Source organism: Phoenix dactylifera, chromosome 5 (genome assembly GCF_009389715.1).
Source record: "Phoenix dactylifera cultivar Barhee BC4 chromosome 5, palm_55x_up_171113_PBpolish2nd_filt_p, whole genome shotgun sequence".
Classification (NCBI taxonomy): Eukaryota; Viridiplantae; Streptophyta; class Magnoliopsida; order Arecales; family Arecaceae; genus Phoenix; species Phoenix dactylifera.
The window spans coordinates 9,894,326-10,182,683 of NC_052396.1; the positions used below are offsets into that span (position 1 = coordinate 9,894,326).

Here is a 288,358-nt window from a genome sequence, read left to right on the forward strand (position 1 = left end):
ATATTTTGTGGCATAGTTATGCCACCTGGTATGACTTTTTTTTTTTGGTACACTGGCAACTCACACACAACGAGTGTGGGTACAACCCATAAAGTTAGAAAGGAGAAAAAAATGCAAAGGAGATGGGACAGAGACGTGGTTCGCCCAAATAAAATCTCCAAAATAATGAGCCATATAGGATGCTACCCAATCTACAGCATTGTTTGCCTCTCTGTAAACATGAATAGCCCGATGGAAGGCACACTCACTCAAAAGACTACGGATATCGTGAAGCAACCGCATCCCACCGGCAACACTCTCCAAACCCTAAATCCACTTGATCACCGTGGTTGAGTCTCCCTCAAAAATAATACGGTCTGTGCCCAGCATTCGCCTCGCATAGGAAACGCTCTCTTATGCAGCTCTGATCTTGGCACCGACAACGGTCTGATCAAAGATCCGTGGATCTTCGGCCACCACTAATCTGGTATCCTGATCTTTAATAACAAATCCAGCCGCCGCTAATCTATTTTTTTTTAATGCTCCTACCAAATGCTCACTAAAACTCCGTACATGCGCTTGAGTATTAGAGTTGCACCTAAAACTCATCACAAAGTGGCTATCGTAAGGTTGCAAACCTTCTATCCTAATAGACGCTAATGCCACCAGGTAACTCGAACATCGTTCTTCTTTTACTTAATCGACGAGTCATTGTTACACATTATCTAATGTCATAAAATTTTCAAAATACTTCCACTTGACGCACTTTAATAAGGTTCTTTTTTGTCAAAGCATTCTAGAATAATTTAAATGGTCAGGTCCAACTAGAATAATTCTTTAGCACCTTGTTTCCAAATTGAGTTGATAGATTCCAATGTGCTTTGAATTTGGCAAGTTGAAGCATTTCTGGCCAGACTAACAAATGTAATAAATCAAGTCAGGTTCGGGTGTCTGAACAATGCCCAATTGCAAGGCCTTGAGTCGTGCCAGAACCCACTTTGTTTGATGGGGATGGTCTTGGGGCTGCTGAGGGTCTTTGCAAGATGCTTAAATTAGGATATCTTTAGGAAAGGGGAATGGTCTACAAAGTCCCACTTTGATGATGGTGGTCATGATCCAATGCTAGAAGAGACCATACTTACATAGCTTTTAGCCTGTCATGATCCAATGCCTAAATTTATTCGGGACATTGTATTCATCACTCTTGACGAACTGCAGAGGGAAAAAAATAAACGTGTCTTGGCCTTCCTTCCCCTTTGATAAAATCTAGTGGGAAAGGGCCACCGTCTTTTATAAAGTTGGTGAGCTCAAGTGGGCTAAGATGCAAGACGGAATTTTCTTGGTTGGAATTTTCTAATTTAAGATATTCTTTTTGATTAGATGATATCTGAAGATTTTTTTTTTTATTTTGATTTATGTTGATTCTTTTTTTTTGACTAATATTTTCATAGAAATTAAAATTAAAAAGAAGTAATGGATTCTTTGCAAGAAAGAATTACCTCTACCAAAGAGGGATCTATAACTTCGATCCAAGCGGTTTATGTACCTGCGGACGATTTGACCGACCCTGCTCCTGCCACGACATTTGCACATTTAGATGCTACTACCGTACTATCAAGAGTCACTGCATACATCTCAGATCAGACTCATCTTGACAGCAAGTTGCATGCAATAAAGTACAATATAGATGTAGATCTGCTTTGATTTTGGCAATATTCTTGTCACTACAAAAGATTTGCCCCCACGAGTATAAACGGGATTCGCTGTTTCGGCAGCAAATCTCGTACCAACACCATTCTATTATAGTATCGAAATGTCAGGTATGGAAACTGGTTTGACTTATTGAATATCGATATACACTCTATACCATATATCGGTTTGATACCGATGTGATATGATACAGTCGGTATACACTATAAATTTTTTATCCATGATATCTACATTGTCCGGTTTGCTCTAGTTGTAAATTTTCCAGCTAATACAAGACACCACCTTCAACTTGTAGGGTACAAGTTTAGCTTTCTTCAACTCAATAATTTCCATATAATCAAAGAGCTTTTCAACTTTAGCAAATCAGTCAAGAAAGTCTTCAATATTCTACTGATTGTTGGAAGCCCAAAGATCAATCTTCATGTTATAGTCATGATCTTGATGTCGCCAATGCTCTGGAGCCAAATTTGATTTGATATATTCGCCAAGTCTTGGAAGTGCTTGGGTTGATACTCGAACACATCTTGCCATGAGCAAACCCATTAATAAGTTTATTTAGTAGGAAAAGCTAGATAAGTATGTATAGAGAAGATTGGGAAAGTAAAATCAGATGCCTTTAGAACTAATTCCTCTAATTTCTCCAATAGTTTCTTATTTGTTTCAAAATTTAAAACTGCTAAACGTTTCTCTTTTTTTTAGGAGCCAATTATCAAATAAGTTGTTCATACCAAATGATTTCTGTACACCTATGGAAACCTAAATGAAATCATAATAATAGCGGGATGTTAATCACATATGAGTTTCTTTTGACAAAAAAAAAAAAATCCACAATATTCACTGCTATAGTACATCACTGCCTACCTGGTTAACCACACTTCCATCAATTCACAACCTACTCCTACTTGAACAAGAAAGAGAAAATAACAAAATTAAAACCTAACAAGAACTACTAATGGATGCAAATTTGTGTAACTTTAGATTCTACAAGTCATCCAATCCATGCATGCAAGTCTTTTATCTTAGTCCATTTTGAAATCCTAATTGATTTTTGCCGATCCCATCACCTTGCAACTTCCTTTATGACTTGTTCTAACTTCGGGAAAAAAAAAAGCTTGGTTGTGATCACAGCCATCCATAGGACTCTTCCTCCCCGACCATGTCCTCCCATGTATGGAAGGGGCTGACTTATATAGCACAGATATTAAGGGCCTCACACATTTGTTTAAAAGAGGACACGTTAATGGTTATCAGATGACTTTCGGATTCTCGATCCTTTATTGCTAGATCTCGTCCTCTTTTACAAGATTACTAATGAATGATGTGTATATTGGTCTCTTGAGGTATCTCTCTCTCTCCCTCTCTCTTCCTCTCACACACACAAATATATAAGTTTGTTTTCGGATTCCCACAAATGTATTTGTATTCGATTGATTTAATTTAACCAATTTACCCAAAAAAGTTCATTTATGCCATTATATATTTTGCTGCTCTTACATGTCGCTTTTGCTAAACAACTCATTCTACTTATTCCTTCTCCACTCAAAAATATATAATTGTTTTGAAGGTACTCATCATTGTACCTAAAAAGATCTTCAAATCCATCTAATGCTAGCTTAGCAACTCGGCATTCAGCGTTCCCTTAAAAAATTAGCTCATCCTTGTACAAGACCTATATGGCACCTTCTTGACTCTCTTGATGATTTTAAACTTAATCATATTTGCCAGGAGGTTAATCAATAACAGAACTACTGGCCAATCATGGAGTATCCTCGAATGATGCAACGTTAACCCATTGGACTTCAAATTTATTTCCCAGATCTCTTGTACTTTTTCATAGCAGATATCAGGAGGTTCATATCATAGATTGCAATGGGTTATCCCCTTATGTACTATAAAAAAAAAAATTAAAAAAAAAATCCTCCAAAGAGATGAATGATACCAATTGCAGGCTATGCTCTCACAGACGATGGCTATCATTTTCTACTCCTACTAGGTTTGAAGTTTCAAATGGGAAGAATTTTAACATAGTTAAGTTACTCTCTTTACCCCTTCTATACATTTGCAGCCCTTCCTATCTCGTGGGTCCAAACTGATTCACCTTATATACTTGCAAACATTTTTGGGGCATGCTAATATCATGATTAATTACTGTGGCTTCTATTGATGCAATATTTAATGTATATCTTCTGTGCACATAATTTGTAAACTCAACAATTTTAGAAAAAATAATGGTGTTTAAAATTTTGAAGGAGAAGCAAGAGAAGTTTTCTATTCAAGCATGTTGAAAAATTTCTTCACTTATCTTAGTAGTGTTAAGAGTGTCGGTATTCATTAATTTGAACTCTCCTTTTCTTTTCTTTTCTTTCTTTCTTCTTTTTCTTAGAACACTCAAGCTCGATAATGAATCACAATTCAACTTTCTCAGATGATAAGAGTAACGGTTAGTAAAAGTCTATTTTTTCTATAGTATCCTTTTCATTTTCCTTTTTTTGCTTTCATTGTTTTCTTAGTTTTTTTACTTCAGAATTTTAAGCTGTTTTACATGATATTCGTGCATTAAAATTCTTCGCCAATCTTGGCAATGTTGCTAGAGGCTTGGTTTCTATGTATCTATGTATCTATGTGTGTGTGTGTGTGTGTGTGTGTGTGTATATTTGTGTGTGTGTGTATGTGTGTGTGTGTGTATATATATATATGAGTTAATTTTCTGTCAACGTAGAAGACTTCACAAATCACCAAGTAATTTAAATGAAAAACATAGTAAAAAATGCTAAAAAAGATTGATGATGAATATTGGGTGCAGGTCAGACCACTCTACAGGAGAAAAAAAAATGCTAGTTGATATGCAAAACTTAGAGGTAAATGATCATTTGGAATATACTCCAGAAGTGCCTTCCTACATGTGGTGCAATAATACCCTCTCTAATTTTTAATGATTTGCTTCATAAATGTGCTATCCTTTAATTGGAGTAGAGACTTAATTCAATTGTTTTGCTACTACACACTTTTAAAGTTAAATTAATGTTATTATATAGCAAAAACCAAACTAGCATCATTGTCAATTCAATAATTCTTGCCATGAACACACACTCTCTCTCTCTCGGTCTCTCTTGCAAGTCATTGCAAGCAAGGGTGTCACATGGACATGAAATTAATGCCCTATTTTTTTTTCCTTTTCACTATGGTGAAGATCTGATCACTGACATAAAATTGGAGGCTAGCTCCTCTCTAGAGGTCGAAGCATGTGGGATGTCACAAAGAGGAGTCCAATCTCTAATTTGAAGGTTGTGGCTGTGATAATCTGGGATCTAAACTAAAAAACTAATGATAAAATGTTATTTAAATTTTTTGGCTCTATATAAGTACTTAATATTTACTTAGAGCATAACTCATGTAGGACTAAATAGAAGCCCGCATAGATCCTCATAGTAGCCCAAAATGATACTTTGGTCTAAAAAGATTTTCTTTCAGTGCGATCTTTGGTGTAGTCATACATAAAATAAACGAGCGTCAGCAACGATGGTGGAAAAGCTGGCAAAATATATAAGCCTGGCTTTACTCCGGCTCTAATGAAAATGTTTCCCCTTCTAATTAATTTCTTGCATCTTGTACTTGTTTTTGTCTAACCTACATCTAGTACTTCACAACTTAGTGGATGTAGCTATTGCTGCATCAGTTAGTGGAATCCTGCATTTCCTTAACCTATACTAAATATTAACTAAGCTATGGATGACATAGTTTTATGAGTTATTTATCAGAGAAGCAAGTGGATTTGATCATGTGTGGGATCAAATATTAATGTATATGAAGGGCAATAATCTCCAACTAAAACCAATTAACTCTATTAGCTAGTACAAACTATGATGTCATGATAGGGCTTTGATGTAGATAGTTTAAGAAATAAATTAAGCTTCATTCAAGGCTGCTTGACAAACATGAAGTGGTTGAGAACATATCCATAGTTTAAGAAATAAATTAAGCTTCATTCAAGGATGCTTGACAAACATGGAGTGGTTGAGAAGCTATCTTATTTGTAGTCTGAGCTGTACTGACTTTACGAGGGATATATTAAAGCTAGGAGTGAGCATCCTATTCTCAAGTGCAACTTCAATTATTCTGCAGGGTATTTTATAAAAATATCTCACTTTATTTTTATCATTGAGAATCTTGGTCTCTTTATCTTCGATCCATCGATGAATTTGTTTTAACATGTCAGAATTCGTTGTCCCTAACGCTGCAGATATATTTAGTTTGTAAATGTCTATTGCACTTGCAGCAAACATAGCTATTGGTGTTAAAAATATGTATATTTATCCCGAGCATTCATCATCAAAATATATCATTCATTATAAACATTGTTAATATTCGACTGAATACAATTGGAATGTACCAGCTAGGACGAGGAAGGAAAATATTTAAAAGGTAGATCATTTTTTTAGAAAATAAAGTAAAAAAAGGGTCCAAATATGCAAAAAATAAAAACAAAGTGGGTTGTTCATATGCTCCAATGTAAATGAAAAGGCCACAAGAAAGGGAAAGCGAGTTCGGTAAATATTTATGATTTTCCAACACTGTGAACTAGTAAAAAAAATTTCAGTCATGGATATATAAAGCAGGTGCAGAATATGATTTCGTTATATCATATAAATGTTAGAATCACCATTTAAGTTCCAGTTTTCATTGTTCTAAGGAGAGGTTAGACTTGGTAAGCTTGAGACATGGCGGAGAGAAAAAAAAAATCTAGATAACTTAATGAGAAAGATGGTAGCATCTCGAATCCTCGATATTAATGAGAAAGACGGTAGCATCTAAATCCATTGATTTTACTCTAACAAAAAAAAATCCATTGAATTTAGAATACTCCTGTTGGCGATTAGAACCAATGTGGACCAAACTGGTGCGCTTCAGGCTACCTAACTCTTTTCCATTACCAACACACATTCTTTCCACTGCCAATGTGCTTTTGTAGGTCTAGAGGACTTTTGTTTTCATGCCTTGTCCCATGCTTTCAGAACATTGTGGCGTACACTTTGGACTACTTTCCATTTAACTTAGATTAGAATGTAGCATATGCAAAATATATATTATTTTATTTTGATAAATAAAATTTATATAAAAATATAAATATTACTAGGAGGATTCAAAACTTTGATCTTGCAATGAATAGCCGCATGAGAAAAAGGGAAACACATGACAAAATATGGAATAGGGAGAGGCAGAGGTGAGAAATTAATTCGATCAAGAAGAAGAAAGAATTCTCTCAACCCGCTCAACTCGAATCTCTCCCAAAAAAATAAAAAAATATAAAAAAATGCAAAAGTATGGTTGATGTCCGATTTTCTTTTATTGATGATACACACTATAAAGTGAAGTACATAACCCCTATTTATAATTATCGTGAGGTCCTTCTTTTTATAATTCAGATCAAATTTTTTCTCCAGTTTGAATAGGACTAGATTTCCAAAAATAAATATGACTAATAGAAATAATCACGAAAAAAAACTAAAATTATATAGGAGATAGATTTCGACTTCTATATCAATTTTGTCTTCTATTGTCTACCTAATTCTTTATAAATTGGAAGATACGCTTGATCAAAGTTTTTTTCAAAAAAAAAACTTTAGGTTTAATCGGTTTATTTCAAAATCCAAATGATGGAATTTCGGCTTGTTGGTCCTATGTTGTAGATCTCGAAAAGTTATCTGATTTCATAAAAAAGTTACATCGTATGACAGAGCTGTGACTTTTGAAAATTTGGCTTGCAACTCAACTTTTCGATGTGATAGATCATATTTCTGGACCCTATTAGTAATACTCGTAATAGCTAAATGGTCCACATCAAGTTTGATGATCTTTTTGGATATCCATAGTGGCTAAAGTGATCCACATCTAGTCCAATGATCCTTCTAGATCCTGTAGTAGCCAAAATGATCTATGTCGAATCTATTGATCTTTCTGGATATGTGTAGTAGCCAAAATAGTCCATATCGAGTTTGATGATCCTCTTGAATACTCGTTGTGGTCAAAATGGCCACATTGAGTCTGATGATCCTTCTAGATCGAAATGCATGTTATGAGAAAAACAATTGAGAAAATATGAACGATCAAACAGCTTTGTACACAGATATATTGGAGAAGTTGGCATTGCATGGTAGAATAGATGTTGTTAATTAGCCTTATAGTTCAAGTCTATATAATAAATTCCTTGTTATCAGTTTGTAGTCCTATTCCTAGGTGTATGCGACTATAGGAGGAGCATGCTTCACAAACGATTTGCTTGTACTAAGTAATCTAGCTTAAGATGGTGTCTCATGCGCTATCTTGTTCCCATGATTGAATTCACGTTTCTATCTTACCTCCAACAAATCGAAGGTTCGATCTGTTGTTGAATTCTGAATATCCTATGAGTTAGATTATATTGGAAGAAATCATGTAATGCTCCTTAAGATTTTATATATATAAATATATATATAGACGGTAAGCGCACCAACCCTGCAAGCACAATGACCCAACAGTGAGATGCCTTGCAGAGATAGAATCCATGGAAGATTTTTTTTTATCCAATAACCCAAATCTCCTATAATGCGTGGTTTGCATCATAGAATATAGGGTAGCATTTTTTGGCTGCCATCAAAAAATAGATGACAGTTAACCATTAGATACTTGTACGGCATACAAGGTCATCTTATTTGATAGCCGTACATATTTTCGCGGTTGCTATCGAATGCTGTACAATATTTTATAGTGTAAACCATGAATTTCAGTGGATTCACGCTTGTTGTCCAATATTTGCAAAAAAAAAAAAAAAAAAAAAAAAAAAGGTTACACGAGTCACGCAAAAAGCTGCGTCACGTTAAAGGGACCTTTAGCTGCAAATTATGGGAGCAACTGTGGGATCTTCGTGGTGGTGCACGGTCGCTGTCTGTTGGGTTTAATGGGTGCAGTGGATGTCCGGCTCGCACTTAATCATTAGTTTGCACGCTTCGCATAGCATCCATTTCTGGTTTGATTACGTCCCATCAAACGGAGCATCATTTTGTGCTGTGCCACATTGTTATTGGCCCAACACTGTTTTTGGCCGAGTGATGGATTGTCTCCATCGCCTCTCCAATGATTCGGAGCTTGTCACGATCGTGCGGCAGGCAGCGGTCGCGCTTCCAAGATCTTAGAAGTGGATAGCCATAGTTGTCTGCAACTAAAATGGGAGAAAACTAGGATGGAAGAATGGTCTCCGCAGTGTACACCACCCATAGGAACAGAGCAAAAAGGAATTGATCTTGGGGCTCCATGGAAGTTTAAAGAAGAAAACCTGCCCCCCTTGCATTCTCCTTTATGGACCCATCAAAATTTATCTTCACAGCTCCCTAGAGATGAGATGGGGGCTGCCAACAAAGTGTACATTCTAATGCTAAGCTAATTAGAAGTTTCTAGGGTATATATTATACCATCCGAACCAACATCTAGAGAGTTATCTTCTGGAAAGCGAAGTCGCAACAAAATGTTTGAGGATTCATGCGGATGTGTATTTAGTCCTATATTGGTTATGTATTGAGTAGATCTTGAGTACTTATACATGGCCAAAAAAATCCAAATAATACTTTCTGGCTAGTTTTTTTAGATGAGATCTTGATTTGTGACAAATGGTATTAGAGTAAACTCGACCCATGGCCTATTTGGACTATGAGACACTACAGCATATACTCATTAGGGCTAGCCACAAGCCAATCATGGTATTTGTGATTAGATTTAAATAGTTTGAACTTTTAGCCTTGCGAGGATGCCGAGGCTTAAATGAAGAGAGTATGTGAAGATCTGTGCAGGTGTGTATTTAGTTACACATCATTTATTTGCCAGAAAATCTTATATACTTATACAGGACATGGAACCCAAATAATATCTTCTGACTAGTATTTTTGGATGAGATTTTGGGTTATGACAAATGATATCAAAGCAAATCCGACCCATTGCCTATATATATAGACTAGGAGATATTGCAGTATGGGCCTATTTGGATTGACCATAAGTTGATCGCGCTATTTATGACTGGATTTAAATAGATTTGGATCTTTAACCTTGCAAGCATAAATGATATAATAGTGGATCCGACCCATGACCTATGTAGACTAGGAGATTTTGCAGCATGGGCCTATTTGGATTGACCATAAGCTGATCGCATTATTTGTAGGGGTGGCAATTAGGTCGGGTGAATCTGTCATGCTTAATAAACAGGCAACCCGATCCGACCCATTTAACCTATTTAATAAACAGGCTGATTAAACAGGTCGGGTTTAGGTTTATGCTTTTCTGACCTGTTTAACCAAACATTACTGTAAATAACCAGAAGAAAAAAGAAGAGGCCGACCTTTTCCAGAAGGGGCATCGTGCTTCCCTCGTCCTCCCCACTGGGGAGCTTATCGGCGCTCCTCGGCCTGCTATCGTCGTCATCCATCTTCCTTTCGCCAACCCCTTCCTTGGTCTCGTCCCCAACCAACCCTCCGACCTCGCCCCCGCCCTTCAGAAACCTGATCTTCTCCCTTCGCTCTGAAGGGTTTTATCATATCATAATGAGCAGTGGAAGCTAGGAATTTTAAAAATTTCTTAATAAATTTTCTTAACATGAAACACTTATAAGTCTAGATCACCTTAATGGTAACAATCAAATAATATATAAATATAAATGTAGGAATAGAAGAATACCTCTAACGCTAATCCAATATGAATGATCTCCACGAGACGTCCAAGTGTCCGCCCTCCAATGGTGATCCACACGAAAACTTGATTCAAGACTTTAGCTCCAAAGACTTTGATCCTTAATGCATAATTCTTCCAAAGAATTTTAATAGATTGCTTTCCTTCCTTTCTAATTTTCTTCTTCTTTCTAAAATTACTTCAAATCCTTTTGTCCTAAAGAAGACCACCTTGTCTTGGATTAGGACACCCTAAAAGCAATGCTAGAAAGAGACAAAGCCTTGTAAGAAAGAAGGAATAAGGGAGAGAGAATGCGGCGGAATGAGATGAAGGAATATGGTGGAATGACTTCCTTTTATAGATAGCGTAGGGATGCATGCATCCCATCCTTTCATCCATGAAGGGAGGCGTGGGATCCAAGGGATGTGCCTTTTGATAAGAGGGCATATCATGATAGGGAAGTTATGGAAAGATAAGATGTAATCCTTATCTGATAAAGAGATAAGGTTGCCTTATCCGTAACTAATCAAGGAAGCACCTCTTCATGCCATCATCCCATGTGAGGCTCCATCACGCCATGAATCCCATCATCACATGATCCAAGGGCTATAAATCAAGGCGCCATAAGGAGAGGGAGTTATGTCATCATCCAACGGTTCAATGATGATCCAAGGGCTCCAATCCAAGGCGCCTCATCATGATCCCATTATGTCTTCATTCAATGGCTGATGAAGATCAAATGGTCATGATTAAAGGCCCTACCTAACCTAATCCAATTGGGTTCAAACCACCTCACCATTATGTCTTGATCCAACGATAGATCAAGATCCAACGGTCTAAAATTAATGATTTATCAAATCTAATCCAATTAGACTCAAACCAAGCTAATTAGGTGTCAACTCTTGGCTAACTCATATTAGGATATGATCTAATCAAATTAGATCAATTAAGAATCATATTCGAATCCAATTTGAATCAGATTCGAATCCACTTCGAATCATATTCGAATCCAATTCGAATCAGGAGCTAAGGTTTGCAACACATGCTAGCATGTTCATCTTGCAAACATGATCTAATCTAATTAGACCCTTGATCATTTTTCTTGTGTGTGACCCATTGGGTTCCATACTTAGCCAGCAATAGGTGTGAGTGCGAGTAGACCCAACTTGATTAGAACTCTTCTAATCGATTTAGGTCCAAACTACGCGAACCCGAACTTAACAATTAGAATCCTTTCTAATTGGTGATCGAATTAAACTCTTTAATTTGATCAAACCTATAAGACAAGATTGACGTCTAGCAACGTGTCATGTCTACCCGAAAGATATGGAATTTGGTAGAAATACCAAAAATATCCTTCAGTGGCAAGTTACCGTGCAATTCAATTCTTCAATCAAGCTGCATCCCAAATATATATATGAGCATGAATCTATATCAAACTCAATTACATATTCATGTTTTTCTTAATCTTCTAATGATAATTCGAATAATGAAATATTAGAAACTCTTTCTAATTTTCATTCTGCTTTGATCAAAGGCTCCCTAAATTATCATATGATTAGAATAAATGGGATGGGATCTTCTCTTACTAGAAGTGATTGATTCCTTGTTGACCTACTCATAATCTTCATACACAATCTACCATATCCAGAAGACCTCATACACAACTTATTGTCATGAATGAGTGTAAACTAAAACATGGATTTATGTGCACAAAATATCATGGTGATCTCAGGTCAAAGGATCAGTTGCACAACTCCCACTAAAAGAATCATCTTTTGACATGTAAGTAAGACTTCATAAGATATTCTCTTGGCAGGTCAATTCAGTGAACTCATTCCTCTAATGAGCACCCACATCTTTATATTAGTGTCTCACATAAGTGATTGTGAGATCAATCACCCTTTGCATCGAGCATACATAAGATGTGCCAATCTTGCCGGTAGCATTGATCCCCGACTCAATGTACCAATCAACTGGGCATACTTAAGATTAGGATTTTAGGATTTTAGGTCTCACTAGTATGATCTCATCATAGTCCTAAAACCATTGTCCTAATCTAAGGAGTTCATCACAAATATAATAAATAGCATATAATGAAACACAATACCTTTGTTCATAATTAAATGTCATGTACATGATTTGGAAAATCAAAAAAAAGTCCTTCGTAATACATATTGCGATTGGCTTGTAGGATATCTATTCTTTCATTCTCCTACTTGCATTAAAGCCAATCGCCCTTATATTTCATCCCCATACAATCGAGATGGCGATCGAACTGCTACTGTGGTAGAGCTTTAGCGAACGGATCTGCTAAATTGTTCTTTGTGTCTACTCGTTCAATGACTATGTCATGTCTCTCGACAATCTCTCGAACGAGGTGGAAGCGTCTTAGAATATGCTTGGATTTGTGATGAGACCTTGGTTCCTTTGCTTGAGCAACAGCTCCAGTGTTATCACAATAAACTAGGAGTGGTTCAGCAATCTCAGGAACTACTCCTAACTCAGAGATGAATTTCTTCATCCAGACAGCTTCCTTAGCGGCTTCACTTACAGCAATGTATTCTGCCTTAGTAGTTGAATCAACAACAGTTTGCTGCTTGGAACTCTTCCAGCTCACTACACCACCATTTAGGGTAAAGACATATCCTGAAGTGGACTTGTTATCATCCGGGTCTGACTGAAAAATAAAATTAGAAAATTCTTCTAGTTTCAACTCAGAACCTCCATAAACTAGAAAAATATCTTTAGTCCTTCTCAAGTACTTAAGAATATTTTTCACAGCTATCCAACTATCCTCTTTTGGATCAGCCTGGAATCTACTTGTTATGCCTAAGGCATAACAACATCAGGCCTGGTACATAGCATAGCATACATAATCGATCCTACTGCCGAAGCATAGGGAATAGAATTCATTATATTCCTCTCTTCAGATGTCTTAGGAGACATTTTTTTAGAGAGACGTATGCCATGACTCATAAGCAAGTAACTTCTTTTACTTCCTTCCATGCTGAATCTTTTCAGCACATGATCTATGTACCTAGACTGGGACAAACCTAGTATCCTTTTAGATCTATCCTTATAGATCTTTATAATAAGTATATAGGATGTTTCTCCCAAGTCTTCCATGGAAAAGCTTTTTGATAACCAAATCTTGACCGATTGTAACATAGGAATATCATTTTCTATAATTAGTATGTCATCTACATATAATATTAAGAAGACAATGGCACTCCCACTAGTCTTCTTATACACACATGGTTCATCCACATTTTTGATAAAACCAAACTCTTTGACTGTTGTATCAAAACGGATGTTCCAACTCCTCGATATTTGCTTTAATCCATAAATAGATCTCTTAAGCTTGCATACTTGATTTGCTCTCCCTCTTGAGACAAATCCTTCTGGTTGTGTCATGTAAACCTCTTCCTTAAGATGACCATTAAGGAAGGCGATTTTAACATCCATCTGCCAGATTTCATAATCATAGTATGCAGCTATTGCAAGCATAATCCGAATAGATTTGAGCATAGCTACTGGTGAAAAAGTTTCATCATAGTCAATTCCTTGCTTTTGTCTGAAATATTTTGCCACCAATCTAGCCTTGTAGGTTTCTACTTGGCCATCTGCTCCAATCTTTTTCTTATATACCCATTTGCAACCTATAGGGTTTACACCCTCTGGTGCATCAACCAAAGTCCATACTTGGTTAGTATACATAGAGTCTATTTCGGATTTCATGGCTTCCAGCCATTTGTTAGAGTCACTACTCATAACAGCTTCTGAATAGGTCAGAGGATCATCATTTTCAATGATGTGGGCTTCATCATTCTCAATGATAAACCTATACCTCTTTGGTGCATTTCGCACTCTATCTGACCTTTGGAGAGAAGATGTGTATTATGGTTGTACTTCATCAATGGGTACATCTGGTCGAGGAATATCTTGTGTATCTATTTGTAGGTCTTGAACTTCTTCAAGTTCAATTCTTCTATCCTTACACTTTTCAAAGAAAAACTCTTTCTCCATGAAAGTGGCATGCATACGTACAAAGCCTTTTGTTCGGTGGGATGATAGAAGATGTACCCTATACTATCTTTATGATAACCTACAAAAATATATTTATCTGATCGAGCACTTAGCTTGTATCCAAAGTTTCTTTTGACATAAGCTTGACAACCCCATATCTTAAGATACTTAAGATTAGGCTTCTTTCCTCTCCATATCTCATATGGAGTGCTAGGTACAGACTTAGAAGGTACCCTGTTTAATATTAGTGCAGCAGTCTCTAGGGCAAAATTTCAGAAAAAAATAGAAAAATCAGTAAAGCACATCATGAACCGTACCATATCTAATAAAGTACGATTCCTCTGTTCGGCTACACCATTTAACTGTGGTGTATACGGAGGTGTCCATTCAGAGAGAATGCCATTTCCTTTAAGATGATTTAAAAACTCACTAGAAAGGTATTCACCTTCTCGATCAGATCGAAGAATTTTAATACACTTTCCAATTTTTTTTTTAACCATACTTTGATACACTTTAAACTAATTAAAGGCTTTGGATTTATGTTTCATAAGATACACATATCCGAACCTTGATAAATCATCAGTGAATGTGATAAAGTAAGAGTATCCACCTCTAGCTGGAGTTGTCATAGGACCACATACATCTGAAATGCACAAGTCCTAACAACTTACTTGCCCTTTCTCCATGTCCAGTGAATGGAGACTTGGTCATTTTACCCATAAGACAAGATTCATAAGTTTCTAATGATTCAAAATCATAAGGATCAAAGAACTCTCCTTTGTATAACTTGTGTATTCTTGACTCACTAATATGACCTAGTCGGCAATGCCAAAGGAGGGTATTATTCAACTCTTCTCTCTTTCTTTTATTATTTTCATCAATATGAAATACATTGTCATTAAGAGGTAGAACAAGAAGATCATTTCCCATAATGTCATTGCAATAGACTTTATTAGAAAAAGAAATTGAGCAACCGTTGCTCTTTACATTAATTTCAAATCCTTTCTTTAACAACAAAGGAATAGAAATTATATTTCTAATAATCTTGAACATATAATAACAATCTTCTAATTTCAGAAACTCTTCCGAAGGTAATTCCAAGTAGTAGGTTTCAACAGCTTCAGCCCGGATGGACTCTCCTCCAGCGCCATAAAGCTCGAAGTCATCTTTCTTCAAACTTCTAATTTTCTGCAGTCCATGCAAAGATTTGCAAATGTGAGAACCACAGCTGGTATCCAATACCCATGAATTTGAATTTGAAAAATTTAATAACAAAATAAGATGTAACATAAACATACCTTTTGATGCAACTCTTGCATCAGACTTTACAGTTGCAAGAAAACTCTTGCAATTTCTCTTCCGGTGGCTTTCCTTGCCGCAGTGGAAACAAGTACTTATTCCGGAGATTTTCTTTCCTTTCTTCTTCTTGATGCTACTCTTAGGGTTCAACTTTTTCTTAGAACCCTTATTGCCTGATTTCTTCCTTGGGCCCCTATTAACAAGAAGGATCGGACCTTTTTCTTTCTTGATATGGGTCTCAGTTGTCTTTAACATATTTAACAGCTTAGGCAGGGAGATGTTCAGCTTGTTCATGTAAAAATTCACAACAAACTGAGAGAATGATTCAGGTAGTGATTGCAGGATCAAATCCTGATTGAGCTCACTATCTATAGCAAAACCTAATTGACTTAATCTGGTGATCAAGTCTATAACCATAAGACAATGGTTTTGCACAGACGTTCCTTCATTCATTCTAACACGGAACAATTGCTTAGATATCTCATATCTAGCAGTTCTACTCTGCTCTCCATACAACTCTTTTAGATTGAGAAGTATAGAGAGAGTATCCATGCTATCATGCCGCCTTTGTAATTCATTTGACATAGAGGCCAGCATGATACATTTGACAGTCAAACTATCATTCTTCCACATCTTATGTGTGGCAATCTTCTCTTCAGTAGCATTATCCCCTATATCTCCAAGATCAGGGGTTTCAAGTATATAGAAAATTTTCTCCTGAGTGAGTACAATTTTTAGATTCCTCAACCAGTCCACATGTTTGGATCGGTCAACTTGTTGGCATATAAGATGCCTCTTAGTGAAAGTGAAGAAGACATTTAATAATTCTACATAAGCAAGAACGAAACTAAAATAAGCAGACCAATCATTGTGACATGTATACAATTAAATAAGAACTTTTATCTAATCGTTTCCTACAATTTTTATCGAATATCATAGCCCTCTCCTATGATAAATGAGAAAACCTAATTTTTCTTAGTAGGGTTGAGATCCTAATTCATCATAAAAGCCTTGTGGTTACACAACAAACCTTTATGAATTCAAAGGTAGGAAACTCTTTCCAATTGCATCTCATGCAACTCTCAACTTTATCTTGTCCTCTTAAAACACTTATAGCCTTGTGGTTGCACAACAAACTATAATATTTTAGTTAAGTCAAATCCTTTATTTCCATATAGTCATATTCGAATAATATTGCTCTTGTGGTTGCACAACAAAATAACATATTAAAATATGCCATAAGCATCTCTATGCACCAAAACAGTATAACATCAGTCCCTATTGTAAGCCTTGTGGTTGCACAACAAACTAGCATGGATCTTGACATAATAATATCGGGGTATGAAGGAAGGATATCAGTAGTGTTTTATCAATATTAAGCTTATCTATAATAGACAATCAAATAATTGGCCAGGTAAGTAGGTGGGAGGCTCCTCTTACTCAGAGAGTAAGATCCTAATTAAGTAACCACCTTTAGTGCTTTCCTAGACACCAATTAGATTAATTGTTCTAGAATGGGTTAGCCCAAAGTTTTTCAACACTATGACTTAATATAATTTTTATTGAGGGTTTACTAGTCTCAAGCACCTTCTATAATTGTAACATATTTATTATGTCTATCTATATGCTACAATAAACTATATATCTATCTCATAGCATATATAAATGAAAAGCAATTATCATACATCATAGCTATCTCATAGCATGTACAAATTATTACCAATTGATTGAATCAATTAACATGCTTCAACATATCTTCATATGAAAAAATTCATATCATGACATTTTATTATATATCATATCATACAATTCAGCATTTTTCTAAACATATAACATTACTATCTCATAGTAAATTAACAATCATACAACATGCATAATCATTTGATTGAACCAATTAAGGATGGCTCTGATACCACTGAAGGATTTTATCATATCATAATGAGCAGCGGAAGTTAGGAAATTTAAAAATTTCTTAATAAAGTCCCTTAACATGAAACCCTTATAAGCCTAGATCACCTTAATGGTAACAATCAAATAATATATAAATATAAATATAGGAATAGAAGAATACCTCTAACGCTAATCTAATATGAATGATCTCCACGAGGCGTCCAAGTGTCCGCCCTCCAATGGTGATCCACACGAAAACTTGATTCAAGACTTTAGCTCCAAAGACTTTGATCCTTAATGCAGAATTCTTCCAAAGAATTCTAATGGCTTGCTTTTCTTTCTTTCTAACTTTCTTCTTCTTTCTAAAATTACTTCTAATCCTTTTGTCCTAAAGAAGGCCACCTTGTCTTGGATTAGGACACCCTAGAAGCAATGCTAAAAAGAGACAAAGCCTTGTAAGAAAGAAGGGATAAGGGAGAGAGAATGTGGTGGAATGGGATGAAGGAATATGGTGGAATGACTTCCTTTTATAGATGGCGTAGGGATGCATGCATCCCATCCTTTCATCCATGAAGGGAGGCGTGGGATCCAAGGGATGTGCCTTTTGATGAGAAGGCTTATCATGATAGGGAAGTTATGGAGAGATAAGATGTAATCCTTATCTGATAAAGAGATAAGGATGCCTTATCCGTAACTAATCAAGGAAGCACCTCCTCATGCCATCATCCCATGTGAGGCTCCATCACGCCATGAATCCCATCATCACATGATCCAAGGGCTATAAATCAAGGCGCCATAAGGAGAGGGAGTTATGTCATCATCCAACGGTTCAATGATAATCCAAGGGCTCCAATTCAAGGCGCCTCATCATGATCCCATTATGTCTTCATCCAATGGCTGATGAAGATCAAAGGGTCATGATTAAAGGCCCTACCTAACCCAATCCAATTGGGTTCAAACCACCTCACCATTATGTCTTCATCCAACGGTAGATAAAGATCCAACGGTCTAAAATGAATGATTTATCAAATCTAATCCAATCAGACTCAAACTAAGCCAATTAGGTGCCAACTCTTGGCTAACCCATATTAGGATATGATCTAATCAAATTAGATCAATTAAGAGTCATATTCGTATCCAATTCGAATCAGATTCGAATCCAATTCGAATCAGACTCGAATCCAATTTGAATCAGGAGCTAAGATTTGCAACACGTGCTAGCATGTTCATCTTGCAAATATGATCTAATCTAATTAGACCCTTGATCAGTTTTCTTGTGTGTGACCCATTGGGTTTCCATACTTAGCCAGCAATAGGTGTGAGTGCGAGTTGACTTAACTTGATTAGAACTCTTCTAATCGATTTAGGTCCAAACTATGCGAACCCGAACTTAACAATTAGAATCCTTTCTAATTGGTGATCGAATTAAACTCTTTAATTCGATCAAATCTATAAGACAAGATTGTCGTCTAGTAACGTGTCATGTCTACCCGGAAGATATAGAATTTGGTGGAAATACCAAAAATACCCTTCAGTGGCAAGTTACCGTGCAATTCAATCCTTCAATCAAGCTACATCCCAAATATGTATATGAGCATGAATCTATATCAAACTCAATTATATATTCATTTTCTCTTAATCTTCTAATGATAATTCGAATAATGAAATATTAGAAACTCTTTCAAATTTTCATTCTGCTTTGATCAAAGCCTTCCTGAATTATCATATGATTAGAATAAATGGGATGGGATCTTCTCTTACTAGAAGTGATTGATTCCTTGTTGACCTACTCATAATCTTCGTACACAATTCACCATATCCAGAAGACCTCGTACACAACTTATTATCATGAATGAGTGTTGTTGCTGGAAATTGAACCCGGGGGCGACCAGTGGCTGAGAAGGAGGAGCTCCGGCGAGAGTTGGCGGGTGGCGGTTCGTCGGCGGACGGCGTCCTCCGGAGGACCTGCAAAAAGCTGGTTGCCGGGTCCGATGCTTAAGTCAGAGGGGGCTAATGTGTAAGGGGAGAGAGATTATCCTCTCTAGTTTCGTAGAGTCCAGCCCTTTCTAAGAGGAAGAGGTTTTTCTTTTATAGGAGAGATACAGGGTTACCTGTGATGTGACCGGACGAATTAAATGAGTTACCGTCATGATTGAGTGTGGTCATCTGAATTAATGCGTTGCCGTGGAGGACGAAACTGGAGCCAATGAGTTGTTGTGGATGACCGGACGTAGTTGAGTGAGTCGATGAGTTGCCGTGGATGGCTTGAGATTTTGAGTAACTCGAAGATCCGTGGAGACCATGTGCATTAATTATTGACAGTCATAGCAAGGTATGGTCCCTGGTTGATGTATCGTGGCATGGCCGGCAAGCAAAATATGGTACGACGAGACTGCTGCAGGGCGTGGCCGCAGCATGTGAACGACGAGTTTGGTTTTCTGAGCTCGGCCTGCATGAGCTCGGCTCGGTCTGCATGAGCTCGGCCTGCATGAGCTCTGTCTTCTGAGCTCGGTTTGCATGAGCTCGGCCTGCTTAAGCTCGGCCTTCTGAGCTCGGTCTGCATGAGCTCGGCTCGGCCTGCATGAGCTCGGCCTGCTTGAGCTCGGCCTTCTAAGCTCGGTCTACATGAGCTCGGCTCGGCCTGCATGAGCTCGGCCTACTTGAGCTCGCCTTCTGAGTTCGGTCTGCATGAGCTCGACTCGGCCTCCATGAGCTCGGCCTGTTTGAGCTCGGCCTTCTGAGCTCGGCTCGGCCTGCATGAGCTCGGTCTTCTGAGCTCGGTCTGCATGAGGTCGGCTCGGTCTGCATGAGGTCGGCTCGGCCTGCATGAGCTCGGCCTACTTGAGCTCGGCCTTCTAAGCTCGGCTCGGCATGCATGAGCTCGGCCTGCTGTTGGATTTGGGTGCTTTAATTGTACTTGTGGGGTGGTCCATTTTTTCCCCCAACACTACCCCCGACTTTCGAGTTCGAGCTGCTTTTTGGCTCGGGCGAAGGTAGTAGTCCAGTCGTCGATCGTCCTGTAATATAGCCAAATATCTTTGGAGATGTATGTGCTAAGTAGGGTGTACCTCTCATGCAGTCGGAGCTAATGGCCTTAAGCCGAGCTGTCCAAGCGGAGCTAAGCGACTTTGCTCTAAGATCGACTTCAGCAGTCTTCTTTGGCTTGTGGTTGACTCAGCAGGGTGCCCCCACTCAGATCGGGGCGTGTTGTCGTAGGAGGCGTCTAATAGCGTTGAAGGACGTCGAATAGCGTTGAATGGCGTCGAAATAGCATCGGATGTCGTCGAAGTGGTGTCGAATGTCGTCGAATGGCGTCGAATAGGCATCCTGAGCTTGGTCGGGGCATCATTGGAGACACATACAGGAGACGGACTTCGTCCGTTGGCGATTGTGCGCCCTTATTCGAAGTGGGGCGACGTTGGAGATAAAGATACCCGTAGGTCGTTTTTTGGATTCTCCGACTTAAAAATAGATAAAATATTGAAATTATTTGAAGCCAAAGTGGCGTTCTGTACCTTTTGGAGATATTTTGATGGCTCTCAAGCTTCGAAGTCCCTCGGGACTTGGCTCAGCACCGACCTTCTGAGGTTGGCCTTTGGAGCTCGTTTTTCTGAACTCGGTCTGCATGAGATCGGCCTGCGTGAGCTCGGCCTCATGAGATCGGTCTTCTGAGCTCGGTCTGCATGAGCTCGATCTTCTGAGCTCGGCTCGGCCTACATGAGCTTGGTCTTTTGAGCTCGGCCTTCTGAACTCGGCTGCATAAGCTTGGTCTGCATGAGCTCGGCTCGGCCTGCATGAGCTCGGCCTGCTTGAGCTCGGCTCGGCCTGCATGAGCTCGATCTTCTGGACCATGAGGGGATTTAACTTCATAGTACTTTCTTGGGATGGAATCTCCTGTGAATCTAGCCAGAGGGGCGCTCATCCTTTGAAAGGCATTATAAAATAAGGCATCAGCCGAGCTTTCATTATGTACTAAAATTCTTTTTAAAGCCTTGCAATGATGAAGAAAATAGCTACAACGTCATCATAAAATCCTTTGGTCTTCATCGGAAAAAGAGATGACTTTCGCAGTGTACGGATGCTTTGAGGAAGCTCCTTCCGAGCTCGATGCTTCAGGTGCCTCTACTCGCCCGCCCTCTGATGATATTGTTGATGCCCGCGAAAGGTCAATTGTCGCCCTGCTCCTCACGCAGCACTGGGTTTTGTTCCTCAGACTCTCTCCTATAGGCATGATCATGGACAAAACAACTCAACCGACCTCGGCAGACAAGTGCCTCGATCTCATCATGGAGCTCGTAGCAATCCTCCGTATCATGGCCGCGATCTTGGTGGAAGTGGCAGTACTTTTTCGAGTGCTTCCGCGACTTTATCGGTCGCATCCTCAACTGAGGTCGGAGGTAGCCCTGACCCTCCATCTCCATGAGGATCTCTGCTCGGGTGGATATGAGGGGAGTGTATGTCTAAAACTTTTGGAGGGGGGACATCGAGTGAGCTAGGCTTTTGGGCCAAGGAGGCTCTTTCTCATGCTAGGGGTATCTGCTGCTTGGTTGGGAGCGCTCCTCGTGGCGTGTCTTCTGCATCTTGGCAGGTCGTTCGGCTGCCTCCCGCCGAGAGGCCATGGCTTCCTCAGCCTTGTCGTACTTGCGAGCTCGGGCTAACATTTTAACTAAGTCGGCGGGGAAGCTTTTCTCGATGGAGAAGAAAAATTTGTAGGACCAAGCTCCAGTTTTCAATACCGACATGGCGATTGACTGGTCGAGATCACGAATCTCCCATGTGGCAGAGGTAAAGTGACTGATGGAGTCTTTTAAGGATTCTCCCTCCTTCTACTTGATGGTGAAGAGGGAGTCTGCGGCATTGACGCCGGCTAGTGGCCAAAATGGATGGCGAGCTGCCTGCCCAGCTATTCAAAGGAGAGAATCGAGCTGGGCTTTAGTCCGAAGAACCAAAGACGAGCTGCCTTGCGGAGAGTCGCTAGGAAGGCTTTGCAGAGTAGAGCGTTTGTGGCTCCTTGGAGTGTCATAAGGGCCTTGTAGCTCTCCAAATGATCCAGAGGATCGGATGAGCCATCATATGGCTCAATCTGTGGCATCTTGAACCTCTGGGGGATTGACTCATCCATGATCCATTGAGGGAATGGAGATTCTGTTGTAAAGTCAAGGTCGGCGTCTCGCTTTGGGCCTCGGTCTTGAAGCATCTGTATCTGCCGCTCCAAGTCTTCGACTTTTCTGCGAGCTCGGGTGGGGCTCCTATTGCAGCTTGGCATGGGGCAGACCCCGCCTTAGATGGGTGCTCCCGTACTCGAGGCGTCAAGCTTCGGCGCGAGCTCTCAGGATAATGGATGCGGGACAAGCCCTCCCGGCTTGGGGGTTGAGTTCGGTGGGAGCTTTGGTGGTGGCGACGCTCTACAGAAAAATGATGCCGCGAGCAGCATCCTTAGAACTCATGCTCGTGAGGAGAGAGTAGAAGTTGGTCTTCTACTTGCTGTAGGCCTTGAACGGCCGCAGTGAGTGCTTGGACTTGTTGAACAAGCAGGTTGAACTGCTCTGGTTGAACTTGGGGGACTGGATCCGCCGGAGGCCTTGGTGATGGGTTCTGGATTGATTGTCCAGGACTTGGTACGCGATGTCGGAAGGTGTTAGAGGCTCCCTTACTCCTTAGCTTCATGGCCACGACTCGGGCCCTTCCTCTAGCGCCAACTGTTGCTGGAAATTGGACCCGAGGGCGACCAGTGGCTGAGAAGGAGGAGCTTCGACGAGAGTTGGCGGGTGGTGGTCCGTCAGCGGGCGGCATCCTCCGGAGGACCTGCAAAAAGCTGGTGGTCGGGATCTCCGGCGCCGGCCCTCCGATGCTTAAGTCATAGGGGGCTAATGTGTAAGGGGAGAGAGATTATCCTCTCTAGTTTCGTAGAGTCCAGCCCTTTCTAAGAGGAAGAGGTTTTTTCTTTTATAGGAGGGATACAAGGTTACCTGTGATGTGACCGGACGAATTAAATGAGTTACCGTTATGATTGAGTGTGGTCATCTGAATTAATGTGTTGCCGTGGAGGACGGAACTGGAGCCAATAAGTTGTTGTGGGTGACCGGACGTAGTTGAGTGAGTCGATGAGTTGCCATGGATGGCCTGGGATTTTGAGTAACCCGGAGATCCATGGAGACCATGCGCATTAATTGCTGACAATCGTAGCAGGGTATGGTCCCTGGTTGATGTGTCGTGATGTGGCCGGCAAGCAAAGCATGGTACGGCGAGATTGCTGCAGGGCGTGGCCGCAGCATGTGGACGACGAGCTCGATCTTCTGAGCTTGGCCTGCATGAGCTCGATCTTCTAAGCTCGGTCTACATGAGCTCGGCTCGGCCTGCTTGAGCTCGGCCTTCTGAACTCAGTCTACATGAGCTCAGCTCGGCCTGCATGAGCTCGGTCTTCTGAGCTCGGTCTACATTAGCTCGGTCTGCTTGAGCTCGGCCTTCTGAGCTCGGCCTGCTGTCGGATTTGGGTGCTTTAATTATACTTGTGGGGTGGTCCATTTTTTTCCCCAACAAGCGTAAACCAAAACATGAATTTATGTGTACAAAATACCATGGTGATCTCAGATCAAAGGATCAGTTGCACAACTCCCACTAAAAGAATTATCTTTTGAAATGTAAGACTTCATAAGCTATTCTCTTGGCAGGTCAATTCAGTGAACTCATTCCTCTAATGAGCACCCACATCTTTGTATTAGAATCTCACATAAGTGATTGTGAGATCAATCACCCTTTGCATCGAGCATACATAAGATGTGCCAGTCTTGCCGGTAGCATTGATCTCCGACTTAATGTACCAATCAACTGGACATACTTAAGATTAGTATTTTAGAATTTTAGGTCTCACTAATATGATCTCATCATGGTCCTAAAATCATTGTCCTAATCTAATGGGTTCATCACAAATATAATAAACAATATATGATGAAACACAATGCCTTTATTCATAATTAAATGTTATGTACATGATTTGAAAAATCAAAGAAAAGTCCTTCGCACTACATATTGCGATTGGTTTGTAGGGCATCTATTCTTTCACGCTCGGTGGACGTGTTCACCGGGTTCTCATTCACCGGAGGCGCCTTGTTCCTCGACGCCCTCCTCCTCCTGGCGGCGGTCGGCCTCTTGGCCTGGACAAGTGCGCCGACGCGGCCGCCCCTCGCCTGTGAGAAGTCGAGAACTAGAAAACGCCGAGAAGACGGACCAAATGGAGAGAGACGTTCCTTCCGGCAAGAGAGAGATGGGAGGGTGGGGTTCCTTATGGCGAGAGAAAGAGGTGGGGGGTTGGAAACTTTAGGGTTAGAGATGTGGAGAGGTTGGTAGGGTCCGTGGAGAGAGAGGTGGGAGGGTTTGATGCAGATAGAGAGAGGGGGGGGGGGGGGGGGGGGGGTTGGAGACTTTGGATTTTTTTCGGCAAGAGAAAAATTTTTGGCGGTTGGAATTTTGGAGGGGGAGAGAGAGAGAGAGAGTATCTGCTGGTTTGAAACAAAGAAATTTTGCTCCCCCGCTTGCGTCGCACTTGTCTACTCACATAGAGTAGATGGGGTACAGAATGAGGGCATCCACCGTATGGTCACCTCATATATGCTTGTATTTCAGTAGTTTATTCTTTCTTTTTTTCCTTCCTCCTGCTATTTTTATCCTTTTATCCCTTTTTTTCTTCGCGTGCTGCACCCAATGAATAGAAACAAATAAAAGGAGAGCTTTCCTGCCACTGATTGATGATATTTATGGCAATAAAAATACACCATGGTATGATTGAACTGCGGCGAGTACGGCTGCCTTAGGGTAGAGAGGGCAGCGGGGCCGCCGACCACCCCCTCGAGCGGCCCAGAGTACTCTACGCTCGCGGTGGAGCCGAGAGATCTATGATCTCCCAGTACAAGGTCCTTATTAGTGCGATGCGGGGCTGACTTCTGGGCCTAAGAATGCTATTATTATTACTAGCACAAGGGGACGAGCGCAACCCCGCCCCTGCCTGCTTTGCTATTCGACACGTTCCATCCATTAAACCAGCATTAGTAACCTATGAGCTCAGGTTGGAACGGTTTTTGAGAGATTTTTTTATTAAACGGATTTGAATAGGTTAAATATACTAAATATCTAAAATATCCATCCGATCTAATTAATAAATAGATTAAATAGATCAATTTATTTATAATCAAAATTTATTTAGATTAAATCCAAACCTATTTAGAATGGGTCGAACACGGATCGAATTGGCAGGTCGGATTCCTCCCCTGATTATTTGTGATTGGATTTAAAATAAATTTAGATTCTTAACCAAGCTAGAGTTTAAATAAAAAAAATACGTAAGATTCGACTTTGCTATTTTAACATCTTAAAATAATGGCCACCAGGACAATGGTCATTATTTCTAGAGAAATAAATTCTAAGCATACTCCGTTCTAGAGAATATCCTGAACGGGCGGGCATCAGCTGCAACAAAATGTGAAGCTTGGTTATTTCTTAGAAATCTTGCTCATATCGGGTTCATGCTGGATACAAGAGGTGTTACTGGCTAGCACTTGGTTGAGCCCGGTGCCTGCCTCTCTTGGCCCATGTATGTAACATCAAATGGTTGAGATGAAGGTGAGGTGCTTCCTTCCAGTGCTTGAGCTGCTGCAGCTATGTGTAGAACAATATTTTTAATCATGATTTTATAGAAGGACCAGAATCGCTAATCATATTATAATATATAATAATAATACAGAGAGAAAGAGGCAAGGCCTATTATGATACCTTATTATTATTCAATGCAATCTTAGGATGGAAAAGTCCCATGCTGGACTTTGAAGCCTTTTGCGTTTCTGTTTCTAGTAATGTTACATTAGAGGGTGTGATGCAGCATTGCAATTTTTTGAGCAGGTATTGTGACCAGTGGACCATGCCTAGCTTCACAAATGTTAGTGAATTTGTAAGGTAGCAGTTCTCACTGAATTTTCCTATAATTTTTTCTTTAGAGTATCGAATTTTAAATAAATTTTTATATCAGTAGTTGAATAATTCTACATATTTTCTTATTTGTAAATTATATTTTAAGTATAATTTTGTACGCAATATCCGAATTAGGGTAAGGGGTCATGCTCTATATATGTGCATCTACGTCATTGTATGAAAGTGGTTTTTTTATATATATTAGCAAAAAAAATTTGGAGAATTTTTTTTCATTAAATAAAAAGTTCTTCAATCTAGTTTGCCTTCAATTTATTTGTTGATCTTGAAATATCAATTCCGGCGAATAAGTCACTTTTCACTCTTCATGTTGTATCATAGTGCTTGTTTTATGCACACTAGAATTTTCTCTTGCCATGTGTAAAAAATAATTTTGTGACTTAAAGGGATGGGAAGTTGAATATTGAGTTGCTAACTTAGCAGTAATTAGAGTTAAGAAACTTTTTCAATGCAATGACAGGCACCTTCAAAATAATTTTTATTTAATATTCACGCATTTTTTGAGTGGCAAAGAAAACATGATTGAATAAATATTTTTCTTTTTTATTTTTTGAATAGATTTTGTCTAAAAAATCCTAAAAGATAAAAAGAGAAACCCATGCAAGGGAACCATCCTTGCTTCATCTCTTTCATATGTTGCATTTGCCCTCCACTAGTTATGGTTAATGGAGAACGAAGCTATAAATTCTAGTCAAAATTATGTATTGCATCTTATTCTACTTTAAATGAAAATGTGATCTACCTTCAAATGCAACTTCGAATCATGTAATCTTGCATCATTGACCCAAGTTTTTCTAAGAAGACCGATTGCATGCTATAATAAGAAAACAATTGGGATAACATGACAATAGAAAAGCTTTTCATTCTTCCACCTTATAACCTCGTGTATTGGATTCATAGATAATTTATGTCAGTTTAGATGTTTAAGAACTGACAATACCTTATAAAATTATTTCTACTTTTTTTCTTTTAAAGAAGAATAGCAAGAGCATTACATTATTATCTAAGTCTCTAACTTTGAGAAACATTATCTTCCAAGATTGAAATTGCATGTCAACATGTAGCAACCAAAGGTATGCCACCTCTCATTTTTTGTTTTTTTAATTTAAAAAACATATTTTGATCCCTCCAAATTTTCACTAGAAATACTTAGACCCCAAAATTCAAAAAAGTTGCAACTAATACCACCAAGTCAATTTTGTTGTAATGATATGATCCAGCTCATTATCTACCCCTTGACACTATTAAGGGACAAGGACAAAAAACTAAAACATCCTTGCCAAGAAAGGTTTAAGATGCCTACTAATTATTTTCTAGTCTATGAGAGGGACCGACATATTTTGGAGCCTTCCCCCTCCTTTGACCCTATGCTCCTCTAGAGAGTCTAGTGAGTGTCAATGGAACCATAACCATCCTCCCATCTACCTTCTCCCGATTTGCTGATCTCTCCAAATTCAAGATGGAGCAACAATGATCATGCAAAGGTGGATAATGCAAATCTCCAGCTTCTTCTCTACTATCATGGTCATGGTAATTAACACCCCCTTATTAATCACTCCGGATCAAACCTCATGAACAGTTGCTTTAAAATAGCCGCTGAAGATATAACAAGAATAGTTACTTTAAAATAGTTGTTGAAGATATAACACAAATAGTTGCTTTAAAGTGGCCATTGAAGATATAAACGGTTATTTTAAAGTGACTGTTAAAGATATAATTTTTCATCAAAAGTTTGGGAATCTGTGCGAATCGTTCTTTGCTTCACGGATGGTTACGAATAAAGTCAAAAATTGCGGCAACTTAATTTAATTGATTGACAAGAGATGTATCGTTTGATGCCAATAGATGCAGCAGAAGATGGATTATTTTGAAATAGAAAATGCATCGATTGGGAAGAGGCATCATGTCTCTATAAATAGAGAGCCTTGGCCAGATTTGACTATATATGCAATATTTTATTTCCCCACTTCCGGCAATTCTGTCAAAAGAAGTTATTTCCTTTAGTTTCTAAAACAGTTTCAGGAGAGTTTTTGGAATCTCTTTAGAATTGCTATCTGTAGAATTCCCTAAGGCTTTGTTGTATCATGGGGGTGATTTGCTACGAACCTATTAGCAAACTCCTTTAAGTGGGGGTAAATATCACCTAAAAGAAAGCGATTTTACGCGCCTCAAAGCCTTGAATTGTTCTACAATTTCTTTTATTTTCTTGTTTCCTCCCACTCTCCTCAACAATTTTAAGGTGATATTCGCAATGGCTTTTGAATCAAGTACTGCCTTCAAAGTCATGAATCAAGATTTCGTCAAGTTAGATCGATTTGATGGAACTAATTTCACTAGTTGGAAAGACAAGATGATATTTCTTCTCACTGCACTAAAAATCGTTTATGTGTTAAATCCAAGTCTACAGCCAATTCCTCCTGAAACTCCACAAGATTCTGATCAAGTCAAAGAAGAACGAAAGAAGCGAGAGGATGATGAATTTGTTTGTCGAGGCCACATTTTGAACACATTGTCAGATTGTCTCTATGATCTCTATGTCTCTTTGAAGTCTCCACAAGAAATTTGGAAAGCATTAGAGGAGAAGTATACAACTGAAAGGCAAGGTACGGACAAATTTTTGATTATGAAATATTTTGAATTTAAGATGACTGATAACATACCAATCATGGATCAAGTACATGAATTGCAAGTTTTGGTTAGTAGACTCCGTGATCCTAAAATTATTATTCCTGAGTCACTTCAAGTGGGGGCAATTATTGCAAAACTTCCTTCCACTTGAAATGATTATGGGAAGAAACTTCTGCACATGACAGAAGATTTAAACGTAGAACGGATACAAAAGCATCTAAGGATTGAAGAAGAAACTAGAAAACAAGATGCTCTGTATCTGAATTCTAATGTGAATTATGTTAGTAAAAAGGAGTCTAACAAAAACCAAAGAAGTTAGAAATTTTTCCAAGTGCAAAAGAAAGGTTCTAGCTTCAAGAAGAATATCAATCCCAACAAAAGGAATAAAATTTGTTATCATTGTGGAAAGAAAGGCCATTATATTCGTGAGTGCAGGCATCGTCACAATGAAAAGAAAGTCAGTCCAAGTTCAACCAACAATGAAAACAATGCAAACATGGTGGAAGAAGAGATCAAAGATCTTGTTGCTATGGTTTCTGTAATGCAAATTAGTATGATTACAGAAATACATATGGCAACGGCCAACAAGTCGTCTGAGTGGTGGCTTGACTCTGGCGCTATAGTTCAAGTTTGCAATGATAGAGAACAATTCAAGAGTTATGAAGGTGCTGCTGTTGGTCAAGAAGTACTAATGGGAAATTACAACCCTGTAAAAGTCCTTGGAAAAGGAATTGTTGAACTTCAATTTACTTCTGGTAAGAAACTGACTTTGTTAAATATCCTGCATGTCCCAGAATTTAGAAAAAATCTTGTATCTGCTAGTCTGTTATGTAAGAATTAAAGTTGTTCTAGAATCTGATAAGGTGGTCCTTTCTAAGAATGGAATTTTTGTTGGGAAGGGATAACCTTGTAATGGTATATTTAAACTCAGTCTTGATAACATTAATAAAGTATCATCACATTCTTCTTACATTGTTGATTCTTGTTCTTTATGGCATGCTAGACTAGCACATTTAAATTTTAAGTCATTACATTTTATGCATAAGCATGGATATATTTCTTATATGCATAAAGACAATAATAAGTGTGAAATTTGCATTCAAGCAAAAATCACTAAGAGCCTTTTTCCCAAGGTGGAAAGAAATACTCAAATATTGGAATTGGTACATTCCAATATTTGTGAATTGAATGGAATTCTAACAAGAGGTGGCAAACGCTATTTTATAACATTTATAGATGATTGCTCAAGATACACATATGTGCATTTAATGAGAAGCAAAGACGAAGCATTTGACTTCTTTAAATGTTATATAGCAGAAGTAGAAAATCAAAAGAAAAGAAAATTAAAATTCTTCGCAGTGATAGAGGTGGAGAATATTTTTCTAATGAATTTTCTACTTATTGTGAAAAGCACGGTATTATACACCAAAAATCAGCACCATATATACCTCAACAAAATGGTTTGGCTGAAAGAAAAAATAGAACTTTAATTGACATGGTTAATGCAATAATTTTAAATGCTAAGTTATCTTTAAATTTAAATTTGTGGGGTGAAGCATTGCTCACTGCATGTCATGTTCATAATAGAATTCCATCCAGAAAAATGCAAATTTCACCCTATGAATTGTGGAAAAGAAGAAAACCAAATTTAGACTATTTTAAAGTGTAGGGGTGTTTGGCCTTTATAGAGTTCCTGATCTAAAGAGAACCAAATTAGGGCCAAGAGCAATTAAAAGTGTGTTTGTAGGATATGCTCAAAATTCAAAAGCATATAGATTGTTAGACTTAAAGTCTAATGTTATAGTGGAAACTAGGGATGCAGAATTTATAGAAGATAAATTATGTATTGATTTTGTGCCTGAGTCTATTCCTACCATTGATAGCACACAACCCTCACAAACTGACTTAACTCCCAGCATGTCAAACCATGAGAATAATAAAAGGAAGGAGCATAATACTTCTTTGGAGCCTAGGAAAAGTCAGAGAAATAGAAAAGAAAAGAATTTAGGTCCTGATTTTATTTCTTCTCAATCTATAGTCTTTCTTGTTGAAGGTAATAGAACCACTGTACTCAAGAAAATACCCATTTTATTAAATATTGAGGATGATCCTAAGACTTATAGTGAGGCAATGTCATCAAGAAATGTAGCCTCTTGGAAAGAGGCTATAAATGATGAAATGGACTCAATATTGTCTAACAATACTTGGGTTCTAGTGGACTTGCCTCAAGGATCAAAGCCAATTAGATGCAAATGGGTATTTAGAAAGAAGTACAATACAGATGGATCTTTACAAACCTTTAAAGCTAGATTAGTAGCCAAAGGGTTTGCACAAAAGGAAGGCATAGATTATTTTGATACTTATGCACCAGTGGCAAGAATAACATCCATTAGAGTTCTTATGGCATTAGCTTCAATTTATAAATTGCATGTTCATCAAATGGATGTTAAAACAACATTTTTAAATGGTGATCTTGATGAAGAGATTTATATGGAACAACCAGAAGGATTTGTTCTTTCTAGAAATGAAAGAAAAGTCTGTAAATTGGTCAAGTCATTATATGGTTTAAAGCAAGCACCAAAACAATGGCATGAAAAGTTTGATTCAATAATTTTATCATATGGATTTACACATAACAATGCTAACAAGTGCATTTATTCAAAGTTTACTCAACATTATGGCGTGATCATTTGTCTTTATGTGGATGACTTACTAATTTTTGGAACCAATTTAGAAAGTGTCTGAAACTAAGAAGTATCTGACTTCTCAGTTTAAGATGAAAGATCCTAATGAAGTAGATACTATCTTAGGCATAAAGGTTAGGAAACATAGTAGGGGATATGCCTTAAATCAATTTCATTACATTGAGAAATTGTTGATGAAATTTAAACATCTAGGAATAAAAGAAGCAAGTACCCCATATGATCCTAATGGAAAATTGACTGACAATTCTGGCAAAGTAGTGGCACAGCTTGAATGCGCCAATGCTGTTGGAAGTTTAATGTATGCTATGCATTGTACAAGGCCAGATATTGCATTTGCTGTGTGCAAACTCTCTAGATACAGCAGTATACCTAGTACAGATCACTGGAAAGCAATAAATAGAGTTTTTGGATATCTCAAGAAAATAATTGAATTGGGATTGTTCTATTTTAATTATCCAGCTGTACTAGAAGGATTCACTGATGCAAGTTGGATTACAAGTCAAGTGATAATAAATCCACGATAGGATGGATTTTTATACTTGGTGGTGGAGAAATTAGTTGGGCCCCTAAGAAACAGACATGTATTTCACACTCAACCATGGAATCTAAATTTATTGCATTGGCAGCTGCCGGAAAGGAAGCAGAATGGTTGAGAAATCTGTTATTAGACATTAAGTTATGGCCACAACCTATGCCACCTATTTATTTACACTGTGATAGTGAAGCTACTATGTCTAGAGCATATAGTAAAGTTTACAATGGTAAATCTAGACATATCAGTTTAAGACATGAATATGTCAGACAATTAATAATGGATGGAATTGTTACCATCATTTATGTAAGATCTAGCAGTAATTTGGCGGATCCGCTAACCAAAGGTTTGTCAAGAGACTTGGTGAAAATTACATCTGCTAGAATGGGACTGAAACCCTTTTGTAAATAGTCACCGGTAATGGTAACCCAACCTTACTCTAGAAAAAAAAACTAGTATTAAGGTTTAAAGAGTAATAACAAGTTACTGTTATGTGATTGATAGCACTAATACTTACATTGAGTCCCAAAAGAAAATTAGTTACATTAATATAGGATGAGTTATAACTCTTAATGGAATCCAAATTATTTTTAAGTGTCTACAGTAACTGGGACACAAATAAAAATGGGATCCCACCTATATGAATATAGAAGTGGTGCCGCTTCTAGCAAGAGTTTGGGGTTTACTCTTGTAAATATTCATGAAACCAGGATTAACACAGGGCCAGAATAGTGATAAAGCGAGTTATGAACTTTTCATATTTCCGGTTCTAATAAAGAAGCATTGGTTTAAGCTTCGGCCACCAATAATTTCATTAGAGCTTTGAGACATTTATACTAAGTGAAGGTTTAAATCGAAAGATACCTTTATGTATGCATGGTTATATTGTTAGAAACTAAAGGAAATTTAATATTACAATCTAGTGAGGGAATGTTGGAAATATATAATAGATTGTAATATAAAAATAGTAAATTCATAGTTTACTATAATTATTAATCACTCTGGATCAAACCTCATATGATTAAACTTCACGAACAGTTGCTTTAAAATAGCCGTTGAAGATATAACAACAACAGTTACTTTAAAATGGCTGTTGAAGATATAACACGAATAGTTGCTTTAAAGTAACCGTTGAAGATATAAACGGTTATTTTAAAGTGTCTGTTAAAGATATAATTTTTCAATCAAAAGTTTGGCAATCTGTGCAAATCGTTCTTTGCTTCATGGATGGTTACGAATAAAGTCGGAAATTGCGGCAACTTAAATTAATTGACTGGCAAGAGATGCATCGTTTGATGCCAATAGATGCAACAGAAGATGGATTATTTTGAAATAGAAAATGCACCGATTGGGAAGAGGCATCATGTCTCTATAAATAGAGAGCCTTGGCCAGATTTGATTATATATGCAATATTTTATTTCCCCACTTCCGGCAATTCTGTCAAAAAAAGTTTATTTCCTTTAGTTTCTAAAATAGTTTCATGAGAGTTTTTGGAATCTCTTCAGAATTGCTATCTGCAAAATTCCCTAAGGCTTTGTTGTATCCTGGGGGTGATTTGCTAGGAACCTATTAGCAAACTCCTTTGAGTGGGGGCAAATATCACCTTAAAGAAAGCAATTTTACGCGCCTCAAAGCCTTGAATTGTTCTACAATTTCTTTTATTTTCTTGTTTCCTCCCACTCTCCTCAACATAGACCACTTGATCCTCCTATTTTGATAGCTATCACGTCCCAAATGATATCAGAGCGAACTCCACCAATAACCTATGTAGACTAGGAAATACTGCAATACAGATTTATGTAGGCTAACCACGGACAGATTGTAATACTTGTAATTAGATTTGAATGAATTTGAACTCTTAGTCCGACGAGAACGTCAGGGCTTGAATGGAGGAAGTATGTGAGGATCCGTGTGGAGTGTGTTTAGTCTCACATCAGTTATTCGCCGAAAAGATCTTGAGTACTTATATAAGATTAAGGAACCCAAAAAAAATACCTTCCAGCTAGCATTTTTGGAATGAAGTCATGGATTGTTATAATAGTTACCGCTACTTCCTTTCAGAATCAATCACTGCCTTAGGCTGCTTCATACCAAAAAATAAAAAATAGGATAAATAGCAGAAAAGCCTAAAAATTAAAAAAATGTTCTAGCCTTTTACCATGATCGGGAGAGATTTGTAAGCCCCAAATGCAAAGCATCTCTCCAACTGAAACACATACTAGAAGTCACAATCACCATCTGATGATCCACAAGCAAAATGATCCTCAGCAGCAACTCTACGAGAAGGTACTTCCAACTAGCCATGGTAGCTCCCTTCCCCTAACTTTTTCCTCACCTCTTGCAACCGTGAGATTCTGAAACCAAGCATCTAAATCTCCACTTCCAAGGTCCCTAGAAATCATATTAACTGAGCTACCACAAAAGAATTATGGTCAATTGATAAGTCAAAAGAAATCATATTACTTTCTTTTGTTGCTTACTTTTAAAGATGTAGGGGGCGTGAAAACAAAGAAACTTATCGAGACTAATATGCAGGCGCACCACTCGCCTACTAACTGGAACTTTAAAAGACTTTCATTACTAAGATACTGCCCATTTGAGGAGCGGTAACTAAGTAACTAAACTACAAGAAATAAGAGGTAATATTGATTAAAGATAAAAGATATATATATATATATATATATATATATATATGAAAACACTGTAATGATTATAGAAAAGGTCCCCTCTCCATGGTTACAGTTTTAGACATATACATGACCTTTAACTGCTAGACAAATGTCTAGTTATTAATTTGCTACTTTCTGCTAGTTTGTGCCATTCCACTCACTTCCTGATAGTTACCATTTCTAGATTAACTCCCTTGCATTATATTCAGTCTTCACTCTTCACATTGATAACTGTCTAGCAATCGTTCGATGTAGTTATGCCCAATACCTTGCCCCAAGCTAACAATCACTCATTAGATCATGTTCTAAGTACCCTGTATTAAGCTGAAACTTACTCAAGCTCCTCTTAAGTGTTTTATTTCATGCTGATTGTCTTCACCACTTGGTCTTACATTTTTATGCTCAGCTTATACTCAAATATTTGTCTTGGTATTCAACCAGCTACCCAACATTTTGGCTTCAGTTAGTAGCCTCTTTGCTCGACTTGTTAAATCAGAGCTCGGCACTCGGCTTGTCTCTCGAATTTTGGTGAATCAATGTACTTCGATTACCAAGTGTGGAGCCTTTCTTGCTATTATTCAGCTTCCAGTTCTGCCATATGGCCATTACCTAACCAGTCTTTAGACTTCTACTATTTGTTAGAATGCGATACTTTTATTACATTGTTTTTTTTGATTAAAAACTGAAATTCGAGTTTTTATTGATTTGGTAAGATAAGTATGATCTTCCTCATTCTCATGTTGTTCCTCATCCTGCATTTCCGAAGGGGAATGTCCTTCACTGCTACAACACAAGCTATAACTCCTTATTTACCACTCAACCGAGAATCATTTCTCGAAGTATGTATCCCGATAGCCCAAAATCTCAATAGTTAGTTCTAGGTCTTTCAGTCAAAAAACAACATCGATGAAGACATATAGATACACTATCACGTGGTGGGGATTGCAATTTTCCCACATTTTATTGTAGAGCTTCTTTGCTTTTAAAATATTGTTCATGTTATGTTGAAATTTTTCATTTCCATAATCTTGTTGGAATAGCAAATTTGGCCCAAGTTATCCTACTTTCTATTGACTTAATTCTTATAGTCTTTAAAAAATCCAAAATTGGAATATGTTTAATTAACATGAGCATTTTATACAAGAAAATAGTGCAATGATAATTATTACCAAACAAGCAACAAGAGTACTTGAAGATAACTATTTTGTTATTGACAAAAATCAAATAAAATCATAATCTAGAGAGAAATATGAAGGAAATTGTATCTGATGGTCATGTCTCCTATTAATCATATCTAGTAGCACTTTTTTTTTTGACACATTTCTTGAAATCTCGTACTTGTCACTCATTAGGTTTGATAACTTTTTATTGGTAGTGGGGACATGAAGGGTATATCCAGTTGGGACATCATTTTTCAACACGTTGATGTACAGGTAACTTGTTTTTAATGCAGCCAAGACAATGACATGGCATTATTTGCTATCAAAACATTTACCTCCTTGCCTCCTCCAATCATGCGCTCCTTTTGGTGACATCCAGATTAAGGGTTTCACCATGGTGCTATTTTATATCTTTTTGTCAAAAGTAGGAAGTCATCCTAGCGCCTTCTTACTGTGGGTACACATAGGGCTGTTAATGAGCCGAGCTGCTCGGGCTCGGCTCGGGCTCGGCTCGGTAAAAGCCCGGCTCGGGCTCGGCTCGTTAGTCAAACGAGCCCGAGCCCGAGCCCAATATGAGGCTCGTTTACATCCGAGCCCGAGCCCGAGCTCGAGCCCGAGCAGCTCACGAGCCCAAACAAGCTTGGACCTCTCGCTATTTGCTGAATGCTAATTGCTAAACAAGGAAACAACTCCCATTCTCTCATGACCCACGGCCCACGGACCCACCCAGCCAGCCCCCTTTCGAGTGTGACTCCCGAGTCCCGACTCCCATGGCCAATAGCCAAATCCCATTTTCCCCAGCCCCCAGGCCCCCCACCGTCGACCTAAATGCTCATGCCCTAATCTCCCTCAGACCTCAGTCCCTCTCGAGTCTCGGCCTCTCCCACTCCCAGCCCTCCCCCGACTTGCTACGGCTGCCCTAGTTCCTGGATCCGGCGTCCGGCGATCCCCTTCCGGCCTTCCCCGACTTCCTGAAGCCCCAGCTCCGCCGCGCTCCGCCTTCCTTTGCCCGCACACCGTGCCGCCGGCCGTGAATCCCGACTCCACAGACAGCAGTCACAGGCTCACAGCACCACCGAAACCTCCCCTCCAAACCCTTCAAGGCTTCAAACCCCCCTTCACCCCTACCTCCCTCCAAACCCCTCTCACCCTCCAAACCCCTCCGCCTCCGGCCCTCCCTCTCCTTCGAACCCCTCACCCCTTCCATCATCTGGACCTCGACGAGACGACGACTCGACCCCTCGACTTGCTCCTCCTTGATCTTTCCCGACTCCGACTTGCTGAGTTGCTGCGGTGCTGACCCCCGACCGGCGACCGGCCGACCCCGACTTGCTGGTGAGTTTCCTCTTCTTTCCTCACCGTCCATCATCTCTTTGCTCGGTTGCTCCTCAGTTCTCAGTCCGCGGCCGAGCCTCCGGCGCCCGCAGCGCCTGCGGTCGACCCGCGGCCGAGCCTCCGGCACCCGCAGCGCCTGCGGTCGACCCGCGGCCGACGTCCGTACCGGTGGTGCTCGCGGCCGCCCCCTTCTTTCTTCTCTTCTTTCTTTTTTTCTTTATTTCCTTCGTTCTTCTCTCCTCCCGTCCTCCGACGAATGATAGGGATGGGGCGCCGGCCGTCGGGGCAGGCTCGGGCTCGGGCAAACGAGCTTCACGAGCTCGAGCCCGAGCCGGAGCTGTGCCAGGCGAGCCCGAGCCCGAGCCCAGTACAGGGCTTGGTACCGAGCCCGAGCCCAGACTTTTATAGAACGAGCCGAGCCGAGCCTGCTGTGGCTCGGGCTCGGCTCGGCTCGTTGACAGCCCTAGGTACACAAGGATATTTACCTTAATTGGGGACCAACCGGCCACACATCCCTTATTTTTTTTTAAACTATTGTGGAATCTCAAGATAAAGGACCACCCTGATCCTGTCCTCACTCATCCATCAGCAATTCTCGACCTCTGGCTTTCTCCCCTAGCGCTCACTTATAGTAGCTTCCTCTCATCTGGGATAAGTTGGTGGTCACCCATAAAATCATTAATCAGATTCAATAATCAAATATAAATATGCTTCTATATAAATAAGAGACATGTAGAATAGAACCTACCTAATCTATCCATGATATGTTCACTAGAATCATATATATTATTAATGGTTTAAAAAGCTCAGAAAAGTATTATGTTAATAGCGAAATGGTGATTTTTTTTTTTTCAGATCTTTGTCAAGAACTTAGAAAGCAAAAGTGACTGCTATTCATGAAGCTAAGGATCGAAACAAGCTATTCCGCTCCAATCCGAGAGCACCTTCATCTTGGCTGTCCCCTCTCATTCATCGCACATCTTGAGGTAGGTCCTCCATCTCCCTCGTAAGGGGAGAATGAATAGTCTACAACATGTCAATTATGATCCTCGGATTTTACCCAAACTATGGTAGTTATGATCCTTGGAAGCACCACTATCCTTTTTGTGGTGATTGACTTTCTTTCCTGAATTTCAATAATAACGATAGACGAAATTGGAGAAAAGGAATAGGAGAAAAGGGAGAAGGTATTGTGTGAGATAAACGGGTTACAATGATTAGTTAGAAAAGAAATAAAGGAAGGTTTTGGATAGTCATCGGCTAGAGGCACTGCATCGGAAAAGTAGTGTTAAATAATAAATAAACGTCCTAGTTGACGTCAAGCTGAGTTGTATGCAATCCGAATATTGGGTGTTTTTTGAGAGATCTTTAATAGATATGATTTACTAAAAATTTTCATTGAAAACTTAATATTGTCATCGTATATAATTTACATTAATTTGCAATTTCTTTTCGTGCCATGGCCATTGGTTGTTGCTAGGTGAAAATAGTAATCATACAAATGAATGCTAGATGAACATACAAATAATATCACAAATATATTTTCCCCCTTTTTGACATGTACGCGTGCTACAAAAGTAATTAATTAATTAATATTAGTAAGATGTTAAGAAAAAAATCAAGAAAAATAGTAATACATGGTAACAATTTTTTTTTGCTACATCGAGCGACTCATACAATTCTAGTATGAATACATCTAAAAAAGTCAAAATACAATAAGTTACAAGGCGCTCGAGGCAGCTCCTCCTCACCGATCCAAAGAACCCCCAGAGTGAATCGCCACAAAGGAAGCCACTCAGTCCACAGCTCCATTGGCCTCTCGTAGACATGTTTTGCCCTGAAGGTAACGCCACCACTGGCCATGCCCAAATGTTTCAAGTAGGGCGTAATGTCCCCCAGTGTTCCTACCCCCAAATCTAACCGATCATTGTGGCCGAGTTACCCTTAAGCAGGATGACATTGGCCCACAGTACATGCCGATCATGAAAGAAACCAGCCCAAGTTGCCCTCAGCTTTGCCCCAGGGATTGAGATGTCGAAAATCGAGCTCCCTTAAGCTGCTGCCACTAAAGTCCGAGTCTCTGATCACAAAACCTGCATCACCCCTTCTGTCACCATCCAAAACACATCCATCAAAGTTAAATTTGAGGAAGCTCGAGGATGGGGGCTCTCACCTGATGTACACTGTTCGAGATGCTACATGAGCAGAAGTAGAGTCTCAGATGCCCCGAGCTATCAAAAATCCTCCAGATAGACCTGCATGGGTGATCTCTGCAGCCTGCACGTGGGTACTCTTCAGGATGAGCCTTGGCATAGAGTTTCTCTCTCCGAATATCCGAGAGTTCCTTGCCATCCAAATATGATAAGCAACATAAGTAGCCCTGATAACCTCTTGCTGGGTCTGAGGCATACCTAACCACCTACTGAGCATCTGGGTAAAGGAGCCAGACTGGTGCAGAGCCTCCGGTGGGATATCAGAAAGTCTTCACACCCACATAGCTCGACCATACTAGAATAGAATGTAATCCATAGACTCCTCCACCCTGCACCAAGGACAAGTCAGTGGAATGCTTAACCCGTGCATACTCAGGACGGCCTTAGTCGGGAGACATCCCCAATTTACCTACCATAAAACAAGGCAACCCTCAGGTAAGGCCAAACCACCAAATCCAAGTGTAGTCTAGACTCTAACTCTGCTCACTCTAGAAAAAGGTAATAGATATCACTCCTGACTCTTGGGCTGCACAAAGTACTCCAGACTCTCACATTCGTAACATCACATCCTAGAACTATTAGCGAATGCACTCTCTCTGCAAGGTGCTCTCCAAATATATAACCAATCCGACTGGAGTCCCACCCTATCCCAATAGAGCAGATGAGATCATAGACTCAGAGTCCTTCCACGACCTCAACATTGACCATGATCAGCCAGAACCTCAACGGAAGAGTATCCATCCACCACATCCACACTGCGCCCATCTCCCATAAGCCATTTGGTGTTGGCCAAAACAAGAAGAACAAGCCTAAAAATCTCCCTCCAAATGAAAGAGCTTCTCCCTCCACTTTGGGATGTCCCATTAGCGATCCTAGGGCCATACCAGGTTGTCATCACCTGACTCCACATGCACTTTGTGCCTTACAGCATGTCTAGCGACCAGCGCCTCTCTCCTCCCGAGTAGAGACTAAACACCCAACCGTCCCTCTTGAGTCGGCTAGTAAACAACACCGCAGGCAAGCTGGTGCACCCCATGTCCGCCGCTTCACCCACAGTTTAGTCTTTGTATTTAAACAAATGGTTGACTTGAATAGGTTCATCTTCTAACCCGAGGTCATGCAATAGTCCTCCAAAATGCATCTAAGAACCACCGCATCCCTTATCCTTGCCCTAGCCAGAAGAAGGGATTCATCTGTAAAAAGTAGGTGTTAGATTGGCCGAGCCCCCAAGGATGGCACGTAGGTGTCCATAACTAGTTCTCGACATGCTGCTTGCAAGACTCAGAATAACACGTTAGTATAGATAATGAACAAGTAAGGGGACATGGGACAACATTGATGCAGTCCGATCGTGGAGTGGAAGATAGTGTTCGCATGCCATTGACCAAGATGGCACCTGCACACAACCTAGAATCTAGCTGATCCAGACCTTATAGAACCTGAAGTTCTCAAGGGCATATAAGAGAAAATCCCAACAGACTCTATCATAAGCTCTCTCCATATCGAACTTCACTGCCATGAAACTCCACCGACTCGTGGCGCACTGTAAATCTAACATCATCTTCTGGGCAATCAGAATATTATTCGTAATGTTTCGGCTCCCACAAAAGCACCTTACTCCAAGCTGATAACTCTAGGTAGCAACAGCTTCATCTTGCCCACCATGATCTTCGCCACTACCTTATAAAGAGTAGTACAAAGACTAATCAATCTAAAGTGACTAGGCTCCATCGCATCTTAGCACTTCGGGATAAAGGTGATGAAAGATTCCTTCCAAGCATCCGACATCGAGGTCGTATTGAAAAATAGTTGGGTTGCCTCTAGGACCTCCCTCCAAATGATGCTCCAGTATCTCCTGAGGAAGAATGAGGCAAAGCCATCTAGCCCCAGAACCTTATTCTCCTCCACCAAGGTCCAAAGCGCCCCCCACGCCTCGATCTTCGAGACCGGCTCAACGAGTTCAACGCTCTCCGCTGTCCAAACCCCACCATCCAAGGGCGAAAAATAGTGGGGCTCTTCTCGATCACTGCTCTCAGTCCACCTAGATCTGAAAAAATCAAATAGCACCTATCTTAACCTACTCTCCTCCTCTACTCTTTGCCCAGTCTCATCTCTCAACGATCGGATCAAGTTCCTCTATCTCATGATGATGGTAGACCAGTAGAAGAACCAGGTGCTTCCGTCCCCTTTCTTGATCCATTGGACCCTAGACTTCTGCTACCAGAATACCTCATGCTGCCGCTTCAGAGAATGATGCAAAGACAGTTTCTGTCGAAGATCAGCTAGCTTCTCCTCAAACAAGACACCATTGCTATCCCCTATTCTCTGAAGGTCAGTAATGGATGCTTCCACCTCATCCAAGCGTCTAAAGATATCATCCACCACCTTCCGGTTTCATCTTTGTAGCCTCTACTTAGTGAGTTCCAGTTTGCAGGTGACCCTCTGCATAGCATCCCCACGCACCGGAACCCCTCACGCCTTGCGAACGATGTTCTAGGACTGTGGATACAACAACCACATCTTCTCAAAGTGGAACATGTTATGGTGATAGGTTCTAGAGATAGTGCTAATCAAGAGTGGACAATGATCAGAAACAATCCAAGGAAGGTCACTAAACTGATAGGTGGAAAAGCACTGAATCCAACTTGGTAAGGTGATGGCCCTATCAATCCTCTCCCATACTCTAGCGCGACCAGGTCGGTTATTGCACCAAGTAAATCTCGATCCCAAGAATCTGAGATCTACCAACCCATTAGCCCCCATTAAGTCACAAAACTCCTTTTTTTTCTAATTTGTCAGTGTAGGCCTTGCCTTTTCTCTTCTCCATAGACCCCTAGATGTTTTTGAAGTCACGAGCAACTAAGGTTGGGATATCCTGTGCAACAAGATTAGTCACCTCACCCCAAAGGGCTCTTCTCACTCTATAGTATTGGCATATACACCTGACAAAATCTAAGGAGATTCATCAGGTTCCGAAATCACTATTACAACTTGCTAGGGACAGTTATGGAAAACATCCACAGTGGTTATGCCCCACTTTCATAAAACAATGATATCCCCCCCCCCCCCGGACAAACCTTATGATTCAATGGCATAAAAATCCTAGGTTGCTGGAAACCTACATTGTGTTCGGAGAAGGCTGTCACCAGAGAGCTGCGCTCACACAAAAAACAATTGTTCGAGCCATGCACCTGAATCAATCTCCTAAAAGAGAAAGTGAATGTGGGCTTGCCCACCCACCTGTAGTTCCACACAAGCATCTTCATTCTTCCACACAAGACAAAGGAGAACCCTAGTCACCGCTCAGAGTCCCCATCCCAAGTTTCTCTTATTGGGCTGGCCCACTATTAGAGCTCCCATCCATCACCCCCTATTGCAGCGCTACCTTCGCCCTCCTCACTGCTACTGTATGGTCCTCTGGCTCAGTGGAGGAGGATTAGTCAAACTGCCCCCTAACAAACCCACATCCACCTACTGCCCTACCGCCGGCCAGCTCCATTGTTGCCGCAAACCACAGATCCGACTCCACCACCACTTGGGTCGTGGATTTGCCACCCATGAAGGGGGCCAACACCTGTGAGGCCCCAGAAGCTGGAGAAGTTGCCCCCGTTGATGCCGATGGAGAACCGAGGGATGCCGAAACCTCTAGCTCGATCGCTAGGGTCTCCCTCGTCGCCTAGGTTGAGATAGGGGCCATGTTGACGCTCGGCACTCACTCACCACCAAGGCCCCGCTTGCTGTCCCTAAGAAGCTCAACCACCTGGGTCGCACCAGACCCACAAGCCAAAATGGCCCGGTCCGCGCCATTGGGTCGGCCCAAGTCCCCTGCACGTTGGCCCACGCTAAGCCCCTCGATTGTAGGGCTCTCGGGCCTTTTAAGTTTTGAGTGACTAGGGCTTGTGTGCACCATTGCAAATTCTAGGCTAGACTACTCATCCCTCGGCCCAGGCCCGCCTAACTCCTCAGTTGAGTCCGCCAAGTCACGCAGCAGGTCGAACCCTGACCAAGTTCCACTTGAGTCACCCTAGTACTTGGGTCAGCATCGTCTTCGGTCACTTGGTCATTTGGGGGCAAACGTTGACGCACCACCTTCATCAGCTTCTGCAATCCATCCGAGTGTGGCGGCAAACCAAGGAAACTCGAATGGTTAGGGGTGGGGAAGTTCGGCCGTGAGGAAGACGAACTAGGTCCTGATGACTCCGGGGTTGACTCAGTCAATTTCCTCATCCACGACAGACCCTTAGTAGCCCTCGACACTCGGATCTTTGAAATCACCAGCCAAAGGCCGAACACCAGCCTCCGAGCCAGCACGTTTGAGCTAGAATCATGCTCGCAACCAACCCTCGAGCCTTTGCCTGCCTCCACCACCATTGGAGCCAGGGACCTCGACCTCTCCTGCAAATATTCCACCTCCGCCGCTAGCTCCGGTGCCGAAAATTTGCACTCTTTATCTGCATGCCCGATTTGCCCACAGTGGTAGCAGAAATTTGGGACATTCTCATACACGAACGACTGGTATGAAACCTTAACCTTCCCTTGGTTTGAATCCCTAGCATCAACAACTTAGTGGTATCAATAGCTACATGAACCCTAGCAAACCCCATCTTCCTCAATTGGTTGGTAATACCGTCCACGACCAGCGGTCGACCTGTAGCAGAGGTGATCTGTATGATTGTCTTCTTATCCCAGTACTCCACTTGGAACTTCGGCATCCGTAGCCACACCACCGTCGATTTGACGACGTTCGGCCAGGGACAAAGTCCAGAGCTCATGGCTCCATTGCCAGTAGCTGCCCCACCACCACCCAAGGGCTGTTGGAGAGGCATTGTCTTGGTCCTCCTTCGATTTAAACCTCACCATCGAGTGGTCGTTGGCAAGGGAAAACACCTCCACCTCATACTGGAGCTTCCCGCGCCCCACCACCTCTTGGGCCACCCACTCCGCCGAAACCCATCAGACGAGGCTTTGGATGACGACTGCCACTTTTTCTCAAGCCTGCCTAGCAGCCTCAATTCGATAGTTCAAGGACCGTTGTAAAGAGCCCCCGAAGGTTCTTTATCTCCTCCCCTGAGATCTGATGGGACGTCCACCCCCCAGCTTTGCACAGTTAAGCCTCTTCTCCTCACCATGTTGTGGCGGACTATAGCTCCCTCCGGTGAAAGAGCTGCCTACTATCTTACCCACTCGGTCAGCCATTGGCGCACACACAAGGTATTCGACAGCTATTACAATATATGCACATTACCATGCAATTTATTATGTGGAGGATGCTGGGATGGATGGTCGAAATCCAAATCCCAATTTCATCGAATGGTGTATTTTTAAGTTTGGGCGAAAAAAAATATTCATCTTCCTTCGCACAAGTTTACTGTCGGATTGTGCAATAGTTACTTTGAGACGCGTGCGGCTATTGAAGGAATGAATTCGTAGTGCTTGAGGATATGTATGATGCGTGATCCAAAGGCCGCCGTCGCGAAAGGGGATTGATCATTCTTCGCGGGAAAGATACAACCCAATCCCGCCGTCGAAAATCCTACGCATCAGACGCTCCAAAAAAATCGAAAGCGTTCCGACAGCAGCGGCGCGGGCGCGGGCGCGGAGGAGGGGTAAGAATGGAAAAATAAGAAGGAAAAGGGCAAAAAAAAGAAAAAGGAAAAATGAGAAGGAAAAGGGGAAAAAAAAGAAAAAGGAAAATAAAAAGGAAACCTGCGACCAAAGGATCCAGATCAGATGAAGATCGGCCGGAAGAAGGGCGATGCCGCCACGTCGTCCGATGGCGATGACGGAGCAGCGACCGAGGCGCCGCCGGGAGTGGCGGAGGTGGGCGCGGCGCTCGCCCCGGCATTAGAAGAGAAGGCGTCAGCGGATGCGGGGGCGGGCGCAGAAGACGAGGAGGAGGAGGAGGAGGAGGAGGATGAGGAGGAGGGCGAGGAGGGAGAGGAGGAGGGGGTTTTGGAGGGGGGAGAGGAGGAGGCGCCGAAGCTTGACGAGGACTTCTACGAGATCGAGGACATTAGAAAGAAGAGGGTCCGCAAGGGTCAGGTCCAGTATCTCATCAAATGGTAAGTATGAAGTAAAAATAGATACTACCTACTGACTTCTCTTCTCCTCCTCCTCCTCTTATGCTCCCTATTAGGGCTTGATGTCTTTGTTTGTTTATTGGATTGGGGTACATGGAAGGCGGGGATGGCCGGAGACAGCCAACACCTGGGAACCCTACGACAACGTCAAATCCTGCGCAGATATCATCGAAGCCTTCGAAGAGAGGTTCGTTCGTGCCTACAGAACCTTCCATGATCCTTCCTCTGCTCTGTTTTCTTTTTCTTTTCCTTCCGCTCTCAAGTTTAATGGTGTGGGGGGGGCGGGGGTGTGCTTCTGCAGGTCGCGGTCGACCAGGCCTTCGCGGAAGCGCAGGCGCAAGCACGGGGTTTCTCAAGGCGTGGCCAAGAAGAAGCAGCAGCAGCGCTCCGGCCAGACGGAGGAATCTCCCGCGACCGCCGCCGAGAATCCGAGACCAGTGTCTCAGGACAAGACGGCCGCTGCCAATTCTACTGATAGAGCCAGGGAAGCGGAGGCAGATGCGGTGGTGGAGGAGGGAAACGGGAAGGAGTACGCAGGTGCGGTCGAGGCGAATGGCTCTCCTCTGCACGGAGCTCAAGATGAACAGAAGAAAAGGGGTGTGAACGGGAGTCCCAGTCTTGGGGAGCAACAAGGACAGTCCATTTCCATCCATCTGCCTGGCGGGCGGGAGGAAGATGGTTCCACTGATGGGTTCTCCAAGGTGGAGAGCGCCCAGCCCTCGCAGCAGGGCAACCAAGTCACTGGTGCCAAGAGGAGGAAGTCTGGATGCGTGAGGAGGTTCAAGCAGGATTCACGTCCTTGTGATCGGGACGAGGTGCGAAATGCAGCTGCCAGGAGTGCAAATGGATCTTGCGGCAAAGGTGAAAAGTCGGGGAATGAAGATGTTGGATCCACTGAAGATGAGATTGGTGATAAGAACAAGATGGATGACTCTGCAAAAGCGCTTTTTATTGCAAAGATCATTAAACCGATCCGTTACTACGCGACGGTGACGGACAATGTGCAGCAAGTGTCCATAACATTCAAGGCTCTGAGGTGAGCATAAGCTAAATTAGGCTTCTGACTCACCTCTTGCTGTATTTTTTTTTTTTCCAACTTGTGCACTTCCTTTTTCTTTTTGGACACTATTTTTGGATCAGGTTCAAGTTCAGCATGCTTAGATGTTGCATGTTGCTAAGTAAACCTTCAAAAAGTGAAAACACCAAAACCTCAAAGCACCCTAAAAATTTAAGAAACTTCTTTAGTTTTGCCATTATATGAGATGAAACTAATTAGATATGCATGCACATTTAGAACTAATCAACTTTTGACTGCAAATCTTGCATGTAAGATTCTATCCTGATGTTTGATCTTTGTTGCATATCTGGGAGGCACATGCATTTTCTTCGGAGTTGTTGTTTTTATTTGCCTTGATCTATGCTGCATGAACTAACTTCTTGTTTCGAGCTTTGTGCCACCATAATCTCGAGTTGCATATCAGCTTGACCTTGTGCTTTAAATTATATAAGCTTCTTTACATTTTAGGAATTCTTGAGTGTCATTGCTTTTGGATCTTGGGCATTACACATGGTATGACACATTGCCATTTCAAAAATGGAGTGTCTTGAATCCATCAGCTCAAAGATGATGCACTTGGTAATATGTTGGAGTGTCTATTCAAGGGCGCATTAATGCAAGTGTCGATACTTCTCAAAGAGATTGATTAAAATATTGCTACAATATTCCAATAAAATGCCATTAGTTTTAAATTTTTCATTGAAATAGGTCTCTAAGATAAATTTAATTATGTATTTATGTATATGCGTATATTTTAAATCAATCTCTTTGAGAAGTATCGACACTTGCATTAGCATCTTTGAAATATGTCTATGTATATGCATATTATGTATATGTATGTATTAATGTACATGCATATATGCCTGTAAGTGTGCAGGTGAGTGCTTACTTGCTGAAGAATTGTTTGTCTCTAAGGGATTTTTGGATGGAAATGACATGTTTTTGTTTCCTCTTTATCTGCAAGCTTTCTAGTAGAGGGAGATTTTGAAGGGAGCAGGTTGCATTAGCTTAGATATGTGATCCGTAAACCTGGCCTCATTCCTTGCTAGCTAGCTTTTTCCTTGCTTACCTTGGCTCGAAATTTGGCACCAGTTCTTAAGACAGATAATGTCGAGTCTATGGTTAACCAATTATAGAAACCTGCTCAATTCTTCCTTGGAGCTTTCTCAATTTAGAGTTCACTTTATAGCAAAATCCATTTTGTTGAAAAAGAGGCTTTGATGGCATACACATGTACACATGCCTGAATCTATAAATGTGTATATATTTATTATGCACATGTAAATGTATATGTATGTATATATGCTTCTCTGTTTCTTTATCTAGTGTAGAAGTATTCGTATGCTGAGTATTTTGAAGCTTGAAGTTCTAAAAACTTTTAAATTGGTTGTGCTCCTTTATTTTTTTTTATGTTAACCTAATTAAACACCATAGATCTTCAGCAAAAATGTAGATGTAGCATTGTCACTTTTTGTGCATGATATTTTGAATTTCTTGCTGAATCTGCATGTGTACTTATTTATGGTCCATTTCACATTGGGCATAGCTCATCTAAGCACAATGTGTCTTCAAAAATAGGAATACATCCTGTAGACCTCTAAATATTTTTTACTCTTTTTAATTATTGGTTTTTTCATGTGATTCAAGGAAGATGTGCATCCAAGTTTGTATCTGCTTGATTGTGTTCCTGAAGGCATGCCATTAATGAGAGAACTATGGTTTACACTTTGTATTGCTTTATATTTTTCACAAGTTTGTTCTTTAGGACATTCATACTAAGCAAAAGAATCACTTAGGATGTTGTGCACTTTCTACGTAGTTTGCATTGCTATGGATGCACCTAGTTAGTTTGACTTTATTGGGTGAAAATGTCAAATGACCATTTTACTCATCATCATCATGATCCAAGTCCTTTTTTGTCGAAATGGGGCCAATTGTACTATGATCTGTTGCCAACTTAACTCTTGATGTTAATCCTTTTCAAGAGTTGTTGCTAAACTCTTTTGCCGAACAACTTTATGCAAGAGAGTGACTCCTAGAAGAATGGTCGGTGGGTAGGGAAGCTTATTTTTCCTAGTTCTTATCTTATCTTGTCGGTTGTCTCCCTTGCCCTTTTATGGAATCAAAAGAGAAGAAGAAAATCTGTAACAACCTAGGATTTCATCCAAAAAAGCTAGTCGAAAGGTATTATTTGAGTTCATTGGCCTTGTATATGTACTTAAGATCTACCCAGTGGATTGCCGATGTGGGAGTAAGCATACACCCACATGGGTCCTTGCATACTCCTCTTAAATCCTGGCCTCCTTGCTAGGCCAAGAGTCCAAATTCATGCAAATCCATTCACAAGCACCATAAATCCAATTGCAAACATTACGATCGGTTTGTGGTCAGCCTCAATGGATCTGTGTGCAGTGCCCTCTAGTTCATATGGGCCATGGGGCAGGGCTGCTCTAATACCATTTTTAATAACTCAAGACCTCATCCAAAAAGGCTAGCTGGAAAGTATTATTTGAGTTCATTGGTCTTGTATAAGTACCCAAGACCTACCCAGTGCATAGCTAATATGGGACTAAATATGCTCCTGTATGGTTCCTCACAAAACCTATTCTTCTTTGTTGTTGTTTAAATTTATATAACCAAGGGGAAATCTTCCAAATTCCCACCAACTTGTTGAGAGTTTAAGAAAGCAGGCAGATTTTGGTTAAATGGAAGTGTAGTCCCATAAAAAAATCTAATGTTAACCATTTAGTAATGCTAATAAATAACTAATAATCAATTCTATTGGAATGATGAAGAAGTTGCAGTGGTCTAAACTCTAAAGGCAAACCATTTGAAAATAGAGAGAAGCAAGCATGGAATCTCTGCATTACACCAAGTCTAGTATGAAGCATGTACAGTGAACATGAGAAGAAAGGATGATTATGATCCCTTCTATTTTTTTGACTAATAAAGTGATAAAAGAACTCCTATTTTTGCTTTATGCACATTCTTTTCACTTTCCCTTTAATTTAGATTACTAAAACAAGTGGGATGCATTTTTTTGCTCAAAGGCGGTACATGTTTATATTCCATCAAATGAGACATGGACAAGCAACTTGGGGACTCAAGGGTGGAGATAAAAGACTTTTGTGCTATCATAGTAGGGATTGAGTTTTTTTTCCCCCAAAAAATGATTGTATCAATAAATAAACTCTTTATTTTGCTTCATCCGACCCTTTCTTTTTGTCCCTTAAAGATAGAAAACCAAATACTAGGTGAGGTGTACTTTTTCAAGAATGGAGTATGTGTAAAATGGAACATGGACAAACATCTTAGTGACTCATGGATGGAGGCTTGAGGCCTTTCCCACTATGATAGTAGAAATTAGAGGATCCACATCAATATAGCTATACAACTCTTAGGGGCTGTTTGGTTGCATACGAATCTATTGGCATGCAAAAAGATTTGTAGTTATAAATGGAAATGCTGCAATTCATTTGCAGTTGCAACAACTATTTTTTGTTTGGTTGCTTGTAACTAACAACTGCAAATGAATTTGCTATTGTTTGCTTGCATGGTGCTGAAACAGTTGCAATATCCTTGCAAGTGACCAGGTAAGGTTAACCCCAAGAAACAGTGATTATTTTCTCTTTTTTATGACATACAAGCATTCATAAATTCTCAATTCCATAAAGTCCACAAATTTCTCTTTTCTCATGAAACACATGTACTAGTATCATTGACTTCTCAACTCCATAAACAGAAGGAACTAAAAGATAGCTATTAGTTCATGGTGCGCACCTTTATAGATTAGCTATAGTCATAGGTGTCAAAGAATTACACACTACAACTCCAGCAACATCTGATAATTTAGGATCAGCACCATGGAAGAGAGAGAGAGAGGGAGAGGAGCTCAAAGAGGAGGGGCGATTGTTGGGGGGGATGCTGGCTGTGGAGGTGGAGATGGAAGAGACTCAGAGAGAGATTAAGAGGGAGAGATGGAAGAGGGGCGGACAACTATGGGGGAGAGGGTGCCCTGGTGGCGGTGTAGATGGAAGAGAGCATGAGAGGGATAGAGAGGGGGATTGGAGGTCGAATAGGAGGGAATTAGTGATGGTGGGTGGGTGTTGATGATGGTAGTGGAGATGAAAGAGATAGAGAGAGGAGAGAGAGATAAAAGTGAAAGGAGATCCTATCAAGTTTGGCTAGATTTGAGCAGGTCCAAGTGGATATTGCTCGTGAGAGAGATAGCGAGAAAGAGGAGGAGAGAGCGGGAAAGAGGGAGAAAGGTCTTTATCATTCTTTAGAAGGGGCTTGTTAGAGGGGAAGGGTGCGTAGGGTGGAAAGCACTCTAGCTGATCGTGGGGTTGGAGTTGAGGATATATAGTGGAGTGGGGAGTTCACTTGCAAGTTGCAAACCTTTTGGCAGTTGATTTTGGTTGCAATTATTTTGCAACTTTTTGGGCTTTTTTACAATAAAACAATAGTAGCTTGCAAAGCAAGTTGCACCTATCAATTGCAAATAATCACATGCATTTCATTAGTTGCATTTGGTTTTGCAGCCTGTCTGTTTGTAGGAAGTTAGCACCTTGAAGCAAAATTGTCCAACTGTTGTTTCTATCAAGGTTTTAAATTTTGGCCAAAACCAACCCATTTTGACTAAGACTGATGCAAATTAACCAAAATTTTCGATTTCAATCAGGTTTGGTTAATTTTCACAATTTCAACCAAAACTAACCAATTTTTTTTTTTTTTGAATGTTTAACAAACACATGTCTGAAACATCAAAATTTTTTTAGCTATAGATAGCATCGTCACATGTAGGGATTTTTGCGCATATCTGATTGAAGTGGGTTGTTTGGGGGAAGGAGAACCTCTTATTATTTTGGAGAATCTTAGAGGACATGTGGGACTTATTACATCAGCTCAATGTCCCCCACTTGTCTTCTTTTGATTATTGAAAATTGGCTGAGGGGAAGGGGTGAACAATATTCACCCCTATCCCCTCGAGAGTGATAGCAACTCAACACTCTTTTCCCATCATTCCTCTCCTCATGGACAATGCTCCACCATATCAATGCTGACAAAGCAATAACACTAAGAGAGATTTCATGGTGAAGGGAGCAGTAGCCTTGCTTCTTTATTGTTTTAAAATTTTGCTAAATAAGTAAAAACAAAGTAGGATTTCTTTTTTCTCGTTACTAGTTTCATTATTATTTAGAAAGCATTAGATCTTGGTATGATTCCCTTTTTCTTGCTTATATGGTATCTTCTTGCTTAGATGAGTTATTAAAATGAAACAAATGAAATGTGCCTAGATGCTTCTCAGCCAAAAACTACTCAAATTATACAAATTAAGATCCTAGATAATTTAAGACACAATACAATAATGTGAGATAACTTGATTTCTTTTATTTGTTTTCTATTCTTCTGGATTCAATTCTGATTTTTTTGGCCAAAATTTCAGAACTCCAAACAAAATTGTTGAAACTGAAACTCGACACGTGGGACCAAAATTGAAATTTAGTTTTAAAGCCTTGGTTTCTATTAAATTATTGAATGTTCTTATTTTATTTTCTTTTAATATGGCTTTACAAGTCGTAGCCATTATGTTCTATTAAAAGCCAAGTCTTTTGAAACATAAGAATTTTTTTTTTTGTACTTGCATTTGAACTTTCTTTCCTTCAACCTTTGATTGAGCCTTCAACCTTAGTTGAAGATATCTATGCTGAGGTTGCCTGGTGACTGACTTATCACATATATGGACCATTTGAAATGGTCCTTGTGCAAATTATCTTTGTTCTAACTGTAAGATATTTTTTTCACAAAAGGTGAGTAGACAAGAAATTTTTGAGACTTATTTTTCGATTGGTTTGATAGAGAAAATAAAAGAGAATGAAAGAGGAAAACAGTGGGTTTTTCTTCATGCCATTTTTCAACTAAGCATCAAATACTGGGAGAAAATATAACCATACTGGGGACTCATCTTGAGCTTGAAAAATTTCCACTATAAAGATCGTCAAACTTCATGAGATCACCATGTCATCCAACGTAAAATACCATTGTCACTATTGGATATAATTTCTACCTTCATATCCATTACCAGTACTTCACCACAATTGTTATTGTTGTCATGTTGCCATCGCCATGCTAGAACTACCATTACTACTAGTAATGTTGTCCTTGCTACCACTGCCTTTAATGTCTCTAGGACAACTACCACCACCAGTATTGTTATGACTAACCATGATTAAGGCACCGCCGCCACCACCATTGTTGCAATTGTGTTCTTTGATGCCATGTGACGGTGCTACCACTAAGATGGAAATCATTATCAGTAGGGTTAGCATTATGGTTCAGCTCAGTTCATTATCAAGACCCATTAGATCTAACTCTAACTTGAGATGATTCAGCAGCAAGGCTCATTTCTATGATGAAAAGTATTGGTGGATCGACTGGGCCAATGCAGACTTGACTTGGAGGGGAGGAGGAGGGGAGCAGAGGGGCAAAGTGAAGACAAGAGCTTGGTTGGTGAGAAAATGAGCTGTAGCAATGATGGGAAGGCATGATGATTAGTGATGATAATGGTGATTGGTAACAAGCAAGGCGGGCCAGTAAGGTTGGATGTTGGGACTAGCGGCAAAGCTGAAGAGAAAGGAGGTGGAGTCAAAGAAGAGGGGACTACGAGTGGGAGAAGGATGTGGATGGGGAGGCATCCAAGGGGAGGGGAGACGAGGACTAAGGATTGTGAAGAAAGGGGATAGGATATAAGATTAGGGTTTAGAAAATTTTTTTTAACATCTGATAGGTAATATATAATATATTATATGTAATACTACTTAATGTATCATTTTGATATTAATATGTCTTCATGAGCTGGTAAGTTAGAACTCTCCAACTTGAACTTGACCAAGGCTAGCTTGGTATGCGCTTGACTCATGAACGCAACGAGGAAGGTTAGATGGGTCAAAATCAGTTTTGTTTGGCGCAAGTTAATAGGTTAGGGATAAAACTCCTACATCATCACTATTTTTGGCACTAGTGCCATTGCCATCATCAGAATCAGTGTCATTAGCACAAATTAGGGATATTGCTGTCGTTCTCATTCCGCATCTGTCACACCATTGCTACTTACTGCTGCTGACATCACTTTCCTTTCATTCACTCTGTTTTCAGTCTACCCATCCAACAAATCTCTCTTTTTTAATTCCTTGTAAATCTTTCTCCTGTGTTCCTTTTATCTTTTCACCTTTTCAACAATTTTATTGTGCTCTTGCAAATTCCTTTTTATTTTACCATGGTCTAAAATATCTAGTTTGTATTTTAGTGTACTACTTTGATGCATTCACAACTAAGGTTCGCTGTCTCAGTATCGGTCCACGTATCGGTGCCACATTAGTACAGTGTCGGTACGGTATGCCCCGTACCGCCTGATTCGGGCTGGTACGACATACCTTGTTCACAACTTAAGCTTCCTTTATTGCTTTCATTCAGTCCCCTTTCCTAAGTTTACCATGACATAATGTGTCCGAGTATATACGTAGTAACCTGATATTGACCCCATTCTCTTGGGGGCTCTTATCCATTTGTATTGAACCTAGTCTCAGTTCGTACCACTTGATTTCTATTATATTATTTATGTTGCAAAAAATGATGATTATTAGATCAAAGCTTTAAGAAGTGTGAATTTCTGATGGAGTTGGTTCATTTTCTTCAGTGTTGTTTTAATGGTATGTTGTTGTTTAGAATTGTTGGTATTGTGCAGGGCATGCTTCTGTGATGTTTATCAATGCATAAACAATATTTCTAGTTTATGAATGTGTCAATGATTTAGGGTTAAAAATGCAGTTTAACTTCTGAAGAAATGCCAATTCTTCATGATAGAGCCATAATATAAGTGAGGGCGAAGTTATATGTAGCCTGATATTATAATATTGTGTATCATTCCATAGACTCTTTTCATCTTTTTCACTAGATGTATATTGACAGTTTGTGTGAGCTGTTTCTTGGATGAATGTTACTGACAAGATGGTTATACTCTATACATTTTGGGTTTTCCTCGTGTCTGGCCTGTCATTTGAGTCTCTGCTTTGCATACCTTGTTCTCATGTGTCCTTTAGGCCCTGTTTTTGGTTTGGAATAGGTAACAAGAATTATTTTGTGGCAAAAATGGAGGACTAAGTCTGACTAAATCTGTTCAATCATTTTTCTCAAATAATTTTCCAGTTCACAGGACATAAGCAAGTAAAAAGTAGTCATTGGCTTTTCTGGATTCCCAATTTTATCCTTATTTTAACCGCCTTTATTCTTGTTCCAAAAAGGTTTATTGATGGAAGTGGGATAAGTGGTTTTGTTGAGCTTTTTTTCACATTATTTGTGAATAAAGCAAGGTTAGTAACTAAGTTAACTGCTCTTGTGTCACATTTGATTCCCTCTTGATTCCCTTTTTTTTCAAAACTTTCTTGGCCAAAAATAAGTTGAGACTCTTTCTAAAGTCTACAGCCAGCTAGAGCTAGTTTATAGCAAAACTATTGGTTGGAATTTTTAAGTGTTTCGATCAAGGTCCACCGTACCGGGTCCGGTAGGCGTACCGGTTGCCTACCGGACCGGTACGGGCCGGTTCGTACCGTGCTCCGGGCGGTACGAACCGGGAAGCTCTTCCCCGCTGGAACCGGGGAAGAAGAAGAGAACCAGAGGGAGCGCGGGGAAGAGAGGGAGCGAGCCCACCTTTGGCCGCCATCGGAGAGCCGCGGAGGGGCGTCGGAGGCCGGTGGGGGGCGGCGGAGGCCGGCGGGGGAGCCCGCGGGGGCGCTGCGGAGGCCGCGGCCGCGGCCGCGTCACTGTTTCGAAAGAAACAGGGGACGCGGCCGCATTTTTTAATTTGGGGATTTTAAGTGAAGTCGGCAAATCGGTTGCCGACTTCACTTAAAAATCCCCAAATTTTTTTTTAATTTGGGGATTTTTAAGTGAAGTCGGCAACCGATTTGCCGACTTCACTTAAAATCCCCAAATTAAAAAACGCGGCCGCGTCCCCTGTTTCTTTCGAAACAGTGACGCGGCCGCGGCCGCGGCCTCCGCAGCTCCCCCGCGGGCTCCCCCGGCCTCCGCCGCCCCCCACCGGCCTCCGACGCCCCTCCGCGGCTGTCCGATGGCGGCCGAAGGTGGGCTCGCTCCCTCTCTTCCCCGCGCTCCCTCTTTTTCTCCTCGTCTTCTTCGTCTCCGGCAAGAAACCGGCTTGTACCGGTTTCCACGGCTCCGCCGTACCGGTAGCTGGCCGGACCGGTTTGTACCGGCCCGTACCGGCCGGTACGGGCCGGTTCGGCATACGCTGGTTTCGATATTCCATCTAACAGCATTATTGATAAATAACCATGCACAGAGAGTTATGGTTTCTTTTGCCGCAAATATATTCCTGCTTTGTTGCAGCGATCTATATATAATAGGTTTAGGTTATTGTTTTAGGTTATTGTTTTGATCATGTAATTTATCTTTTGTTTTTTATTCTAAACAGTAACTTCCTATTCATGATTATTGTTTTCAGCACTTCACTAGCTATCTTCAAAGGTCCTATAATACATAATGGTGTTCATTAATTAAAGAATATGTTCATCAAAATTAAAGAATAGTCATTGAAAATGGAAGGGAGTATTTTTGAACTGCAGGAGGATTTTGTTCAGGACTCTCATTGTTATGTTTAATAAAAGGCAATAAGCTGGGAGTTTCATGTTTTTATGGGAGATATCGATGTCAATGAGTTGAACCAGGCATTTGTACGATAAGTAAATCTGTGCTCCTGATGTTTTCAAGGTCACGATATTGGATTTTTTTTTTTCCCATTGGAAGCGGTGGTTATTTTACTTTTCTAATGCTGATGTTCAGCTTTGAAAGTGTATCAGTAAGAAATTTGGTTTGTTCTTTGCCTTTATCTACTCCAAATATAGAAAAACCTTTGACAATTGCTACTTACTTGACCAATTATTAGGCATCCTCACTGGCCCTCTGGCCTTCTAGGTTTAATGATAAGCTCTTTACTCCTTGTCATGACTTTACCATTACCCCAGAGGGTTGAGATGAGGTTTAAACTAGTTGTTAATTAGAAAAATATTCGGTGGATCATTCTTTAAATTATAAATGCATCTCCATGTAGTTAGATCAGCCCTTTAGGTTAAGGTAAACTCAGGTTACAACATGACACCATTCTGATATCTGGTAATGGGAGAATTTTAGTAAGAGCCTTGTCCTACCTTTCTCACTCAAAGTGTAATAAGATGCATTACTTTTGATGAAGGCAACAATCTTTACTTTTGTAGCATCTATGTTTTTAATTTACTGCAGCTATGCAAGACTCTACTGCTGTTTTGATCATTTATTTTATCTTTTGTTTTTTCTTGTGAACAATAGCTACCTATTCATGCTTATGTTTGTCATCACTTATCTAGCTATCTTCAAAGGTCCTAAAATATATAATGGTTCATTAATTAAATATTCATATCTGTCAAAAAATGGAAGGGAATATTTCTGAACCGCAGGGGGATTTTGTGCAGAACTCTCGTAGTTATGTTTAATAAAAAGCAATAAGCTGAGAGTCTTTATGTTTTTATGGAACATATGGCTGTTAATTTGTTGAACCAGGCATCCATATGAGAAGTCTATGTTCATGATATTTTGAAGACCATGATATTGCTTATTGTCATTGGAGGCTGTGGTTATTTTACTTTTCTGATACTGATGTTCAGCTTTGACATTGTGGCAGTAAGAAATTTGGCTTGTTCTTTGTCTTGATCCGGTCCAAATATAGAAAAACCTTGGAGGATTGCTCCCTTGTTGACCAATTATTAGGCATCCTTACTGGACAACTGGCCTTCTAGGTTAAGGATATGCTCTTCATTTCTTGTCATGACTTTACCATTATCCTGGAGGGTTGATATGAGGTTCAAACTAGTTGTATAATAGCAATATTTAGTGGATCATTCTTTAAATTATAAAATCATCTCCATATAGTTAGATCAGGCCTTTTGGTTAAGGTAAATTCAGGTTAGAACATGTCGCCAATCTCATTTCTGAGTTTTACTAAGAGCCATGTACACCATTCTCACTCAAAGTGTACTCAGACACATTGTTTTTGATGAAATAGACAATCTTTGCTTTCATAGGATCTATATTTTTTATTTTCTGCAGACAGGCGAGGCTACAACTGCTAGGATTAATTATTGATGCATTTTATGGCAACATAGGGAGTTAATATGTGGTCAACCAACTTTCATTGAAGCTAACATTTAAGGTTTCGGACACGCTATCTTTCTCTTTTTTGGTAACATGAGAAATTTACTAAACGTTACATGCTACCTTTCTCAGTCATCAACTGTAGTGAAATGTGCTTCGTTTGCAGTAGATTAGCTCTTGCACCATGGTAGCATTCTTATAAAACTGGCTACAGCTTAGCAGGACTAACCTTGTAGGATAAAATATCAAGGCATCTAATAGCAGCATAGGGAGTGAACATGTGGTTAACCAACTTTCTGTGAGATTATGAAAGCCCTATTACCACTGTTGGTAATATCATTGGTTCTTATGCAGCAGTATTTAGTTTGTCTTGATGTATGGGACATGCAACCTCCTATCCATTTGATTGAGATCAACATCTATGTCCTTGATTTGGGCTACCTAATGACTGAGCGATTATCACGCATTATGTTCTGTATATTTATCTATAGCCTATAGTTTGAGCTAATCAATGTTGTATCCATTTTGTGGTTGATATGCACTACACACCATGGATGTCACTTCAATGTGGATATCCTTGTAATGGAGCTCATTCTCTCTCGAGTTTTATCATAATTAAGTGCTATTTGGATATGCATGTAGCAAATCTCCCTTGAATGAACATTTAGATAAGAGGTGGAACCAAGGTAGGCTGAATCGGTACTGATATGTATACCAGTCTATTATCAGTTCCGTACCGTACCGTACCAACATAAGGTAGAGACTAACGTGTTAGTTCTGAACTGGCATACCCTTTTTATTTTTTTGTACGCGCAATCCATAAGGTATACGCCTTGGGTCATAACTGTTCTCGGATCTCATTAAATTTTTGACTTTGGAAAGTGTCTTTTATCTGATAATACGGCTGTAGAAGGGTCCATCCGAATTTGCCAACAGCAGAATCCGAGCCGTAAGATGCTCCAAGCTATGTAGGATAGTAGCCAGTGAAAGACGCTTCAGATGCATTATATCCTTATCCGTATAGGTCATAGGCCGGTTGTGGCTGCGGGTAATAGGATCTAATGTATGACTTGAAATCTGATAGGTCTATTGATTCTACTCTATGTGCGAGGTCATGTGCAGCTGCATCGTGTCTTTCCAAACGACCTCGAGGAGCCTTTCTTCTGAATATAATCGTGTCCTTGCGAGGTCTACCAATTGTTGCACCATGATTCCTATCTTATGTGGCATGTGTAAATTGGACCCCACCGGTGAATCAAAGACCACTTTACGGCTTTATCACTTAAATGTTGGTCCCATATCCTTCACTCACTCTCTGGCCGCCAAATCTATGATCATCAAAACTTTTGTTGCTGCTTTTTCTGGTTGAGTCTGAGCGAATTGACTCCACTCTATCCATTAGGGTTGCAACTGTCCTTTTTTTTCTTTTCAAGATGCACTGCATAGTTGCTTGCTTTTTCTTCATGCCTCTGTTCTTGACTATGTTGAAAAGATGGATATTGCCCTCCTGACTGAGTCGATCGGGTAGTGCGGTGGCCTCATCTAAGCATTTTTCAATCATATCTATGGAAGAATGTCTCAAACATGAAGTATGTGATGATTGGCTCTCCACTAACCTCTAGGGCTGTGGCTAATCGGCTGGACGCATGCGTGGAATGTTAACATTCTGCCGATTGCTATGCATCCTCCTTAACCTCACTGGCTATGAAACTGGCTGATCATGGAGGCGATCTTAGCTTGTCAATCTTCGGCTCTCGCTGCTGGCCCACAGTCATCCGATCATGAGTTCAGCTTCATCCTGAACAAAATTATTGTGGATTAGATCTGTGTACTTTAGCTCCACTTCTCTTTACATGCACTTCAGCCTCAACCTCAAATTATAATAGACATACGAGGTTGTTGAGGCATCTGTGTCAGGCAGTTCCTTTGTTTGCTTTGGATGAGAGCGAAGGTTGACTAGTTGCGTTCACAGCCACTTGAGAAGACCATCTGAGAGAGGATCCAAGTGGCTAGCCGCTTAAGATTTCTCACTAACAGACCATAATGAATCAACCATTCAGCTACAAAAGTGTTAAAGAAAATTACATTTAAGATGGTATCATATTAGTGACTATAAAACGTTAAGTGATAGTTATCGTTGATATATAATATACCCAAATTCATAGTGTTTTTACTTATGATGGCTATCAAGACTCTAAAGTTGTCAGTGTTGTCTCTAAATATTGTCTACGAAAAAGAGACGTGGTGTGATATGTTAATGATTAAAGACACGAATTAACTTACATATACCACTTAAGTTAACTTACCTCTTAAAGATAGGGTTGTGACTTCTAGATCAAGCTCCATCTTGTAGATCACATTGCGCAAGGCGGCCACAAGTTCCTCATTCATATCGATCTCAGGTACAGAGTACGGAAACCTCAAGTTTAGGTAGCAAGTTGCCCATAGAGTTTGCTATTGTTTTAATAAAATATTTACAAATACAGGAGCAATCAAATTTTCAATATTCTTGCTTATCTGCTGGATGCAACTTTTTACCCATATGGTAGTTCAATCTCTACTCAATAATATTGATGTACCCTTCGGCATGCTTTGGAATTACCTCCTTGATCTAATTTTTTACTCTCCATCATATGTACAAGAAGCACATCTAAGGATATCTTTTACTGTCCATGGCCTAAAGTACTTCATATAATAGCTTGATAGCTTTCGCTATATTCTCAGTAAGCAATCAAAATGTTTTGTCTCGTCATCAAACTCTCCGCATGGCTCCTTTTAGTGTCGACCCTTGCAAATCTCCTCCCACTCAGCATTTACAAACATCGGACACAAGCCTCATTAATGATAGGATTCATATGTGGTTATAAATAAATTCGGTATTGGACTGGGTTGTCTCCATTGTTTGCTACACCCTATAAATCTTTCTAATTTTTATCAACATGAGGTCGACACAATGTGCAGTTTGTGGGGTCCATAAAATATATGGTTGCTGCTCCATAAGATCTTCCTAGCAGTCTTATTCTATGGCCTGCATCAGTGATAACCCACACGATGTTATTCTCTTTTACCTGATCAATCACCTCCATCAATCTGAGGATGTACATGGGATCGTGCACCTGATTGGAAGCATTAACTGACTTTTGAAAGAAAATTTTCGTATCACAATATGTCAAAAAGTTGATGCTCCGTCTAGTAGAATGGTCCACATATCATCATCAGTCCATATGTGAGCCACTTGCTCTGATACAAGGCAATTCACTTTTATAATTTCTTATTATTGTTAAGGAACTCATTATAGATGTCTTTCGGTCCTGAAAGATCCGCACCTAGGCCAGCACACCCTATATGGAGAAAATGACAGACCTATAGTACGCGTTGCCTGGCGTATTCATTGGGATGTGGCTGAAGTGGAACCATAATGCAATAGCTTGCCACATCCTTGTCTTTTAGCATAATGTTAATCCTCTGTTGCTTCGAATTCCTAGTAACTCTGTTCTACTGCCAAAGATGCACTACGCCCACAACCTCTACCGACAACCTCCCTAACTAAGGAGCTCTTGAACTCTAGATCTACCTCGTCGATCCCAGAACCAATCTAACTTGTATTGTGAGGGCCCAAATCGAGCCTTATGCCTGACCCCACTTTATCCTGTAATCATTGATCATCCAGGCTTGTCTCAATGATAGCTTAGATCTATGCCTCCTCGTCATCTGGAACGGAAGCCTCCTCCGACTCCCTAGAGTAATAGGAAGGTAGCTTTACTGTTCGGTGATCCACCTTCGCCTTCTTTAGGCAGTCCTCTTCTTCGCTATTTCGAAATTAGCGAAGCGCTTCTTTATCAGTTACTGAACTTTTTGTGGGCATGTTCGGCACATATACATCAAGATAATTACCAACCAGATGTTGCTTCAACTTGATTACCCTTTTTCTCTTGAACTCTATGTTGCACTAGTTGCATTTTCAGTGGTACTGACGCAAAATCATTTACTCATAAACCCAACCAATATCACACTCTAGGTCCTTCCTCGGTGGATCCATTCTTGTAGGTTGATAACAAGCATGTTAGTTAATTATTTAAAAATAATAAATTTTTGCTATGATGAAAAAAATATATTTGCTACTTCTAAAAGTACTTCAAAGTTATCTATACATAATACTAATTTTTCATATTTTCTTATTGATTGTATATTTTTAATATTTTTAAATTTAAAAATAATTTTAAATATCAAATATTCAGAAAAAATATATTTGTTACTTCAGAATGTACTTCTGAATTATCTGGTATGTGATACTAAATTTTCATATTGTTTTGTATTAATTATATATTTTTAATAATTTTTAAAGTAAACAATAATTTTAAATAAAAAAATTGAGAAAATCAATTTGATCTCATATCAATATAGCACCCTATCATGAATTCTACACATATTTTTTTCAGCCTGTGGGAATGCATTAAAGGCTACTTATTTCTTAATTTTATTCAAATTTAGGCCTAGGTGACTGCGCATGATCATATCCAAACTTGAATAAATAGACAGCAAATTTAAGTCGAGAGTAGCTTGCATGCCTCTAACAATCTTCTTATTTTACAATTATTTTGGATTTTATTTTATTTTTAAAAAAAAATTATCTAAAAAAAAATTAAATATTTGAATCTTATTGTGTAGATCATATATAGATCAACAACATATCATGAAATCATGCCAAAATCAAAAATTTTGGCCTGATCTTCCCTTATTTTTCACTTGTTACCATTTTTTGGTGTTAAAAAGAAAAAAAAAAGAAATGAGGTGGGGGAGAGCTACCTTATCTTGTTTTGGGTTTGATCTGAGCTTTAATCATCAAAATTTGCTGTTTTCTTTTTTGCAAAATTAGGAGGTTTTTGAAAGAAAAATGAGAAGAGATGGCTTAAGAGGCTTTCTTAGGCCTCTCAATTATTAAAACGGTGGGGGCGGACCGAGCTGGCATGTACCAATGCAAACCGAGTGGTTCGCACAAGTTCCGCTCTAAACCTTTTGGATTGGGGTAGTTTGAGTGATTTTCTAAAATTAAGGAGTGAACCGTCCCGATTCTGCCCTGATACGCTCTGAACCGAGCAGTTTGGTATACCATGGGTGGAACAGAAGATAGAGTCCAGTCAGATATCTGCCATCTTATTGCTGGTTTGGCCTCAAATGATGCATTGTTCTAGAAATGGCATAAGAAAATAAGTCATAAATTTGTATTAGTTAGGAAGCAGTCACCCATATTGCTTTCTTTGTATTGGACATCCATGATCATGCAATAAGAGCATCGGAGAACTTGTATTTTCATCGGTACCATCCTGTGACCCTACCTACCTGCAGAACATTCTGTGATCTGGTTGTGCTTTTATTCCTTTTGTGTTTTATTTCTTTTACTTAAAGTCAAGTAGTCAATAGAGCCGGTTGTCTTAGATTTTTGTCTTTGTGTCATTGAGCACTGAATTGGAATTATGCAGATGCAAAAGTTGCATTACTAAAGGAACAACCTGTTATGTCTGTCCACTTATGATTGTAGCAGTATGGTAAAAACAGAAGATCTATGTCAAACTGGATGTCCCTTTTTTTTCTTTTTATATTGACAGTTATTTCAAATAATTTATATATGATAATTTCTTATTAATACTTGTAATAGAGAAAGATGAATTTGGTAGGGGATTTTTCACAAAACCTTGTTTCCGTCATTTGCCTAGATTATATAAAACAAATTTTAATTCTATTTTGCTGCGGTGTTGCCCTGTTCAGTAAAGGCATCAGAAAACTAGAACTTGATGACCTGCATGCATTGCATTTGCTAATTTAGAGTGTGTTTTTGTTTGTTTAGATGATTAGTGAGATTGTTAGAATACTAGTAGATCTTGATCATCATGGATGTTTATTTGTCATGGAATATGTTACCGAGAGTCCTTTTGCTTGGTAGGTCTGATGGGAAAGAGGTGCTTGTGGATGACAAAGAGTTGAAGGTCAATAACCCACTGCTGGTATGATTCCTGGTCCTATTTTGCTTTCTGTTGAACTTCTTTCTTATGAAAAGTAAATTAACATGTCTTGTGGCTTTCTTATGTGACAGCTAATCAGTTTCTATGAGCAACATCTTCGTTATAGTCCACAGTCATGAGAAGCTTCTTTAGTGCTTTGATCCAGCCCACTGCTAGGATGGCTAATTTACTGGCTGATTGATGCGTCATTGGAGTATGTTTAGCAGCAATTTTGTCTGCAGTGTTGTTTATTTTAGATGACTTTAGATCAGTTTATGCTAAATACTCCCTCAGAACCTTTACAGTTGCATCTTCTCAACTGTTAATACCCAAGAGGAATGGAGGAGAGTTCACTGTTGCCGACCTCTTTATGGTGCCTGATGATATTGTTGGATAATTGTGCTGGACGCCTATTAACATGAAATATGGTATATTGTATATTATAGCTATAATTTCATTAGTGCTGCAAGATATTTATAAGTATATTTGGGGTTTAAGCAAATAGATGAGCATGATTACGAGTTCCTGCACTCATGGTATCTTACCATGACGTGCAGGTGAAACTTCGTTTGCTACTCTACATTGAAAAGAGAAAAAAAAAGGAAAGAGAAAAGGCATTGTTTATTTGTTGCTATTCATTAAACTATCTGTGATATCTGCAGGTTACTGAGGCTGCTAGTTATGCCTCCACTTGACAGCGAGCAAACTTGCCCTACCAACCTGTCCTTTCCAGACTGATCAATCTGTTATTTTATCCATCAGTCATGGATCATATTTTCCAGTGGTGGAACGACTTCCTCATTTTTTGTTTTCAGGGTATCTTCAATTTTATCTATATGAATTTGGCCAGATTTAAGACAGGTGGCTCTGGTTTTTGATCGCATGAGCATGCATGAGAATATGCCCTTTATTTCCATTCTTTGCATTGGATAAAAACCAGATGGATTGATTGAGATGGTCCCTCTTAATATGTTTCAGTGCACTGGGATTTTGGGAAGTCAGCACTGTTTCATCGGTAGACCACCCAAGTACAGCATTGGCCCGCTTTGGCATGGTACAGCCGGCCATATTTTCCATTTAGTAATTAGAAGGTACGATCAAACAGTATCCCGTTGGTTAGATCAAGGTTTTCATCTTAGAGTATTGATTTGTATCCTTATTGGTCAGACCCAATCGAAAATCTCCTGATTCAGATCAGAATTAGGTCAAATAGGATTTGCAGTTTGGATCGACCATTTATCTATGCTAAAATTATTACTTAATAATCAAAAATACAAATTTCTAAATAAAATTAAAGAAACACCATATTAAACGTGAATTTTTATTCAATTTTTATTTGATTCGAAATTGATAATTTTTAAGGTATAGATTTACATAACTGTAATTTTGCATATACTTAAGAATATTGTAAATAAGAATCCAATTGAGTAAATAACGAACACTTAAAATTTAATTAAGTTAAGAGTACCTGAGACGAGGCTTAGCAGCTAGGATGAACATAAAGGGGTTTTAGGTGAGGGTTTATTTAGTGAACTGAGAAAGATATTTAAAGAGGAGAAGGGATGACTCATGATATGCCAAGAAAACAAGGCCGCTAGATCCCTTTTGAAAGGCTACAGGCTAGTTTGCTCTATTGAGCGCTTGCATCAATACTCATGCGCGATCGGGTTTAAGGTGTTTTTGGTAATGGCTACGAGAGTGGGCAAGGCGGCGGGCAGCTCATCTTCCGGTGGGAGCTGGAACTGTCGGCATGGGGCGAGGAGAAGGGAGGCTTGGTGAAGCCGGGGGGATGGGCTATGCATCGGATCTCAGAGGAAGAGGTGGAGAACCTCCAACGGCACTTCGTGGCGGTTCTTAAACTGTCGGAGGATCATATTGAGAAAGGATTGGGAGAACTTGGCGGTGGTCATCTGGAGCCTCAATCATCGGGTTTCGACAAAGTGGGTGGCCCGGGATGTGGCACTACAAGGGAAGACTCAACACGAGGTGGAGGCCATTCCACTCGCCGAGGATCACTTGGCCCTGCAATTCAAGACGGAGACCGACCGGAATATCGCCCTCACTGGCTGCCCCTAGGTGGTCGCCGCCATTGCCGGCCGATCATTGGCCGTCGATGGCATAACAGAGCAGCAGAGGATGATGGGGTTTGCAAGAATTAAGATGGCCATTAACGCCATCACGCCGTTGCTGCCCAGAATTCAGACCAACGGCAAATCCAAAGTCCTATGGCTGCCCTTTGTGTATGAAAATGTTCTCAATTTTTGCTATGGGTGCAGGCGAATCAGGCACGCCGAAGCTTCTTGCAAGTATGCGGCATCATAGGGGGACGTGCAGGATCGGACGCGGTCCCTGCCTCCCATGGTGGTAGAGATGGGTGGAGAATCGGAGGCGGCGGGCAGCTAGATTCCAATTCTGATGAGATGGGCCGAAGGCTGATCTTCGACCGTTGGTTGGTGTCCATGAAGATCCGACTGCCACGAGCTGTGAAGGGGTCGCCGCGGCCAAGGAAGATGGCTGAGTCAACCCTAGAATCATCGTCCTCACGGACGCGCTCCACCTCTAACCGTTTGAAATCTCCTAGTCCGCCATCGGACTCGAACGAGTGGCAGAAGTCGACGAAGGTGGCACAACAACGATCATCCCCAAAGGACCGATAGGCCGACGAGGGAGCCAACTCGGCCATTGGGTTTGGGAAGACTTAGGGAAGCCACCGAGCTGGGTTGAGCTTCGACCCATTGAATGCGCTGGTTGACTAGGCTGATGACTCGGGCAGAGCTAGGCTAGGCACTGTGGAGGCTGGTCCAGAGATAGCGATGGTGGACGCGAGCCTAGGCCATTTGAATAAAAGGCCCACGAGCCTAGCGATAGGGTCGGCAGGAGTGGGCATGTGCTCGACAGACTCGGGTCGGCTCGGTGGTGTGGAACGCAGTACCTATGCGGACGGGCTCAGCGAACCCAAGGCACCTGAGTCGGAAGCTAGGAACAGACAAGACCCTGTGAGAGGGAGCCAACTGCTGCCCCTGCCTCCGCCCAAGCGTCGACGTCTACCCGACGACTGTGCCTTCCGCTCCGGCAATGCCCAGTTCTTCTTCGACATCGCTGGGGGGTTCGCCTTCTCTGATCTCCGAGGTTGTTTGAGCTCGTCTCCTTTCTGGTGGCGACATTCTAGTAGATCCTGATCTCGTGACGCCGGCTCTTCGACCGGCAGCGGAGGCAACGGTGCTGGTGGTTGGGGAGGCTTTCATTGGTGGCGGGTTGACAAGTGGACACTTGGACCAGCTCCTATTTGCTGCGAGGGGGAATCACCAAGCAGCAGTAAGGAGGGGTAAGGCAGCTCTGCTGGGCAGAAAGGTGGGAAGGGGTGATGCAACTAGGCTGGCCCATCAAAAAGAGCAACGAAGTGAGAATTCGTGCGGCAAGGAGCAGGGTCCTGCTGTGTTGCATGTGGAAGAATGAAGATTCTTATGTGGACCTGTAGGGGAGCTGTTAAGCCCTCCTTCATAATTTCATTTAGGAGATTGGTCCAGATGCATGACCTAGACATTTATTTTTTGTGTGAGATGCGGATCTTTGGAGATAGTCTCTGTCGTGCACAACGTCGTTTTTCTACATCTTGGAAGCCCTATGTAATTGATTCTCAGAGTCTGTCATGAGGCATCATTATTTTATGGAAGTGGGGTGTTGTTACTATGGATGTGTTCCACAACTGCCCCCAGCAATTGTAATGGTAATTTCGAAACCCAATAAAATCTTTTGGATTATGTCAGGAGCGTATGTTAGTACTGATTACAGGGTGAGAAAGGCCCTTTAGGTAGAGGTGACTAATCTTGTTATATAGAGAATCCCAACCCTACTTGCTGTTGATTTCAACTACATCCAAAGGCACACAGAAAAGAGAGAAGGCAAGGCCTACACTAACCAGTAGAGAAAGCAATTGTATGGATTGTTTTGCTTCTATGATCATGTCCCCAAATAAAATTACGTAAGATTCTATTAAGCTGCATGAAAAAAACCAGATGGAACTATAGCATTTGTTAGTAGATGAATCTAAATAGAGCACAACACTGATTGAACCAACATCACCCTGTCGGCCATCAAGAGAAGCTTCCACTTTCACGTTTGTAATTTGCCATTGATTTTGCCTATAGCATCATGTAAATCCAGCATAGTTAGTATTTTTCGATTGCAGGCACATCAAGATAAGAACTCAATTTAGCTAACTCATCCGACTCTAAGATAGTTAGGCCATGTTTGGCATAGCTTTTGGTGGGCCAAAAAGTATTTTTTGACACTCCAAAAGTACTTCTGAATGGAATAGGGGTATCTGGTAAAAAAAATCAAAAAGCTATTTTAACTTTGCCAGAAAGCTAAAACAGCTTCTTTGGAGAAGCTCCAAAAGCACTTTTAGCATGCGTCAGAAAGTTGTTTTGATTTTTTTTTCTTTTTGGACCAAAATACCCATGAAAAAATATTGTAATTACAAAAATTAGTTCCCAAAAATATTATATTAATAAAATATTAATATATAATGATAATAATTATCATATTTTATATCTTTATTATTGTATTATACTATAAATATAATATTATATTACATTATATTATAATACATTGATATGTTATATTATATAATATCAAAATATGTTATATTATTATGCTATAGTATACAATATTATATTACTTTATTATAATAATATTATATTACATTATAGTAATATTATACTATATTATATATTTATGTATTAATATATATTATATTTTTTTATGCTCTATTGTATAATACTATGCAATGTCCTTTATGATTATTTTGTCATACCAAAAATACTTTCTCAGTTTGCTTACCAAACACATATTAAAGTTTCAAAACCCTTTAAAATATAGTTATCAAACAGCAAATAGCTTTTTTATGAAAGCTCTACTTCAAAAAGTTCTACTTCTGAAAATTCTACTGCCAACAACTTTGCCAAATGGGGCCTTAATATATTCATTTGTATGAGAAATTGAAGCTTTTGGGCTGAATAGAACAATTGAATTTGTTATGTTAACCACATGTCCTAATTGCGAACAGTAATTAGAGATCACCTGCATAGAAGCTTTGCATTCTTTTAACTTGGCCCTAGACATAAAGATACAATCATCAGCGAATAGCAGATAACTGATTACCTGGCCCTTTCTCCTTGGTCTGTACCCATAGATTTCTCCTTGAATAGCCTCCACATGAAGAGCTCTTGTAAGCATTTCAGCATACAAGATGAATAGGTACAGCGACAACGGACATCCTTGTCGAAACCCCAAATTTGAAGGGAAAAAAATTACAAAAAGAGGCTGTTTACAAGCACTGCATACCTTGGTCTTCCGATAGAAGCTTCAGTCAATCCCACAAAAAGTTCAAGAAGCTTAAAATGAAGCATTACAGCTCGGAGGTAGCTCCATATCAAGTTTGGCAGCCATCAAAAGGTTTGCAGCTGGAGCTTGTCGAGCGAACAAATAAATTCTAAGCAAGGATGATGTTATCAGTGATACCACAGCCTTTCAAGAATGCTGCTTGTTCTTTAGAAATCAATTTATCTAGAATTCTTCGAAGCTGAATTGATAATATCTTTACAACAATTTTATGGCTAGTGTTGCTGAGACTAATTGGGAAAAACTGGGAAGGTTGATTAGCGTTCTTAACCTTCGGAATGAGACGTCTTCCACTGATCCGGCATGCATGTACTTAGAGGCTGCAATGCCAGCCATCCATCCCAATGACCCCGGGGATGCGTTGGGAGAGACGAAACCCCTTTGTCCCTGGGAATAGTTCCACAACCTGTTTGGCCTTTGGGAGAGACTAGCTTTAGGGAAAAGTTTTGGGAACAATCAGTCGGGATAAGTGATGTGCCGGAGAGAGATCAAAAATTGTTGACCAGGATGGGAGGGATTCTGTTTCATAATGCAACATTTCTGTCTTGCCAAATAAAAAAGTAAAATAGAAATTAACATCAACACCCGAGGAGATACAGGGTTAGCATCTAAAAATTCAAAGATAGGGATGAAAGGTCCGATGAAAAGGTGGTGGGCTTGTATATATGTCACACCCCATACCCAGAGTGTAACAAACGCCGCATACCCGCATGGTAGACCACACAACTATGCAAGGTTACATATCATATCAAAGCAATATTAATTCTTGAAAAATTATTTAATCAAGAACTTATTTAAATATTTTTTACAATAGTTTCAAAATACATAAGTGACTTTATGCTAACTATTTACTTAAATTAAATAAAATATTCTAACTAGTCTAAATAATCGGACTAAAACTTCAATAACCTAAGGTATCTTCAGAAGATCTAGCGCACTCTTCAAGTTCCGAGCAATTATACATCTGGATCTGAAAATAAAGAAAGTATAATGAGCTCCACTAGCTCACTAAGCAACATAACACCCTAAAGTGTAGTCTAAGCATGCCAAATAGTAAAATAAAGAGCAAGATATTGATTGAAAAATAAATCAATTCTCGAATAGTACAAATATCTCTTTTTCAAAGTATACTATTATTTTCATAAACTCATACTAGAAAACCAACATCAGACTATGGCCACATAACCTAGTAGCATGGGTCCGAATGCACAAAGTGCCAAACACCACCATTCTTAATCATCGATGGTACGGTGTCCAAATACTACTATTTTAATCATCAGTGGTGCGGTGTCGAAACTAGTTTCTCAGATTATAAGCGGACAAGGCCAATGAATAATCCCCATTGGCGAGGCTCGATCATAGCCGTGCTAAGAATACATACATATAATATTTTTTTTCATAATTTGCCTAATCACATTTTCTAAATTTTCTAACCTATAGCCCATAACATATTTAAAATAATTACTATCATAATGTTAACATGCCCGACCCATTTAAAACTAAGTATAAAATATATATCATAATCAAATTTAATCAACTAATTATTATTTAACCAAAAATTCGAAAAATACATTTTGAAACATTAGGTTACTTACCTCTTCGCGCTTCAAAATCCTACTTCGGATAGGCGAGCCAGGTTCACCTATTTTAATATCATTAAAATATCATTAATTTTATCGCCATCTTAAAAGCTAAGCAAAGTCAAAAATTAAAACACTATTGAAAAATGGCCTCATGCCCCCAAATCTGGTCGGTCAGGTGATAGTGCCCGACCTCTCAGGTCAGTCAGAGCAAGAAGAATTCAACTGGTCAAATGAAGATCAATAGTGGCTAAATTTCAAAAACATCTAGCTGGGGCGAAGTAATGGGCTGATCTACTGCCAGAGTATCGGGGCAGTTTAGAGCCTCCACCTAGGTCAACTTGGATTTTAGCAAAGGGAGTCAAGGCTCTAAACCAAGATCCCTGGGTCTGCTTAGAGAGAGAAAAAAGAAGAGAGAGAATCTCAGTCTAAGTCTTGGTCTAATTCTAATCATGGGCTAGTCCGAGTGGTCCGTGTCAACCATTAGGGGAAATATCTAGATCTAGTCGGATTATGGGCTTGATCTAAAGAGATAAGATCACATCAAGGGATGTTTATTTATATATATACATATTAATAAATGAGGGAAAATAGGGAGAATTTTAGAAGAAGAAGATGATGAAACAAAGAGGAGAAGGAAGAGAGGAAAGGAGACCGAGGAAGGATGGGTGTTGAGGATCCGGCGACCAAGCATGGTGGAGCCGGCAGCAGGCGGCGACCTTGACAACGATGACCGAGGACCACAACCACGGCCGAAGATGGTGGCGACGGCCAGTGGAAACGGTCGTGCTTGGCCAAAATAGAGAAAGAGGAGGGCAGTACCCCCACTTACCTTGATGGCAGCTTCTCGACCAAGAAAGAAGCAAGAGGGGGGAAAGAAGCACTCTAGCAAGCTGTAATGACAACGGCTCTCGACTGCGGTGGTAGATTCTTGCGGATTCCGGTGATACAAGTCTCGAAACAAAAAAATAGGATAATGAAAAAAATAGAGAGAGGAGACTTTAGGCGATGGTGCTCGGCCGGGGTGGCACGCCGGCACCGGAGAAGAACAAGGAGGAAGAGAGCTTCATGCCACATTGAGTGCAGAGAAAATGGAATTTTTATAGAGGATTTTAGGAGAAGAGAAGCTCTGCTTATCGGCAGATCCGACTGGTTGTTCATCGGTCCTCAATGGCCGCCGACCATTCTCACCGGCAACCGGTCATTCGCACCGGCCTAATGAATCCCACCAACCAAGGCTGGGAGCCGCCTTATCCCATGCTTGTGGATCGAGAAGAGGAGGAATGCATCCTGATCTATTTCGATTCCAAATTTTTATAAATTTTTCTGATTGAAGTTGGTAGGTATTGCCGACTTCAATCTGGGATGGGCCCAATTGGGCCGAGTCTCACATTCTTCCCTTCTTAAAAAAAATCGTCTTCGAAAGTTTAGAAATCTAAGCCTTCCAAATTTAGAGATGCTCAGCCCATTAAATAATATAAATCCAAGATCTCGTTCTTCTTATTCAAAATTAGTATAAGAGATAAATTTGGATCAATTATTAAAAAAATAATATAAACTAGCAAGATTAGCACTAGATAAGTGACTAATTAAAATCTAAGATTGAAATCATCATCTTGATGTGAATGTAAGTTCCCTCCAGATCGAATAGGGATTAATTCAGAACAAGATCAATTAAAATTAATTGTATTTGGGATAGAACTTGAAATAAAATGCATTCAATAGATAATGACAAACCTTAATTAGAGTCAAATCATTATATGGCTAGGAAGGTGATCACGAAATGAACATGTAATGATGGCCTTTAGACAACATCAGTTTATCTGAAAAAAAATGATTGGCATCAAATCACAAAGAGTAAGTCTAAGAAAGCAAAGTATTGATACCATGATTCAATATGTCACAAGGCTTAAAATTTAACTTAAATTTATAAATCATAAGGAGAGAATAAATAACACATGATTTATTCGAATACTTAATAACATTTAGATCGTTTTTTAATCAATAATCAACTTACATAAAATACTCAAAAAAATTTCCTTAGTATAGCAGTAGAAGAATCCATCAGAGAGAATAATATAGTCATATCATGATTAACCTAAGAATCAACAATATTCACCTTTCCTTATTAACAAATGCCTTCTTTATTGAAAAATCTAGTCTTTTATCATAACATATTCCAAAATAAAGTCAATGTTTTTGACCAATTTAAAATGACTCGGTCCACTATACTTTCGTTGCGTAACTTTGATCGATATTCTTCTAAATTTTTTAATGATCCTAGATCATGTTTTTTAATAAATTCCAAGCAAAGATTTTATCCTTACTTTTTAAGTACATTAGATCATGATTATCCCTCGAGATAATCTAATAATCTAGTTCAAAGATTTAATAGAAATTCTACCAAGACATTAGCTCTATAATTTCACATTGAGATCAATTCCACCAATAAGAAATTTTTTTTTCTTTTTGCAATATTGTAAATGTACATGATCTTGTAAATCTACTAAATTATCTGAAATAAAGAGACCAGTCTACATTAACTTAGAGGATCTACTCAAAACATCATAAATTTATTAACTATTTCATCCTTTTAGTAATAGTCCTTTTTTTGTCAAAACATCAACTAATGTTTATTTAATTAATCTATTACAAGATCATAAAGTACTGCATTTTATCTATAGTAGAATATTTGAGCGTAAAATATTTTGCAAGATTGATAACTAATCTTGAATTCTTTCAAAAGCATGAGCTACAAATCTAAAAGAAAAGAGAGCTATACTAAAACATTTGAGATCTAAGATCAACTAATGTACGAACCAACATTCCATTAATCTTAGACTTGACATACTATATATATATATATATATATATATATATATATATATATATATATATATATATATATATATATATATATATATATATATATATATATATATATATATATATATATATATATATATTTGCAGTAGCTAGGAAAAACTACTAACGAAAATAACATAATCATATCCATATCAGTCAAGAATACTATCCTTTTCTTTGACAACGAAATTCTTCTTAACAAGAAAAACTATCAAAAATGTTTCCAAATCATAGAGTTAATATTGCTGACCAGCTTAAAAAATAATTAAAACCACCACACTTTCTTCGGATTTATAAATTAATCTATGTTGCAAACTAAAAGATCTAAAATTTCACTTCTAGGTAAAACATAGGAAAAAACTCTTGAATCCCATCCCTAAATATATTTTTCTTCGATACACAGATTTCAACCTCGAAGAATATTTCAATGAATATTATAAACTATTTTCTAGCCCAAACCTTAACAATTTTTTATGAATGAACCTTAATTTGCCATCAAAATAATTAACTTGAAGCTAGAAATAATCACAGTACCCTATATCAAGTTGAACTTCCAAATCACTTATATACTAATAAACAAATAATTACAATGCACGATAATATTCTAGAAGTAACATCACAATAATATTCACTTAATTTTAGTCAAAATCCAATTTAATCATAACCTAAAATACAAATTGCTCTACCGAGAAAACTTCAAAATAGTTTATTCGCACTTTGGCCACGAGCACAGTTAGCTAGCAATCTGATTTTAATAAGCATCTCAAACAAAATTCAGATAAGATAACACAAATTTATCAATAACAAAAGCCAACAAACCCTCTCTCATCACATACACAGCCTAGAAAACCCTCTCTGACCCTCACACACCCGACCAACCCCGCCGCCATGGATCCCGGCCAACCCGGCGGCCGGCGGCGGCCAAAAATCGGAAAGAAGGGGCCGAAACAGGGGTACCCTGTTTCGGACCCTTTTTCCGGCGATCCGCCGGCCAAAATCCCATCCACACGACCCAAAAACCAAGCAAATGATACGCAAGGGAAAGATCCATGCTTACCTCAGTCCGATGAGTGCTCCGGCGGCCTTTCCGGCGAGGAATCGGAGGAAGAAATCCGTGGCGAGCTCTCTCTCCGGCGAGTCGCCTCTCCAAGCCGCCGCCGCCGTCCCCCCTCCCTTTACCCTCTTCTTCCACGATCGTGCCCTAGGCACGATCGTGATAAGGGGGATGGGCCCGGTCTTTTTCGGGCCGGCCCATCCGCCTCTTTCCTTTTTTTTTTTTTTTTTTGTTTCCGGGTATTACACCTAATTTCTACCGATCTCTCAAACTTTCCGACAAACCCTAAAGATCATAAAAGCTAAGCTCTGATATGACTAATTCGATCACCATCCTAAGTAATCTTAAACCAAGCTCTAATACCACTAAATCTGTCACCCCGGACCCAAAGCGTAACAGATGCCGCATACCTAAATGGCAGACCATACAAGTATACAAGGCTACAGATCATATCAAATCAATAATAATTCTTGAAAATTATTTAATCAAGAACTTATTTAAATAATTTTTACAATAGTTCCAAAATGACATAAGTCAACATATGCTAACTATTTACTTTAATCAAATAAAATATTCTAACTAGTCTAAATAATCGGACTAGAACTTCAATAACTGAAAGTATCTTCAGACGATCTAGCGCACTCCACAAGTCTCGAGCAATCATGCATCTAAATCTAAAAAATAGAAAAAGTATATTAATGAGCTCACTAGCTCAGTAAGTAACATAACACGCCAAAGTGGGGCATAAGTATGCTAAATAATTAGTTAAAGAGCAAGATATTGACTAAAAAATAAATCAATTCTCGAATAGTACATATATTTATTTTTTTTGAAGTATACCATTATTTTCATAAAGTAATACTAGAAACTCAACATCAAGCTATGGCCACATAACCCAGTGGCATGGGTCAAAATGTATAAAGTGCCAAACACCATTATTCATAACCACCAATGATACAGTGTCCAAATACCACTATTCCAATCACCAGTGGTGTGATGTCGAAACTAGTTTCTTAGATTAAAAGTCGACAAGGCTTATAAATAATCTCCATTGACAGGGCTAGATCATAGCTATGCTAAGAATACATACTTATAAAATAATTTTTTTATAATTTGTCCAGACATATTTTCCAAATTTTATATCATAGCACATAACATATTTAAAATAATTACTATTATAACATTAACATGTCTGACCTGTTCAGCTAAATATAAAGCATATATCAAAATTAAAATTAATCAACTAATTATTATTTAACCAAAAATTCAAAAAACATACTTTAAAGCATTAGGTTACTTACCTCTTCTCGCTTCAAAATTCTACTTCTGGTAGGCGGGTCAGGTTCACCTATTTTAATATTATTCAAATATCATTAATTTTATTGCCATCTTAAAAACCAAGCAAAGTCAAAAATTAACATATTATTGGAAAATGGTCTCATGCGCCCAAATCAAGTCAGTCAAGTGGCAATGCCCGACTACCCAAGTCAGTCCGAGGAAGGAGAATTCAATTGGTCAGGTGAAGATCAATAGTGGCCAAATTTCAAAAAGATCTAGCTGGGGCTGAAGTAATGTGCCAGTCTACCACCCGGGTGCCGAGGTGGTTCAAAGCCTCCACCCAGGGTCAACTTGGACTAAAGCAAAGGGAGTCAGGGCTTTGAGCTAAGATCTCTAGGTCTACATAGAGAGAGAAAGAGGGAGAAGAGAGAATCTCAGTCTAAGTCTTGGTCTAATCCTAACACGAGCTCGGTCCGAATGGTTCGGGTTAACCATTAAGGGAAACGTTTAGATCTAGTCGAATTATAGGCTTGATCTTAAGAGATAAGATCACGTCAGAGGATGTTTATTTATTTATATATATAATAATAAATGAAGAAAAATAGGGATAAACAGGGAGAATTTCAAAAGAATATGATGCTGAAACGAAGAGAAGGAAGAAGAAAGGAGACCGAAGAAGGATGGGTGTCGGGGATTCGATGGCCAAGCATAGTGGAGCTAGCGGCGGTAGCCTCGACGACGACGGCCGAGGACCACAACCACAGCCGAATATGGTGGCGACGGCCGAGCGGGAATGGTTGTGCTTGGCCAAAATAGAGAAAGAGGAGGGGCAACGCTCCTATTTACCTCGATGGCAACTTCTCGGCCAAGGAAGAATCAAGAGGTGGGAAAGAAGCTCTCCGACGAGCTGTAATGGTGGCGTGGCAGCTCTTGATTATGGTGGTGGATTCCAGAGAATTCTAGTGATATAAGTCTCAAAATATTGAAACAGGGCAACAAAAAAAAAATAGAGAGAGAAGGAGACTTCAGGCAGTGGTGCTCGGCCGAGGTGGCACGCCAGCCATCGAAGGAGGAAGGAGGGAGGTTCATGGTGGATCAAGTGGAGAGAAATGGGGTTTTTATAGAGGATTTACCAAAAGAAGATAAGCTTGGCTTATCGGCGAATCCGGCTGGTTGTTCATCGGTTGCACCGGCCCTCAACGATCGCTGCTCGTTCACACCAGCCCAATGAATCCCCACCAGCCATGGTTGGGGGCAGCCTTATCCCATGCTTGGGGATCGAACAAAGGAGGAACGCATCCTCCTCTGTTTCGATCTCAATTTTTTTTAAATTTTCTCGATTGAAGTCGGGGCATTGCCGACTTCAACCTTAGATGGACCCAATTGGACCAATTCTCATAATATATATAATGAAGCTCTCCACGTTTCATTATGCTAAAAGTATGATTATAATCAACCAGTTTCATGGGTCACTCTTTTTTTGGTTTAGCTTCCTTTATTATCACAAAAAAAAAAAAAAACCAGTTTCAGGAGGCAGAAACTTTTTTTATTTTTTAATAAATATGTAAATTCTTCCTCAAAATGATTAGTATAATTCAACCACTCATTCATACAATGCCCTAATTATTTAATCCGTGTTATTTTCCTCTAAACTTTGTTTTTTTTTTTTTTTTTTTTGTAGAAGACAAGATGCAATGTTTTTGCAAGTTATAAACAACATTGTAACATATAGAATAGGTATATCCACATCGAGGAGTTTTTACATTATTTTGGAGAGTGTAGAATGAGACTTGTAATCAATTTAATCTTCTTGTGTGCTTGTCTTTTTAGTTTATGCATGGTTATATGGTATTTAGTATTTTACTCAATGTATTAGCGCATTCATGCGATATGCTTAATGAAACAAAATTTTGTTTCAGCCTAAACGTACTCAAATTATATAAGTTATGATTCTAGATGACTTAAAATAAAATAAAATGCTGCATTTGCTTTCTTATATTTTTTTACCAAAACTCGAGAAATTGTCCGAACCAAAACTGTACCGAGAGGACCGAAACCAAACCCAAAGTTTTAAGACATTGATCATTCCAATCAACCTAGAGAAGTAGGTCCAACAAGCTGAAAGATATAAAGCCAGTTTCCAATGAAGCAATCTTCGTATGCGTGGCTCCATTTAGGTCTAATGGAACTTGCACCTGACGCTTCTTAACTTTCTAATTTGGCTGAAAACTTCCAGAATAAAATGCTTGGACAAAAGAACAAGAAGGAAAGGCTTCAAAACTACTTGAGAAAGCCTGCAAGACCTTTATAACAGGGGGAACATTCAATGTAACATGTAAAGAGACCCGGGCACATTACTAGAGAACAGAATTTGCTAGAAAATCTGTCACTGGAAAAACATGCGACTGTCAAAAGATATTAACATATGATTGTGCACAGATATTAACATGCGATCGTCCACATACAACATGCAGTCACCACCCCGTAAGCAATAATCCATCAAAAGATCAGAAACCTACTAGAATATGGATGACATTACGCTGGAGCCACCCTTAAGTCACCTTACGTGAATCAAATAGACCTCTTCAGCAATCATTGATGCAAATCATGCAGTAGTATCTATCCTAAAATATCACACGAAAAGTAAATCTCTTCATAAATTTTGGTTGCCAACTTGTATTTTCCTAACTATAGTTTTAATGCAAGGAGGCTTAGACGTCCCGAAGCGCTAGGCAATTGTTCAGTGTTCCTCCAGTGCTGACATTTATAAGTAGGAGACCCCCAAATCAACTTTCCTCTTACGCCATTCATAAACTACTTCCATACACTCACTCTCAACATCCCTCAAGTAATCGGCCTATGTAAATATTTAAGATCTCACCAGTCCTAAATTGTAGTATTCCAACAAGGAAATAGGTCTGCAAATGGTCCACAAATCCATTTTGCATCAACTAGTTGACAACGAGATCACCAAAGATTATCCAATCTTGAAGATGACATACTACATTTAAATTGTTTTAGTGCATGAAACTATATTCAGTTTAGGCACCTTACTTGGATTATAAATTTGCGAGTGGCCAGTAATAGGAAATTCAGTTATCACGCAAAAGAGAGCTATTGCCAGAAACAAAGAATGACAACCCTAAACAAAGCATACTAGTGAATTGGCAAGAGGCTTCAGAATCAGTCCACGAACATAAAATCATACCAGTTCGAATTCTGAAATCTCCTTTTGAGTATTATTGTAAAACATATCTGGAAGAATTGGCAGATTAACATCTCTACCACTTTTAAGGATCCCTTTTTGAGTGAAATCAACCAACCACAAACCTAATACTCCATAGGACATTCAAGATTGAAGCACCAACTAATTGTTACAAAAATTAGGAATTACATTTCCCAATTTCAAATCCATTTGCACCGCAAAATTTCCTTCAACATCAAAGAGACTTCTACGTAAATTAACATGTAGAAACTTCTGCCTCATACACAGCCAAGTCCATATTTTATCTCCGACCAACAACATAAACAAACTACTTTTTAGCCAGATATTGGCAACCACTTTACAGGTAAAGGTTACTTCTTTTTTTCTGAAACGGATGATTCATGCAATTCTAGTATGGATATATCTAATAAAGTCAAAAAACAACAAATCTCGGAGCATTCTATGCAACTCCCCTTCTCCAACCTATAGGGTGCCCCCGGAGTGACTGGCCACATATGAAGCCACCCAGTCCACGCCCCATTTACCTCTCTAAAGACATGCTTGGCCAGGATGGCCACACCACCACTCATCATAGCCCGAATATTCCGAAGCAAGGGGTGGCCCCCTCCAGCGTCATTGGTGCCACTCTGAATCCATCCAATCACTGTAGTCGAGTCACCCTCAAGTATGACTGAGCTAGCCTGCAACACTCATCGAGTATGAGCCAGGTCGGCCCATGGGTTACTTCTAGCTTATAACTTTTTCAACGTGAAGACCTTAGACTCCATCTCTAACTGTTTTATCTACAATGCTGCAACTTAAAGTAATCTCTCTTGATACCACTAGAAGGCTCCCATGCATAATTTTTCCATTCTCCACTGCAAACAACACCATGAGCTAAATGGAGGATGAGAACAGCTAACCAAAAGATTACATGCATCCAAATTTAATGATTTTGATCTGAATTGACAAATTATTGAGTAATCTCTCTTGATACCACTAGATGGCTCTCTTGCACAATTTTTAATTTGTCACTGCAATCCACACCATGAGCATATTAAAGGATGAATTTAGTAACCAAATTATTTCATATATCCAAATTTAATGATTGCACCTGAATTGGCTCACAACCCAAGTTTCACATGGAGAGAACCAAGGGTGACATGTTTTAGAGAAGCTCCAAAGTAATAGTAGAAATCCTACTTACCAAACAACTAATAACCTCAGGTACTTAAGATAATTTTTTGTTTATGTCTTGCCTCAATATTTATAAATACTTTTCAGGTGCCATGCATGATGACTAAAGGTTGAAAACATCCACTGCAGAATTGTTTGAGAAAGTCACTAAAGGCATCACAATGGAACCTGTATGCCCACTTAGCTTCTCTGTTTTAGAAAGCAGTATACTTAATGTCTCTCACATAACAATAAAGGGTGAAATAAACTATACTTCTGCTTTGAACCTCTTAAACTTCTAAAATAAAACAACAAAGCAAGGATTAATTTCATCTCATCACCAACACCAACAAACAGTCATACAAAACAATAAATAATTAAAATAAACATTCATGAAATTTTAAACTATCCAGATAAAATGGGTGTTACTGGTTACGAGTAAGAACTTTTTATTTTTCTTGTAAAGAGAACTTGAAGTGATAGATACTGAAGAGAACAATATAAAGATCCACGAAATCCTGCCAACACACGTTATGCAAAGAAGGCGGCATTACACTGACTAGACACTGATCACCAATCAAACAAGCAGAGATTATGCAAAAGCATATTTCTGTGTGCATTGATCCTAAGTAGCCTATATCAAAAGTGCATCATGCTGTGGTGAGGGTACAGCAAAACAGGGCTCTAAAGATTTTAGGAAGCAAGGACATGTGAAGGTAGATGAAGTAAATTAGGTGAGATAGAAAAAATGCATCTGATGTTATTTCAAGTTATTCAACTTCGGAAAATTTTGGTAGTTGAATGTTGAATACAGATGACTAATGAAACTCAAGAGAGAAAAATCATAACCATGACCACCAAGCTTTGTCCCAAGTATTTCAGGTCGGTTTTATCGATCCTCATTTGCCAAGCATTACCCTTCATGGCTACATCTGATGTTATTTCAAGTTATTCCATATCTTTTCTCACAATTTCCATCAATGTGGCATTAGGTATTCTCAACCTTTTCTCGATCCTCCAACAACAATTAAAATATCCCTCATTGTGGGAGTACCATTAAATCATTGTTATACATGCCTATATCATCTCAATTGATTCTCCATCACCTTATTCTCAACTTGTGCGGCCCTTACAGCTCTTCTGGTATACTCATTTTTCACTCTATCCTTCCTAGTTTTACCACACATAAAGTCCAGCATTCTTATTGTTGCTGCATTCAACTAGTTTCCTTGGATACCATATAACATTGCATGCTTTATTGCCATCTTGGATAATTTTCCTTCAAGCCACCAGGTTCTGTGTTGAACACAATCTAAAAATATAATGATTATAATGGTTCAGTAATTGTTTCGATCGATCTACTGCCACATATTCCCAATTAAATTGCATGCATGTAGCGTTATGAATGTCAACAGTGATTTCTTTCGAGGATGAGTAAAATTTCTACCCAAACAACAAGAAGAAGAAGCAGCATAAGCCAGTAGAATATCACCGGAGAAAATTACAGAGGGCAGGGCATCAAAAAATCAGAACAAGAAGTAATAATAACACAAATTTAGTCACCACGCATCCAGCTACTACAAATTTATTATTCACAAAAGTCTCCAGCAACCATAAGAGTACCTGCAGGTGCCTACGTTCTAAGGTAAAAGTACCACAGAGAGGATCACAGGAGGAAAAAAAAAGAAAAAAGATCGTCCTTTTCTCAGATCTAGTACCATAGACATCATCATGATAATAGCATGTCACCAACAGCCCGCCGGCCATAGAAGCGAGAACCACCAGCACCAAAGCAAGGCAACAGAGGAGCGCGACGCGAGAGTATAGTATAGTATACCTGCTGGTGACCAGGTGCTCGATGAAATGCCGACTCGATCACTTCTTTTTAGAGCCACGGACGCCGGGACGGGGCTTGGAGGATTCGGCGCCGTGGGTAGAGTGGAGGTTGTTGAGCTTGGACTCGTCGAAGGGTAGCTTGGGGTGGCGGGCCTCGTGGTGGATCTGCATGGATTTGATGTCCGGGGCGGTGATCTTGCAGTAGGGGCACTCCAGCTTGGCGTGCCCCCCCTTCTCCAGCCCCGTCCGGTCCGCCATCCCGGCCTTCCCGCCCCCGCGGTTCGTCGTCGCAGCGTCGACCTTCGCCGCGATCTCCTTCGCCGTGTGCTTCTTCGGCTTCGCTTTCCCCGTCATCTCTGCTTCTGCTGAGGCCTTTTTCTCCTCCTCTCCCTCCTTTCTTCCCTCCTCCCCCTATTACCTATCTATCGGCCGATCGAGGGATGGATCGATCTCTTCTCTTCCGTCACAGACCGCTAGAAAAAGCAAAAGCCTAACCCTAACCCTAACCCTAATCCCGGCTGCTTTGAGAGGGGGGGGGGGGGGGAGGGCTGGGGGTGGAAGGGGGGGAAAGGGGAGATGGATATAATAGACCGCTGGAGAGAGAGAGAGAGAGAGAGAGAGAGAGAGAGAGCGTGGTTTTCTCTTTCTTATCTTTTATAATATTATTTATTTCCTCCGTGCCGAGCCCCACTTCTACGCCCAAACCGGCGGGCAATCGTCGCGGGTGCGCGCCTCCCTTCGCGCCCGTCGACCATTGGATCGTCCATTTATTGCTTTGAGATTTGTGCATTAAACGATCCAACGGTCGAAGGGGAATGCTGCATCTCGATCTAGCAATCAGAGTGTCTAGACTCAATCCTAAATGGTTTGTACCTGAAAATTTAGACTTTGATGAACATAGACCTCTCCCTTCTCTTATAAATAAATATATATATATATATATATATATATATATATTAAATTAGAGATATAAAAGGGAAAATTACAATGGGTTTTAATTGTAAGAATATGGTATTGATGAAGGGTAGCATAGGCTATTTAATGGGATGGAGAGGTGATATGATAGCTCTCGGCATCCTGCCATCCATTTCCAATATGGGCGTGGTCCACATCATGGCCAAGGTGTTGGCGAGTTAGGTTCCAATTTAGCAATTACCCACTGGTTAAGTCAATTGCTTTGTACCGAAATATCCCTCTTCAGTCCAAATGGGGGCCATCATTTTGCCTTCTTTCTAATAAATCAGATATATTATATTATTTTGATATAGTAGTGTCTGAATACAAAATATTTAAGAGTCACTATGGAGTCCAATAATATAGTTTTGATATAGTGGGCCACATAAATTACCATCCAATTATAAAATATAGAATGCCCCATATTCACGAGCAATCATGCGCCACAGCATAAGAGCACGTTTTCTATTATGGCATGACTCTAAAAGACAAGTAGTGTTTTTATCCTTTTTTTTCCTTTTGTGCGTGTGTTGGAGGGCAATCAGGCTATCTCTCCCTGTTCCATCTTCTCCGTCACCAATAAACATAGAGAAGGAGAAGATCCTGCCAAGCCGTATGGCTGAGATAAATTTGATTACTTTCCTATCATAGCCATGATTACCTTCTTGTACTATCATTATATAATTCTGCCAATGTTGTTGTAGCTTGGAATTTGATTATTTGACAACTTGTATACAGACACATAGCATGTGTATGAATTGATATGCTAAACTCACAATTACAGTTCCTTCTAATGCTATCATAGCTTTTCTCTTTTACCTTCTTGTAACTACAACTCTATTGCAGAACAAGTCTCATTATGAGGTATTATTCAATCCACAACCGGCCTATGATTACTATTATGGTTTTGGTTGTTGTGTCCGGCCTCTAAAATTTGTTTCCAACATAAATTTGAACAATGGGTTGAACATGAATTATTTGTTTGATATCCATATGTATGAGGATCCATGCAGAAGTGTGTTTATCTCCCATCGGCTATTCGCTGAGAAGATCTTGAATACTTATACAGGGCTAAGAAATCCAATTAATACCCTCCAACTAATCTTTTTAGATAAGATCTTAGATTGTGACAAATGGTATCAAAATGAATCTGGACTATAGCGGATGTGGACTAAAAGGCACTACAATATGAACTCATTAAGGTTGACCATTGGTCGATTGTAGTGATTGTGATTATATTTGAATGGGTTTGGACTCTTAGCCTGACAAAAACGGATCGTGAGAGGGAAAGCATTGTGTATATAGGCTCAATGAATCATCATACAATCTCAAATAAACCTTCTCGGAATAGTGTGCTGAGTTCTCACGAGTCTATTAGCTGCAAGTTTTGTGCAATCTCAAGTTGATTATTCTCTACTCACTCACACCATTGGATTTTTCCCGATTATCATACTTGTGCACGTAGATGATATTATAATTGCGAAAAATGATCCACTATATATTAAAGCTTTGAAAGTCTATTTAAGCAACAATTTTCACGAAAAAAGAAGCTCGAGTTTGTTATATCCATTCTCGAAGATGAACTTAAACCAAGCAAAAACGTCTACGATGACCGCTAGGATGAGATTCAGTCGACTAAGCACCCAATTACTTTTCTGGAAACCCAGCTGATTGAGCCTCATGACAAATTGAAGGCTCAAGTGAGGATGACATAAAGAGGTGAAGTTCAAAGCTTTGGATGAAGCACAAGCTCGATTTTCTAGGATAGCATTTTCCTACTTTCATAACTTCTTTATAGGACAAGCGAGGATGACAAGATGGCCGTACATTTACAATGAGCAAATCAAGAACATAGCTAGGAACATGTGAGCATTCTCATCTTGGAAACTTTGGACAAAGTATTAAATTGATGTATCGGCTTTCTTGATAAAAACAATATATCAAAAAATAAATGAATTCTTCTTTAATGGCCAATCACTGCCATGTACTTTATTCAGTCACTAATATTTAGGGCTGTAAATGGGTCGGGTCGGGTCGGGTCCTGAGTGACCCCGATCCGACCCGGTTTCTTGTTCGGGTTCTAATTTTGGATTCAGATCCGATCCAGTTGAAAATCGGATCGGATCGGGTCGGATCCATGCCTACAAATTTTAACCTGATGAGTCATTCGGGTCGGGTCGGATCCGAGCCTATGTATTTTGATATTCAAAATTACACTATATAATAGTAAATAACATCAAGCAAAAAAAATGGGTCGGGTCGGGTCGAGTCCGAGTCCGAGTCGAGATTGGGTGGACCTGACCTGACCCGAAAAATAGAACGGGTCCAAATTTAGGACCCGACCGGGCCTCGCGGGTCCTAAAAATTCGGGTCGCGTTGGGTCTTATGAGGGTTGGGACCTGTGACTCGACCCATTTGCAGCCTTACTAATATTGCTCACTTTATTCATGACTCCACTTTTGGAATGAGCTCAGGACTCCCATTTCTATCCATCTACAAATTTTCAAGTGCGCGAAATCACTTTATCCATGGTTAGCATGAGGATACTTGATCATCTGAATGATCAAATTCCAAACTAAATAAAACCTTTTCCAAAAAATACACCCCTATAAGGTTGCCCTCCATTATATGGACTTTGTGTTTATGATATCCGGAGAAAAAAATGGAGGTACCGATTGATGCAATTGCCCCCCAACCCTAACAACAAAGGTAGATAGTATCACAATGCGATAATAGTACTGCCCTCACCCACAAACACTAAAGGATGACCGACTATAATAGCATAAACTTGTTTCGGCATGTTTCCACCGACTCTTTTCTTGACAATCTTGTAACTCAAAATGGCCAGAAATCATGGATTCACACATTGGTCTAACCAGGGGCGGCCCAATGCAGTTGGGGCCTAGGGTGAAATCATTAAGGGAGGCTCTTTTTTTTTGAAAAATGATGAAAAAAATTTAATTAAGTGCAAAATAATTTTAAAAATTTATTTAAAAAATAATTTGTCTAGCTTTTTGAGATGCAAAATTACTAATCAAATTTTTTTTACTCAAGATTCATTAAAATACTATTTTCAATCGATAATATAGCTAATCCATTTAATCTTTCTTGTGACATAGTTGACTACAAATAAGATTTTATCAACTTTTATTTTAAAAAACTTCTTTCAGTAGAAGCAATGTATTGTTAACAATATCATGTAAACAATGCATGCATTTAGAAAACCAAAAACATCTTCATATATGGTGAATTGTTTACATATTTTTGAATTAAAAAACTAGCTTGATGTACTATATATAAAAAGTAATTAATTTTAAAAGATTCTTCAGTTGATCTTGTTGTCTTATCATCACTATTTTTATCAAATTATTTTTTTCTACAGTCACACATTTTTTACCAAATGTAGTTTTATTTTATTTTATTTGCAATTTTTTTAGATGAAATCAAAGAAGACACGGATCCATTTTTCTTATAACTTTTCAAATAAGAAAGAAGACATTTTAATTGATTTATGGCAACATCAAATAATAATTTATATTCTTCGAATTGACGCAAATCTTTAAAAAAAAAAAGATTAGTAAGCAAGCATGGAAATTGCCAGAAAGCCAAAATGCCTATCAAGAAGACAAAAAGCACAAGTTCGGCACATCACCAAGACCAAATCTACCAAAGTTCGGTCGAACCTTTTTGTGACGAAATTTGTCTCCAAGCACCCAAATCGAAGAAATTCAAATACTTATATTAACGAACAACGAAGAAGTAGGGAAAAGCAAAAAGAAAAAAAGAAAAAAAACGAGAGAGGAGGATCAATATGCATTTACCCAGAAAGGTGAGACTTCTCTACTCTATAATTTTTTTCAACATGGAATATTTCGAACCCCTGAAAGAGGCAAGAGGTGATTTCCATGGTTTTGATTTGTTCCCTTTTCAGATACTGTCATACGTGAACTCATTAGTAGAACCCATGCCAACCCTACTCCCACCAGACAGCCCCAAACCATGCAACGCACATCTATCCGTACCATGCTACAGCGTGCAAATTGACGCATAAGATGAGATGGTTAATATTTCTATATTCTATCTATGCTCGAGCTCTACGGGATAGACTATGAATTTTTGTTGTCGGGTCTATCACCAAAATATGTGAATAATGAATGATGCCTATAGGAAGGAGACAAGATGATTGCCAATGTGCACGCAGACGCGGTGCAGGATACAATTTCCTATAGAGGCATAGTTTATAAAAAAATAGGAGGAGGCAACTTTACCAACGGAGATGAAAGAGAGTAAATCTAGCCAACCCGACCAGACCGTCGCCTTCCATGCTGGACCGTGGCCTTCTCGCTCCTCTGCGAGAACTCCTCCGTCTCGGCCGGGCAGAATTCCTTGGTGCACTCGGCGAGGGGCGCCGCGAAAGGATCGACAGCAGCGACGTCGATCCTGGCGTTGAATCGCGTCTTCCGAAAGTTGTCGGAAGAGGAGGACCGGAGGGGGGGAGGGAGGAGCCGAGGAGGGGAGCGGAGGGGTGGGATTTGGGGGTGCCGGCTATCTTGGGGATCCCCGGGCGCTGCTCCCAGGAAAAGGGGATGGAGGAGGAGGGGCGAAAGGGGGAGCGCGGGCAGTCGGAGGCCTTCTTTTTTTTTTTTTTTTTTTTTTTTTTTTTTTGCTAGTAAAAAAGGGTAGGGGGGAGGAAGGGATAAGCCCACCCCCGCGTAGCAGCCCCACTGGGCCCCGCCCCGCCAGGAGAATGTTCGATGCGGGCAGAAATGGCCGTGTGTTGGGCACCCCGACCGGTTTTACTCATACCCTCCCCACCCGTAGGCCCGGCTCAGCTACTCTTCTGTGCTCTGGCTCGAGTCCGACGTGTGAGTACGTCACACCCGGCACCACTCCGGCTACGAGCGGTTCAAGAGCGGTCCTACACCACAAGTCCAAGCAGTGGCCAAAGTAGTGAGCTCCGATCCACAATTTAATCGTCGCCGCAGCGATTCGAACTTGGGACCTTGTGGTTAGAATTGCTGCCCAGTACCACTAGACTACCACCTTGGTGGCTCGGAGGCCTTCTTTAGGCCGAGGCCTTAGGCGACTGTCTTAGTCGCCTAAGAGTCGGGCCAGCCCTGGGTCTAATATCGACCGAGGCATCAATGACTCCTCATTTGGTCTGGCACGGTATCACATTTACTTGTGGAATAATTTCCTCCTCACTTTAGTCTATGAATCCCAAGCACTCTCCAAGATAGTCTTCGTCTTATCCTTCTAGTGGGAAGAAAATCAAAGGTCAAGTTTCACGATGACCCTAACATTTGTCATGATTGATAGGCCAATTTAACAATTAAAGAGGTATGGTAAACTAGGTTCACCACAGTATGCATCGAGACATGTTGCAGCATGTTATATTGGCTCACGATAATAGAGGCATCTTTTCAACATGTTATGCTATCAAATGCAAAGTTGTTTTGTGTCGTTCTACTAGTGGCCTTAACACCATATCCACTTGACAGGTAACCGCTTCCAATAAATCATGTCAGCTTTTGTCTATGTAGAACTTGAACTAAATGACCATATCTTACAAAAAACTGACTAACAAATGGATCAACTCCGCCTAAGGAATATGGCTTTCAAAGCCATGCTTTCGAACAAGAGTAGTGTCCATTTTATCATCGAAGACTTCAATTCCATGCAAACCTGGAAAAACTTGCATGATGGCCCAGCCTGGGAAACTTTGAGGCTCCTTAGCATCGCGTAGTGGACTCCTTGATAGTCTTGACAATGGTAAGGGGGCGATAATTCCGCCCAAGTTGTCCGGGTTCGAAACGCGCGGGCGTCAATTAAATTAGGGGACCGGATGCCCCACGCCCGGCTTGCTTGTTGGCGGTTATGCTTTCCTTCTACTTGTACCAAGGTGGCACTGGGGTGACGTACCCACACGTGAGGCGGTGAACCCAGTGGGATGAGCCCACGGGTCGGGGAAGGCACGCAAAACCTACGACCTGTATCGAACATTTCCTAGTGGAAGGGGGGCCCAGTAATGGGGCTGCTACGCGGGTGGGCTGGTCCCTCCCCCTCCCCTCCTATTCTTTTACCAAAAAAAAAAAGAATAGTGTAAACAGTACACCAAGCAAGAAAACTACATCTCAGAGCTACCATGAGATTGCTTCAATATTTGAAAGGAACTTCAAAGGACTCTCCCTTGTACTAGTTTACAGCCTACTACGACTCAGAATGGACAAGTTCTATGATAAGGCGTTCGAGTTTTGGTTATTACACCTTACTTGGGGTCTAACCAATATCTTGGAAGACCAAGAAAGTATTGCATCAAGATTATCAACTAAAGATGAATATCGTGCTATGGCTACGACGACTTGTTAGTTTCAATGGCTAAATGTGCATCCTTAAGGATTTAGGAGGATGCCATCATAATTTGATGACATTATATTATGACAATTGGGTTGCTTTATGCATTACTGCAAATCCTGGTTTCTCGAGAAAACCAAACACACGAGTAATTTAATTAAGGAAAAATTGAAAACTAACAACTCTGTCCTCTTTTCTTCTATCCAGATCTGTCAACACTTGGATAAAGAAGAAAAACTCAAAAGGAAGTAGCTCAATTTCATCTCACTTCTTTGGACCCAAAAGGATTAAAGTCTCAGCCTCCATTAGAACAAACCCATGTCAGGATACACACCCCCTTATCAGGTAGGGGTGGCAATTAGGTTAGGTCGAACCAAATATAGATCAAGTCAGGTACAAAATAGATCAAAAATCTGCCAATCGAAACTTGACCATTTTATCAAATAAGTAACCCCAACCCGGCCTGTATCGAATTGAATCAAATTAGACAGGTTAAACAAGTTAAGCATTACCACCCCTATCATCAAGTCAAGCAGGTACTAAATGGTACAAGTCCCACTTAGACCTAGCCTTTTCTGTATTGATGCTATTTGCAGAATTGAGCCCTATGCTTTGGTAAGCGATTGCATTAAACTTCATGCATCTTTTGGAACTTCCATTGAACACTTTGAGTGCAAGCAGATGGGTGACCAAGGAGTGAAGGCTTCGGGTGGCTCCTCCGCCAAAGGGAGCCAGAGTCCGCCACCACCACATGAGGACAAGGGTCTTAACAATGCGAGTGGGGAGAGTGGACTTTCCACCGGATATTAGAGGAGGTGGAGAACCTCCACAGACATTTTACGGTGGTCCTCGAGTTGCGGGAGGAGCGGATCGAGGCCAGCAGGCAAGCTTGGGAGAAGGTGCTCATCATTGTCCAAAGCCTCGGTCGACGGCTTCCGGTAGAGTGGGTGGCCTGGGAGGTGGTGGTGCATGAAAAACTATAGTATGAGGTAGAAGTATTTTCCATCACTGTTGACCACCTGGTGATCAGGTTCAAGTTAGAGGAAGACCGAGATAGTGCCCTCTCTGGGGGCCTTTGGGTGGTTGAGGATCAGTTGCTAGCGGTGGAGCCATGGGCTCCTGATTTCATCCCAGAATCAGACATTATCAAATTGACGGTGGTGTGGTTGTTGAAGCTCCCACGAGAGTATTGTGACAAAATCATGATTCTGCAGATTGCCTCGGCGGCCTACCGACCACTGGCCATGGACAGCTTCACCGACCAGCTGAAGAAGTCGGGGTTCGCTAGGGTTAAGGTGGCCATCGATGCCACTGAGCCATTGATGCAGGAGATCTAGATCAAGGGGAGAACTAGGGTTCTTTGGCATTCGTATGTGTACAAAAATGTGTCGGTCTTCTGTTATCAAAGCAGACGAATAGGGCATGCGGTTGATGAATGTAAGTTTTCAGCATCGGAGCCGATGATGGAGGTGGGGGATGTGCCAGATCGGATGAGGTCCCCGATTCCAATGGTGGTGGAGGTGGGCGGAGGGCAGGGGAATAGTGGCGAGCATGACACTAGCTTGGATGAGCAAAGCCAGAAGCCCACATTTGACCTTTAGCTGATCCGGCCACTGAGGGCAGTGAAGGAGATGCGGAGCATGAGGAAGGCAACCAAGTCAACCCCTAAGTCATTGGGGTTGGGCTCTTCCTTATCACGGTCGAGCTCCCCCCCTATCATCAAGTTCTCCTAGTTCACCGTCAACCTCGGACGAGTGGCAAAAATCGACAAAGGCGGCGTACCGGCGATTGTCCCCAAAAGATTGGGTGGCTGAGGGGTGGCGGCGACCCAAGTGCAACGACGACTTAGGCCGAGCTTGGGATCAGGTCGAGCTTTGACTTGCTGAGACCTGGTTGACTCGGCCGGGGAGGAGGGTTGGGTTGGACTAGGGGAGGATTCAAGCAGCCTAGAGATTGCAATATTGGATGTGGGCCCAAGCTCCTCGAACCTCAAGCAGTCCAGGAGTCCAGTGATTGACGAAGTTAATGTGGACCAACACATTGGGGAATCAGGCCGACTGAGCATCAAGTAGCGGCCCAGCACGGCTGGAGGCCCTATTGTTACCTAGGGGGTGGGCCCGCGAGGGATATCAAGCTAGTCCTTATTGATGAGCGGGAGTCGAGCCTGAGCTTGCCTCCTTTCTTGACCTCGACAAAGAGAGAGGGCCCAACGGCGGGACAGACGGCCACAGAATCCACATAATCATCCAATATACTGCGAATATGCTGCCCCGTGTGATGACACAACAAAAAAACAAAACAACCCCGGAAGCCAACCACGAATGAAGCTGCAAGTATTGCAAAGAAGATGGCATCATCCTCCACGCCGCAATCATCTTGGTTTTCTTCTACTTCAGGTGGCATGGTTAGACTTGAGTCAGATATGCAGGTCTTCTCCAACGATGGCCCATGTAATCCAATATTACTTTCATAGGTACTCACAATAAATGTGGCAAACTGGTCTTTGAAATTCGGCATACATCCAGATAAGTTATTGTAAGCAACTGAGAAGACCTCCAAGAAGTTTAGTTGAGTCAATTGCCAGGGTATCCCACCGCTCAACTGATTGTGTAATACATCCAAGCTTTCAATCTAACTAAGTTTCGAGAAAGTTTCAGGAATTGAACCTGTCAGCTGATTGTGCAATAGATTCAATTGTTCAAGCTTGTTTAGATTTCCAATTTTTGGCAGTATGTTTTCTGTCAACTTGTTTCTGGACAAATCAATTACAGACATCAAAAGCAAATGATCTGCTTGGTAGGCATATAAGTTGCCTTTGGTGACGAGGTCCACCATCAACATCTCAAATAAGTAAAACTCAACCAGCCCATCCATACTGAATAGGATCCATCCAAAACTATGTTGCAAATATGGATCTGTTGAATCAGGTTTCCTGAAGTGCATTTTGCCAAAGCAAGAGGGTATTGATCTTGAATGAATGTTTTGTGAAAGGTCCACAATGTGTAAAGACCGTAACTTGCGTAACTCAATTGGTATATGGCCTTCAATTGAATTTGCAAAGACAGTTTTTCTCTAATATGTCTTGGCAGTTTACCTGAAAGCTGGTTATTGCTGACATCAAAAACTTCAAGGGATGAAATATTGAAATAACTACTTGGAATTGTGCTTGTTAAAGCATTCCCAGTGAACTTGTGATGCAGCTGTTCGGATGATTGGAAGCAATGAGGTAATGGCCCGGAGAGGCTATTATGGGATTAGTCTAAGATTTAAAGCCTTGTTAGATTACACAAATGATTTGGTATTTCGCCATGGAAATCATTTTCTCCCAGTTTGAGTAAAACCAGATTGGAAACAAGTCCTACACTCTCTGGAATTATACCTGATTATTGGTTATTGTGGACATCCAATATTTCTAATTATGGTAGACTGACAGATTGTTCGACATTGTTCCAGTGAACTTGTTTCGATCTAGATAAACCCATTGCAGTGAAGGATGACCATAATTTGTACCAAACATCTTTCCATGTAAGCTGTTGTTGGAAAGCTTCAAGAGAAACAATTCAGGGCAATCAATCATCAGGCAAGTTGGTACTTCACCGGATAAATTATTATGGGACAAATCCAAGATCTCTAGATTTCTCAAGTTACCCAATGATGAAGGGATACTTCCGGTTAGATAATTTGAGGATAAATTCAAGGCCAGCATCTGTGGAAATATTGTGCTGATGTTTGTAGGAATCGGCCCACTGAGGAGATTCATAGAGAGATCAAGTGCATACATGCTCATATTTAGATGCTTTGGCAATTGAAATGCACCCATTATTGAGTTATTTCTCAAGTTGAGAACTGCTAGTCTGGTCAGATTTTAGAACAACCAATAAGAAAAATTTCCCATCAAGTTATTGTGGGAAAGATCAAAAAATGTTAACTTGTCTTGGGAAGAAAGAAAAGACGGTGTTGCAAGGGCGTTCGCATCAAGGTTACAATGTGACAACTCGAGGGACCGTAGATGGAAAGACGGAACAAACTTTCCACTATCAAGATGTACAAATAATTCCTCATTGTTTGACAAGTCGATAAAGTCTAGCTTTGAAAGATTACCAAAGGAAGAAAATGAGAAATGCCTGTCAAATAGGTTATCGGAAAGATCTAGATAACGAAGTAAAACTAGACCTATAAAGATGTGTGGTGGAATATTACCCTTCATTATGTTATATGAAAGATCTAAATGTTGAAGAGAAACTAGTTTCTCCAGGGATAAAGGAAGACTTCCATTGTCCTTCCCACGAATGTTGGAGCTAAGGCCCTGTTGTTGGTGGAGCAAGCACCACAACCAGCAGCTGCCAAGGAGCTAGCCAAGGGTAGCAATGGGTGAGGTGGTGGCCGACCGAGGTGGCAGGATCTTCACCTGTCCAACGAACCTTGGGAGCATGATGTGGCGGTGAGGAGGGTGAAGAGCACTTTGGGCTTGGGGGAGAGAGCTAAGGCCTCCAACAGTGGACCGGCCTAGCTACGAGAATAAGAGATAGTTGCCTATTGTGACGAGGAGCTAGGTCCACCAATACGTCGTGAGAAGGAATGAAGATCCTTATCTAGAACTGAGGGGGGGGCGGCAAGCTCTACTTCACCTCTTCATTAAGAAGACTAATTTAGGTGCATGATCCGGATGTCTTCTTCCTTTGTGAGACACGTCTTTCTGGAGGCAGCCTCCTACGAATCTAGTGACATTTTCTTGTGACTTGGAATACTTATGTCATTGAATCCTAGAGCTAGCAGGGGGTATTATTATAGTATAGAAGTGGGGTGTGGCTTCAGTGAATGTCTTCTACAACTGCCCCCAAGAAGTTATAATGGTGGTTTTCGAGCCTAATGGATCTCCTTGGATCTTATCGTGTGTGTATGGTAGCACTGACTATAGATTAAGGAGGACCCTTCAAAGCGAGGTGACTAACCTTATTGGTCAGGGACCTTGGTTGTTGGTGACTTCAACTATATACAGGGGGCCTTGGAGAAGAGAGGAGGCAAGGCCTATACTGACAAACTTAAGAGAAGAAAGTTTTGGAACTTCATCGGAGCCAATGGGCTGGCAGATCTTGGCTTCTCCGGGCCAAGGTTTACATGGGGCAACAACCTATCAGGTAGGGCCAAAGTGTGGAAGAGGATTGACAGGGTCCTAGCCATGCTAAACTAGATCCAATGCTTTCCCGCCTATCACGTTCATCACCTTCCTCGTGTTGCTTTAGCGGCGATGGTACCAAGAGGTCGTGGGTGATATCTTTAGGCATTTGGATGAGGTGGAAGCATCCATTGCTGACCTTCAGGGGAGGGGGATAGCAGTGGAAGTGTGTTGGCAGATGAGCTAGCCGAACTCCGAAGGAAGCTGGCAATACACCGTTCTCTTCTAGGGATAAAGGAAGACTTTATCCCGAAGCTGGCTATTATGCCGAATGCTTGGAAACAAACCTATATCACCTTGATTCCGAAGCACTAAGATGCGTCAGATCCTAGCCATTTTAGACCGATCAACCTGTGCATTACTCTCAAAAAGGCAGTGGTGAAGATTATGATAGGCAGGATAAAGCTACTGCTGCCTAGACTCATTAGCCTAGAGTAGAGAGCCTTTGTGGAGGGTCAGGGCATTATAGATAATGTTTTGATCGCCTGAGAGTTGATGTTCGATCTGCGGCGTGCCCCATGTCGACGAAGCCTCATGGCGATGAAGCTAGATATTGAGATAGCTTACGATAGAGTCCGTTGGGACTTTCTCCAGTATGCCCTTGAGAGCTTAGACTTCCACGCTGTGGATTGGCTAGATCCTAGGCTGTGTGCAAGCTCCATCCTTCTCCATCCTAATCAATGGAACGTCGACACCTTTCTTTCGTTCCACGATTGGGTTACGGCAAGGTTGTCCTATGTCCCCTTGTTTATCATTTGTGCTGACGTGTTATTCTGAGCCTTGCTAGCATCGTGTTGGGGCTAAGCTTTGGACGCCTATATGCCTACCCCTGGGGCTAACCGATCTCCCACTTGCTTTTTGTAGATGATTTGGTCCGGGCTCTCACGAGGAATGTCTATCCAAATTAGGTCAGAAGGTGAATCTATCCAAATCAGTTATTTGTTTCATCCTAAAGACCAAGCCAAGGGTGAAGCAGGCTATTAGGGAGCTCCTGAGAATGAGGGAGTAGGAGGGACCATAAAACTACCTGAGTGTTCCTATTACAAGGAGAAAACTATGGACGACCAAGTGTCTTATTCTGATGCAGCATGTCTAGGAGCAATTGGAGGGTTCGAGATTCTATTCCCTATCCATGATAGGCAGGCTGACCCTCATGAGATCGGTGCTGAGCTCTATGTTGGTCTACCTCATGTCGAACATTGTCATTCTGAGGTCCATGCTACTGAGGATCGAGTAGATGTTCTATAGCTTCTTGTGGGGCTTGTATAGTGATGTGCATGGCGTGCATCTAGTTGCTTGGGGAGCGGTTTGCCAACCAATACTGGATAGAGGGTTGGGCATTTAGTTCTGATGAGGAAGAGAGAGGCACTGGTTGCCACATATGCCGCGAGGTTGGTTTTGGAGCCCCAGAGTCTTTGGAGCTTGGTGATAAGGACTAGGTATGGCCCATGGACTGCTGATGGAGAGATCAGGAGTAGACGGAGGAGCTCCCTCATGTGGAGGGAGATTTGTGCGCACATTCCAAGAGTCCTCGTCAATACCAAATGGCTAATTGGGGATGGGCGAAGTGTGCACATTTTGGGTGCTCCTAGATAGATGCCCTCCTATTGAGGCTATGGCCTACCACGGTCAATATTGAGGCCATGGAATGATTGTGTGTCTGCGATCTTCTCCGCCCCAATAGGAGAGGGTGGGATTCCAGCCGGACCGGCCATCTTTTTATGAGCACTTGGCAGAGGGTGTAGTCGATGGCGGTTCTGAGGTGTGATGCTCTGGATGTGAAGGTTTGGAGTTCATCTTATAGCCCGAGGGTCAGAGTAAGGTATCTCTACGACCTATTCAGAAGCGAGCAGGTTCAAAGGCGGGACTGTGCCTGGATTTGGAGGTTCAATCTTCACCTGAGAGTTGCTCTATTCTTTTAGAAGGTGACCTGGGGATGGCTTCTAACCAGGGCAATCTTGAGCAGGCGAGGGATAAGCTTTCCACAAACCTGCCTAGGGTATAGGCGGAGAAGTTCTTGGACCACGTCCTCTTTCAGTATGATCGGGCAGTGCAGGTATAGAGACTCTCCGACATTCTGCAAGAGATACACTGTGACATGACCTCGGCTGATGCCTTCCTCCAGCTAGTGATGAGGTGATCGAGTATGTATCATTCCCGACTTGGAGTGATTATGGCTATGTATGTTACCTATCATACTTGGATGGCCACGAATTCCTAGATCTTCGAGAGAGCAGTCAGTCATCGAGGGTTACCTTGGAGAGGGCTCGTATGCATGCTATGGAGATCATCTAAGCAGGTCCGCCTAGCGAGCCTACGACAACTCAAGGCATTTAGGACTCTACCTCTGCTCCTGTATCATCTCAGACGGTGTTTATCATTTGGAAACCCCCACCTCTAAACTTCCTCTAAGTCAACTTTGATGGATGTATATTGGATAGCGGCAAGAGGAGTGAATGGGCTTTATGATCAGAGACCTGGATTTTAAGTGGTAGTGGATGGAGAGAGCCCGATCTTCGACATCTCAGTCCTTGGAACAGAGTTGAGGATAGCCTAGGCTGGCTTCACTCACGCCCAGTGTGTTTTGAGGGCTAATGCCATTTTATTAGAGAATGACTCGGCCACGATGGTCAGGTGGATCCAGAAGCGCCCTAAGAAGGTTGGGTGCCACCACCTTGCTTTGGGATATTTAAGGTATGGTTAGTCAAGGTATCACTTCCAAGGCAAGGCATGTCTATAAAAAGATGAATGAAACTGCAGACTAGATAGCTTCCTTTATGATAGATCACTCGAGTAAGGTCCTATGGACCGATGAGGTGGAGCATGCAGACTAGGTGGCTTTTTTTTTCTTTGTAGCGGAAACCGATAAGGCTTCCTAAAATTTACTATTTTCTAACTTCCTTGTATGTATTCATATTAGAATCATATGAGTCATCCGTTGTATCAAAAAAAAAAAAAAACAAAAATAGTCCATCATTATGGTAGCTAATACCTCAGCATTATAGGTGACCTATCCTTCGAAACTGAATGAAAACCAGAAAAATTGTTATGAAAAATAGTCCATCCCGAACGCTACCATGCCAAGAGAAGAAAAGAATTTCTAGCAAGCCAACATGGAAGCCGGCCAAGGCTTCCCAAGCAACCATCAATCTTAGCGGTCCAAAATTTTCCGCCAAAACAAATTCCAGCTTCACTCATACCATGTGGCATCTAACATCCTTTTCTGTTTTACTAATTATGCACCAAAAAGCTTTCTATTACGTTGGCCAAAAGAAATCAAAGACAGCTACCACATCAAAACAAGATGACCTAATAAAATTTTTAAAAACACAAATGCATCCAACTCAATACCTGTCACTCAATACATAACCAAGGAATCCGTTCTGGTTAGCTACTGATTGTAGTCAATTCCCAAAGGCAGTTCCACTAAATTAAAAAACAAATTACAAAAGCACAGAACTAGTGCAACAAAACCCAGCTGCTTGGTTATTAAAAATATAAATTAACTTTCAGAAAGATCTCATAATATTTGGATAAATGCAAACAAATTCAAAGAACTGGTGCAGTATCCTACTCATCACTTCATCTATATATCAGAATTAGTAAAACTGACCATATCTAAGAAACAACTGCCACCAATTGCTGTAGCTATACAGAACTCTGGATCCCACAATAGGATATAGATATAGGAGACATCTGAAAGCTCCACCTGATAAGCCAAGATGCATCACACCTCCAGGAGCTTGATAACATATACCATACAAAGGCTATCAAAGTGAAAAGCATCGGCGTTGCCCCACAAAATACTATAGTTTTATCACCAAGCAAGTATGGCATCGAGCTCAAAAGTTAGTACTGAAGCAAACGGCAATATCCTGCGGCCTGAGAAAATCACCTCAAAGGGGCTCAACCATCTCAGGATTTTCGATCAAGACAAATGGTTGTCAAGGTACCTTCTAAACCTTGTCAAGGGTGAATACAGCAAGGAAATGATGATACATGGAACAGTATGCTGCTGAAGGCATGTCTTCAACCAGTGAGACGAATGCATCCCATCACCAGATTACATGTAGAAATCTCTTGCCTCAGTGACCTGGTACATGATTCTTAACTGCCAGAAAACAAAAACATCTACTTTGAGCAAAATTAATCTGTGTATTGTATCTATCCAACAAGAAGATCTAAAAATATTTGGGAGGATGGGCTAGGAACAACTCATATAACATCAAGAATCATTTCCACATGACAAACGGAAATACTAGAATGGAAAAGGAATTTTTTCCATGCAGCTTGACATGCAACCCATGGATGGGTACAACACCCGAATCTCACATAAGAAACTATCATGTCCACCTTAGCACACCATTACAACCATTAATGGTTAATACCGAAATAGATGTTTCCAAGCCCATTTCAAATGAGAAAACAACATGGCAGATAAAATGTAAGCTGCAGAATGGGACAAGACTTTTACCATCTGATTTAACTCAATACTTCAAAGAAAACAATCTACACGAAAAACAGAGTAATGAATACATAGTCTATCATAAATTCCATTTTCATACTCAAGACAGGATAGGCTTATGGAAAGTAACCAATGTTTTACTGTTATTAGAATGAAGCCAGAGATGCGGGGGCCCTATAATAATGGGCCAGACCATACTTGCCATGAGTAAACTTCTAAACCCAACCCATCTCTCTCTAGCATGATTTCAAATAATTATTCTTTATCTCCACTAGACAAAGCAGAAGAACTTTCCAGCAGCCAATTATGGCTGTTGTGCCTGAAAGCACCATACTTTTAAATTATTGTTAATAATTAAAACGGTTAAAACCACTGCATTTTGAAGGATGCAACTCATTTCTTCTCAAGGTTGTCAAAATCCAGAGTAGTCCAAGGTGGTGGGCACTTGAAAAACCTAGGTGCAACGCCTGGGTGTCTAGGCAGGTTCTTAGAGCTTAAAGAACCTCAAAAGTTAATAAAATTAATATGATACTCCTGTATAATCAAATTATCATTATTACATATATTTGGTTCACAGAAAACAGGAAAAAAAAAAAGAACATCTTATTATTACTTAACTAATAGGCTTATTATTATAGGCAATCTAAAACATTTTAGAAGAAACCTGATGACCATTATTTGTTGAAAAGTCATACGAATAAAAATACTCGAAAGATCCAAACTCATGGAACAAAAGGCAATACCTAAACAGCATGAAAACATGCGCATGCACCAAGTTACTAACAAGTGGATTTACAATAATACCAGTGGACTACAAGATCAAACATGATATGAGAAAGTAAAGTGCAGGAACACGTGAAATATGTGTGATACTAACTCAATTGTAAAGAATGTTGGTGACTTTGTACACAAGTTGAGCACCTATGAAGCATGGGCATAATGTATGGTGTGTCTACAACATGATACATACACATCAATATGGCAATTCCTGAAAAATAGATTGCGATATGGCTAGATAATGACAATACGCACACACATACATAGGTCAAGTTCAAGTTACACCTAACTATTTACATACATAGAGGGTCAGCAACTTACACTATCTATAACTCTATAAGAGTTACACCTTGAATTGGTATCCATATCAGTGATATGAGCTCTTGGATATGATCCACTACCTCTAAACTGCCATATACCAAAAATCATATGATTTGAAGATTCTTAGTCTATGCATCAAGTGGTCAAAATTACATAGTTTAAATAATACAAAACCATACATGTTCTTTTGACCATTAAATATACACGCATGCACATACACGCACATACGAATCAAGTCCAAGTTACTCCTGGTGTGACTCTTATAGAGTTGTACCTCTTTTGTAATGGACGAGAAGGTCCCACATCAATGATCCGAGCCGAACTGCTTACACACCAAAAATCATGTGATGTAAAGATCCATAGCCTATACATAAAGTGGTCAAAAAACATGAATTGTTTCATGCTATTTTAACAGTCCAATTTTTGACCACTTGATGCATAGGCCAGCGGTTTCCAAGTCCTCCTATGACTTTTGGTACGCAAAAAAATGACACGTGCAACTAGAGTTACTACTAATTCCAGTTTCATGTAACTCAGCATTTTCATTTATGAGCTAGTTCCATTTTTCAAAAGAATTGTCAACATACAGCACTGAAATATTAAGCACCAGAAGACTACAGTGATGACATTGACCATGAAGACTGAAAATCGATGCTAATGCAATACCAGACTTTCATGAACTAGCTTGCAAGTTCTCAAAAGAATGGAGAGGAGCAAATGCTACCAACAGGATTATCCAAAATCAAGCCACTACTATGAAAAGACATACCAGCGACATAGAGAAATAATGATATATGGTTGAGTGGAAACATAAAGGCATCTAGTATCGTTAAATGCATTTACTTCCCAGATTCATTTGCAATCTTGAAGAAGGCCCTGCTACCAGCAATTAGCCACAATCTTTTTATTTATTAAACAAAAGTCAAACAACCTGCAATAATATGCAGAAAGTAAAGCTATGCTACAAATTGAACAGCTGATTGCTACAACATAGCCAAATGCGGGTTGCCCCAGTACACCAAACAACTATAAATTGTTCAAAAACTAAAGCCTAACAAAGTTCAATCAGCAAAAGTGAAGAACATAAAAAGTGACTAACAAAGCTGCAAGGTGAAGAGCACTAACAGATTTCCCCATCCTCTCCAAGTTCCCCATCCTCAAGCTCCTCGTAACCATTATTTCTATGGGAGCCATCTCGATCTTTCTTATGCCTCTTGTGCCGATTATCACTATCTGAATCACTAGAGTAAGAGTGCTGCCAAAAACACGAAGTTGATTTTTCAATACGTCTTCAAATAATCATAAAAACATAATTATATTGCCTCTTGAGTATTTGAAACAAGGCAAAAAAAGCACATTTTGTACCTTCCGTGATTTCTTGCGGTCACCACTATACCTGCGGGACTTCTTAGACTCCTCTTTCTCGTCTTTTTCAGAGCTTACATCATCAGCCATGCTGTGGTGATGTTTTCGCTGTTTTCTTTCCTTATCCTTTTCCCTTTTTCTATCCTTCGAGCCATAGCTGTCCATCATATCAACATTTTCACTCCCTGCTTCATCTTTTCTAGACCGATCCTTTCCCTTGTCTTTTTCACGCTCTCTCTCTTTTTCCTTTCTTTCTTCCTTTTCTTTCCTTTCTTTCTCCTTCCTCTTCTCTTTTTCCTCTCTTTCTTTCTCTTTCTTTGCCTGTAAATGAGAAAAGGATTCATCACTCTTGAATCAACATTGATGGCAATATGGAACTACAAAAGTTTGCCCCCAATTAACTAATATATTCACATTGAAAGAATAAATATACGATGGTTCTAACATTAACCAACACCCCCCCCCCAACCCCACCCCCCCAAAAAAAACTGAACAACAAGCAACCATGGATCTTAAATCATGACATATTCCAAGAGTATTGGAGACAATTTTTCTATTTATTTAAAAAGAGTTGCATGAAAACTCATGTCATATAAGAGAACAATGTTAGCAGCATGACTGTTAATTAGACCCTTGAGATCCATCCATATGCAAACATGTGCGTCCAATGAATGAGCAGGTGTTGGGAGTTCAGTCAATGATACTTGTGATTGCTAAGTTAAAAGAAATAAAATGACATAGAAAAATATCATATTTTCAAATATATAATGAAAGAGAATTTCGGATAGGAAGAAAACAAAGTCAGCTAGAATGGGGAGGGAAAGTTGGGCAGCCATGCACAAGGTGGGGGGGTGTCGCTTGGGAATGTGGAACATGGATTGGGGCAGTGTGCACCCGCCGATAGGTTTGATTCTAACCAGAACATCACCTGACTAACCCAGGTTGGGATATAAACAGTTAATTGTCTATGAACTGACCTGAATATCCAACAAAGTAACCAAGTTGGACCCAGATTTAGGATGACCTGATTCAACTATGGCTCAAGCAAATTATTTATAGTGCATATCCATTATGTAGTAAAATATGCATATTTCTCATAAATTTTAGTTATCCTTTACTATTTTAGGGAGAATAGTACTTCGATTCCTAACTCTCTTTCTAACCCTAACTCCCCCTCCAAGCTCAATCTATGATCTTAATCATAGCCCTTCATATCACATCCCATTCACATTCAAGGTTAGTACCAGCAGCCAGCAACACCTCCTCCCCTCCCCTTAACACACACACTCCCTCTCTCCAATCCTCTCACACTTTCCTCTTTCTTTCCCTCCCTCTTTTCCATTATCCTACCACACTGACCTCTCTAAACCCCTAAAGCCCGCCACTACTCATTTGGACATCCACCAACTCCCATGTTCACCACCCCGACCCATACTGTCCACCCCCAATATGCACTACCCTACCTCAACACTGCCCCTCCACCTCATCACCACAATGCACTCTATCCCACCACAGCCTTGGCCCATCTCAAACCTAATAAACGATTCTTGGCCACCTACTGAACTGAAAACCTAGAATCTAACTCTAACCAAATAATTATCAAGGGGTCAAGGCACCAAGGTTTCCTGGAGCCTAAGGGCACAGGAACGGTAGGCATGCACCATAGAATGAGGAGCATATATAACACATATATGCATATCTATATGATCTTAATATATATAAACATGCATACATACATATGCACATACACATACATAAATATAGAATAGTTATAACGTAGGTGCAAACACACAGTGCTGCTAAAGAGTCTAGACATCAGACAATTTAATTAAATTATAAATTTTGAAGAAAATGGGTATTGTAAGCAAGGGGTCCTTGGTTGCAAAATTGATAAAGCTCAAGGGTTTTTCGGATTGGAGCTTGGGTGGAGTAGAGACTAGAGAGAGATTAGATTCACTAGGCAAAGAGTGACAGGAATCCTAGTGATAATAGGCCAAGGATTAGGAAGAGTGTGGTGACATTAAAAGTAAGGATACACTTTTATGAAGAAATTTAATTAGATGTATTATAGAAATTAAAAAGTTTGGAACTATTCTCAACCACAATCACCTACTTAGTCAACATGCCACACACCAAACAGCCACACCATCACATGCACACAAAAAACAGTGAAAGACAATGAAAGCAAGGGTCTCCATCAGATGGAAGAGTTCAATCAGACAAGGGGAGAGAGAGAGAGGGGGGGAACGAGCATCTGCACTTTCTTTTCTCCTCCTGATAATGCTTCTCTTTTTTCTTTTTTTTTTGGTACAGCGGCAGTTCACACCCTACGAATATGGACACGACCAAGAAAATCAGAAAACAACAAGGCAGAAAAAGAAACTGGCAATCTGTCACCCCCCCAACCACACAAAACTACCAGAGTGGTGGGTTGCATAGGAGGCAACCCAATCAGATGCTCCATTCGCTTCTCTGTAGGTATGTGCGGCCTGATGGGCAACACACACCTGCAGCAGTCTGCGAATATCGAGGAGCAGTGGCCTTCCCTCCCCCGCACGACCCCGACCCCGGATCCAGTCAATCACTGTAGCCGAGTCGCCCTCGAGAATAAGCCGATCTGCACCCAAAGTCTGATGGGCAAGGAGATGCCCTCCCAGGCCGCTCTGAGCTCAACACATACCATCGAGGCATCGAAAATCCACTGACCTCCTGCCGCCACTAGTCTGGGCTCATAATCTCTAATGACAAAAGCTGTACCTCCACATCGTCCGCCATACTGCCATCAAAATTCACCTTCAGGAAGCCAAGGGGTGGAGGCACCCAAGATACGCACACAAACCCGGGCGCTACAAGAGCAAGAAGGGGGGCCCCATATGTCCTTGGCCAGGCCAGAAGGTAAAATCTCAGCAGCACTGGTGAACTCTGAAGCATGCAGTAAAGCTATAATTTCCACCACTCTCGGGGGTGTACTGTTGCAATCAAAAATCCGGACGTTCCTGTCCAACCACACGTGGTAGGCTAGGTAGGCCACCTGAGAGCCTCTCTCCTCCAGTCTGGGACCAGATGCCGACTCCTCCAAAAAGAGCAGGAACTCCTCAATAGACGGCCACCTCTGCCCCTGGACAAACTAAACCCCTGCACTCCTCCATACCTGACTGGCCCGTGGACACTCGATCAGCACATGGTATATGGTCTCCACCTCCAGACAAGCTCCACATGCTGAAGAAAACCTCACCCCCCGCCACACCAGAACGCTCCTCGTGGGTAGGCAACCCCATGCTACCTTCCATAGAAAAAGTGTGACGCGAGGATGGACACGTAGCCTCCAGATCCAGCCTCCCTCCAACTGCCGAGCCGCCGATCCCCCACTCATCCTCAGTATATCTCGAGCACCTACTGTTGTCTGACCAGTCAGCCTTCATACCGTCCTATCCTCCACCTCCTCCACTAGGATCGGCACTGATAGGACTCGCTCCGCAAGCTGCTCATCAAAGACTCTCCTGACAAGATCCACATCCCATCTCCGCTCCCCTCGAACAAACAAGTCACTGACTGTGCGACCCTCTAACCATCCATGGTTAATCAGGGTGGGCCAGCCCTGCAGTGTATCCTCCGCCAGCCACCTATCCTCCAGATGCTGATAGCCCGCCCGTCCCCAACCTCCCATCTGATCGCCGGAAGCACCCCCGGGGCACGAGCACAAATCTCCCTCCAAATAAACGACGAAGCCCGACCCACACGGAATGCATCCGAGGTAACTGGGTCCCCATACTTTGCCCGCAGTGTGGAGACCCAAAGGCTAAGCGGCTCTAGAATATACCTAACTGCCAACCTGGTGGCCAATAACTCCCTACACTGCAGTAGCGAATGGATCCCCAATCCCTCCCGACTAATCGGCTGACACACAGCCTCCCATGCCACAAGGTGGACGCCCCCTCTGTCCCGACACCTCTCCCAGATAAAACTCCCGAACATCCTCTCTAAATCACGTAGTACAGCAATAGGTACCAGTGTATTAGTCATTAAGTAAACTGGGATAGAACTCAATACTGACCTCACAAGGGTGACCCTGCCCATCATCGACAAGGCGCTAGTCTGCCAACTCTCCAACCTGTGCCTAATGCTCGCCTCCATAAATGTGCACTCTCCCCTCCACAGTCGCCTCCCCGTAATCGGAACCCCGAGGTATCTAAGCATACCCACCTGCTCACCAATCCCCAGACTGCTCAGAATGGAGGCCTTCGCCCTCTCGTCGATCTTCGAGCTAAAGCAAATGGTAGACTTCGTCAGGTTGACCAGCTGACCTAACACACCACAGTAGCACTCTAGAATCCTCCTAATAGACTGTGCTGATCTCCTCGTTGCGCGTGCCAGAAGTAAACAATCATCCGCAAAAAGCAGATGTGAAATGTAGGCCGCTCTTGTCACCAGTCTGTAGGCCTCTACCTCCTGAGTCAAAGATGCCTCGCGACAGAGTCTGAACAAACGATGAACAATAGTGGAGAAAGGGGACAACCCTGCCTCAGACCCACTGAAGACTCGAAAAAGCTCGACGGAAAACCATTAATAATGAGGGCAAAGGATGGGGACAAAATACAACCCTGAATCCACCTGATCCACTGAGGGTGAAAGCCAAGCAACTCCAAAGTTGTCTCACAAAATCCCATCTCATCCTGTTGTAAGCCAACTCCATATCTAGTTTGACCTCCATCAGACTCCTACACCAAGGTGCCCTCTACAGGTCTATCATGAACTCATGAGCAATGAGGACATTATTAGAAATAGACCGTCCTCCAATAAAGGCTCCCTACTCAGGGCATATAATCCTAGAAAGGATACCTCTCACTCTCTGAACCAATACCTTTGCCACCACCTTATACAATGTAGTGCATAGGCTGATCGGTCAGTAGTGGCCCGGCTCCACTGGGTCTTATCTTTTCGGGATCAATGTGATGAAGATCCGCCTCCACTCCTCAGGCATCGACGCAGATACAAAGAACTGCTGAGTCGCCGCAAGCACCTCCTGTCTGACAATGTGCCAATACCTCTTGAAAAAAGTGGGGGAAAGCCATCCGGCCTCGGGGCTTTATCCTCCCCCAAGGACCAGAAAGCTTCCCTAATCTCTGTATCCGACACTGGTCTGATCAAGGCCTCATTCTCATCCCTAGATACCTGCTCCTCAGGGGTCGGCCCCCATGTACTACCACTTATGCTTCCCGACTCGGTCCATCTGGCACGGAAGAACTGCTCCAAAACCCTCCTCACAACATCCATGTCCTCTGACACCTGTCCACTACCCTCCCGTATCCTGCGGATTCTGTTCTGCTGTCTCCTGATGATGGTCGACTGGTGGAAAAACTTCGTATTCCGATCACCCTCTCTGATCCACTGAACTCTCGACTTCTGCCTCCAGAACACCTCCTGCTGACTCAGAAGAGAATGATGCATAGCCAGAAGCCCTCTGAGCTCACCCTCGTCACCCTTTGCTAATCCCCCCTTACTATCCTCTAGGGCCTGTAGTCTGGTGATGGAAGCTTCGACTTTCTCTACTTTCCTGAATAAATCCCACCTCCTTGTTCCACCTGATCAGTCGGCGTCTGGTCAACTTCAACTTCCGTGTCACCTTGTACATCACATTCCCCCGAACTGGCGAGCGCCATGCCTCTCACCACATCCCACGACCGCGGGTAGGACAACCAAACCTTCTCAAAACGAAATGGGCTATAAGACTGAAAGGAGTGCGAAGTACTCACCAGAACAGGACTATGGTCTGAGGCAATCCTGGGCAAGTATCATACCCAATAATCTGGAAACCGCCGAATCCACCCAGTCGAAGCGAAGACACGATCGATCCGCTCCCAAACACTGCCCGCCCCAATCGATTGTTGCACCAGGTAAACCTCGGGCCAGTAAAGCCAAGGTCAGCAAGCCCATTAGACAGAATAAAGTCCTGATATTCCCTAACCTCAATTTTGTTAGTGAAGGGCAATCCACCATGCTTCTCCTTCGGACCATTGATACAGTTGAAGTCCCCCGCAATCAATACTGGATGTCCCAGTTGAAGAAGTGAGATGGCTTCCTCCCAAAACACCCTCCTCTCCCTGTACTCTGTGCTCGCATAGACAACTAATAGCACCCATGGAGCCCCACAATTCTCTGTAATCACTAAAGCCACCTACTGACTACACCTATGAAACACATCAATGATGCACGATCCCAACCTCCACATGACCATGATGCCTCCGGACATACCCTGCGACTCTACCGCGTATGTCCCCCACGATCTCGGAGTAGCTCGCCAAGCCCGCTCCAGACCGGCTCCCGACAACCTTGTCTCAAGCAAAATACAAATATCAGGGTCATGAAGGCTAACTAGCCTTCGAAAAGCCGACCTAAAGGATGGTTTCCCCACCCCCCGGCAATTCCAAAGTAGAACTTTCATTGAGGTGGAGGGGTTGCCGGCCGGGTCGTAGTCTCGTCTTGTGACCCGTCTTCAACAATTGGATTCACTTCCTTCCCATTCCCCTGCCGTGCCATGATCTCCTTCATTTAAATCACCACCTCTTCATGTGCCGGCCCATTGGAGATCTCAAGAACTCCATTCTCCCCGTTGTGCCCTACTTCCCGTGCCACAATAGGAGCCTGAGGGCGTGCCGGTCCACTGAGCACCGAAGACCCCTCAGAGCGTGCCGGTCCACCCCGTGCCACAGGCCCTAACTGTTCCGCATGTGCCTCCCGGTCCATAGAAACGTGGAGAGCTTCTTGTTTCCCCTATGCTCCGGACGTCAGTTGACACCCAGGATTCCGGCTATTAGCCATCTTCTCGCCACCCGCCTCTGCCGTTCCCGGACCACAGGCTGCAGAATTCACCGCCCGAGCACCGCTATGCCAGTTCGCCGTCGTTGTTGATGAGCCTGACACGGTCGACCCATCGCAGGTGAGTCGTCCCCGCCGAAACCCCAGATCTGCCGAGACTCGCTGGCGTTCTCCATCGCCAGCGCCACCTCATCCGCCTGCTCCCCGGGTACGTGCACCCTCTATGATGGCTGGCGATAAGCTCCGGCTCCAGAAGCGGCGCCAATCACCGTGTATCGTCGGGACCCTCCCCACAGGCGGGCGAGCAACCAACGGCTCCTTACCCTTCCGGTGCCTCGTTGGACTCCTGGCTCGTTTCAGTGGGCCGAGTCCACCGAGCTCGGTCGCCTGGGCCAGGTCTGTCGATCACCCTTGGGCCTGTGCCCGGCTCCCATTTGACGGCCCAGCACCAACTGGCGCAACACTGGCTGGGCCTGGGCCGCTGGCCCAGGTTGGGGCCCTCGGTGGGCTTGGGCCTCGCGTTGACGCCCAGCCTTGGGAGCCCACTGGTAGATTCTGACTCGGGGCCAACCCACCCGGCTGACTCGTCGTCGTCTCCACGTGCAGCCCGGAGCTGCCCTCCCCTCCATTCTTCGCCGGCGAGATACGCCGAGCAATCTTCTTGTGCTTCTGCCAGCCCCCAGTGTCCCGCGAAGATGCAGGCAAGCTCGGACCAGCGGCACCTGGGTTTGGCTCCGCTTTCTTCTGACTCGCCTCTTGGGTTGACTCAGGAGCAGGCTCAGTCACCGTCTTCCTCCCCGCACCCCCTTTAAAAGCTCCGACCCTCTGCCACCGAGCCCGAGACGCAAGCATCCAAGGGCCGACGCCACCTTGCGCCCCAACCCCTGGCTCCACGAATGAGCCCCCCTCCGTACCCTTGTCTCCTTGGTTAGTCATCGCTGTAGCTGCCTAGCCCTTCTCCCGGTGAAGCTGGCAATCGCCGTCTTGATGCCCCATGCGAGCGCACCGAAAGCATAGCCCCGAACCTGCCAGAACTTCTGCCTCCCCCCAAAGACAAAAGCACCGAGTACCAAGGGGAGGAGGGCATTGATCTCCACCTTCGCCCGGGCATAGCCGATGTGCCGACGTTCACTGGTAGAGGCGTCAAGATCCAGTGGTCGCCCCGCCTCCGCCAGTATCGACATAATAGTCGTCTTGTCCCAGTATTCCACAGGTAGCTCCGGCAGCCGGACCCAGACCACCGTCCAGCTAACGATGTGGGTGCCCGGGTTGAAATCGGGCAACCACTTCTCCATTGCCAAAAGCTGGCCCGCCACCAACCACGGGCCAGTCCCCATCGCAACCTCCCGATCATCCTCCGATCCGAACTGAAGGGTCATAAGCCCGTTTGCCATTGGAAAAGCTTCGATCGGAGCCTTTAACTTGCTCCGGGTTTGAAGATCTCGCGCAACCAGCTCCGCCTGGACGCGCCGCCCCAGACTCCTCACGATAACGGCCCTTCCCTCCCACTCTGTCCAGGCCTGCTCTAGTCGCTTCGATGGAACCACTACCACCCGAGGGAACCGTCGTTCCAGGTCCGCCAACTCCACGCTAGGTCGGAAATAGGACATTTCCAGCTGCACTGTTCTCCCCTGAGCCACCGCAAACCACGCCGGAGCCAACACTGCAATCCCCTGCACCAAAGCCGGCCACTGGAGCCGATCGACACCCCTCGGCTGGCCAGGCCCGGGATCTCCCATCGGTCCGCCCACCCGATGCTCGACAGAATGCCCCTTCACCGCACGATCCTTGATGCAGCTTCTTACTCTCTCACTCTCTCCTCCCCCCACCCCAGTTTTTTTGCACTTTACTTTTCTGGTCATGCTTCTCTGGCCATAAGAAACCGGGGAGGGTTTTCTAATGGCCAAAGAGGGGCAACCAAGATGAGGAGAAGAGAAAAAAGAATATGAATAAGAGGAGAAAATCAATGCTTGGCCCATCTTTCCGAGAGGTAAAAAAACAAAGAAGAGAAGAGGGGACTTCTTAGTTGTAATCATGCTAGAAGATCACCATCTGGCCAATCAAAACCTTAGAATATTGCTACTTCAGCTAGCCTTCTTCCTCACTTCAGCCCAGCTCTCCCTCTTTTCCACATTGACAATGCTTTTCTCTGCCTTGGACCACTCAAGTCTCAAAAACTTGATTTAACCCTGTAGTGCATGATCGAGATTAATGTAGATAAGGTGCTCTTTTTGCACCGGGCCTTTTCTATGAGGCATAGGAAAGGCATGCCTTTTGAGTGCGTACATGGAATCACCTTCCCTCAGGATAGTCAAGGTGCTAAGGCGGCAACCAAGTGCACCTTGCCCCTGCCTCAGAAAACACTACCTAAACCTAAACCACCTCCACACCCAAACCTAAACCCAATTCCTAAACCAAGACCTTAGTGGATGGCCAAGTCAAGGTGTATCACCTTGTTGGTGACTTCCTGTCGAGATAATAGGGGTTTGGGTCATTGAGAATGTCTAGGCCAGCTTCCTGTAGATCCAACCTGACCAGAACTTAACCCATTTAAAGCCTTCATGTTTATAGAATGCATGATTGCAAATAGTTTGATACAGTAAGATGTCAAATTAAACAATACACAATGATGATGATAGCACATTATGGCAAGAGAAATGTTCTGTATCCCAAGTCATGAACTTATAATCAAAAATGGTCTTTCATAACCTAGGAAGACTCCAGAATTGTACAAGTAAAATTGATTAAATATGAAAGTCACAAGAAACAGAAAAATCTTGGATACCTTTTCCTCTTCTCTCTTACGCTCCTTCTCTTTCAACTTTTCTCGCAAGCGGGCAACATGTTCTTCAAAAATCCCTCTCACAAAATTCTCATCACCAATGGACCTAATAAAGCATGAACCAATTGCTTAAGAAAAATAGATAATCAAACAAATAGATTAAAAATAAAAATGCAGATCATCTAGCCATATTTTTGACTACCTGTATTCTTGAGTGTCTTCAAACAGTGATTTGCAGTCCTCCCATCCTGATGAAGCAGTTATTTCCTAAAAACAAAACCAAACAGTTAAATGTATCTACATCCACATATATGCATTGTGAACTAACACATCATGTATCTGTTAAGAACATGGTCACAGAATACCTTAATTGAGTAAAGCAAGTCAGAGAAATTATCTGCAAGACGTTGGTGCTTTTTAGCCTCTTTCTCCTCCTTCTCCCTAAGCCTTTCCAGTAACTCATCAAAAACAAGCTACGAAATGAGGTAAAACACAAATAAGGTCCATATTGTAGGGAAAAAAGGAATCTGCTTACTTAACATGTTCTCGATATTTGGAGCACAAGGCAAATTAACAAAAATTTTACCAATCAAATTTAATTGCCAATTGTTATGAAACGGAAAAGGGGTAAAAACAATGAATAAATTGTTGACCTATGCATAAGGACTTCAACATGTGTTTCATTTACTTGAATATTTCTAGGCTTTCATGACTTTTAGTAGAGAATGGCACTTTTTATATTTTAAAAAGAGATAAAGTGGAATCATGATCTTTGAAAAGGACTTATGGTGGATCTTTAAAACATCAGTTGAAGACAATATGTAGTTCACAACTTAAAAAATCCATAAGATTTTGATGAACCTTTAAAATTTTCTAGACACTTAACCAGCAACGACATAATAGGCAGTAATATCTTTACAATGACCAAACAAACTCATATGTTTTCTATCACAACAGAGGAACAAAAAAAGGAAACTTCAATGAACAAGGCAAACTCTTTTAAAAGCCTAATATACTTTGACTGATAGGAAAAGGATTAAGAAAGGATATATTTTACATAAACTCTATTTTTGTTATTGGAAAGTTAAGGCATTTTGTCTGGAAAGTTATCAGTCGACAGAAAATATTTAAACGTACATTATACACAGAAGTATAGTTTTAGTAATGTATAAATATAAAGAAAGAGTACACAAATAAACAAACACAAACTAACAGAAGTTTCAAAATCTAAGGGAAAAGATGCTCCAACAATCACCTTTTTATATGAATCTTTTTAGTCAACCCCATCACCCCCCTTTGTTATTAACTCGACTGCAATATTCTTGTTCCAACCCTCGTACTTCTATTGCTCTCTCTCTCTTTCTTTTTTCTTTTTCCCCATATATGTTCATGTTACTCCCTTTATTGCCATCTGAGAAGATCAACAGAAACTTGAGGGGAAAGATGCACAAATTTCCTTTCAGAGCTCTGAGTGTTAAAAGGGGGATTGGCAGTCAGAAAAATAGTGTTAGTAGGGAGCTTAGGCAACTTAGGAATTGGGAGACATACAAAGGGGGATGCAAAGGGATTGAGAATGGAGCAAGAATGATGCCTCATAAATGTAGTTGATCAATGGACTAAGGATCAAAGAGGAGGACATCTGAGATAGTTAATGGAGGAACAAATAAACATTCTTCAAGGACTTCACATTAATCACAAACAGAAAATTAGAGTGGAGGAAAGAAGCTGTGCAAGGATTTGAATACCAATGGGGGTAAATGTCCCACCCACCTAAAAAGAAGCAACAGGAAAATAGAACAAAGGACATAAATATGGAAAAAGTTTACCTTCATGTTTATCTCAGATATTCCTTTTAGGCTATCATCAGCCGAAATGGCAACCTTTAAGTCTTCAAACATCCATGAAGATGCCAAAGCAATCTGGATATAAGTTTTTCGCCATCATGGCCATCCATTAGTTTGTAAGGAAAAGAAGCAACAAAAACAAAAGTTATATATTACCTTTTGGATCTTGATTGCTTCTTTGATCTGGACCTTGTCTTCATGGTACTGCCAAAAAATGAAGCAAAAAATGGTCAAGAAAGGAGCTTTGAGTTGATTCTTTATTTTTGCACTTTTTGGATTGTTCGTAGCTACATTAAAACACTTTTTGTTATATCAAAAATATATATATATTGCAATTAACAACTAAGGCTCTGTTTGGCATTGTTGTATGTAGTAGAGTTTTTATCTGTAGACCTTTGGATTGTAGATCTTTTAATCAAAAAATTTTTGTTGTTTGGTAAATAAATTTCTGAAGTGTTGTTAAATTTTAAGGTTTTTTTGCGCCCTCCAAAATATACAAAATTGTATGAATATCCTCATAAAATTACTATTTGTATGTATACCCTCATAAAATACTTATTTTGCTTGTATACCCTTCTTTTTCTTTCTTTTTTATATATGACCCATACCATCTAACGCCATTAAAGAATAAACAATTTAAATTTGAAATGACTGAAATATCCTTACAGGTAGACACGCAAAATGAAAACTTTACAAGGATACATATGCAAATAGCAACTTTGCAAGGGTACTCATGCAATTACGCATATTTAGGAGGATATACACTTAAAAAAATCCAATAAAAAATGATCAAAATTTAGTAAAAATAATTCAGTTGTTCTTAATAAAAAAAATATGGCAAAAAAAGATTAATATTATCATGTCACATGATCTCATGTTAATATCAACTCTTATAGAATGAATCATGCTGCTTTTACCAAATTCACGCCTCAAAAACAAACAAGAACTCAATATTTACAAATCACTAAAAAATATTTTACTAATCTAAGCATCTATAATTAATTTAAATTTGATATGCTTTAATCTTTTAAAAATAATAAAGAATATATACATATCATAGATTCAATAATGGAAATTATATCAAAATCAAATGAAGAATAATATTACCAAAATGATCACCTAATATTCCAATTTGACCAAATCATGATCTTAAAAAGAAAATTGACAATGTGGCTCAATTTTTTTCTTATGATCACCTAATATTCCAATTTGACCAAATCATGATCTTAAAAAGAAAATTGACAATGTGGCTCAATTTTTTTCTTACTTGTCGATCCAACTGAATCATAAAAGACTTAGCAAGTTCCATCCGAGTTCTATTTTATTTAATAGATTTTTTGAATGTATACCTTTCTAAATATGATAATTTGCATGAATATCCTCATAAAGTTACTATTTGCGTGTATACCCTTATAACTTTTTTTTTTTGCATATCCACCCATTAAAGTATTTCAGTCATTTTAGTTTTAAGCCGTTTATTTTTTAACGACGTTAGATGGTACGGGTACATATGCAAAAAGAAAAAAAATAATATACATGCAAATAGTAATTTTATGAAGGTATTCATGCAATTTTATAAATTTAGGAGGGTATACATGAAAAAAACTCTAAATTTTAATATCTGTTTGAGCCAAAAGAAAGTGCTTTTGATATTAGAAAGTGACAAAAAAGGACATTACAAAAATATTTTCAATTGTCTAACTATTTATACCGTCAAGAAAATTATTATAACATATGCTTATTTACAAATCATTTATATTGATATTTTAATCTAAATAACCTAACAAATAATAATTTTACATTTATTATAAATATAATAATATATTTATAATATTATTATATTTTAATAATATTGCTATAATAAAATTATATAATAATATCACCTTAATACAATATTATAATAGTATTATATCATAATATTATTGTAGTAATAATATTATATTATTATAGTATAATAACAACAATGAAAATAGTAATATAAAATTAGTATAATATAATATAATAGAATACTATTATATTATATAGTATTATTGCACTATCAAAAGCTATTATTATAGAGTATTGTTAATTTGTAAGTTTTTATATTTTAATCTAATAATATAATAAATATATAATTATTTTTATGGGAAATCAAAGGAATATCATAATAGTAAACTAGGTAGTTATTGATTCTAATAGTAACATAAAAGTTTGATTTTATTCAACCGGATACAAAATGTTAATAAAATAGTTCATATATATCCAATAATCAAAAAGTATTTTAAATTATTTTTTAATAAAATCCATTGCCGGGACTCAAACCGTGTCTCTCAAGTGATCTCTTTCCCTTAAAAAAAAAAGCTCTAAATAAAAAGGTTTTACATAGTAAACCTTTTTTGGATGTGCTAAAAAGTTGTTTCACAATTTTTACCAAATATCTCAAAATCACTTCAAAGAGACTATAGCCCTCCAAGAAGCGCTTTTTGGCCCTCCAACAGCATGCCAAATATGGCCTAAACATATTAATAGCAAACACATTAACAATCCTTCTCCAAATATTTTTTCTTTAAATAATGAACCATTTGATCGATATCTAATAGATCATATCACTCACTATATAAAACTTTGTATTTTTCAAAAAATATCATTATATATATACCCCATAAATTGATAGGTTGAGGGGTCTTAACTCAAACACGACTAGTCTTGCTGGCTGATTGAAGTTGGTTGGCCTGTGTGAACCCAACAAGTTGAGTTAGGCCGGTCAAGTCCAAGCTGAGATTGTCATACACACACATATGTATAAATAAATAAATATATATATATAGATACATACATATGTACATACACATGCACGTGCATGTGCATGCACATACACATACATATAATACACACACATATATATGTGTGTGCAAGGTCGGCAGAATCGGTACCGAGCATCGTACCGGTTGTCCGGCGAGATGAGTCAATACAGATTGCATCATGCCGTGCCGGGCCCGTACGGAAACAGCAGAGAGGCGGGAGAGAGGAAGAACAAAAGAGGAAAAGAGAGAGAGGAGGCCGAGGAAGGCCCGCAAAGAGCCAATGGAGGGCCGGAGAGCCGCCGTGCGAAAGAGGAGGCCGGAGAGCCACCGAGAAGCTACGGAAGAAGGGCTCTCTCTGGTCCCCTGTTTCATTCAAAACAGAGGCCGGAGGAGGCCTTTTATTTTTGAGGTTTTTAAATGAAAGTCGGCAAACCAATTGACTTCATTTAAATTTTTTTATTTAAAAAAAAATAAGTGAAGTCGGCAATGGATTTACCAATTTTCACTTAAAATTTTCAAAAATAAAAGGAGCCCCTTCGCCCTTGTTTCGAACGAAACAGGGGACTGGAGCGAGCCCCTCTTCCATGGCACCCTCCTCCGCGCGGCAGCTCCCTAGTCTCCGCTGGCCGATCTCGACCTTCCTCTCCCTCCCCCGCTCTCTCTCTCTTTTCCTCATTTTCCTTCTTCTCCCCCTCCGGCGCTGGTCTCGTTTTCGTTGCCGGAACCGTCCCGGTCCACGGCCAGTACGGTTTAGGACTCCCCAAACCATCGGTTCAGAACTCCCCAAACTGATCGATTCAGGACTCCCCAAACCGATCGGTTCGGGACGGTTCTACCGACCTTGTGTGTGTACATATATTGACACCTTAAAAAGGAGTTGACAATTCAAAATCAATGATGGACTATTCAAATTCAAGATCCAAACCATTGAGCATGATCTAAACTATAAAAAATAATTAAAAATCAAATTTCATGTGTTTTGGCGACCCTTAACCTAATCATCAAGTATAGTACAGCTTCAACACATTTCTTGAAACTCCAATTGAATTACAAAAACTGCAATTCAATTATCATTCATGAAGCACCCCAATATTTTTCGAAGTTTACATCCCATTTCATTATTAATCCGTATTAACATGCCTAATACACTGAACAGGCAAAGCATAATTTTCAGATGGATGATAAGAAACTAACCTGCTTGTCAAGTTCCTCTGCAACATCCTCAAACAGATCTTTTGGCGTTGAACCCGATGTGTTTGATGCTACTGCTTTGTATGGTGGCAAATCCTTCACCTGCAAAGCAGTGTTACATTATATTATAACATATGGACATATAAAGCTATACAATATCCCAAATGAACCATAATTTCATGAAAGTGTACAGAGATCAGCGTTACATTATATTATAACATATGGACATATAAAGCTATACAATATCCCAAATGAACCATAATTTCATCAAAGTGTACAGAGATTTTTCAAGTTACCTGCATACAGTAATCACGCCAGTGAGTTTTAGCTGTAAGAATTCCAGCAGCAACATGTCCTTCCATTAACTTGCGAAACTCATCACGGTTTTTGCGTTCCTGCCGTCTTAATTGCTCCTACATGTTCAATGATGAAGAATGCATGAGCATACTCTAAATTTCAGTTTACAAGTTATAACAAGAAAAACATCAATGTACCTTCTGTTTCTTTCGCTGCTCCTCCTCTTCCTTCTCCAAATTATGTATATACTCCTGCAATACATTGACATGAGCAACAGCACCCCTCAACATAAATGACAAGATGAGAAACACACCTGGAAGATCTCCAAACGATCAATTTTTTCAAGTCGAGAACATCTTTCATCATCCTCCAACCGGTCTTGAACTTTCCTCCATTGACTGTTTGCCTAATAGAAAAGGGACAAAAAAAAGTAATTATAACCTAAAGCAGAAAGATTGTGCCATGCATGCTTGAGATGGGACTTATTTTAGAACAGTACCTTAATGAAGTCACATGATTCAAGAAAAGCTCTATAGTCCATTATGTTTTGCTTATGCTCCTCAGCAGCCTTTGCTCTTTCCTGCAGCAGGATCCAAATTACAGCAAAATGATGGAACAAAAAGCATGCTAGAAATCAGTTATAAGTTCAAAGACATGTTTTCCCAAAGGAAGCCACTTGCCCAGAGATGCGTGCGCCAAATCATTAGCCCACCAAGAACTAAAAAACAATTGTCATATAAATCTATTTTCCCAGCTCAAACCACAGGCTTCAGCAAGCTGTGTGCTCAAACATACATCTGCAGATAATATTACCATACCCCTACTTAAAGAAGATACCAAAAACTAATTAAATATATTAAAAGGAAACTAAAGGAAATTTCCTTACAGTCAGCCATTTTACTATGTGAATGAAGAAGTAAAGTGTGGTTATATAAAAAAAAATAGAAGCTAAGTGTAATAGAATGAATTATTAAAGAAGCCTGAATTTCAGTCATGCTCTGTGTCTTGAAACTTCGTGTTCTAATAGTTTAAATCCTATAGTCATTCCCAAAAATCAATCATTTTTAAGTAATGCTTCCATGCTTTTGAATTTAACACTGGCTTTTTCATTTTTCAAGTACAGTACTCTTAGATAATAATTTTAAAATTCTAAGCTCACAGACAGTTTCAAAATCTAGGTTTCCTCTGTAAGTACCTCTACCAATACATCTTGAATTTAAGTCAACTTTATGCTTTTGAACCTTATAGTCAATCCCAACCCTAGGTATTGTTTCAAAAGTCTCTTACATTAGCTGCATTGCTGGTATACACACCTATAATAAGATACAAATTTTATATTTTACAACTGAATCAAACAAACTCAATGCTTGGCAAATGAGGATAGGTAAAGCCAGCCCCAAATTGAGAAAAGGATAGAGAGTTATGGTTATCAAAAAAACTCACATTTTGCTTTATGCTCGCAACATAAAGATTCTATATCAACATACGGATTAGATGCAGATGAAACATCAGAGTAGTAACAAGAATATCAGGGGCCTATTTTTACAATTCAAGAAAATCAACAAAAACAAGAAACAAGTAATATCTATTTGCCTTGTCCAAAAAATTATTTTAATTTTGAGTCTAAGAAACAAAATTTATTCACAAATCTCAAAGAGAAAGAAATCAAGACCGCATGAAAAAGAAAATCTGGCAGGCTCTGACCTTCTTCAGGAGATCCAGCAAATAGCTTTCGAATAGATCCTCACGATCTCTTGCCCGCTCAACAGCATTAAATCGTTCATCATTCTCAAACATGGTGACAGCTTTACTGAATGGATACAATCAAACTACTGAGAATGTATGATGTAAGGCATAATAAAGGCAGATAGGCAGTCTTAGTTCAGATGGTTAGTTTCTAATTTTCCAATTCAAGCAGATTTCTATTACAAACATGTATTAGACTTTTAACTAGTTTCTTTTCTTGCGTATATAACAACATGCACAGAAATAGAAAACAGACCTCCACCGGGTTGACGAAGTAAGTTCTGTACATTCCTGCATAAGATATAATTAAAAATTATTAATCATATGGAAGAAACTATTATGTGTACCTTCACAAAGAGAAAAATGCAACATACTTCCAACATTCGGGTGAAGTCTTCTCGTGCTTTCTTCTGTTTAATGCGCCGTTCCTCAGCTTCCTGTTTTTTCCTTTGCCCCAAGTACTGAGATAAAATGAAGAGAAATTAAATAGCAAGAGCAAAAAAATCAATCACTAGTAGACAAGGTGATTTCTCTAAGTATTAAAGAAAGAACAGCTCTACGATGTACTACAGTGACTTGTTAAGTCAAATTACACTTCAGGTACGGAATAATCCATCTGCAAACTCACCTCATGAAATGCTTGTTTCCTCTCACCAAGTGTCTTTAACGCACCATATCTCTTGTCACTAATAATAACTCTCATTGCCTGAGAATTTCCCGCCAATATCATATAATTACATAACAGTCAAAAAGAATGCCACATTATTAATTCAGGGGAAAAAACCTGCTCCCAAGTCATATCAGATTCAACATTTGCAGATTCCAGTAGGGTTTTGAATGCATTTTTTGCCTCCTAAAAGAAACAAATAGGAAACACAAACTTGTCATAAACAACCAAGAGAAATGAACAGATACACAACCAACTACATACCTGCTTATTAGCATAAACAAAAGGTTCTTCATCAATTGTTTTCTCCTCCAATGAAGCGGCATTGCTTCTTCCAGTAACCGGCATACCCTTCTTAGCTTCCTACAAGAAATTTGCCAATACAAATGCCTAAAAATAGATATCAAACTATATATAGCTATCATGCAGATTGCATTGAACAGTGACAGCACAAAGTTCAAAAGCATCTGTCTCCACCAACTACTAAGAGCATGATTTGTACAGAGCTCCTCTGAAGAAACTTAAAGAACAAAACACAGAAAGTAACTTAATATATTTTCTTCACTACAGCCTACCTTGTTTACATAAAAACTCTGCAAAAACACCAGATCATTAAACATGGGGCCATGCAAAGATCAAATATTCAGTTTCGAGTTTCAGTCACACCCACCAAGTTTGGTTTCCATAGTTTCGGCATGTTTTAGTATGAGTTTCAGAATTTCGGCTGAAAAATATAAAAAGACTATGAAAAAACCAGAAAATTTTAGAGAAAAATAAAATAAACAAACATACAAAGTACAAACCACATATAGTGGCTTATGTTTTCCCCGTCATAACATCTGAATTTATTTCAATGTGTACAGGTTGAAAGCTTATATAAAATCTTTAAAAAGAAAACTAAAGGTGTTCCTAACTTATGTTGCATTCAATTGTTTGACAACAAGTCAGTTACTGAAAACTTAAGCTTATAAATATCTATGAAAGTAATATGCTAGTCGAGCCCAACCATTCCCATCCTTAGGCTTAAATTTTTCAACCCAAGCCCAAGTCCAACTATTAACTATCAAGCTCAACCAATTAACCCTAGGGCATGAGTCAATCCCCATTCCTCAACCATGGCAGCAGAGGAGAGGCAAGGAATGTGATTCTTGGAGTCAAAAGTGATGATGATATTAAAAAAAAATGGTGGCACAGGAGCCAAAGGTGGTGGTCTGGACAGAGGTGGTAAAGATGGAAATAATTGTGGTTAGGTGCCGGCAGTAGTGAGAAGGTAGATGGAAAGAGAGGAAGCGGATGCAGAATGATAGTAGGCAACATACCTGCTTTGGGAACAGAATCAAGCAGTCATGCAGCAAATGTAAGGAAGCAGGCGGGGAAAGGGTAGATAAAGGGACAAACAGAGAGGGTTTTGATATATATGTATTATAAATTTATTAAAAATAATAAAATAAATACATATGATGTTATATCCAAGGTACGTTGTTTTGGTACCGAACTCCGTACCGGTGCCACCCTATTATTGTGTCGGTCTACCCGATACAAAGGCTGGTTCGATTATCGAGTGTCAGTACGCCCCCCGTACTGCGTACTGGTTCGGTGCAATATGGCATACCTTATACATTATATATATTATTATGTTTTCAGCCAAGTCAGGCTAGAATAATTTTGGGTAAGCACAAGCCAAACTGAAAATCATTTGAGTATAAAAACTTGACCGACATATTTAAGAGATGGAAATCCATGACTAACAGCCAAATGACTGGGCCAGGTGGGTCAGATGACCCATTTCTAGGTCTAATTCCTGGGTGCATTAAGAGAACCCAAAGTTAATGCTTGTTAAGACCAAGCCTAAGCAATGCGTCATTAGTTGATATTGGATCAGGCATGTTGGAGCACCCATACCTAGGTATGGATATTCCTAACCTTGTTCCCATTCGGCCAACCAACTGAAGTCATAAGGTTATTTAGTTGTTCCTAGAGGTACTCCACAAACTATGTAGTTAGAGCTTCAACTATTCAGCACACAAGGTGGTGCCGCACCTCCCATCAACTTGGAAACCTACCATTCAAGATTATTAATCTTCTTCTTGTATTTGTGTAGCTCCCACCTTGCACTCACTTCATGTTCCTTCTTGTTATCACATCTCTTCTAGTATATCAAGCATCCCTCCTTTCTAATCCAAGGGTATATTATCATACACCACAAAGTAACATAAGTAATCATGGGGATGTAAATTATGCTCAACAAAATAATCAAGGTAGAAATGTGATTAAAGAAAGGAACCCCCACCAACAAGGCAGAAGTGTTGAGATACAAGTTTCCTAGGGGCAAGAAGGACAGATCAGACCAAAAAAAATAATCAATTTGTCCAGGCATTTGTGTCATGGATATCCCATTACATTGAAAGTGCCATATGTAACATCCAATTCATCAAGTGTCATTAGAAGTGTAATCAAGACAGCTCAAACTTGACTCAATTGTCCACTGACCTAGCTCTAGTTTGGCTCATTTTTTGAAACAAGCCAGGACTAGCTAGCTCAAGCTTAGCTCTAGGTGAGTCTCAAGCATAAACCAGCTGTTCAAAAGCTCAAGCATCTAGTGTCTACCATACAAGCGAGAGGGGAAAGAGAAGGGGGTGAAGGAAAAGTGATAGACGAGATAGCCTAAAAGAACCAGTACAACAACAGACGTCAGATTCCTTTCCCATCTATCCATTGGAATGCCACCAATTTTGAAGCCCTAGCCAACCACCTACAGACCCACCTGCCCCATTCAGCATCAATAATTCCCAATGCCTCCACATTAATGTCATTCCAAGACCTAGGACAATAGTGCATGGACATCAACTAGATCCTTCTCTCTTGCTCACTTCTGTCTGTGGAGGTGACTACGCTTTTGGAAAGGGGAACAGGAAAAAGGGGAGAGCAAAAAGCTATATCATGCAATGTGAAGTCTGAATGTGACTAATCCACCACAAGATAGGGCTTCCATTAGGATTGAGATGAGGCTAGTTCAAGGATTTAATGTCGGTCACTAGATTCTGATCCAACAGCTAAAAACATTAAATGTTCCAGCTATTAGATAAAGATATATAGTTAACAATTATATTTACTAAGTGATTGTATCAACTAGTTATAATGCTAACTAAATATAGAAGTGATTGTCTTTTACGGATATATTTTCCGCTTGACAAAGCCAAACATAAACGAGATAGACCAGCCTCAAGCTCAAATTGTCTATATTTCAAGCTCAAATTCTAGGATCAAGCTTGAATTATTTACTAACTGAGCAAACCTTTTCGATCCAAATTGCATGCCCAGCTGCTCATGAATAGCTTTCTCATTTGACACTTCTAGGTGCCACCGTATCACCGAGATGTTGAAGCTTTGTAAGTATTTATTGTAAGTTTGTAACCATCTCCTCAAGAGAAATGACAAAAGGAGAATAGCAGACATCATAAAGAAACAATATACAGGGTGCTATAACCAGAACTGTCTTTTTGCTATATGTTCATCATTATCAACCAAAGAAATAAAAGCTAGGAAGTCGTAATGCACCAACAAATATGGTACTAAGTTAAGATGAAAATAATTATAAGAATCATTTAATAAATAAATAAATAAATAAAATGCCGAACTAACCAATACATGACAAAACTGATTATGTAACTTGAAGTTCATTCTTTCCACTTTCCACAATAAGTCAAACTAAATATGTAACAAAAACCAGTTCACAACATGAAAAAACTTTAATATCACAGGTGATAAATCAGAATGCATGAAAGAAGGAACTCAATCAGAAGGTTACAAATTGGCCATACCTCCAAATCCTGAGCAGAAGCTCCATCAGGCAAACTTGCAATATTTACAAGAGAGGAATTGTCATGATTACTCCTGAAAATAAGATCAGTTATTTTCAACTAAAAAACAGAAGAAAAAAAGTTAAGAAGTAACAAATGCATCCATAGCAGCTCATGAAACTATACTTTGCATTAGATAATGCAGCTTCTATTGCAACAGTAGGAACCACTGTATTTGCAGGAACAGGTGCCAGTAATGGAGTTACAGGTGTCTGAGGATTTGATGCGCCAACTGTGTTTAGAATTCCCAAAGAGGAACTAGAAGGGATTCCAGCAGATGGTACAACAGCAACAGATGGCGATACTGAAGCCATCACACCTGGAGGTACAATAGCATTGGCTGACACTGAAACTGGGCTTGATACTACTGCATATGTTGCTTCAGGAGTCACAGAAGCTGTGGCAGGAGGGATCTCCCCAGACGAAACAACTGGAGCAGCTGGGACAGCAGAAGCTGCACCAGTTTCTGTACATGGCTGCGCAGCTGCAGCCCTTAATGCTTGTTCACGAGCTAGCTGAACAAGAGTACATTGAATCAGAATTGAAATGAGAAATATTATACATTGAGAAATTGAGCATATAAATGACAAAGCCGAAAGGTTGATCATATTAAAACCTTGAGCTCCTCAGGAATTATCCATTTGGATACCTTTGTGACCTTGTTATAATAGTATCTGTAAAATATTCAGCAAATGGAAAAGATTACGACTGTTAAACAACGAAGATGTCCACATGATTTCAAACTACAGTATGCATTGGCAAGAAATTGGACAATAACTTGCTAAAGGTACGAGAAAATTACTTACGTTCGTCCATCTGGAGTGCTGAATTCCTTCCAATCAGTCGAAGCATCGGCCCTCTGTGAAAGACGAAAAGGTTAAATAAGCACAAAGATGGAAGAGTACTGAATACAACTGATAAAAAAACAAGTTACCAAGATTGAGAGTGTGTATCAAGGACTAAAGCACAGCCAAAGCGACTAACTGACAAAAGGTCACTCATTCATCTTAGCGAGAATTTTGGCATGGCATCTTACACAAGTTCATATCAGTTATTTAGGATAAGAACCATTATGCATCAAATCATTAAGGACCACAAATGCAGCAGTTAACAAAACCACCCTTTCACTGAAATGATGCAGCTCAGGGACAACATAGATTTTCAGTGTTGTAGCATTTCACTAGTCGCATGCCATAGTAATAAAACCCAAAGCTTCATCTAAATTGATGAGACCAGTGATTATGGCCAAAAAATAACTGTAGAAATTCATCTATCTGTGCAGCAACTATGCCACCTTTAACATGTCAAATTGCAGTCAATCAAAAGAGGCATACAACAAACTCAGTTCAAGATTATAAAATTGGCAAAACATATTACTATCCCCTGCAATACTTTCACTCCTACGACAATGAAATATGGATGTATGAATGTGTTATAAGTTTTTTTTTATATTCATATAAATTAAGAAAAAGTAAAATCCAGCAACATGACAATATCCTCCCATTTTCAGCTGGTACCATCAAATACAAGATATTCCTCATTGGAGAGACTTTGAATAACTGATATTCAATCCTTGCAATTTGCATTCTCGATAAACTATTTCTAAAATTTGTCTACCTAGAACCCAGTTCAATTGGGAAAAAAGGAAAGAAGCTATACACAGAAACAAAATAAAGATAGAAGGACAATGTCAGGTTTGATCTGGGTGTAAAAGGTTCTCAACCTTTGACTAATCATATTATGACCAATATAGAAGACCACATATACATATATATATATATGTATGTATAATTCGGTCTCTCTGATGGGATTTGGAGTTAAAGCTTCAGTGAAACAACTTGACTGCCTGAGTTTCACAATGAGGAACCATATATGACAACAACAACAATAACCATGATGATGATGATAACAATAATAATAGTAACCATCAACAATAAGCAGTAAATAAACCAGAATGCACCCATAAATATAGTACCAAGCTTCACAAAGCAGTTTGCAGAAATATAACTTAGTTATATAACAATTAATTTGATCATGAGGTTGTACTAAAAACATCACACATTATCAAGTAATTAACATTTTGCTGAAACTTGAAACCACATGTTATGCATGCAAAGTAACACAATTTAATGCAACATTACTCAATGGTGGAAAATACTCTTGTTTACAATAAAATGCAGACAGAAAGCCTCAACTAGAAATGTGCAGAATGCATCTCAACGGTGACAGACAAATAGAATAATGAATAAAGTGTAACTTAATCTGAACAAGAAATATTGCAATGAACATGCACCATGTAACATATTGTACCTCTCTTGTGAGTTGTGACTATATAAATCATGCATCTGTGAGCAACCTTAAGAAAGTATTGATGTCAAATGAATCAACATTGAGCAAATCCAAATTACAACATTACATGGATCACCGTTATGAGCCAAATAGGACAAATAATTTCATCATGGAAATAAGTGAATGTGTGCTCCATATAGAAGGGGAAGAAATGAAAAGAGTGCCCTTTGCAGAGTATAGAGTTCAAACCAACAAGTTCAGATATATCATAAGCAAGTGACAAAATGCTTGTGACATCTGTGCCACAGCACTTGACGGGTCCTGAAATCACAGCTCATGATCAACAGCAGAAACTTTACACAGCATTTGGATATTTATACAAGACTAGAATTAATGCTCATAGTTAAATCTTTGATTGTCATCAGGTATGCTGCTTACATAAATAAAGAACTCACAATGTTGTATCGTAATGAATGCATTTAGCAACACCAAAGTTTAAGATAGAAGATTCAGTATCTGTAGCAAGCCAGCATCATTTTACCCAATAACTGTGTTTGTCATCTGTATCAATCTTGCCCATGCAATTCAAAGTAAATTAGAATGTGATAGTGAAAGTGAGATCTAAGATGATAGAAAAAACTTAGTATGATTGAAATCAATTCATTCATCATACTGCAACAAATCGTTTTGAAATAATTATGCATATCGGCTAGATCATAGTAATTAGCATACAGATTCATGTTATCATCATATGCCTGCCATGTTGCATGTGCATTTTGAGAATTTACTGTATCCAATGCTTGCAACCATGCTATCATGTAAAACAGGTATACGACATTGATAATACCATAGTCCACAATTTCAAAAAAAAAAGTCAACAATTAAAAAAACAAAATCATATAAAACCTGTGGTACAATAGTATGGAAGAACTACTCTATGGAATTTCTATCGTTGGTGTCAATTAAAGATTTCATTGAGTCAGTAGTTCAGCACATGACAACTCTTAAGGGTTAACAGTAGTTGAAAGCAACAAAATTTCATTCCAAATTATCCAAAGATACAGAGGAAATGCATCATGTTTTGTTACTTCATGTTTTCTACAGATCACAGATTGCACCCACCACTAAAATTACAAAACGGGGGCCCCTTGATGTAAGAAAGGATTTAGCAATCATTGCCTGCCTTGAGAAAACTGAAACCCTGCTTCATAATGACCATATATAGCAGTTGTTTTTTGCTCCAGACGTGCCAAAAGACATCTACAGACCAATAGAAGAACATGCAAAGAAACAGAGAATCCACATAAAACAATTTTGATCAACACCAGTACAGTTACAACTGTCAGCATTCGTGAAAGGAACCATAATGGCAACCACTAGTAAGACCGCAAAGGAAGAGGAAGTAGAGTCATTACATGTAGACATCCAATAATATGACTCACCTCAACAGGTGTCATCAACTCAAAGGGCTTCTCCCAGCTAGACTGTCTGGTCTTCTTATTGTAATAATATCTAAATAATTAAATGTTGTAGCTGAATCAGAATAAGAAAACATAGTCCAACACAGTAGGGGGGAAATCAAATGAGCCAATGAAAGATGCAGAAATTACATCAGGCACTGCCTACACCTATAACAAAACCAAAAGCCAAGAGCAAAAGAATGCAAGATCTGAAAACATAGGAAGGAAAAGAACGCAATGGAAGTACAAATGTCTATTAAAACTATACCTTTTTCCATCATCAGATGTGTGCACTTGCCAATCAGAAGAGGCCTGTTCAGCTGAGCTAGGTTGTGCATTTGTTGTCTGGATTTTTCAGAAGGACAAAGAAAGATATGAACAAGCAAGCTCCATGATCAACATGAAGTTGGAGCGAACTTTTTTCATCCAAAGTAATTAAAAGTACAGAAGTTTCTCACAGGAACTGTGCCTGCCGCAGCTGAAGATTGTGCTGCAGCCTGCACTAAATGTGTAACAAGAGGTACATTCTGAGTCCCGTGTGTAGACCAAGGTTGTCCGACTGCAGGCATAACAGGTGCATGCATCTGAGATGCTGGTTGATATTGGGATGGGGTGTTGAATGTATGTTGTGGCTGGCCATAAGACGTCGTAAACTGCAGTCATGTATTAGCACAAAATCACATAACCAAAGCTAACGAAAGCAAAAAAGAAAAAAGGAACAAAATGTTAGTAGCTACTAAAGAATATGGATATGAGAGATCTTACTGTATAAGATGAAGAAAGAGGCATTCCTACGCCACCGAAATTAGGCAGATGATTGTGTGGCATCTGAGGATTTTGCTGGGGCTGCAGTGTCCCAGATGTCATAGGCCTGTTTGGCTGAACATATGGCATTGGAACTGCTTGTGAAGATGGTGGTGCTGCTGGGCCTGATCTTGGAGGTAAATGGTGTGCAGGTTGAGAAAAATGGGGCATTTGAGTTTGATCAGAAGGCATTCCAATATTTGTACCATGAACACCTTGCCCAACAGGTCGGAATTGCTGAGAGGCTGCTGGGATGAACTGATGTGTTTGTTGAGCTGGAACCACATGTCCAAACTACAACATCCACATAATAGCATGCTTTTAGATATAATGAAGGGAATTGATCATAAAGCAACATATCTGAAATTCCAGCAGAGAAATATATTCTCACCTGCATAGGCATTGGTGGACCAAAATTTTGAGGTGGAACTGCGGACCTGACCACTGCAGGCCTAAGGGGCTTTACAAAATAAAATAACACAGTATTACGTTCATGCAACAGCAAAAAGACCAAACAAATGAAAAGGGGGGTAAATTCATTTTGATTGACAGGACAGCAAACCATTAAAATGGCAAGAGAATTAAAGAGTTATATATGCTACCTGTACCCCAGAAAACTGTGAATTGCTGGCCATTCGTAACAGAGATTTAAGCAGCAACAAGCACTAGAATAGCAGTAAGACTAACATCAATAGTAGACATGAATAACTGAATTGGATTAAAAAGGCAGTCAAGGATCCAAATCCCTCATTAAACTTTCAATAGTTAAAAAAGAATAAAATAAAGATGCATTTGAGGCAGCATTTGGTAGTAAGATAAGTTCAGTTTTCTTTATGTTCATACCAAAATGCATAGTCATTCAGTTGGCTATGGTTCCTCCTGAACTTTTCCAATTTCCTTAACATTGAACAATGAGAAATTACATATAGATTAATTTGAACCACACCATGCCAACGTTCTAGCACACAAGCAACATTAAGATATTAAAATCTCATCAAGGACATTGTGAATGTTACCAGGACCTCGCTTTAAATGGCCTGATAAACTTCCCTACTCAAACTTCGTGACATGACACACTAAGAATCTCTGTGAACAATAAATATTTAACCAGTACGTGATCTCATTGCATTAAAACCTCATTGCTAGAAAAATATTGTTTAAACAATCCTTTCAAACCAAAAAAGTAATCATTACAATGTAACTTTTCATGTGGGATATTTACTCAGGCACGTCTACTCGATAACAAATTAAAGCAATTATCATTTAGCACCATCAAACCATTCAACAAAATAATTTTTTGAGTGTAGCTATTGCATAAGAAGTAACACTGGATACCGATACGATAAAGGACAGCAAGAAATCCATGTGCCTTTATCTGATTTCTGATATTTAAGGACATGACAGGGATGGACATTTAAAATATATAAAATTCAAAAATCCCTCTTAGGGAATAAAATACAGCTTAAAGAGACTTCTCTCTTGCAGTCTTCAGATAATAGAGACAAGGGTCTTTCAGGGTGTCCATAAATGCATTCATGATTCATAATGCAGCTAAAAAACTACCCAATTAAACACCTAATATGCCAAAAATTTTGGGAATAGTCTTGCACACCATGTTCATTATAAATAGGTACACCTGTTTATATGCGGAGATTGATACATCTCCGATATACAGATAATTCTTTGTTTTTCAAAATATTTCAAACCTTTCAAGACAACAAACAAGGCCGTGCCCCCCTCAAAATAATCTTGATAGTCTTGTTAATAAATATGGCATTAGCCAATGATCCAAGATACAATTTTGAAGGAATAACCATTCTAGGATTATAATATAAAAATTTTAGAGAACAAGCCTCCCATTGTTTTATTGTGAACTGATAATGTACCATGGATTCTAATGTTCTCACTCCAGCTCTTCTCTATATACTGAACATCTGAACCACTAAGCTTCACCTCCTCCAGTTCATACCAATGTTCCTACTTTTTTGGCATGCATGGCTTTCAATTTTCCTTTAATAAAAAAATGAGTAAAAAAGCAGTTGACTGCAATATAAGCTTTAAGAGAAACCAGGAAAACAAGGTGTTAGGGAAGGAAAAGAAAAGAAAATGGTTTATGATATGCCCATCTTACAGTAACATTCATGTTCCAACTCACATAAGCCTTCATATTTTTTAAATAGCTAAATCCCTGCTTAGAGTGTGTAATCAGGGCCAATTTTTCAGCTGAAACTTTAGTGGTCCTCCATATTTAATTTTGGTACCAACACTAGGATAAAATGTTTATTTGATCATAATACTTTATTTTTTAAGTTATGGGATGAGAGTTAAGGTGTCTAGCTCACTACTTTAACATTAGCATGAGTATGTATGACAATGATAACGAAATCAGACATGGATCGTTGAATTTTTCATACAAAGGGCAAGACTTTTGAATTAAAATATCAGAATCGCATACTCCCATGTCAATGCAAATAAGCAAAGGATTAAAGGACATAGCTTACCCTTCACCCAGAGGAAGGCGCCGCCATTCACAGTCTCCGTACACAGAGATGTGCCGAAGTCAATAACAATTCTGCCCTGATGCGGCAGGAGAAAAGTGCAAAGTTCAAATTTTGATGCAAAATCAATAAATCCCTAAACCCTACCACATGGGGAAACTTAGATTAAGCACCAAAAAATGAAGAAAGAACCCTATCTGACCCTTTCTCATTAAAAACAATTCTGCGAGCAAAAAACTCCGAGCTTGATGCCTGAGGGTATCAGAAAACAAGCCACTTGATCTAATCTGAAGGCCCAAACCACATTGCACGTAATCTTGAAGAACCCGAGCAGACGGACAATCGAAAATATGGAGGCAATAACCAAGGAAAGGGATTTTAAAGGAAAACTAGCAATTGCGCCAGAAGCCTCTGAAGTCACAAAGAAGCCTTAATACGATCATTCAAGAAAGGAACAAGACTTTCTAGGGTTGTTCCGGCTCCCGTGTTCGGGTATCGAGAAAGAGGGGTGGGAAGAGAGGGGAACAAGGGGGAAATACCTGAACTCGCTCGGAATCGAAAGGGGACGACGCTGTGACGATGCCGGAGAGAAAATACTTGAACTCTCTCGCTCTCGTCCACTCCTTCTCCTTCTCTTCTTCTCGCTCTCTCTTCCTCGGTCGCTCAGCTCGCACTCCCCACGCAAACAGAAATGGCCTGCCGCTGGGGTGCGAATTGTGGGAAGAAAAAAGCTGTAACCGAGTTGCCGAATTTTATACAGGGGGGGTGCGTTACCTTCTGTTCCTTGCCGTTCGATCTTTACCCTACGGCTACCGCGCTGCACAGGGAGGTCGGTGCTGAGCAGCTACTCTGACCAGTCATTGAGCGAGAGTTCCAAATTCTGGTTAGATTGTAGAGTGGGAGATATTCCCAAGGTCTCGTAGCCTATGTGAGGCACTTGGCAGCTCCGCATGTTAAGGCTGCCCGTTTAATAATACTTTTTTTCTCTTTTTTTTCTCAATTTTTCTTCGAATACAATATAAAATAGATATAATAATAAAATAAATAATAGAGTGAAATGGATATAAGAGCGATCTTTATTATCTAAAATAAAGAAATATACTAATAACATATTAATACATATTGCTAATAATTAATATGGATATTTATATGACGAATGAAGAGCTTAGAATAGATATAATAGAATAGATAGCTGATATAGAATATAATAGAACAGATATGAGAACCTAATTATTTTCTAAAAAAATATTTGATATTAATATTATGATAAACTCATCATTCAAAATTCTAATAATATATGTATATCTATTAATATAGTAAAATAATATAATAATAATAGAATAATAAGATCAAAATTCAACCTGCATATAATAAAATATAAAAAAATGCATATAAGGGATATTTAAATGCAATACACTAGGATCATTAATGGTTGTACTTTCACTTTTAAGTAAGATTATGATTATAAAAATGCAATAAAAATTAATAAAATATTGGTGTAGTCCAATTACTTCACACGAATATGGTACATATAGTACTAATAAAAAATATTTTTATTAATATCAACATACATTAAGCAAATATAATTATTAATAATATCATTTTTTCTATATTAATTTAGTAGTACTAATGGAAAGTTATTTATTTAATATGGTTTAATAAGCTAATAAGATTCTTATTGATAATATTATGTTATTATAAACTGTATTAAATAAGATCCCTATTTATTATCAAAAATAAAAAGTTGTATGAGTAATGTTATTAATATAGGTGTCTACTGGCAAATGGAGAGCTGTGCACAAGCAAAGCCTCTATTTTGTTATATATATACAGAATTTATGCATATTGATCAGTTTGATTGAGTTATAAAAAAAATAGTTTTTTTATTATAAATAATAATTAGTGTAACAACATTTTTATAATTTGATATTATATATTTATATTAAAAATATTTTTTTTTCTTTGGTCTTGAAGTCAAATCATAAGCCTGTGAATTTGCTTTTCATTTTGCTATCTTTGTCATCTCTTCCGATCTTATGTATTATCTATTCTAGAATTTCTTGAAGCGGAATATTGGGTCTAAGATGTTCATAGGTGAAGTTGCATATTTGAAATAGGATTTGAGATGTCATTAATGTAACAATTTATCATTGCTTATTATCTTATATAAAACCGTTCAAATGAGATTTATCATGAGTCTTATATAAAATCGATCAAATGGGATTTATTATTACTCATAATATCATAAAAACAGAGGAAGATGAAAAGGTTGGACGTGGGATTATCATCATTTAAAAGATGAGGAAGATGAACAACTTGGAGGGTATAAATAGCATTCACTAGTCTTATATAAAACCAATCAAATGGAATTTATCATAATTTATAATATTATAAAAAGCTAAGGAAGATGAAGATTGGAGGTAAAATTTATCATAATTTAATAGGTGAGGTTGTTATGTACACTTGGCAATATTGTATACAACTTGTTTTGGGGGGGGGGGGGGGGGATGGGGAACTCAGAACTTTAGTCCCACATTGGAAGAGTAGCGGAAAGGATTGTGCCTTATAAGGAGGGGCCGCCCCTTTCCTTCCAAAGGGCCCTTTTAAGAAGGACAAAGCCGTGAGGGGAATATTGCCAACGCATTGCGCGATACATACGCACTTCCCCAAAGCGGATAATAGCTCTGGTCGGGACGCAGTTACTTTCCGCTCTAACAGATGGCGCTAGAAGGACCACTGAGGGGGTAGTGTTGGGGGGCGGATGGGGGATCCGAAACTTTAGTCCCACATTGAAAGAGTAGCGGAAAGGATTATGCCTTATAAGAAGAGGCCGCCCCTTTCCTTCCAGAGGGCCCTTTTAAGAAGGACAAAGCCGTGAGAAAAATATTGCCAACGCGTTACGTGATACATACGCACTTCCCCAAAGCAGACAATACCTCTGGTCGAGGACGCCTCGAGCTCGAAAGTCGGGGGGTAGTATTGGGGAGAAAAGTAGATTACTCGACGCATATGGTCGGAACGCCCAAATCTGGCGGCAAGCACGGTCTCGACGAGCGCGACTTCGGCACGCACGATCTCGACGAGCACGACTTCGGCACGCATGGTCTCGACGAGCACGACCTCGCCAAGCTTAGTCTCGGCCGGGCGAGGCTAGTTGACCTCGAGGCCGAAAAAGACCTAGTCAAAAGCTGAGGCTAACTCCAACTCTACCAACAACCAAGCCGACCTCTACGTCGTAACGCCTGTATAAAGGAGTCATCAAGTCCGCCATATCTGGGATCAAATCCCGCAGTCTTCGCCGCAACGGTTGCCAATATTTGAATCCTCACAATCTCAACCGATCGCCAGCCAGTCTGAAATCTCGCGTCGTCTAAGGTAACCTATTTAATTCGAGATCTGCGCAATCGTAATCAAGAATGAGTAACCACCACACCCCCTTCTATAAATAGGGGGGAGCACTGGCGAGGCAGAGGGGATCTATCTCTCTCGACCTCTCTTCCTCTACGAAAACACTGTTCTGTTGTTCCATAAAATCACCCACAAAACCCCTCTGACTTAAGCATCGGCTCAGGCTTCTTGCAGGTCTGCCTGAGACGGCCGTTCGCCGCCGCCTGTGCTGGAGAGCCCCACCTCCTGGTTCGAGATCCATCGGTCATCTGCCGCCGCCCTCACCGAAAAGCTCCTTCTCCTAGTCCGCGGTCGCCCCCGGGTCCAATTTCCAGCAACACAACCCTTGCTGAAAGGGTTGACTTTTATACAATATCATGTATATATATATTAGATAATAAAATAGATAATAAATTATAATATAGAATAAATAATCGAATAGATATAAGAGCCATATTTATTGTCCAAAATAAAAACTATATTATTGATATCATTAATACGGGCATCCACATGGATAATAGAGAGCTTAGCATAAACCAAACCTCTATTTTAGATATATACTAGCATATAAATAGAGCAATGCGCAAATATATTTTTTTATTTAGTTTAAAATTATTCTTAAAATATAATATCACGATGTAATAAATCATATTGAAAATATTATATATGTTTGTCCAAAATATCATGGTGCTATTATGATATTGTAACAGCTGTTACTTAAGCTATGGAGCAAATTATGTACGTGCATTGGCTTGAGTTTGAGTTAAAATTAAATTATAAACATGTACTTGTTATATATGATATTAAATATATATTTGTAATAAATTAAAATATATATTATATTATATTTTATAAGTGTAATATTATAAAAATAAATTAATAATCATGAATATAGATGTGAGGGAGTATGGGGGAGTTTTATGCCTATAGGTTGCAATTCGAGCATCTGAAGGTCATATATCATTATGGGGTTGCAAATTATTTCAGTAATTTATTATTGATTGTTATACCTGTATTGAGGAGGACCGTATTTGTCGGGTTAATGATGTAATCTGAAAAATATTTTGCAAGAGTTTCACATGCTTATGGAAGAAGGGCAGATATATTTGATAACTAATTTAAAATTTGTGTGTACCAATGGAATGCATCATCTAATGAAAATGATAAAAAGATTCTTTTCTCATTGACTATAAAATTGAAGAAGATATGAAAATGTAGGATATCTCTACCTTTGCACAAATTTTACTTCATAAATTATGATGAAATAGTGAATTGACTTGATAATCATATCTATCTCAATAGTAGTAATAGTAACTAATCTTGTATCATTTTCTTTAGATACTGATTATTTCATTTTCTTATGAATACGGTTTATTTCTATTTTTTGTAGATGCTATTAAGAAATTACTCGCTATTTGTTCCCTTGGAGAATGCTCATGTTCAAGACTCAAATATACTGAGGAGAAATTTGGAGTTGCTAATGGTTGAGTATGTAGTTTAGTTCATGTATAGTGTATTACTTATCAGAAGAATATTATTTATACAAAAAGATGATGTTTCCAGCATCCTTATTGAGATCAGAAAAGTTGTAGAAAAACTTATATGTTTAAAATAATATTGATGAGTACAATTTGAAAGAGGAATGACAAAGCTATACTATTCTTAAAGTCTCTTTTAATGATGGATCTAAAAATTCGGAGCAGAAATTGAGGAATTTCTCCATGTATTAATTAATTACATGCTATAAAATAATGGTTTTAAATTTTTCGATTATTTAAATCCTATATAGATTAGTATAATTTATTATACTGCATATTACAATAAACAACATTGAACTTGGGTTCATTCATTGCAATAGGATATTGCCATGGAATAGTCTAGATTAAAAATTGGAAGGATTCTTGTAATGCTAAAGAAAATAAGTTTGGACACAGATGATTTAACTATGTTACTAATTTTATGGCGATGAGACATGGCAGGGCATTGTGATTTTAGCCTAACCGTGATTGCTTGTGAATTTTATGAAACCAGTCTTCGTCAATTTCTTTAATATGATGACGTGCATGGGGATGAACTTGGTTGGCTTATGTCAAGTTTAAGGCGAGTCACCTTTTATTATAGCGTGTTTAGATTGATTGAAACCAACACTGGTTTCTTTGAGATATTAAACCAGATATGCTATTTTGTGGAAAAAATACATCTCAGGGTAATATATATGAACTAGAAAATATGCTTTGAAGTAATTCCCAAAATTTATATACAAATTAAAATTAGAATTGTCAACCTTCCGGTTGGCCAAATCATCTAAACCAAATCTACACGAACTTAGCAAGGTCCTACGATCAAGAACCCTTCTTTTGGCAAAAGAGTCTGATATCTTAATAATGAAATGTACCTTTTAAAAACCCTAACTCCTTACCTGATTTTGGTGATCTAATGCGGAAGATGTTGAAATGCACACATCTTTCTCTTATCCAATAAGAGATGAAGATATGTCGAGATTATCAAAAATCATTGATCATTGTTGGACTTGCGAATGAAAGAAAAGAGCAGTGAGGGGAGGTCTAGGGCTAAAAAGTTTGGGTGAGAAGGGTACGAAAAAGGAATAGAAATCCCTTGCATTTAATGTTGAGGTAACTTCGATACAATCAAGAAGCAAAATAAAGAAGGCAGTGCCTCCCTCAAAATAAGAACCCATTATAGATCAGCAATTTCAATAGCAAAGAACCCATTATTTCATGGATGATGCAAGCATATTGACATCCACGTTTTATTTATGAACACATCAAAAACAATCAAATTGCTATACTGTCCAAGTAAAAATCAAGTTGCAAATATTTTCACAAAACTATTATATCTTAAACCTTCATCAAATTTCGCAAGTTACTTGGAATCTAGTCGGCAAAGGAATTGGATTAAGGGAGGATGTTGGAGGACTAATCAAATATCTCACACCTACCAACATAGTCCTTTCCTGTTATAATTGTAATTGGCAGTATTATTCGAGAAATATCTAGAGTATTGTTGAATCTTGGATAAGATTAGATAGCTACAATGATGATAAGTTTATCGATGGTAGAGAGTAAGTTGGTTTTGATTTTTTTTTTTTTTTCCTTTATAAAAATTGTCATGTAGTCATATCACTAAAGCAATAGAAAGAGCTAGTACAAAATTTCTACCTTTGGCTTTCACCCCAGATCTTATTTCATTTTAGTTGTTGTTCACCATAAATCATGCTGAACATTAAACATGAATGTGGAATAGCTTTTTATAAGTCTTATTGATGCCGAAGCACGGAAGCGTATTGATGACTACAAATTCAAACATGTAGCATTATAAAGATTAGGTCAGAAAACACTTCATCACAAAGTCAAAGATCAAATATGAAGATATCAATAACACCATATATTTTGAAATCTCAGGTGCATTAAGATGATGATCCACCAAAAGTTTTGGTTAAGTTTCTTAATTCAATTATCGAGTAGCATTTCAATAATCAATATGACAAAAAGTTTAATTAATACAATCCAGGGGAATGTAAAGTCATTGACAAGTATAAAATTTGGGGTTGAAACGAGGAGAAGACTTACAACCATTACGACAGAAGCACCTGCAGTTAATCTTTGTGACTGCACTGCCGAAACATCTTTAAGACATCTATTACTTATATCCAGGTCTGATGAGCTAAGACAAGATAAGGACTATATTCAGTGATGATTGCTGTTTCTTCAGAACATATACATGTAGACAGAACACAATGTTTTAAAGCCTTAAAGGAGAAAAATGATTAGGCATAGAGTATGCTGGTTAATCATCGAAACAAACACAAGATAGAATGTAATGTACCGTTATATGATTTTTGCTGCAAAATATAGGTGATATTGGTTCTGTTTGTATACGAGGTTGCCATTTTATGGAAGCATGTTAAGCTTCAGAGTGAAACTTCTTCCATCTGGTCTTATATGGTTACAGATAATAACTTTGATTTCTGTTTTCCTTCTCATCCACAGGCATATGAGAAATGCTTCCGAAATCTTCATTACACTGAGCAATATGAAAAGCATACTACTTGCAAAACAGATTCTTGTGGTACGTCGGTGGGCTGCGTCCTTCGGGGGACCTGCAAAAAGCCGGTGGCCGGGGCTTCCAGCGCCGGCCCTCCGATGCTTAAGTCATAGGGAGGCTTTAGTAGAGAAAGAAAGATAAGCTGTATATCAGAGTCTAAAAATCAGAATCCTCCTTCGAGAGGAAGAGGTTCCCCTTTTATTGAAGGGGTAAAGGGTTATCTGTGATGTGATCAAGCGAATTAAATGAGTTACCATCATGATTGAGCACGATCACGTGAATTAATGCATTGCCGTGGAGGGCTAGACTAGAGCCGATGAGTTGTTATGGGTGACCGGACGTAGTTAAGTGAGTCAACTGGTTGCCGTGGAGGGCCTGAGATTTTGAGTAAGCCAGAGATCCGTGGAGGCCATGCGCATTAATTGCTGACAGTCGTTCAGGCGGAGATCACGGGATTGAGTCCCAGATGAGGAGGAGAGGGGCTTGGGTCCCGACGAAGTGAAAGAGTTTGCTTCGTCCTTTGACCGGATCTTCCTCAGGATTGAGGTCGGTCGGGGTTGGCATGACCGAGACCAAGGGCCGCAGGGCTTCGAGCTCTGAGGTCGAGGATGCCGAGGTCGGGCGCCTCGAGATCGGGCGCATCCGAGGTCGGGCGCCTGGAGATCGAACGCATCCGAGGTTGGGCGCCTATGAGGTCGGGCGCCTTGTGGTCGGACGCCTGGAGATTGGGCACATCCGAGGGTTGCTGCCAGAGCGCCTGTCATTACGTGCCGGCGATGCGTTCACGTGTTTCGGAGCAATCCATTTTTTTCCCAACACTACCCCCGACTTCCGAGTTCGAGCCATTTACGAGCTCGGGCAAAGGAAGTAATTGCTTTTATTATGCTGGTGGGGCCAGGCAGCTTTAAATTGTTTCGCCGGTCCGCATGCTCCGGGGCACTTTTAATGGGGGCCCGAGGGGACGAGGCGACTGATCAGACCACTCAGAAAGTTCTCCCCGAAGAAGTTACCGAGAACGCCCCTGAAGAAGTGCCCGAGGTTGTTTCCGAGGCTATTGGCGAGGCCCCGTCCGAGGAGGCTGCAGACTCTCGCGGAGATGGGCCAGTGGAGGACCTCGGGGTAGCTCCCACCGAAAACGTGATCGTCATGGACGACCTTGAGGCTGACGCCGAGACCACTGCTACCTCCGAGATGCCCTAGGGCTTTGCTTCTTCCCTTCTTCTCTTTTTTTTTGTAAATGAAGTAGGCCTCTGCAGCCTAATTTTGTACTTAACCCTCGGGCTTTCAATCAATGAAGCATCTTCTTTTCAAACTCCGTGTGTATTTGTATTTGTTTCTATTTGCATAATTGATGAACTTTTATCCTGGCTGCTTGAGTTGAGCTCCCGCTTGGCGAATTTTGCCAAGTCTTCGAGCTCGGCTAAGTCTTTAGATCTGGGCTCTGATGGACTTCGCTGAGTCTTTAAGCTCAGCCCCCACAGGGATTATGCCAAGGCTCTAGGTCTAAACTTCAGAAGAATTCGCCGAGTCTTCGGGCTCGGGCTTCAAAGAAGTCCTGTTAGGCCTTTGGGCTCCTCCTCCGGGAAAATTTCGCTAAGTCCTTGGGCTCGGCTTCCGGAAGAACTTTGTTAAAACTTTGAGTTCGGGCTCAATAGCAGCGTAGGCCGAGGTTGAGCTGCTGTCGAGGCTTTCATGCTCTTTGACCTCGAACTTGGTTGAGGCGCCATCAGGCGGAACTTGAGTCTGTGGCCAGTGACTTGGCATCCCCGAGCCCGGCCGGAAGATAAGATCATCGGGCTGCTCGAGGTCGTTGTTGCAGGCTGTCTCGAACTAGGTCGGGCCTTTGTTTGGAGAGATTTGAAGTAGGCAGAGATCGAGCTGGAGATTGGCGATGCGGAGCATTCCGAGCTCGGTCGGGACATCGCGCGCAAGGTCAAGAGAGCCTGGGCTCGCGGTTGACTCTGCGATGCCTTCCGAGATTGATTGAGACTCGGTTCATGGTCGATTCAGCAAAGCATCCCAACCTTGGTCGGGGGATCCCGAACCTAGTCGGGGCTCTATCGGAGATACATATGGGAGGCGGGCCTCGTCCGTTGATCATTCTGCAATATAACCAAGTAAGCATAGAAAGATATTCGTGCCGAGTAGGGTGTACCTCTCATGCAGTTGGAGCTAAGTATCTCGAGACGGGTTGCCTGAGCCGAGTTAAACGCTACGAACCAATTGAGGAACCCACGGCGAATGAGTGCTTCGATCTCGTCTCGGAGTCGAAGACATTCATTTGTGTCGTGGCCGTGGTCTCGGTGGAAGCGACAGTATTTTCTGGAGTGGCGCCGGAGTTCTGATTCCCGCATCGGGGGTGGGGGTGGGAGGTAGTTCCGACCTTCTATCTCCATAAGAATCTCCGCTCGGGGTGTGTTGAGTGGAGTGTAGTTCTCGTACCTTTCCGGAGGGATCCACTACCGAGGTGGAGACCTCGGCCAGGGCAGGGATCTCGATCAAGGCTGCGCCTGTTGACGAGGTGGACTCCTCAGATGCGATAGATTCTTCTCTCGATGGGGGGACCGACTTCTCGGGCGGCCGCTTTCCTCGCGGCGCCTTTTCTGCTTCTTCGAGGCCTGCTCGGTCGCACTTCGTCTGGAGGTGATAGCCTTCGCATACTTCCGAGCTCGGGCCAACATTTCGGTGAAGTCGGCGGGAAAGTTGTTCTCAATGGAGAAGAGGAACCTCTTGGAGCGAGCTCCTGTCTTTAACGCTGACATGGCTGTTGACTGATCGAGCTCGCGAACCTCCCAGGTTGCGGCGGTGAAGCGGTCGATGTAGTCTTCGAGGGACTCTTCCTCTTTTTGCTTGATGTCGAGAAGGGAGTCCGACGTACGCCGCTGATGTCGGCTGGCAGCAAAGTTGGTGGCGAGTTGCATACCGAGCTGTTCGAAGGAGGACACAATGCTCAACTTTAATCCAGAGAACCAAAGCCGAGCTGTCCCTCGGAGTGTTGCGGGGAAGGCCTTGCAGAGCACGGCCTCCGAGGACCCTTGCAATGCCATGAGGGCCCGGTAGCTTTTCAGGTAGTCAAGGGGGTCCGTAGTCCCGTTGTAGGGCTCTACCTGGGCATCTTGAACTATGGTGGGACCGGTTCATCCTCAATCTCGTAGGAGAAGGGTGACTTGGTGGACAACTCAAAGTCACCCTCACGCCTTGCCTTCTGGCTGTGGAGGGCTTCGATCTGCCGCTCGAGTTTCTCGACCTTCCTGTCGAGTTTCCCGCCCTGGGAAACTGCCACGGTGGTCTGCTCCGGCGCTGGTTCGCTTGAGGCTGATTCCGCCTCTGAGGGCTGCAGCCGTCTGTCTGGGTGTCTCCCTAGTGGTTCTCTTCGGGAAGACGCCCGGGTTGAGTCCTGGTAACCTCGCTGTCCTCCGTTGTTGACCCTCGAGGAGTCATGGGGATTCTGCCCTTGGAGAACCGGTTCCTCTGGAGGGAGGGCCGGTTGAACCTGAATCTGTGGAGGCGGCATAGGAGGGGCCTCCACACGTTGCAAGCCTTGGACTGCGGCAGCAAAGGCTTGAACTTACTGTACTAGGATGTCGAACTGCTCCGGTTAGACTTGAGGAACTGGATCCACCAGAGGCCTTGGTGGTGAGTTCCGGACTGAGTGTCCGGAACTTGGTGCACAGTGACGGAAGGCGTTGGAGGCTCCTTTGCTTTTTAGCTTCATGATCACGACTCGGGCCCTTCCTCTAGCACCTATTGTTGCTGGAAATTGGACCCAGAGGTGACCACTGGCCGAGAAAGAGGAGCTCCAGTGCTTGTGGTACGTCGGCGGGCTGCGTCCTCCGGGGACCTGCAAAAAGTCGGTGGCCGGGGCTTTCGGCGACGACCCTTCAATGCTTAAGTCAGAGGGGGGCTTTAGTGGAGAAAGAGAGATAAGATGTATATCAGAGTATAAAAACTAGAATCCTCCTTCGAGAGGAAGAGGTTCCCCTTTTATAGGAGGGGTAAAGAGTTACCTGTGATATGACCGGACGAATTAAATGAGTTACCGTCATGATTGAGCACGATCACGTGAATTAATGCATTGCCTGGAGGGCTAGACTGAAGCCGATGAGTTGTTGTGGGTGACCGGACGTAGTTCAATGAATCAACTGGTTGCCGCGGAGGGCCTAAGATTTTGAGTAAGCTGGAGATCCGTGGAGGCCATGCGCATTAATTGCTGACAGTCGTTCAAGCAAAGATTATGGGATTGGGTCCCGGATGAGGAGGAGAGGGGCTTGGCTCCCGACGGAATGAAGGAGTTTGCTTCATCCTTTGACCGGATCTTTCTCGGGATTGAGGTCAGTCGGGGTTGGCTTGATCGAGACCAGGGGCCGCAAGGCCGCAGGGCTTCGAGCTCTAAGGTCGAGGATGTCGAGGTCGGGCGCATCCGAGGTCGGGCGCCTATGAGGTCGGACGCCTCGTGGTCGAGCGCTTGGAGATCGGGCGCATCCGAGGATTGCTGTCGGGGCGCCTGTCATCATGTGCCGGCGATACGTTTACATGTTTCGGGACAATCTATTTTTCCCCCAACAGGTAAATCTAAGATGACTTTCCTAAATTCAAATATTCATCTGAATCTTCTCCAACCAATAAATTGTTGATACGATGCCTCCCCAACTTTTCCCTTTATTTTTTTTTTAATTTTCCATTTTGTTACTTTACTGTATTGTTAGGGCTATTTTACAGGTCGGTGAGTGGAGATAAATGTCTATGGAACAACAAAATCATGTTTAAGTGACAATCCCCTGAACGTGTGTAGGGTTTGGCTCCATAGGAATACAAGACGACAATCTAGATACAGTCAATCTATCGGTAAGCTGGACAAAAAATTTAAAACTAATTAATTTTTCAAAATTTGAATTAGGAGCACGCTAAATCAAATTACCACAAGCTCAAATATCAAATCACGGTTTCTTTCCGGTTTACCCAATGGTTAAACCTGAGACTCTTGGGGTTTCATGCACAGTCCGGTTTAGCCTATACAAGTCCAGCTGGGCCGTCGGGCGATCTTCGTGGTGCAACGTGGCGAGTCCTCGATCGCACGGTGTGACGCGTCCCCACTTTCCCTTCCCCCACCCTCCCCAATCCGTCCGTCCTCCCCACTTTCGCCCTTTTTCTTGCTTTCGTCCCCACGCGCCGCTGCACGCTAACGTGCACCGTCCCTCCCCCGCCGCCGCAAGAGGCCAGGACCTTCCCATGTTTCGCCCTAGGAAGCAAGCCCCGTGCTAATATGAGCTTGGAGGGGGTTTGAATCGATCCATCGCCGTCCTCCCTTTTCCTGCTCCCCGCCGTATCATCGTCATCATCATAATCCCCTGTTCGAATTCCGGATCCGGACGCTTCCAATCATCAGTTCCTCTCTCGTCCTCCTCCTCCTCCTCGAGAACAGCATCAGCAGCAAGGGAAAAAGAGACCCACCCCCAGGAATTGGATGGCCGTTTATTGCGGACGATGATGGTTAATAGCATAGTAAGTGTGTGCTAGAGAGAGAGAGGGAGGTGATGGGGCGCGAAGGGGAGGAGGAGAAAGAGGGCTGCCGCAGCCGTGGCCAGGCCGATGATGCGGGAAATAGCCGTCACTTCCTCGACCGCAGCAAGGTCAGGATACTTCTCTGCGACAACGATCCCAAGAGCTCCCAAGAGGTTCTTCAGCTCCTCTGCAAGTGCTCCTACCAAGGTGTCCACTACCTTCTCCCTCCATCTCCTACTCCTGCTCATTTCCCCCTTCTCTTGATAACTAGCCTTTCTTCCACTCTGCTTTTAAGGTAGTCCGCTTTTTTTTTTCACTATAACTGGCTTGTACATGAACAATGAGTTGAATCAGCACTCGAATTGGTTGAGAGTCAATCTAGGATTGCATTGGATCAAGTAATCTGTTTTTCCGATAACTGGAATATGAGTTAATTGAAGAGAAAAAAATGATCTTGGTTAATGTGTTGAGTTTTCACAAAAGTTCCCCCTGATATATAGCTGAGTCTGCTGAGATTAACATTATCCATTCCCAATATAGACTTGCTTCACAGATTCCATAGACTACCTCTAGAGATTGACATGCTTACGGTACTGATATTGGGTTCTATGTTCTTCCAGTAACTTCAGTGAGGTCTGCCAGACAGGTCATCGATGCGCTTAATGCCCAGGGGCCTGATATTGACATCATTCTTGCTGAAGTCGACCTCCCAGTAGCCAAAGGGCTGAAGATGTTGAAGTACATAGCTAGAGATAAGTCGTTGAGGCGTATTCCTATTATCAGTAAGCTTCTTGTGTTCTTAGAAATGCTTGGGCCACTTGTGGTGGTTGTTACTTGCATTCTAATTGTCGCCTTCTTGTTGTATTCTTAGTGATGTCTGCAAAAGACGAGGTCTCCGTGGTTGTCAAGTGCTTGCAGCTTGGGGCTGCTGACTATCTTGTGAAGCCATTGCGAACAAATGAGCTGCTGAATATCTGGATCCACATGTGGAGGAGAAGACGCATGGTACTGCTTAACAATAGCTGTCTCCATTTACGACGGTTTCCTATGACTTATGATGCTCTAAACTGTAGTGTGGCAGATACAATAGCTAGAATCAGCAGTTGTTTGTTTTGTTTTGGCAGCTTGGTCTGTTAGAGAAGGATGTTTTCAGCCACGACTTTGAGTTGATATTGTCGGACCCTAGTGATGCCAACACAAACAGCACTACTCCACTCTCGGATGACACGGATGACAAGCCCAAGAAGGCAAAATGTCCCGAGACAAGTGTGTCGAATCATTGCGAATATGAGGTAAGACTTGGTCATTAGTGAAATACGTGAGATTACTTTAATCATATCCTTGAAGTTTGTTTTGACCTAGGAGTGACAAGCCTGGAGGTTCTTTTTTAGATCTTTGACTAGTGTTACCTAGACACTTGGCACCAAGTGTTAGACATCGCAATCTACAAAAATCTAGACACTTGGTCATTATGTTTGTCTTTAGATGCTTATTCAAAAAAGTGGAGAAACTTAGAATTATAGATGCTATTTGGCAAATAGGTTAGTGGCATAACCATGAGTCTGTAACTTGTTTTGCTTATGTGCTAGGTTCATTTAACATATGTTGAGATACTTAGATTGATAATTAACTGTGATATATGTATATTTAAAACATAATGATATTTCACTTAAAGTGTCCGTTTCATCTTGATAACTTTGTATTAAATATATAAGGACACGTCGCATGAAGTGTCAATGAAAACTCAATGAAAACTCAACGACACTTTGCTTAAAGTATCCAAAAAATCTCAAGGATACTTTCAGTGATTATATTAAATATATAAGGACACTTCGCTTGAAGTGTCCAGAAAAACTTAAGGACACTTCACTTAAAGTGTCCAGAAAAACTCAAGCACACTTCACCGATCCTCTGCGTGGCACTCTAAAAGTGCCAAGTGTCGGACATTTTTTTGCTAACATCAGCATGACTCTTCAAAGTGGATGTCCATCCATGTCATGTCATGTAGTGTCCTGCTTTGTCCAAGTGTCCAAAAATGTCAACACTTCCAGACACCTTAAAAATAGTGTCCTGGTAACATTGTCTTTCACCAGTTAATGCATTAGCAATATATAGTGTAGCATATTGCATATAATCCATTTTAAAATCCTCTATGGGGAGCGTCAGTTATCAACAGATATTGATCTGAACTTGTCTAACCTTATGGGCTTGCAATTATCACTGTTAATTACGGTTTTCCTTATGTGAATCAGAACCCTCTCTAATTGTTGGGAGATCATGCTGTTTTAGATTTCTAATTTTGTTTCTTTTCTGTTCTAATGCCTCTGCTTGAAGCCTGCTCAAAATAATTTACTAGAGGAGGAGCCTAATATTCTTAAGGAAGGTGATTGTGCAGGTAAGCTGCTAAGTTCTTTATGCAGCCTCTTCTGCTTAAATTAGTTATTATTACTAGTATTATTATTATTTTTTATCAAAGCCTGCCTGCAGGTATTTTCTTCTCCCAATCTTCCTCACGATTTTTTTTTTTACCAGTATTCTCAGGAGGGTTTTTTTCATGTCCAAAGAAGACTGACCTGAAGATTGGCGAATCTTCAGCCTTCTTGGCGTATGTGAAATCGATTGCACCAAGAAGCAGCACTACACTTGGCAATATGGATGGAAATGCTGCTCCATCAACACATCGTGAAGAAAATATTTTTGTAGAAGGTGATACTGAGAGATATAGCAATAGGGGGGCACAAGGAAGCTACTCTGATGGGAATGGCACTGTTACTGGTGAGAACACTTGTGATACAAGTACATTTCAAATGCCATTGGAGTTTCCTGGAGTCTGCCCTTCTTCTTCAAATGCGCAGACACAATCAAGGAATGAGGGTCAAACTGATGTTTCTGGTGTTCCATCAATCTTCCATTTACCATTTTATTATCCAGGGATGATGGAGCAGGATATGATACCCTCATCTGTGCAAATGTTTCAGGGTAGTCTGAATGATGTGCAAGCACATACTGCACCAGCCTTGCTGCCTCAGTATAACGTTCTTCCTCAGTGTCCTCATATGCCAATGATGCCATCATTTTTATATCATCCAGTTGGCCTAAGTTTGCAATCAGGTCAGGTGCCTCCACCACACATATGGTCATCGATGGTAAGCTCATCTACACCTGAAGTGAAATCTGGTCGAACTGAAAGAAGAGCTGCAGCACTTATCAAGTTCAGGAAGAAGAGAAAGGACAGATGTTTTGATAAGAAGATTAGGTATGTCAATCGAAAACGTCTGGCTGAAAAAAGGCCAAGAGTTCGGGGGCAGTTTGTGAGGGAGGGGAACAATATAGATGTTCACCACAATGAATTTATCACTGGTGATGGTTTTTCTGAGGAGGATGAAGATGAGGAACCAACATCTAGGGAGCTGGAGCTTGTTTCTTCTCCCGAATAGAATGCTTCGGAGTGTTGATCTGTTTAACTGAAGCTAGCAAACCACAATGAATTAATTGCTGGTGATGGTGATTATGAGAAGGATGAAGATGAGGAACCTTCATCCAGGGATCTAAAACTTGCTTCTTCTCTCAAATGGAATTCTTCAGAGTTTGGTCAGAGCATAGTCAAAGCTCGTAAATGTATTAGAGATATGCTGATGCATGGGCTATAGGGCAACAGGTCTCCAATGTACCAGATGTTACAAACTTAGCCACACTTAAGTATTAGGTATCATATATTGTTGTTATCCTAGTAGATATATGGAAATATAAATTAGCCACACTTAACCTTTCACCTTTCTCAGTATCAACTTCTCCAAGAAAATCTCTCTATGGTCAAATTGATAAGATTTTGTACCAAGACTTCTCTGTGACAGTATTTCATTTAGTGGCTGATCCTATGCATAGAAGTTAATGCATCAACCAATGTGGTTTGAGTTATATTGGCAACAAAGTTGAATTAGAGCATCAAATTTGTTAGCCCTTTGTCATGTTCGCTTCTTTATATCGAGTTCCATTCATACAAAATGTGAGATAGAGTAGAAGTGTAATCCAAGTTCAGAATGGAGTTGGAAATGGCAGCACTAGAAAGACTTGACACTTGAATTTGTCATTCTTTCCATAGGAAAGAAGCCTGTGGGTGCAGATGTTTGTTGTCATTGAACTTGAAGCTTGGTAGTTGCATTTTAAGGCATATAAACCAAGGCTGGTTGCAAAAGGTAATTCTCAACTCCATGGAATTGACTTTTCTGAGATTTTTTCACCTGTTGCAAAAATCAACTTAAACATCTCTCAATGAATTAGCTGGATATAGGTGCATTTCTCCAACGGAGTCCTTTAATAAGAGGTTTGTATGTGTCCCCACCAGGCTCAAAATTTCAAGGAGGTTACTGCAAAGTATGCAAACAAAGCAGAGCTACTTTTAGTCTTGATTTTTTTTTTGAAGGTATGGTTTTATGAGTGTAGATTAGCCAAAACAACTATGGTTATGTTAATAGTCATATGTACCACATAATCTTTGTTAATAGAGGATATTTGAAATTACAATTCTTTTCCTCAACATTGATGATGCAATGTTGATAAGCAATGATGAGGAGATTAAGGCCTTGATAATGACTAGAAGAACTTATTTGTTTGCAAAAGATGGGGAATTGACATTGATGTGGGTTGGTTGAAGCAAGGTGTTCCCCAATGGAAATATGTGCTGGATCTTCTTGTTACAACAAAAAACTGGGGCGAATCGTTGTCAGTCTCCTGTTCACTTTATAATCATATAATTCATTTTCCACTTGCAAACTCATTTTGGTATGCAAATGTTGTGACTTTGTCTTAATAGATGGAACAGTGGCACAAATGGAGCTCTTTCTTCTACATGTTATTCCTTCTCTTTGCCTTCTCGTCACAATCAGCAAAACACAGGCCACCTGAGCTCCTTGCCCTTTTCCTTGTTTTGGAAGCCCAAAGCTGAAAATGGCTTGTGGAAATCTAATGCCAAGTATTTCAGTTATTTTATGACATACTAGTGGATCTTGCTAACTATTTAATTAACGAGTTTCCCCAGATATGTAATTTTCAAAGTGTAGATAATTCTCCCATTCTGGCTGTAATGTTGCGTCTTTATTCTATATGAACCTTTATTTGGGCCCTTTGTCTTACTATTTTAGCTTTTGTGAATCATATTGCTCATGGGGATTATAATTCTCAAAATACCCTAAGTGTATGGAGAACAAGTTGAAGTGGGATGATGGAAATGTGATCTGGCTAACAATTGGTGGCTGTATTGACTAAACAAGGTGAGGTTCATTATGCTTTTGGCAAGATTAGGGGGATGACCTGCAGGGTTGGGTAAGGCCATGATACCATCTATGATTCATGGCAAGGCAAAAGCATGCACCAAGTTTGAGTAGAGGGAGCATTGAAGCAAGGTACATTCTCTATAGGTGTGGGAAGAAAAAGGTGCTACAGCATCTGAGACATTGCAGTCGATCGAGGGGAGGGGGCAAATATAGATTCTGAAACTTGAACCACAGCGGTCAATTTTAAGATATTCAATTCACTTTTGAAGTTTTATTTATTTGTTTCCTTTTAGTTCTAAATGAAGTAGGGTTTTGCTTGTCTGAATATGATTCCTAAGCCTACTTTTGTTTTGGAGATATATAGGTTGCTTTAAAGTTCACAGACTTGGAACAAATATTATAAGCAACTAGCATTGGAGATGAACTTTGATTTCTCTTTTTGGTCACTTCTTTGCAAGTAGAAGTAATAACCAAAGGGTAGAAGCTGCAAGGATTTTGAAGAAATTGTGTGCTTTTGGATGCAGCTCTGTAGGGTTTGGCCATTGTTTGCGCCGAGCAATCAGAGCAGCATAAAACTGGCAGTGAAACTTAGGGACAGGATGATGGTGCCAAATAAGGGGAAAAATATATTGTGCCATGATGATTAATTTGGAAACCAGTATATAAGGAAGCAGAGGATATTTTCATGACAGTTTTGAATTCTTGCATGTCAGTTTTAGTTTTCATACAATGCGCTTGATTGATTCAACTGAACTGGTGTTTTCTCATGAATGGCTGATAATTGTCGGCCTGTGTGATGCACATGATTGATTTAAGTATGCAGGAGTATCTGATAAATGCATTATGGTGTGAATGATTTTATTTATTTTTCTAGCAAAAACTCTTTGAAAATTTTTGAGATTAGGATTCTTTTGCCATTATTTTTGTAAATAAATTCCAGACATGTACTTAAGTGGGAGCCATGATCCCACCAACCAAGGGAACTCTGTTACAGGTCAGTGTTAGCTAAAGTTGCAAATTGAGGCTAAAGCCACAAGCAACGGTAGCTTCATCAAAGAAGGTGCCAGTTAGCTCGTTCCCAAACACTAGAGGGAAAAGCTTAAAAATTGTTCAGAACTCACAAATCTACTGTCTTAAAAAATCAGACACCATATATATCAGCATAAATTAGGGGGTGAACATCTAAAGAAATCAATGTAAAACAGTAGCAATCTTTATTAGATCCCGTTCCAGCAAGCTTGTCTGCCGGTCGATTGGCCTCTCTACATGGGGCTGGCGGGGAAGAAAGAAAGTGATTGTGGAAATTGCTTTACGTCCATGAGAAGAGGATGTTTTGGTGACGATCCACTGCTATGTTGATCACCATTTATCCAGCCAATGACTATTGAAGAGTGACTTTCAAGCCAAATTCTTATAGCTCCAAGTTTTAAGACTGCTGCTGTCAATCCTTTCTATGCTGCTTTTAGTACCACGGATGTTATGAAATATCTGGTTCCAGCTGGAAGGACATTACCGTAATGATCTCAAATTATAAAGCCTGCGCCAGCCTTCTCTTCCTTCCATGATGAATCAGAATTCCCCTACACCGTGCCCCAGGGTGGGGGGTTTCCAGAAGACAAAAGTTTGGTTTGAAGTTAGTAAGCTCACCAAGCTGCGAATACCCTAGTGCCATAATGTTTCTAACTTGGCGAAGTCCTTTAATGCTTCTACTGCTTCAATAGCTGTGAGGACTCGTACGGACATGTCTTTAGTCCCATATCGGTTATTCACTAGATAGATCTTAAGTATTTATACAGAATTAAGAAACCCAAATAATACCTTCCGGCTAGCTATTTTAGGTAAAATCTTGAGTTATTACAAATGGTATCAGAGCGGACCCGGTCCATAATTTATGTGGACTAGGGAACACTACAGCACGGATCCATTGGTCCTTAGCCTGATGAGGACGTCAGGGCTTGAACGGAGCGAGTATATTAGGATCCGTGCGGACGTGTGTTTAGTCCCATATTGGTTATTCGCTGGGTAGATCTTGGGTATTTATACAGGATCAAGGAACCCAAATAATACCTTCCGATTAATCATTTTGGATAAGGTCTTGAGTTGTTACAATAGCCAACCACTGAATTTGAAGCAGTGTATTTTTTTTTCTTAAAAAGATATTCCTTGAAGACATAAGCTTCACTTGCAACTCCTTGATGGGAGTTCCGATTTTCTGCAAAGTAATGACAATGTGAAGGCATGTACCAACATAACAAGCACATAAAAAAGCCAGCAATGGCAGCATACCTCTTCTGTGATATCTTCTCATAACAATGGTGTGCCCTGCCAGCAATTGAGGGAGGAATTACATGCCTCGCAGAACCCTAATATGAGCAGTAAATGACTCATGAGGAATGGATTTACTACTACTTTCAGTAGTAAATGATCTGGTATTCCTGCATGACAAATGGTGTTGGAATGATGATATTACTTATGTGCTACGAGACTTAACTGAATGAAAGAATCAGTTTTAGCAGCTTCGTTCATTAAAGTACCCAACAAATGCTTTTTTTTTTCTTTCCATAATTTTACTTCTGATTGAAAAATGTCATGCCATGCTGCTGTATATGGTTCTGATTGCTAATGAGTGCCACCCAAGAACAAGTAGATAAGTCTATGGGGCAAATCTTAGGCTCAGATTCTCTCTCTAAAGTTCAATAATTATATAATCTTTTATCATTTAACTTATGTGATATGTTTAATTTCTAACTTCAAGCCTGCATTTAGGGAATTAACAGCCATTATTTGATTTTTTTAATATCTGTTCGCATGTAATGATATTTTTGCACTCGTCTTCTGGTCAAGTAAAACAACTGCTGCCTTTTTTGTCTTTCCATATGTGTCATTTTATATTATTATTTTATATTTTTCTTGTTTATTTGTAATAGCCATAATTTTCTTCTCAAATAAACCTTTGGAAGCTGAAGTGCTCAAGTACAACCGCGGTTTCCATTAAAATGGTAAATGACAGTTTCGGGAAGGATTTATTATTCGGAGATATAAGAGTTGATCCTTGGAAGCAGGGGGCTGTCCAATGAGTGAGCAATTCATGAGCAGCTCTTGTTGGATTTGAATAACTTGAAATGGGTTAGTTTGAGTGATAAATGAATTGGCATAAGCTACAATTTTGAGTTCAAGATATAAATAAATTGAACACAAGCTATATGTAACTCAATTGCTTTCATTTAACTTGATATAAATCACAATAAATAAATAAATAAATTGATAGATAGATAGATATAATTTTATGCTATAAAATTAAGCGAAGTAATTTCAAACCTAATCCCATGAGAAAATAAAATTACTTGAAGCGTCGGTCGAGGACATACAAAAGTTGCTTATATTAGGCATTTTTTAGTGAAGTTGCTTGAGCCAACTAATACTGGGCATGTTTAGTGTATCGTGCTAATTGTTGCTAATAGTACCAAAATAGGACTAAAAGTGGGTTGATATCGGGCTATATCCAATTTTATATTTAATTGGGTGGGAAATCAAACAGCGTCTATTTTTATATCCAAAAGTTTGCTGGTTTTGAATCCAATTTCGGATTTTAAGATATTTTTCAGAGTTAGGCTTCTATTTCTGTATTTGATTCAAAAATTTACAAATTCCAAGTTTGAATCCTGATTTTAAGAAATTTTCAGATCTAGATCTCCAGTAAAAAAATTGTATCTAAATCGCATTTAAATTCATGACCTTCAACCTAGAAAAGAAATACTCAATCACAAGCACAACCATGAATAATGATGATAGTTTATTATACTTATATAATGTATATTCATGTCACTAACTAGAGCCATTTAAATTATATTGTGTTATTACATTTTTAATAATTATTTTTTATAACAAATAATTTTTTATTAAAAATAATAATTTTTGTACCTTATTTTATTCTTCTTGATTTTTTTCAGAACTTGGTTATTTAAAAGTATTTAAAAAGTATAAATAAAATCTACATATTCCTATTTACTTTTTTTCTTACAATCTTTTAAAAAATAGATCATTCGTCATTATTTTTTTATTAGCTACAATCGAAAAGTAATAATGGAATAAAAATTTATTAAAATTTTTATCTTTATATTTTTATTTTTAACATTTTTAGGTTTTAACATTTTAATGTAGACTTAATCAAATTGGTTATTTGGGCTATGACCCCGGTCAAGCCTATTTTCATATGGGTTAATATTATATCTCAAATTTTCACTTAGTTGTCGATGCATTGAGTGATCTGAATGATAGGTTATATTCTCATCTTTTATAGTTTCATCATTTATATTAATTTTTGTTATCGGATTCTACTTAAAATCTAATTTATATCTAAATAATATTAAAATTATATTCAAAATTAAATAATAAAAAATATGGGCATAATTAATATTCTGGTCATATCTATATCCAGGATAAATATAGAAGTTTTCTATTTTGGCGTCGGAGGAAAATGCTTTAAATATTTCACTAAAAACACCCACCGTTAAATGCGCATCACGTGAGCTCCGGTCCCGGAAAATGGTGGGCCCCATCGCCCTCGCCATCTTGAATCCGTGTCCAATCTTCTTCATTTCCTTTATCGAGATCTCCGTCCAGCACCGTCCATTCGCTGCCCCACTTGGCCAAACCCCAACCGCACCCCAATCTCTCTCTCGCTTCTCCCCGACCGATCGGAGCCTTGCAATCCCTAATCCCCCGCAATCGCCTCCTACCCCTTCTCTTCGATGGCCTCTGATATCCTCTGATCCAAGAGATTTCCCTCGCCAATGCCACCACTCCTTCGTTCGTGGATCACAAGATCCATAGCCAAGCCAACTAGGGCTCTGATATCTTCCACCCTCTCGGGGTGATGGATGCGCGCTCTTAGCTCCCAGGAGAAGTTCGAATAGTAATATCCAAAGGTAATTGTTCTGATCCGGGTTCGAATTGTCGCCATGTTTAGTTCTGCTAATAACTCTGATCAAATTCTTCCAATGTTTTGAAAAGTTACTTTCGTTTGTTTGCGCTTTTAAATGGTTGGACTTGGTCGAAAAAGTTTGGCTATTTTATGCGTACATGGTGAGGAACTGTTGGATCGGATTTATAAAATTTTGAATTCAGGATGCAACCTTCACAAAATTTTGATTTTTGTTCATGTTTTTGAAGGATAAGTTCTTGGAATTAAGATCGAGTACCGAAACCCATTTGATCACACTGACTAGGCCACTCTCCTTCTGTATGTGTATAGAGAGTGGATTTAATGAACGTACTGTCATGCATGCTATGTTAAATGGACTCGGGCTGTTGTGTCGAGTGCGGTGTATGTCTAAGTGTCGGTTCCTTCAAGCGTCCAACAATTTATACTTTGAAACTTGTGTCTGAGTGAGCAACCAAGGTCCGTGTTCAAGTGTCGGGTGTGGATTCTTTAGGCTAAATAGAAGGTCCTTAGCTAGAATCCTATACTCGCTATGTCCTGAGCTTGTCTTAAGTTTCATGCTATATATTTGTGTTCTATGTTTAGTCACGGTACTCTGAAATGTTGAAAAAACATCCAGTAGTTACAGAATTTTCATTGTTGAATGTGTCTTGCAATTCTGGCCAGATAATTGAACTAATTCACTATCTATATTCACTATCTATATATCATTTAAAAATAGTAAGCGTGCTTGCTTAGATCGAATCCGATCTTAATTCATGTTTCGTACTATATATTTGTGTTATAAGTTTAGTCATGATACTCTGAAATGTTGAAGAAACATCCAGTAGTTATGGAATTTTCATCGCTGAATGTGTCTCAGAATTCTGGCCAGATAATTGAACTAATTCACTGTCTATATTCACTATCCATATATCATTTAAAAATAGTAAGCATGCTTACTTAGCTAGAATCCGATACTTGCTACTTCCTGAGCTTGCCTTAATTTGTGTTCCGTACCATATATATGTGTTCTCAGTTTAGTCACGATACTCTCAAATGTTGAAGAAACCTCCAGTAGTTATGGATTTTTCATTGCTGAATGTGTCTCAGAATTCTGGCCAGATAATTGAATTAATTCACTATCTATATTTTCCAGGATTTTTTACAAAATATTTAGGAACTTTATGACTTCTTTGTAAAAGACAGTTAGGTTATCAATCAATGCTGGCAGTTTATCTATTGCTGCTACTGCTACTATGTGACATTGTTGCTTCATGCATGCTTGTTGTCTGTTGCTTGATGTATTTACATACTTTGATGATGCCATTAATTTTTAATTTAATATTTACCCAAAAAATTGACATTATTGACTGGTGACTCAATTTAGTGTAAATTTATGTAGAATCCCCATAGGAAAATTTCAGAGTCGTAATGTCTTCTATCGTAAGCAGCCAAGGTACCACTTTGAACCTCAAGTTGATACCTAAAGCCATCTAAAAGATTACAAATTAACCATGCCTGGATAAAACATCAAACACCAAATTGCCAGCAGATATTTCCAATGCATTGTAATGTTTTCTTTCACAAATCAAGCTAATCTGGTTTAATTTAACTGACAGAATGTTGTGTGGCAGTGGATGTTGAGGATGGAAGATGAATTAGTCACTCCCCATATTGACTCAGAAGATGGTAAAACAGAAGTTACCGTTGCTTCCATGGATATCGAGCCTTCTGTGGATGAAGACAATAAAATGTTGGAAAGTCCTGTCAAAGGAGAAATAGTTGCATCTGGAGGTGTTGCAGATTTGGAACCATATGAGGGCATGGAGTTTGAATCTGAAGAAGCAGCAAGGGCATTCTATGCTGCATATGCTAGGCATGTGGGATTTCGCATCCGTATTAGTAGATATACTCGGTCAAGGCGCGACAACTCTATTATTTCTCGAAGAATTGTATGTTCCAAAGAGGGCTTTCGTGAGGCTCGTGCTAATGAAGGTCTCTTTGATGAACAACGACAGCGACAACGAGCAGTCACAAGGGTGGGTTGTAAGGCAATGATTATGGTTAAAAAAATAGGCCCTGAGAAATGGATTGTTACCAAATTTGTAAAGGAGCATAACCACGGGCCAGTGCCTCCACGAAAAGTGGAGGTTAGGACAGGCCGCAGGGATGATGATTTGCTGGTACAATCATATATCAGTGATGGAGGTGCTGTTCAGGAACCATATGAGGGAATGGAGTTTGACTCTGAAGAAGCTGCAAAGGCTTTCTACATAACCTATGCCAGACACTTGGGTTTTCGTGCACGTATTAGCAAGTATTGCCGTTCGAGACGTGATAATTCGATTATTTCTCGGCAGATTGTTTGTTCCAAGGAAGGCTTTCGTGAAGTTCGTGTAAAGAATGAGATTACTGATGAAGGGAAAACCAAGCGCCCTAGATTGATAACAAGGATAGGATGTAAAGCTATGATTATTGTAAAGAAGGCAAACTCTGGAAAATGGGTTGTCACAAAGTTTGAGAAGGAGCATAACCATTCTCTCGCATCTTTAAAGATGCCTTGTCTTGAATCACGTAGCAATGCCGGGAAAGTCATTAATTTGCAAGGAGCAATTACAAAGCCTAATGGGATGGTAACTGATGAATCCTGTGCTGGAACACAAGGTACAAGTCGAGAATCACTAACTGTCCTATACAACCAGTTATGCTGTGAAGCCATTAAGTATGCGCAAGAGGGGGCTGCAACTGAAGACAGTTATAACGTGGCAATGTCTGCTCTGAAAGAGGCTGTGGAGAAGGTTGCTGCAGCCAAAAGAGGTGCTGTTACTGTTGCACAGCAAGGACTAGCTATTGGTGGAGCTAGACAAGCATTTCTTATTGCCCATCCAGCACAAACAAAAGCTTTGCAAGACTTGCAATGCTTGAATGAAGTCAAGCAGGTAATAACAGCACAAGAACTCAAGCATGTTCACCACCCCGTTAATTTTTTGCTAATACCATCTAGTTCACCAAGTGATTCAAGTTCATCTGATCACTCTTTTCAGGTCCCATTAATCCTCAACATAGCAAATGGTCGGTTACTGCATAATCGATCAGATGGTTTGTATACTGCCCATGTTACTCAAGTGTTGAACATTGCTAATGCTGTCAGTCTACTAAAACAATCATTGCCTTCCACACCATCTACAGATGGGTTGATTGGAAATGGATCAGAAGGTTCTGATTTGCCTGCAGAAAGGAAGATGGCAATGCAGATAGTCAATCGAGATGTGGAGCTTGATGCCGGCGTCCAGAAATTTCAGGTTTTCTTGCACGCTGATATAATTGCTAATTACCTGTATACTTCATTTTGAGAGAATTCTTGAACGTGTCATAAAAGGTCATCTCTAACTTTGTTTATTAGAGGAATAATACAATTCTGTCAAGAAATTGGGCAACTCATAATTTCATAGTTGTTGGTCATTTAAGATCATTTCAATGAATGTAAAAGTTAGCTGAATTTGGCTACTAGGTGTGTTTCATATTTTGGAGGCCATGTCATTCCACATGCATTTTGTAGACAATAATTATGCAGATATGGAATATGTGGTAAGACTTACTAGATATTTATTTGGCAAGATAACCTATATATTTATACATACGTACATACATACATGCATACATATACATTATATATATGCATGTTTGTACATATATAGTAATTTTTTTTAAATTTTTTTTGATGTATCAGTAATTTGATTTGATCAAAATCCTCTAAGAATTGTGTGACTCAGTATTGTGAATATTGGCATGAAACTGTAATAAAAGAAATTCAGTCCTTTTTATGCTGTGTTTTGAGGACTAGTGTTCAGCAATGCCTTAAAGTCTATATCAAGATATATATAATTGTGAATTCATACTCTCTCCCCTATATATTATAAGCATAAATAGAAAATAAACTTCAACTGCAAGTTTAAGCCGAGCAATCTTATGATCTTGCAGAACTCTAAATGCTGAGAGTTTCTGACTTGAATATTTTTCTGTATTATCTTTCTTTTTGAATTTTCCTGCATTAGTTTCTTTGTGCACCATTATTCAGTTTGCATCCTAAATTTGCAGAACCAGGATTCTGCTACTGCAGCTGAAGCTGCCTCAACTTCAAGAAGTGGCTGCTACAACTTAACTAGTCCAGGTTCCTCTGAGACACAGATGGTGGCTATTCCTGCAGTGCCAATGACAGTCTACATGCCTGTGATGGGAAGCTTACCAGCATCTTGTTCAGGTTGTTATCAGTCATTTCTTCCATCTTACATAGTTGAAGTAATTCTCTTTGAGAGATATTATGCTTTCTTTCTTTCTTTCTTTTTTTCCTTTCCCTTCTGAATATCTTTTGTAATCAGTAAATAACACCATAATTAGTTGGAGAAGCTATGAGGACATAGTTGATCGGTCCTTTTCGATAAGTCATTATTTGAACAATAACTTAACCATTGGCTTAAATATATTTGAAATATATAAAAGTGAAAAAAACATCCCACTCATGCAATGCTTTGGGAAACATTATTGATTCTATGGTTGTTAACTAATATTTTTCTAATGAATGCTAATATACATTCTTCTGGGTCTAGTGCAAGTTACAAAAATGATCTCGTATGCTTATCAATTTTTAAATTTGGTTGAAAGGAGTGATGTCACTTGGGAATTAATACTGTCATCTTGTAATATCCTACATTCTTTACTAATATTAGTCATTTAATCTATGGACAGATAAGATAGCCAAAATGTTAAATCACTTGTTATTATAGTTAGCTGTCAGGTTCTTTGGAAAGAACATGGTAAATTAATTCGGTATAGAAAATTTACAGTCACGTGGAATTTTTCAAAGGTTGGGCTTGGCGATTTATTTACTTGTTATTATATTCAGGGTTTTATATGAATAGCCATCAAGTTACATAATATAGAGAGCTGTTGATGGCTACCAAAGCTAATTGAGTTTCATCCACATTTAGGTACATTTTTCATAAAATCTTAACCATGTGCTTCAATTAGTTGTCCATCAGGGACTTTGACCAAAATTATGTGCTTCATTGGTTTGGTAGGTTGGGCTTAGATTTGTAATTGGAATTCTCTTTCTTAATGAATAAAGATTTCGTGGGAAGGATTGCATGGTCCCTGCTCTTGAGTTGGAATATTTAAGTCCAATGTTGCATATACACAGATATAAGAATCGAATGCAGACACGTATCATGTTTCTGAGTTAGCAATCAGGACAAAAGGGGGAGATACAAGGGTATATACAAAAAAACAAATTTAAATGTTGTCTATTTTTTTCCTAGAGATTGTTCAAAGCAAAAGGCAAAAAAATAACTTTTAATGGCCTTTCAGTATATATGATTCCCCATCTTTAGTCCAAAATTAGCTTATGGATGCGAGAAGCATGAGATTTCAAAAGCTTTATTTTAACATCTTTATCCTTGGTGGTGCAATCAAAAATCTAGACATGGTTAATTATGGTACATGTGGGCCTACCTCCCTTTCTCTCAAAAAGTTTTAATATTGTACATCCTTGACCAACCTCTAAAATGTTCAAAGGTGCACTTCTTATTGAATTATGGTGAGTCAAACTCTTTGTTGAAAGAGTCCAACTCTGCCAGTCAATAATGCAACTAAAGATTTAAGAAGATCCAATTTTTTAGTAGGTATTTAATTTGCTAATTCATATCAAACATGGATTCTTCAAGTTGGACCCAAGTTTCTGGGTATCACAGCCATAACATGGTGATTCAAACTCTTTGTTGAAAGAGTCCAACTCTATGCCAATCAATAATGCAACAAGATATTTTAGAAGTATCCTAGCGTTGGACGTGTACTGAATTAGCTAATACATATCCAACATAGATTCATCAAATTGGACACAAGTCTCTGGGTACTGTAACCATAATCCAGGTTGATTCAAACCAAGATTTTCATCTTGGTGGAGATCTTGGCTGAGATTAGTTTATATCGATATCAGATGCCAACCAATATGATAAATCTTAGATATCGGCTCTTAAAATCATGGCTGTATAAGCCTAAATATACGAAAGTATTGGCTGATAAGATGTATAAATACAAACTGATATTCATAATCTTTTTTTTTGCTTTTTTCTGCTATTTGAGGAAAGTGAGATCAGTGGAGAAGATAAGCCAGGGCAGAGGATTGACAGTGGTGGCATGGAGGAGTGATGGTGGCAGGTGGAATGCAGAGAGATGCGACGAGGATGGGGGGCAGCTAGACTGCCGACAGTGAAGCAAAGGGCTAAGGATGGTGGCAGGGTGGAGGAGCTATAAGGTGGGTCACGAGACGCGGGGAGGGAAGCATGGTAAAGAGATGAATGCTTGACCATTATTTTGGTTGATTTAGTTCTTGTTTTATACCGAAAAATTAGGATTTTGATTTTTTTCAAAAAAATCTATCAGGCTACTTATCTCAGCCGTGGGCCTTCTTGGTATTGGCTGACCACTAAGATGGCGGAGATATTGGTCCTTAAAACTTTGATTCCAGACCCCTACTATCTGGGGTTGGCTGCAAAAATGATTGGTAACAAAACTTGAGTTGTTTGACATGAGGTTACGAATGATGTGATTTGGATTTCGTAAGATATAATAGAAAAAAGGATTTTCCGTGAACTTGTAGGAAAGAGTTGGAAGAAAAGGAAGATTTTGCATTGATTGCTTGTCTTGGAATCCTGTCGAACCTTTCTTGAAGATAAGCTTGCATTTATTCATAAAAGATTTTTTTTAATGAATTAAGGCCGTCTATATAAAAGTTCAAGTACATGTCGGGAGACAATGGGAGAAAAAATAGCACAAACAATTAAAGGAGAGAAGAGAGTAGAAAAAACAGTATAAATGAAACTTATGCGAAAAATAGGAAGATATTTTACATTCAGGACCGTATTGAATATATCTCCATTTAAATTCTTAACCTGCCTATTTTTTCCATTCGATTAAGTTGTATTGACAATCTATTGTTCTGTACCAGTTGCATTTGCTATTAATTAACAAATTAGGTGATTCCACAATTAATTCAAAGGCATTAAAGTAATGAATCTACATCGAGTATCCTTGTGAAATTGCAAATGAATTTGATTGTTATGGAACAATGTTGTTCTTGACTGGAAGATAACCTAGCATTCTGTTCACGAGAAAAATTATATTAGATGACTTGAAGTCATCTGCATTAAAGGAAAGATAATTTTAGGAGAGTCTTGGGAGCAAAGATAGCATGAAAATGACAGCAGGTAAAAAAAAAAAGGAGAGATATGATACATTAGGAATTACTTTAATAAAACTGCATGCATTGTTAATATGCTTAGTTGCTAGTTCATCATATTTTATCAAGCATTATTTAGAGTTGGTTTGCTTTGGAGAGACTTGGATATATCAATAAAGGATTTAACTACTGGTGCATCTCGGCCATACCATTTTTACCATATTGATAAGATATTGGCAGACTCTTACACTATACTATGTCAACGCATGGTACTCAACCCACTTTTTTCTGTGCCGGGACCAATACAAGAGGCTTGGGAAAAAAGTACCACAGGTGGAAAAAGAAATACAGAAACAATTTCATGGGAGGCCTGGTAGAAAGATGCAAACATATAGCATCTTTAGGCATTAAATGAATAAGCACCCTTTCACTATTGATTGCCTATTTTATTGTATTCTATTAAGCCATAATGAAAATTAGTTTGTTTTCTGCCAATTACACAGCTTGCTAGTCTTTTAGTGAATTAGGTGATTTGACATTCATTTTCAGTCTGGGGCATTGCTTGGGCGAACAGAAAATGCTAACTGGATTTGCAAATAGGTATGATTGTCTTGGAATCTTATAACCTGACTTGAAATGACCTAGCTTTTATTCATGATAGAAAAAGAACTTTGGACAACTTGAAATCATCAATTTTAAACTGTCATGATTATAACGATTTTTGTCAATAATTCATTATTCATTATCCTTGTTTTGTTGTTGTTAAATTACCTGCATTATTATTTTACTGTTTTATTCTTTCATGTTTTTATCAAATCATGGAATAAAGATTATAAGGTTTTTAGCTATTTACAAACAGAACTTCCATTTTTCAGTAAGTAATTATGACATCTTATAATATCTTGCGGCGATTCTAGACACTTAACGAACAAGCATCTTTAAGTTCTTTTCACCTACATATGCTGTGTTCCAAGTACCTTCCAGTTGCTATGGGGGTCTGACATGGGTAAAGATGGGAGGAGACCTTTGCTGAGCAAGATTTTAATCCCTATGCCATGTGGATATAGCGTTTCTTAGCTATTTTTATCACAATTCCTTTAGCTAGGAATATCTTTTGGGATAATGCGTGAACTTATGTGTCTTCTTTTGGTGAACTGTAACAGTTGCAACACCAGGAACTTCAGGTGGTTCATACACCCTTGTGGCGGCTCCAATCGAGGCATTGCCAGTTTCTGCTCGTCCTGCAGGACCAAACCCTCAAATTCAGGATGCACCCTTGCAGCCGGCAGCAGCATCTCAGAGTGTACTGGTTTTAAGTCCGTCTCCTGGGAATCTATTAGAGCACTGCAAGTCCTATTCGGGCCCGAATCCTCAAGTGCATGCAACTGCCCTTGCTTGTGGTGCCCGTGTAGTTTCCCCCAAGGCCGCTGCTTCACTGATCAAGGCTATTGAGGCCAAGATCAGATCTGGAAGTGCTTCAGTTGCCAAGTCGGCACTTGCAGGTGGCTGCAAATTACTGTCTATCCAGAGCCCTCGGCCTCGTGCCATTGAGGAGGGCAAGAGCGAACATGCACCTGCGAATGCCATACACAAAAGTCAGGCAGAAAGTTTGGAGGAGATGAAATTGCAAACAATTGATATGATGCCGAGGGAGTTGGTGGTTGATCCTGACCACTCCGGAGCTGAAAATGCTGGGCAGAACGGATCACTTTTCGAGAAGCAGATCGAATTGCTGGATACAGCGGGGGCTGCTGAGGATCTGTCCATGTTTGAGAAGAGGGCTTGGACAGAAATCAAATGTGATTGAAATGCATATTGGCTCTACTAACCTTGATCTGTAACATACCACCCCAATGTACTTAATGTGTGAATGATTTGCTGACATGGGTAGGGTTTGTTGTAAAAAGTAAACTTGGTCAAAGATAGTAGCTACGTTACTGTAGAAATAATCAACTAAAATTTGATGCGGGATGCCCAAATATCACTGCTGATCTTCACCATAGTGCATATCGCTAGGCCTCTCGCTATCATGGTCTAGGCCTATAAAGCTTCTGATACAAAATCCATTTTACTGTTCTATCTGTTCATTGACAGGTATATCATTACATGAAGTTCATTACATGCATATTATATCTTGCACAAGTTTTACTAATACGGGGCTGTTTGGATTCCTGCAACTGTATATGCACTGCAATTCGAGTTGCATGAAACTGGTATTGCATGTAGTTGAATAAAAAGAAGAAAAAGAAAGAAGAACAGCAACATGCAGTGACTTGAGGCAATCCCTTGAAGGTGTTAGGAGGCATCAACGTGGGCCTCGACCACCTGCAGTGCAGCTTGAACCGCAGAGGATAAGCTACAGGTTTTTAGGGCCGCAGGTCGAGCTGCCGGGTTTTGGGTTCTGAGCTACACCCGACTGGCAGCTCAATCTGTAGCCACGGTCGATTGAGTTGTGGATCGAGATGCAGGGATCCAAAGAGAACATTAATTGCCAAGCTTTTATGTATATATGTATATATATGTATATATATATATATATATATATATATATATGTGTATATATATATATATGTGTGTGTGTGTGTGTGTGTGTGTGTGTGTGTGTGTGTGTGTATATATATATATATGTATATATGTGTATATATATGTATGTGTGTGTGTGTATATGTGTGTGTGTGTAGATATGTCTGTATGTATGTATGACGCTCGATGGGAGCTTTCTTTCTTTCCGAAATGGTCAGACGAAATCCGATTTAAGAGTCGGATTCTGGCCGCAACTAAACCTATTTAGAGGCCCTCCTCGACTTCTCTTTCACCCTCACTAGAGAACCGGCCTCGATCAAAGTTCATTGCCAGCGTTTTCCTCGATTTTCTCTCGCCACGTCTAATCACTGTTGGAAACTAGGTGAAAAATATGGCCATTTTCGATTTGCCTTTCTCCTCTTCCTTTTGGACCTTTTGAAACCTCGATTTGGTCGGTGATTGTCGGGATTTGGCCAAGAAAGGCAACGTCCTGTTCTCCACTATTTTCGGAAACATACCTTGTTTTCTTCTAATTATGGTTGCCACCGTCACCGATGCTTATCGTAGAGGCTTTCCTTGATCCCTCCCTGTGGCTGGAAGCTATGGTCGGAACCTTTGTTTAAGAGGTTGAAACCTTTCCTTGATGCATTGGATCAATGGTTTAAGAGGTTGAAACCTTTGTTTTGATCTGTTTTGGTGCTGCCGGCAACCAGTCTTCGCCGACCATGGGTTTCCTGACCCCATGCACCACCACAACCACCCTTTGCCTCTCCTTTCTTCTTTATTGCTAAAGAGAGATTTTGTTCTCTCTTCCTCCTTTCTCTCTTTTGTTTCTCTCTTTACCAAATTTTTTCTTTCTACTCTCTCTAGAGATGATATATCCAGTAAGATACTCCTTTTAGTAATTTTGGATCAACCCCGATAAAGTGCTCTAATCCATGGTCGTCGGATAGTGCGCTAGCCCTACCTTGGCCCTTCCTTGACATTGTTGGAATTAGTCACCCTTGATCTTTATTGAACCACCTATATCCTAGTCTAAGCATGATCAGATGAATTCTGCTTTGATTGAATCGACCGGAGTATCGAGCACTTCCCCTTAGTTGGCCTTATGAGGATATCGAAATTTAGAATTTATTCTTAAATTAATCATGATTAAATTTTAATAAAATAATAATATAATTTTGGATATTAGGTTCTAAAGGAGGATTTTAAAATTAGTTGGATTATATGCTCGTTGTTTGTGTAAGGTAAGTAATGATCCGTCTTTTCTAGATTTTTTATTTATGTAATATTTTTACATCTAAAAAATTGTTAATCGATTTATATGTGATTTATGAATTTTATGAGATGGGGTTTCGAATGAAAAAATAGATATATAATTCGGAGTAATATTTTTAGGACTATTGTTATATTGATTGGATTATGATATATATATATATTATTTTGTAAAAAAAAAAGATATGTGTCAGATTTAAACTCTCAGCCTGAGTATGTTTTGGACCCCGCCAATTGAGGGTTATGCATTGGCACTTTAACTATTATTGGGCTCATTGATTCTATTTTTGGCCTTACCATATGATATAGATGTGATATTCTAACCCACTCCATAATATATAAGTGCGGTATTCTCACCCACTCTCTAAGATATAAGTGCGGTTCTATTTCTGGCCTAGGTATAGAATATAAATGTGTCCATAGTTTAAAGCTATTGAGTTGAATGTGATTTGTTTCGAATCGGATTAATGATTATGTATATGAATATTTGAAAGATATGAATTTTAATGAATTTGTGTTTTGAAACAGAACTAATTATGTTTTTATACTGATTAATTGTAATATGTATTTATATTTTATATTATTACATGAATTGTCTAGTTAAGATATTCATTACTTATCGGATTGTCTAGCTCATTATATAATTTTTTATTATTTTTATAGATCTGAAAAACTAGCATGACTAGGGTTCAATATGGAAGAGTGACTAGCAAAATTTTGGCACAGATTATCGTAGATTAGAGTTTATTTAAATTGATATACTATCTTATAATATTGTTAGAATTATGAGACATTTAAATTTCGAGTTAGTTATTCAAATAAAGTTGTATATTATCATTTAAAATTGTTTCGTTGTATGTTTATAATATCGTGATGAGATGCCTTGCATACTTATTGGGAGAGTTTTCTATGAATACGTGGCGGTTGCCATGACTATCGGCTCTCGAACTCGAGTCGGGAGCGTGGCATACGTAATAGTTGACTTCGATTAATCATTTATCATATATATTATCGTTAATTTGGATTTCACATTTATGATAGGTTGAAATCACATCAACTACAAATATTAGCATTTGTATGCTCAACCTCGAGGTTAATTAGCTATTGCCCAAAAAATAGCTTTATGCATCATTTGCTTCTGCAGAATTTAAATCGGTTGAGAAAATCAATGAATTATTTGACATTTAGAGCTGGATTCATCGAATATTTTTATTTATTAATTAATATATATGTATATATATATAAATGCATATGTACATATATATGTACATATGCATATATATATATATATATATATGTACATATATGTATATATATATGTACATATATGTATATATATATATATATGTACATATATATCTATATGTACATATATGTACATATATATATATATATATATATATATATATATATATATATATATATATATATATATATATATATATATATATATATATATATATATATATATATATGTACATATATAATGTACATATGCATACATACATGTATGTTTGTATGGATAGCTAGTTCTTACCTTTTGCTTTACTAATCTAAGTTTTAAGGGTTGACACCAACTCGAATTGAACACTACCTTTTTTTTTTTTTGTCCAAGTGGCAAGGGATACTATCATCCAATAGATAGTAAATAATTTTTAATAAGATTTTTTATATATCAAGGTCTGATAAATTTCTCCCAAGTGGTCTTACAAAATTTAACTCTTTTGCTAATTCATGAATCTTCTAAAATATATACATTGGATGTGCAACTTTTTGCTTATTCAATCTATTGCCATTTGATGACTCAAACGGGATGTGATCTTAGATTACTGGTGATTTTTATCCTGGAGTAATCTAATTTTCGATGATCTAAGATCATTGTGTTTGTTATTCTATATTTCAGTGATTAAAGATTTCTAGATATGCACAAGTAATATATTTGGTATTCCATAGAAATCCAAAATCCCTGGCCATATAATACCAAAGCTATCCTTGATATATTCCATACAAATATATTTATTAATCATATAAAATATATTATAATAAAATAATAATATATTTATAAAGATATATTAATTCTTATTATAGAACTAATATTTTGATTTATAATTGTAAATAATTATATGATTAATTATATATTATGATATCATAAGTATAATATATATAATATTAATATAATATTTAATATTTAATATTTTCTGTGGATTATGAGATATTTTTGCTTCCAAGATATAATATCCAACCTTAAGAATGGGTATCCCACCACTAGGTTAGGTGGTGATTTTAGAAATGTAGATGATTTATGATTACTGCTATACAGAATCACCGTAGTACAATCAAATAACGTGATCTCATTATTTCCACTTACATCATCTTTGATCTTAGGATGAACATCCCATACCAAATGCCTCCATAATGTTGAGCATATATAGTTGATCAATGGACCAAGGTTATGCCAATTGTGGATTTTCTTTTTCTGGTTTAAGATTTCTTTGTCAATTTAGCAGTTTTTAATTATTTAAATTAGTTATTATTATTATTTTTATTTTCCTGATTTTTTTTTTTTGAGGGCGAGGGGGCGCTGAGAGTTGGTGGTTTGGGCCAACCTGGGCCGAGCCACGGAACAGGAATCGCCGGACTCGTGGTCGGTGGTCTGGAAAAGGGTACGAGCATATTAAGCGGTCCAGGTTTTCTTATTATTCTTCCGTTAGAAAAAGAAAAAAAAGGGGTTTTTGTCTGCGCCTCAAAACCCTCCACCTCCGGCGTTCTAGCTCCAAAAGCTAGTTTTTCCTTCTTTTCTTTTCTTTTCTTTCTTTTTATTTTTTGGGCGAACCCAGCGGAGTCCAAAAAGCCTTCCCCGTCTCCGGCCACCAGACGTTCCGATCCTTGGTGGCCGATTCCAGGTCCGTAATCTCACCCGCCCCTCTCTCTCTCTATCCCCTTCTCTGATCTCTAATCCGAGTCAGGGAGGTTATTGCATTCATGCTTTTGTACGATTTCGATGGTTTGATTCTGTTATAGATTTCTTTTGTTTGTTTAGTTGCATATTTTCTGATAAAGTTGGGATTTTTTGATCGGATGAAACTTTTTCTTGATCAGATTGCCCATGGGAGAGAGCTTGAAGTAGTGAACTTTTAATTATTTAATTGATAGTAGTATCTGAAGAGAACTTTTTCAATATTTTCTGGGCTCTGGTTGTGTCGCAGAGTTCTCAACCATCAATGGAGTAATCCTTGTTCGAACGCCGATGTTGAATCTGAATATTTTAGTAGACAAGACATTGCTTATGTTTAATAGATAGTATTGGCTCCTGGTATTCTGTTTATGGATGGTATCGGTAAAATTTGATGTACTTTAATGTCATGATGTTCTTGAAATCACATTTGTTATTTGACAGATGTGAACACAGGATCTCAGTTTCTGCCTGTTTTTTTTTTTTATGTGGTCTGGGATATTGTAGTTGTTGATAGATGCGTGACCTGATTGCTTCTGATTTCTTAAAAATAAAGTTCTGATGGGAGTTTATGTCTGTCTTTGAAATTCTGAAGAACCAAAAAAGCTGCACGATTGCGTTTTGAACATTCTGTTGGGATGTAACGGATGGATGCAATCAGAGCTTGACTTTCAATTCCAGTCAATTTTGACAGAAACCTTTTTTCTTGTTAGAGTGAATCTCCAAGTGTCTTTTTTGACACACAGTCTCTTTCCTAGAAGGCTATGATTGCTCCAACATAAGATGGTATTGTAGATTTGCAAAGGTCGAACCTATGAGCTAAGTAAACCAAAAAGTTGTCATCTTAATGCTTGTTTGGTTCTTATAAAATTTTAATTTAAAATTTTGCTCTTGTATCCACTGCTGCACTAAAAGTGTTCATGAGCTCTGCCTCGTGAAATACTATTTTATTCTTTTTTTTATGAAATTGCTTTTTAAAAAATTGCTATACCTTTTGTTTGACATCTCCATACATTTTTCAACATCACTGTAATTGTTATTTTGTAATTTCTGACTACTTTTTCTACATTGGCTTTGTTATCATGATGATGAAATATCCGTTATCCTTCTATGTATGCCTTAGGAATCTTCAGATAGGAGTTTGTAGTGGTAACTGGCGAAGATTCAAATTGTTCTAATATGTCATAGTTTTCCACTAGTAGTTTATATATACAAATTGTGAAAGGTCTTCTCAAGTATTCTTATGGTTTGATAAAAAATAGAGATCCTTGATAGTGTGTTTTATACAAGGTTTTAAATCTTATGGGATGGGGGTGTCCCAATTTCTCTATGGAATGGGACACGCCACTATCCCGCCCTGTCTCCACGGCCCGGTTGAGAGTCCTATAGGTACCTTTCGTCTCTCTCTTCTTCTTTCCTTTCTTTTCCTTTCCTTCTTTCTTTTTCTTCTTTCCTTTCTTCCTTCGTCCCTTCCTTTTTTTCCTTACCTTCCTTTCTTTCCATTTTTTTCTTCTTTCTTTTTCTTATCCTTTCCTTTATTGCTTTCTTTGTTTCCATTTTCTTCATATTTATCTTATTTTCTTCCTTCTTTCCTTCTTTTCATTTGTTTTCTTCTTCCTTTCTTTCTTTCCTTTTTCTTCTTCTTTTCTTTCAATTTTTTCTTTTCTTCATCTTTTCTAACATTCTTTCTTTTCTTTTTCTTCTTCTTTCCCTACATGGATGGATTTTCGAGTTCCGACCCCGTCCCGGTCCTATTTTTGCATAAAAATGGGATGGGACGACTGGGATGCCCCTATCCCTCTGGAACTTAGAACCTTGTTTTGTAGGATATTCAATTCTTTCATTTTTGAGATGTATATCAAATTTCAACTTGTTGTTCTTTTAGTTGCAGTATTTTGAAATAAGGAAGATCGAACCGTCCTGAACCGTTCGGTTTGGAGCATATTGAGTCGTACCGGCGGCAGACCAGGATGATTTTGGCAATGAAATCGAGAAATCGGCAAGAGAGGGGGAGAAGGAGAAAGAAAGAAAGGAAAAGAGAGAGAGGGGGGGAGGGCAGAGGGTGGCGGTGAGTGGCGACTGCTAGAATAGAGATGAGGGAGGGGGGAGAGAGGGCTTTTGAAGCCCTTTCTCCTTTGTGCATCGGAATAGGGGCAGAGCTCTTGTTTCGAAAGGAAATAGAAGCTTCAGTTTCTTTTTTTTTTGATTTTTTTAAGTGAAGTAGGCAGTCACTACTGACTTTACTTATTATTTTTTTAAAAAATTTTTAAGTGAAGACGACAATGGTTGTCGAGTTCACTTAAAAAATCGGAAAACTATAAAAAAGGGGTCGAAGCCCTTGTTTTCTTTCGAAACAGGTGCCCTTGTTTCGATGCATGGAGAAAGCCCTCTTTCCTCCCTCCCTCCACCTTATTCCCACGGTTGCTACTCACTCCCTCCCTTTCCCTCTCTCACTTCCTCTGCCTCTCTCTCTCTCCGCCGTCTCTCCCTCTCCCTCCCTCCGTCTCTCTCTTCCGCGCTCTCCTTCTTCCTATCCCCCTCTCTTGTCGGTTTTTCAGTCGGTTTATGTCGGAACGACATGTCATTGGGACGTACATACTGTACCGACGACCTATTTGCACGGGTGCTGATTTTGGTATTGCAGACATTGTTTTGAAAACTAAATTGATTTTATCTTGCAATTTTTGGAAGTATGTTGCATGGAAATAAGTTTTGTTAGATTCAACATACTAAAAATTAACTAGACTATGATTTGCCGTAATACTATGCCATCTCCCGAGCTTTATTCTTGGTGGAAAAGCCACTTTTTAGAATATGGTTAGCTCTATAAGGACTTGATCATATTCTAGTTTTTTGAACTTTGTTTGTCCTCTTTTGTCTTGATCTATATTATTTTGTTAATTGTTATTTGTCTAAAACTCCTTTGGCACTATGGCATTTGGACAGCTACGTGTTTTATTTGGATTAATGATGGGCAACGGTCCAGCTCCATTTTCTGATATCGGGAAGAAGGCAAGAGGCAAGTCTCTTGTTTCATTTATATTATTCTTACCAAAAAGCTGGAAAATAAAAACCAGCTTGCGATTTGTGGTACTGAAAGTTTTAATGGGTGAGATTATGTGGCTTCACTACATGGTTTCAATGATATTATGATATATTATACTTTAAATTTTAACCATATTTATATGAAGTATTTGTGCAACTTAATATGGAGTACATTTTATCAGAAGACTTAGTATCATTTTGGATAAGTGTTTCACTGACAGGTTCAGAAGCTATTTTTCAGCTTCCACAATCTAATTTTCATTAACACATGGACTGGATTTGTTGTTAAGCCATTTCAAATTTATTTTGCTCATGTATTTGTATCTATTAGATACTATGCTATTGCTAGATATAGCTTTGCTTGCAGCAGCTTCTACATGGAAAACTTAACTGCATGAGATTTTGTTTTGTCTTGATATAGCCTGAAGACTTGAACCCTGTAGTATCATTGAACTAACATATTTGACCATGAAATATCAATCAAACACTATGCTTATAGCACGCACGGGGACACAAGACACACATACAGAGAGCACATAGTATGCACCAACAAATGAGACACAGTTACACCCACAACCCGCAAACATACAAATCATACACACAAGAAAGCACACAGGCACGTGCAGAAGAAGAAGAAGATAATGGCAACAACTTATTGGTAAAGCCCTAGCTGTCAAAACCCCAAGCTGCAGAAATCGGCAAACAAATTTTTTGTATGTTCTACCTCTTAATACAACTAGCAGAGGGGCTTAATTATACTGGATATGCTTGGTCATGGTGGTGAGTTTAGTGGCTGATGACATTATCATCCTTTTTAATCAAGGATCCTTTTCAGTTTATGAAATTGAATTCGGTATTTGGTTTAAGTTACTATCAAATTTAGAGGTTTACTACTTTAAGTCGTCTATGCAAGTTTGAACCTAAGGTGCGCCATTTTAAATCCTGGATGGATTGCACTCCAATAATTGAGAAATTCAAGAGAAGATTAGAGTGTTTTCACTAAATTTCTGTGCTAATGGGTGCACCCATCCTTTTTGAATATCATATTCTAGACACTCTCTCTACCTTGTGTACGTTCTTTTTAATTCTAGCAGGTATTAAAACTTCATCAGGACAGATGGATTTGTGTGGTCGAAATCATATGGATGCTAAAAGAGCCTCCTTGAAATATGGGATAGGTTTGTTGAACGAAAGCCAATGGTCACGGCATATGGTTAGTTATTTAGACATGGAGGAGGCACTCCGAAGTGGCTTTGTTACTATGTGTTGATAACACTAGTCTCTGTGAAGATATCATATATATGGGTATTGTGCCCTGAGACTTGGTTCCTTTCTATTTGAGTGAGAAGGCTATTCTTAAGACAACAGATATGCTTGAGTTTTATGGTTGAAGGTGGATTCACAGTTATAAAACTTGTTTTGACCTGCCGAAGTCTGGCAGGTTTGAATGTTTGGAGTTGTTCCTATACTTAACCATCTAGTTTGGACAATTTTTTGGTGATAACCTATTCATATATGGACCAGAGTGACATGATTGTTAGTTCCCATTGGACCAATTTTAAGTTCAAATTTTAAATTATACTTACACTTTTCAGCTTATGTTTGAATACAACACTAAACTTGAAGTGTTTGATGAGATAGTTTTGAGATGGCCTTGTTCTATTTTTTTTTTCATTAACTAATACTTTTAGATTGGTGGCATGAGTTGCTAGATGTTTAAGGTAATAGGAAGAAAGGTGGTATGTGCTATTCATGCATTTAACTGGACTGCTAGCAATAACGAGATTTTTGAATGCAAATCCTTTAGAAGATGTAGACCCAAGGTCCGCAGTCTCAACACCGGGTATCGTACTGGTACCTTACCGATTCAGTATGGTACAGTGGTACGGTATGTACCTTGTTCCGAAACAACTCTCTAACTATTTTTGTAACTTTTTATCTCGGTACGGCTCGATACAAGTTGGTATACATCTTGGTACGTTTTCGTATGGGATGGTATGGAGCCCGTACCAACTTGAACTTGAGTTTGTCACCGGTTCCCACCCGGTATGGTACGACATGCACCGTATTAGATGCTACGATAGTCCATGGGTAAAACTCAAGGAATTTTCCTCTTAATATATGTTGTTTCCTTCTAAAGAAATACATCAAACACCTATTCACCAATAATACTATGGTCAAGTCGTACACTCCATTTTCATAAGAAGGTTGAGTGTTTGGAGGAATAATTTCTGTTGGATATCTTGTCAATGTCCTTTTATAGGTTGCTTTATTGGAGATAATCATTTAAATATTTGAGTAGATTTAGATTCATGGAGGCAAATGTAATTATTATTTTGAAATTTTCCTTTGGCTGGCCCGTGGTTCTCATTAATTTAGGGATTTGGGTAATCCTGGTACTTCTAGTGTTGTTGTTTTCATTATTTTTCTGCAGGTTTTGGTCTTCCCTTTCGGGTGGGCTGGTTTTTTTACATAATAACATTCCAGGTGGTGTGCTCCCATTTTATGCAGAACAAGTCTCCTGCCAGTTATTTGTTTGAATATTGTTGGTACCGAACTAGTAACAGAATGAAATCAATCTCTTCGGTTGTTGTTGGAGGATCATCCAAGTTTTTTTGGTCCTCTGTGCTAAGTGTTTATTATTGAGAACATATGATTGCAGATGGTTCGAAGAATGCTACTAAAGCCGAATGCTGATTTGGCATCACTTCTGCTGTTGAATCTTTTTTGCCTTCTTGTATATTATATTGCTTTACAAACTTCTTGCTTTTCATTGTGTCCTCTTTGATGCCGATACATGAGATAATCTGATAATCAAATTTGTATTTCTCGTGAAGTCAGCTAATCAATTTTTTATAATTGTTCCTTGAAGATCTTTTGACGAAAGATTACAACTTCGATCACAAGGTCACTTTGACAACATTGAGTGATGCTGGACTGGTAAAAAAAAGGATTTCCTGCTTTTGAGTGAATTTCTTTATTCAGTATCAGTAATCTCATGTCTGGTGACATCCTTTAGAAAAAATAAAAAATTAAACTTGCGCCTGGAGATGAGGTTTTAAGGTGATGTTTCGTTGCTTAATGTTCCCTCCAGATGTTTAAGCATATTTTATGCGATTGTGATATTATTGCTAATTTTTCATCTCAGGTTTTATTTTAATCCATTGCTTATTTCAAATTATTTATGAGAATGCTGCAGAGATGCTTATTTGTCTAGCTTACACCAGAATCACAAAGTCATAGTTCTGCACTTGACTAGGGCCATAATTTAGTATAAACTTATGGAATTTGGTGAAGAGCAAAATGATTGAGAGAAAGGAATAAAGAAATAACAATTTAAACTTAAACATTTTGAGTAGTGAAAATTTTACATATGACAGAAGAAGCAAATTGAGCTATAGATTGTTTTCCTGGTAAGCAGACTATTCTTGATATTTTCTCCTTTTGTTTTGCTTGGTTCTGCTAGAGTTTATAATTTATTCTTAAAAAGGACGCAACAGGTACTGACTAATAATGTTTATGCCCAACAATCAATAGATCAATTTAGGATCTATCTTCCATCAACAACATGTTACATCTGGCTCTCAACTGAATGTTTTGAGCATGAGGATTGATGCTGAATCCTTAACCAACATGACTATTGGGAAAGAGAGGGGCCTTGCGTGAAGCGTAGGTATTAAATAGAACAGAAATGAATATTGATAGCAATGCCCTATTTTTAACTTCCTTTGACATGTTTATATGCTAACATATGGAAAAACTAGAATTTCCTTAGGAAAGAAAATGAGTATGAAAATGTGTTGAACAATTTTTTGGAGAAAAACTTTACAAATAATTTGCTATTGTTTTGCACCGTTGCTTTAATTATTTATATAATTTATTCTTATATAAAACATGTTTTTCATGAAGCTCAGATTATGATAGAAAATAGTGAACTAATAGTTTATATCATGGTCGGTGGAACCGTCCCGAACCGCCCGGTTCGGGGCGTCCCGAGCCGTACCAATGGCAGACGGGATGGTTCCGGTAACAAAACCGCGACCTCCAGCCTCGAGCCATACCAATGGCGGACCGGGATGGTTCCGGTAACAAAACCGCGACCCCATCACTGGAGGGGGAGAAGAAAAAGAAAAAAGAGGAAAAGAGAGAGAGCGAGGGAGGGAGGGAGAGGGAGAGGAAGGAGAGAGGTTGGCCGGGGCCGGCCGGCGGAGGCCGGGGAGCCTCCGTGCGGAGGAGGCAGAGGTTGGGGAGCCGCAGAGGCGGAGCCCCGCCTCCTCCGCGGGGAGGCTCCCCGGCCTCTGCTGGCCTCTCTCCTCCTTCCTCTCCCTTTCCCTCCCTCCCATGTTCTCTCTCTCTCTCTCTCTCTCTCTCTTCCTCTCTCCCGTTCTTCCTCTGCCCCGCCTCTACTGTGTTGGTACAAGGCACGGTGCGGCGTGGGGTAGTACTGACCTACACCGCTGGGCAACCGATATGGGGCCTAGTACCGGCACAACAGACGGTTTATATTATAATTAGAAGGTACTTGCTCTAACTAAGTTTAGATGGGATGAATGTTACAATTTTATCAATTTTCTTATATGTTTTGAGTTCATTTTTTGATGATTTTCTAAGCATTTATAAATTTCAAAATAGAGTTAATGGAACCATAATTGTTTTAGGTCATAATTTTCATATTACTATCTTGAGGTTTAATTGCTGTTAAAAATATTTGGTTTTTTTATTGTCAATTTTTGTTACTTTGTCAAGGCATGAATTGCAACATTATTAATTTGGATGTACTTTTGAGGAATGTTAATACAAGGTCTTCTCTACTGAAGAAGCCCTGCAGAGGGTTCTCTCTCTCTCACAAACACACTCACTGTCCCTCTGTCTCCCCCTCCCTCCTCTGTTTTCTCCTTTCTCCGTTCTCTGTTGTCTCTGCACCTGAATCTGAAAACAGGTTCTACCTCCCTTGCTTCTCCTCCACCTCATTTCTTCTTATTTTTTATTCTTCTCATTTTCCTCTTTTCTCCTCTGCCTTACTCCCTTCCTCTTAGCATCTTTGTTGTATATCAGATCTGACAGCAGTCTGGATATTATTTAGGCTGCCGAGTTTTCTTTTAGAGCTGGCCTTTTACACAGTGATACTCATTATGCAAGTTTATGAACCTTGCATGCTATGGAAAATTTTATATGTTCTTTTCAGAGTTTTTGCTTCACAAAAAAGTTATTTCACTTGTGCTCATTGTTGTTGTATATTCTTCTACTGATGCCGATTATATGGACAGGGGCTTACGGCTACAGGTGTGAAGATAGATCAGCTATTTTTTGGTGATATAAGTACTCAATATAGAAGTGGGAAAACAACTGTCGATGTCCAAGTTGATACCAATTCCAGTGTAAGTGGAGGATCTTGGATCATTCATGCTTTTTAAGCTTTTATGTGTAAGTTGATACCAATTTGTGAAAACCTCATGCCTGCTTTGATGCTGGCAGGAGTCTATTATTGTGATTAGATAAATATGGTATGTTTTCCAGTGGGGCTGCATGCAGGATTTTTTATTCTATGCATATGTATGTGCTCAAGTTAACATTGAATGACCAGACATATTTCTTCAATTACATATGCTTGTGATCATGAGAAAATGAGCCCGAGAAGTATATTCTTAATGTTACAGGTCTCGACTACAGTTACTGTTAATGAATTAGTTGCTGGTGTCAAGACTTCATTCAGCTTCAGAATACCTGATCTAAAGCCTGGCAAGGTTAGTAAGAGAGTGAACATAGTACTTGTGTAGTTGTATTTTATATCTATGCTTTCATTCTACAAAGCTCCTGATTGGTCCAGTTGGATAAAAAATATATCCCTGCAAGTCTAGGTCATTTTTTTGGACATCTTTTTGAAATGTGCTTCCATGGCCTTAAAGGAAGAAATATTCAGTAAAAAAGAACATCTCCTGTGTATCTGTCAAAATAATAAATTTGGCTTCGCACTAGGGCACTAGGAAGCTGATTAGTGGTAGATTTTGATATGAGTTGAACCTATTCTGACTTGGTTCTATTGCAAATCAAAACCTAGACTAGTGTTTGGATCTAGATCTGATTACCTAACCAAGTTGGGTTTGGGAAAAGAGGCAGCTTCAGTTAAAGAGACAAGTAAGAACTCCTGTTATCACTTGGAAAAGGTGACTTATCATTTGCCAAAAAGTCTGTAAGATGAGGAAAATTAGGGAAAGTATATTCGAACTTCAGTTCCTCATGGGACCCATTTGAAAGGACATCTCAACCTTGATTTGATGGTACTGATATTATGAGTTATTGAACATCCATCCAAAAGATTCTAAACCCTTACGTTGCATGAAAGTACAAAACTGAATTATCTTTCCTACCCATGGACTCCTGATTCAACTTAAAATTGTATTGGAAGTTATCCCAATTTTAGAGTCTTCATGATGCAATCTTTTTTATTATACTTAGATTATGCAGTCTTGTGGGTCTTTAATGATTTCGAGAATTTTTTATTAAACATCTCGGAACTTTAAATTAAAATGGAAATATACACTGTTTTATTTCTAACTTATGTATATACTGACTGGAAGGCTTGTATTAACAATCATCCAAGTCCATATTCATATTCTCATTTTTCCCCCAAGCTGACTCAGTGCAAGTGTTGTCTTTGTGAGTTCAGTTAAAATTCTGCTCAGTTACATAGAATTTTCTAGCTTGTCTGTCCTTATAAAATCTTATTCCCAATTTGGACCCGCTTCCAACTGTTCTACCATCACCATCATCAAGCATGATATAATGCTGGCTTCTATTTTATTAGTATGACCTTGGGTGGATAAGGTGTGTACTCATTGCTTGGACATTTGTCGACACTGATTTATTTCTGATAAAAGAATCACTGTTTACTAATCTATCTAATGTAGTAGAACTATGTAATATTAAATTTATACTTGCTCCTTGTTTCTGTGATCTCTTTCACAATCAGTAAGGTCTACGAGTTTTCTTTATCATGAAGTCCTTTTATGTGCGCTAAGATTATGATGTTCAGCTGATAAAAACATAAACCTGCTCTGTGTTTCTATTTCATGCAAGGATAGCACATACTCCATTATCATATTATTGGTTATTGGTACTTTCAATCAAAAAGAATTTGAAGCATAATGATGAGAAGGATGAGAAATCAGATTCTCATAAGATCCTTTCTTTTCTTATTAAATAAAAGTGGCTCATGTCTTTTGTTAGAAAGATCAGTTTGATGTTGGAAAAGGAGTCTGATCATTTTTTATGCATGTTGTTTCAGCTTGATGTGCAATACCTTCGTGACCATGCAGCGATTAATTCTAGCATTGGTTTAACACCTACACCTTTGCTGGAGTTAGCAGCAGCTATTGGCAGAACGGAACTTACTCTTGGTGCTGAGGTTGGGTTTGATAGTGCTTCTGCATCTTTCACCAAATACAATGCTGGGATTGGCTTTAACAAACATGATCTCTCTGCTGCCCTGATTTTGTAAGTGCTTTGTTATCTATGTATTGGTTGTTCTTAATTATTATAAACTTAAGCCTCTTATTATCTACTTAATCCTGAAAGCATTATGGTATAGTTCACATTAGCATTAATTATTTTCTTATCAATTAATTATAACATTTCCTGCCTTTCATACCCAATGTATGCTTCAGTTTAAAACATTGTTTATTTATTGGTTAGTCATAAATTCCATGATAGTTGGAATTTCTACATTCTTTGAGAAGTATTGTTGGGATCTATAACAGCAATCTATCTTATAAGTATGACAATCCTCATGTATATTTGTGCCATATATAATTTGGTTCAATTTACTTCAGTTCATGATGAAAACAGGTCAATCACGTTTAGCACTTTAAATGCATGTACAAGCACATTAATTCTACAGGTGTCAGCAAAATACACCTATAGGTGGCAATGTGTCAGCTTCATCTTGTCTCAAGTCAGTTGTACTTAACCATGACAATATCTAAACCCAACCTTTCAACTGACAAGTTAAGTATTCAAACACTAGCTAAGCTTATTTATTAAATTGCGACACACTTGATCCATTCAATTAGTGGGTCTCAACTAATATGCAAATTTGACATTAGCCCATGATTCATCCCAACTAGCTTAATCCCTGGAAGATGGTGAGAAAGTAAGAGCTACATACTTGCTCTCAGCTCTATGTCATCATCATCTTGCGCCTCACTACGTAGGAATTGGCCTTGTTGGTCAGCACTCCTTTCCCAAGGCTAGAAATGAGCCAGACAAGCGCCAGGTTATCCCTTGCACAAGCTTTGCCTAAATTTTTTTTAGGCTTTTGGAGAGGCCTAAGTGGGAAAATTTTACTCAGCATTACTAAGCCTTATCTCGAGCCCAGTTGAAAGCTCAAGCAGAATTGTTACTGCTCTAGGAAGTCTTCGGTATTGACAACAGATGTAGAAGCAATAGTGGAGGGCATGGGAAGAAGGATGTTGTCAGGATGGATGTTAGTGGTGCTGAGGCCTCAGGATTGATGTGTGGAGGTGATGGGGAGGAAGGAGGGGTCACTGGGTGGGACTCATCATCAACAATGGTTAATGGGAGGCCAAGATGTTATCTGAGGAGGGGATGGGAAAGGAGGGCTGTCGTGCAGTGCTTGATGTTGCGGCGGTGGAGGGGCCAAGGAGCTTGATGTTGTCGATAGAGGAGCCAATGTGTTGGAGTTGGGAGAGAGGAGGTGAGAGAAGATTGTTGGAGGAAATACGCTAGAGATTTAGGCAATAGGTGATGGGGATTAGGGTTTCTAACATTTAGTCATCTGTCATCTTAGGATGAGTGGCTTAGAACAAAAAGTAACTTTTATATAGATGTATGATATAAATTATATTTAAAACATAAATTATATATTTATTTAAATTTCTGGCTTAGAGCTAGGTAAGGACTTTACTGGAGCTTGAGACTTGATCAGGCTGAGGATTTGAGGCCCAAGTGCAATTTCAATGTCTGGGTGTCAGGTCCAAAGCCCATATCAAAGTTGGCTTGGCCTGGAACTAGCCTGGCTTGATGGGCTTTGGGCTAGCTCTGGCCCATTTCCAGCTAACTACTTGTGATGGGGTCTCCTGGTTCTGGATTTGGATAGCAGCAACCTCACTGCATCCTCCCCTCCCCTGCACAAAAAAGGGAAAAAGAGGGAGAAGAAAAGGAGGATGATGTCATTTTTCTTGAGCGTGGTTAGCATAATTATTCTCTACACCTAGTCAGACGATGGCAACTGTAGATGATAATCGACTCCATATTGTTCTCCATTTTGGAAAGGCATGCTGTAAAACAATTAGGTACTTTCTGGCCATGGAGAAGAATCAAGTCATTTATCATGTTACTGGAATCATCTACTTCACAACCACTTGATGAGTAGGTGCTCGCCTTCGAAACCTAGCTTTTGTCTCATAAGGATTTTGGATAATTTAGATTACTCTACAATTTGGCACAAGAGTAGGCGTAAATTTAATTTATTTTGGCCCTTGCTGAAGTTTGGTTCATTCAGGTTGTCAGCTTTGGTTGTTTGTTTTCCTCTTCTATTTAACAAACGTTATGTTTTTCTTGTAATTTACATATTCTTGAATTTCTGATCTCTAGGGCTGACAGGGGAGAGACCTTAAAAGCTTCTTATGTTCATGTGGTGAATCCAGTCACTGGAGCTTCAGTGGCTGCTGAAATGATCCACAGGTTCAACACATATGAGAATAGTTTCACCATTGGAAGCTGCCATGCTCTTAATCCCCTAACAACAGTAAAGACGCGGTTTAACAACAGCGGCAAGGCTGCACTCCTCTGTCGGCATGAATGGAGGCCAAAATCATTCCTTACTCTTTCAGCTGAGTATGATCCCAAGGCAATAAATGTGCCATCGAGGGTGGGTCTTGCACTTGCTCTCAAACCTTGATTGGATAAGCTCTCCTAATCAGGGTGAGAATGTTTCATGTTTTAATGTCATTATTTTTTTTATTTAAACAAAGCTTGCTTTTGGGTTAATATCTAAGGAAGTGGATGTATTTTTGAGTTCAGAAACACGTGGCCGAGGGTCCATACTCAATTTTGACAGAAATTCATCATAATTATACAAGTTCATATAACACTGTTCTCTAATTTTCTTTTTTGTAAGGCTCTGCGTGGGAACCTCATGTTGCATCAGTAAGTGGCAATTTCTCTGCTTTTGTTATTCAGACATCTTATGTTTCAACGACAGCTTCATCAGAGATAAAATTGTGATTATATTCCCAGGGTACAGAAATGGGTCAGAGCAGTCTCTTTGGTCATGTGCATCACAGTTCATTACATTTTTGCTCGCAGTGATTTCATGGATGATATTCTAAATAGCACTCACTAAAGAAACTCTGATATTTTCTTTGTTCCTTATTTGATATTTATGAATACTAATAGTAAAATACTAAAGTGATATCAAGGGAGGATTCACATCATCAATTTGGGTTAGTTGTGGGTTGAGGCTATTCTTAAAGGTGATTTTTGCTACCTTTATTTGTTTGTCATGCTGTAGTTTCGGTGAGAGGACATCTAATTTTGGGTAAACTCTGGAAAAGGAGGAAGAGGAGAGAATGATGACTGGTACATCTGTTTTATCCAGGGGACATTCAGGTCCAAGAATGGGGCTGTTCCATTGTGCCTTAGGTCATGCCAAGTTAACATGAAGGATTGCATGGTTCTTCCAGTTGATGGTAAGAATGGCGATGATATCGAGGTTTTCAGGGAAGGAGAGGAGGCCTTCTCTCAATGATTGGAGAAATGGTCTTCAGAAGCCCCAATTTGCAGCACTTGAGCTCTGTAAAAATTTAGTCATGGATCTTTGGTAGGGAATTAAGCCAGTTGGATGGCATGAAACTATGCCAGCACAAGGAGCATCTATTGTGCCCTACCTAGTACTTTGTGAGTTGGGATACCTTTTTAAAGGAATGAGATATTAATATATTACCGGATCTAAAAACTTATGACTTAATCTTTGTTACATTCATACCAGAAAAAGATTTGACGTATCAAGGAAGTAGCAAGGAGTTATGCAGTCAAGATGTAATGATGTAATTAAATTTGGTATACTATAATAGTACTTTATACTATAATATCAATACTAAAGGATTACTGCGACCAACATCAACTATACAGTATAGTAACATTATACAGTAGAATACAATATATTATTATATAATGCTATCATATATGCGAAACATAATTACGAATATATCATGTACTAATGCATTGTATGTAACGTTGTGTTTCATTAGTAGGAGGGACATGATCCAGAACTGTTATATGAAATTGGGACTAAGAGTGGGTATAAGGGCATTGTTATTTTGTTGAATATAATGACATTATAATTGCTATTTTTATTTGAGACCAAGTTATCTTCTTTAGCTCGACGAGACACTACAATATATCAAACCTATCTCAGAAAGAAAAAAAACAGCTTGTAACCTACAGTTATGCTATTCAGGTGATTTAATGTTAATTACGATACTAGCACTTGAGAAATCTTTGGGAACATGGACAAATAAAGGAGTGAATTCTGTAAAAGGTTTTGTACTATTAATATACATTTTTGTTGCTTTCCCTGGTGCAGTGCAACGTATTTACTTAGATGGAGGTGCAGGGCCATCAAAGAAGAATTGGGTGACTTAAGGTTGGCTAGAGCTCAACTTGAGAAAAGTTCAAGTCCAACTTGGTCTGGAGCTAAACAGAACTCAAAAGAAACAAAATCACTTCGTGCTTGAATCAAGCTTGAAATCAAAATTTAATTATAGCTTGAACTGAGCTTGGTTCAAATTTGATTTAATTTCACTATGATTTTAGGTTATCAAGCCGATCAATTAAGATCATATTTAGAAATTAAACTTGAAATGTGCCTGAATTAATGATAAATAAATCAAGCTTGATCTCATAGTTCAAGTTCAAAATTAATTTCAAATCCCATAATAGAACTAGAAATAGGAATTTGAAAATGTCAAATTTAAATGAAATAGAAAATAAAAATAAAATAAAACAAACAAAAACAGACATGGAAAAATTAAAATGTCAAATACAAATAAAAAGAAGATTTATACGATATAGAAGATGAACTAAAAATAGAAATAGAAAATAAATAACATAGCAAAACTCTATGCTATACTACAAAATAAAAATATCATAACGATAAATAGAATTATAAGAAAATGTATTAATTGGAAATAAAAATAAAATAGCATATATATAATATAAAATATAAAACTATAAAATATTAATAGTATCTCTTTTAATATTATAATATAACTAATTAATTTAAATATTAGAATAGAATTGACATTCTTCTCATGCATTCTTTTGTTTGCTGCCCGAAGCTCCAATTTTGGCGGTGGTGCTCCTTTAGACTACCACCATTGACTTTGATTGTCAAAGTTCTCAATGATAAATGAGATATTGTGTAGAAAATAATTTTTTAAAAAATGCATAAGAACATATATGCATATTGGATCCTGAAAGTACCTCTCCAGCTTAATGCAAATTAAAAATACATATTTTTTGGAGCCTATATTTTACATTTCATAGCAATTTTATAAGGATATTTCGCATATTGAATGAATCTTGAGAGTGTCGGGCAACTTCTAAGCCTTTACCATTAATATTTTTGTAAGGATTAAAAAAATCTTTATAAGTATTTTGTATATCAACAAAGACAAAACTTTGGACATATATATTGAAACAAAATGGAAATTTTATACGTACTTTTGGCATAAACTTAATTTTGCCAAATACGTTCTGAATGTAAAATAATTTTTTTTCACATTAAAATATATCGGTACCTTCGTATACAATTGTTAGAATGGGAGATGACAACCATGGCACGTATCAGGATCCAGGGAGCTTATCAAAATTAGATTTTGCCGGTGGCAAATCCAATCATATAACTGCCGGATCCGTTGACTGCTGCGTGAAGTTTCAATCACCGAAGCTGGCCTTTGTAAATACTCCTCCTATGCATCCTCAGTACCCACGCTTCCAGGCTCTGGCAGTAGCACTCGCCAGAGATGGCAGCAGAATGTTCCCAAGGTACCCCTCTCCTCGTCCTCTTCTTCCTCCTCTACTTGACTTGGTCCACTTCTGTCCACTCTTCCAGCTCTATCCCTCCTCCTCTTCCCATTGTGCCCCTCCCCTCCGCCGCTCAGCTCCGGTGGCAGCTGGGCGAGATGGCCCTCTTCCTCCACTTCGGCCCCAATACCTTCACCGACTCCGAGTGGGGCACCGGCCACGCCGACCCCGCCGTCTTCTCCCCCGCTGCCCTCGACGCCCGGCAGTGGGCCCGCGCCGCTGCCGCCGGCGGCTTCTCCCGCGTCGTCCTCACCGCCAAGCACCACGACGGCTTCTGCCTCTGGCCCTCCGCCTACACCGACTACTCCGTCCGCTCCAGCCCCTGGCGCGGCGGGCGCGGGGACGTCGTGGCCGAGCTCGCCAGCGCCGCCAGGGAGTTCGGGATCGGCTTCGGGATCTACCTCTCGCCGTGGGACCGCCACGATCCTTCCTGCGGGAAGACGAGGGAGTACAACGAGTACTACTTGGGGCAGATGAGGGAGCTGCTGACTCGGTAAGAAAGCTCACTTTTTGGTTGGTATTCTTGATGTTGAATTTCGAGAGAAGTCGGATTGCTTGGATGGAAACTGCCTGTTTATTACTTGTTCAAGGATTTTTTGGTTAAAGATCGGATCTTTTTGCGAAATATGAGATCTGGTCTTCATAAAGATTTGATTTTTATATCGGTTTTGGAATTATATTTATTTTCCCACTTACATACCATACGGAATTTTTATTGTTCCTTATCGACTCATTCTTTTCCATTTGCAATTAAATTTTCTCTGTGGAAGACTCCTGATGTTCTGGGTTTTAGAACATTTGCTGGACTGGTGGAATCTAGATTTAGAGAATTCTTCTTCTTGATCTGTTCTGTTTGCTGGGAATGATTACTGTATGATTAGTTGATGCATTTGTCAGCATTCACTTTTAAACAGTTCTCTTTTTATCCACTTCATTTTCCTGAAAACACTTCAGGCTAAGGGAATTGTGGTTCTCTTTGTGGCGGTTGAATATTTTTGAAGCAGTTATGGAGATATTCAGGAGGTTTGGTTGGACGGGGCAAAGGGAGAGGGCGAGAAGGACATGTACTACCTGTTTGAATGCTGGTTTGCACTGATTCATCAGCTCCAACCTAATGCTGTGATTTTCTCTGATGCCGGACCAGACAGCAGATGGATTGGAGATGAGGATGGAGTCGCCGGTTCTACTTGCTGGTCTCTTTTCAATCAAAGTTCTGTTACAATTGGTCACATTGATGATCAGTGAGAACTTCCTTCTCTATTCCTTGGCTCATTGTTTGTAATCTATTCAGTATTTAAAGGATCATATTTTATCTTTGCAGTTGTGATCTAGCACTTTGTTATGAGTACAAAAATAAATTTTTAGTAAGACTAGAACCAGGTTACAAGTCATCTAAGCCCCCATTACACTTCACTTAGATAAGTCAGACTGCATCCATAGCTGGTGGCTAGGGTTTCACAGCTATTTTTCTAATTATAACTTCGATTGGATAAAGAGATATAATCAACAAGCAAGTTTCCTGTTCTATCTCTGAGGCCTTGATCCAATCAACATGCTATAGTGGCCATATTTGTAAGGATACAGCTGATTCCCTTGCTCTTTCTTGAGCATATTCTTTTCCTCATGCACATCAACCACATAGTTAAGAGCATTCATATGGAAACGCATGATGGATGCAAGTACAGGAACACAAATATCAAGTAGATATATTTCATTACAAAAGTGGTTGTAGTTTCTGATGTTGAATTATATGTTGCACAGTTATGATCCTTGCTATAACTTTTAAACAGGCTTAGCTACAACCTGTAACTCCATTCACTATCATCTGTTTAGGAGGTAGGACTAATAAGCTAATGTTATACTTATGAGGAGAAAGCATCCCCTCCTAAGCTTTCCTTCAGAAAATCAAACTGTTAGATTAAGGAATCTGTAAAATACAAGAAATCTGTTGGATTCCTAGTTTAGAAGTTTGCTAGCCTGTCACTCACTCTCTCTCTCTCTCTCTCTCTCTCTCTCTCTCCTCTTTTCATATGTATATCTATGTGTATGCACATACATGCGTGTGTGCCCGCTTGTCACCTTGTATTCATGTTATTTCTCAGCTCCCTTCCTCTGTTCATCCTTGAGATCTCTTATACACCCTTTCCTTGCTGCCTAGGGCCACTCCCTCTCAGCCCTCACTAGTATACTTCTCCATCAATCCCCTCCTCTGCCCTGTACTACTACCCAACCCCATAACTCTCTTCTTTTGTGTCAATCATCTCTATGATCTCAATATGGAGAGAAAAGGAAGCTTTCTCCCCTAAGGGCCTATTGGGAAATCCAGCAGGATTGGGCTAGATTTCCCATTGGATTCATGGAGGGAGCTGTCTCTTTGAGTAGGCCCTTTTTAATCCAATACCTCCCCAGTACAAATCCTGTTGGAGGAAAAAAAAGACCCATGGAGGTCTTTTTTTCTTCCTGCAAGGCACCATGCCTACAATTGGGATTTAGGCTAAGATTAGGAAGGGTTTAGAAGAATATGGGTTGGGCAGGACAACAAGCCCGATTCCTATAGGAAATCCAGCCCAATCCTGCTGGATTTCCCAAACAGGCCTTAAAGGGGAGGAAAGTCCACCTCTCTCTCTATATGTATGCGTTTGCATGTGCGTGCGCACGCGCGCCTCTCTCTTCTCCCCCTATCTATCTTTCAAGCATGGACATATTTATGGAATATGCATATAACGGATATGGATACAACAAAAATATGGATATGATATCACAAATCATCAGTAATAGGATAGAATTTGGTATAACATTGTCCATGCATTGTATGATAGCATAAACATCCACAAACTCCATCTTTTAGTCATCCCATAAATCCATAGTGCACATTCCATTCTCTTTATAGTAACATTGACATCATAAGTCATCCGTCATGTCCATCATTAGGAAGTTAATGTTCATAAAGGTAAGAAACTACACTCCCTTATCCTCAAATAAGTGCCTTTGGTGTATTCAAGAAGTATCAAGAAACTGCATAACTACAATAAGTATCTGATATGTATCCTAGCTATAGCTGATGTATATTTTGAAGCATACAATTAAATACATTGTATACACAAGCAAAAGAGTATAAACATCAAGAACAAATTTTATATGCAAAATTGGCTTAGGTCTCTGTCACCATATTATATGTTAATCTGGTATAATATTTTTTATTGCTTTATTAGGCAAGGAGGTATAACTGAAATTTTATTTACCGTCATTTGTATACAGACAAGACTAATGACCAAATATTGTGCTTGTTGTGGTATATTAATTAGTGCTAAGGGTGTCAATGAGCTGGGGTCAACTCAAGTTTGGCTTGAAAATGAATATGGCCAGCTCACGTCAAGCTGAAAATTCCCATCTCAAGCTTCTCTCATTTATTCTTGAGCCAGCTTGAGTTTGGGCTTCGACTCAAGTAGCTCGATCTTTAAATAGGAGAAAAGAGAAATGGAATATCAAAGGTGGAAATTAGATGCCAGAAATGGTAAAGTTTCGGATGACATCCTTCAGAAAAGGGGCCTATCACCTCCTAACATGAAGTCTGTACAGTGCATGAATGAACTAAACACAGAGTTGGAAACAAGCTGAGTAGGTTTTTCATGATTTAACTGAGCAGATTACTGACATCAACTCTAAACTAAGGGTTACTTAGTTTCTAACCTATGGAACTTTAGAGAAGATGGGCTTAGCATAAGCTAGAAGACCAACTGATGAACAAACTTCTTTCTGCTAGACCTAGAAATAATCTTGTTGAAGGAGGAAGACGACAAAAACCATTATCTAGCTTTTCTCAATTGTTTCATGTATTTTGATGCCCTCCTACTTGGTTCTTAAATATAACCATGACCCAGCCTTGTTAGTAAAGGTAAATTTTGCTTATCGAACTTTGATGTTCATAGCTCATATGGTGTTTGTATGGTAACCGATTTTCTAAGTGTGCATGGATATCTTGACTGCTGTTTTCTACTTTATTTTGAAAATTTTGTATGATTTTTGTCCTATCTAATTTTGCATTAGTCATAAACAAGACAATTTGCAATATTGAAGAAAGTTTAAATGCAATCACCTTTTCACTGCACATGGAACAGATATTCTCGAGGAGGAGATCCAGATGGGCATGATTGGGTCCCCCCTGAGTGTGATGTGTCCATCAGACCAGGTTGGTTTTGGCACAGCTCCGAGCATCCAAAATCAGCAATGACCCTGCTTGACATATATTACAAGTCAGTAGGCAGGAACTGCCTGTTGATACTGAATGTCCCACCCAATTCATCAGGCCTAATATCTGATGAAGACCTTCAAGTACTTCATGACTTCACTGAACTTCGGAGCACAATATTCTCCCATAACTTGGCTCAGAATGCCATTGTTACTGCAAGCACTGTGCGTGGAGGTTTGCATGATATGCACTTTGGTCCCTACAATGTCCTCCAACAAGGTATTTATAGTTTCTGGGCTCCTGAGGAGGGTGAAACAGAGTGGACAATATTCCTGGACTTAGGTCGATCTATATCATTTAACGTACTGCAGGTCCAAGAGCCAGTTCAAATGGGACAGCGAGTTATTAAATTTCATGTTGATATTTTGAGAAATAGAGGGTGGACAACAATTACATATGGCACAACTATTGGGTATAAAAGGCTGCTTCAATTTCCAGTGGTTGAAACTCAGTTTTTGAGCTTCATCATTGATGACTCACGTGCCGATCCGTTGATCTCATACATTGGCATCTACCTGGACCCCTTTACTGTCATTAATGGTCTACCAAGTGCTGTTGTGCAGTCTTCCTTGAATGACACCCAAACAATTAAGCTATCAACATATAATCATTCTGGCAGTGCAAGCATAGCAACAATCTAGGATTCAACTGTTTCTTTTATTGAAAGCTGTTTTAGAGAACCAAAGTCCAAACATTTCCTGAATCCTCCAAATGTAGGATCTTGTATGAGCAGCTAAAAGCACGGGCAACAGATCCCTGCTGTTTAGCCTGGGAATGCTCAGGCTCTCCAAAAAGTATTGCCTGTAAATTATGTGTGTATAAAAGCCATTGACGATGCTGATTACCTTGTAAGGTTTCCATTTATTTGTTATTCAAGCTCCAAATATCGATTACTCTGATGGCATCTTGTTTTATGCTTCGGAAGCATGCCATGTTTTCTACATAGGTTCAATATTTTGTTATATGGATAAAGCATCGCCTTGACTCCATGCACACCATCTTATTCTTCCATTTGTGCAGTTGAAGTTTGGCAACCTGAACCTTGCAGATGTTCCCTTAAAGCATGGCCAACCAATTACATTCTTACAAAACTTTGGATCTAAATAGTTGCAAAGTTAAAGTGATCTTTCTCTCATTGGTTGCCTGAAATTTCTGATATTTGCTTTTGTTAATGCAATCACCGAGGTTGTTCATCCTGGTGCTGTGGAAGCAGCAGCAGAAGTGTTGGCATTGTAGGTGGAAGTATTTTGAGCCTCTTAGGTGTTACAATGGAATGGAATTCATATTTATCCTTGGGCATATTGTCATGCTTTGATATTGTTGTGAATAAGTCGACAAAATTTGCATGTTGCTTACCATGAAATCTAAATGAATGCTAATCTGAAGAACCAATCATCTTTATTGCTGCAGTTTATCACCTGAACAAGCTTAGTTGATGCTTCCTTTCTTTCTTGTATGCTGCTGATGGACTGTATTCTAGGCCCAGCCTTTGGTCCGGCCCGATGGCAACTGAGGGCCTGAAGGCCCTTTTTCCATTCATAACAGGGCAGAGCCCTGGTGAACTACAGCAGAGGAGGAGGAAGAGTCCATAAGCTTAGCCTCCACTCCTATTTAAGCCGTTGACCCTCCTAAGTCTTTTTCATCGGTAGATCTCACAACTGCCATTGTTTTCCTCTGTTTTCTTTTTTTGGTTGCCGACGGTTTGGATTCATCATGTCTGCCAGGAATCGAAGCCGGAGAGCTCACTGGAGCAAGGTAAGGCCTTGGTCTTCTTCTCTTTTCTTCCTCTTCTCTCCACGACACTCTTCAAGATAAAGCTTTCTGAATAGTGCTGGGGATTTTTGATACATAAGTTAAAAAAAAACAAGGAAAAAAAAAAGACTTCCATGCAAGGACAAACTCTCCAAGATGGTTCGTGAGGCCTTATTTTCAACTATATAAATGTCATCCAACTTTGATTTGATATCACACTTTCATAAGTTCTTGAAAAGATCCTCCACTATAATCATTGTAGCTAGGTCTGCCAAATTGATACTGTTGTAGAGTTGCAAGATGATGGGGAGAGAGAAGGTGTTGGGGGGTGGAGAGGCAGTTACATATCTGAATGGGCATGAATGCATAAACATGGATTGTAGTAATGAACCCTTCACTGAATCATCTTATGTTCTTCTTTTAATTCTATTAGTAGAGCTGCTATTGTAGGTATCTTCTTTGGTTGCAACTTTGGCAAAGGCAATTTGTATTGCATCTTTCAGAGTCTTGCAGATATCTGCATTTGATTTCCCTTCCTTTGCATGTTTTGAGCGGCAACAACTTTGGCAAAGGCCTTATGATGTGCAACCCTTGCAACCTCATGCGTCTTGCTTTAGTATAATTTTTTTGCCTGAACCATTATTATTTTTGAAGTGAATTGCTTTGACAGCATCAAGAGAAAGATTGTTCTACCATGCAACTATATTCTCCGGGAAATAAAGTTTTGGATTACTTGCCTTTTGGCATTACTAGTCCATTGCTTCAAGATGTACTCCTCCAGAAGAAAACAAACTCCAACAATAAAAAATCAAAAAATTAAGTCATGCCTACATAAAATGCGAGAGTACTCAGAGTCTTGCAACAGCTACAGTTTGCTTTCTTCTTGGACTGATCAAAATGGATGCTTTAGGTCCTAAATATTTTTATTAATCATAGTGCTAAATCAAGATAGATGCAACTTACTTTGTGTTATATAACTTACAAATTTCTATCCAAACTCAAAAGAAACAGTATGAAAACAATTTGGCAAATCAGGTTGGCTTATCAATTTATATTGCATATTATAGTCTGATATGGATCTAGGATTACAAAAATTTGGCATCTGATGTTGGTTTGTCCTCTTTCATTAGTATGATTTGTAAAGCTCTTGAGTATTGAGACAATTAGTTGGTGCTATTTGTGCTTACCTTTCGCAACTTTTATACCCTTTATTGTTGCCACATTGATAGAGGCCACAAACTTTTCTTTGATTGCGCTCTTGGTGTTTGGTTCTTCCATTTCATATCTTCCAAGCTGTTGTTGCTTGGGAATGATGATCTTTTTTTTTTTTGATAATTGAAAAAAAAAGATCATCATACCCAACAGTAGCTTGGGTATGATATATACATATTTTCAATCCCAACTTACCTAACAAAAGGAAACGAGGGTAGGGAATAACATGAGCTACAACAACGCTGAAGGAGTGAGAGGTGGATGGAGATTGGGGGAGGCATTGCTACTTTGATAGAAATTGGGAAGAGAGTGGATGGAGAGTGCACATGATTTATAGGCTCCACAGTGGCTTCACATTGACAGAAACATGGATAGATTCAACTAGTTGTTATTTTTTTGGAGGGCTCTTAAAATTAGAGGATGAATCTAGTCAAGTTGGTCCTCAGTAAATCAATCTATAGATTTTGTTTCCATAAATGTTGCAAGCTAATTTTGAAAGTGAAATATTGTATAAAGATATAGGCGATTTGATCATGCATTGCAATAGGCCTAGCTGACACTCATGTTTTTTACGTCAAGAGGATGAAGATAGTGGAGTCTGTCCTCATTAAATTATATGCATTATTTCTGTAACCTCCCAATCTAATTTGGAAACTTAGGCATAGGATGAAGATATTGGTGCTTTGATGCATGGAAAGAGGCCTAGTCAACACTAGCGTACGTAAAAAAAGTGGGATTCTCTCCAGTTCATGGTTGAACTAAGAAGGTCCAATTGTAATCACAAGCTATCCATGTAGCACGCATGGCCATGATTTATTCAAATTGCATGCAAAATCTTTAGAGCTTTTGGTTGCAAGATTTATTGCTTTCAAAAAATAGTGAAAACAAAAGCAATGAATAGCAGAAGTTTTGTGCAAATACTATATTCAACATCAATCTCCATGTGGTATTTCACTAATTTGTAGAGAAGCACAAAAACAACAAAAATACCGAACAGACACCTCCCAAAGTACCTCTCATAACATCTCTGATATATTCTGTTTCTTAAATTCAAATTTCTTATATAACGAGGTTTTTCTTTATAAATGAATAGTTTGTGTATATTGGAAGAAATTCCATAGAGCATCATGTTTCTGATGCATTCCCTGTATTTCTGTCACAAGCAGACCAGTTCAGACTTCTCTTCCCTCTGTCAAGTTATTCTTGGATAAAATCAGTCCTTTGACAATCTGTGTGATGTCTGAGGCACATTGACTGTCTTATACAATGTGACTTCAAGACCTAAATTTACAGGTTCTCATTTTCACAGTTTATAATGTGATTGACAGATAATCACATTTTACACTAGGTATCTTATTACTTTTGTAGAAGGTATGATCAATTTATGATAAACTGATGTCATTTTCCTATTTAGCTTTTTCTGCTAGTTGCCACTCTGAATAGATACAAATGATGTCATGTAAACAACAGCTGGAATTGTGAGATCTATATTTGGGCCTTTTGTTGTGCTTGTAAAGACATGAAATCTTCTTGATTGGCTTGTGCACTGGGGTCATCCAGGCAATATGGTGAGTCCTGTGAGCATATATATATTTTTTTTCCTAACTTACCACAGTAATTCTTTATTTTTTTTACTTCCAAGCTAAACAAATTTCTTATGTGATTATATACTTCATTTAAGGCCAAAGTAATTGTTTTCTTGCCTGAATTAATGCTGCAATATCTTTCTGGAAGCATCAAAGAATTATCATTTTGTTGTATGACCAATGACCAACCAGCCTTAATTCATGTGGTTGGCATTCCTCTCCAGTTTGGAAGGATATAGTGCTCGAACCTTAGTGGTGAAAACTGCACCATATTTCTTAAAAAGCTGTATAAACAATGATACGATAGTTTGGTCCACCAGGATACCACTTTTTTACAGCAGAAATGTGAGTGAATGTGGCTAGGAATTTGAACCATCTTTGGTTGGCTAATATTACTAATCATTGATGTATCTCATTATGCACTTTCTAATGTTCCGCAAGTAGGCAAGAGGTCAAAATTCAAAACATTCTATGAAAGCTATGTCATGGCTTCTTAATATCTCATACTAGTGATAATTGATATGTAAAGATACAAAATGGTAAACTCTATGTCAAAAAATTGAAATTGAACAAGGCTGCTAACTTTGGTTTTTTAAGTACTATTTATCCTGAAGTATCTAATGTAATGGAAACAGGAAAAGCATACTTTTCAATCAGTTATGCTCACATGCTTCCATAATATGTTTAAATAAATGACTGGCACATTATTCAGAATTAAAACATGGCCAAGATTAGTTAATAAAATGTTATTTTTGCTTATTTTGTAACAAGAAATAAAATAACTATTTAAAGCAAATATTAACATTAGCTGACATAATCAATAAACCATCCCTAAAACATTTATGAACTTTTGAAATGTAATAGAAGGACTCCAGCAATGCTATTTTGCATGAGTGAGTATATGGACCAACTTAATAATTTTTCATAAATATAATTTCATGGATATCCAATCATTAAACTAATTTATGTTATTTTCAGTGACAATAGAAATCCAAGGATCTCGAAAGAGAGAACAAAGTATTCAAACCATCTACTGCAATGTACTAACTTGAAGGAACCTATTTAAAAAGAAGAGGTTTCTAGAATGCTGGTAACCTTGACTAGCAGTATATTTTAGTTGATCTATGTTGTCAAATAACTTGTTTTCCTCTGATTTTCCGGGCTGTTGTACTCATTGTAATGGGTGGTTATGGAACATTTCTTGGATTTCGGATAAGATTGTCAAAGGATGCAGTGAGTCGTTTGTTTACAAATTAAATTATCATGGTGATAAAAATTTCTGTAGAACATCAACAGGTTTATTTGCAATGATTTGATATAAAATGCATTAAGAATTTAACTTTTATGGATGATTATTGGAAAGAACTTAATGCTTTTATGGATAATCACCTAGGGCATTGCATTTATGTTCCAGTAGATTTCTTATCTTCCTTCTGTTAACCAAATCTTCTATAGTTACATGACTTCTGGCCAGAGTTGCATGTAGATGAGTTCTTGTACAATAAAACATGTCTTGAGATGACTGTGGATAGGTCATAAAACTCAGAAATGGTGGGTCATGCACCACACGAACATTTAAACATCTCATGATTGAAGTCGGGTAAAAATCTATCATTCAGGCTGGGTGTGCCAGTCTACACTGATCCTCAGAATGACTTCATTACGTGAGACTCGTAATGAAAGAAAAACTGGTCAACTGACTGGATCCAAACTGTAACATGAAAAGGAGATTTTTCTTATGAGCTACATTTATCCAATTACATATCTCAGTCCACTGTCTTATGAAGTTCATCTTTCTTTAGAATATACAGAGTTATTTCTAGTGCTTTCTGCATCTACTTAATTATATTGTTGAAGGACTCAAGGCCAAAGATCTGCATCCAGAGCTCCTTGGTGGCATGTTTTTCTTCTTTTTGCTTTTGGTGCTACTGGTGGAACAACTTCTTTGCTCACTTACTAACAAACCCATTTTTGAGAGGTACCTAAAAACTGTGTCCTTATGAAATATGAACATGTTAAGTATTATTCTCATCTTTCCGAATTATTGCCTGACTTTTCTTCCTTTCTTCCTTTTACTTCCATGATTTATGTAAAGCAGGGCTGTAATACATCTGTTGAAAACTATCTTCTTTTATTCCGAGTGCATTATCCTTGACATTTGGAGCTATTACTTCAGTCATAATATCATGTATACTAATTTAATAATATCTGATCTTGCAGTCTTCATGCTGTCAGCGGTTTCATCAGTCTTACCCTGCTGACTGTTCAATCCATTTTACCAGCCCTATTTGAGGTAGAGATTTTGACAAGTCAAAGGATACCATGTGTTTTTCCCCCAGCTATAGATGTTAAAGTTGGATTCAAATGCCATAGCATGAACTATTATCTGTTTTCTATACGAAATGTAAGTGTTGGATATCGGATGTTTAGAAGATCATAGCATTTATTTATCTCACTTGGAGTACAATATACACTTCAAGATATAACACATATATAACGAAAACTCTGGAGGATGGTTGGAATTCAATGTTCTACATCCTCATAAAGGATGTCCTAAAGGAAAGGAAAAAAAGATGATGGCAGGGACAGCCCAAAAATATAAAAACACTGGAAAGCAAAACTTCAAAGAATTGCACATGTGAAGGGAGCATCTCTTGATTTTCTTCTTGACTTTCATGTGCATCACACATCCCAAACACTAGTCTTTCTAAAGGAAAAGGATATATCACATAAGAAACATGCTTAGTTTTCTTCTTCTTGAGGGGGTTATCCCCCACCCGGCTACACCAGTGTAGGCATAAATTGTTAGATATTAATTCAATTATTTGGTGTTGGTCGCCCAATGCCATTGATTACTTGTGGCACAATTCTTTCCAATTTCATATTGATGCTAAATGGTCAATAATTTTTCATGGCACAATGTCTAATAGTTTAGGTGGTTAATTCTTTAGATACTGCCGCGGTTACAATTTAGGATCTTATCCAAAATGGCTAGCCGGAGGTATTATTTGGATTTCTTGATCCTATATAAGTATTCAAGATCTACCTAGCGAATAATCGATGTGGGACTAAACATACGCCCGCCCGGGTTCTTACATACTCTTCCCGTTCAAGTTCTGATGTCCTTGTCAGGCTAAGGGTTTAAATTCATTCAAATCTAATCACAAATATCATGATCGGTCCGTGGTCAGTCCCAATAGATCCGTGCTACTGTGTCCTCTAGTTCACATAGGTTATGGGCCGGGTCCGTTCTGATACCATTTGTAACAATCTAGGATCTTACCCAAAATGACTGGCCGGAAGGTATTATTTGGGTTCCTTGATCCTGTATAAGTATCCAAGATCTACCTAACAAATTGATATGAGACTAAACACACGCCCGCACAGTCCTCACAGCCATCAATGATACACTCTCGTTGCTATTTTACTTTGGTCTTTGTAGGACATGCAGTATATACTCACACTGTGATTCAGGATCATACTGTATAACTTTATGTATGATTTTTTTTTTAAAAAAAAATTGTGTTGTTAATCTGAATAAAAGGATTATGAGTTTAAGTTCTTTCTCTTCATCTGCAGGAAAATCCAGGAATGAGGACTGTACATGGCCTCAGTTTTTGACCATTAGTCTCACGCTAATGGTTTCTCGAAAAATCCGAAAGCAATGTTCTGTTTCCTCGAAGGAGATCCATCGTTGCATCAGTTTTGGTATGAACAGTTCTTCAGTATTAGCATGCACATCATTTTATTTAACTTGCAAAACTAAGGCTATAAAATAAATGCTTATCTAATTACTGAAATTAATTCTAGGGTAGGTAATGTAACTTCAATATATATTACCTTTGTGATGAGAACAACAATAGGAAATTATTTTGATTTTGCAGAAATAGTGAGTTAAATTATTACTGCAAGTTTATTGCTTATCTATCTTTACCCAACATATGAATGAAATGGGATACATCACAATCGAGTAGTTGCAAAGGCATGGTAGATTGTCTTCATGATGAATGAAATGGGAGTCTATGATTTTTTTACCCATTCGACGTGTATCATAAATTTATCTGCAATCAGAAATTTAAGCCTACCAGAAATATGCAATGAAGACAACGAGAGGGATGACCAAGGTGAGTCTGCCAAATGGTAAATGGCAACATATGCTGCATGAACTTTTATTGGAGCTGACCCCAGGGAAATAATGTAAAGGCTATCCTTGAAGCATGCTACTCTACCAAGGTGGTAGCCTGGTGGTAAGGGGGCTTGTGTTAGCAATATATCTCCTAACTAAATAAATAAATCTATAAATTCAATTAATAAAAATCTTAAAGGAAATAATATACATGCATATCATTCGGCATCCAAATAATTCTATTTTAATACAAAATAAATCTATTCTAGCACAAAATAAATCTATGCATTTAATAAGTTTATATCATAGAATTTCAAATCCTACCAATCTACTAATATTAAATTAAAAATAAAGGTAGAAGAAAGTAGCCTGATTGAAAGCAGGTCGAAGCGCGTAGACGCTGTCCCAAAGAAGTATTTGCCCCCACGTACGGGTCACCCGGCAATCCTTCTCGGAGATACGACGACCCTACAACCTCTTCTTCGGCACGTCTCGGAAGAAGTCAAAACGAACCCGATCGGACTTGCAGATCCAGCAAAGAGCAGTATGAAAAGAATAAAATAAAACTGAATAAAAATGTAAAAATGAAAATCGGAAGTGGCTAAGGAGAAGAAGAATTTTTCCAGAGTTTTTCCACTATTTTTCTATATTTTTTTCGTACCCCAAAAGAGATGAAATTGAGGGGTTTATATAGGGATTTAATCGGGGGCAATATGGTCTTTTCGGCGGACGCGTCCGCGCTCTTCTCGCAAACGTGCGCCAACGGGCGCACGCGTCCCATTTAATGCAAACGAAAACGCCAACGAGCGTTTTCGTTTTCAAACGAGCACGCGGCCGCGGCCGCGGCCGTTTCCAGAATGAAATGCGTAACGCCCGCTGGGCGTTACCTTTTTTTTTTTCCTCTCAAACGCGCACGCGGCCAAATTTCGGGCCGCGTGCGCATTTAAATTTTTCCCAACAATCCCCCACAAAAATTTAAATAATTTTAAAATCAAAATAAAATGCTGGATATCTTATATTATGTAATAGGTGTAGGTACCTTTCGGTTTGAACCTTCACTTAGTGACAATTGATTACATCTGTGGAGCCAAGGTGGTCTTAACCTTGAACCTCGGTCCATGGCTCAGATTAAATCAACAGCACACATAATATAGCCCGATCTGGGTTCTAAGCGGGTTGCGCTATTATGGCCATGCGCAGGTATCTTTCATGTGCTTTTTAGGGAATCGCCCATTTTCCATAATCGCGGCCTCACGACTGCACATATAGGTGAGTCCTAATAAGGAAGCTAGCAAGGAAGCTCCTGCCACTTGGGTCTCGGACTCATTAAGAGTTATACAAACGAACTCATCCTACCGCTTGCTTTTATGAGCACTAGCGCCATAGGGATGAGGAAAACATGAAATAGTGCTCCTCTTAGTCACACTCCGGTTTGTTTCTACCCATTGAACCTTTTAAGGTTGGGTTCCCACCGTGGTGATCTATCTTTATGGGCTAAGCCCCATCCCCCTCGACGACTCTAGAACTACTGTTCTAGACAAGCCTTTAGTAAGCTGATCAGCCAAGTTATTTTCTGATTTAACAAAATTTAAGGCAATAACATTATTTTTCAATTTATATCTTAATGATTTATGACGCACTTTTAAGTGCCTGTTCATTTTTACATTGGCATTTTCTTGGTTGCACTTATCTATTGCAGATTTACAGTCACAATGTAAGGAGACAGGTGGTAAAGGTGACTCATCTACAGGAAGGTCTATTAGTAGATCTCTGAGCCACTCAGCCTCAGTGCTAGTAGTGTCTAAAGCTATCAGTTCAGACTCCATGGTACTCCTAGATATTAAGGTTTGTTTGGTGGATTTCCAAGACACAGCAGCACCTCCTAGGAGAAAGACGTATCCTGTGGTGGATTTAACATCTAAGGTATCGCTGATCCAGTTGGCATCACTATAGCCTTCTAGAACAGCAGGAAACCCACTAAAGTGCAAACTATAGGACTTGGTACCCTTAAGATACCTAAGAATTCTCTCTAATGCTGTCCAGTGATCTCTATTTGGATTAATAGTATATCTACTAAGTCTATTTACAGCATATGCTATGTCTGGCTTGGTGTAGTTTGTTAGGAATCCTAGTGAGCCTATGATTTGAGCATATAGGCTTTGAAGGACAGGAGTTCCTAAGTTTTTCTTAAGATGAGTAGAGGGATCAAATGGAGTAGAGACAGGCTGACAATCGGAATAATTAAATTTATTAAGTATCTTGTCAACATAATGACTTTGGGATAACTCAATACTTTTTGCACTTCTAATTATTTTGGTATTTAAAATTAAGTCAGCTTGTCCCAAGTCTTTCATATCAAATTTATGACTTAAAAATTGTTTTACTTCATCAATTATCTGAAGATCTGTCCCAAAGATCAGTATATCATCTACATAAAGGCACAAGATCACAAATTTGTGTCCAACTCTCTTATGATATACACATTCGTCTGTGCTATTGATTTCAAATCCAAATGTCATTATGGTTTCATCAAATTTCAAGTGCCATTGCTTGGGTGCTTGTTTAAGACCATAAAGAGATCTGACTAGTCTGCAAACTTTATTTTCTTGGCCTGAGATTTTAAATCCCTCTGGCTGGTCCATATAAATTTCTTCATTTAAGTCTCCATTTAGAAAAGCTGTCTTAACATCCATCTGATGAATCACTAATTTATGAATGGAGGCTAATGCTATAAGGACCCTAATAGTAGTAATCCTAGCTACAGGTGCATAAACATCAAAGAAATCTACACCAGGTCTCTGAGTAAAACCCTTGGCAACTAATCTAGCCTTAAATTTATCTACAGAGCCATCAGGCCTAAGTTTCTTCTTAAAGATCCATTTGCATCCTATTGTTTTACAACCAGGAGGAAGATCAGTCAATTCCCAAGTATGGTTTTGGATAATTGATTGCATCTCATTATCCACAGCTTCTCTCCAAAAAGGTGAATCCAAAAATTTCATTGCGTCCTCAAAGGTAGTTGGAGAGTCTTCTATTAGGAAGGTATAAAAATCATCTCCAAATATTTTCTCTACCCTGGATCTTTTACTCCTCCTAGGTTCTGCTTCTACTTCTATTTCTCTTGTCCTTATTCTACTAGAGCTACTAGCTATACCGCTATTTACTCTAGTCTTAAGTGGAAAGGTGTCTTCAAAATATGTTGCATCTCTAGCTTCTATGATAGTGTTGTTACTAATATCATTTACTTCTGAACTTATCACCAGAAATCTATTGGCATTACTATTGGCTGCATAACCTATGAATATGGCATCCACTGTTTTAGGGCCTATTTTCTTTCTCTTAAAATCAGGTATTTTTACTTTTGCCAAGCACCCCCACACTTTTAAATAGCTAAGATTAGGTTTTCTATGTTTCCAAACTTCATATGGTGTTAGATCATTATTTTTAGAGGGAATCCTATTAAGGATATAACAAGCTGAAACTAAAGCTTCCCCCCACAAATTCTCTGGTACTCCTGAGCTTATAAGCATGGAGTTAACCATATCCATTAAAGTCCTATTCTTTCTTTCTGCTACTCCATTTGATTGGGGAGAATAGGGAGTAGTCACTTCATGAATGATTCCATGATCTTCACAAAATTGAGTTATATCATTGGATGTATATTCACCTCCCCGATCTGATCTCAAAATTTTAATTTTCTTTTCTTGTTGGTTCTCAGCTTCGATCTTAAATATTTTAAATTTGCTGAGCACCTCATCCTTGGTTTTAATTAGATAGATATAACAGAATTTGGATAGATCATCTATGAAGGTCACAAAATATTTGTTACCTCCTCTAGAAGTTCTACTAGAGTCACAAACATCACTATGGATCAACTCTAATAGATCTGAATCCCTATTAACGGATTTAAAAGGCTTCCTGGGGAGTTTAGCTTCTACACAAATTTGACATTTCTCATGGTTCTTAAGATCACTTTTTGGTATTAGATTTAGGTTCATAAGTTGCTTAATTGAATTATAATTTACATGACCTAATCTAGCATGCCAAATAGAAGGGGGTTCTATATTCATAATCAAATGATTTTCATTTATTAAAGGAGCTATTACATTCAACTTGAACAATCCTTCACTAAGGAATCCTTTTTCAATAAACATTACACCATGAGAAATTACAACCTTATTGGACTCAAAAACAAGACGAAAGCCTTGCTGGACAAGCAAGGAACCACTAATGAGATTTCTCCTAACAACTGGAACATGTTGGACGCCGTGCAGGGACAGGACTTTTCCAGATGTAAGCTTTAAGTCCACACGTCCTACTCCTAACACACGCGCCTCCGAGCTGTTTGCCATGATCACAGCTCCTCCACTTGAGATCTGGTAAGAAGAAAACCAGGAACGATCCGAACAAATATGAATACCAGCTCCGGTATCAATCCACCAATCTAGTGATTGTAAAGTCATGTTAACTTCAGGAGTGAAGGAAACAGACCTGAAAGCTGTCTCAGAGGAGCCAGCGCCGGAAGTCACCATGTTGACTTGAGCACTGGATGTGTGTGGACCCTTCTTCTTAGATTGAAGAGGTGCAGTCTTCTTATAGAAGCACTGTGGAGACAAATGGTTGGTCCGACCACACACATAACAGAAACGAGCACCACCTTCCTCTTTCTTCTTCTTCTGCTCCTGGGATTGAATAGGCTTCCCATTGTAGTGGTGGTTAGGGTTTCTAGGGTTGTAGGGTTTCTTCTTGAAATTCTTACGGAAGGGTCGGTTCTGATTTTTCTTAGGAGGAGCTTCTACATTATATGCATTATTTTTAGGTCCAGTAGAGGTATTATTTCTAAGCCTATGCTGCTCTTCAATCCTAATGGAGTTTAAGACTTGGGTTAGGGTGAGAATTCCTTGGGTATGGCTCAGGGTCTTAGCAAAATCAGACCAGGAAGTAGGTAGTTTATCTATCAAACAGGCTACCTGGAATGATTCATCCAAATTGGTTCCATTAGCCCTAAGCTGGTGGATCAGGGTTTCAAATTCATGAATTTGGTCATTCATAGGCTTTGAGTCCACCATCCTAAACTTATTGAAATCGGAGGCCTTGAACCTCTTTACCCCAGCATCATCAAGACCATATTTGCTATCTAGGGTGTCCCAGAGTTCTTTGGCACTCTTGGCTGTGTAATAGATATTATACAGCCTCTCAGAAAGAGCACCTAGGATTCTATGGATACAATGATAATCTATCTCATCAGGTGTCCTAGAGGGTGTGCTAGTGGAGGCAGAATGTTCAGTGTTGGAAGAGGTAGTTGGGTTGGATCCGTTATCAACTTCGGTCGTACTTTCACCTATGGCTGAGATTAACCCTAATGTGGTGAGCCAGAACCGCATTTGGTTCTGCCACCTCCTAAAGTTATGGCCATCAAATTTTTCAGGTTTGGCACTAAGATGGTCACTAGTGTTTGAGGCCATAGGATCAGGGTTACAGAATTGTGACAGAAACCTGATTGAAGGCAAAAAATCTATGTCAAAAGATTGCACTAATATTTATATTGAACTTTGGATGTCTAATTGATATATCTAAAAACTAATAGCCAGATCAGCTCCAGATCGGTAGTGGAGCACTAGGCTCACTTAAGTACCAGCCTTTCTTAGGCACGTATGCCTTTTTGACAAGCTTTTCTTAGACACTATTAGTTAGTGGATATAATCATTAGAAATCACACAAATTCAATATTTAAAATAACCTAAATGCAAATTTAAACGAATTAACTAATTTTTGAATTTTTTTTTTGTTTGACCTTTCCGAATTAGTAACAATTGATTACTAAATTTAATTCTAGCAAAACAATTATTGTAATTGAAATCTAATTTATCAATTCAATAAATTATATATAGTAGAATTGATTTATTTTCTTATTAGAATAATTAATTACTAATTTTGTAGCAAATCAATTATTGTAATTAAGATGTCAATTCGATGAATTAAAAGATTTATTTCTTTATTAGAATAATTGATTAAGATCTAATAAGTCAATTCAATAGATTAATTATTATATATCAACCAATTTCCGAATTTCCCGTTTGAATGGGATCTGGAAATTACTCCTTGAGGAGTCCAAATGGAGGTATAATAAACCTCTTGGAGGTTAACCAAATTATTAACTCTTTAGAATAATTTATTATTAATGATGTGCTAGCAAAAACAATTATTGCAATTAAAATCAAATATGCCACAATTGTAATAAAGAATTTAATTAATTATATATTACTAACAAAAAAACATATACTTCTTTGGATTGTAGCAATATATCTCCTAACTAAATAAATAAATCTATAAATTCAATTAATAAAAATCTTAAAGGAAATAATATACATGCATATCATTCGGCATCCAAATAATTCTATTTTAATACAAAATAAATCTATTCTAGCACAAAATAAATCTATGCATTTAATAAGTTTATATCATAGAATTTCAAATCCTACCAATCTACTAATATTAAATTAAAAATAAAGGTAGAAGAAAGTAGCCTGATTGAAAGCAGGTCGAAGCGCGTAGACGCTGTCCCAAAGAAGTATTTGCCCCCACGTACGGGTCACCCGGCAATCCTTCTCGGAGATACGACGACCCTACAACCTCTTCTTCGGCACGTCTCGGAAGAAGTCAAAACGAACCCGATCGGACTTGCAGATCCAGCAAAGAGCAGTATGAAAAGAATAAAATAAAACTGAATAAAAATGTAAAAATGAAAATCGGAAGTGGCTAAGGAGAAGAAGAATTTTTCCAGAGTTTTTCCACTATTTTTCTATATTTTTTTCGTACCCCAAAAGAGATGAAATTGAGGGGTTTATATAGGGATTTAATCGGGGGCAATATGGTCTTTTCGGCGGACGCGTCCGCGCCTTCCGCGGACGCGTCCGCGCTCTTCTCGCAAACGTGCGCCAACGGGCGCACGCGTCCCATTTAATGCAAACGAAAACGCCAACGAGCGTTTTCGTTTTCAAACGAGCACGCGGCCGCGGCTGCGGCCGTTTCCAGAATGAAATGCGTAACGCCCGCTGGGCGTTACCTTTTTTTTTTCCTCTCAAACGCGCACACGGCCAAATTTCGGGCCACGTGCGCATTTAAATTTTTCCCAACAGCTTGGACTCCACCCGAGTTGTCCAGATTCGAACGCACGGGCGTCGATTAAATCAGGGGACCGCATGACTCTGTGTGGATTTGCTTTCCTTCCATCAGTACTGAGGTGGCGCTGGGGTGACGTACTCACACGTGGATGGCCCAGTGGAGTTTTCCATGAGTTGGGGAGGGCATGCGGAAACTTGCAACCTACATCTAACATTCTCTGATGAAAGCGGAGCTCAATGGGGCTGCTACGCGGGTGGGGTTCTGCCTCTCCCCCTCCCTTTCTATTTTTCACCAAAATAAAAAAAGCATGCTACTTGTAGAGATAGGGTTGGCAATGCTTAAACAATGTAACTTGATTCAACCTATTGTAAATAAGGTTAGGTTATTTGTTTAATAAAATAGTTAGATTTAGATTTTTGATCTATTTAATAGATAAGTCGGATTTAGATTGATAGATTCTTATCGATATATCCAACCTAAGCTGTATCGTGCCCAACTCTTACTCATTGCCCTCTCTGAGTTGAGATGCCCCGTGTGCAATACTTCACCACATGGCTCAAGGGCAAAAATTCAAAGAATATTATTTTTGGTAGATTGAGGGATGAATAAAAGGTTTTTGGGTAATGTTAGGAAAAAGCAAAAGTATTCCTAATAGGAAATTGACATTGTGAGGAAGAAAGAGAAAAAATAGCCAATGCGGTGATGGGCAGGGATTTACCATCACCAAGAAGGAATCATATGGCTTGTAGCACCGGAGTCAGGAATCCACTCACAATACTTGGCATTTAAAAACTTTTATATTCTATTAATGAAATTTAATATTTTAGAAATAAATTTTTGACTTTAAATAAACGAAATTTGTGAGTGGCCAACGCCGGCGCTTGCTACCTTTTCATAGGGGCCTAAGCTTGAGTAATCATGGCATGATCAAGCCTGACATCATTAATTAGGGTGGTGATTTGACCCATCAATTTGATTTATTCATGCATTTTAAGCAGATTTTGATTATAAATGGGCCAACTCATTTAGACCGTTTATTAAATAAGTTAAATTCAGATATAGATCTTTGATTTGTTTAATGGATTATAATCCGATTCATCTAACTTATTTAAAATTTGCTTAACTTGTTTCTGACCTATTTAACTTGACTTGCTAAACTTGTTTAACCTATTTAAAGCTATTTAATCTGTTAAAAATCTATTTAATCTATTTAACATGACTTAACTTATTTAATAAATGAGTTATATGGATTGAGTCGAATTACTTGTTTAATAAATAGACCGGATGCAGATTTGAAATTTTAACCAGTTTAATAAATAGAACGGGTTCATGTTTATAAATTTTTGACCCGATCTATGATCCGATCCGTATTTGATCCAACCCGATTCGATTGCCATCTCTTTCACATCATTCTATCTAGCGTAAATATTCTTGCTACACGATCCAGACAGCTGGAAACATTATAGCCTGCACTGCATGCACCAGCATAGCCATGCATGCCAGCAATCACCAAGGCGCATTTCTACAAGTCAATCAAGACAAGCGCATGATGAATGAAACCAACAGTAGTGCGCTTTGGTGGTTGGTGGCGTACGCAGCCATATGGTGCTTACCGTGTAGGGAATAATTTCTGAAGCGGCAGGGCCTCATCCTGTTAGTACTGCTACAACGTAATCTGATCTCACTAAGAGCAAGTAGATCACTAACCTTTACGGCTCGGGGTTTTCATTCAGAGAAATCGCCATATCGACTGATCTATTTACTTTCGGATAAGCGCAGAGCTGTTGATTAAACTACTCCTAGGAGCTGGTGAAACTAAAGCTATTGCAGAAACTGCGATGAATGTGGGAGTGCCTTGCTCGGTTTGGTCAGTTTAGAATATGGAGCCCGTAGATGAAGCAGTCGTTGATATCGATGAGAGACAGGCGTTTGGCGTTGGATTTACAGCCGCCAGAAGACCCAATGACAACTTAAATGGGTGTCAAACAAGCACATGCACCGGTTAATCTTGGTTTAGCTTTCCTGGGAAACCGGGCTTGTCGATCCCTAGATATAACGTGCCACGGTTATAAGTTGCTAGTACTTCATAAGTTTTTGATGTTATCCCTTTTTTTTGTTTTTGGTGAAAGACGGCAATTCATATAGCTCTAACGTGAGTACATCCTGCCAAATCAGAAGAAAGCAAAAAATACAAATCGAGTAGAAGCTCAACTATGGATATCCAACATAACTCCCCGGAATGCCGTGCAACATAGAAGGCGACCCAGTCTGCTGCCCTGTTCACCTCCCGGAAAACGTGTACTGCTTGAAACTCATCCATCTCCATAGCCAGCCTGCGGGTCTTCCGAATAAGTGGGTGACCATCTCCATACCTATCCGCCCCCCCGGATCCAAGCTATCACAATAGAAGAATCCCCCTCAAGATACATCCGCCCGGCCCCGAGCACCCGCCTCGCATAGGATATGCCAGCCCAGGCTGCCCACATTTCTGCTCCCGCAACCGTGAGGCCTGTTGTGCCCCGGCCACCCGATGCAATCAACCTCCCAAAATGGTTTCTGATAACAAAACCAACCCCTCCTGACCTCCCATCCCTCGTCACACTACCATCGAAATTCACTTTGAGATAACCAAGGGGTGGGGGTACCCAAGAAACAACGGCAAATCTCGGCGTTGAAACAGCACTGCGAATACCCCAGATGTCCCTAGTCGTCCCAAGTGAAGACAAGGCCATACAAGAAAGGACCTCCTCGGCCTGAAGCACAACTCTCTCCACAACCATCTTCGCCGAGAGCCTCCTTCCCTCAAACAGTCGTGCATTCCGGTCCAACCAAATATGGTAAGCCAGATATGCTCTAAGTATCCCAGCCTCCGCGAGCATAGGACTCCGCACCAAGGCTCGCAGCAAGTGCAACAAATCCTGTGCTGTCTCTACTGAGTGGTGGATAGGGACGAGAGACCGCCTCCAAATCTCCCTCGCCCTAGGGCAATGTAGCAAAACATGTCGAATAGTCTCCTCTGTATCCGGACAGACCTCGCACCCCTGAGGGACCCGAATACCCTGCCTGACTAGCACACTCCTGGTGGGGAGGCATCCCCAAGCTACCTTCCAAATAAAAAGCGCCACCCGCGGGTGAATCCGCATCCGCCAGATCCATCCTCCCTCAATCCGTCTTGCTGGCTCCCCACTAAAAAGAGCCTGTAGATTCCTAGCTCGCACCTGTGATCGGCCCGACAGCGCCCAGACCAGCCTGTCAGACTCCCCCTGAAATGGCACCGGAGGCCCAAAATCATCTCAGTCAACTTACCCCAAACGCCTCTCGAATCAACCCCTCCCTCCACCTGCCCTCCTCTGGGTCCAACAAGTCGCTAACCCTCTGGCCTGCTAAGCGCACCGAGTCCACCATGGTCGGCAAACGCCTGATCGGCACTGCAGTCACCCAACAGTCCTCCAAGACATCAATGGAGCGGCCGTCACTAATAGCCCATCTGATCTCCGATAGGACCACCCCTGCTCCGGCACACATCTCCCTCCATACCGGAGAGTGGTGGCGGGCAGCTCTCACTCCGGGCACCAAAATCCCATATTTGGCCCTCATTAGTGAGGACCACATACTGTCGGGCTCCATGACATATCTAGCAACATGGCGGGCCGCAAGAGCCTCCCTCCGCACCAGCAAAGACTGCACCCCCAGGCCACCGCATCTGGTAGGCTGGCACACCACCTCCCATGCAACAGATGAATACCACATTTACTGCCTTGCCTACCCTAGATAAAGTTCCTAACTAGCTGCTCAATATTCCTCAGGACCGACACTGGAATGAGGGAATGGGAAAGTAAATAAATAGGGATCGAGGAGAGAACTGACCGAACCAGAATGATCCTCCCCATCATAGATAGAGAATGCATCTGCCAACCCTCCATCCTCTGCCTGATGCTAGCCTCCAAATAGGAGCAATCTCTCCCACGTAACTGCCGGCCAGAAAGCGAAACCTCCAAATATCTCATTGTGCCATCCTGCTCGCCTACCCCCAAGTTTTCCCTAATAGAATGTCTCACCTCCTATCTGGTCGACGGGCTGAAGCACATTGCAGATTTCGAGAAATTAACCTGTTGACCAGACATAGCATAGTAGTCCCGAAGAACTCTACCAAGAACCAAAGCATCCCGGCAAGTCGCTCGGGCTAGCAGCAAACAGTCATCCGCAAAGAGCAAATGTGAGATCGACGGGGCATCCAACACTAGCCTGTAAGCCTCCAGCTCCTGGGCGAGCACAGTCTGACGCAGAGCTCTGGATAATGTATTCGCACATATAATAAACAGATAAGGGGATAGGGGACACCCCTGTCGTAGCCCTCCCGTAGACACAAAGTAGCGAGAAGGCGTGCCATTCACCAGGATGGCAAAAGAAGGAGCCCTGACACAACCCATGATCCACTGAATCCATGCCCCAGGAAAATCAAACCCCAGCAGAGACTGGTGTACAAACTCTCATCGCATCCTATTATAGGCCCGCTCCATATCTAGTTTGACTCCCATCAAGCTTTTCCTCATCGGGGCCTTCTCCAAATCAAACATAAACTCCTGGGCTATCATAACATTGTCGGATATGCTTCGACCCCCTATGAAAGCACCCTGCTTCGAACTAATCAACCTCAGAAGAACGTCCCGTAACCTGACGGCTAGGATCTTCGCCGTAGCCTTGTACAAAGTGGTGCACAGGCTAATTGGTCGAAAGTGACCCGGCTCAGAGGCATCCAGCCGTTTCGGTATCAGGGTAATGAAGGTCCGCTGCCAATCCGAAGACATCACTGCCGTAGTAAAAAACTGCTGTATGGCCGCCATCACGTCCTGTCCCACTATCATCCAGTACCTCCGAAAGAAAAACGGTGGAAAGCCATCCGATCATGGCGCTTTGTCCCCCTCAAGAGACCAGACCGTCTTCTGAATCTCCTCCACCGAGACCGGTCTGATCAACACTGCAGCCTCCTCCTCCGACACCCTCACCATCGGCGTCGGCAGCTCCGCTCGGCCCCCCTCTCCACACTGCTCCGTCCATCTCACTCTGAAGAAACACTCCACAATTCTCCGGATCATAACCGGGTCATCTGATAACTGGCCATCCTCACTCCTGATGACTCTGATCCTGTTCTGGTTCCTCCTGATTACCGTCGTCTGATGAAAGAACTTGATGTTATCCTTTAGATCTTTCAACCCTTCCTACAAGATCTATCGGGTCCCTGGCGGGTTGCAAAAGAAAGACAGCAAGGACAACCTCATCAGAAGATTTAGAGTAGAATTTGAAAGGCCAAGAAGGAAATGTAAATGAATTGATACGACCATAAGTTGTGTGTCACCCACTAGTTGTTTTTAAACTCTCGAGAATTCCCCGTTCAGACCTGATCTCACCCTGGTTTTTCGCTTGTAGGGAACCTTTAAACTTAGAAGGCAAATCGTCGTTCTTCTGAGTGCCCGTTACGGGCATTCCTGGGGACTCGGGTCACCGTTGATCTGTAACACTTTCAACGGAGTTTTCGTGGTGATCACATCGTCATCACGTTTCCCTGACGCCTCCATTAATAGTTCTTTAGAAAACATGGGCAACTCTCTTTTGCATGATATATATATGGGTATCACGTCATTGTATTCTTTGCACTAGCGATGTCCTTATTTCAATGATCTTAGCCAAATGATCTCCTTGGATTCTACTATATTGATGCCTTACTTGATCTCTCCAAAAAAGGGTGGGCATGTTAATGGAACCAAATAAATAATTCAACCTTATTAAACCTGGAAAGGAGTATTAAAAACTTAGATCAGGACGGAAGCCAACTGAAAGCCTGCTCGACGGGCCCTAAGTGTTTGTTCATTGCACCGTAGCTTCCAAACTAATGGGATGGTCCCTTCCCCTCCATGCTTAAGTCATCTCTCTGATGCTCTCCAAAGCAAGTACAACGCACATGCATGCAATGGATCACGTACGATTGCCAGATCCTATAAACACCATGCATCCCCACCTCTCCTTGTGCTCACCGATCTCTTTCTCATGGCCAAGCCCAATCACATCCCATTCTTCCTCCTGGCCTTCCTCCTCGTGTGCGATCCCTCCTCAATTCTCTTCAGCCGCGGCCAGCTCTTGCCCATAGTTGATGAACCAACAAGAGACAACATTAGCAAGGTTCCTATCTACATTGTCCACGTACTAAAGCCCGATGGCACCGACTTCCTCTCCGCTGAAGAGCAGGAAAACTGGTACAAGTCCTTCCTGCCCTCCACCCGCCTAGAAACTGGCGAGCCGCGGTTGGTCTACTCCTACACTCATGTGATGAGCGGATTCGCCGCGAGGCTAACCCCTGAGGAAGTCCGTGCCATGGAAGACATGGAGGGGTTCTTGCACGCCTACCCGGACCAGGAGTTTGAGCTCTTCACGACGTACACGCCGAGCTTGCTGGGGCTAAATGGGTGGCAGAGCCTCTGGCGGAACTCCAGTTACGGCGAAGGCGTGATCGTCGGGGTGATCGACAGCGGGATCCACCCCACCCACCTTTCATTCCAAGACAACGGAATGCCACCCCCGCCGCTAAAGTGGAGGGGCAGCTGTTATTTTAGCCGAGGGACCTGCAACAATAAGCTCATCGGGGCCATGGCATTTCGAGGTGGAGCCAACCCCTCGCCACTGGACGACATCGGCCATGGCACGCATGTGGCGAGCACGGTGGCAGGGAGCTTGGTCCCCGATGCCAACGTCCTCGGCCAAGCCTGGGGCAATGCGGTGGGCATCGCACCACGCGCTCACATTGCCGTTTACAAGGTCTTGTTCAATAATGTTGGCTCACAGAGTGATATCCTTGCCGGCATAAACCAAGCCATCGCCGATGGCGTCGATGTGCTCCAAATGTCCCTGGGCTTAGTCTCTCTCCCACTCTTCGAAAGTGTCAATCTAGGCTCTTTTGCAGCCATTCAGCGCGGAATAGTCCCTTGCGCTGCCGCCGGCAACTCGGGCCCGTACAGGAGCGTAATCGCCAACGATGCCCCCTGGGTCCTGACCGTCGGGGCGGCCACCACGGATCGAAGAATCGCAGCCACGGTGAAGCTTGGGGATGGCACGGAATTGAATGGCGAATCTGCTTACCAACCAAGTGGGCTCCTCAACCAAATGCCAATTGTGTATCCGGGAGACAATGGCATTAAGGACTACAAGGAGTGCAAAACACTGTATGGGATCAATGTCAGAGGTGCGATTGTCTTGTGTTGGGGGCAAGCGATTGGAGGAAATGCTGCCATGGGCCAGATAGTTAAGGCTGCCGGAGGGGCCGCCATGATCGTTATGAACGATCAGTTCCAAGCGCTCACCACTGCAGCGGAAACCCACGTCCTTCCGGCAGTCCATGTGAGCTCTCGAAATACTGGGAGGATTCTAAACTACATTTATTCAACACTCACACCGACGGCGACCATTGAATTCAAAGGGACGCTGTTCGGAGTCCGCCGGAACCCGGCGGTCGCTACCTTCTCCTCGAGAGGTCCGAGCTTGGTGAACGGCGGCATTATAAAGCCGGATATAATCGCGCCGGGTGTGAACATTCTTGCTGCATGGCCCGGCAACACCAACACCTTCAATTTCCTCAGCGGCACCTCCATGGCGACGCCGCATGTCTCGGGGATCGTTTCTTTACTCAAGAAGATCCATCCAGGATGGACACCGGCTGCGATCAAGTCGGCGATCATGACGACGGCATACACTCAAGATTTTAATGGGAATTTCATCGCCGACCAATTCCCTGATACCAACCCCCGTAGCAGCTACTTCGCTATGGGTGCGGGGCATGTGAATCCTGCAGCGGCAGCAGATCCAGGCCTTGTTTACGACATCGATGAAAGCGAGTATGTCGCCTATCTCTGTGGCACCGGATTTTCGAATAGACAAGTCACCATTATCGCCGGTCGTCGCATCAACTGTTTTACTCACGTCCAAATGACCGCAGAGCAACTGAACTACCCCTCTATCTCGCTGGCTCTAGGAGCCGGTGCAACAACGATCGTTAACAGGACGGTGACGAACGTAGGAGAGGCCAACTCGGTTTACTCGGTGCAGATTGATGAGCCTAGTGGTGCAGCAGTTGATGTTTCTACTAATCAGCTGTCTTTCTCTTATGTGGGTGAGAAGCAGAGCTATCTTATCCGGTTTAGAGCCAGAAACACCACTCCAACACCTGGTTCGGTCACCGAAGGACAGCTTTCATGGGTTTCAAACGAGCACGTTGTAAGAAGTCCCATCGCCGTCACCTTCGCATGACAAACAGCTTGGCCCCTGGCAAGTATCCTATGTGTGCGGACGGAAAAGCAATCATGCTTCTCATTGTATGCTAATAAATAAATAAACAAATATCACCATTGATGGCCTTTCAAATTATTTAAAAGTATTTATTCTTTCGAGGTTAGATTTTTTTTTTGGTGCTTCCTGCACCGTAGAGTGCTGTTAAATTCGAGATGGCCGCCGCATCACCTAGGGAGATGGATATGGCTGTTAAACGAGATGCGGTGGGTCACTTTGCGTTGCATGCCATACACGGCGTGTGGCTTTTGGATGTTTGGCAATTGGCCATCCGTGATTGGATTACATGGCAGCCATCTAGAGCTGTACATCTTTCTGATGTGCAAAACACGTACCATAGAGCATTTTGATTCTTTATCGAAGCAATATGGTTTTCAAATTGTTAAAAAATTATAGTGAAAGTGGAGCCTGCTTTAGCAGAGCTGGAAGTCGATGAAATGTAGGTTACAAGGGAAAGTCTAATGCAGCGACACTGCAGAGGGCTGTGCAGTATGGCTGCCATTAAAAGATAAAGGGTGATTAAAAAAAAAAAAAAAAAAGTCTACAAGAGCATGCCTATCGTACATCGTTTGATAGTCATTCATCTTTTAATGATAGCTATTTAAAAATGTACAGCACTGCGGTGCACGAGCTGCACTATATAAGATCCTAGTGGAAGTCTCCGAAGGAGGAGGAAAGAATATCAGCTAGGATAATTCAAAACAAAAGATCAACAAGTAGTGACTAGCCCAAAATAAGGTGAAAAGTGGTAGCTAGGTTCGCTTGTCTTCACGGAAGGTGGGTAGTGTTGGGGGAAAAATCCCAAGTCATACCGCCACGGAGGCGCTCGGCCAAAAAGCGCCGACCGAAAAGGCGCTCGGCCAAAGAGTGCCGACCAGAGAGCACCAACCAGAGGGGTGCTCGGCTAGAGAGCGCCGATCCGAAAAAATGCTCGGCTCAAGAGTGCCGACCGGAGCGCCAAGAGGCGCTCGGACCAACCAACACAACCAAGTAGGGATGCTCGGCTAGAAAGAGCCGACCAGAGGACACCGACCAGAAAAGCGCTCGATTAGAGGGCGCTGACTAGAGAGGAAAGAGCGCGAAATAAAGGCGCTCGGCTAGAAGGCGCTCGACCAAAGGGCGCCGACCAGAAGCATTAGAAGCGACCCCGCCACAGGGCGCCCCATTGGGCGACCAGCTCGGCTCGGCACCCCTGCCGAGCCGATTGCCTTGACCAAATGTTCAACTCCTGCCTAACCTCCTGAGGGACCTGACAACTCCACTACAACCTGCCGCTATCTCCAAGCCATCAAGGCATAAGATCTCCGCAGGTATTTGGCACGACCTGCCATTAATGCATGAGACCCCCTCAAGTCTCCGATGCACTCAGTCATTTAATGAACACGGCTCAAGACGATCTCCGGATCACTGAACCATCAAAGCGTATGGCTCTCCCTGACCGCCGGTTCACTTGGTAATAAATGCACTTACTATCCATGGACCTCGGGCCTACCATGGCCGGCGGTTCAACCACTCCAACAGGTCCGATCGACCGTGACAACTTCCTGGTTCCGGTCTGATTCGGCCTTATTTTCCACTACGCCATTAATGGGCCAAATCGTGCCCAATTATTATAAAAGAGAACAAACTCCCTGTCACCTCCCGGGCAACATAAAATCCTTCTATAAAAGGGAGCCTGGGAGGAAAGAAGGGGGGGACCGGGAACACAAGAAAACAGCACAGACACAATTGAGCACAATATTCTCTTCATCTTCTCCACATATCTCTTCCTTGCTCTCTCCACATATTTGCCCCCTCTGACTTAAGCATCGGAGGGCCGGCGCCGGGGAGCCCGGCCACCGGCTTTTTTGCAGGACAGGACAGGACGCACTCTCCCTCACTCGTTCACCCTCCAGGAGGACGCAGCCGGCCGGCGCACCGCCGTCCGCCCTCCCTGCGGCGGAGCTCCTCCTCCCCTGGCTCCGTGGCGGCCCCCGGGTCCAATTTCCAGCAACAGTTGGCGCTAGAGGAAGGGCCCGAGTCGCTGCCATGAAGCTAAGAAGCAAAGGGGCTTCCAACGCCTCTCGACGTCCTCCACCCAGTCCTGAACATTCTGTCCAAAACTCACCACCTCCGGCCGAGTCAGCACCTCAAGTTCGGCCGGAGCAGTTTGATGCCCTGGTGCGACAGGTGCAGGCCTTGGCCACCACTGTCCAAAACCTGCAACCTAGGGGCATCCCAACGGCATCACCTCCTTCGGCTCCAGTTCAACCGGAGCCTCCTACAAGCGGACTTCCCCTTCGAGGTCAGGACTCTCAAGTCCAGGCCTCCCTCTGGATAGAGCACCCAGTCAGAGGCCACGGAGGCTGGCCACAACCTTCAGAAGCTGAGTCGGTTCCGGGGCAACCTGCACCCGAACGAACCGCTGCAGCGATCCTCCAGAATGACGAACTCGACAAGAAGGTCGAGAAGCTGGAGCGCCAGATCCAGGCACTCCACGGGAGAAAATCAGGATGTGACGGCGACTTCGAGTTCACTACGAAGTCACCCTTCTCCCCGGAGATCGAAGATGAACCGGTTCCGCTACGGTTCAAGATGCCCCAGGTGGAGCCTTACAACGGCAAGGCTGATCCCCTTGACCACCTGGAAAGCTACCGGGTCTTAATGGCCCTACAAGGAGCCTCGGAGGCCATGATGTGCAAGGCTTTTCCGGCGACACTCCGAGGACCAGCCCGACTGTGGTTTACCGGGCTGAAGCCGAATACTGTCTCCTCCTTTGAGCAGCTCGGCAGACAGTTTGCTGGCAATTTTGCCGCCAGCCAGCCCCAGCGGCGGACATCCGACTCCCTCCTTGATGTCAAACAAAAGGAGGGAGAATCCTTCAAGGAGTATTTGGACCGGTTCACCGCCGCAACATGGGAGGTCCGGGAGCTTGACCAGTCAATCGCAATGTCAGCACTGAAGACTGGAGCCCGGTCCTACAAGTTCCTCTTCTCGATCGAAAAGAATTTTCCTGTGGACCTCCCCGAAATGCTCGCCCGGGCGCGGAAGTACGCCAAGGCTGAGGAAGCCGTGGCCGTTAGGCGGGGCGGGACCGAGCAGAACCCCAGAAAGAGACGCCGCGAGGAGCGCGGCCAGCCCAGAAGCCCGTCTCCGCGACGAGCCAAGAATCCGCCCCGCCCGAAGAGTCCACCCCGGTTGAGGGGACCGCCACAGCAGAGGTCACCACTCCGCCCGAAGTTCCAACTGCGGGCCCATGCACCCGAGGAGAGGTATGAAAAATACACTCCCCTCAATGCTCCTCGGGCTGAAATCCTCATGGAGATCGAGGGTCGGGATCGCATCCGGCTCCCACCTCCGAAACAAGATACCAGAATCCGTCGTGATTCCCGGAAGTATTGCCGTTTCCACCGGGATCACGGCCATGATACTGAGGATTGTTATCAGCTCCGAAACGAGATCGAAGCACTCATCCGCCGAGGGGTGCTCGATCGGTTTGTGCAAGGCCGGCGTGAAGAGAAGAAGCCAGCCGAAGGAGCCACACGGCCTGAAGGTTCAAATGCCAATAGGCCCATCGCCGGCGTCATCAACACCATCCAAGGCGGGGCCTCGGTTGGAGAAACTTCAGGAGAAGGAATCTCCTCAAAGCGCCTGCGCGCCTCTGAAGCCATCTCCTTTTCAGATGATGATCTAGAGGGAGTCGAAACTCCCCATGATGATGCCATGGTCATCTCCATGATCATAAACAAATTTGATGTAAAGCGTATCTTGGTCGATAATGGAAGCTCGGCGAATGTTTTGTATTATGGTGCCTATTGTAAAATGGGGATGACCAAAGAACAGCTACGGGGGATGAATGCTCCGTTAGTTGGATTTATTGGGGATTCAGTCCCAGTAGAGGGCGAGATTGACCTTCTGGTCACAGCTGGGCTCGCCCCCCGTGAAAGTACCGTGGGGATGAGCTTCCTCGTGATACGCCTTCCCTCAGTCCACAATGCCATCCTCGGAAGGCCAGGCCTCAACGCCCTCCGAGCAGTGGTCTCAACTCACCACTTGCTCATGCGGTTCCCCACCGGCCAGGGAGTCGGCGAAGTTCGAGGAGATCAAATGGTGGCAAGGCGATGCTACCTGGCGACCCACGAGGCAAAGCGACCAGCCGAGGTGCCTGTCCCAGCGACCGACCAGCCCTCGACTAAGATTCTGGAGGCACGGGTCAACCCTCAGAAAGAGCGGGTAGAGCCTGGTGAGTTATTAATTCAAGTTCCTTTACGAGAGATCTCTCCCGGGCTAACCGTGCAGATCGGCTCTGGCCTCAACGAGCATGAGAGGGGTCGCCTCGTCAATTTTCTACAAGACAACATGGATGTCTTCGCATGGTCGCCTGCAGACATGCCGGGGATAGACCCGGAGATCATGGTCCACCGGCTCCAAGTGAAGCCAACCAGCAAGCCCGTGCGACAAAAGAAACGAGGCGCTGCCCCTGAACGACAGCGAGCAGCAGCCGAGGAGGTCGGCAAGCTCCTTGAAGCCGGCTTCATCCGGGAGATATCCTACCCGGAATGGCTCGCCAACGTGGTCCTCGTCAAGAAAGCCAGCGGAAAGTGGCGCATGTGCGTGGACTACACCGACCTGAACAAAGCCTGCCCAAAGGACAGCTTCCCACTCCCCAGCATCGACCAGCTCGTGGACTCCACCTCAGGTCACGAGCTGCTGGCATTTATGGACGCCTTTTCCGGATATAACCAGATCCGCATGGCGCCAGAAGATGAGGAAAAGACAGCCTTCATCACCGACGGGGGAACTTACTGCTACAAAGTGATGCCGTTCGGTTTAAAAAATGCCGGGGCAACTTATCAAAGGCTGGTCAGCCGGATCTTCAAAAACCAGATAGGCCGAAACATGGAGGTCTATGTTGATGATATGCTGGTGAAAAGCAAGGTGGCACAAGACCATATAGCCGACCTCAATGAAGCCTTCTCCATACTCCGAAAGTACCAAATGAAGCTCAATCCAGCCAAATGTGCATTCGGAGTCACCTCCGGCAAATTCCTCGGCTTCATTATTACACAACGGGGAATCGAGGCCAACCCCAAAAAGATCTGAGCCCTCCAAGAGATGACACCTCCTAGGACGGTCAAGGAGGTACAACGGCTCACAGGCCGAGTGGCAGCCCTTGGGAGATTCATCTCCCGCTCGGCCGAGCGCTGCCTTTCATTCTTTACAGCCCTCAAGAAGCCGAAGAACTTTTTGTGGTCAGACGAGTGCCAGCAATCTTTTGAGGAGCTCAAGCATCTACTGGCTTCCCCTCCCCTGCTCACAAAGCCTCAACAGGGAGAGCTGCTTTATCTATATCTAGCCGTCTCCCCTGTAGCAGTAAGCTCGGTCCTGGTCCGAGAGGAGGGTAAACTTCAAAAGCCAGTATATTACACCAGCCGGGTCTTGAGGGACGCCGAGACCCGATACTCCAAGCTGGAGAAGACTGTCTATGCTCTGGTCATCTCAGCTCGGAGGCTCCGACCCTACTTCCAAGCTCATACAGTGGCTGTACTGACCGACCAGCCGGTCAAGCAAATCCTGCAAAGATCAGACCGTGCGGGCCGGATCACTAAATGGGCCGTCGAGCTCGGAGAATTCGACCTCGAGTACTGACCCAGACCGGCGATCAAAGCACAAGCGCTCGCAGACTTTATAGTCGAGTGCACCATACCGGACGAGGCCGAGCCCGAACCTGAGCCACCAACGGTTCTGACCCCGAGTTTGACATGGACTCTGCATGTCGATGGCTCTTCAAACTCGGGAGGTAGCGGAGCGGGACTTATCCTCACCAGCCCGGAAGGGGTGGTCGCTGAGCAAGCCTTGCGCCTCAAGTTTCCTGCTTCCAATAATATGGCGGAGTACGAAGCGCTTGTCGCCGGGCTCAAGCTAGCCAAAGAGCTAGGAGTAAAGGACTTGAAGGCCTTCAGTGATTCTCAGCTCGTCGTCAACCAAATTATGGGCAACTTTGAAGCCAGAGACCCGACCATGCAGAAGTATCTTCAGAAGGTACGGGATCTCGCCTCGACCCTGGACTCTTTTCACATTCAACATGTTATCAGGTCGGAGAATCTCAGGGCCGACCAGCTATCAAAGCTGGCGTCCTCTCGCATGAGCGAGCTTCCCAAGGAGGCAGTACTGGAGTACCTCCAAAAGCCCAGTACAGACGAGCCAGAGCAGACCCTCTGCACTGAGTTCGAGCCGAGCTGGAGGGACGAGCTCATCAACTATCTGCAAGATGAAGTCCTTCCCACTGATGAACAAGAAGCTCGCCGAATAAAGCGCTCCGCCACCCGGTACATACTATACGAGGGAAAGCTCTATCGGAGATCTTTCACATCTCCCCTCCTCAGATGCCTTCGCCCAACGGAGGCTGATTACGCCATGCGCGAGGTCCATGAAGGGATTTGTGGAAATCATCTGGGAGAGCGAGCATTGGCCCATAAAATTCTGCGCCAAGGATATTATTGGCCGACACTCCAGAAGGATGCTATGGACTTTGTCCAAAGATGTGACCGGTGCCAGAGGAACGCCAATGTCCAACGCCGGCCCTCGGCTCCCTTAACTTCAATCAGCTCCCCTTGGCCTTTTGCCCAGTGGGGAATTGACATCCTAGGGCCATTTCCACTGGCCACTGGGCAAAGGAAGTTCCTGGTCGTCTCCATCGACTATTTCACAAAATGGGTGGAAGCCGAGCCCCTTGCCCGGATCACCGAGCAGAAGATGCGGGATTTTGTTTGGAAGTCCATAATCTGCAGATTCGGGCTTTCCCGCATCCTCATCTCTGACAACGGTCGCCAGTTTGACAACATTCACTTCAGAGAATTCTGCTCCGAGCTTGGCATTGACCACCGCTTCACCTCGGTCGCGCACCCTCAGATAAACGGAGAAACCGAGGTAACTAACCGTACTATCTTGCAGGGTCTCAAAGCCAGGCTCGACAAATCCAAAGGACAATGGGTCGAAGACCTATACAATGTCCTGTGGGCTTACCGAACCACGTTCCGCGTCCCCACCGGTGAGACTCCCTTCAACCTGACATACGGGACGGAGGCTGTCATCCCACTGGAGATTGGGATTCCTTCTCCGAGAGTCGAGCATCACGACGCCAGCTCCAACTCTTTGCAGCTCAGAAGCAACCTTGACCTAGTCGAGGAAACGAGGGAGGCCGCCCGAGTTCGTATGGCGAGGTACCAGCAAAAAACAGCTCAGTACTACAACGCCAGGGTCAAAGTCAAATCTTTCAGACCAGGGAACCTTGTCCTCAGAAGAGCTAAGGCCTCCCGACCAACTGAGCAAGGGAAGCTGGCCCCAAACTGGGAAGGACCATACCGAGTCACGCGCATCCGCCGACTCGGAACTTACAAATTGGAGTCTCTAGATGGGACTCCCATTCCGCGGAGCTGGAGCTCTGAAAATCTCTGCGTGTACCACCAGTAGAACCCCAAGGGGTTTATTTCTCCTCCCCTGACCACGGTTGGGATGCCCCGATGTCTCGGGATGATGGGGGACTTACGAGGATTCCCTGAAGATGTTCGTGAGTTCGTGATACGCTCTCCATCGGCCAAAGAGCTCGGCTCGTTCTCCTACCCTGACCACGGTCAGGATGCCCTGTCACAACGGGATGCCCCGATCCGTCGGGATGGCTCGAGACATCGAGATACGGTCTTAAGTGACCGACGAGCTCGGCTCGTCCTCCATCGACTTCCACCGACGAGCTCGGCTCGTGCTCCATCGGCCAACGAGCTCGGCTCGTTCTCCTACCCTGACCACGGTCAGGATGCCCCGAGACGTCGGGATGCCCCGATCCGTCGGGATGCCCTGAGATGTCAGGATGCCCCAATATATTGGGATGCCCTGCCACAACGGGATGTCCCGATCCGTCGGGATGGCTCGAGACGTCGAGATACGGTCTTAAGTGACCGACGAGCTCGGCTCGTCCTCCATCGACTTCCACCGACGAGCTCGGCTCGTGCTCCATCGGCCAACGAGCTCGGCTCGTTCTCCTACCCTGACCACGGTCAGGATGCCCCGAGACGTCGGGATGCCCCGAGACGTCGGGATGCCCCGAGACGTCGGGATGCCCCGGCTATAGGGATGCTCGAGACGTCGAAATATGAGTTGCGGTCCTCTCTGACCAGACGAGCTCGGCTCGTTCTCCATCGACTTCCACCGACGAGCTCGGCTCGTGCTCCATCGGCCAACGAGCTCGGCTCGTTCTCCTACCCTGACCACGATCAGGATGTCCCGAGACGTCGGGATGCCCCGATCCGTCGGGATGGCTCGAGACGTCGAGATACGGTCTTAAGTGACCGACGAGCTCGGCTCGTCCTCCATCGACTTCCACCGACGAGCTCGGCTCGTGCTCCATCGGCCAACGAGCTCGGCTCGTTCTCCTACCCCGACCTTGGCCGAGATGCCTCGAGACGTTGAGATGCCCCGATTCTTCGGAATGCCCCGATACGTTGGGATGCGGTCTTCACTGACCAAGACGAGCTCGGCTCGTTCTCCACCGGCTTCAACCAACAAGCTCGGCTCGTTCTCCATCACCGGATTTCTCTGCCGACGTCCTTAAAGAACGGACCCCGAGCAGAGGAGCGTCTTCAGTCGCCTCGGCGCAAGGACGCACACGGTACAAGGTACCCATTTATTTAATGTTCTTACATTATCTTATCTATTCTTGGATCTCTACCGACGTCCTTAAAGAGCGGACCCCGAGCAGAGAAGCGTCTTCAGTCGCCTCGGCGCAAGGACGCACACGGTACAAGGTACCAATTTATTTAATGTTTTTACATTACCTTATCTATTCTTGGATCTCTGCCGACGTCCTCAAAGAACGGACCCCGAGCAGAGGAGCGTCTTCAGTCGCCTCGGCGCAAGGACGCACACGGTACAAGGTACCCATTTACTTAATGTTTCTACATTATCTGTTTTGAATTTCTCTGCCGACGTCCTCAAAGAGTGGACTCCGAGCAGAATGTTTTAGTCGCCTCGGCGTGAAACACTCACGATATCAACAAACTTGGTATAAACAGCCTGTTGAATCCCCGTCACGAGCTGACGAGCATTCGACCCACTCGTTGGAAAAGAATCCGGTTCGCCCCGGCAACCCGAGGCTCGGATTCGAAGTTCACTACGCTAAAAAATCTGTCCTAGCGGCCGCCCCAGGGCTTGGTCGAATTCTGGACTAGGCTCGAAAAAATTCTCCGAGCCCGAATCCCCTTGGTATAAGCATAAGCGTCGCTATACCACTGGTCGAAGGACCGAGCAATGGAGCTCGGCTAGCCAAACCTAAAACCAAACCCTGTGGCGGGTAAAGCTGAGGCCCTAGAGCCCATATCCTCGGAACCTAAAATGGATCCGAGCAGAGAAACTTGGACTATAACAGACGAGTTTCCAAAAAAGTATATTCATTTCAAAAAGCCCGTAGGCTGAGTACAAAAATTCGGGTTCGGCCCTTACAAGTATGGGGGGCCATCCCGACTTTACAAAATAACAAAAATTACATCAAGGCTCGAGCTCGACCACTTCGGCTTTGGCAGTATCGGGAGCGGTAGGCTCAGCAGTCGGGGCTTCAGTAGCCTCGGCAGCAATGGGAGTAGCCTCAGGGGCGGCTTCGGTCGCCTCGGCCGGACCTCCCTGGTCGGCCCCCGGAGTTTCTGCCTCCGCCTCCGGCCTCTCGACCCCTGCTCCCGGTTGGAGCAGGTTTACATCGAAATCCGGGAGAAGCCGCCGCAGTTGGTTGCGAAAGTCCCGGAAGCCCTGAATTAGCCCGTTCACGCCCTCCTCTGCTAGGAGGTCGTGAAACTCCTCCGACTCGCGGAAGAGCCTCACCGCGTTCTGGGCTTGCTCCCGAGCCTCGAGCTCCCGAGCCTCGTGGTATGCGGCCTTCCGCTCGAGGGTTTTTATTTCCCGCTCGAGCTCTAAGTGTCGGAGGCGGGCATTCCCCACCTCCTGCTCGCGGGAGGCCAACGCCAGCTCGGCTGCGGCCAAACGAGCCTCGGCGGCGCGCACTTCGGACCTTGTTAGTGTGTGCGCGCCCTTCTCTTCATCGAGCTCGGCGGTCAGAGCTCGAATTCTTTCCTCGGATGCTCCAATTCTCTCTTGGAGCACCTGACGTTCGGCCTCGGAGGCCTGGTACCTCGCCTCGGCGGCCAGGTACCTCGCCTGGGCCTCCTCGTAACCGCGCTGGCACCTCCGGGCCCGCTCCCGGTAGTCTTGGACTATGTGCATCAGCATTTTCGTCTTGTACAAGTGCTGTAAAAGAGACGAAAAGAAAAACATAAGGCGCTGCGAGTAAAATTTTTTTACAAATTACACAGATAAAAAATTTTACTTACCCGGACGGCGTTGCAGCGGGTAGCGTCTATGAAGGCATTGTAGCTCATGGACTGTATCGTGGCCCGGTCGGCCGGGAGCAGCGCGACCCGAAATACTTCGCGCGCCACTCGAGGGTTTTCGAGGGCTGAATCGCCCTCGAATACCGACCAGGTGAGCGCAAGAGGCACTCGCTCCCCCGAGCCTGATGGGCCCGGAAGGCCAGCATCGGCTGGCCTCGGCGGAGCCGACCCCGAGGCTCCCTGACTGCTCCCCGGCTCGGAGCTAGGGGGCTGGGGTCGGACAAGCGGCCGATCTGACTGCCGCACGACTGAGGCGGGGCGCGCAAGCGCGGGACCCGCAGGACTCCTCCCCTGGTCGGCAACTGGAGCGTCCTGCCGACCAGGAACTTGTGCCAGGGGCACCGGGCATGGGAGCACTGCTGAAGCTCCCCGGGAGCCCGAGCTCCTGGAATCCGCGCCTTTTCTCTGACCAGCACCGGGGTGCGCGGGGCGAGAAGGCCCCGCCTCGGAATGCGCGGGGCGAGAAGGACCCGCCTCGGCCACTGCTGTCGCCGGGGTCGCTGAGGTCGCCGAGACCTTCTGCTTCTTCCTCGGCTCGGTGGGCTCGCCCGAGAGCTCGGCTGCCCTCTTCTGGAAGCGGGCGTAGAGGACTTCGCTTTTAGTCACCATCTTTGCGATATCTGCAAAGGCGAACAAAATTAGAACATTAGAACAGTAAGGAAATAAAAAGAGACTAACTATCCTTACCGTGGGGACGTGCCGAGCTCAGGCCCACGTTCACCAGAGCATCCTCACATATGAGGCCGTTCAGCAAAATGCCGTCCCCGAGGCCGCGGATGGTGTCGATGATCCCCTGCTCACGTGGAGAAAGCTGGGGGGGTTTGTTGATGGACCTGAGCTGGGCCGGCCCCCACCTGGGGTCAAACCCCCAGGACCGTTCAGAACCTAAGAAGAAGAATTTCTTCTTCCAGTCATGAATGGACGAGGGGGCACCATGAAAGAGTGGCCGACCCGCCCGAAAGGCGATGTAGAGCCACTCACCGTCTTCCGGATTCGACTTAAAAATAAAAAGTCGCCGGAAAACGTTGACAGAGGTCGGAATCCCGTGCAGTAAGCACAGTGACAGGAAACCGATCACTGTCCTCCAGGCATTCGGAGCGAGTTGCGCCGGAACCAGCCGGCATACCATCAGCAACTCATTCACGAAGCCGTGAAGAGAAAATCGGAGACCGGCCCAGAGTGACTCTAGGTACACTCCAATCCGGCCTATCGGAGGATCGGTTACCCGATCCCCATGCCTGGTGGGTTCCAAATGAAACCCGTGAAGAGGGAAAAACCACTCTTCGGTCATTTCGACCTCCAGGACGCTCATGGTAGATACAACCTCACTGGGAAGAGAACCCATTGAGAGAGAGAGATTAAAAAGAAAAAGGAGAACCTGAGGAAGATGTCGGAGAAAAGAACTTCGGATTGTGAAAAGCTGGAGGAAGAAAAGTTGGAAGCAGAAGGCAATAGGAAGGGGACGAAGGGCCAGGGGAGAGTTTATATAAACCTCCCCAACGGCCCCGATCGGCAAAAAGAAAAGCCGCACCCCGTTAAGATGACCACACGTGTCGGTCCAAAAGACAGAACGACGCATTTAATTAGGGCTAACGCTTCGAACGCCGAAGCGCCCCATCGGATCGTGTGGCCCCATCATGAGCCTACGGCGCGAGGACGCCTCGCAAAAGGTGTCCCAATAATGAGGATTTTCGGAAAAGAAGAGACGCCGCCTATTAAAGGCATCTCGAAGCGTCCGATAATTCAAAATGCGCAATAAATTAAAATTTTCGGAATTCGTAACGGCCCAACTGAAGCTACTTCCCGCGCTCCAGCTGGTAGCCAACTGGAACTCGGAAGTTGGAGGATAGTGTTGGGGGAAAAACCCCAAGTCATACCGCCATGGAGGCGCTCGGCCAAAAAGCGCCGACCGGAAAGGCGCTCGGCCAAAGAGTGCCGACCAGAGAGCACCAACCAGAGGGGTGCTCGGCTAGAGAGCGCCGATCCGAAAAAATGCTCGGCCCAAGAGTGTCGACCGGAGCGCCAAGAGGCGCTCGGACCAACCAACACAACCAAGTAGGGATGCTCGGCTAGAAAGAGCCGACCAGAGGACGCCGACCAGAAAAGCGCTTGATTAGAGGGCGCTGACCAGAGAGGAAAGAGCGCGAAATAAAGGCGCTCGGCTAGAAGGCGCTCGGACCAACCAACACAACCAAGTAGGGATGCTCGGCTAGAAAGAGCCGACCAGAGGACGCCGACCAGAAAAGCGCTTGATTAGAGGGCGCTGACCAGAGAGGAAAGAGCGCGAAATAAAGGCGCTCGGCTAGAAGGCGCTCGACCAAAGGGCGCTGACCAGAAGCATTAGAAGCGACCCCGCCACAGGGCGCCCCATTGGGCGACCAGCTCGGCTCGGCACCCCTGCCGAGCCGATTGCCTTGACCAAATGTTCAACTCCTGCCTAACCCCCTGAGGGACCTGATAACTCCACTACAACCTGCCGCTATCTCCAAGCCATCAAGGCATAAGATCTCCGCAGGTATTTGGCACGACCTGCCATTAATGCATGAGACCCCCTCAAGTCTCCGATGCACTCAGTCATTTAATGAACACGGCTCAAGACGATCTCCGGATCACTGAACCATCAAAGCGTATGGCTCTCCCTGACCGCCGGTTCACTCGGTAATAAATGCACTTACCATCCATGGATCCCGGGCCTACCACGGCCGGCGGTTCAACTACTCCAACAGGTCCGATCGACCGTGACAACTCCCTGGTTCCGGTCTGATTCGGCCTTATTTTCCACTACGCCATTAATGGGCCAAATCGTGCCCAATTATTACAAAAGAGAACAAACTCCCTGTCACCTCCCGGGCAACATAAAATCCTTCTATAAAAGGGAGCCTGGGAGGAAAGAAGGGGGGACCGGGAACACAAGAAAACAGCACAGACACAATTGGGCACAATATTCTCTTCATCTTCTCCACATATCTCTTCCTTGCTCTCTCCACATATTTGCCCCCTCTGACTTAAGCATCGGAGGGCCGGCGCCGGAGAGCCCGGCCACCGGCTTTTTTGCAGGACAGGACAGGACACACTCTCCCTCACTCGTTCACCCTCCAGGAGGACGCAGCCGGCCGGCGCACCGCCGTCCGCCCTCCCTGCGGCGGAGCTCCTCCTCCCCTGGCTCCGTGGCGGCCCCCGGGTCCAATTTCCAGCAACAGGTAGATAGGAAAAAGAATGTAAGGGGCCAGAGGTCGCACGCTGTATCTTCCGATGCAAACGATATGCAGAAACACTATCATCGTGGAACCAAGCTACAATTACCGTTGAATCCTATCAAGACTAATGTCAGTTGCACCAAAATGGAACAAGGCAGTACAAAAGTCCCTCGCTAGCAGCATAGTAGAGAAAGGAATGGCACCAGCCATTAGGATTCATCCTTAGGTCTCCTTAGAATGCTGAAGCTTGCACAAGCAGAAGGTGGATGAACAGATCCATTAAAATTAATTCTGCAAGACTCCTTCTTACACTAACCTCTTTATCCTCTCCATAGAAATATGTCCCAATCTCTCATGCCATAATATAGAGGAATTTTTATCTATAAGGTTCCTTTTATTACCAACTATATACATAGACAAATAATTTTGCTCAAAATCGGAATCTAAATCAATTTTGAATTAATTATCAACCATAGTACCAGAACCAATAGGAATCTTATTTTTGAAAAGTCTCATTTCATTTTCAAAAAGAAAACCATATCCTTTTACAACTAGTCTAGACATAGAAACTAAATTCCTACTAATATCTAGAATATAAAAGGCATTAAATAATCTAAAGCATATCTCGATTGCAGAATTATCCTAAAAGTTTCAATTGCCACACCTCATGAACATCCTTTATTTCCTAAGTAGGCCCATTGTTCACTTGTTGTTAGTTTCCTTCTGTTAAGAAATCCCTGCATAGCATCGGTAAAAAAAGATTCATGACACACAAGAGATATAAGATTACCTCTCTTTTCAAGCCATTTGAGATAGTTTTGGCAGTCTTTCTTCACATGACTCCTTTTCTTACAAAAGAAACAGCTTACTTTATTGCCATCAAATTTTGGTGGCGCTTTATGCTCTCTTTTTGTATGCAGGCCATTCCTGCTTCTTTTGGCTTTTCTTTTATCATGAATAACCATGTGAGCACTTTCTGGTTGATTGTGCTTCATCATTATCTCTTTCTGAACACACATGGCCAATAGTTCATTTATAGACCAGTCTTCCTAATGTGTGTTATAAGAGATCTTGAATTGTCCATACTCAGATGGTAAGAAGTTCAGGATGAAGTGAACCAAGAATGGGTCAAATATCTGTATCTTTAAAGACTTAAGTTGTGCAGCTAAGTTTGTCATTTTCCTGATGTGCTCACGTATGCCCTTAGAGCTATTAAAAATTTTAGCTATGAATTTCAACATCAAGGTACTAGCCAAAGCTTTATCTGAATGAACAAATTGTTCTTCAATAACCTTCATAAAAGCTTTGAGCATTGTTGCTGGAAATTGGATCCGGGGGCAGCCGCGAACCGAGAGGGGAGGAGCTCCGCTGCCGGGACAGTGGGTAGCGGTGCGTCGGCTGGTGGCGTCCTCCTGGAGAATCCTGCAAGAAAGCCGGTGGCCGGATTCCCCGGCGCCGGCCCTCCGAAGCTTAAGTCAGAGGGGGCTAGTATGTGAGTGGAGTAAAAGTGAAGAAGAATGTTTGTTTTTGTCCCCCTCTTCTTTTCCCCAGGTTCCCTTTTATAGAAAGATATTATGTTACCTGGGGGGTGACAGGGCAATTTGTCTTTTTCGTGATAATTGGGCACGATCATGCTCATTAATGGCGCTGTGGAGAATAAGACCGGATCAGATCGGAGTCAGCGAACTGTCATGGTTGATCGGACCTGTTGGAGTGGTTGAACCGCCGGCCGTGGTGGGCCTGAGGTTCGTAGATGGCAAGTGCATTGATTGCTGAGTGAACCGGTGATCAAGGAGAGCCATACGCTTTGATGGTCCAGCGATCCGGAGATCATCTTGAGCCGTGTTCATTTAATGGTTGAGGGCATCGGAGACCCGCAGGGGTCATATGCATTAATGATAGGGCGTGCTGAAGGCCTGCGGAGGTCACGTGCCTTAATGGCTGAAGGATGGTAACAGAGTACGGTGGAGCCGTGTATTTGGTTGTCAAACCTTCTAGAGGATTAGGCGGAGGTTGGATATCTGGCTAAGGCACGGGCTCGGCACGGGTGCCGAGCCGAGCCGGTTGCTTAGCGGGGTGTCTCGTCGTGGGGTCACCCGTTTTTCTGGTTGACCGCTGGTCGGCGCTTCCTGGCCGAGCGCCTTTCTGGTCGGCGCTTCTTGGTCGAGCGCCTTCGGACTGGCACGACTTGGGTTTTTCCCCAACACTACCTCCCGACTTCCGAGTTCTAGCTGGCCACCAGCTTGAGCGCGGGAAGTAGTTTTAGCCGGGCCATTATGAGTCGAAGAAAATTTCGAGTTATCGCGCGTTTCGAGGTGGTTTTAATAGGCGGCGTCTCTTCCTTCCCGAGACGTCTCATTATTAGAGTACCTTCTCTGAAGCGTCCTCGCGTCGTGGGCTCATGATAGGGCCGCACGATCCGACGAGGCGCTTCTGTGTTCGAGGCGTCAGCCCGAATTGAATGTGGCGCTCCGTCTTTCGGGCCAACACGCGTCGTGATCTGGACGAGGAGCAGCGTTTTTTTTTTTCTTGCTGATCCGGGCCGTTGGAGGGATTTATATAAACCCTCACCTGGCTGCCTCCTACTTTCTTATTGTCTCCTTCCTCTAGCTTTTCTCAGTCCGAAACAGCCGCTCCGCTATTACCTCCGGCGAACTCCCTAAGGTGTTTCCCTTCGGAACTTTCTTCCCCCTTTCTTCCTTTTCTCTCTCTTTTAATGGGGCTTGGTCCGAATGAGGTTGGGTCCTCTATGGATGAGTTGGAGGTAGAGATGTGCGAGGAGTGATTTTTTCCTCTGCAGGGGTTCCGTTTGGAACCCGCTGGGTTGGGGGACCGGGTAACGAATCCCCCTGCAGGCCGGATCGGAGTGTACTCGGAGGCACTCTGGGCCGGCCTACGATTTCCTCTTCACGGGTTTGTGAACGAGTTGCTCGGGGAGTACGAAATTGTCCCCGCGCAGCTCGTTCCGAACGCGTGGAGGACAATCGTCGGGTTCCTGTCCTTGTGTACGGCATTCGGGATTCCGACTTCGGTGAATGTCTTCCGAAGACTTTTTTCACTGAAGTCCAACCCGGGGGATGGAGAGTGGCTTTACATCGCCTTTCGGGCGGGTCGGCCACTCTTCCATGGTGCCCCGTCATCCATCCATAATTGGAAGAGGAAGTTCTTTTTCTTGAGTTCCGAGCAATCATGGGGGTTCGATCCTAGGTGGAGGCGTGGCCGGCTTACTAACCGACTCCCCAGGCTTTCCTCGTGCGAGCAGGGAATCCTTGACACCATCCGTAGCCTCGGGGATGGTGTTCTTCTAAACGGCCTCGTGAACGAGGAAGCTTTGATCAATATTGGTCTGAGCTCGGCGCGCCCTCCGGGTAAGGGTGGTAACTAGGGAATAATTCTTTTTTGTCCTCCCTTCCTTTTGCAATATTTGGCTAATTTGTTCGTCTTTGCAGATATTGCAAAAATGGTGACCAAGAGCGACGTCCTGTACGCTCGTTTCCGAAAAAGAGCAGCTGAGCTCACGGGAGAACCAACTGAGCCGACAAAGAAGGCGAGGATCTCGGCTGCTGCCGAGAAGGGCGCTCCTTGCGCCGAGCAGTCCAAAGCTGATCGGGGGCCGGGCCCAAGTTCTAAGGGCGCGAGCTCTACCAGAGCTACGGTGGCGCTCCCTTGCCCGGCACCAATCTCACGAATCCCTGGTCGGGAGGAAGTCTCGAGCGCCGACCAAGGAGGGATGGGCTCCGCGGCTGTTTTCGCGCTCTAGTGCCCTGCCCCAATCTCACAGCAATCGGATCGCTCGCCTGTCCGACCTCAACTTCCCAGCCCCAAGCTGGGGGGCAACCAGGAGGCCGCGGAGCCGGACCCGCTGAGCTCGGCAGGGCCTAGCCAACCGGGTCCGTCGGATCATCAGGGCCACCAGGAGAGGGTGCCCTACGCTCCTAGCTGGGCAGTTTTCGAGGGCGATTCGGCTCTCGACGACCCTCAGGCGGCGCGCGAAGTTCTTCGGGTTGCACTGCTCCCGGCCGACCGAGCTAAGATCCGGTCCATGAACTATGGTGCTTTCATGGACTCGACCCTCTGCTCTTCCATTCGGGTAAGTCGACCTTTACATGTGAGTTTGTTTTGAATGAGATTTGTTTCTCATGTCCCCCTTTTGCAGCGCCTCCACGAAACTGAAACGATGATGCACATTATCCAAGATTATCGGGACCGAGCCCGAAGGCATCAACGAGGGCGTGAGGAGGCTGAGGCAAAGTTCCTCGCATCCGAGGCCGAACAAAAAGTGTTCCGGGCGAATTGGAGGCGGCCGAGGACGAGATTCGGACTCTGATCGCCGAACTCAAAGAGGAGAAGGGCGCACATGCCTTGGCCAGATCTGAAGTGCGCGCCGCAGAGGCACGTCTGGCCGAGGCGACGTCGACGCTCGCCATCCGCGAGCAGGAAGTGAAGGAGGCTTACCTCAGGGCCCAAGAGTCTAAGGCCCGTTCGTCCGATGCGCAGTCCTTGCTCGCCGTCCGCGAACGGAAAATAAAGAATCTGGAGCGGAAGGCCAGGTATCATGAGGCTCGGGAGAGGGAGGCCCGGGAGCAGGCTCAAGACGCCGTCAAGCTCTTTCGTGAATCGGAAGAGTTTTGCGACCTGCTCGAAGAGGAGGGCGTGAACGGGCTTACTCTCGGCTTCAAGGACTTCCGCAACCAACTGCGGCGACTTCTTCCAGACTTCGACCTGGACCTGCTTCAACCAGGAGCAGGGGTCGAAGATTCAGAGGCGGAGGCAGAAGCTCCGACATCTAATGGGGCCGACCAGGAGGGTCCGGCTGAGGCAGGCGAGGCTGCCCTCGAGGTCACCGAGGTGGCTCCCGAGGCTGCTGGGGCTACCGGGGAAGAGGCCTTGATCGCAGAGGAGCCAGCCGCTCCTGAAGTCGCCGAGGACAGTAGGGCTGAGCCTTAGAGTTTTTCGTTTTTCTTTTTGTAAATCGGGATGACCTCCATGCTTGTTAAGGCCGAGCCCGAGCTTTGTACCTAGCCTACGGGCTTTTTTGAATGAATATACACATTTTTTCTTTTGTAAATTGCAACTGCCTTGCGCTTTGATTTTTGGTAGACCTAGGTTTTTTCCACTTGGATCCGCTTTAGGTTCCAAGGACTTGGGCTCGCGGTCCCAACTTCGTCCGCTACGTAGTTAGACTTAAGTTTAGGCTCGGCGTATTTATCCGGTACGAGCTTAGGCCCGGGTTTCCATTGCTCGAACCTTCGACCAGTGATATCGCGATGCTCGTGTCTAGAATACGCTTAGGCTCGGGAGGTCTTTTCGAGCTTGGCTCAGAATTCGGCCGAGCCCTAGGACCGAGGGTCACTAGACTCGAACTTAGGTTGCCGAGGCGGACAATTGGACTTCCTCCGACAACCGGGTTGAATGTTCGTCCGATTCCTGTCTAACTAAAAATATGCTAGACAGATCGTTGTTAGAACCGACGAACAAAAGTTAAATTTAATTTACTCTTACCTGTTCTACTCGAAGAATAGTGGTTGTAAGAGGTCGATCCACAGGGAGGCGATTGGAGTTGCATAAAAATCAGAACGTTCACTCGGATTTGAAATCGATTTTTGAATGATTAAAGAAAAACATTATTTTGAGGATGTTGATGGATTCTCTAGTCTACTGGAGAATGTTTTTTAATTGAAATTAACTAAAAGATAGGTATTTAAATTCGAAAAGCATTTATATATTTAACTAATTAAAGAAAAGCTTTAGCATAAATTAAAATGGATGAAAACAAGAAGATTGAAGTGAACACAATTTGCATAAAGGAAGATTTAATGTATTGCATAAAAAGAACAATTAAAAGATTTCATAAAAAGAAAACAGAAATTAACTTGAATCTAGAACAGGGATTGCATGAAAGAAAATTGATGGATCTCATAAAAAGAAAATCTGATTACAAATAAAAAATGGAGATTAGAGGCCTAATACTCCTTCTACTTTGCAAATAAAATAAAGAAAATAAAACAAAAACAAATCTCTTCTCTCTCTCTCCCATGGTGGAAAATACTAATTCCCTCTTTTTTTTTCTTTCTTCTTCCCCAAAGAAACAGAGTACTCCCACTCCCCTGTTTCTTCTTCTCTCCCTGGACCCGCCGACCACCACCAAGCCGAGGACTCCCCCCGGCTCTTCTCGTTTTCCCCCTTCTTATAGATCGCCACGGCATGGAGAGGAGGAGAAACGGGCGCGGGATCTCGGGAGGTGGATCCAGATGAAGAGCGCCACGGGTGCTTGAATGCGGAGGAGGCTGGACCGGCCGGCGTGATCCGTGGATGCAGATGCTTGGGATTTCAAATCCGGAAGAGATGCGGAATCACCGAAAGCTCTGTGGACGCCGGATTGGAAATGGATATGGGATCCTTTCTTCTCCCTTGTTTCCGCACGGGATGAAGCTTTGGATCTTTGAAACGGGCGGCCGGAATCGGTGCTGGGAGGAGCATTCATGGCTTGGATCGGGGCGCTGGGACATTCACCGTGTGAAGAACGTGGGCTGCTGGGCGCGGAAGAAAGGAGACGCGGTGCGGGATCGATGGGTGCTGATCACGGATGGCTGGTCTTGGGGGATCCGATTGCTGGGAGGAGGCGTGGATCACGGACGCGGCGTCGGAGGCTGGAGATGTGGACGTCCTGGCACGGATGCAAGGGAGTCCGACTTGCTGGGAGGGGCAGATGCTTCACGGGCGGAAGAAGGGGTCTTGAATCCGAAAAGGGGAGATGCGTGCATGGGAGGCTTGATCACGGAGGAGGAACCGTGGAGGAGACGGGAGCGTTGTGATGCGTGCGGACGGCTGGGAGGATCTGGGAGCTTGGATCACGGTTCTGAGATGGGAGCTGGGAGACCAAGTTCCATCCAGTTAGTTATGTAGAAGAAAATAATGTGATATGAAATTTGGCTTGTAGACGGACGCACTAAGTTCGTCACGGGTCATCTGTTCTGACTAGAGGTCAGTTGCAAGTCTTTCAAGTCATGGGTCACCCATCACCTTATAGTTATGACATGGCCAATTTAGATTTGCCCAAAAATTATTTTCCAAAAGCACAAAAGAAATGGATCCGATTCGGACCCGAATCCGACTCGGACCTGATTTGAAGTCAAATTTGTACTCAATGTGCATTTTATCTCTAATTTATACTAATCCATGTGAAATCCAAATATAATATTAATCTAGTGAATTTATTATTATCGGTTAACAATAACACTAATTTTAGTGACATATAGGTCGCACTTTTGTGCTCTCATCATTGAACGTTCGGCAGTTCGTGATGAGGATTCACCGAGCCGCCGGTATAAACTAGGCTAACTACTGAACGATGCATGTAGGACGGGTGAGGCTGAGCGATGGTGAGGCCGAGCGATGATTGGCCCGACCAGATACCTCGACGCTGGTCGGGGGTTTATTCGGGTAATTAATTAACCAAGAATGAAAATGAATGAATTAAATGTAGAGACATTAATTGAACAGGTACCTGGTACCGTGAGCGTCTTACGCCGAGGCTGTGAACTCCGCCTGGCGATTTTGAGGACGCTCCTCTGCTCGGAGTCCGTTCTTTGGGGACGCCGGCATAGTAGAGGGATTCCGTTGTCGTTAAAGACATTTGTTGCAAATCACGGACTTTTCGTTGATCGCGAACAGGATATCAAGTCGAGCTCTATGACCGATGGGGAACAAGCCGAGCTCGAGCTCGTTGGCCGATGGAGAACGAGCTGAGCTCGTTGGCCGATGGAGAACGAGCCGAGCTCGTTGGTCGATGGAGGCCGCATCACGGACTCACGAACATCTTCAGGGAGTCTACGTAGGTACTCCGTCATCCTGAAATATCGGGGCATCCCGACCGTGGTCAGGGTAGGAGAACGAGCCGAGCTCGTTGGCCGATGGAGAACGAGCCGAGCTCGTTGGTCGATGGAGGCCGCATCACGGACTCACAAACATCTTCAGGGAGTCCACGTAGGTACTCCGTCATCCCGAAATATCAAAGCATCCCGACCGTGGTCAGGGTAGGAGAACGAGCCGAGCTCGTTGGCCGATGGAGAACGAGCCGAGCTCGTTGGCCGATGGAGAACGAGCCGAGCTCGTTGGTCTATGGAGGCCGCATCACGGACTCACGAACATCTTCAGGGAGTCCACGTAGGTACTCCGTCATCTCGAAATATCGGGGCATCCCGACCATGGTCAGGATAGAAGAACGAGCCGAGCTCGTTGGCCGATGGAGAACGAGCCGAGCTCGATGGCCGATGGAGAACGAGCCGAGCTCGTTGGCCGTTGGAGAACAAGCCGAGCTCGTTGGTCGATGGAGGCCGCATCACGGACTCACAAACATCTTTAGGGAGTCCACGTAGGTACTCCGTCATCCCGAAATATCGGGGCATCCCGACCTTGGTCAGGGTAGGAGAACGAGCCGAGCTCGTTGGTCGGTGGAGATCAAGCCGGGCGAAGTCTGGTATCGTAAGACAATTAGGAGAATTGGTGAGTCCGGACAAGCATATATAAGCTGTTATAAAATAAAATTTATGATTAAAGAGTGGGGAATCCCTCGGGGTTCTACTGGTAGTACACGCGGAGATTTTCAGAACTCCAGCTTCTTGGAATGGGAGTCCCATCTAGAGACTCCAGCTTGTAAGTTCCGGGCCGCCGGATGCGTGTGACTCGGTAAGGTCCTTCCCAATTTGGAGCCAGTTTCCCTTGCTCAGTTGGTCGGGAGGCCTCGGCTCTTCTGAGGACAAGGTCTCCTGCTTTGAAGGATTTAACTTTGACCCTGGCGCTGAAGTATTGTGCCGTCTTTTACTGGTATCTCGCCATGCGAACTCGGGCAGCCTCCCTTGTTTCCTCGATCAGGTCGAGGTTGCTCCTGAGCTGTGAGGAGTTGGAGCTGGCATCATGATGCTCTACCCTCAGAGAGGGGAGTCCAATCTCCAACGGGATGACAGCTTCCGTTCCGTACGTTAAATTGAAGGGAGTCTCGCTCGTGGGGACACGGAATGTAGTCCGGTAAGCCCATAGGACATTATATAGGTCTTCAACCCACTGTCCTTTGGATTTATCGAGCCTGGCTTTGAGCCCCTACAAAATAGTACGATTCGTTACCTCGATTTTTCCGTTCGTCTGAGGGTGCGCGATCGAGGTGAAGCGGTGGTCGATGCCGAGCTCGGAGCAGAATTCTCTAAAACGAAGGTTGTCGAACTGGCGGCCATTGTCTGATATGAGGATGCGGAGGAGCCCAAATCTGCAAATTATTGACTTCTAGACAAAATTCCGCATCTTCTGCTCGGTGATCCGGGCGAGTGGCTCAGCTTCCACCCACTTGGTAAAATAGTCGATGGAGACGACCAGGAATTTCCTTTGTCCGGTAGCCAGAGGGAATGGTCCCAGAATGTCAATTCCCCATTGGGCAAAAGGCCAAGGGGAGCTGATAGAAGTTAACGGAGCCGAGGGTCGGCGTTGAATATTGGCGTTTCTTTGGCATCGGTCGCATCTTCGGACAAAGTCCACAGCATCCTTCTGGAGTGTTGGCCAGTAGTACCCTTGGCGCAAAATTTTATGGGCCAATTCTCGTCCTCCCAGATGATTTCCACAAATTCCTTCATGGACTTCACGCATTGCATAGTCAGCCTCTGTTGGGCGGAGACATCTGAGGAGGGGAGAGGTGAAAAATCTCCGATAAAGCTTTTCCTCATGCAGTATGTACCGGGTGGCGGAACGCTTTACTCAGCGAGCCGCACGTTCCTCAATGGGGAGGACTTCGTCTTGCAGATAGTCGATGAGCTCGTCCATCCAGCTTGGCTCGAATTCAATGCAAAGGGCCTGCTCGGGCTCCTCCGTACTGGGCTTTTGGAGATACTCCAGTGCCGCCGTTTTGGGGAGCTCACTCATGCGAGAGGACGCCAGTCTTGACAGCTGGTCGGCCCTAAGATTCTCTGACCTGGCAACATGTTGAATGTGGAAGGAATTCAAGGTCGAGATGAGATCCCGTACCTTTCGATGATATTCCTGCATTGTGGGGTCTCTAGCTTCGAAGTCACCCAAGATTTGGTTGACAACGAGCTGAGAATCGCTGAAGGTCTTTAGGTCCTTCACTCCTAGCTCTCTGGCTAACTTGAGCCCGGCGACGAGAGCTTCGTATTCCGCCACGTTGTTGGAAGCAGAAAACTCGAGGCATAAAGCTTGCTCAGCAACCACCCCCTCCGGGCTGGTGAGGATGAGGCCCGCTCCGCTACCCCCCGAGTTTGAAGAGCCATCGACATGCAAAGTCCATGCCGAACTCGGGGTCTGCTCTATTAATGTAGGCTCAAGTTCGGGCTCGACCTCATCCGGTATGGTGCACTCGACTATGAAATCGGCGAGTGCTTGCGCTTTGATCGCCGGTCTGGGTTGGTACTCGAGGTCAAATTCTCCGAGCTCGACGGCCCATTTAGTAATCCGGCCCACACGGTCTGATCTTTGCAGGATCTGCTTTACCGGCTGGTCGGTCAGCATGATCATTGTGTGGGCTTGAAAATAAGGTCGGAGCCTCCGAGCTGAGATGACTAGGGCATAAACAGTCTTCTCCAGCTTGGAGTATCGGGTCTCAGCGTCCCTCAAGACCCGGCTAGTGTAGTATACTGGTTTTTGGAGCTTGCCTTCCTCTCGGACCAGAACCGAGCTTACTGCTACAGGGGAAACAGCTAAATACAGGTAGAGGAGTTCACCCTGTTGAGGCTTTGTGAGCAGGGGAGGGGAAGCAAGAAGGTGCTTGAGCTCTTCAAAAGACTGCTGGCACTCGTTCGACCATAGAAAGTTTTTTGGCTTCTTAAGAGTCGCAAAAAATGAAAGGCAGCGCTCGGCCGAGCGGGAGATGAATCTCCCGAGAGCCGCAACTCGGCCCGTAAGCCGTTGTACCTCCTTGACTGTCCTCGGAGGCGTCATCTCCTGGAGCGCTCGGATCTTTTCAGGACTGGCCTCAATTCCCCGCTGTGTGATGATGAAGCCAAGAAATTTGCCCGAGGTGACTCCGAATGCACATTTGGCTGGGTTGAGCTTCATTTGGTACCTTCGGAGTGTGGAGAATGCTTCATCAAGGTCGGTCACGTGATCTTGCGCCGCCTTGCTTTTCACCAGTATGTCATCAACAAATACCTCCATGTTTCGGCCTATTTGGTCTTTAAAGATCCGGCTGACCAGCCTTTGATAAGTTGCCCCGGCATTCTTTAAGCCGAATGGCATTACTTTATAGCAGTAGGTACCCCGTCAGTGATGAAGGACGTCTTTTACGGATCTGGTTGTATCCGGAGAAGGCGTCCATGAATGCCAACAGCTCGTGCCCCGAGGTGGAGTCCACGAGCTGGTCGATGCTGGGGAGTGGGAAGCTGTCCTTTGGGCAAGCTTTATTCAGGTCGGTGTAGTCCATGCACATACGCCATTTTCCGCTAGCTTTTTTGACGAGGACCACGTTGGCGAGCCACTCTAGGTAGGATATCTCCCGGATGAAGCCAGCCCCAAGGAGTTTGTCAACCTCCTCGGCTGCTGCTCGTTGTCATTCAAGGGCGACGCCTCGCTTCTTTTGTCGCACGGGCTTGCAGGTTGATTTTACTTGGAGCCGGTGGACCATGATCTCTGGATCTATCTCCGGCATATCCGCGGGCGACCATGCGAAGACATCCATGTTGTCTCGCAAGAAGTTGACGAGGCGATCCCTTTCGCGCTCATCGAGGCCAGAGCCGACCTGCACGGTTAGCTCGGAAAAGTTTTTGCGCAAAGGAACTTGGATTAGTAGCTTACCAGGCTCTATCCGCTCCTTCTGAGGGTCGACCCGTGCCTCCAGGGTCTTAGCTGAAGGCTGGTCGGTTGCTGGGATCGGCACCTCGGCTGGTCGTTTCGCCTCATGGGTCGCCAGGTAGCATCGTCTTGCTACCACCTGGTCCCCACGAACTTCGCCAACTCCTTGGCTAGTGGGGAATCGCATGAGCAGGTGGCGAGTTGAGACTACTGCTCGGAGGGCATTGAGACCTGGTCTTCCGAGGATGGCATTATAGGCCGAGGGCAGGCGTATCACAAGGAAGCTCATCCTTACGGTACTTTCGCGGGGGGCGAGCCCGACCGTGACCAGGAGGTCGACCTCGCCCTCTACTGGGACTGAATCCCCAGTAAATCCGACCAACGGAGCATTCATCCTCCCTAGTTGCTCTTCTGCCATTCCCATTTTACAATAGGCATCAAAATACAAAACGTTCACCGAGCTTCCATTATCGATTAAGATGCGTTTTACATCAAATCTACTTATAATCATGGAGATGACCACAGCATCATCGTGGGGAGTTTCGACTCCTTCCAGATCTTCATCTGAAAAAGAGATGGCTTCCGAGGCGCGTAGGCGCTTTGAGGAGGTTCCTTCCCTTGAAGCTTCTCCAACCGAGGGCCCGCCTCGGATGGTGTTGATGGTGCCGGCGATGGGCCTGTTGGCGTTTGAGCCTTCAGGCTGTGCGGCTCCCTCGGCTGGCTTCTTTTCTTCACGCCGGCCTCGCACAAATCGATCGAGCACCCCTCGGCGGATGAGCGCTTCGATCTCGTTCCGGAGCTGGTAGCAGTCCTCAGTATCATGGCCATGATCTCGATGGAAACGACAGTACTTCCGGGGATCACGCCGAGCTCCAGAATCTTGTTTCGAGGGTGGGAGCCGGATATAATCCCGACCCTCAATCTCCATGAGGATTTCGGCCCGAGGAGCAGTAAGGGGAGTGTAGTTTTCATACCTTCCTTCGGGTGCATGGGCCCGTGGTGGAAACCTCGGGCGGAGTGGTGGCCTCTGCTGGGACAGTCCCCGTAATCAGGGTGGACTCTTCATGCGGGGCGGGTTTTTGGCTCGGTGCGGGGACGGGCTTCTGGGCTGGCCACGCTCCTCGCGGCGTCTTTTCTGTTTCTTGGGAGTCTGCTCAGCCCCGCTCCGCCTAACAGCCACGGCTTCCTCGGCCCTGGCATATTTCCGCGCCCGCACAAGCATTTCAGTGAGGTCCACAGGGAATTTCTTCTCGATGGAGAAGAGGAACCTGTAAGACCGGGCTCCAGTCTTTAGTGCCGACATGGCGATTGACTGGTCAAGCTCCCGGACTTCCCATGTTGCGGCAGTAAATCGGTCCAAGTACTCCCTGAGGGACTCTCCTTCCTTTTGTTTGATGTCAAGGAGGGAGTCCGATGTCCGCCGCTGGGGCTGGCTGGCGGCAAAATTACCGGCAAACTGCCTGCCGAGCTGCTCAAAGGAGGAAACGGTACTCGGCTTCAGCCCGGTAAACCAAAGCCGGGCTGGTCCTCGGAGCGTTGCTGGAAAAGCTTTGCACAGCATGGCCTCCGAGGCTCCTTGTAGGGCCATTAAGACCCGATAACTTTCTAGATGGTCAAGGGGGTCGGCCCTGCCGTTGTAAGTGATGCCGAACCAAATTTTAAATGGAAGCAGAATAAGAGGGGAAGAGGAGGAAGAAGAAGAGAAGAAGGAGAAGGGAGGAGAAGAGAAGAAGAGGAAAATGTGGGGGAAAAGAAATTCTTAATTCTTCATTAAACCCTAATCAAGAAAATAGTTCCCTATATATAGGGCCCAAATACACAATTTGCATGAAACCCCCCTTACACAAAAATAACTCCTAATAAGCCCACAAAAAACACAAATAAGCCCTAAAATGCAAATGAACCCAGAAATAAAATAAACCACAAATAAATCCCTAAATAAACCCAAAAATAAAATAAAATAAATATGCAAATAAACGGGTCTGATTCAATCCGGGGGCTCAGGATCATCTGGATGAAGGGCTCTGATGTCCCCATCAGTAAGGCTCCACCTGCGGCATCTTGAACCGCGGTGGGACTGGCTCGTCTTCAATCTGCTGGGAGAAGGGGGACTTCATGGTGAACTCGAAGTCACCATTACTCCCGGTTTTCTCCCATGGAGTGCCTGAATCTGGCGCTCCAGCTTCTCGACCTTTTTGTCGAGTTCATCATTCTGGAGGATCGCTGCAGCGGTTTGCTCCGGTGCAGGTTGCCCTGGAACTGACTCAGTCTCCGAGGGCTGTGGCCAGCCACCAGGGCCTCTTACTGGATGTTCTCTCCAGAGGGAGGCCTGGACTTGAGAGTCCTGACCTTGAAAGGGAAGTCCGCTTGTAGGAGGTACCGGTTGAACTGGGGCCGGAGGGAGCGGTGCCGTCGAGATGCCCCTGGGTTGCAAGCTTTGGACAGCGGTGGCCAAGGCCTGCACCTGTTGCACCAGGGCATCGAACTGTTCCGGCCGAACTTGAGGAGTTGACTCGGCCGGAGGCGGCGAGTTCTGGACAGAGTGTCCAGGACTAGGTGGAGGACGTCGAGAGGCATTAGAAGCCCCTTTACTTCTTAGTTTCATGGCAGCAACTCGGGCCCTTCCTCTAGCGCCAACTGTTGCTGGAAATTGGACTCGGGGGCAGCCGCGAACCGAGAGGGGAGGAGCTCCGCTGCCGGGACAGTGGGTAGCGGTGCGTCGGCTGGTGGCGTCCTCCTGGAGAATCCTGCAAGAAAGCCGGTGGCCGGATTCTCCGGCGCCGGCCCTCCGAAGCTTAAGTCAGAGGAGGCTAGTATGCGAGTGGAGTAAAAGTGAAGAAGAATGTTTGTTTTTGTCCCCCCCTTCTTTCCCCCAGGTTCCCTTTTATAGAAAGATATTATGTTACCTGGGGGGGTGACAGGGCAATTTGTCTTTTTCGTGATAATTGGGCACGATCATGCTCATTAATGGCGTTGTGGAGAATAAGACCGGATCAGACCGGAGTCAGCGAACTGTCATGGTTGATCGGACCTGTTGGAGTGGTTGAACTGCCGGCCGTGGTGGGCCTGGGGTTCGTAGATGGCAAGTGCATTGATTGCTGAGTAAACCGGTGATCAAGGAGAGCCATACACTTTGATGGTCCAGCGATCCGGAGATCATCTTGAGCCGTGTTCATTTAATGGTTGAGGGCATCGGAGACCCGCAGGGGTCATACGCATTAATGATAGGGCGTGCTGAAGGCCTGCGGAGGTCACGTGCCTTAATGGCTGAAGGATGGTAACAGAGTACGGTGGAGCCGTGTATTTGGTTGTCAGACCCTCTAGAGGATTAGGCGGAGGTTGGATATCTGGCTAAGGCACGGGCTCGGCACGGGTGCCGAGCCGAGCCGGTTGTTGGCGGGGTGTCTTGTCGTGGGGTCGCCCGTTTTTCTGGTTGACCGCTGGCCGGCGCTTCCTGGCCGAGCGCCTTTCTGGTCGGCGCTTCTTGGTCGAGCGCCTTCGGACTGGCACGACTTGGGTTTTCCCCCCAACAAGCATAGTACAATTACTGATGGCACCTCTAATGCTCCTACTAACTCGAGACTTAGAGCTCTGGAGGTGGAGTTCCTCAAAAACACGTTGGAAAGAGGAGATCGGTCAACTGATGAGGGTTCGTTAACGGGTCTTTGACCCGACCCGAACCCAACCCGAACCCGACCCGAACCTAAGCATGTCGGGTGCGGGTTTAGAACCCGACCCGAACAGACCCGTTTTCTTGTACGTGGCACCTGTCCCAGCGGCCATATCCGAAAGGGGGCGTGGAGGAAAGGAGGAGCCGGGGGGAAACATTTCTTTAGTTTTAATGGCTACGGCTACTTTCCAGATCTTCTGGCCTCGACTACCTTCGAGTCGTTACTCCAATAGCCTAAAATTTCATGCTTCTCTCGCTTCCCTTTCTCCTTCTTCTTCTTCTTTAAAGCTCTGTTGTTCTACCGCCTTCCTGAAGAAGGGCAACGAACGATTTCCTCGGCAACCCATAGCATCATCAGAAGGTACAGTAAATTCTTTAAATTATTTCATTTATCCGTAGAGTCTGAAAAAATTCTATTTTCTAGTGCTTACAGAATAACTGTTAATATTTGGTAGACTTCCATTAAAGCTGGAACTAAATATTGAAATGGTTTCGTGCAATTGTGTCGCATGTCTTTAATGAATAATGCGGAGTTAATGAATGAAGAGATGTTGGTGCGGAGAGATACTTATTATGTTACTTTTGCAATGGAAAAGATTCTTTTTATTGCAAAAAATGAACTGCAAGGAGGTGTTGAAGGGATCAAACAATGGTCTTGTTGTCAACATTTTAGAAGCAATTCTCTTTACCATGATATGAGATTGTACAGAAGCCTTAAGCACTAGCCTCATTTAAGATTGGAAAAATTGGTTTGGCCTCAAAGAAATAAAGTCGATCTTTTGATGGTATTTTGGGGGAATCTCAACCTTCTAAGTCCTAAAACAGTGCTTTGTTTGCTCATCTTTGTTAGATAGGAGTTGCCTGTGTTTGATATTTTGGAGCTGGATCCACATGTATGTAGATACTCCAACAAACTCTTCTCCTTTTCTAGTATAGACTAAGACAGCAAGGGAAGGAGGAAGGGTTTCTCTTTCTCCTAAGAGGAAGAATTGGGCATAGATTTCGTATTATTCTTAAAAAAGCTGAGAGCAATTAAATGATTTTCTCTTATCTCCCCCCCCCTATAGGAGGATAAAATGGGCGGTAGACTCGAGTGGAAAGGGATACACATGGAATACAATCATGGCCCATAAGGTTTTAAAAAATAGAATAAGATTTGCTTAAGATGCAGATGCAGCACCCTGAATAGGAGTCTAGCTAAAAAAAAGTTTTTCCATATTCTGGGCGAACTGTGGCGCCCAAAATAAATGTTTCCTGCTTCTAGGTTTTTTTTTAAATGTCTCTTGGGGGAGTTGGGGCCCCTGCTGCTCCTCTAGATCGGCCATTTTTTTGTAGTAAATGTATGATTGACCGTGCCACTTTTTTCCAATCCTATTGTTGCTAACAATCATGATCCTGCTGCTCATCCAACATATGTGGTGGCATCACATGATGTTGCAGCATAATATTCATCTAAGAGCTCGAAATGATGAATGCTGAAGACATGGAAGAACATCACGAAATATAATTATGTTTTTTTAGACAAAAATCTTCTAGTCATGTTATAAAGATGACTGCGATAGTTTTACATTAGGAAAAATGAAGTTCAATTCTAATGTTTTTCTATAGATGAATTATATGGAGAGGTGTTAATTTGCTGCCATCAGTTTAAATTTCGAACAGAATTAAGTATGCATTTAATATTGAAATATGATGAGGTTATATATAAATAAGGAATTAAGGATTTTTATTTATGGGGTTTTATAAATGAGGACCCTTGATGAATTGACCAATTTTTTGTTCTCTATAAGGTTTTGGAACCACTTCACATCTTCACTCTACTTGTTCTTGCTTCTTACAATTTTTTCCTTGAACATGTAACAAAAGTGCTGGTGTTTTTATTATAACCTTCATTTTCTTGAGAATAAATTATAACATTTTCTTTGAAAACATCCAATAAAATATTATAAATATTTGAGAATATATTTTAACATTTTCTTTGGAGACATCTGATAAAATATTATTAGCATTCAGTTGCTATCGTATAAACTCATCAATGCTTTCCAATATAGTGACATTTCAAAACACTTGTATGAAGCTCTCTTTATGGGTGTTGGTAGCTATGAAACTATATTGTGGTAAGAAAGATGATTTGTAAGCTTGAGTTTTCATCTCATCGTTGGATATTTGAATATTTTGATGTATATCAGTATATACATAAGTTAAGCCTTGCTTTCCTTTGATTGCTTTACTTTATTTGTGTTCTTTTTTCTTCCTTTTATCCCTTATCAGTGGAAGATAAGATATGAATTTTTCTAATAGAAAAAAGTAACGCCCTCTGCATGATGGATTGGAGGCCTTATCTATGAATCAGAAACTCAAGTGCTCTATTCTGCGACTAGTATTTTATGTGTAAAATAGGATGATGAATAGGTGAAAGAAGCAACTTCAGCTTGAGCAATGCCTACTTGACTATTTGAAATACTGCAAATTATTAAGTTGATGTTTGTGTTTCTAGGATGTGAAATGGCATTTGTATCCTTTCCTACTCTAGATTGTATGATACTTACATGCCATTGTCTCATTCAATTACCTGACAAATTCAATGTGAGTTATTAAGGATGTTTGTATGCAAATATATCAATCTATGCTTTGTGCATGCAAACCCTTTTTTCGATGAGATTTGGTGATTGATGGCATGTTGCAGGGTTTCCTAGTGAGTTGGTTGAAGATTCAAAATTCGTTCCTTTAAATGCTGATGATCCTGTCTATGGTCCACCTGTAAGTCTCCAAGGTCTAAATTGATGATTAATTATCTAGACTAGGGATTTCCCATGGCATTAACTCCTTGATTATAAAACTGACTTTTGTCCTGAAAAAACTAGCCATAATCCTTTTTCTTACAACAATTTCCAGTTGCATGCAAGTACATGTTGAAACAAATGAGATTTCTCCTTGAGTTTCTCATTTTTTCAGTAAGTTTAAAATTCAGCAAGCCCTTGCTATTAGTCAGATTGATTAGAACAGTAAATGGGACTTGTTTTCTACAATGTTTTTAAAAAGAACTCGAAATTATTATATCATAGGCCTTTCCAAGACATGAACTTTGTAGAGTTCCAAGAAATGGAAGCTTTAAATTAAATTTGTAAAGCTCATCAAAAGTGATAGGAGTTGTTCACTCTGTATTTCTTTTACTCATCATCTTGAGGATTGTAAGCTTTCATCCTATATCTCTTTTAGAAGGCATCAATGTCAGTGAACTTTTAGATATACCAATTCTTGCCATTATTTTCTAGTCTCGAACAGCAACTGTTGGAATAAGTTGCAAAAAATATTTTCCCTCTCTAGCATTAGAAAACAATTCAAATCTAACTAAAACAATATAACTAGATGCCTAGGATTGAAAACCTTCCCTTACTAATGCCATACTGGCCAATATGCATCATAGCATCTAAGGATTGGCACAAAGAACCCCAGCATGCCCTGATTTTAGCAAGCGAAGCCCAAACCTTTGCAAGTCATATATCATTTACCGTACCATACCTATTGGCAAGATTCACCATCTCAGTACCGAATTCTGTACCGGTGTTACACTAGCATAGTGTCGATACGGTACAAAATTTTTTTTAGCGTACTGAGTATCAGTACGCCATCCGTACCAAATATCGATACCAAATCGGTACGGTACGATATGCCCCATACTGCTCGGTTCGGGCCGGTATAGCATACCATGCCCATTGCTGATTGATACAAGCCCATACGTTGATATTTAAATCCACAAAGCATGCATGATACAACAGTATATCGACCTTGTTATGATGATCTTAATTCAGGTTTTTCTTATTTTTATTAGTGGAAGTCGATTTTGTTATTTTTTCATTAAATAAAATTTGTAGATAAAAAAATGTAGAAAATGGAGATGCAGGGGATCAAACCCTGTACCTCTCGCATGGAAACAGTGCGCTCTACCATTTGAGCTACAACCCCATATTAATTTGTTCCAATGGATGTTTCTTATTAATCATGATTAGAAGATATTTCACAATCTTCAACCTAGCCCAAATATTTCTCAGATGCTTTTTACCATTTGATATACAAAAGGACTATGGAAGATATCCACAACTTGCTTTCTAGGATAGACTAGTTGAGAATCACCATGACAATAACTGTTTCTCTGCTTCATTTGCTCATCAAAACTAGAATATTGGTTATATAATAGCATATACTTTTCATGGTACAAAAAACTTTCTTAATTCTGCAGAGGAGAACCATCAATATGGTCTCAAGTTCTTAACAACCACGTCCTTCAATGGAGATGGATCGTCATGAACTTTTTACCACCCTACCCTGTTATTTTCACAAATATCAAAATTTGACAAAATAGGCTTTCAAAGAATATCAGTGATCATTCTCGTTTCCTACAAATGGAAGGGATACTGAAATAAAGCACCTAGTGGGTGAATTAATCCAAATGGGATTACCAAAGGAATAAACATAGTTTTTTAGATGAAAATGTCATCACTTTCAAACACATCATTCGAGAAAAATATTAGAGGTTGTGATGGACCACCATGTTCAGATTTGAATGTCTGCAATATTTTAGATGCATCGAATTTGGAGAAGCATCAGTGGAAGTGTCATCAATAAACACTTGCATGGTTTGTCATCAATAAACACTTGCATGGTTTTACTTTCAGATGTTTGAGAAATAGTGAATGTGAGATGCTCTTAAGGAACCAAACCAATATTATTTTTTCCTTTTCCTAGCTCTAGCATACTTGCAACCGTAAATCCACAGGTTATTCCAGCACATTGACTGGCAGATTTTTTTTCCTTTTTTTCCTTTTTTGGAGAACTAGTATAGGAAAAGGCCCAGCCAAAATCAGGGTGAGGGTGGGACTTCAACCTAGGTCATTACTACCAAACCCCTAATGACTTTACCAACTGAACTAGCTGGCACCCTTGACTAGCATAATTTTTTTGATCCAAGGTTTCAATTGAACAGAGATACAAGTGTTAGCTTACTTATCATGATAACTTTCTGAAGCCATTTGTTCAGCATTAGAAGATAAAACCTAGCTTTTATGTTCTTAATTTTGAAGAGGGATGTTGGAAAAGTTGAAAATTTAATCTACTATAAAGGGAAGCAATAGTTTACCTTGTACAATGTGTAAGGATAAGTCATAGTTAATAATGTAACATGTGAATGCAATATATGATCAAAACATCCGTCGCCTACTGGAGGAGTGTGGCTCCTACGAGGTCACACATGTTTATCGGGAGACAAACAGTGTTGCGGACTGGGTTGCCTTTTTTGCCGCTCATCACTCAACGGGTTTCACCTGGGTGGATCACGAGTCTGTGCCAGAGCCTTTTTGTAGCCTTTTGTTTTCTGATCTTATTGGCCGCATTCATACCCATCGGGTGTGAGCCACTATTGTACCAAAAAAAAATACTATTCTTGTTCCTGTAAGGACCCTTCTGGGCATGTATATAGTTCCACATCAGCTATGTACTAAATAGATCTTGGGTATTTGTACAAAGCCAAGGAACCAAAATAAGACCTTCTAGCTAGCCTTTTTAGGTGAGGTCTTGGATCGTTACATACAATATCAGAGTTGACTCGACCCATGGCCTATGTGGACTAGATGACACTGCAGTACAAGCTATTTTGGGGCTTATCATGAGCCGATCATGGTTCTTGTGATTGGATTTGGTTGAATTTGGACCCTTAGCCTAGCAAGGATACTAGGGCTTAAAAAAGAAGAGTATGCGAGGACCTTTGCAGGTATGTGTTTAGTCCCACATTCGCTATGTACTGCGTAGATCTTGGATATTTATATTGGGCCAAAGAATTGAAATAATACCATTTGGCAAGCCTTTATGGGTGGTCTTAGGTCGCTATAGTTCCTGTATATAGTAACTTATCTAATTTTACTACAGTTGCTTTTATGAAATATTGCATATATTGGGGACTATATTAGAGTCCCCTTTAATTGCTGGTTTGAATGTTTCTTGAAAATGTTGTTTGTTGCATCCTCTCTTAAATTCTATAAATAAATTTCCTTTTCTTGCTGCCTCAGCATTCCAATATTCTTGTATTTCACCTTTTGTGAAGAGTAGTGCCTAGATGTTGGTTCATAAAAATTTGCAAGGTATCTAGTGTTAGGCTGAGTCACTAAAATTTTCTGCTTGTTCAGAAGTATTGGCATCATATGCTTGTTGGTACTCTTATAGGTTGCAATGTGAAATTTCGATATGCTGGTAAAGAATCTCATAATCCTATGAACCAAATCTCAGGAGATTCAATGTCTTCTTGTATTTCTTTATTTTCTCTAAACTACTGATAACCAAAATTCATTTAAAATCCTCTATATGTGACTATGAGACATTGATGGCCTTCATTTGGGGTCTACAAATGGTTTAATAATGTCTTCGGGGGGTGCTTACTAATTGGTTGGATATGTCAAATTTTGGCATAACTAATATTAGATGTTTGAGTTCATATGTAGTATTATTTTGTGTAAAAGAAGAAGCACAATGACAATGATTTTTCCTTGATTCCTTCTATGAACCTGAAACCTGATAAGCATGCACATATGATTGTCAAATTAAAGTAGCTATTTAAGGATTCCTATTTTGCAGACTTTGGAAGTTCTGACACTATGCACAAGTGCATAATGGCAGCTTCCATGATGGTTATTAAACAAGATAGATGTTCAGTCTCGAGAAATAGTTTTTACTTCATATCACATTATTTTGATGAAAAATCTTACCTATCATTATGGAAATCCCATTCAGTTATCCCACTTTATCAAACTTTGACGTGTTGGACAATTTTCATATTGCAGGCTTTATTGCTATTGGGATTTGACGCAGATGAAATGGACATGGTACCTCTCTCACACACAAGAATGAAAGCCCTCTTTTAGCCACTTAACACGAGAATTTCTGCGAAGATTGATTCCAACTAAGAAAGTGGAAGTCAGCGGCTAATTATAATAAGTATGCTATAGCTAGGATTCAAAAAATGGTACTTGCAGTGGTACCAATTTTCTGTTGGACCAGTATGGTACCAGTTCGTCCCTTGGTAGCAAGAATCTTCCATTTAGAATGGTGAATGGCTTCCAAATTTTCTTGAAAACTTATCCTTGCACTCGCTTTCTAAGTGTTTTTGTACTATTTTTTAGGAGACCTGCTTCCACATACCTACACCTAGCATGCTTCCGATAACTAAGATCGATCCCATATTGCTCATGGTATGGCATTGTGTACCGGTATCGTAATCGTATGCAATTTTGAGTTTTTTTTTTTAAAACAATTTTTGTTATCATTTTTTTGTTTTGTAGGCCTACTATGCCTATTAGGGTGATTTGGTTCCTTTTTTTAATATCTTCATGGTATTTGAACAGATGTGTCGTATCGGAGTGTTGATATCCATACCAACACCTAAATTCTTTATAAAAATTGCCGTCCCATTCAGGATGCCCCTCGGTGCCAACATAACTGGGCTTAATGCTGTTGATATCAACTTGCTTTGAATGAGATGCATGGTTTGGGCATCATCCTGGCTGAATTGGGCGTTGTATCAGCTGGTTTCCATTGCATGGCTAGTACATCTCAATTTGAACACATTTTGGTGTCCCAGACCCCATCCAGGTCCCGTTTTCATGCTAGAGTGGTACGGTACTGATGGTACCATCCCATTTCAACGGTATTTAAAACCATGGGCTCTAGATACCATGTAGAAGTTTCTTGCAAGTTGCTTAAGGCATAGATGTGTTGATTTATCTTTTCTAGTAAGCAGATATCCACATAATTTCTTTTATATTTTTCTTATCTTTTTATAAGATTTTATAAGCATTTAAGATTAACTTAGTTTCAGGCGGACATTCAGATCATTAGATCTCTTATTCATCATAAACATCTTGCTTCCTGGTGACTGTTTCCACCTATGATGTATGTATGTTTCAATTGCAGATTAAGAACTTTCTAAGAGAGCTAGATGGTGAGTTTTTAAAGGTAACCTTCACACAATCATGCTAATTCTTTTTGTTTCTTGCCATTTTCGCTCCTAGAAACATGGATGTTCCAACTATATGTCATCCATAAACAAAAAAGTTGCTTCAATTACATATATAACAAGTTATTTATATTGATTCAATATGTTTGATTAAGCATTTGTGTTTTTAATCTGATGCTTCTCTATGCTTCTTTAGATTATTACTAGAGGCATATTGCTTGGGACAAAGCTCATTATGAGGTGGAACTATCTAAATGAAGCTGATTTCATGATATATTTTATTGCGCAAGCAACGCTCATAGCCATATTTGAAACAAAGTAACTATAAGTTTTATGCATCCAATTTCACCACTCTTTCTCATCCAATTCCATGTCCTGTGGCATGATAAGCCTTCAGAATTCCTATATGTTGTCCTTATGCCCAAAAGGCAGTGAAGTTTTTTACCATTTCACCCACTTTTTTAGGTTCTTCTTTCATTTATCTTTACATGTAGATCCAAGTCTCCCACTTTACCAGGGGTATCTCCTTTTAGGTTATAAAAATCACTAGCAGAACTTCCTAGTTTTACCAGAGAATTCAGTGAATTTATTCACCTCTGCTTCTCTCATTTTCAAGAAGCAAAATGTATTGATATTTTCTAACCAAAGAGGGAATATGAAGTCTATTCATGTTGTTTATTACCTCAAATCAATGGTAAAATTGCAAATTTACTTTTATTAAGAATTTCTACTATTTTCTTGCTTTTTTAATCACATTTTAGTTTATCTGCATTGTAGATTAGCACATCAACTTTTCTGCTTATATTTTATTGGTACTAGGAATAATTATTGATTGAGCATTCAAAAACATGGTGGGGTGGTGGATGGCCAAATAGACAATAAATTGATACTTAGAAATCCGAGTCCAGAGAAATCCTAAACCCCTGTAACCGTCCATGATGGCATCCAAACAAATCTCTCTTTCTAGGAAAATCCAACTGATCAGCAGATCATGGGGTTAGAATTTCTAGATTCTATAGGAAATATGAATATAAAGAATTTGCATCATGTATAGACTTCAAGTGTCAATCCTCCATTAAGATTCAGTTTTTTAGATTTTTATTGCCTCTTTTTATTGTGCACATGTTTACCTTTTTCTTGAAGAGATATGCACATATTTATGTTAATCTGCTATTGTGCGGAAGAGATGCAGGTATCGATATGTCAATGTGCATTTGATGTTTCTCAATTTCTAATGCTAATTCTGGAACTGTCTTGTCTTCAGGTTATTTATTGTACCGAAGATATGATGAAGCTATCAGTTTGGGATGCAATGCATATTGAACAATGTGATCTAGAAGATGTGAAGGTTAAGATACTAATTTATTGTTATTTATATGTTCATCAAAAATTTTTGGCCTTATTCAAAGTCCATCAAAGTAAAAGTATTGAATAGTGGAATTACAGTAAACTGCCAAAGAAAAAAGTATAGATTAAACCCATAAACATGGTATTTCTGTATATTATTCTAGTGATATATCTCATTTTGCATGGCCGTACCAATCATACCATGCAAAATGCTAGTTCATTATATATTCAAAGGTCAATCTGCATCCTTGGTATTTCCGTTAGTAACAGGAATTTAGTTCCTAAACACCTCACTATTCCTAGACTTCAGAAAATCCACAATTCTAATCCTAATCCTAATCTAGAAGCCCGTCTCTCATTATCTTCCTTGCTATTCATGCTGATGCTATTCATGCTTCTGAGGACCCAGCAAAAGATCTCCTGTTTGATCTCTCATCATTTATCGGACTGAAAACATTATTTGTGTCATAATTCATAGACTATATCAACTAACTTGCATTATAATTCCTTACTTTTCCAGTGGTAAGTATGTTTTCTCAATTTACAGATTGCAAAATCATTGCCAAGAATATGCTTCTTATCTGGCTTAAGTGGCGAAGAGATGATGATGTTTGTTGATGCATTTCCAGAAACTGGTATGAAATATTCATCGTTCAATCAGCATATCTAGATTTCACAGTCAAATAAGTTAAGCAACTTATCTTCAAGTTGATATTTAGTTTGATGACAGGTTCACAAATGTAAGAAGAGCTAATATTCAGAGTTACCTTGTTTGCTTGTGCTAATCTTGATTAAGCATGCCTTATACACTTTTTTTGGTGATAAATAACCTACTTAACTCAGTGGTTAGAGTATTGCTTTCATACGGCGGGAGTCATTGGTTCAAATCCAATAGTGGGTAGAACTTATTAGCACTACTTAAAGTTAAGCATGTCTATCAGTCGATTTCCCTCATGCAGGAAATCGAACGAGATCTTCTTATTCATTCGTTTGACTTTCCTTCTTACAATAGTCTTGCTATAGAGTTGAAGAATCAATTAGCCCGGGATTTTTTATTTAGATCTTCAACTACTTTCAAAATCAGTAGTGGGCATCCAAATCAAAGATCTACACCATTGATCATGATTTATCTTACTAAAAATACCTGGAAACCAAAAATAACATGTTTTCATGGTCTCTAACCTGTGCATCATGGTCTCTAACCTGTGCATCATGGTCTCTAACCTGTGCATCATGTGGCCACAAAAATGGACAATTTTTATTGTGCTAGTATACTAAAATACATGATAAAAAATTAAATTGAAGCCCACCTTTTGGCCATGATTTAGACATATTGAAATAAATATTAGTTAAGAATTAATAAAGTTTAATGCTTAAATTAGAGCAAAATATGTTCGTATATCATTTTAACCGTTCATTTTGCACCTACTTGATGCATAAGCTAGAGACCTCCAAAATATGTAATTTTGTGTTTTTAAGTATTTTTATGGTATAAATCACAATTAATGGTGTGGATCTTCAATTTGGAGGCCTCATTATTTTATTTTAGAATCAGAAGGAATAGATGCCCTCTCCTTTTGAGAGGAGCATAGTCCATATGTGTGTGGGTGTGCATGTGCACGTGCACATGCAAATGCGTGTGCGTGTGTATACATTTTTAAGTATATACTTCTTTTACTTCAGAGGTCACCACTCCATCTTTTCAAGTTAATCATTATAATTTTCTCCTATCTTAAATTTAATGTGCACTAAAGTGCTTGTAGACTAGTATATATAGTGAATCATCATTCTTATGAAGACCTGTTGTTCAAATTTACTTTTTTACCATCAATATTTCTCTCACTGATAATAAAGATTTCAACCATTAGATTTAGATATAATGACTGAGATTAGCTCAAACCTTATGTGTAAGAGCTTGGGAAGACCACATCCTCTCATCAATCCCTTGGCAAGCTGCTGTTCATGAGCAACTCAAGTTCAGCTTGAAATTAATTGAGCACTTGAAGCTAAGCTCAATTACGATCGAGAGAGCTTGAGCACGGCCTCACTTGCTCACATCCCTCTTCTATTCATAAAGATGCATTGAGTTAAAACATAAAATAGTGAGATAACTGGAGGTTGAATATGTCTTAATGCATAAAACAAGAAGCAATTCTTTAATTCATAGAGAGGCATACATGCTCGATCAAGAAGGATTTGCCGCCACTAGTATGAGATAAGAATGTCTGCACATGAACGCATTCTTCTATTATATTGAACAAGCTTGATATTTTTGCAACACATTATCTACATTATTTCTTGCTGTTTTATATCAGTTCAATTCTATGAACTTTAATGCCACACATGATGTTATTTCTATGCAGGACTGAAACCAGCTGTATTTGCAGCACTTGTACCTAATAGTGCAGATAAACTACTTGGAGATGTGATTGAAGAGATCATGGGGGACCACGAAATGCTGGTTCGGTTCAACTTTCGTGATCTTATATCGCTTTGGTCTATATTATCAATTTAATTTTCTTACAATATTTCTCGCATGATTCAGTCAGGTAAGCAGTCAAGTTAGATTACGCCATTATACAAGAAGAAAAAATGATCTGGTCATAGTAATGTCTTCGCCGACACAAAGTACTTGGGCCAACCAGTGCAGAGGAAAGAACTGCTTCCAGAAAGACTTTGTCCTGGTTTTGTAGTCCCTGTAAAACCAAAATATGAAATTTGTTCGAGGGCATAAAGTATCATGACGGCCATCTGTAGCTGCTTCCGAAATCACTAGAACTGTATATTAATACACTATTATATGAAATATACATACTTATTTGTTCATTCGTTAATGGAATGTAAAATTTGCTGTTGAAGTGTGAAAGAAACAGTGAGAAAGAAGGGGAAGAAAGCAAATAAGAGGTTCACTCTAATTGCAATTATCTGGCTAATTCATTAATCTGGAAGGGCATCCCGAGATAAGAGTTCTGTGGGAGAATTCCATTTTTTGCAAGTCCTTTTGTTACAAAGTATTCAACAAGCTGTGTATGTTCAATACAACCTCCTTGTACCGTGAGAATGTTAAGAAATTGTTTGACACGAATTCCATGAGTCTTCCAGGTTAAATTTGAGATTTAGCCTTCTAACATGACTTGTGAATTCCATGCTTGCTAGTTTCTCCTTTTTTTTTTTTTTTTTTTTTTTTTTTTTTTGAAAGGGGGGGGGGGGGATGTAAAGTCGGAAAACAAAACATCATGGAGAGCCCTGGGCAGCTCTCCCTTCTGCGTCCACAGAGTACCATCTGAATGACTAGCCACATAAGAGGGCATCCAATTTGTGGCCCCATTGGCATCCTCCCCGTCGCTGCACATGCTTGCTAGCTTCAGAAATGCCCTGAAGGTGCATAGTTCCATTGTTCACAGTAACCGCGTGCGATGCCCAGCCTCACGTTATCCACATATGATTGTTGTTGATACACGATTGCCAGTCTATGTATCTGCAGAATGATTTAAAAAGTTGGTGGGAGCAAACTGGACAAAAAATGGTCTTAAGATTTTCTAATCCATTAGCAAATACATTAAAGACAGTCTCTTAATAAGAAAATTTTAACTCATCTTTGATGGCATGTGAAATGAGTAGTTTACTTAATGGCAAGATTTGAAAACCATGTTAAAATACAAAAAGAATGGAAAATAAATAAATAGTGAAAGGTATCTCGTTAGTAGCCAAGGCTGTAGAGATAAAGAGAAACAGAATAGGAAAAATCCATGGTTAGATTTATTTATTTATTATTCTGAGGGCAGTTCATGGTTAGATGTTAGAGACAAAATATAGAAGTTGAAGAAGCGATGACTTAGGCATGGAGGAACTGGCATGACAGATCTACAGACCAAGAGCACCACTTCAAAGATGGGGTTCTTCATGGGGGAGTTGCAAACAATTAGCATTACCTTAACAAAGCCTGTAGGTCCTTTGTTAAGGAATCAAGTTGTACTGATGTTCTTATGGTTCTTTTTTTGTATGGTGCACTAATGTTCTTCTGGTTCTTATTTCTCTAATTAAGCCATTAAATGTTTTCCTTTTCTTAATGTTATCCTAGTTGACTTAAGAGATTAAGTCCACTACAAAGAATAAGGCAAGTAACATCATATAACTAGTCACCCAATTTACTTGGTATTCAATATGAAACTTAATCTGAAAATCTAGAATTTTGAAGTACATCATTAACCAAATTAGCTAACAAAAAATACATTCAGTTTATCAGTTTTGCATGTCCCATGGATAAAGACATAAGCAGAATTATGGTCATGGATGTGACATGATTGCTTAGACAAATCGACTCCTATATTGTCACGTCCCCAACCCGAGATCGTGAGTCGGGGGTCGCGTCAACTGCCGCATATTCAAAGAGAACTTTCTCCACTAGCATATAAGGCATCTCAACATGATATCATAAATATACAGCGAAATAATTTAATTAATAATACACAAACTTTATTTGATTAACTAACTCAACTTACAATATCTCACAATTCTAACATTAGTTTAAGATAAAACATCAATTTAAATAAACTTTAATCTAAGATAATTTGTGCCACAGTTCTTTTAGTCACTGTTCCATATTGAAAACCTTAGTAGGCTACTTCTTTGAATCTATAAAAAAAAAAAAGAAATCGTATAATGAGCTAAACAACCTACTAAGCAATGAACACTCTAACTAGATAAATCAGGCAATCAAATAGATAATAATATGCAAAAAATAAGCATATATGTAGCACGAATATACAAATCAAATCTTTTTTAAAATATTAAAATTCTGTTCATATATTCAAAATTTTTCAAATATTTATTTCATCTTATCGATCCTGAGTTATGACCATATTATCCTATGGCAGGGTCATAACACCGACTAATTATCTGGCGGTGAACTGTGCATCATCTTACAGCAAAATCGTTTAGGACTGCTGGTCTGCTGGCGGTATGTCATTAATCATCTTAGACACAACCTTCAGGACAATTCACGTGCCAGCATATTAGTCCCCATTGGTGCGGTTCTCAACACAGCGAGGTTGAAATTCAAATAGTTTTAGGTTCTACATTCCAGTTCTAAAGTCATAAGGTATCAAATCAATCAATCATATTCATAATAAGATCGTATATTATCATAATATTTCAAAATAATATTTTTCATAATAATATACTATCCATCAAATTTATACATCATCATAATATCACTCAAAAGTCATGAATATAATAATTTAATAATTACTAATAAATTTTAAAAAGATAAAATTTTATTAATTGCTGATAAATTTAGAAAAAGTGAAACATTACTTGCGCTAAATTCAATCTTTCTAAAAATCCAAATATCATTTATAAATTAATTTTTTTCTAATCATCAAATTCAAATCGACCGTCAAAAACTATGGCCACATTTTTTCTATGGCAAACACCGACTAATCTTCTTGTAGTGAGCTGCACGTCAACTTACAGCAAAGTCCTTCAGAACCACTGGTCTGCTGGTAGTATGTCACCAATCATCTTGGATACAACCTTCAAAACAAATCACGTGCCAACATAATAGCCCCCATTGGCAGGATCCTCAATATAGTCTAACTATGAGTCTAAATCTAATAAAATTCAAAATTCTTTTTCTCAAAACATATTCCATATTCCGAATCAAAAGATGCAATATCGAAATCAATAAAACATAATCCATATCAAAACCAATATGTTCCATAAAAAAAAATCATACAATATTCTTAAAAAAGGCATATAACATTATGCATCAAATTCATAAATCAAGAATAATTCGATTCAAAAAAATATTTATAATTTTTTGATAAATCTAGAAAATGGTTACATTACTTACCTTACGAACACAATTCAACTAGCAAATAATATTCAAAAATTATATATATATTTTTAGAATTTCATCATAATATAAAAAAACTTAAATTCTTACACATGCGCAAGGCTGACCAAGAGGGAGTGCCCGACACCTTGGCCGATCAAAGTAAAATTCATCGAATCATACTTGAACTAAGGTACAGATGGTTTAACAAAGATCAGCGTGATCAAATCTTACAGTATTTGGCCGGAGCCAAGATGGGGCTGACACACCACCCGACAACCCTAGATCAGGATCCTTCACCAAGGTTAATTCAAAATCACTATGAACAGTCCCTATTGGATCCAACTATCCTAGAGAGAGTAGAGAGAGAAAGTTTAGTAGAGAGAGAAACTTAGAAAGAGAGAGAATCTTAGTTCGAGTTCAGTTAGAGGTTTGAGTTTAGTTGTCAATGGCACGATCAACCTAGATCAATTAATATGTCTAGCCATGAATCAAGAGAGAGAAATAAGAGAGAGAATAAGATTGAGAAAGCATGGGGAAGAGAGAGAAAAGAGGGAGAAAGGAAGCTTCTCTCTCTAACTAAGGAAGAGGAAGGAAGAGGATGGCTGCAGGTGATGCCTGAGATTAGAGATCTATGGTCGGCCAACAGGCAGCCAAAAGCACCAAAAACACCAAAAACACCAAAAACACCAAAAAACAGTTTCGACCTCTTGAACTATGAAACCAACGCATCTCGGTGTTTGGAGCTCTGGCCATAGCTTCCAACCACCATGAGGGATCAAGGTAAGCCTCCGGCAACAAGCGTTGGCAATGGAGGCAACCGGAATAAAAAAAAAAAATAGGGCTAGTTTTCAAAAATAGGGGAAGGAGTGCATTCCCTTTTTGCCCAAAATCTGGCAATTACCGGCTGACATCGAGGCTCCAAAGAATCTGAAGGAAAGAAAGAGGGTGGCTCGAGGGAGATCGGATCTTTACTTGGTTCTGGCGGCATTTGGATGCGGCGGCGACCACCGAGCTTCGGAGGGAAAACCGAAGAGATCTTCAGCAAAGAGCTTCGATTTGGGTTGGTTCCTTGGTGAGGAGGAAGAGAGGATGGGGTGGAGTTCTAAATACAGCTCGGCTGCGACCGGAATCCGATCCGTCTGACCAACTCAGGGAGGGAGAAGACTCCCATCAGGAGTTCTTTTCCCTCCAGGCACGTGCACGGCACGTGCCATTTTTTTGGGGGGGGGGGCCAATGTGTTGGGCCAGTCAAGTGGACCGGGCTCAGTTTGTTGGTTTTACATACATACATACATACACACACTTTTCAAAGAAAATTTTACGATGGAACAATTTTGATCACTATATATTTTTATTTTGAGATTAGGAAGGAATCCCACTAAGAGAGTCATACTACTGTGGAGTCTCTACGTGTAATAGCTTGTTTAGATCGAAATCTTGATGATAGCACCACTCAAGTCTCAAGACCTGAATCCCGAGGAATATGATCATTGAGGTAACACTTAGATCATCACACTCCTATAGTTAGACAAAGCATTACCTGCAATCATCACACATGCTATTCCTCGTAGTACAACAATTATACTTAAATTTGGGCCTCTAAAAACTGTGACTATGGAGTCTTATTTTGGAAGCTCATCTAAGGGGGACCGTCACCTTGTGATTTAGTAAACCTATGAAAGCAGGTCCACTTCACTTATGACACGTTTCGGCAGTTCCTTAGACAAAGCTCACTTATGGCCGGAGATGAGCTGATTAAGGCAAAAGCCCGTATCTGGTCCTAATTTTTGTAGATGAGCTGATTTAATACCTTTAAGAAATGCCATGATGTATGTTATTAGCATATAATACAATGTTAATTGATGAAACTAGATTAGAATTAGAAATAAGAATTGCAGAGGACAGTTGATGATTACTCAAATTTGAGTTACTGCTTTTGGGATTTGGGAGAGGGTAGTGATGTGAAAAATGCTGGAGTGCTGAAGGATGGACTTTGAAGCCTACAGGAGGAGGGAACCAGTACAGGAACATGAAGACATTGGGGGAGGGGGATTTGCTGTACTTCTGTTTTTAAATGAGTCAGGAATCAGAGTGCTTAGGTTGTAGGGGTTATACGCAAATTTGGAGTATCAATTAGGTGGTTAAGAATAATTTATCTTATAGACAATGGGAACTTCATCTTGCCTGATGCACCTAATTGCTGTGATCGATCATATTCTACATCTGGGAGCAGTCCTTAAACAGAGTTCGGGGCCTTTGACTAACACATCTCTGACTGTGACAAGGTTGTATTTTTAGTCATCTTTGACCATCATAATAGTAAAATCTAAAGCGGCTTAGTCATCTCTGACCACCTGTATAGTGAAACTTAAAGCAGCAGCTATTACTGTGTCAGAGTAGCATTATGAAGAACTGCAGCTCTGACATAGGCAAGAATAGCATCAGATTGCAGCAACTACACTAGCATTGATAATGGTGGCACAATGCTAAACTATTCATAGATGGCCCATGGTTCAGAAACTTTTGTGATTGAGTTAAAATAGAGACCAAGACCTTGAAGCAACTTGAGGGAGAATACTCTTTCAAAACTTGATTTTACAGAAAGCATCTTACATCAAATGGTGATTATATCAGCCAACAACAGCAGAATGCAAGTGATGGCCGTACCCTAGGTTCCTAACACAAGTTTTCATCTTCTCCTGTTTAGGTCCAAACACCACTAGTTGCAATTGACATTCACATTCACATTCTGAAAATCAGAGTGTATTAAGTCATATATCTTTTAATGGTCCATGCTTAAGCATAAAGGAAATTAAATATTGACATGACACTTGAGTAACAGAATAAGCATCATATAAAGTAACATGCAGTTTTTCTTTTTAACAATAATGAATGGAAGGCAAGAATATCTAGTCCATGCCCCAAATCAGCAAGCATGCAATTGATGGTTTGATGTTACAAAACACAAAGCTCTTCAGCATTATAAGAAGTCAAAACTTAGATTATTGGAACTTGGTGGTTTTCCTTCCCATGTTTCTGATGGCCCGAGAAGACCTTTCCACTAAGTTGAATGTTGTCAACAGGCCTTAAAATACCTCAGGGAGGAGGTCAAATTCGATTCTAATCAGTTTTGTGCAACAACATAAATTTTTACCTGGAGAAATCTTGGAACGTATCCCTGTAGACTAAAGATCAAATTCTACAGATAATTCAAAAACTTTAAGATGAACTCATTTAAGAACAGCGGTATCACCCATGTCAGCAAAATTAAATTATCAAGGATTACAACTACAAAGAATCTTAAGAAAAACTTTGACAGAAAATGAAAACCCATTCAACTTTCCTTAACTGATGAAGCAAAGAATTTCTAAACGCCAGAACAAGACCTATCTTACCAAAATGCCAAGTTATAAATAGATAAAAACCGAGAAACTTAAAAACAAAAAGATGAAGTAGAAGGTTTATCCCAATAGAATTGTTCACAAAGCAGGATGACTCGATGGAAATTGTGAGGAAAACCCATACGAGTAGAACAACAAAACATCCAAATTGTAGCAAAATATAACAAACAAAGGGTGATCCATATAGTTCGAAGCAAAGAATACTAAGTCCAAGTAGCAAACATCACCAACAATCAATACAATTAGAAACCCCCCCAAAAAAGAAGAAGAGCACATAGGACAGATAGAGAGATGAGAGCAGTACTGAGAATAGGAGGAGAACAAGCGAGACGAGAAGGAGGGAGAAAAGGGAGGAGGAGAAAAATACCTCAGGTGGAGGTCGGGGTTGGTCGGTCGGCGCCGGAGAGGAGGAAGGAGGAGAGGAGGTTGGAGTCGAACGCTCGGCACCGGAGAGGAGGAAGACGGGTGGCAAAGGCAGTGCCGGAGAGGAGGAAGACGGAAGCCGAAGAGGAGAAATAGGGCAGAATGAGGGAGGGATCGATCGGGGTCGGGCACTGGGTTTTAAGGGTTTCTAGCCTTAGACGACGCTTAGAAGTGTCGTCTTTGATCGACGCTTATACGCGTCGTGTTTACTCGACGCTTATTAGCGTCGTCTTAGGCTGGGGACAATAATGACGCTTAAAAGCGTCGTCCTAGGTCCAGTTCCCACGCTTCGCAGCAACGCTTTCGCTAGACGACTATGGCGACGCTTTTAAGCGTCATTTATTCTTCAAAATGCCGACACTCTTCAAAAGCGTTGGCAAAAGTTGGCACGGCAGAAAATTTTGCCGACGCTTTTTCCTAGCGTCGGCAAAAAAGGGTCGGCCTTTTCTAATTTTACTGTAGTGTACGTAAAAGAATTTTGCGTAGGTGCCCATGATGCTATCAACGTTACCCTGGACCATCCGCATTAATTATTAAAGAAAACTCCACTCGGCAATTGGAAAGTGGCATTCTGTGGGTTTGGAAAGGTAAACAGTATCCTGCATCGCATGCACCAACGCGGTGTACCGCAGCAATCAAGTCGTCTCATTTCTATAGGCTAATCATTGAGATTAGTGCACGATGAATACAGCATGCAAGAATAAGATGATCTGATTGGCATAGTGCATGGCCAAATATGATGCATGCAGTGCATGATATAATTTTTTGTTTTTAAGGCATTGCTACGGGACTGAGTTGTATTGTCTGAGCAAATTGCCTTTGTAAAATGAGACGTGGCAGACAGCATACAAGGATTCACATATAAACTAGGGCTATTCTGCAACGTCTCAAAACACCTTTTTTTTTTTATTTTTAAATTTCCCGGTCCTCCTTTTGTGTGGTGGAATCTCAGATGACTCATATAAGGACACTCCCTTTGTTCACAAGATCAATTTTCTATTTTCCTTGATGCTCTTGGTATCGTGAGCGGTTTGCATTTTATTAAGAAGCAGCTGTCTTCCGCCGCTGGTTTAAAGGGAGGATTGTGCGTATAAATACTTGCTTAATAGCTGGCCTTGATCCATCATTTAGATAAGACAAAACAGCTTTTGTATTCAATGGCCGCTCGACTTCTCGGACTTTTTAGAAAAATTAAAAAAGAATTCAATGATCCTTTTTTTTCTTTCTCTTTCAGTTTCTTTGGATGTGCAGTTCCCGATCATCTGCTTCTAAAAGAGTGCCAACCGTCGGTCACTGTATAGTTAGAGAGAGAGAGAGAGAGAGAGAGAGAGAGAGTGCCTAATCGAAAGTTGAACATGTCTAAACCTAAATCATGTTAGATAATTATGTAGATTCGTACAAATATATATTTAAACTTATATTCGATATGCATCGAAAAGATCTTGGATATTTATAGAAAGCCAAAAAATCTAAATAATATTTTTTAACTAGTCTTTTTAGATAAGATCTGAGTTAATACAAATGGTATCTGCAGATTTGGTCCATAACCTATGTGCATTAGAGGATACTATAGCATGGGCCTATTTGGATTACCATGAATTGATTGTGATGTTTGTGATTGAACTTGAATGGATTTGAATCCTTAGCATAGTGAATGTGTTAGGGCTTAAATACAAAAAATATGCAAGAAGATCCATACGGATATGTGTCTAATTTCACATCGATTATGCATTGGGTAAATCTTACCTTATAAAAGATCAAGAAACCTAAGTAACATCTTTCAGCTAATATCTTTGGATAGAGGCCCTTAGTTGGCTATGTCACGTACCAACTTAAATGTTTGGTTTCGAACATGAAGATAATATTTAAGAAAAGATAATAATAAAAATAAATTTTAGTATTTGGAGTATAATTGTATGAACTCAGGTTTTTCATTTAAACTAAGCAATCAAAAAATCTTGATTTAATTTTTGGATGGCATATTTTTGAGTATTTTGGGTGTGAATAAAACACTCATGAAGCCTATCCTACATGGCTAATAAACTAAAATAATCTAGTTTACTATAGCAAGATGGCTAAAGCTGACATGATTGAAGTCTCAGACAGCAAAGTGAGCCTGATTGCAAAGGCAAAGCCAAATTCATAATCCCCTAGTGCTTCCTATAAGGTTGCATTTTTTCCACAAAACATATCCTCCATGTTCTCATCAAATATATTTCCTTCTATTAACGTTTTTTTTAAAAAAAAAATTGGGAGGGTGGTAAGAGAGGAAAGGAGAGTCCCCACTCGATGCATTGGGGATAACAAAATAGGAGAACTTTTCTTCTGTACTTATTGCGAGTGCGAGTGCATTAGATGGTTGACTTTTTCTCTTTCGCAAAAAAAAAGGTTGACTTTGATGATTAACTTGATAAAAAGCCTAAAAAGGTGAATGATGGATACTTAATGGTTGTGTAGATTTACATCCCTAACAGTTTGGAGTCATTTCTTCCGACGGATCTCTGAGTCCCCACCCACCTTTCAGAATCATGCCTTCTGACCTATGTCTGAATCTAATCCATATTGGTTGGACCCACATGATGTGAACCATTTCATATAGGTGGCCCGCAGGTAAAGCATACAACAAACGTTGGCATGTTACTTTAATAGGTCTCATATTTGGTATTCCAAGTGGCCATGATGCACAGCCAAAACAAATCAGATGTGTGACTCTTTCTCCTTGATCAATCCTTCGAAATTCATAATATTAGACTATTATAATTTTTAAAATCATATCATAAAGATTGTTATGATCATTAAAATGAATTATGTTTCTGTTGAGAGAAGAGAATATTGGCTTATATAAATTTCAAACAATAATGAGATGTTAAAATTAAAAATTTACACTGTTGATTATTATCTATATTATTAAAAAATATTCAAAAACTAAAATTTATGTATTTTAATGATCTTTGATCTGTATACAAAAAAGATACAAAAATAAACAATTAAAACGATATGAGATCAGCTTTTATTATGATCTAAGTATTAAAATTTGCTGATTTTAATTTATACATATTTTTAAGATATATATATATATATATATATATATATATATATATATATATATATATATATATATATATATATATATATATATATATATATATATATATATATATATATATATATATATATATATATATATCAGGATTAATACGATAGATTTAATTTAAATATTTTATTATGTATGTATAAGTATACTAGTACAATAGAAACTGACCATTTTTCGTATCTGTATGATGCACAATTTAGAGACCGTCAAGGTACATGATTTTTGGTTCTTAGCTAATTTTGGTGGCATAAATACTAATGGTATGGATATTCGATTCGGATGCTCCATTAATATTTGGTAATTGAGAATAGTGGATAACCTTTCCTCGCGAGAGAACCATAGTCTATCTCATAATAATTTTAGAGCACAACATAAAGAGAATAAAAAATAATAGCCAATATTTAACTGTTGTTCCATCCTCTGACATTTGTTAATTGGCAAGAATAAATAGCATTTATACAAGTTTTCATTGTTCATTGGGATATAACAGTAGCTTTTAAATTCAAATTCTATATGAAGTAGCAAAATAAATTTTTTATTTTCCTTGAACTAACCCTTTGTTTAAATCCAAAGATAACAATAGCTTTTAAATTCATCTGACTAATATTTCCTCGATGAGCTACTTAATCCATTTCAGTTCACTTATACTATTCAAGGTGAGGTTGAGCCAGCTTGGGTTAAAAATACAAATTCATGTTTGATTTAAATACAAAAATTGTTTGGTTATACCCAAACTAACATATAACTTCACAAGTTTTGGGTTGTCTTAGGTATTACTAGCTCGAGGTTTGAGTTAAACTATAGATTGCCCCAATTGATGCCTCACATTATCTTCATTATATTTGGGATTGCCATAGGTCAGATTTGATTATGTTCATACCAAAATATAAATTATATGCCAGAGCCAACCCATCCCTGATTTCCAACAAGGTGAGGTGGCCCATGCAGACCAGTATGAGTGAGTGGTTGAGGCTAGATACATAGAGCAGTAGATGGTAATAGAGAGCCAAAAGAGAAAAGAGGATTAGCTTACCATTCATCAATATCCAAATCTAGGCAATATTTAATAGCTGAATCTGAATCCAATATCTTGGTGGGCACATTTTCGAGGAAAACAAATGCAAAAATTTAAGAATCATATCGATATCGTAACCGTAATTGTAAATTTAAATTAGAAAAAATTAAACTCTTTTATCAAGGTATATGCCAATGCTAAACCCAACTTACACATTGCCAATCAGCACAAAGTTGTTCTCCACTTTTATTTCTGCTAAAAAAAATGACTTCATGTGAATCCAATGCAATCCTAACCCTAAGAGAGAGGTGCATATGGCCTCATGTTATGCAGGTCCCACATGGCTCCTAGACCACATTGTCATGATTGAATCCTTCCATGACACCATCAATGCCCCCATCATCCCAGCTGAAGCGATCCATACCATCCCATCAACACAAACTCACCCCACATACCAACATATCATCAAACAGCATCACATTTCTTAAAAACCAAGTAGCGGATCCGCCCATCGCCGGCCATATTCCACGGGCCCTTACGGCAGGCCAACTTTTCGGATCTCCCATTCTCCAATCTCCATCCCTCTCTGCCTCCACACTCAAATGGCCCGCACTACAACTCAGCACAGAGGCCACCGCTTTTTAGGAGTAAAAGTAAAAGTGGATTCGATGATACCCGTCCATGTTTATTTCTTTACAAATAATAAAAATTTAAATATCTAATTAATATTTATATCGATATTTATATCTTGAAAAAATTAAATATAAATATATATCTAAATATTTATAATTTTATTTAATTTTATCTAATAATTATAAATTTTTAATAAAAATAAATAACTAAATTAACATGTTATTAACTTGGTCTCTTGTTCATTTAGTAATATTTTTGATTATTTTACTTTTAATTATTTTTCAGTAGATTTGTATTCATATTTATTTACAAAAATATAGATTTTTATTCTACTAATATCTAGAGCTGAAGTTGGGTCGAATACGTATCGAATACAAGCATATCTATATTCATGTTTGTTTTATTTGACACATACAAATACGGATACGGATGTTAGTGGGATGTAAAAATTTATATTCATATTTGTTTTGAATGGATGTAGATACCAATCGGATATTAAAAGTATAAATATAAATACGGCTATAAATTATATAATTAATTTTATGATTATAAAATTAAAAATATTACTAAATAAATAATAAATTAAGTTAATAGCATATGGTTATTTATTTTTTAAAAAATTAATGAGTGCTATATAAAATTTAATATAATTGGAAATAAAATGAGATATTCGAATACGAATATAGATATTAGTTGAATATTTAAATTTCTATCTATATTTAAAATAAATCTAAATATAAAAATAAATTTGGAGGAATATTATCAGTTCTTGCCAGTGACAAAATACACACAGCTAAGCGCCATGGCCTCTGGCCCCCGCGGATCCTCAAGCTTTCCCGATTCGACGATTACGTAAACCCGCCACCTTTTTCCCTCTCCAGGTAATGCTACGGAGCCCAACAACATTACCAACAAGAAGCTACATTTGTGAGATGAAACAATAAGGGAACCATTTGGTACAAAATTGGGGCCCCGACGTGCTTCGTTTTAATTATTTTCCAATTTCACCCTTATATAGCTCCAAAATATCGCATTCCGCCCCCTCACCCCGTCCGCTTTCTTCTCCGCCCCGTCCGCCTTCCTCAGATTCGGCGGCCCGGTCTCCGGTGGCGCGCCGACCCCACCGACATTACCTCGTACCGATTATAAATATTTCGTGGGACTTCTCCGCACTCCTGCCCCCCCGTTCCCTTCCTCCGCCGCCTCCGGAGATGCTGCTGTACGAGACGATCGCTGCCGCGGAAGCGGCGCTGGGGCGTAATCTGACCGCCGCCGAGGCCCTCTGGTTCCGCTACTCCGCCCAGATGCCCGACTACCTCCTCTACTCCCACAACCTCATTTTCCTCTTCATCGTCTTCACTCTCGTACCCCTTCCCCTCGCCCTCCTGGAGCTCCGCCTCCCCTCCACCCTAGTCCCCTACAAGCTCCAGCCTAAGGTCCAACTCCCCCCGGCCTCCTTCTTCAAGTGCTACAAGGACGTCATGCGCGCCTTCCTCCTCGTCGTCGGGCCTCTCCAGCTCTTCTCCTACCCCTCCATCAAGGTCTCGCTTCATTCTCATCTCCCCCGACCCCACCCCCCTTCTTCTAGGGCCTTCTAGGGTTAGGGTTTTCGCCTTTTTTGGCTGGATTCCTCTTTTTACCCTCCGCTTTGTCGAAAAGTCTCAAAAAGATTTTTTTTCCTGGTTTTTTAATGGCTAAAAATGATGCAGTTTGTTGGGATACGGACGGGGCTGCCGCTGCCGTCGGCGGCGGAGATGGCGGCGCAGTTGGTGGTGTACTTCTTGGTGGAGGACTACGGGAACTACTGGATCCACCGTCTGCTGCACGGGCGGTGGGGGTACGAGAAGATCCACCGCGTCCACCACGAGTTCACGGCGCCGATGGGATTCGCCGCGCCCTACGCCCATTGGGCCGAGGTCCTCATCCTCGGGATCCCCTCCTTCGTCGGCCCCGCCATCGCCCCGGGCCACATGATCACCTTCTGGCTCTGGATCATTCTCCGCCAGGTTGAGGCCATCGAGACCCACAGCGGGTATTATTACTGAACTTTTGATTGCAGTCGCATTCTTTTCTGATTCTTCTAGTTTATATCGTTTTTTTGGCCAACATAATGGACTTTATATTAATTTAGGAGTTTGATGAAAGGAGAATTTTTGAAAGCGTTGCGTATGGTCCACTTGATCCTGTTATGAGGTGATGATGTTCTGTTTGTTGATTGTTTAACCATGTTGAGCTCATTAGTAACCTGCTTATATTCTTTTTTTAGTATTAAAGTAAACAGAATTCAGCTTTGAAGAAGGGGAAGTTTTTTCTTTTTTTCTTGTTTTTTGCTTCCAGGGCAAGCATCCTTTGATTAGGGATAGAAAAAACACAACGTCCATCACAACATCAATTTATGCGTTTTAAGATTTACCAACTCTAAAGATTATACAAGGGACTGCTGGTATTGCTGATCCTTTTGATTTCCCAGCTTTCAGAGTTTGAGTCCATTTGCTTTTCTCGTCAATATCTGACCACTTAGCATCATTAATTATTTGTTATGCACATGATTTGGCTATGGAAAAATGCTCAGCCTGTTGATCATTTAACCATGCCATGGTTATATGCTACTACTATAGGTCACACAAGGAGACTACTAAGGTGCCTAGGCCTGGCGATAGATGATAGGATGAAAAATATCATATATGTTTTTAGTAATGAAGGAAGTAAAAACAGACAGTAAAGAAGAGGGAAGCATTTTGCTTGGAGGCCAGGCATACTCCAGGTGGGAGAGCTTGTTTATAATTTCATTATTAAGTTTTCATGCTACCATTAGTTTTTTTTTTTTTTTGAGATCCTAATTTCTTCAAAAGCGAGCCAAAAAAAATTCCATCATTATCTGACTCCTTTATATTCCTGCTTTTGCAATTTGAGTCCTTTTATTAACCTTGTCACTCATCAATCAACAAAATGAAGAAAATGAAAATCACTTCTTAGAACCTTGACCTTGTCACAGCGCCAACAACCTAAGATATGTTATGTTTACAATTGGCTTGTGACATTCGCATTGCTTAATCATGTGTTTTGCATATCCAGCCTAATCCTTGCCATCTTGTTGTGCACAAAAATAACACGAAAAAACAAACTTGTGCATGACAAAAATAATCCTTGCCTAATCATGTCTGTCAGTCCTTTGTTCGGTGCATGACATTCCACCACAATAAATCAAACTTGTGCTCAAGGTTGGTATGCTTAGAAGAATTAACTTTTTGGTGTAAATTTCTCATTTTCCTTCTGACAAAATCCATTGTCTTTACTTGTGTCTGCTGTTGCTAGCAGTTTCATGACTGCGTAAAATATATGTAGGTAGAACCTCCATTGTCGATTGATGCAACCATTATATATATGTGTTTATAATTGCTTCGATTACCGATGTTTGACCATACCGGTTTGTATTTGCCATTTTTCATGAAATTCAACAAACCCAATCCATCTTTTTTTTTTTTGTTTTGGTTTGAAGGCATGTATGTATCTTGTTTGATCAAAACCACATATGAAACAACTTGGATAAATTTTTTCTGTTTTGGCTCTTTTATTGCCATATCACCTTAATGGCTTTTATATTTATTTGCTTGCTATATGTCTTCTTCAAAGAAAAAGAAAACAAAATACAAAGCTTAATCTCATCATCTGGTTGACAAGCACATCAAACTGGTTTGATATGTTGGATCTTTCAATATCCAGTCATGCATTCTTACCTCAATATGCATGCACATAATTGAAAAACTAACCCATGGTTTTAGTGTATCTGCAAACATTGAGTAGTTTTCCCTTTTCTAGGTGGATAGAGCCTAACAGCATCTTGTATGTATCAAACATATGGTAAAACTGAATTTGTTCATAAAAATGAACCCATCCAATTAAAAACATAATCTAAGTTGGCAAACTACTGTATTTGTCTTGGTTAGCGATGCTCTTGTTGGTTGGTGATACACTATGCCCTTTTGTGCTTTTCCATTATTTATTTACTGTTTGCTTCATGATACTCATTATATGTTGCATATTTGTTGAACCTTTTTGCAAGAAATAAAAATGTCTTGTGCTTGCTCTTCTGGAACATATGGTCTCCAAGAGATAGATAGATGTTGTTTGATGGGATAATCAATCCATTTTTACAAATAATAGTGGCAAAAAAATCATTCCTAAAAGATGATTTTGACTACAAGTGAGATTTTCAAAAACTATTGGTGATAGTCTAAAACAAAGTTATAAGAATGACATGCATTAATAGGAGATGATCAACTAGACAAGTCATACTCCAAAAAATGGTAGTTCATAGGATTCTAAGGGAGCTTACTACTAGTTTGCAAGGCTAAAAGGAGTTCCAATGAGGCACTGGTAGTTTGATGCTACACATGCAGCAATTGACTATACTGATTGTGCAGAACAGCAGATAAGATCAGCTTCATACTTGAAATAATAAGGGACCCAAATCATTAATCTTAAATTTATGTTGTAGGCAATGTTTTATGAAGTTTCCTGACTAACATTTTATTGTGCCATCAACACTGAAAAATAGGACGATGTTATTGCATGAAGGAAGCTAGATGAAGAATGCATAAATATGTTAATTTTTAGTGAACAACATATCGGTAATTGCTTGCCAGTGATCTAACAATTCACAAGGATCTCGATTTGGCCTTCATTGGGACAAACTTAACATGTATTTTTTGTTGGGGGGATGGTAGAAGGCAAGATAGGGTTGTAAACAAGAATTTACTATTGGTTTATATCGTAAACATGATGGGGAAAGTTGACAATGATACTATGGATGCTACATCACACCATATGTTTGGTTTGTCTTGCATAATATGGACCATATCTTGTCATGCTGGTACAGCAGGCTATAGTGCAGGCTTATATGTAAACAGATTGCTGCATTATGTGTTCAGCACAGTTAGCACCTTTTTGATTAACCATACATGTATGTATGTATATTAGCCGCTTAGACTGTAACTCTTTATCAAGTATTTTATATGCTCTCTTCTGTTTTACCAAAATAATAAGATTCCTATTGTTTGTTTTGATGTAGTATACTGCTAATTGATGTTTACCTATTTTTTTCTTGCTTTCTTATTTGGACATTTCGATTACATGCATATGCATTATAACTTAGCATGCTAAATTTGTTTAATAGGCAAGAGATCAAATAAGTGCTTAAAACATGTTTTCTTCTAGAAGGCAATCAAAATTAGTCTAGATTGTAAAGGTAAAAAAGTTGTCCTAGTTAGTGTCATTCCTGTCGCAGATTGTCTTGGTACGTAAAACATGTTTCATGTAGTATGATTGGTCTTACCTGCATAAGGAGCATAGCTAGGGCTTTCCACAACATGTTTGTCTATTACCTTCTCTTATATGTTTATTTAAACAGTTGAATCCCTCACATGAAGCAAAACCCTTAATTTGCATCTATGAGGATTTGCCACCACAATCACTAAATAAATTAATAATATGCTATTGAAAATGACTCTATCAAAAAGTACAAGCTATAGAAAAAGTCTCTTAGTTTTGCTTTTGAAAAAATAGTTCCTAGTTAAGTGGTAGAGTTATCACAATGAATAGCATAATATCTATAAACAAGGAGAAAAATTGGTAAGAATTCAAAAGTTATTATTTCTAGAAAAAGCAAGTTCCTGGACTTTTTTAGTTGAAATGGCAATTTGTCAGTGGAGGGTTTGTAACAGTTGACTGAAATGACATGAGAAGAAATCAAACAACTTACAATTAGGAATTGCATCATTTGGAAAAAAAACCTATAAAAGCCGAAAGACCTCAAATTCTGAACCTTTGTCAAAATAGCAGAAAAGTCGAGCTTTTGCTGGAAAAAAGTTAAGGGCCAGAAGCTTTACCAATTTGCAGCCAGTAGTTTGACATATAGGAGAAAGAAACTTTGTTTAGGAGATCATTAAAAATCTCTAGCTCAGAAGCCTTAGATACGATCAAGATGGGCTGCCACAAATAGATAGTTGACCTAATGATGACACAAAGCTAGGAAGAGAACCTATATTGTTGAATATGGCAAAAAATAGCAATTAACATCATCATCAGCATCATTGTCATCCAAGCTTTTTTCATATTATATGGGTTTGGTTATAGAACACAATTGAGATGGCTCGAAGGAAGGGTTGAGCAAATCTCATAATTGGTCAGCTTAATATCAATCCAATAGAAATTGGTGTGAAATTTCTGGCCAAGTAAATAAAGTCAAGAGAGGGACATGTCATGAAACTTATGGGGCATCAATGGTAGGAAACTTCTTCCAAGGGTGATGTACTTGCTTCGGAAACTTTCATATCATCTTAACAAGTTGTTGTCTTGGGCTTGAGGGAAGGGATTGAAGGAGTGCTTTTTTTGGAATTGTAGAGCAGATAACCTCTTCTGAAGGCTTTTGAGCATGTAGGTCATTTGAGCCATTGTTGATTTAAGATGGCTTGTGCAATGCAAATGTATGCATATAAATGCTTCTTCAACCACTTCCAGCATGCCCATAAACTGTTGATGTTAGAGTCCAAGAAATCGGGACAACCAATGGCAAAATGAGAAGCAAGTTGGGTCGAGTCAGATACAACCTGAACCCAACATGGTTGTATCTGCTACTACTATAAGTCAGTTTAAAAATTGGAAATTTCACCTTGAAAATTTAAATATAACACCATTTTTACAAATTTTACAGTTTTTCTCACAGCTAGTATTTTATTACTTTGTAATGTTAAAGGATATTAAAGTTAATATGAAATTTCTTTCTTCTTAGTAAATGTTACATTTGTTTATGAATTTTACAATTGGAGATGTGGATATGCTTCCCATTGAAGGTTTCCAAAAGATGTTTTTTTTTTCTTTTAAGCATTTTATGTAATAGATTCCCAAATTAATGAATATAGGGTGCATTCGGTTCATGATCGAAATTAGAATCGGAATAGATTGAAATGGAAATTGGAATAGCCATATCTCTTTACACGTTTGGTTCGTGATCGGAATCGGATTTGAATACTAAGGGAGAGTAGGGATTGGATTTTGGAGGGGATTGGGGCATACCTATTCCCCCCTAGAATCAGAATGGGACTCCCCCCAACCAAACGGTTGGAATGAGAGTCACTCATTCCTATACCCATTCTAGAGTCCAAATACCCCCAACCAAACATGCCCTAGTGTAATCAGATTCTAATGAATTAAGTTGCACTAAATTTATTTTAGTAACAAATTATTTAGTTTAAGTCTATATTTCTGGATTTTATTAGGATTAATTAGTTCTTGATTGTGTGATCGGTCATTTGAAGAAGAGATACATTGCCAAATGAACAATGTGAAATGACTTATTAATTTCAGGCTGCAATTTCTAGTCTTGTGGTTGCTTCTATCTTTGCCAAACATCCAACTACAAGCTAATTCTAGTGATATACTATCTTGTCCAAAAATGAATGGTATCAGTTGCGCATGCTAATTTACATGATAGGACACATAACTGGAAAAACATGGATAGATTGGAGCTTAATGTATTTTGATGATTAGATCATAGCAAAATATAGTATCATGCTATTAAAACCATCCATTTTTGTATTAAACTTGATCTTAGGTTAAAAACCACCAAAACAAAATCTTTTGTTTCGAAGCTTTCTTTTATGATGTAGATCATGGATGATTTAAATCTTTAATTTGGAAGGTCCATCCTGGTGTGCAGTCATAATTCACATTGGGGTGAAGAGAAGACCCCTTGCCTGCGAATCAGGGCAGCCCAAAATCATAGTGGGAGGTCATGATGTATAGGCAAAGGACCACCAAAATATCTCCTTTTCTATTTTTAGGCATTGTAGGCCTTATTGCTCTTATCCAATTGGTTAGATTCGCATCTGTGAACCCCAAAATTGATTTTTGTAGTGGGTGTGAAGTCCTTGCTTAACTCCCGGTGTATTATAACCACACCTGGAAACCAGATTTATGTATGTATCATATTTAACTATACAAATTATAACGGGAGTATGCTGTGGTCTTTGGGTCTGTCAAATTTGCCCTTAGTGAAACATTAAATTAGTTTTCCTGGAAAACTTCAATATAAGATAACCATGAGTATGAAAGAAAATCCTGTTAAAAAGTTTATAACTAGCTGCCTAACTATCTCTTTAGTATCATCTCTAACTTTCGCAGTCTAGGAGAAGCTCAACATTGGAGATCCTCTCATTAAAAAGGGAATGCTAGTGGATTCCATTTACCTCCTTTGCTGCACCAACAAAGAGTCCATCAACTATCTGTTCCTTAGATGCAGGGAACCAAGGACAATTTGGGACCAAATCTTACAGGCACTGAATATTGACAGCTAACCATTTTCTATGCATGCTCTTTGGTCAACTTCACATCGAAGAAATTTCCAGAAAGTGCTTAGGACATTGTTTGATCCCCTGATATTGCAATCTGCTGGACAATTTGGAAAGAAAGGAACCAACATATCTTCCTGAAGAAATTCAAACCAATATCATTCATTCTAAAACAATACACAGATATGTTCGATTGCTGGTTACCTTCAAATCCTAGAATTTCTAATTGTTCCAATATATCTCAAGAATTTTATGTGATATCTGATTGTGATCTGCATTGATTTCTTTAGTTGAATAAATTAGGGAAATAAATTAGGGTGGGTTTCCTCATCCGTTTTAATCAAAGAAAGAGCATATCTATATCTAACCGATGTTTTCTCTTCCCAAGTTCTCTATCCAAACCCATTCAAATTTATGATATGATAAGTTCTCATCTTGCATACCCAGTATAATATGTATATACATATATGTGTGCACATGTTTATATATAATATATGTAACGTATATGTGTATGCAATAGAGATAGAATCTCTGTAACAATCATATTTGAGTTAATATAGAAAATTGATGGCTTTATTGTTCGATATTTCTCATGTATTTATGTTTTAGTAGGTCCACTAATTATATAGTAAATATTACAAAGTTGAGTCCCTGCTGGTATCGAAACTGCTTGCATAGAAGTATATATTTGTGTACTGTATGAGAATTTTATCAATAAAAACAAAAAGGGTAATCAGAAATTGAAGACATTTCTTACTCCAAAGATGCTAATCAACAAAAGCTTTCTGAATGCAAAATGTTAAATTATTGTGATTCTCAACTCTAAAATGCCCACAACGTCTATGTGTTTGAGTTCGAGTAGCCTTCAGTATCTTCAGAAAGCCACTGAATCATATCTACATTGAGGTTCTGAATGATCATAGACTTGCTTATGAAGTAGCTTAAAATCAAGGAAGTTTTTCAATTCAAACTGTATATAATTTTTTCAGAAACTCCTATTTGCATCTTGCTGGCTTGTTATCCTTTTCATTCTTTCTTAATATCTAAAGTGATTCACAACTATTATTGCCTGTGACTAATGTTGGTCTTATAGATTGAACTGAATAGAGCCAGTTTATCAACGAAAAAATGTAAAACAGTTCTTGCAGGTCTCTATGGATGCTAGACATGCAGTTAGCCAGGATTTTCTTGGAAAGAATGCTCTTGAAGTCATTGCTAGATTATCTCTTTCTGAACATTAGTATTTTTGTGGATGGGCAATGTTGCTTATCTCACAGCCTGTGTTTTCCCTTTCAGTCTATAAATTTAATTTCTTATCTCTATTCTCTTCTGTTTCGATTTCATATAATTAACCATCCATATGCTTCCAGTGTCCTATAAGTTTTTATGCTTTTTAGCATGAATACGTCACCCGCTGAGAAAAGTATAGATATCTAAAGTTAAATCACTTGCTCAAGCAGTTATTGAATCCTATTATTTTTTTTGCTGACAAATGTTTCAAACAGCTATGACTTCCCTCTAAGTCCCACAAAATATATCCCATTTTATGGAGGGGCAGAGTACCATGATTATCATCATTACGTAGGAGGCCAGAGCCAGAGTAACTTTGCTTCTGTCTTTACCTACTGTGACTACATATATGGGACTGACAAGGTTCGTTAATTTCTTACAGTTTTAAGTGTGTGGTTAGCTTTAAAGGGAGAGATCTGGTATATTGATGCTATACTTGTTTCTTTATCATCCCAGGGTTACAGGTATCGCAAGGCCCACCTTGCAAAGGTAGTTCTACTTCTTTGCCAGTATCTCTACATATTATGTGTCTTCATTATAGAAGTATCACATATTACTTTGTAACGAAGCATACATGGACATGCATACTAGTTTCTGAGAACAAATGTTAATTATTTTAGCATCTGCTAGATGCTCTCTCTCTCTCTCTCTCTCTCTCTCTCTCACGCATGTGCGTGCACGTCCGTGCGAGCACGTCAAACATGACATGCTTGAATGTAAATTGTTTTAGCATCTGTTTTCACAAGCCTAAACTAAATGGTGATACATGGATGGTAGTATGCAAGTTATTTTCCTTTATCTGGAAAAAAATTCATGCATTGAGACTTTCAAATTCTATATATTTCATTATACAAAGTTATAGATGATACCCATTCCATGCATTTAGGTTCAAAGTTGTAACTTCATCATTGCTATTTTCTTCACTATACTAATTTTGTTTGTCATCTTTGACAGTTGAAGGAGCAATGGGCAACGGGTGGCCAAAATGGAGAAGCCAATGGTTGGAATCAAAATAAGAAGTCTGAGTAGGATTAGATCTTCAAGCCCTGTGCTTCAAAAATTTGTATGCGTATTCTGGCTGGTAGGTTTTGGCTACTTGGTACCAAATCCAGGTCATCATCCATTTTGGGGGCGTATTAAATGCAGCGTTTAAGTAGCACTCATCTGAGTTCATCTCCTCTCTTTTCTACTGATGTTGTCTTGTTGGTTGCTCGTCTATTTACAAAAAGAACATCCAGTGATGGCACTTGTTCAACTGATTTAAGGCAAGAAGATTTCCCCTGCATTTGGTACCAAATTTTTGTTTCACTTTGATTTTGCTCATGTTGGTAAGCCAGCTTCCTTCTGCTTTAATCAGACAGCTATTGTAATGAAATCATTAAATAACCTTGGGACAATCCTTACTTCAAATGTATGGAATTCATCATTGGTTAAATTCTCCCAACACTGATCAGTCAAATGATTCCTCATATAATTATGGATATTTATCTATATACTTTTTGAAAATTGATTGATTGCAGGAGCAATCATAAGCCATGTTTTCTCAACCATGCGAAACAACAATCTATTCGTCACCTTGAAAAATCATTCTTGCATTACTTGCTGATCATATCCAATCATAAAGTTTGTCCTGCGCCTTAGCAAATTAGCAATATCAAACCAAGAAGGCAACCATTCAAATGGCTGATAGCAACACATGCGGAAGAGTTGGCTAAGTTTCTTATTTAGCAAGTTTGAGGGCTAGGAAAAACATTGAATTTAAGCAGGCAAAATTTGCCTGTCACTTGAATAATGTGCTGACGGATGTAATGCGCCTGGTATATCTTCCCAAAGAAAAATTTAAGGTCAGCGTTTTCTATGACGCCATGGCAGTTGTGCCAATCAACTGGAAGCAACACCAACCAGTATAGCAGGCCACAATCCCAATGATAGCCAAACCAGTTTTAGGTGAAAAATTAGTCACAACCACAAGATAAGAGAACCCAGCATAAAGTTCAATTATTGACTGTTACAGGCCTATATGGATGCCTCCACTGCATCCAAATCCCGTCCAACAATCAAGATAACCACGCAAACTCACTCAAAATGCAGTTCTATCTAAAATTTGGTCCAGAGCTCCGATATTCAGCCCCAAAGCATTATGTTAAAGTCACCACCAATCATTCAGTACCTCCGAGGGCCGCGGTCCAGGAACCTCCCGGACGGGCACTCGTATGCCCAGTGACCCCTTCCACCACAGTTGTGGCAGATTACTAAGGGACCCATGCAGTCCCTGCTCATGTGGCCGAATTGGTTGCAGCTCCGGCATACCACATCCCGGTATCCACCACGAAGCCCGCCGCCGCCGCCGCCGCCGCCGCCCCTTTCACCGAAAACATCTGCCTTTGGACACTGCCTGGCCACATGCCCGGCAACGTTGCACAGGTTGCACACAGGCTCATTTTGGCAGTCACGAGCGAGGTGCCCTGTCTTCCTGCAATTGTTGCAAGCCTTCTCGTTGGTGCAATCAGCAGCAATGTGTCCTTGCTTGTAGCAATTGTTGCAGAGCCTTAAATCCCCAGGCGGCAGCTGGGGAGCAGTACAGTCCCTCGCAAGATGGCCAACCTTGCCGCAGGTATGGCAAATACCCTCGTTGGGGCACTTGCTTGCCGTATGGCCAGGCTCTTTGCAGTTCCAACAGAGGGCCTTTGTAGTGCATTCTGCCGCTATGTGCCTGATTAAATGGATTACATAATAATATATCTAAAACCAATGAAAACTAAGGAATAAAGCAGGTGAATGTTTCCGGGATAAGAAATGATGAAGGCTAGTAACAACAAGTTAGCAAAGTGATCTCCTGAATGAACATGGGAAAGAATAAAGTATGTATTTACAGTTAATATGCAGTTCAAAGGTAATCAGATGTCATTGATGATTCAAATTAAACTGCAAAACCACAATCCCAAAACCCATTCAAACTTGCTATTACCATTATACATTGTATTTGATCATGCAAACTGCATTGGGATTACGACTCATATATTTGTTTTCACTTTATGATGCGCTTTGATGCAATGTAAATGATCAAAGAGATGACATGCGCCTACACTGCCGTCTACAGTAAGATCCACCAATCAAAAAACAAAGTACCGGCAAAATCCAACTCACAAGCCTACTAAGACCATGTAAGTATATAGTGGAGACATATTATATTCTGATTCTTACCCTGGTAGGCCACAATTATTGCAGACAGCCACATTTGGGCATTCCCTAGCATAGTGTCCAGGTCGCTTGCAATTCTTGCACAGATCAAGACGCCTATAAAGAAACAGCAAAACGAGAATTTTCAATATCCAAACTATTGCACTCTCTGTTGACAAAAATAATTTAAAAAAACATCACTACATGCATCCAGGACCATCTTCAAGTAATCAATAATATATTTCTATTAAATAGTAATTAAGTTAACATGTAATCATGTCTTCTGTTCTTATTGCCAGAATTGGGAGCGGAGCAGAGCAGGTGCAGGTGTGGGTCTGCTGACACTTGAAGGAGGCACTTATGAAGCAGGCGCAGGTTTGAGTTACCAGAGAATTTCCAAAGCAGGTACGTTACCTTAGGTACTAGTTTCCAGCTACTCAGCTTTTGCTACATTGGCAATTAAATTCATGCTAGCAAACTGAAAATGCAACATCAATAAAGTAATTTTCCATATTAACCAAGCAAGCAATATAGGTGCAAATTTTAGCATATTAACAAAGCTCATTCTTGGATAAAGGAATTTTATCTGGACAAGCACAGAATCAGCAAGAACATGGTTAGAGAAAACCCATGCTCATTCTTGAAAACTTCATACAACAAGCTTTTCCAAATACCTTCGTCAACCTCCAAGACAGGTTTACTTGTATTCCCTGCTTTATGTGCCAACACCATTTGATTTGATGAAGCACGAACAGATCTGTTCCCCATCTCCATAACTTCATCCACATGCAATTTCTAGCCTTCCTGAAACTGATTCATGTCTATCCTAAATTCGAAGTCCAAGTCACTTATAATTTTGCTGCTCTTCAATCTTATCTTTAATCTTAGGGTCCTCTTTATTCCTAAGTTATATGGCGCATGCAAACATAACATCCTTATTTTTTGCAACCAGCAAGTGGAGAACAGACAGCATTCTAGAAGTGCATATCCATTATCTCCATCAAGCAGCATGCACGCGCACACAATTCTTATCTTGAATGGCAGAGCCCTCTTTACAACTCAAATTGTAAAACTAGAACAAAAATTAAGGTCCTTCGTAAGCAGCAAATGGAAATCAAACAACACTATAGAAGTGCATATATATTACCCCCACCAAGCCACAAACAAGTACATGGACACCCATGCACCCAGCCTCATATTTATGCACATGTACAGAGATATCGAATAAATTATAATGCATAGAAAGGACTTGCTGAGATAACAAAGAAAAAAGAAAAGAAAAATGTCACTTTGTCCCCCAAAAAAAGAAATGAAACATTACTTTCAGAAATCCACTGGACAATTGACTTTGACATCAATATTTCAGGTCTAGTTGCTTTCATTAAGGTGGATCTGGAGTCATGTAAGCAATGCATGAAGCACGATGATGTATGAGGGTGCATTTAAATTAAGTAAATTAAATCAAAAGACATGAGATAATCCAAAAGCACTTGATCATGATCAAATGTGTAAAGTAACCCATTCAGAAAAATATGCCTCCAAGTCATGCTATGTCTCAATCTGGTACTAGCATGGTATGCATCCTTTCAAGCTGACCAACTAGAAGACATCTACTTATGTGATGTAAAAACCAAACTGGACCTAAAGAATATAACAATTTTTTCATGCAAAATTAGGACTACATTTTTTCCTATAGAAACTTTGATGTACTATCATGGTCCTATAATATGTCTGTCACAATACCAGATCATAATGTAGCATACAAATATCAGTTATCACTTAATCATTTGCACCTAATTACTATCTTTTACTTATCATTTCTTTGTTGAGAATCTTTTCTTTAACAAAACATGCTACGTAAGGTCACTGTTTGAGTTGCTTAGTTTACTTGTCCTCTCTATTCTTTCACTTTCCCTGCAATTCCTTAATCATACTTCCAACGTCATGTAATCTCTAATTCTACACATGCCATTATGACTGCATTACAAAGTATTCTGCAATAAGTACCTTGTGATAATTTCTGTATAACACCTATCTCCTGCTTCAGACAGCAAGTGCTTATGTGGATATTATAATAATGATTTCCAAAATTATTTTAAAATAGTTTCAATTCTATTTTACTTCAACAACTATATACAATATTTATTCCAGTTGCAATTTTATTTCAATGCTATCTAGGTTTGTTGTATTAATTATATTAACAATCATCGTTCAAGGGATTTAAACTTCGCTTTTCACAACTACTTTTATGGTGTATTCTATTCAGTAAATAATATATCACACTGTAATAAATTAGATTTCATTGACAAATTATGCTTGCTTTGTTTTAATTCAAACATCTCAAATCTGATATACATGCATATATGGATATTGCAAATCCTGATTTAGATAATCTATATGTCAATTTCTTTAACTTCTGTAATATGAAAAAATTACTTCATAATATTTTGCTGATTCAGAATTGCAGGTTTACCATTTATCAGGGGAAAAAAAGGATCTTCCTTTCTTTTACCTTCTGTTATATTATATATATATATATTGATTCTATATATTTTCTTTTCTAACATACCCTTAATCTTTTGAATAGCAATTTGGTCGGCCTGCAATTTCAACTTAGGTTAGTTCACTTTTAAAGCATACAATGGGTTTAAGTTTTCACGTTACAAGCACTTAGAGAAAAATATGCAAATGGTTGTACACAATCTGATTGGTCAATTTTTAATTATGGAACCCAAGAAAACATATGAAAATCAACAACTCTGCTATATGAACTCCAATATAAGTATATTATGCACAAGAGCCCAAAATATTAACTTTGTATTAAAGCATATTGCTAATATTCAAGAACATGCACCGGGATGTATGTTATTGATGAAGAAAAGAACTACATCAAAAACTAAATTGGACTTATAGAAGAAAGCTTTAGAGGATAAGAGATTAAAATCAGTAGAATAAAGACTGAGTATATGAAATGTATTTAGTGAGAATGGAAACAAAGATGAGATTCCGACTCAGATTGATAGACAAGAGATACCACATAATGATTGGTTTTGTTATTTATGATCTAGTAAATGACATAATAAAATTAGAGTTAGTTGGATAAAGTGGAGAACTGCTACAGTACTATATAATTGACACATACTTGGAAAGTTAAGGGAAAGTTTTACAGAACAATAATAAGGCCCGCAATGTTATATGGATATAATGTTAGACATAAAGAGGAAAACAAGTTAAGTGAGGTAGAAATGAGAACGTTAAGGGTATGCAATAACAATAAAAAGAATAGATTGAGAAATGTATGTGGAAGATGAGCTGTAGGAGTTGCAGAAGTTAACGATAAAGAAACTGAAAATTGATTGAGATGGTAATAAGCAAGGTCCGCCGTACCGGTACCGGTCGGCGTACCGGTGGCCGGCCGGACCGGTACGGTACCGGTCCGGTCCGGTACGTACCGGCTGGTACCGGTCCCGTACCGGCCGGTACGCGGTGGTTTCAAAAACCACAGCGCGCGGCGCTGTGGTTCTAAAAAAAAAAAAAAAATCGTACCGGTGCGAACCGGCCGGTTCGCACCGGTACGAAGTGCGTACCGGCCGGTACGGGCTCCGAACCGGCCGGTACGCACCCGTACCGGCCGGTTCGGATAAAAAACCGGAAATACCGGTTTTTTATCCGTTCCGGTACCGGTCCACGGCCGGACCGGTACGTACCGGCCCGTACCGGCCGGTACGGCATTCCATGGTAATAAGCATATAAAACAAAGATCCAGGGGGTCTCCAATAAGGAAAGGTACTTCAATTTGTGTTGAAGGTTGCAGGAAAAGGAAGGAAAGACCTAACTAATGTAATATGAATGGAGGTTATAAGAGAAGACAAAGAATCTCAGAATAGCATCAGAGGTGGCTCTAAATAGGAATACTTGGTGAATAAGGCTATATAAAAATGAGCCCAAATAACTGGGAAAAAATCTGAATGGTTATACTTTTGGTATTTCGTTCAACAACCTATTTGAGTTTTTATCCAAAGGTTTGATAATTTACTATCTACAATAAGTTAGAGAAGTTCAAAAACATGGTTACAAGAAAGGTTTAACCAGCTTATTGCGGTTTATGAAACCCAGCAAAAAGAATATCTTCATATGATAATGCATTATTAGTTCCATGCAACTTGACTATATTACCCAAAAGATTGACATTATAAGTTGCTTGTCTTTTGAATTGTTGCATATACCGTCCATTTGACAATGTCTTTATTTCAACTAATGCTGTATCATGTACATAATTGTCAAGTAGCCTAGGCAATTGTAGCCGAAAGATTAAGCTACAACCTAGTTGATTTCCCAAGCAACAGATAAAGTACAAAGTGATGTAGGACAATCTACGGGAGGGAATCTATAAGGGCTTAGGCTAGGAATAGAATAAAAGCTTGCTGAAAAATTCAATTCAACCTGATCTCTAATTAAAAATGAATTAAGAAAGTAGGAAAAAAGGTTTGTCAAGGTTTTATAGGTTCACATCTAGTAGCAATTCACTAGATCTGATCAGGTTCAATTGGATGCTGTCGACTGCAGAGGAAAATGCAGCGAAGGAAAAGATAGAGGCAATTAAAGCAAAGCACAAAAATAAAGAAGTAAGAATAGGGAGAAAGAAGATAGAAAGAAAAATAAAAATGGACTCCCATCTGGTCAGACATACTATACCAATCAAAGTAATCTTCTAGATATGTGATCCAATCAAGAAAATCATGTGGTTCAAGATCCACAGTGGAATCTTCATCAAGGACATGTTCATAACTCATAAGGACATTTTTGATAATCAGATATGCCCCATGAATTGGATTGGATGCTATGGTGGCTTTCCAAAGGTTTGGATACCAAACAAATATAGGACAATCTATGGTAGAGGTGTATAAGGACTCAGGAAGCAAGGCTTAAATCTATAAATTGCTGAGTTTTGACCTGAGTTTTCAAAATATTTAAACTATGAAAGTTGAAATTTCAACACCAAAACTGACCACAAATGTGACAATGAACCCAGAATATAAAATTAGGGTTTAAGTGTGAACAAAAATCTAAAAGAAGCAAACACGCCGATTTGAAGGACTGTTGAATGAATGAAGTAAACATCAATTATGCATAAAGTTGATCATGCTCAGTCAAATTATAATGAACTCAGATTGCAGTCACATAAATTTTGTTCCTCTCATTAGGCTCCAAATTATAAGTAAGCTCATTAGACATTCGCATGGCAACTCATAAGGCCCTATCAACTAGGAAAGAGCCTGCTTGATTGTAAAAAATAGGGTTGACCTTGAAGCTGCATACAAATAGACTTAAACCATCTCTAGTTCTGCATCCTAATCCATATAAGTCTAAGCTAACATTCAAGAGAAGTTAGTTTTCCCCAAGTTGCTAATATTTGGATCATTTAATATGACCAGGAAAAAAATCACACATAGTGTGCCAATCACTTCTCTTTTATTTTTTTTTTCTTTTCAAATAATGGATTTTTAATTTTGTCATGCTGGAATGCATAATCTATCATTTTGATATAGAGATTAACCAATAATAATTAGATGCTTCTACAAAACTACCTCAAGATCCATATGTTGCACTCCTAAAGACTTGAGATTGAAATTTACACACGAGCCAAGGAGGAGGCAAGGATATATATAGAAGAGATTGGATGATGTACAACATTCTTGGCACACAAACATAAAAGGGAGGCAGAACAAGGGTTCTGTCCTATATATCAAGAAGAAGACAAAAGAAAAGTTTGAAGTGAGAGCAAACAACTGAGAAATTTGAGTGGTTTCCTGAACTGTTTTCTCAATTGTAGTTTTTTCCCTTGTGTCAGCTGTTCTCCTTTTTTGTTCCTTATTTTTCTAGATGCAGCTAAATGAATACTACACACCGCTTTTTTAGTATTTTATTAGCGTACAATTCAAAGACAAATTCTGCCACTTTTGCTTGTTGTTAAGTAGCTGTCCACCCTGCAGTGTGTGAGCCGCCGTTGCACCAAAAAAAAAAAGTAGCTGTCCAGCTGAAGCATGATGTTGAACAAGCGCTATTTAATAGGAAGCCTTGAAAGTTTCATGTTTGACATGGCCCAGCTGATCTACACCCAATTGGTACATGAGGTGTGCATATATTAAGCCTGAAGTAGAAGTGTCCACAAAGAACTTGAACCACATAAAACCCTCATGAAGTGGGTGATGCATTAGATAATGTAGGGCATGCAAATCAAGGCAGATTTGATGAGTTCAAGTTGCATGTAAGCGGCTAAATTGTTCCTGAAATACTAATGATTCATGATATGGATCTATTATACTGATCAAAATAGCCCTGAACATTCTAGATCGCATTTTTGGATCAGGATTAGTCTGAAAATAAGATCCAAATCTATATTATACATCACACAATCCTGTGCATCATAAAATTCAACTTGATCATGTTATTTATAAATTAGATCATATGGAATTCTATTTCATATAATTTATTGGATTACATGCCTTTAAACTTGCTTGTTTATCCATAATAATCTTGAGCATGTAAAAGTAGCAAGTTAATTACAATTTTTGAAACAAAAAAATTTGGAATTTATGGATTTATGATCAAGAGGAAAATTTTCATACTTTTGCAATCTTTTTTAAATTTGATACATTTCTCTCATAAATATTCTACCTAAAAGAATAATTCAATTGACAGGATCTGTATAGATACCTTGAAAAAGTAGACATGATGTTTAATACATCAGACATGCTACATATAGGTTTATGATGGTGGAAGCTAGGATTGTTATATGTACAACCTCTTAGTCTTCACAGATCTAATAATTGACTCATTTTTCAATTTTTGCATTTATTTCATATTTTTAAGATTTTTGTTGAAATCAAAAACAAAACTTATGATCAAAATCCCTCGATGATTTATAACTTGATCCTGATCCTAACAACATCCAGTGGGTCCGCATTTCAGTTTTTTAGCTGCCAATAGGTACATATGAGGCATTTGAGCAGTGATTAAAAGCATAGAAAGAATAATCATCCATTTCTTCCACATGAATAGTCCATGTAGCAAACAAAAAAATATAAAGTTTGCATGAATAAGTCCTATTTCATTTTTTCACTCCCTATATATATATATAAAACAAAGAGGCATCAAAGGAAATCTAGAGGGCTTAAGAGACAACTTTTGCATTTCAATAAAACATTGGCATCTTTTCTAGTGGGACATTAGTCAGCATATAAATTATTTTTTTAATATGAGTTCTCCTCAATTATGCAGTATGAAATGCATTTCAGACAGACATAGGAGTCACCTTATCTACAACTGCAGACTATTACATCTAACTTTAAACAAAGTATGAGGGAAAAGCACATAGCTGAAACATAGCAATATAGTTGAAATCCAAAATAGAATGGGTAAGCCATAGGTGTATCGCGTATCACATGAAGGATATAACAGATCCATATGATACTCAGATGGGGAGAGGGGTGGGGGGGGGGGGGGGGGTGGAGGACATGAAAAATGAATAAAGACCTGGAACCTCGGCGAACATCCCTCCTGTATGGAGCATCACGATATGAGGATCGTTCAGTGCGGATCCTGCGGTCTCTTGGAGGGCTGCGGCTGCTTTGACTCATCTTCAGTCTTTATCCTTAACACGACCAGCTGCCACCAATATGCACTACCACCAACAAAACGGCCAACACCACCACCACTACAACCACCACCAACACCTTCCTCCCTGTCCACAACAAAACCAGACATCCAAAGCCACCTCCATGAGTCCAAATCAAACCACCAATTCTTTCCTTCCAAAAAGAAACAACCCAGATTCCAACACTACAACATAGGCTGCACCAAATAAATTTACCAAATTCTCCACTCCCCATTACTACACCCTTCCCCACGATCCGTTTAACTTTTAACCCCATTGCTTCAACTACTCTACTTCAGTCAGTTAAACAGCCAAACAAGACCCATTATCCAAAAAAAAAAGTCTAATACAAAACAACCTCCTCCGCTATTAGACACTCCTACACCCCAAATCTCAGAATTGAGTATCAACCTGGAGCACATATAATTTTTGACCCAATATGGAATCAGCATCTGAACGAAGCAATAAATGAAAAACACTTCAAAACACCACAAACAAAAAGGCAAACAGAAAAGAGAGGGGGCAGAATCATCCAGCATGTATTCAAAGTAAAAGCATGCTTTCTTTTTGTTAATGCATATTATTATCCAATTATCACATATACAATAAAATAGTAAACCTATTTAGGAGGTGAGGAAAACAGCTTCAGATGACAAAAGGACAAATTAGACAAGAAGCAAATTCTCTTGTCCAAACATTCTATCCCGAATCCATTTTGGTAAGCGCACTTTATTAGTTAGTGACCTATTCCCTTTAAAATCAAAAATACCTTATCTGATATCCAACACAACTGCAATAACAGGAAATAGACTGCATATAAAATTCAATTGACACGAAACTTCAGAAAACAAATCAATTTCCAAGTCCCGAACTTTTTTTTAAAAAAGGACAAATAAAAGAGTATCATTAGCAAATATTGAAACTCCAGAAACAGAAATCCAAGGTGTTGAAAACAGAAGGCTTTTTTTTTTTTGCCAGTAGAACTGTAGAAGAAAAGAAAAAAGGACTAGATTAGGAGAAAAAACCAGATTACCCCACAAAAAATCATCAAATTCCTAAAAAAAAAAAACTTTTTTTGGAAACCAAAGAAACAAATATAGAGAAGCAGGAAACCATAAAAATGAAACACGAATGTCAGAACAAATAATTCCCCCTCCGTCCCTCTTCCCCTTCCTTCAATTCGTTACAGATCTCAACGGCACCACTAATCAGAATAATCTGAGGACTAATCTCCATAAACAAGTAATGAATTAGCACCAAACGCACATCGATCTACCGGAAACAAGAGAAAAGGAAGAAACCTTTTACCATCCCCGCATCACAACCCCCTTCCGATCTCTCCCTTCCCCTCTTTCGTGAGTAAATTAACGTACTGCTTGTGAGATACCGACCTCTTAATGTCTACTGTCGGAGCCGGCTAGGGTTTCTCTCCTCCCTTCTCCGCCCCCTCTCGCCTTCGATTCTCCCACGGCAAGTTTTATCCGAAGAATACGATTAAAGTGCAAAAATAAATAATATCCCCTTTTTTATCCCACCCGGCACCAAACAATGGGCCGGGACGGGGCCCAGAGCGGAAACACCGCCGCCCATCCAAATGCGGTTCCCATGACCTTAATCAAGCGACGACGTGCCGATTCCCCGTTGGTTTCCCCGGATAGCGTTGACCCCGGCCACGTCACGTGACACGAGAGCGTCCTCCGAAGTCCCTCCATCTCTCCCCCTTTTTTTGTTTTTAGAGAAATATCCTTCTACAAATTCATATTCTCCTAAAATTTATATTTATTTTTATATTTTAATAAAATATTATTTTTACACAAATATTTTTAATATAATAGTTCTTCATTAATAAAAACCATATTTATTTTAATTAAAAATAAAATAAAATTTTAAAATTATTTTTTTTGTTATCCTCACGGTCGCCTTGTAATTTTTTTAATCTATCTATTAAAAATATTTTTAATTATTTTAATTTGAAATTATTAATTTTTTAGCAGTATTAGATGGCGTAGGTGCATATGCAAAAATATGAATAAAAAAATAAACTAGCAAAATAAGTATTTTACAACAATACATATATAAATATTAATTTTAAAAAAAATATTTATATAAAATTAATATTTATGAGGATATTTATTAAAAAATTAATAGCCTTCTTTCTTGATGGTCGCCAGGCAGAGAAGACGTGGAAGCCGCCCTACTACATGGTGGTGGGAGTGGACATGAGCGGTGGCTTTCTGCCACCGCGCGTGCTCCAACTGCAAGCAACCTCGACAACCCCAATCACCCAACATGCCGTCTATGTAGTCAGAAAAGCTTCGCCCCTCCATCCAAGTACCTCTACAGCCTACCGGTAGTCACAGACCTCTTTTTCCAACTTCTCTCTCCTT

At 40.7% G+C, this 288,358-nt stretch overlaps 12 protein-coding genes across 21 annotated transcripts; 8 read left to right on the forward strand and 4 right to left on the reverse strand.

Moving 5' to 3' along the window:
• Window positions 1–45,505: 45,505 nt before the first annotated feature.
• LOC103718612 (probable chromo domain-containing protein LHP1) lies at window positions 45,506–64,652 on the forward strand. The gene is made up of 5 exons (XM_008807518.3): window positions 45,506–45,879; window positions 45,998–46,084; window positions 46,199–46,933; window positions 64,098–64,158; window positions 64,248–64,652. Exons 1-5 carry the CDS (start codon window positions 45,548–45,550, stop codon window positions 64,293–64,295), a joined length of 1,263 nt encoding a protein of 420 aa, XP_008805740.2. The 5' UTR covers window positions 45,506–45,547; the 3' UTR covers window positions 64,296–64,652.
• Window positions 64,653–82,234: 17,582 nt separating this feature from the next.
• Window positions 82,235–83,104, reverse strand: LOC103718608 (protein METHYLENE BLUE SENSITIVITY 1-like). Its single transcript, XM_008807515.3, has one exon. The coding sequence runs from the start codon at window positions 82,904–82,906 to the stop codon at window positions 82,592–82,594; it is 315 nt and encodes a 104-aa protein (XP_008805737.1). The 5' UTR covers window positions 82,907–83,104; the 3' UTR covers window positions 82,235–82,591.
• A 15,392-nt stretch (window positions 83,105–98,496) lies between these two features.
• Window positions 98,497–131,725, reverse strand: LOC103718607 (pre-mRNA-processing protein 40A-like). 6 transcript variants are annotated; one of them, XR_003387806.2, is made up of 32 exons: window positions 131,541–131,724; window positions 131,005–131,080; window positions 129,106–129,168; window positions 128,895–128,963; window positions 128,465–128,797; window positions 128,158–128,352; window positions 127,968–128,044; window positions 127,682–127,751; window positions 124,757–124,809; window positions 124,567–124,624; window positions 124,077–124,465; window positions 123,912–123,984; window positions 120,355–120,453; window positions 120,208–120,276; window positions 120,052–120,129; window positions 119,798–119,884; window positions 119,680–119,714; window positions 119,382–119,487; window positions 118,177–118,257; window positions 117,991–118,083; window positions 117,875–117,928; window positions 117,677–117,793; window positions 117,384–117,482; window positions 113,563–113,610; window positions 113,389–113,481; window positions 111,928–112,035; window positions 111,765–111,829; window positions 111,566–111,668; window positions 101,965–102,285; window positions 101,725–101,854; window positions 100,600–100,686; window positions 98,497–99,147 (listed from the first exon to the last, which is right to left on the reverse strand). XR_003387806.2 is itself a non-coding variant. In XM_008807508.4 (31 exons), exons 3-31 carry the CDS (start codon window positions 129,136–129,138, stop codon window positions 99,122–99,124), a joined length of 3,162 nt encoding a protein of 1,053 aa, XP_008805730.1. In that variant the 5' UTR covers window positions 129,139–129,168; window positions 131,005–131,080; window positions 131,541–131,724; the 3' UTR covers window positions 98,497–99,121. The 6 variants fall into 6 exon arrangements, 4 of the variants coding, with proteins under 4 accessions (XP_008805730.1, XP_017701078.1, XP_017701075.1 ...); XR_003387805.2 differs by lacking the exon at window positions 100,600–100,686 and adding an exon at window positions 101,369–101,530; XM_008807508.4 differs by lacking the exon at window positions 100,600–100,686.
• Window positions 131,726–140,951: 9,226 nt separating this feature from the next.
• LOC120110937 lies at window positions 140,952–141,500 on the reverse strand. Its single transcript, XM_039126986.1, has one exon. It carries the CDS (start codon window positions 141,498–141,500, stop codon window positions 140,952–140,954), a length of 549 nt encoding a protein of 182 aa, XP_038982914.1.
• A 2,067-nt stretch (window positions 141,501–143,567) lies between these two features.
• On the forward strand, window positions 143,568–147,900 carry LOC103718606 (two-component response regulator-like PRR1). 2 transcript variants are annotated; one of them, XM_008807506.3, is made up of 6 exons: window positions 143,568–144,162; window positions 144,576–144,737; window positions 144,827–144,960; window positions 145,080–145,247; window positions 146,290–146,350; window positions 146,488–147,900. In XM_008807506.3, the coding sequence occupies exons 1-6, from the start codon at window positions 143,988–143,990 to the stop codon at window positions 147,390–147,392; spliced, it is 1,605 nt and encodes a 534-aa protein (XP_008805728.1). In that variant the 5' UTR covers window positions 143,568–143,987; the 3' UTR covers window positions 147,393–147,900. The 2 variants fall into 2 exon arrangements, with proteins under 2 accessions (XP_008805728.1, XP_026664879.1); XM_026809078.2 differs by having other exon boundaries at window positions 146,497–147,900.
• A 5,943-nt stretch (window positions 147,901–153,843) lies between these two features.
• Window positions 153,844–163,462, forward strand: LOC103718605. Of its 2 annotated transcripts, none has more exons than XM_008807504.4 (6): window positions 153,844–154,156; window positions 155,772–157,091; window positions 157,197–157,251; window positions 157,342–157,454; window positions 158,251–158,413; window positions 162,550–163,462. In XM_008807504.4, exons 2-6 carry the CDS (start codon window positions 155,790–155,792, stop codon window positions 163,191–163,193), a joined length of 2,277 nt encoding a protein of 758 aa, XP_008805726.1. In that variant the 5' UTR covers window positions 153,844–154,156; window positions 155,772–155,789; the 3' UTR covers window positions 163,194–163,462. The 2 variants fall into 2 exon arrangements, with proteins under 2 accessions (XP_008805726.1, XP_008805727.1); XM_008807505.4 differs by having other exon boundaries at window positions 153,850–154,156; window positions 155,787–157,091.
• Window positions 163,463–167,900: 4,438 nt separating this feature from the next.
• On the forward strand, window positions 167,901–181,304 carry LOC103718604 (mitochondrial outer membrane protein porin 6-like). Its single transcript, XM_008807503.3, has 7 exons — window positions 167,901–168,087; window positions 171,084–171,156; window positions 174,055–174,122; window positions 176,450–176,560; window positions 176,840–176,926; window positions 178,468–178,676; window positions 180,795–181,304. The coding sequence occupies exons 2-7, from the start codon at window positions 171,105–171,107 to the stop codon at window positions 181,099–181,101; spliced, it is 834 nt and encodes a 277-aa protein (XP_008805725.1). The 5' UTR covers window positions 167,901–168,087; window positions 171,084–171,104; the 3' UTR covers window positions 181,102–181,304.
• A 2,585-nt stretch (window positions 181,305–183,889) lies between these two features.
• On the forward strand, window positions 183,890–189,437 carry LOC103718602 (putative alpha-L-fucosidase 1). The gene is made up of 3 exons (XM_008807502.4): window positions 183,890–184,782; window positions 185,294–185,530; window positions 188,408–189,437. Exons 1-3 carry the CDS (start codon window positions 184,229–184,231, stop codon window positions 189,177–189,179), a joined length of 1,563 nt encoding a protein of 520 aa, XP_008805724.2. The 5' UTR covers window positions 183,890–184,228; the 3' UTR covers window positions 189,180–189,437.
• Window positions 189,438–210,384: 20,947 nt separating this feature from the next.
• LOC103718609 (subtilisin-like protease 4) lies at window positions 210,385–212,634 on the forward strand. The gene has a single exon (XM_008807516.3). It carries the CDS (start codon window positions 210,385–210,387, stop codon window positions 212,632–212,634), a length of 2,250 nt encoding a protein of 749 aa, XP_008805738.1.
• Window positions 212,635–241,845: 29,211 nt separating this feature from the next.
• Window positions 241,846–253,925, forward strand: LOC103718601. 2 transcript variants are annotated; one of them, XM_008807499.4, is made up of 8 exons: window positions 241,846–242,103; window positions 244,429–244,502; window positions 248,573–248,614; window positions 249,702–249,743; window positions 251,009–251,092; window positions 251,639–251,726; window positions 253,455–253,552; window positions 253,637–253,925. In XM_008807499.4, exons 1-8 carry the CDS (start codon window positions 241,914–241,916, stop codon window positions 253,655–253,657), a joined length of 639 nt encoding a protein of 212 aa, XP_008805721.2. In that variant the 5' UTR covers window positions 241,846–241,913; the 3' UTR covers window positions 253,658–253,925. The 2 variants fall into 2 exon arrangements, with proteins under 2 accessions (XP_008805721.2, XP_038982700.1); XM_039126772.1 differs by lacking the exon at window positions 248,573–248,614.
• A 12,595-nt stretch (window positions 253,926–266,520) lies between these two features.
• On the forward strand, window positions 266,521–276,569 carry LOC103718600 (very-long-chain aldehyde decarbonylase GL1-10-like). Its single transcript, XM_008807498.4, has 5 exons — window positions 266,521–267,037; window positions 267,206–267,528; window positions 275,350–275,497; window positions 275,591–275,623; window positions 276,089–276,569. Exons 1-5 carry the CDS (start codon window positions 266,708–266,710, stop codon window positions 276,161–276,163), a joined length of 909 nt encoding a protein of 302 aa, XP_008805720.1. The 5' UTR covers window positions 266,521–266,707; the 3' UTR covers window positions 276,164–276,569.
• Window positions 276,570–277,060: 491 nt separating this feature from the next.
• LOC103718599 (zinc finger protein GIS2-like) lies at window positions 277,061–287,519 on the reverse strand. 2 transcript variants are annotated; one of them, XM_039126773.1, is made up of 4 exons: window positions 287,363–287,519; window positions 285,851–286,058; window positions 278,339–278,431; window positions 277,061–277,847 (listed from the first exon to the last, which is right to left on the reverse strand). In XM_039126773.1, the coding sequence occupies exons 2-4, from the start codon at window positions 285,952–285,954 to the stop codon at window positions 277,298–277,300; spliced, it is 747 nt and encodes a 248-aa protein (XP_038982701.1). In that variant the 5' UTR covers window positions 285,955–286,058; window positions 287,363–287,519; the 3' UTR covers window positions 277,061–277,297. The 2 variants fall into 2 exon arrangements, with proteins under 2 accessions (XP_038982701.1, XP_038982702.1); XM_039126774.1 differs by having other exon boundaries at window positions 285,851–286,382; window positions 287,363–287,517.
• Window positions 287,520–288,358: the final 839 nt, after the last annotated feature.

Bases quoted from the DNA above. Each gene is read 5' to 3' on its own strand.
- LOC103718605 (XM_008807504.4), top strand. From the start codon at position 155,790: ATGTTGAGGATGGAAGATGAATTAGTCACTCCCCATATTGACTCAGAA. The intron at 157,092-157,196 runs GTAATAACAGCA...CACTCTTTTCAG, and splicing joins GCTTGAATGAAGTCAAGCAG to GTCCCATTAATCCTCAACAT. The intron at 158,414-162,549 runs GTTGTTATCAGT...GAACTGTAACAG, and splicing joins CTTACCAGCATCTTGTTCAG to TTGCAACACCAGGAACTTCA.
- LOC103718602 (XM_008807502.4), top strand. From the start codon at position 184,229: ATGGCAGCAGAATGTTCCCAAGGTACCCCTCTCCTCGTCCTCTTCTTC. The intron at 184,783-185,293 runs GTAAGAAAGCTC...TTTTTGAAGCAG, and splicing joins ATGAGGGAGCTGCTGACTCG to TTATGGAGATATTCAGGAGG. The intron at 185,531-188,407 runs GTGAGAACTTCC...CACATGGAACAG, and splicing joins ATTGGTCACATTGATGATCA to ATATTCTCGAGGAGGAGATC.
- LOC103718601 (XM_008807499.4), top strand. From the start codon at position 241,914: ATGGCTACGGCTACTTTCCAGATCTTCTGGCCTCGACTACCTTCGAGT. The intron at 244,503-248,572 runs GTAAGTCTCCAA...TTCATATTGCAG, and splicing joins ATCCTGTCTATGGTCCACCT to GCTTTATTGCTATTGGGATT. The intron at 248,615-249,701 runs GTACCTCTCTCA...TTTCAATTGCAG, and splicing joins ACGCAGATGAAATGGACATG to ATTAAGAACTTTCTAAGAGA.
- LOC103718607 (XM_008807508.4), bottom strand. From the start codon at position 129,138: ATGGCCAGCAATTCACAGTTTTCTGGGGTACAG. The intron at 119,885-120,051 runs GTGAGTTTGCAG...ATTTTATCTCAG, and splicing joins GGAAACAAGCATTTCATGAG to TACTTGGGGCAAAGGAAAAA. The intron at 117,929-117,990 runs GTGTGTTTCTCA...AATGTATTGCAG, and splicing joins ATCGTTTGGAGATCTTCCAG to GAGTATATACATAATTTGGA.
- LOC103718612 (XM_008807518.3), top strand. From the start codon at position 45,548: ATGAAGATCGGCCGGAAGAAGGGCGATGCCGCCACGTCGTCCGATGGC. The intron at 45,880-45,997 runs GTAAGTATGAAG...GGTACATGGAAG, and splicing joins GTCCAGTATCTCATCAAATG to GCGGGGATGGCCGGAGACAG. The intron at 46,934-64,097 runs GTGAGCATAAGC...TTTGCTTGGTAG, and splicing joins ATAACATTCAAGGCTCTGAG to GTCTGATGGGAAAGAGGTGC.
- LOC103718599 (XM_039126773.1), bottom strand. From the start codon at position 285,954: ATGAGTCAAAGCAGCCGCAGCCCTCCAAGAGACCGCAGGATCCGCACT. The intron at 278,432-285,850 runs GTCTTTATTCAT...GTTTCTTTATAG, and splicing joins GATGTTCGCCGAGGTTCCAG to GCGTCTTGATCTGTGCAAGA. The intron at 277,848-278,338 runs GTAAGAATCAGA...CCATTTAATCAG, and splicing joins AATAATTGTGGCCTACCAGG to GCACATAGCGGCAGAATGCA.
- LOC103718606 (XM_008807506.3), top strand. From the start codon at position 143,988: ATGGGGCGCGAAGGGGAGGAGGAGAAAGAGGGCTGCCGCAGCCGTGGC. The intron at 144,163-144,575 runs GTGTCCACTACC...ATGTTCTTCCAG, and splicing joins CTGCAAGTGCTCCTACCAAG to TAACTTCAGTGAGGTCTGCC. The intron at 144,961-145,079 runs GTACTGCTTAAC...TTGTTTTGGCAG, and splicing joins TGTGGAGGAGAAGACGCATG to CTTGGTCTGTTAGAGAAGGA.
- LOC103718604 (XM_008807503.3), top strand. From the start codon at position 171,105: ATGATGGGCAACGGTCCAGCTCCATTTTCTGATATCGGGAAGAAGGCA. The intron at 171,157-174,054 runs GCAAGTCTCTTG...TGTTCCTTGAAG, and splicing joins TATCGGGAAGAAGGCAAGAG to ATCTTTTGACGAAAGATTAC. The intron at 178,677-180,794 runs GTAAGTGCTTTG...TCTGATCTCTAG, and splicing joins CTCTCTGCTGCCCTGATTTT to GGCTGACAGGGGAGAGACCT.
- LOC103718609 (XM_008807516.3), top strand. From the start codon at position 210,385: ATGGCCAAGCCCAATCACATCCCATTCTTCCTCCTGGCCTTCCTCCTC.
- LOC120110937 (XM_039126986.1), bottom strand. From the start codon at position 141,500: ATGGCATTGCAAGGGTCCTCGGAGGCCGTGCTCTGCAAGGCCTTCCCC.
- LOC103718608 (XM_008807515.3), bottom strand. From the start codon at position 82,906: ATGACGGGGAAAGCGAAGCCGAAGAAGCACACGGCGAAGGAGATCGCG.
- LOC103718600 (XM_008807498.4), top strand. From the start codon at position 266,708: ATGCTGCTGTACGAGACGATCGCTGCCGCGGAAGCGGCGCTGGGGCGT. The intron at 275,498-275,590 runs GTTCGTTAATTT...TTATCATCCCAG, and splicing joins ACATATATGGGACTGACAAG to GGTTACAGGTATCGCAAGGC. The intron at 275,624-276,088 runs GTAGTTCTACTT...CATCTTTGACAG, and splicing joins GCAAGGCCCACCTTGCAAAG to TTGAAGGAGCAATGGGCAAC.